Source organism: Triturus cristatus, chromosome 8, assembly GCF_964204655.1.
Source record: "Triturus cristatus chromosome 8, aTriCri1.1, whole genome shotgun sequence".
Classification (NCBI taxonomy): domain Eukaryota; kingdom Metazoa; phylum Chordata; class Amphibia; order Caudata; family Salamandridae; genus Triturus; species Triturus cristatus.
In genome coordinates, this window is record NC_140591.1 from 781,659,762 (window position 1) to 781,948,119 (window position 288,358).

Here is a 288,358-nt window from a genome sequence, read left to right on the forward strand (position 1 = left end):
TGTTAGTTTTTGTGATGCAATTATTTGCAAAAATTATAAATAATTTAAAAAACGTAATTTTGCTTTATTCTTTGGGAAAACTGAACAAAAAGGCATAGTTCGCATTTAAAGTAATGTGAGATGCATTCAACTAGATTGGCTCAAGAAAAAAATGATTCCTGCATAACATTTTCTTCTCAAACCATTCCCCTGCAAGACACTTTCTACGTATAAATGAAACTGAACAGTACAAAATAGTGTGAAAATGTGTTCTTATGACATTTGTAGAGTTTCATATATTTTACATAAATTAAATCTGGTAATTTAATGAAATTCGCAGATAGAAATACAATTTCACACATCCTTAGACCTGACAATGAGAAACTTATCCCCAATGACCCAAAAGTTTCTATGTTTCCACACATTCCTTATCTCAGAAAGTAAAAAATCTGAGGGTAATTTTTGATACAGATTCCACATTAGCTGAACAAATCAACACAATAATAATTTTGCTGGTATTAAGTCACAAAAGAAGTGCAAACAGAGCAACCTTTTTATTTGGAATATACTTTCCATCAGTGAACAGCTTTGATTGCTGCGTTGCTTTGAGTGACAGCTTCAAATATCTGCCCCAAAATCCTTTGTAAGAATTGGTTTATCTCCAAAATAGCTCATGGTCAGGTTGCAAATGCTGTAGTCAGATCTTTCCTCAACCTCTGGAAATATGTTCATGCAGTATTTGCTTTGAAAGACATCTACTGATACCCATTGCAATGCAATTACATTCAAAATCCTATGCTTGATCCACAAGGTCTACTGGGATGAAAAAAAACTAAACCTCATTCCCTTCTATACCAAAACACACATTACATTTCAGCCAAGAACCTTCGATTGCAAAATCTGCACCACATCAAACAACAAATATTCACATGGAAGCAGGTCTGTGGGTGTCACCAACTTTGAAATGCCAAGGACTAACCCAAAAATAAAGACTGACCAGGTCATGCTCAGAAAACCCCCAGACACTGAATTGTATAAATAGGCCTTTCATGTGGTCCTTGATGTCAACAAGATCAGTGTTAGAGTAATACCCAACAGGCATGATTCACCTTGCATTTGGTTGGACTCTGTCTCTTCTACTAGTGTCACTTTCCTTCTTCTCACTTTCAGCTCTCTGTACTAGCCACATTCAGAAACTTTGAAAAACTCCTAAATAGACACTGTAATTGTAAACAATCTTGTGAGTATGTAATCACCCAAAGAAGCGAATGGCTTTTAAGGGGATCACCACCTAACATCTATAGGATTCAGCACTGTTCCTAGCAACAAGGCACAACCGCATTGCAATCTATCTCTCGAGCAGATGGGGCATTGTAAATCCCACCAGTATCTGTGCCTGTGGGACCACCCATTGATGAGTGTTTAGGAAAGCTGCAGAGCAGCCTGCACTCTGCCTTCATCACAGACAGAGGTAAATGTATTTGAATGTTCTCCAGGGCTTCATGATCTAACACTAAAGTAGACATATCTTCTAGTGATCTAGAAATATAGAAATCTAACTTAGGATTGTCGCTTTTGAACACAACACAGTTGCTGAAGACCAAACTATGCATGCCTAACAATGACTGAAGCCTGTCAACGGGTTGTCAGCCATGTTAAACATCCCTGGTGCCGTGCACATGACATTGATTCACCCCATATCAAGCCAATTGACATTGTGTCATAATTACTAGGCAATCCTATTGTTGTATTCCGGACAGTCCCAAATGGGCATCTATGCATTTGGATTTCCTACTGTCATACAAGCAATATGCATTTCAGACTAAGGGCCCAATTTATAGTGTGGTGGTAGGGTCATATGTCTGCCATGACTGAGGTTTTAAATCTGTCTGTTGGCCTAGTAGAGTAACTCCTATCCGATGTATATATTAAATGGGAGAACCACCATCAGTTGTGCAGGAGGTAGATCCATCATACTTGCGGTTCCACAAGCAGAAGGAGTTCAATCCTTAGCCATCGGATAGCTCTCTATTGGAGTTGGTGTGAAGAGATTAAGTCCACCATACCAATATATGTCTGTCATCGGTGCAGCCTTGCAGTGTTGTCCTGCCAGAGTAATTAGGTTGCGGACCCATTTTGGCAGGGTATGCTTGTGCATCTTAAAGACGAGCGCATAAGTTACTAACCCAGGGTGCAGTGAGCATGGAAGGGCTACACGGAGGTCCACGGAGTTGCGAACAAACTCAGTGGAACTCCGCTACGCTCTGCCACCCGCCTCTACCCCCCTATATTAACAAGTGATTCTACATTACTTAAAAGTAAATTAAAACCACTTACCTGTACTGCGGCATCCCCAGTCTGCCCTCCCCCTCTTCCTTGCCGTCTGGGTATTCCTTGAGAAAACTGCACATGTGCGCGCCCCCACGGATGCACATTTCTTGCGAGAAATGCACATGCTCTGGCGTGCGCGCATTTGCTATTTTCTCAAGGATTACCCAGACAGCGAGGAAGAGGAGGAGGGCAGCCCGGGAACACCGCAGTACAAGTACGTGGTTTTAATTTACTTTAAAGTAATATAGAATTACTTGTTAATATAGAGGGGGTGGAGGCGGGAGCTGGCCAACTCCGCTCCACCTGCGGAGTGTGCAGAGATTCACCTTCTCTGCATTCTCCACAGAATGCAGAGGAGTCAAATCTCTGCACACTCTGCGGTCGGAGTGGAGGTCTCCGCCCGGGCTTATAAGTTACTCACCGGATAGTAAAGTTCTAATTAATTACACCTGCAGAGCACAGTAGAAAACATGCCTAATGCCATACCATGATCCTTTGTCTTCCTTAGAAGTCAGCAGCAGCTAGGTGTTTGTTTGGAAATATACATAGATTTCCCAATGTTATTTTTTTTTTTAATTCAGCCTACAGGTAGTTTGTGATCCTACTTTAACTTATTTTTCACTGTTAAACTATGGCTGATAAAAGAAACCCCAGATTCAGTGCCACTGAATTGACAGTCATGGTGGTTGGGATTATTAGGGTAGTGCCACACTTGTTTGAATCCCTTGTCCAAAGTTCAACTATTACTCAGAAAAGGCAAATGTGGGATAGAATTGCCTCAAGAGTGAATGTTGTATCTAACAGTAGGTGTTCAAAGGAGGACATCAGGAAGTGCTGGAATGATCTGTGGGGGAGGGTAAGATCCCTAGCTTCCAAAGCCCACATAGCGTCTCACAAGTGGTGTGTCTCCCCGGTGTATGAATCTCTTGCTCTTGGAGGAAAAGGTGTACGGGATCCTATACACTGAGTTCTTTGCAGGAATCCCAGGTGGAGTGAAGATAACTTAGTACAAGCACAGTATATAACACAAAAAACTTAAGTTTTATTTTATTTTCCTTGCAGTATACTAGCTGGAATACTGTGTTTTAAATGCCAACAAGGTGTTGTTAAACTATATTTTTTCCAATAATGTACTGCCAAATTGTGTTACCCATGTGCATACATATAATCTAAGAATATGCATTGAATTTTATTTGCATGATCCTTGCACACATTATTAGTGATCATACCAGTTATAATGACTAATAATGTTTGAGGAGGTTGGCAAGTGATTACTAATCAAGCAAAGACTACAGGAGTCTGCCACCTGTAGAGCAAGATTGTTGCATTAACATTCATGTCTATGAACTGATATTTACCATCATAGAGAAGAATTTGTCAATGAAATCTTGACATAAATCATTACCTCCTTCCTCCCCACTGTCATCTTCGTTTGGCAAATCATTTATATCACCCTGTCCTTCTCAATGTAGTCTTAATTGGGGTGACCTGAATATTCAGTCACAGGGCAATGTTGTGCAACATACAAAAGTGCATTGTTATCTTGCACACTTTCTCAGCTGAGAAGAAGTGGGCTCCACTAGATTAATTCTGACAATAAATTCTAGCTTTCAGGAGCCCAAAAGCAACCTCCACATGTTCATGAGTTCTGCAATGTACTTTATTGAAGCGGACTTTCCTTGGTGTTGTTCGATTTCTCAGTAGTGGTAACAATCAAGGTCTATTAGGATATGCTGAGTCTCATACAAAACATAAATATGGACATAAATTTAAGTTTTCAAAAAATTAGATTGCAAGGTTGACATAAGTATATTATTGGATTCTTACATACATTCACGCAGAGCACTTACCAACAAGCCAGACACTCACATTTCCAAATTGTGCCATTTGCTGATGTATGCTGCTGTTAAATAGCCAAACAGAATCATGGGTTGACCCAGGGAAGCGAGAACACATGCTTGTGATCTCCTGTTCAGGTAGGCAAACTACTTGGACATTTATTGAATGAAATGTTTTCCTGTTGTGGTACACTTGCTTTCTGTTGTATGATGGCACCAAGACAATGTGTGTTCCATCAGTGACACCTATGGCCTGTGGAATGCCATCCAAAGTGTAAAATTCTGTTATCACATTGTTCACTTCCACTTTTGTACTGGGTAATTGGATGAAGCTGTTTCTGTGGGTCAGCATCACAGCCTTGAATTTATATAGTACACAACTCAAATGTTGCTTGGGACATGCCATTGCAGTCTCCTACGGTGTGAGGCAAGAAGTGACAGCAAAATGCAGGACAGTCATAGTTTTCACAAATGGTCTGATTGATGGAGAATTTCGGTTCAGAGGCAGATGTTGTGGCTCAAGCTGATGGCATAAATCCAAGAAAGTTTGGCAGTTTTGGCAAAATTTCCAAATAAGTTTACAGACTTGCATGGTGATAAGGTCAAGAAAATGTCTGAACATTCAAGGCTGTTGTCTGCGCACTCTGACAGTGTTGTTCTTTGGAGCGTGGACGATGTCTCTGAAATACAAATTTCAGAAATATGAGTATACATGTAAGTTAAATGTAAATTCAAAATTAGAAATGATTTATCTTTAATAATTACACTCTTATATAATTTAAGAACATTACACAGTTATTGATGTTTACACTCACATTGCAACACATACATTTAAATTATTTTTTCCCCTACATGTGTGTTTATCTTAGGCAACATTGGGGTTTCATTTACATTTTGTAATATATACTCCACTATTATGAAAGGAAACATAAAAATTAACTAAGACTCCCAGAAGACCATATTTTACCTAAATCTGCCATGGAGAATATTAACTTTTTGACTTTGACTAATTTTTCTATTTTTAATCTAAAAAAAATAACTTAAAATCCGTCAATTGAGTTATAAATTGTACCATGTATATTACAGGAATATAGTTCACTTTCACCATTGCACATAGAAAATGTTAGACTTCATCAAAATCACATTTTTAAAATTAACAGCATTTTCGAAAAATAAACGGCGATTTTAGATTTTTGAGGGAATGTTAGGTATTTTGTATTATTTTTCAAATATTCCCTCTGGAACTGAAGATTTGATGACCTTGGTTTCATGACAGATGGAAATAATACATCTCGTTGGAGTGACCTCCCCCAACTTAATACACATCCAGAGGTTAACACTGAGCAATCACTTTGGCAATATCCAATTGTTTTGTAATACGCCGGTTGACGCATGTATACGTCAAAGTGAAGTTCACCTTCTGTAATTTATTTTCTCTTGCCTTCTAGCTTTGGAACTGTTGAGAATACTTCTGAGTTACCTGCTCCACCTGAAGTGTTGGTGAACATGGTGTAATTCGCTGGTTACAGGACCCCTAACTTCACTCCCGATCAGTTAGAGATTCTAATTGATATGGCCCTGTCCCAGTATACCCACCTGTATGGGACAGCACAGAAACAGGCAAGGACATTGTTAAAATACATTTTCTGCCTTTTAACACAATTTTATTTTTCATAGGTAGCCCTATAATGTGTCATTTAAACATTGTTGAGATGCGACACATGTTAAATTAGCTTCAGTCGAACAATATGTGCTTTGAGGTAAAAAAAAGTAGCTATTCACATTTACATTCCTACGTATTTCAATTAAGTTGCATTATTTGAAAAACTCCATTTAATAAAGAAAGACATTGCACACTATTGCATGTGCAATGTGCTTACTTGGTGGTTTGTAATGCTTGAGTAAAGTTCCCTTGCATATAAAATACAATATGAAGCATAACTAGGTAGATATGCTTACAGTTTATGTACAAATTAGAAACAGTTGTGTTGAAAATTCAGTTATTTATAAGTTGTAATTTTGTATATGATACTATTGATCCACAATTTAATCAAGATACACATTGACCAAGAGTAACAGGCACTCACAAAATGTGGCCTAGAAATACCCATACATAGCTGGAGGACATATACCTACACTTTAATTTCCCAATTTTTTAATATTGCACAATTTTCCAAACTTTTGTCCAGCTCCGCTCTGCTCCTACCCTGAAAGTTTGGTGATTTGTCAAGCGGGGGCCGAGAAAAAAGGGGGGTCCCAAAATGCGTTTTCCCCATGCAATTTCCCATAGGATCTGTTGTCGCAGCTACAGCCCGAACCGCTGAACGGAATGACACCAAATTTGGCAAAGCGATAGTCCTTAGTTCAGACTCGTGCCTTTTGCATAAATGGTGTGAATCCGTTCAGTAGTTCCTGAGAAAATTAGAGTTAAAAGTACATAAATATCTATGGCCGGGGAGGATCCGCGGACCCTACCCACACCGTAAGCGCACCCTCCCCGAACCAAGCGCTCACCCTCCCGATAGCGCTGAATGCTAATTGGCTGTCGAGTGTCTGTCTACATTCAAAACCAGGAACTGTTGGCGTCCATTTTCTGCCTCGGTAGAAGCGAGGCTTAAGAAGCAAGGGGAATAAGTATGTAAAATATATAAAGGGGGCAGAATGGAAATACTCTGACCCTCTAGAGGTGCTTAGGGGGTCCCAGAAGGACCCCCTGGGGCCCCCTTTAAAAAAAAATTTTTTAAAAAGGCGAAATGCGCGCACGTGTGCGCGCATCCTATCGCGTTGGGTGCACGGATTCTCTTGCGTTGGGTGCACGGATCCACGGAATTTTTTTTTTAAAAAAGACTAGAAATCATTGGTTGTATGACTACTTTCTACACTGAAAGGTAGGGTGTATATTTCAGTTTGTTAAAGGTATGATTCTTATTGGTTAACAAAAACAGATTGTTAGGAACATTATATATGATAAGCTGATATGTTGAAAAGTCAAGCACACTTCCTGTCTTGTTTAGCAACATTGTGTGCTGAACTTGTGACCTGTGTGCTCAGTGCAGTATTTCATGACCTGTTTCTATGGTAAGAGGCAGAAGGCCGATTGGGGGAAAGGTTGAAATGTATTTCAGTTGGAAAGGGTTGAAATGTTTAACCAATAGAAATGTGTGTTTGCTTTTGAGTGTATGTGTGAAGGATAGTGATTTGATGTTTACATGTATATGTGTGGAAAATGAAAGGAAAACTTTTCCATTCTTTGTATTTGCTGAGAGGTGCACCGTGCAGAGATTCTGTAAAAGAAAATCTGGTGTGTGACTGATATACTTCTTAATCTAGAAAACAACTTGAAAGGTGAGTTATTTAATTGTGAGGGGATGTATGTAGAGTATTTTGATTTTAATCAGACTAATGTATTTCTCCTGCTAAAGTGTAGGGAGTACTTTTTTTCTCTACAATCTTATTGACAGTGTGTGTGCATGTAGAAACCATTCTGTGATAAGCATTTGTGTTTTTCATGTGTTTGCAGACAGATAACTGTGCTGTTTTTCTATTTTGGTAGAATTAGAAACCAGTCATTGTTTATGAATTTGTGAAATGAGTTATGTTATGTTTCTATACTAAAATGTACTACTTCTTCTAGATGAAGAAATGTGTTTTGGTATAGTGCAATGGATAGTGTTGTTCGTCTAGAATCACACAGTGAGTATGTGTGCATTTGGGAACCACTGTGAGAGAAGCATTTGGTAACATCGTGTATTTGCTAACAGATAACTGTTTTAAAACCTGTCATGTTGTCAAGTTTTAGTAGCATTAGAAGGCAGTTTTTGCGTATGCTTTGATTAAATGAGTTAGGCTTTGACACAAAAGTGCAGTCCTGAAATATGTAGATTGTGTGCACTTCTCTTACCACGTGCACTGTAGTGAATGAGTTTTGGTAAACTCCTAGGGATAGTGGTGCTTGTCTAGAATCACACTGTGAGTTAGTGTGTATTTGGGAACCACTGTGAGAGAAGCATTTGGTAACATCATGTATTTGCTGACAGATAACTCTTTTAAAACCTGACATGTTGTCAAGTTTTAGTAGCATTAGAAGCCAGTCATTGGTTATGCATTGATAAAATGATTCATGCTTTGACACTAAAGTGCAGTACTGAAATATGTAGTTTGTGTGCAGTCCCCTTACCACTTCCACAGTAGTGAATGAGTTTTGGTAAGCTAGGGATAGTGTTACTTATCTAGAATCACACTGTGAGTCTGTGTGCGTTTGGGAACCACTGTGAGAGAAGCATTTGGTAACGTTGTGTATTTGCTGACAGATAATTGTTTTAAAACCTGTCATGTTGTCAAGTTTTAGAAGAATTAGAAGCCAGTTTTTGCTTATGCTTTTATTACATGAGTCAGGCTTTGACACAAAAGTGTATTCCTGAAATATGTAGATTGTGTGCAGTTCCCTTATCAGTTCCACAGTAGTGAATGATTTTTGGAAAACTCCTAGGTATAGTGGTTGTTGTCTAGAATCACACTGTGAGTCTGTGTGCATTTGGGAACCACTGTGAGAGAAGCATTTGGTAACATCGTGTATTTTTTAGCAGATAACTCTTTTAAAACCTGTCATGTTGTCAAGTTTTAGTAGCATTAGAAGCCAGTCTTTGTTTATGCGTTGATTAAATTAGTCATGCTTTGACACTAATGTGCTGTAGTTAAATATGTAGATTGTGTGCAGTACCATTACCTCTTCTAGACTAGTGAATGAGTTTTGGTAAACTGTTAGGGATAGTGTTGCTTGTCTGAAATCACACTGTGAGTCTTTGTACATTTGGGTAAGGATTGTGAGAGAAGCATTTGTTAACATAGTGTATTTGATGACAGATAACTGTTTTAAAATCAGTCATGTTGTCAAGTTTTAGTAGCTTTAGAAGCTATTCTTTGCTTATGCATTGATAAAATGAGTCAGGGTTTGACACTAAAGTGCAGTACCATGTACTATTCTCTTCACTGTGCCAGAACTGAAAATTTAAAAGTTTTACCCAGGCACTAACCTAGCAGTAGTCTGATGATTTAGTCAGTTTCCAAGTACTCATGTTGTGAACCATACATTACCATATATATTGTTTCAAATGTCTATGCAGTATGCATGCAGTCTTCTAACATACTATACACTTGTCTTTCACATTTTCAATTCGCTAGTCAGTATCCATACACTTCCAGGAAACACCCTGTAACTCCCTTTGCAGTCCTCTAGTGACCCATTCAGCATCATGTACTAATCCATTCACTGTGCCAAAACCCAAACACTTATAAATTCACCAAGATACTATCTTTGCAGTACTTATTTAGTCAGTGCCTAAGTATTTATGCACTGAGCCAGGCCTTAGCACATGGACTGCTTCAAACCCCTATCCACTATGTATGCAGTCTTCTAACCACCTAGACACTTGTCTTTCACACTTTCAATTCCCTAGTCAGTATCCATACAGTCCAACAAACATCCTGTCACTCCCTTTGCACTCCTCTAGTGACCCATTCAGTACCAAGTACTAATCCATTCCCTGTGCGAAAAGCCTACCACTTATAAATTCACCTAGGCACTCTCCTTGCTGTACTCTAATCATTCAGTCAGTACCCAAGTACTCATGCAGTGAGCCAGGCCTTAGCACATGGACTGCTTTAAATGCCTATCTAGTATGGATGCAGTCCTCTAATCACCTACACAGTTGTCTTTCACACCTTCAATTCCCTAGTTAGTATTCATACACTTCTAGCAAACACCCTGTCACTCACCCAGTGTGTCTCCTTATAGTACTGTAATCATTTAGTCAGTTAGCATGTAGTCTTTTAGTGAGATAGGCTTTAGGGCATGAACTGCTTCAAAGTAGTATGCACTATGCATGTAGTGTTTTAACGAGCATCACACTTGTGGTTCAGGGCTATAGTTTCTTAGTCAGTTTTTATATAAAATGTGTTTGTACAGTAATGGAATAGTATAAATTTGAAAGTTATTAATATACATTTATTTGTGATTCTTTTTTACAGATACAGAACAGGAGTGTTTCTCATCTGTTTGCAATCTTCTTGTGCAAGATTGTTTGGATGAAGGGTCCTTAGGTGATTCATCATACTTGCCATGCCGCACGAGTATTTTTTGTTAGGATCCCCTCGTAACAGAACTCTTTTGCAAATCTTGCGCATGACGAAGGTGGCATATGTCATTGTTTGCCCCTCGAGAAAAGTAGAACATTTCCACACAACTGAAGTAAAACATTGTGGGCGTGGTGCATCCTTCAAAAATTCATCCTTAGATTCGGTAAATATTTTAAAGCGACAACATTTACAGTTTTTGCAAGCTAAACTTATAAAATTTTGTTAGCTGTATGCATTTTATATATCTGTGATTTGTATCTTGTTTTTTTTTCGAGAATAGCATGTTGGTTTTTTTTAAACAATCTTTGAGATTGTTTTTTTTTTGCCCGCTGTTAAGTGATGAGTACGATTGAAATCACTATTTTTAGAGAAATGTAATATATTCTGAGAACAGCAAAAAAGGCAAAAAAAAATCTTTGTGGAAATTATGCTGTGTTGTAAAAAATTTATTATTACATGTTATAATTTTTTTTTCCTTTTCTTTCACAGATTCAAATTTTAAAATAAGCAATTTTTATGAATTTAGATTGAAATGAAAATGTGAAAAAAAATGTGTACCATTTTTTATTCCTATTACTGTGAAGGTAAGTTTAACTAAGTCTCAATATGCAGAATGAGGAGGTCTGCAAGAAGCTACAAAGTTGAAACATGTTTCTAAAAATACTCTGTTTATACCTATGTAGTTTTAAAATCTGACCATAATCAGATATCATGTGACCTGCAAAAAAAGAGATTTGAGGGGTTCATAATATTTCCTATTTTAGCTTTTGAAGGACCGCAATTATTTCAATCATTCTTCTTTGAACATCTTTGCAGACAAAACTCTGTGCTTACCTTCTATCATTCGCAAGGGATTTTAAAAACGGAAATATGTCACTTTTTGTAACATAGTTACTGCGCAAGACACTCTTTCATATTTACAAAGAGAGGAAAAGGCACTCTATGCACTTTTTATACTCCATGTAAATACAACCTCATTATGCACACCACTTTGCGTTGAAAGGGTGTTCTATAAGTGTTGTTGTGCATGATTTCACTGAATATTTATAGAACAAGACACATGTCTAGATTTATCAGATATCATGACTCTCGATATGTGTGTGAATGCTGCACCATTCTAAAATTGGTGTAGGAAAGCACAACAAGGAGAATTGTTTTCATTTCTCCACATTTTTATATCTTGAATGCATGCTGAAATGTTCAGCATACATTGAAGGAGAAAAATGCATTTTCTCATTGTTTTTGTGCAGGAAGGTGTGTCTTCCTGCAGAAAAACAAACAGCACATGACACAGATATCCTTGCACTATGGTGCAAGGGTGCCTGTGTCACCAGATGGCTGCAGTTTAAGCAGCCGTGCAGAGAGAAGCATAGATTTGCAACATATTTATGTACATATGTTGCATCCCTGTGCTTCGGAAGTACTACAGCACACTGTAGTTAAAGAGGTTACTGTGTGATGCTGCAGCACTTCCTCATAGTTCTGCACTTATACATTCACCATAAGCTATTAATGCATTCATTCAGTCAATTATGTACTACACATACATTCATCTAAACTTTCACACACTAACAAAGAAATTTAGCTCTTTTTTTAAACCAGGAAAGTTAGTTCTTACAAGAACTTTTTTTTTCTTCTTTCTTCTTTTATATATTTGTTTTGGTTTTTCTAACAATTTTGTGATTTTTTTGGTTTCTCAGAAAAACCCCCCAAAAAAGAACAGGGGAAACCAAACAATGAACTTCAGGGAACAATAAAAAAAAACAAAAAAAAAAAAACTAGCAAATGTGACTTTCTTGCCGGCGGCAGATCAGATCAATCGACAGCTCACCATAGCACAAAGTCGCATTGCACTTAGTGCAGAGCACTTTTAAAAATTGAAATTGAGGACGGATGTCCAAGGTTTGGGCTGATGGTTGCACTCTTGATGTGCTTGGCTGCGATGAGGTGGAAGGCGCAGGAGCAGGAGTGTTTCTCATCCGTCGGCACTCTTCTCGTGCAAGATTGTTTGGATGAAGGGTCCTCATGTGCTTCATCATACTTGCCGTGCCGCACGAGTATTTCTTGTTAGGATTCCCTCGCGACAGGACTCTTTTGCAAATCTTGCACGTGACCAAGGTGGCATTGGTCTTATTCTGCCCCTCGGGAAAAGTAAAACATTTCCACAGCACTGAAGAAAAACGTTCTTTGGGTGGTGCCTCCTCCAAAAATTCATCCTCAGATGTATGAGGAGATGCAGGTGATGCCTGCTGCCCTGAAGCCATTTTTGGTTGAAAACAATTAGAGCTAAGTGTAAACTTAGTCTAAAAAATCTTCTTCTCTCCAAAGAGATGGTCCTCTGAAGAAGGTCAAAGAAGAATGATTGAAATGGGTGGGGTCTTTCAATAGTTAGAAGAGGAAATGTAATGAACCCATCAAATCTCTTTTTTTGCAGGTCACATGGGATCCGCGCACCCTTCGCTTACGTAGCACGCACCCAGCGCGCATCTGCGAAATTGAATTAAAAAGAAATATAGGATTAGATGTCAAAATATATTAGTTTAGAGTTTGTCTTCAATTAATATTCACATGCAATACATAAATATGTTTTTTAAATGTTAAATACTTCGCGGGATCCGCGCACCCACCGCGTCATAGACGCAGATGACGCATCGCGGAAGCGCGTAAACGTTGCGTTACGTACATCGAACGTGTCGCATATAGGCTGGGAGTCGCGTACCGGTCGCATCGCAATCGCGCACTAAACGAGTACCCAACACGTATCATGCGCGGATGCTATCGCGTAGGGATCGAAAACGGTGCGCTTAGGGAGCGCGGATCCAAAAACATTGAAAAAAATATATAAAAGAAAGTTTTGCACATATAGTTAAAAAAATATTTTGAAAAATATAACAAAATATGTTTGAAAAACCCATTAAGTTCAAATAATATTTTTTAAGTTTTAAAAGAATTAATTGAATAAATACATTTAAAAATGGTGATAAAAATGTATTTTAACAAAAATGTAATTTATGAAATGACACACTGAATTTGAAAAATAAAGAAATCCAATCAAAATCATTAAACATGATATCTTCAGAGATAAGTTATAGATAGGAATTAGCGTTTCAAAAACCTTTGAAATTCACTGGAAAAAACATAGGTTTCATGCCTGATATAGCTAGGAATTAGCATTTAAAAAACCTTTGAAATTCACTGCAAAAAACCATAGGTTTCATGCACGTTATAGTTAGGAATTGGCATTTAAAAAACCTTTGAAATTCACTGAAAAAACCAAAGGTTTCAGGGGCGTTATAGTTAGGAATTAGCCTTTGAAATTCACTGAAAAAACCATAGGTTTCATGCACGTTATAGCTAGGAATTGGCATTTAAAAAACCTTTGAAATTCACAAAAAAAAACCATAGGTTTTAGGGGTGTTATAGTTAGCTGGAGATTTCCCTCGTACAAAACCATTGAAATTCCCATGTTATAGTTAGTTCAGTTCATTTATATACCTATATAGACACTCAGACACCACCAATCATCCATAGACATACTCACACACCTAGTCAGCCATGGAAATAATTAATCACACTCCCATTTACTCACCTATGCAGTTATACACACACAAGTTCACTTACTTATAAAAATAGTACCACATTCTTACGCTCTTATACAATCACGGAAACAAGCACACACTCATCCATACAGCCACTCTCACAATCACACACTCTCACATATACCCACTTATATACTCTTACCCACATATATACTGCCTTTAACATATGTAGTTACTCACAAATGTACCACTGAGATATACATTCAATCACTAACACACCTATACATACACTCACCCAACCATACAGTCCATCACAGATAACTCTTAAAAACATGCACATACTGAATCACCCACTCACACATCTAGTCACAGAGTCACACACACCCTACCCGCACAAACACTCAGGCACCCATACAGATACTCAGACAACCAATCAATAACCCATATAGACACTCATATAGCTATTCAAAAAACCATGCAGCTACTTATACACCAAGACACATACAGATATTCACACAGTTTAGATACTAGTCTGCAGTAAGATACATTTAATGACTCACTTATAGAGTCAGTTACACACCTAGAAAATCATCCATTCACACACTTGTACACCCACCTATTTTTCAACAGGCCTTTCCCTATATATATTAAACATAATAAAACTGTTCAGAAACACATACTCAATGGATGATGTCATCAGTGATGTCATCAGTGATGTCATTTGAGATGTCATCAGTGATGTCACTGACCTTGTCATGAGTGATGTAATATGTGACATAATCAGCAGTGCATTGCGGGGGCGCGAGTTATAGTTAGCTGAACTAACTATAACAGGGGAATTTCAATGGTTTTGTTTGAGGGAAATGTCCAGCTAACTATAACACCCCTGAAACCTATGTTTTTTTTAGTGAATTTCTAAGGTTTTTTAAATGCCAAATCCTAATTATAACGCCCCGGAACCTTTGTTTTTTTCATTGAATATATATATATATATATATATATATATATATATATATATATCTATTATCTACTGGCGGTCGCCAGTAGATAGTTATAGTTAGGACCGTGTTTCCATAGGAAATCCGCAACATTCTATTTTGAATAACTTTGGCGCCGATTGTCGAATCCTCGCGAAATTTTCAAAATAGGTGAGGCGCTCCGCTCCTTCCCTGAAAGTCTCGGGGGGATTCGTCAAGCGGGGGCTCAGAAAAAGGGGGGGTCCCAAAACGTGTTTTCCCCATGCATTTTTCCATAGGACCTTTAGTCCATGCTACAGCCCGAACGGCTGAACAGAATTACTAGAAATTTGGCAGAGAGGTAGTCCTCAGGTCAGGGATGTGCCTTTTGCAGGTCTGGTGTAAATCTGTTCAGTAGTTCCTGAGAAAATAGCATTTAAATCAATATATATATCTATAAGCACGCTCCGAGCGCGTACGGTAAGCTTACGGTAAGCGCACAACGCCGTGCGCGAGCTTCATTCTGATTGGTGGTTACATGACTGTAAACATTCGAATCGGTCGAAATCAGGAAGTGTCGGCCGCCATTTTGTGTGTCTCACACTGATGAACAAAGGAGGAGAACGTGAAAAGGGGACAACGATAAGAGTTGCAGACCCCCTAGCGTTTGTCAGGAGGTCCAAGAAGGTCCCAAAAGTATGAAAAATACATTTACCTTTTTTTTTTTTAAATCGCGGGGTACGCGTACGGTAAGCTTACCGTACGCGCACGGCAGAAAAAAAACAATAAAAAAAATAGAAGTAAAAATCAAATTTAAGTTTTTAGATATTAGGGGGCTCTAAAAAGAGCCGTTGTGTTTATGAAGTGTTTTTTTTTGTGGTACCTACAAGTAAGTACCGATGCAGAGTCTAAAGTTCAAGAGGAAGACTCTGTTGCCTTCATCAGTGAAATGTACACCGTCTCCTCTATAAATGCCTTGCATGTTGTAACTCAAGTTGTTGTGGTATATAGAACCCATACGATAGTCTCTGAGGAAAGCAGAAATAGATTTGTTGACGTGCTTTCTTGCTTTGTCAATCTGCGGACAAAATTGGTTGGACCAGTTCCACTTTTGCCTTTGGCATATGTTAGAATATACAAAGGCAGATTGAGGAAAAAGCGATATCAATTGCACAAAGGTGTCCTTAATAAGCATTTCCAGACCTACCCCAGTTAAAGTGCCTAGGTCATTTCCACCACAGTGCACAATAATAAGGTTAGGCTGTGGGAGATGTAGAAAGGTTTTGACCAAAGGCATTAATTCGTGCCACTTTAACCCTCTCTGACCAATCCATTTAATGTCTACATTTGGCAAAGCAAGGTCTCTCACATACCTCTTTTTTCTGCATACTTTTCACTCCAGAAGACATAGCTGTGACCTACAATCCACACTGTGAACATCTTTCAAGGAGATCTGGATGCACTCAGGAGGTGTCTTTCTGTAGAAAGGCAATATGAAATGAAAGACAGTTGGAAAATGGATAATGTTTTGTGCCTAGAATCAAACCATGAGTTTGTGTGCACACAGGAATTGTTGTCCGGTTCTGTAAGAATGGCATTTGTAGGAAAGGGGCAGCTTTTTTTAAAAAAATATGATGGTTTTATTAATAAATAAGTTATTTTGTTGGTCAGGTAAGTGTGAAATTTCTGTATTTATCACACATTTAGTTTCATGCTCCCTTTTTTTCACTTCTCCTCTATCTGCTTTTGTCATTTCCATTGTACTCTCTCAAGGACCTTGTAGGGTGTAAAAAAATTTTTTTTTTTTTTTTAAATACGCGTACGGTAAAAAAAAAAAAAAATTATTTTAATTTTTTTACAAAAAGTTGAGAGGTAAGGTTGGCTCTTAAAAGAGTCGTTGTGTTAATACAGGGACAGAGATTAACAAGGACCACAGATGTGCTGGTCTATCTTATTGTTTATTAGGGAAACACTGGTCTCCCCATGGAAAATTAGACCATAACAGCTGGTGCACCTCATTTGTACCCTCTGAAATTGAGGGTTCGTTTCCAGAGGAGCAGAAGAGGGTGATGCTCCCACCGCAGAGGAAGGGCTCGGCTGAGCTGCCGAAGATGTACTCGGCTGAGCTTCTGCGGGTGTGCTCGGGTGACTTACTGAAGGGTTTGCTTCAGTATGTCGAGCAAAAGTCCTGGGATGTACATCCCTAATGTGTCTCAACATAGTGTGATTACCAAAGGAATACTTCTTCCTGGGGTTACCTCTAGATAAGACACGCTCACAAAGTGAGCAGGTGACTAATGGAGCATTTACCTTTTTCTGCCCCTCTGGAAAAGTGAAATACTCCCAAACAAAAGAATTCTTTTGTTTCCTCCTTCTCTGTCTGATGATGGTGCTGCCCTGCTCACTCTCAGAAGAGGTCTGCTGCTCTGCCATTGTATCCCAAAGACAATTCAGCTCCTTCTCCTAAGAAATCACAAGCAGTAATGAGGGGAATGGGTGTGGTGTAGGAAGATTCTGGAACTGAAAGTAGTTTAAACCAATCAAAAGTGTTGTTTCTTGATCACATGACCAACTGTACGCGTACGTTACGCTTACGGAGCGCTTACGGTAAAAGTACGCATGCGTGAAAGAAAGACACACGCAGACGCGCATGCGCATTACAGGCACGCTGTTACGCTTCCGTGTAACGTATGCGCGCGCGTGCGCGTGTAAAGCATGCTCTACCGCGTCGGGTAGGAAGTACGGACGCCTACGCAAATTGCGTAAGCATGCGCACACAGAGTATAAATATTACGTAAGCTCACCGTACATAAAGCGAAGCGTGCGCTTACGGTAAGCTTACCGTACGCGCACGGTAAAAAACCTTTTTATTAAAAAAAATAAAGGTTTGTTGAAGATATTAACTATGTTATACAACTATATCTAACCATTTATTAAAAAAAGGTGAATGTTTATAAATTGAAGAATGCATTACAACCATGAATATATACATAGGTAGAATAGTGTTGAAAGGGAAAAATAAAAAGAAAAAAAATTATGTAAAAAAACAAACAAATTCAATGAAAAAACCATAGGTTTCACACACATTATAGTTAGGAATTAGAATTCAAAAAACCATGCAAAAAGACAGAAAAAAACATAGGTTTCACACACGTTATATTTAGAAATTAGCTTTTAAAAATCCTTGCAAATTCACTGAAAAAACCATAGGTTTCACACACGTTATAGTTAGGAATTAGCATTTAAAAAACCTTGCAAATTCACAGAAAAAAACATAGGTTTCACACACGTTATAGTTAGCTGGACATTTCTCTCGTAAAAAAACAGTGAAATTCCCCCGTTATAGTTAGTTCAGCTAACTATAACTGGCGGACCAGCAATCCACTGCTGATGACGTCACATATTACATCACTCATGACATGGTCAGTGACATCACTCATGACATCACTAATGACATCTAAAATGACATCACTGATGACATCACTAATGACGTCAACAATGTGATAAATTACAACATCTTCTCACACCCTTAAAAAACCTTTGATATACCAACTCAAAATTACAGAGTTCAATTCTCATATCCATAAATAATGCAATACCAATAACTGCATACCCACATAATAACTTTTAGGTCTTCATACACCTCCACACACTCACCTGTAAAGTCACTCATAGTTACAGTCACTCCATAAAAAAGTATCATATGAATTTATACACACACCTATATAGACACTCACACACTACCAATCATCCATAGAGGTACTCTCACACCTAGTCATACATACAAATAATCACACTGCCATTTACTCACCTATGCAGTTATACACACTCAAGTTCCCTTGCTCACAAAAATAGTATCACATTTTTATGCTCTGTTACAATCATTGAAAAAAGCACACACTCATCCATACAGTCACTGTCACAATCACACATTCTCACATCTAGCCACTTATATACTCTTACACACATATATACTGCCTTTCACATATGTAGTTACCGTACAGTCCATCACAGATGCACTCTTAAAACCATGCACCCATAGAATCACCCACTCACACATCTATGCACAGAGTCACACGCAGCCTACCCACACTAACACTCAGCCACCCATACAGATACTCAGACAACCAATCAATAACCCATATAGACACTCATATATTCACAAAAGCATGCAGCCACTTATACACCAACAGACAGACAGATACAGACATTCACACAGTTTAGGCACTAGTCTGCAGTAAGATACATTAGTGATGTCATGAGTGATGTCACTGACCATGTCATGAGTGATGTAATTTGTGACGTCATCAGCAGTGGATTGCGGGTGCGCGAGTTATAGTTAGCTGAACTAACTATAACAGGGGAATTTCACTGTTTTTTTACGAGAGAAATGTCCAGCTAACTATAACGTGTGTGAAACCTATGGTTTTTTCTGTGAATATATATATATATATATATATTCACTGAAAAAACCATAGGTTTCAGGGGTGTTATAGTTAGCTGGACTTTTCACTTGTACAAAACCATTGAAATTCCTCCGTTATAGTTAGTTCAGCTAACTATAACTCGCGCGCCCGCAATGCACTGCTGATGACGTCACATATTACATCACTCAGGACATGGTCAGTGACATCACTCATGACATCACTGATGACATCTCAAATGACATCACTGATGACATCATCCAGTGAATGTGTGTTTTTCTGAAAATTAAATATGTTTTATATATGTATATCTCAAGGTCGATGGAAGAATAAATGGGTATATAAGTGTCTAAATGGATGATTTGTTTTTGAAAAATTGATTGTGTAACTGACTGATTAAGTGTATCATAGTGAATACATGGCTTAGTGAGTAACGTTTAAATATGTAAATATCTGTATCAGTCTCTCACTTTGTGTATAAGTGGCTGCATGGGTTGGTGAGTAGCTACATGGGTGTCTATATAGGTTATTAGTTGGTTTTTTGAGTATCAGTCTGAGTGTCTGCATGGTTCGGTGGGGGGTATTACGTAGTGCATAGGTGCATGAATGAGTGACTCACTGTTTGTATGTGTTGAAGACAGCATGTGTGCAGGACTGTATGGGTGGATGAGTGTGTGTAAGGGTGTGTTAGTGAGTGAATGACTTTCTCAATAGTGTCTTTATGAGTAACTACATATGTTTTAAACTAGTATATGTGACTATTGGTGTATATAAGTGAGTATATGTGAGAGTGAGAGATTGAAAGAGTTCCTGTATGAATAAGTATGTGTTTCTATAAGTGATTGTTTAAAAGACTAAGTATGTGTAAGTTTCCGTAGAAGTAAGTGTGGTGGGGTGTGCAGAACTGTATATGCAAGTAAATGTATGTTTGATTCTTTATAAGCATGAGTGACTATGTGTGTGAGTAACTCTATGGATGAGTGGCATTGTGTAACAGGATGTATAGGTGTATGAGTACATATGATGAGTGAGTACATGTATGAGTGACTGTATAGGACTGTTGGTGAATGAGTGGATGTGTATGTGGATCTTAGAATTACTGAAGAGGTTGTTGTAACTGGAATTGGTATGTCCATTGTTTTGAAAATTTTAGTCTCTATTTTTGAATGTGTGTATCAACGGTTATATTAGGGTGAGAGGAGGTCTGCCACTATATCACAAGGATGATGTCATCAGTGATGTCATCAGTGATGTCATTTGAGATGTCATCAGTGATGTCATGAGTGATGTCACTGACCATGTCATGAGTGATGTAATATGTGACGTCATCAGCAGTGCATTGCGGGCGCGCGAGTTATAGTTAGCTGAACTAACTATAACGGGGAATTTCAATGGTTTTGTACAAGTGAAAAGTCCAGCTAACTATAACACCCCTGAAACCTATGGTTTTTTCAGTGAATTTCTGAGGTTTTTTAAATGCTAATTCCTAACTATAACGTGCCTGAAACCTATGGTTTTTTCTGTGAATTTAAAAGGTTTTTTTAAATGCTTATTTCTAACTATGCCTACAGAGATAGGACATGTGAAGAAAGAAGAAAAAATGCACAGAAAGAAAAAAAAGAAATGCAGAAAGAAGCAACAGAAGTCCTCAAAGACGAAGAAAAGTGCAGGAAGAAGGATAACGTGCAGAAAGAGCAAAAAGAAGAGCAGAAAGAAGCCTTGTTGCAAAATCATCCTGTACCCTCAACTTTTTCAGACGGATACTGGTGGTAACTGAGTCTGACTAACCAGTCCTAGAGCCAGTGCTATGTTAAAAGACACTTAGAATACAGTGAAAACACCTACATACACTAGGGAACATTATGCGTTGGGGTCCCCCTGTGATTCGCATGACCTCCTCTGTAGGCCCCTAGTATATAATGGGGCAGGGGGATTAAAACTACCTCTTAAAACAGGCCACAGGGCGTTTTTGCACACGTTAACTCAGGCCCCGTTCCCTACAGACACTATTGAGACCCCGTTCCCTACCTTCACCACTGTGTAAACACGCCCTGTGTCCGTTTTTAGTTGGGAGATTAAGTTCATTTGAATCCTGAGGGTCCCTAGGGTCCAACTAGCCCACTAGGTACCTCCAGTAAGTGCCACAGAGCTGCGTTGCAGAGAGGTGTAAAAAGTGGCACGGCCTGGACCAACTCTCTGCAATGCAGCTCAGTGGCGCTTACTGGAAGCACTTGGTGGGCTAGTTAGCCCCCAGGGGCCCTCAGTATTGAAGGGAAATTATATCCCCAATTTAAAACGTGCCATAGTTCGTGTTTGCACACGTCACCTCAGGCCCCGTCCCCTCCCTTCACCACTGTGTAAATGCGCCCTGTGGCTGTTCTAAGTTGAGAGATTAAGTCCCCTTGAATCCTAAGGGTCCCTAGGGTCAAACTAGACCACTAGGTACCTTCAGTAAGCGTCACAGAGCTGCGTTGCAGAGAGGTGTAAAAAGGGGCTTGGCCTCAGAACACCTGTCTGCAGCGCAGCTCCCTGGCGCATACTGGAGATGCCTGTTGGGCTAGTTGGCCCTCAGGGACCCTCAGTATTGAAGAGGAATTAATTCCCCAACTTACAACTCACCAGGGGGCGCGTTTGCAGAGTGCTGCAAGGAGGGGGCTTGGCCTCCGGTGCGATGCCAGTCTTTTATTTATTTTAATTTTTTAAGAAGGGGGGCTGTGTGGTTCCCCTTCTTATTCTAATTTATTGGCCCTGATGACCCCATCCCCCAGGGCCTGTCTCCTAATTATATTTTTTTGACCCCAATCCCCAGGGCCGGCCACTGTTTTTTATTATGTTTAAAAAATATATATTTATAGACACACCTAGGACATGCTGTACAAACCGTACGTACCGATCACCATGACGAATTGCGTGATATTCATTAAAAGGCGACTATGCATACAATGAATCCACGTGGAATGTATTTACACCACTAGTGAAGCTCTGACATGTCTGATGCCCTACCGTGCCTAATCCCGGTAGACACCCTTGTCGTTTATTTATACAAACATGGGTAGCTATTGACGGGCACATTTAATACACATGCACACCAAGCCATTCAAAGGGGATTCGACAAAAATTCGACCAAAACTATGCAAGAAACCCCCCTCACGGTTAATAAAACACACATCCACTGCCGGATGTGTAATACTTTTTATTTTACTCTCTGGAAAGGGGACGAACATCACTTGAGAGTCACAGCGCGCTCCTGGCAGAGCCCAATGCTGTGTTACACCCACCATTGCCTGCTGAGTGCCACACACCTCTGTGTTGTATTCCACTAGCTAGTGCATATGCTATGACACTCTCTAGCCCATGTGCACTGTAACACCTCCCCGTGAATATGTCATGCCACACTTGTCTTCGCACGGGTTATATTGCCCCATCTAACGTGCCTTCCTCGATGCCTATGTTATAACGCACAGTGCTATGCCATACATATTACAATCTGGGATCCATATCTTTGTCACAGTGCATATGCAACGTTACACTCCCCAGCACATATTTTATATTACAACTTTAGAGACTAGTTAGGTTCCACAACACTGCCCTGTTACACTCCAAGGCGCATATCGCATAGCACGCGCTAGTGCCTGTGCTATCTCGCGCTCTCCAATGAATCTGTCATTGCGCACAATGTATTGCATATTATATTTCACGCCCGGTTCATCTTATATCACACTTTTTGGTGCATAGTTTATACCATACACTATATCTAGTTTTCATTTTCAATCGTGCTCTCAGGACTATGTTCTATATAACACTGTGTTCACCTACCCTTTTCACGGGCATTACATTTTGCGATAGGGGGTGGAGGGTCAGGGGGTGTTTCTGCCAAGTGAGCCCGGAGTCACAGTCACAAACGTCCTCTTCTTCCTGAATAAAAGTGAGATTATGCTGCATACTTGTTCATATTTAAGTAGTTCGCACAGACACACGTTTTAAAAACAATAAAGTTCCTAATACCCGCCTTCTCTGAACAGTTAGCTTGCTGCCCCATCCCCCTCCTCCCTATCCTCTGTTGTGTGAATCCATGGACTAGCCTCCTCCCTCCTGCCATGCATGGTCTGATGTGCTGCCACTGCCCTCAATTTAGTATGATGTACCAGTCCACTCCTCCTGCCCTCCATTGCCCAATTCTATGCCCCATCATTGACCTCCTGCTTAAACTCTGTGCTTAGCTTGCTGCCCCTATTCTCCTTCCCCCTGCCCTCCAATGTCTTTGTGCATGTCCCTGCTCCATCCTTTTTGCCCACCATGTTCCATGGACCTGCCACTCCTATCTACTCTGAGTGTTCTGTTGAGCTGCCACTCCCCTCCCACCTGCCTAGCATTGTCAGATGACTGTAACCTGTCCCTGCCACCTCCACCCTGCCTGTCCACATGCCATGCCCCTATCCTCTTCCTCCTGTCCTACATGGTCCATTGTACTGCCACACCCTTCTGCCCTCCCTAGTCTGTTATGCTGCAACTGCTCCTCCTGCCTGCCCCATGCAGTCTGTTGTGAGGCCCCTTCCCCTGAACTTTCTTGTCTGTGCACAGGTCCTGACCCCCCCTTCTATCCTCCATCGTCCTTTGTGCATGCCCCTGCATCCTCCTTCTTGCCCATCATAGCCATTGTGCTGCCACTAACCCTCCCACTTGTCATGCATGGTCTTCTGTGCTGCCATGGCCCCTCCCACCTTCCCTGTGTGGTCAGTTAGCTGCCCCTGACCCCCTCCCACCTTCCCTCCATGGTTTATGTGTATGCCATCACAGTCTCATTGTTGCTCTTCCTGGTGTGTCTTGCTTCTAGTACCCATCCTGCCTGAACTCCATGGCTATCTTGCTGCTCCTGCCCTGCCCCCTTTCCCCCAGCCCTCTGTTTACATGTGCAGACCCCTACTCCCTCCCTCCTGGCTTGTCTGTTCCATTGTAATGCCCCTGATCCGTCCCTCCTGCCCTTTATGGTCTGTTATGCTGCAGCTTTCTCTACTGTCTGGCCATTACGGTCAGCTAGCTACCATTGCCTCTTGCCCCTCTGTTCTCTGTTGTCCATGTGCATGGTCCTGTCCCCTCCCTCTTGCTTTCTATGGATTGGTGTGCTGCACTCCCGTCCCGCATGCCCTGTGTGGTGTATTGTGCTGCTGCAAACCCTGATGCCTGCCCTGCAGGGTCAGTTTGGTGCACCTCTCCATGTCCCTCCTGTCCTCTGTAATCCAAGTCCATGTCCCTACCCCATTTCCTTCCATGATCCAATGTACCATACTTGCGAACATTTTGAACTTGATTTTCCCCTTTGAGTTACATTGAAAAAGAGGAGATTGTAGACAGGAGACAGACAAAATAAAGCCCATTTGAGCTTAAAAACATTGGACTTTTCCTGGCTGAATCGGGTCTGTTGGCATGTATGGTTGTACTACCATTGCCTCTTCCTTCTGCCCACAATGGTCTATTACATTGCCACAGCCTCTCTTGCAAGTCCTGTATTGTTGGTTTGTTGCCCCTGCCCCCCTTTCAACTGCCCTCCATAGTCTGTTGTGCTGCCACAGCCCTTCCTGCCTGCTCAGTGTGGTTAAATTGTTGCCTTTGCACCCTCCTACCTGCCTTAAATTTTCAGAGTCCGTGCCCCTGGCCTCTGCCTCTCAACAGTATCCTAATGAACAACTAGATTGCTAACATTCTATATTTATTACAAAAGTGTGGAATGCCTGACGTCATCTTGATGTAATCAAAACTGTAATACCTAGAGCATTTCCTTTAGAAATTACATATATGAGAGGGTCTTATTGGCATCAAAATTATGGTTAGTGCTCTAAAAGACTAACATAAGGACATATTTTCGGAGTTTTCAAATAGCGAGAAAGCACTTTTAAATTATTTGTTACCTTTATGTTTTTTTATCCAGTTGACCACTTGATTAAATGTTGCACTTAAGGGAGAGGATGTGGTGTTACTTCCAGAACTGCAGACTTTGCAACTGGGGAACCAGGTTGGAGTTTCTGCTTCAGCTCGACATTCTGTGATTCTGGTCAAATCACTTAGTCTCCCCATGTCTACAACCAAAATGAATTTGTTCTTGTGTGATGTAACCAATGCTCATGTAAAGCACTCCAATACCTGACAAGTCTGCACTATATAACACTGCAAAAACACAAAATAATAAGTGTTTTGCACACTTCTGTCATTGGGCTATATTTGGGCTACATCTGGGTGATTTTGGGCTACATTTGGGCTCTTTTGTCTCCGGTGGCCATCTTGGGAGATTTATTTGTTCTGAAGTTTCCTAATTTCCTCATGTACTGCAGTCTCCTCAGTAGGAAATGCTTTCAGTTTTTTACTTTGATTCCATCATGAAGGTATTCAGATATGTCACACATTTGCCATAAATTCTGAATGTTAGCACTCTAGTTGCTCATTAGATCACTGTAGTAAAACTACTGTTCACCATGGAAGTCTGCTCCTGGTATTAAAAGTGCATGTTTCAGTCTGCATGTCAGAATTTTTTAATGAAATAGAAGCGGATTTGAGAAGTCACTCAAAATGTGCCCTCATTTTCTTTCTTCAGCATTAATCATAATTTCTATGGCAAAATGAACCCCCTCATTGTGTTCCTTTTTAAATTAAATGTTTTAAGTGTTACCAGTTTATTCCAATCAAGATGGCTTCAGGTGTGCCATACTTTTGTCATAATGAAGACAGTAAGCGCTCTAGTTCTTTTTAAGAACACTCTGGGACATTCTGTCATTGGGCTATACTTGGGCTACATCTGGGTGATATTTGGGCTACATTTGGGATCTTTTGTCTCTGGTAGTGGCCATCTTGGCAGACTTATTTGTTATGAAGTTTCCTAATTTCCTCATTTACTGCAGTCTCCTCATTAGAAAATACTTTCAGTTTTTTACTTTGATTCCAAAGGCATTCAGATGTGTCACACATTTGCCATAAATTCAGAATGTTAGCACTCTTTTTGCTCATTAGATCACTGTAGTAAAGCTACTGCTCACCAGGGAAAACTGCTGCTGGTATTGAAAGTGCATGTTTCAGTCTGCATGTCAGAATTTTTTAATGAAATAGAAGAGGATATGAGAAGTCACTCAAAATGTGCCCTAATTTTTCTTTCTGCAGCACTAATCATACTTTGTACGGAAAAATGAACACCCTCATTTTGTTCCTTTTTAAATTAAATGTTTTAAGAGTTACCACTTTAATCCAAGCAAGATGGCTTCAGGTGTGCCATACGTTTATCATAAGTAGGACTGTTAGCGCTCTAGTTGTTCTTTAGAACACTCTGGGAAGCTGCAGTAGAACACAAAGGAATCAACTGACAGTCTCTGCCCTTGTTGGATGTACATGTTTTACTGAGAATGTCAGACTTCATTCTCACATGACTGAGAAAGATAATGTGAATTTACAGAAAATAAGCTCTCAGTTTAGCTTATAGATCACCTTCCAAACCTCTGTGGGAAAAGCATGAGAAAATATTTTTCTCTCAATCATGATATCCCAGCAGAAGGCTTTTTCACATGGTGAAATCACCTTAGAACATACCACAATTCCTAAAATGAGTATGGTACCATCAACAAATGATTTATAATGTAACTAAAGTCTTAAAACCTTCTATTAACTGCAATGCTTTTTAATGAGGTGCTATCATGTATATTGGTCCCAAGATGGCTGCCAACACTTCTTGGATGAAGTGCTGACAGCCAATCAGATCTCAGGATGAGATGTGTGGTTAGGCTCCACCCACATATATATACTTTTGATTTTCTAAGGAACTACTGAACAGATTGACACCAGACCTGCAAAAGGCACATCTCTGACCTGAGGACTACCTCTCTTCCAAATTTCAAGTAATGCTGTTCAGCCGTTCGGGCTGTACCTTGGACTAAAGGTCCCTATGGAACATTGCATGGGGAAAACGCGTTTTGGGACCCCCCTTTTTTCTCAGCCCCCGCTTCATGAATCCCCCCGAGACTTTCAGGGTAGGAGCGGAGCAGAGCGCCCCACCTATTTTGAAAATGTCGCGAGGATTCGTCAACCGGCGCCAAAGGTATTCCAAATAGAATGTTGCGGATTTCCTATGGAAACACGGTCCTAACTATAACTATCTACTGGCGACCGCCAGTAGATAATATATATATATATAAATTCAGTGAAAAAACCATAGGTTTCACACACGTTATAGTTAGCTGGACATTTCACTCGTAAAAAACCAATGAAATTCCACGTTATAGTTAGTGCAGGCAACTATAACTCACGCGACCGCAATCCTCTGCTGATGATGTCAAATATTACATCACTGATGACATATGTGTCTTTATGTAAAATAAATATTTGTAATATATGTATAGCTAAAGATACAGTATTAGCATCAACAGAGGATTGCGGTCGCGTGAGTTATAGTTGCCTGCACTAACTATAACGTGGAATTTCATTGGTTTTTTACGAGTGAAATGTCCAGCTAACTATAACGTGTGTGAAACCTATGGTTTTTTCACTGAATTGCAAGGTTTTTTAAATGCAAATTCCTAACTATAACCTGTGTGAAACACATGGTTTTTTCACTTAATTTGCAAGGTTTTTTAAATGCTAATTCCTAACTATAACGTGTGTGAAACCCATGGTTTTTTCAGTGAATTTGTATGGTTTTTTAAATGCTAATTCTTACCTATAACATGTGTGATACCCATGGTTTTTTCATTGATTTTGTATGGTTTTTTTAATACAAATTCTTATATTAATCGTGTGTTTTTTTTTTTTTATTGCAAGGTTTTTTACATTTTTTTTTTTTACTTTATATTCTCTTAAAACACTATGCTTAAATTTTAAAAATTCTGCAATATATTATTTTTTCTCATTTTTTTTTTTACCAAACAGGTAAGATATATTAGTATAACATAGTGATTCTTTTTTTATTTATTTATTTTTTTTTACGTGCGCGTACGGTAAGCTTACGGTAAGCGTACGGTTTGCGTAATGTACGTAATATTTCTACTCTTTTTGCGTATGGTTATGCAATTTACGTAGCTGTGCGTACTGCGTACGCGGCGCGTAAGCGCGTACGCTACACGCGCACGTTACGCGGAAGTGTTGGGGCGTGCCTGTTATGCGCATGCGCGCGAGTGCTTGTCTTTTATACGCGCATGCGCACTTTTACCGTAAGCGCTCCGTAAGTGCACCGTAAGCGTAACGTACGCGCACGGTGGGTCATGTGATCAAGAAACAAAACTTTTGATTGGTTCAAAGTAGTTTCAGTTCTAGAACTCTCCTACACCACACCCATTCCCCTCATTTCTGCTTGTGATCCCTTAGGAGAAGGAGCTGAGTTGTCTTTGGGATACGATGGCAGACCAGCACTCCTCTTCTGAGAGTGAGGCTAGCAGCACCACCATCAGGCAGAGAAGGAGGAAACAGAAGAGCTCTTTTATATGGGAGTATTTTACTTTTCCTGAGGGCGAGAAAAAAGTAAATGCTGCATTGGTGACTTGCAAGCTGTGCCAGCGTGTACTTTCTAGAGGTAATCCTAACAAGAAGTATTCCTTCGGGAATCACACTATGTTACGACACCTTGAGGATGTACACCCTAGGACACATGCACGACATACTAGAGGAAACCCTTCAGTAAGTCGAGCAAGCACATCCGCAGCAGCTCAGCCGAGTCCATCTTCGGAAGCTCAGCTGAGCCCTTCATCTGTGGGGGCAGATTCACCTTTTTCTGGTCCTGTGGAAACTAACCATCGGTTTGCGAGGGTTACAATGCGGTGCTCAAATTGCCATGGTCTAATTGTTCATAGGGAGACCAGTCTTCCCCTAATTAACAACAAAATAGACCAGCACATTTGTCCTACCGGCTAATATTCCCATTCTTCCTTTCCTCTGTCCCTGCATGAACACAACGGCTCTTTTAAGAGCCAACCTTACCTCTCAACTTTTTTTAATTTTTTCTTAAAAACTTTTTTTTTTTTTTTACCGCGTACGGTAAGCGTATTTTTTTTTTTTTTTTAAAACAAAACAATTACCACATCACAAGGTCCTTGAGGGATTAATAACGAAATACTGAAAATCTGTTTGAGGAGAAGTGGAAAAAAGGGACCATCTAATTTCTGACTTACCTGACCGACCCAAAAATTTAATTAGAAAACAGTATTCCTCATTTATACCAGTACACCTTAATTTATGGTGAAAACATAGTCCATAATATTTTACATGTGCCTTACATTTAAATTTCTCCCCCCAAAAAAAATGATAAACACAACTTCAACAAAAGGAATTCAAATTCTATTATTCATTTCTTAATTTACCACATACATCCCCTCACAAACTCATAACTCACCTTTAAAATTAGTTAGTTGTGAAAGAAATGTGGCACTCAAACAGCAGATTATCAGAGCCAGGATCTCTGTTCTGTACACCTCTCTCCTCTCAGCAGAACCAGATAATGGCAATGTTTCCCTCTCCTTTTCCACACATATAAATGTTAATTTCAAATCTCAGTGCTTCCCCCTTTTTTTCAAATGTAATCACACATTTCTTTTGGATGAAAACCAACCCTTTTCCAAAAGTACCCTTCCCCCAACTTGACTTCTGCCTGCTACCATAGCAACAGCTCATGGAACACTGCTGTGTGGAGTTAGGTCAGAAGTTTACCATACAATGTTTCATTTCCAAACAGCAAGAGCCAGAGCCAGGATCTCTGTTCTGTTCACCTCTCTCCTCTCAGCAGAACCAGATAATGGCAATGTTTCCCTCTCTTTTTCCACACATATACATGTTAATTTCAAATCTCAGTGCTTCCCCCTTTTTTTCAAATGTAATCACACATTTCTTTTGGATGAAAACCAACCCTTTTCCAAAAGTACCCTTCCCCCAACTTGACTTCTGCCTGCTACCATAGCAACAGCTCATGGAACACTGCTGTGTGGAGTTAGGTCAGAAGTTCACCACACAATGTTTCATTTCCAAACAGTAAGAGTGCTTGACTTTTCTAACCTAACAGCAAATCCATAGTACTGTTCTTTGGTAACACATTTTTCTGTACCAATACAAAACATGCTTCTATAATTTGACACATACAGCCTAGTTTTTAGTGTAGAATGGTATGAAACAGCAAATGAGTTCTTTTTATTTTTAAAAAATATGTATGCCTCCATTTCCAAACTGTCTTTCATTTCTTTTTCCCATTCTACTGAAATACACCTCCTGAGTGCATCCAGATCTCCTTGGAAGATGTTCACAGTGTGGATTGTAGGGCACAGCTATGTCTTCTGGAGTGAAAAGTATGCAGAGAAAACAGATATAGTGAGAGACCTTGCTTTGCCAAATGTAGACATTAAATGGATTGGTCAGAGAGGGTTAAAGTGGCACCAATTGATGCCATTGGTGAAATCCTTCATGCAAATCCAACACCCTGACCTCATAATAGTGCACTGTGGTGGCAATGACCTAGGCACTTTGACTGGGTAGGTCTAGAAATGCTTATGAAGGACACCTTTGCACAACTGTTTTCACTTTTCCCTAAAACTGCCTTTGCGTATTATAACATATGCCAAAGGCAAAAATGGAACTGGTCCAATCATTTTTGTCCACAGATTGAGAAAGCTAGGAAACACGTCAACAAATCTGTTTCTGCTTTCCTCCGAGACTATGGTATGGGTTCCATTTACCACAACAACTTGCGTTACGACATGCAAGACATTTATAGAGGAGATGGTGTACAGTTCACTGATGAAGGGAACAGAGTCTTCCTCTTGAACCTTAGACTCTGCATCGGTACTTACTTGTAGGTACCACTAAAAAATCACTTCATTAACACAACGGCTCTTTTTAGAGCCCCCTAATATCTAAACACTTAAATCTGAATTTTATTTATTTTTTTATTTTTTTTTTCTACCGTACGCGTACGGTAAGCTTACCGTACGCGTACTCCGCGATTTTTTAAAAAAAATTAATAAATGTTTTTTTCGTAATTTTGTGTCCTTCTTTGACCCCCTTTCAAATGTTAGGGGGTCTGTAACTCTCTTCCTTGCCCCCTTTTCACGATATCTCCCTTTTTTTTTCTGTGTGAAACACACGAAATGGCGGCCGACACTTCCTGATTTCGTCCGATTCGAATGTTTACAGTCATGTGACAACCAATCAGATTTGAGCTCGCGCACGGCACCGTACGCGTACGGTAAGCTTACCGTAAGCGCACGGTAAGCGCACGGTAAGCTGCCACAGATATATATATTGATTTAAATGCTATTTTCTCAGGAACTACTGAACAGATTTACACCAGACCTACAAAAGGCACTTGACCTTATGGCTACCTCTCTGCCAAATTACAAGTAATTCTGTTCAGCCGTTCGGGCTGTAGCTGTGTCTAAACGTCCTATGGAAAAATGCATGGGGAAAACGCGTTTTGGGACCCCCCTTTTTTCTCAGCCCCCGCTTTACGAATCCCCCCGAGTCTTTCAGGGTAGGAGCGGAGCGTAGCGCCCCATTAGTTTTGAAAATTTCGCAAGGATTCGTCGACCGGCGCCAAAGTTATTCCAAATAGAATGTTGCGGATTTCCTATGGAAACAGGGTCCTAACAATAACTATCTACTGGCGACCGCCAGTAGATAATATATATATATATATATATTTATATATGGTGTGATTAGTAATTGATAGGTACATTCTATTTAATTTTTTACAGTTGTATACCGAAAAAGGTGACTGAGTATGCCTCATTCATATACAGTGATCAAGTGGAGAACAACATCTGGTGACTAAGCCCAATGCCTGTGCATCTATCTATAGTCATTGGCAGTAATCGAAATGTAATTTACTGAAGTTTAGACACTTGGTGGTGCTATCGTGCTAAGCATCAAGCCACCTTTGGTGCAAATTAGCCACACTTTGAGAACAAAGTGTGGACCCAATGTCCAGAACAAAATTGCACTCAAGCACACACAGTCCAAGTCAGAAAGGTATGTTTCTTATTTGTAGTCTGTGATCAAATCCAGTCCACACAAGTCAAATTTTTACACATCATTTTATACTCCAAAGACAAATTTTCATACAGTGTTGTCCAACAACCACTGCAGCCGACACTTGTTTCGTCCTTCTGGACTTTTTCAAGGCTATAACTATTGCGACAAGTCCAAATTATTCTTGCAGTCTCTCCAAAATTGGTGAATACAAGATTTTTTCCACACTTCCATATGTCTGGAGCCTCAAAGTGATGGTTATCCCAATGGTGGACTAACCATGGACTTATTACCCCACAAAAAAAGGATAATGACACCTCTAGGTTTAGTAGAAGACGTAGACAAATAGAGAAGAGGACCAAGCCTGTAAGCCCTCTGGATGTTAATCGAGTTTGTAGAAGGCATGTCTAACAGCTTCAGGAGGAAGGAGGTTAAAAAGGCAACAGGATAATGCCCCTCCAAAGCCTCAGGCAAGCCATAAATACGAGTGCTCCATCGATTCATGTTTTTCAAATCTTCTGTGTGCTGTTGGAGTTTGCGTACCTCCTGCTCCAAAGAATGGATTTCGTGAGTTTCATCACGTAGAGGCAAGATTTGTTCATCCTTTGTAGAAATATAATTCTCCCTGATGACCACTTATTATCCATATGTTGCATTCTGTTATTACTCTCCTCTACAAAAGGACGCAATGCACACAGTTCCTCCAGTAATATCTGCAAGGAAATAGGGGACACTGATTTTTCATGTGAAGAGGGATCCTGCTTCAATCTTTTGGATGCGAAGAGGGTGACTAAGTTTTGTTTCCCACAGATTGAAGAGATGCACCTCGAGGAGTGACAGAATTCACCATTTCACCAGAGGAAAGCACATGGGATTCTGATAGTTCTGTTGAAACAGGGCCCGCAGATATCCTAGCAGGGAAATGTGACTTAGGGGTAAAAACAAACTGTGGCTTCCATAGCTTCCCCACAAACAGTCCATACAGCATATCAGAAGTTGATGAGGTCTCAGGCGTTGCTCAAACCGAGCCAGGGCAAGTTCCCCACAAAAATCCCAAAAGGCTGCAATTTTACACAGACAGCAAGAAACAAGCTATAAACTAGCGTGAAGGTTGCCGCTAATCCACTCTTTATCATACTTTAAGAAAATCCTTCTACTCGTTGTAGTAGTCTGTTTTGGAAGTTTGTAGGATATCTTAAGAGCACCTTATCCTTTCCTAGATTTATTAATTACTAGTAGCCAACTCTAATTCCTGGGTCTTTATTCCATCCCATACTTAAGTCTTGGTTATACTGGCAGTAAACACAAGTAAAAGGGTCTTGATAACTCCTACCAGCAGCTTCAACTACTGGCACTATTATTACAATTTGCAGAGTGCTAAATACAGTTCTCTTTGCTTTTATATTCCATGCATCTTTTATATACACCAGGTGCAAGGTTTATATTAGTCTTCTGGGAATACAGTAGTCAGACAGCAAAGTTGAAATATAAAAATGCCCAAAAGACTTTTACATACTGAAAAAGGTGCGTGCCTCCATTCCTTTTACTCATGTGGGAATCCCAAAATGGCTGCCGCTACTGAGGCGGCATCTGCAATGTTGACAAATAACAAAAATGACCACCATACCTCAGGACAAACAGCTACTCATCATGCCTGTTTACACCGCTGTCTGGTCTGCCAAAAATTGCCCTTTGAAGTGGCATGAAGAAACGCCAAAAAGTCACGGTCGTCCTGTACCGCGGCGGACCTTCTCCACTGGGTGGCCATCTAAGGTAGCATTGAAGCCACGCCCCCTCAGAATCTATGTTTAGAATGTGTCATTCAAGTACAAAAGTTCTTGGACTTTAAGCGTTCAAGCTGTTTTCTTTTGGGGTTCTGTTGATTTGTGTAGCTGTCATTAAGACTGCTGTTACAGGACACTTTATTTTTCGTGCCCATTTGACTTTGATTCTCTATGGGATATGTCTATACTCCTAATGAGTTTGACACTTAGAATTCTTACTTGGATTCAGTTAATTTGGGAATAATGCACTCTATGATTTTGAATATATGTATAATACTGTATTCAAGCCTTTATGGGACTTTATGCATATATTCTCTGTACCACATTTAACTTTTTTGTACTAAAAAGCCGCAATTTTTTGTACTGGCCTAGAAATCTATTTTTTACCCTTCCAATATTTATTTCTGTTTAACTCTGTTAAATTGTGTTATCCTGATGAGCACTGTAGTCTCTTAACCGCTAGATCAACTGGAGACGCTTGAGCCGTATGTCTTATGTCAAATTTTTGGGTGATCAAATATTAGGGTTCAGATGATTATTGGGGTTTGTCTCCCCCACATACATTGGGTCCTTTAATGAAACACCTCAAGGAATCTATGGAGCAAAAGTGTACTTACAACTTCTCTCAATAATTATTAGTTGGGGGGATTTTTAGGATGAATCTGGGACTAATAGAATTCACCAGTTCCTAACCTAATGGTTGGTATACTGACTATGTAGAACATGTCTGCTCATTCTGTCTTCACTTTGTGTGTCATCTCTCTATTACTTTGGAATTTATCTGCCCAAAGACATTTGTGGCTCTTCGTTGCTGACCTTAAGCTTCAAGTCTAATATTACATATGTGCAATCATGTCCTATCCCAGAATAAGGGTCTCATTTAGCATCGGGGGCAGTCTGCTATCTTTCAGGATGGAGGAGGTCATCTTCTCTGTCACCCTGGATGGACTGCCACCAGTCAAATTAGGAGGCCACTATCAGCTGAAAGTTTGGTGCACAGCCACCCTTGCCATGTGGCAAACTTTTTTGTTCTTCAGAAAGAAATCTCAAAGCAGGATATTGTTTCTCAAAAACATCTGGTGGGAGTCATTATACTTTTTTTCTATTCATGACCAACAGGTTTTAGTTTGAGGTGATGAATAGAAAACAAAACCGTAGACAGTTCGCTCTAAATATGTAGTATGATAAAGTTGAAATAACATTCCTAAGCAACTTGGGACCATACGAAAATCAAGTCCTTTACATAATAAAATGATATCAACACAGGCTCAGTGTACTACCACAAATCAGTTAAAAGGATTTCATTTTATTCATGCAAATTTTAAAATTCTGACATAAGCAGCCACGATGAAACATAAATAACATCACAGATAATGTAACAACATATACACTGAAATGATCAGTTTAAATATAATCATAAAACAAATGACTGAACATTATCCAAGACAAAATCAATATTCATGAGGTATAAGCCACGAGTGGCGAAACTTTGTAGGTGTTAGTTATTTTCTCTACGTGCGTTTCGGCGTACCAGACGCCTTCTTCAGGAAGAGCCACATAGATGTCTGTACGAAAAAAATAACATAACACATTGAAGACAGTAAAGTACACTGAGTCTGTGTAGGGACAACGTCTGTACAATTACCTACTGGCGGTCGCCCGTTGGCGCCCGTTGACGAATCTTCGCAAAATTTTCAAAACTTTTGGCCAGCTACGGTCCGCTCCTATCCTGAAAGTCTCGGGATGATTCGTGTAGAGGGGACTGAGAAAAAAGGGGGTCCCAAAACGTGTTTTGCGCATGCAATTTCCAATAGGACCTTTAGCCGCAGCTACAGCCCGAACTGTTGAACGGAATTACACCAATTTTGGCAGAAAGGAAGACCTTGGTTCAGAGCCGTGCCTTTTGCTTAAATGGTGTAAATCTGTTTGGTAGTTCCTGAGAAAATCAAAATCAAAATTACATATATATCTGGGCGGATCCTAACCACACATCTCATCGTGAGATCTGATTGGCTGTCAGTACTTCATCCAAGATGTGTTGGCAGACATCTTGGGACCAATATACATGATAGCACCTCATTAAAAAGCATTGCAGTTAATAGAAGGTTTTAAGACTTTAGTTCTCAACTACACAATTAGCAATTAATTCAAGGGATATTCTGGGGGTTAAGTTAAAATCTCCCTCATTTGGCGAACTCATTATTTTTAATGTTTACGCCAGGGGCAAGCCCGGAGGGAAACCGTCAGAAGTTGTTGTGGCATTGGGACATTATCTAAGTATCTGGAGGGGAGGTGCCAATATATTAATCTGTGGTGATTTTAATTGCTCCGATGAGCCTCTGGACCATATGAATCTAGAGCTCACGGAGGCTGAGGACATCTGTTGGCAAATTCCCCCCCTTAGTATACCACCTATCAAACGGTGGACCCAGGCAGCCCTCCAACTTAAGACCTTTAGTTTAGAAAATGGGCTGAGAGCAGCGAATGGTAGGACACGAGGGGATGAGTTGGGTAATCCAACTTTTAATAATGGACTGAGTACTAGCAGAATTGACTATATTTTGGTCAATCTTGAATTTTGGACTTCAATACGAGATATGACTGTCATTCATCGTATTGAAAGTGACCATAATCCTCTCAGTCTTGAGTTACAGCTTGATACAGGGCCGGGGCTAGCATCAGATGATGTAATAGATGATATCGTCATGGCAAATTACACTCGACGGGTTAGATGGGCCGAGTGTCTGGGTAAACCTGAAACCATTAGAGAAATGAATGACTTGGTAAAAGAAGCAATCACCAAAATACAGGGGGAGTCAGATCATGAGGATTACTGCAGTAGGGTAGTCCATATTCACTCGACCCTTTTTCTTAAATTAAGTAAATATTTTAGTATTCAGAGGAAGAGGAATCCCGGTAAGGGGAAAAGAAAACCGGTTTCATGGTATGATAAAAACTGCAGGACCGCATATAAATTATTAGCTGACGCAGTGCGATCTACTGATAGGGAGGCTATTCGGGTGGCAAGGAACCATTATAAAAGGACACAAAATACCGCGAAAAAAGCGTGGGACACTAAATACTGGGAAGAGTTATTGGCAGCCAGTAAGTCCAGAGATTCGACGGACTTCTGGCATCTTGTGAGGTGGGGCTCGGGAAATCAAAAACCAATCCCGGTTAATTATGTCCCGCCAGAACACTGGGTCAAGCACTTCAAGTCCCAGTTTGCTAATATAAACATTGTCCCAACACCTGTCCCAGCCATTTTATGCCGTCCCTTATCAGTAACCACGCTAGTGTTTACCAAGAAAGATGTTGAAGATGCCCTCAACTTAATACCCAAGGGCAGGGCCCCGGGCTTAGACAAAATCCCTGCAGATTTGTTTCTGCATAGCAAATCAGTCTGGGTCCCTTACATCAAACTATTGGCAAACACTATTGCCAAAGGTAACACTGTGCCGGATATCTGGCGGGGAGCAGAAATTATACCAATTTTTAAGAAGGGCGACCGAGCGGACCCGGGAAACTACAGGCCAATTAGTTTAATAGCCTGTATTCAGAAGGTTGTGGCAAGAATGGTACTTCTCAGGGTCCAGAATTGGATCGAGGACTCGGGAGTCATGTCTACCTTCCAGGCTGGCTTTCGACCCATGACCAGCACGGTAGACCAAGTTTTTAGATTCTCCACTATATACTGGAAATGGGTGGTTCTGGGGGGTGGTACACTATTTGCAGCCTTTGTTGATTTAAAGGCTGCATTTAACCTAGTCCCAAGAGATAGGCTGTGGAAAGCGCTCCACGAGCAAGGTATCCCACCGGAACTGCTTGTGGTCTTGATAAAATTACATGAAAATAACTACGCGCAGGTTAGATGGGGTAACCAGAGCCAGGTGACCGCTAGTTTTCCAACGGAAAGGGGTGTGCGGAAAGGGTGTGTGATGGCTCCCACATTATTTACATTATATATAATTAGAGTCATGGATTATTACAGGGACTCTACTACCGATCCACCTAAACAGAATGGTATCCCTGTCCCCCTGTTAATGTTTGCCGATGACACCCTCCTATTGTCAAAGACCCAGGAAGGGCTTCAGAAGGCAATAGATTGTTTTGAAAAATTTTGTAATGACTATGGCCTCTCTGTTAATGTTTCTAAAACCAAATTTATGACCATGCATAGGTATAGGAACATCAGGGGTAGAGTCTTTATGAACGGGGAATCATTAGAGCAGACAGATTGCTTCAGCTACCTGGGTATCACACTGGGCTCTAGGTTACAGTGGAAGTCGCATGTGGCCCATCTAATCTCTAAGCACGCACAACTATCCGGTGCCCTATTAAGAGAATTTAAGATGTCAGCCACTAAACCTGTAGCCCCAGTATTAAGAATCTATGATTCTAAAGTAAGATCCTCAATGTTATATGGAGCGGAACTGTGGGGGTCGTCCAACATTGCAGGTTTACAAAAAGCACATAACAAATTCCTCCGCTCTATAACTGGGCTTCCACCTTCCACACCACTCGTACCCCTGCGTATGGATCTGGGCTGCCAGAGTCTAGAAAATATATGCAGATTCAGACCAGTTGCATACTGGAGAAGACTGTGGGTGACCCCAGAATTGCATCACTATGCCTTAGCGCTTCTGGAAACGCGTGATATGGATACTGGGGGAAAAATTCTTTGGTTTAGAAAGGTTAAAACCCTCCTTAAGTCTTTAGGTTTGGGAGATCTTTGGGATAACCCTGAGGAGACATCATTTCCAACAAAACGACAGTTAAAAGAGGTTTATTGGTCATTTATATCCCAGGAGGAGTTTCAGTCACATACTGCTCCATCGTTTACAAAAGTTTTTATGGAACTGAAACATACTCCCAGGTATGAGTTGTACTGGGATTTGATCACAATGCCCTATGACAGGAAACTATTCCACCAGTTTAGGGTAGGTACCCTTCCGCTGAATACGGTTACCTGTAAATGGGCATCTAGTAAAAATGACCAAATGTGTCCTTTCTGTACAACGCTCCGGGAAACCATAGCTCACGTTTTGTTTATCTGCCCAGAATACAAGGTCCCTGTTATAAATGGATAAGAGCAGTCTGCATTCAAAAGGGTATAATGACAGGGATTACTGCATTGAGAATATTTCAAACTGACTGTTCTGAAATAATGGTGATAGCGATAGCTAAATTCTTGAAATGGATGTGGTTAATAAGAGCTGGGAAACTGAAAGCTCTCCAGCCGCCCTAAAATTAATTCCAGTATAATTGTGGCATTCTTATTTTTAACTACTAAAGTTTTAGTATGTTTTTATGGAAGACAGATATTTATTTTTTTATATGGCCGAGTAAGAATATTAATCATGTAGTGAACTCCCGCAGTTCCTGGTTTAAGTGATATGCTTCTGTGTCCAACTTAAATGTGTAGCTCTTATGGTTGTATCTAACGTTGTATCGTGTTTTTCTTTCTTCTTTTATGTATTAGATGATGAATTGTGTGTTTTTAATTTGTCTTTTATGACAATATGTCGAAATAAAGACTGAAATGATGACTTTAGTTACATTATAAATCTTTTGTTGATGGTACCATCCTCATTTTAGGAATTGTGGTGTGTTCTCAGGTGATTTTACCATGTGAAAAAGCCTTCTGCTGTGATATCATGAATCATGTTTGAGAGAAAACTATTTTCTCATGCTTTTCCCACAGAGGTTTGGAAGGTGATCTATAAGCTAAACTGAGAGCATATTTTCTGTAAATTCACATTATCTTTCTCAGTCATGTGAGAATGAAGTCTGACATTCTCAGTAAAACATGTACATCCAACAAGGGCAGAGACTGTCAGTTGATTCCTTTGTGTTCTACTGCATCTTCCCAGAGTGTTCTAAAGAACAACTAGAGCGCTAACAGTCCTACTTATGACAAATGTATTGCACACCTGAAGCCATCTTGATTGGAATAAAGTGGTAACTCTTGAAACATTTAATTTAAAAAGGAACAAAATGAGGGGGTTCATTTTGCCATAGAAAGTATGATTAGTGCTGCAGAAAGAAAAATTAGGGCACATTTTGAGTGACTTTTCAATTCATCTTCTATTGCATTAAAAAATTCTGACATGCAGACTGAAACATGCACTTTCAATAGCAGCAGCAGACTTCCCTGGTAAGCAGAAGCTTTACTACGGTGATCTAATGAGCAACTAGAGTGCTAACATTCCGAATTTATGGCAAATGTGTGACACATCTGAATGCCTTCTTGATGGAACCAAAGTAAAAAACTGAAAGTATTTCCTACTGAGGAGACTGCAGCAAATGAGGAAATTATCAAACTTCATAACAAATAAGTCTCCCAAGATGGCCACCAGAGACAAAATATCCCAAATGCAGAACAAATATCACCCAGATGTAGCCCAAATGTATCCCAATGACAGAAGTGTGCAAAACGCTTATTTTTTGTGTTTTTGCAGTTTTATATAGTGCAGACTTGTCAGGTATTGAAGTGCTTTACATCACACAAGATCAAATTCATTTTGGTTGTAGACATGGGGAGATTAAGTGATTTGACCAGAATCACAGAATGTTGAGCTGAAGCAGAAACTCCAGCCTGGTTCCCCAGTTGCAAAGTCTGCAGCTCTGGAAAGTGCAACATGTAATCAAGTGGTCAACTGGATAAAAAAACATAAAGATACCAAATAATTTAAAAGTGCTTTGTCGCTATTTGAAAACTCAGAAAATATGTCCTAATTTTAGTTTTTTAGAGCACTAACCATAGTTTTGATGCCAATAAGACCCTCTCATATATGTAATTTCTAGAGGAAATGCTCTAGGTATTACAGTTTTGATTACATCAAGATGACGTCAGGCGTTTAACACTTTTGTAATAAATAAAGAATGTTAGCAATCTAGTTGTTCATTAGGATACTGTTGGGAGGCAGAGGCCAGGGGCACGGACTCTGAAAATTGAAGGCAGGTAGGAGGGTGGAGAGGCAACACTGACCACACTGGGCAGGCAGGAAGGGCAGTGGCAGCACAACAGACTATGGTGGGCAGTGGAAAGGGGGGCAGGGGCAACAAACCAACAATACAGGACTGGCAAGAGAGGCTGTGGCAATATAATAGACCATTGTGGGCAGAAGGAAGAGGCAGTGGTAGTACAACCATACATGCCAACAGACCCGATTCAGCAAGGAAACATCCAATGTATTTAAGCTCAAATGGGCTTTATTTGATCTGTCTCCTGTCTACAATCTCCTCTTTTTCAATGTAACTCAAAGGAGAAAATCAATACCCCAGTTTTTTTTCAAAATCTCCCTCTTACCAAGTTCAAAATGTTCACAAGTATGGTACATTGGATAATGGAAGGCTGGAGGAATTGGGGTAGGGACATGGACTCGGATAACAGATAACAGGAGGGACATGGAGAGGTGCACCAAACTGACCCTACAGGGCAGGCATCAGGGTTTGCAGCAGCACAATACACCACACATGGCATGCAGGATGGGAGTGCAGCACAACAATCCATAGAAAGCAATAGGGAGGGGTTAGGACCATGCACATGGACAACAGAGAACAGAGGGGAAAGAGGCAATGGTAGCTAGCTGACCATAATGGTCAGACAGGAGAGAAAGCTACAGCATAACAGACCATAAAGGGCAGAAGGGATGGACCAGGGACATTACAATGGAACAGACAAGCCAGGAGGGAGGGAATAGGGGTCTGCACATGGAAACAGAGGGCTGGGGGAAAGGGGGCAGGAGCACCAATATGACCATGGAGGTCAGGCAGGATGGGCACTAGAAACAAGACACACCATGGAGAGCAACAGTGAGACTATGATGGCATACACACAGACCATGGAGGGAAGGTGGGAGGGGCCGTGGCAGCAGAGAAGACCATGCATGGCAAGCGGGAGGGTTAGTGGCAGTACAATGGCTATGATTGGCAAGAAGGAGGGTGCAGGGGCATGCACAAAGGACCATGGAGGTTAGAAGGGAGTGTCAGGACCTGGGCACAGACAAGAGAGTTCAGGGGAAGGGGCCTCACAAAAGACAGTGCAGGACAGGCAGGAGGAGCAGTTGCAGCACAACAGACCAGGAAGGGCAGAAGGGTGTGGCAGTAAAATGGACCATGGAGGACAGGAGGAAGGGGATAGGGGCATGGCATGTGGACAGGCAGGGTGGAGGTGGCAGGGACAGGTGTTAGAAGGGGTGATCTCAGGGGGGGTTACGGAACACGTTCCTGACCACCCCGTGACCCACCTCTCCCAGAATCAGGCCGAGCACCGGCGGGGAGGCCCCTCTAGGAAACGGACTCATACTTTAGGATCGCACTCGCTGAGCTGGCACTACTTGACAAAGGGACACCACACAGTAGAGTTCAGTAAACTGAGATCTTTATCTAAGATTCTCTGGATCTTTATGATCCGCAAGGTAGTCTTTGGTCAATACAACAAGCTTGGTATGTCCTTGACAAAGGGGATTGGGGTAGCAGGACAGTTCTAGGTTCAGAGTCAATGCCGAGTATCCTTCGCACAGCTCTCAATCCTGAAGCCGGGGGACACGGTACAGGTTTGGGTCCAGCCGGACCAGGGTATTCTCAAGCCGCGACCGCGTCCGCAGGGCTCCGGTAGGAAGGAACTGCCAATCGGGAGATCTTCGGGGAGCCGCGATTCACTCGGCAGGCTCAGCTGGTCTTAGAGTTGGAGGGGGAACCGCGAGTCTCTCAGCGGGCTCCGATGGTCTTAGAGTCAGGAGGAGCCGCGAGTCTCTCAGCAGGCTCCGATGATCTTAGGGTCAGGGGGAGCCGCGAGTCTCTCAGCAGGCCCCTCGGTTCGTAGTGTTCTCGGGAGCCGTGACGACATCAGCAGGGCTCAGATGGTTTCCAAGGATCAGGTAGCGTCCTTCTTTGCAGGTTCGTCGAGCCGCGACCAGGTCCGCAGGGCTCTCTTAGTTCCAGGTCTTCTCTACCCCAGTCCCCTCAGCACCCTCTGTTATACGCCTCATTCTCTTTGAAGTCTGGCATCCACACAGAGAGGGGTCTTTGGCTTCTGGGGGCGGTGTTGGGATTTCCTGCCGCTCGGCTCTTTGATCCTTTCAGGTTGGCCTGGGAGGGTCTCCAGACGCCCAGCATGCAGGGAGCCAGCTCCCTGGGGGTCCGGAGGGCGATCGAAACCCTCTGTTGAGAGGAAGTCGGAGGTGTGACAGAGACTACTCCTCCCTGTCTTGCTTGGGGGTTTCTCTCTCCCTTGGCCGGGCATGGCGCATTCAGGGTCTAGGTTTTGCTGGGGCCCCGGGTCGGCCATCGGGACATCAGGACATGGTGGCCAGGGGTCTTCGATGGCTACGGGGTGGGAAGACTGGGTGGCTATACCCCGGGACCAGGGGTGGTGTATGGGTTGGGTCTGGGGGCTAGTGGTCAAGGAGGCCTACGCACGAGGCCAGGCCCCACAACAGGTTACAGTCATCTGACAATGCTAGGCAGGTGGGAGGGGAGTGGCAGCTCAACAGAACACTCAGAGTAGATAGGAGTGGAAGGTCCATGGAACATGGTGGGCAAAAAGGATGGAGCAGGGGCATGCACAAAGACATCGGAGGGCAGTGGGAAGGAAAATAGGGGCAGCAAGCTAAGCAGAGAGGCTAAGCAGGAGGTCAATGATGGCGCATAGAATTGGGCAATGGGGCAGGAGGAGTGGACTGGTACATCATGCTAAATGGAGGGCAGTGGCAGCACATCAGACCATGCATGGCAGGAGGGAGGAGGCTAATCCATGGATTCAGACAACAGAGGATATGGAGGAGGTGGTTGGGACAGCAAGCTAACTGTTCAGAGAAGGTGGGTATTAGGAACTTTATTGTTTTTAAAATGTGTGTCTGTGCGAACTGCTTAAAATATGAACAAGTATGCAGCATAATCTCACTTTTATTCAGGAAGAAGAAGACGTTCCTGACTGTGACTCCGGGCTCACTAGGCAAAAACACCCCCTGACCCTCCACCCCCCATTGCAAAATGTAATGCCCGTGAAAAGGGTAGGTGAACGCAGTGTTATATAGAACATAGTCCTGAGAGCACGATTGAAAATGAAAACTAGATATAGTGTATGGTATAAACTATGCACCAGAAAGTGTGATATAAGATGAACCGGGCATGAAATATAATATGCAATACATTGTGCGCAATGACAGATTCATTGGAGAGCGCGAGATAGCACAGGCACTAGCGCGTGCTATGTGATATGCGCCTTGGAGTGTAATATGCACAGGGCAGTGTTGTGTGAGCTAAGTAGTCTCTAAAGTTGTAATACAAAATATGTGCTGGGGAGTGTAACGTTGCATATGGACTGTGACAAAGATATGGATCCCAGATTGTAATTTGAATGGCATAGCGCTGTGCGTTATAACATAGGCCTCGCGGAAGGCACGTTAGATGGGGCAATATAACCCGTGCAAAGGCAAGTGTGGCATGACATATTCACGGGGTGGTGTTACAGTGCACATGGGCTAGAGAGAGTCATAGCATACGCACTAGCTGGTGGAATACAACACAGAGGTGTGTGGCACTCGGCAGGCACGGGTGGGTGTTACACAGCATTGGGCTCAGCCAGGAGCACGCTGTGACTCTCAAGTGAGGTTTGTCTCCTTTCCAGAGAGTAAAATAAAAAGTATTACACATCCGGAGGTGGATGTGTATTTTATTAACCGTGAGGGGGGTTTCTTGTATAGTTTTTATCGAATTTTTGTTGCATGCCCTTTGAATGGCTTGGTGTGTGTGTGTATTAAATGTGCCCGTCAATAGCTACCCATGTTTGTATAAATAAATGACAAGGGTGTCTACTTGGAGACAGGTGGGCAGGGGCGCCGGGATTAGGCACGGTAGGGTGTCAGACACGTAAGAGCTTCACTAGTGGTGTAAATACATTCCACGTGGATTCATTGTATGCATAGTCGCCTTTTAATGAATATCACGCAAATCGTCATGGTGATAGGTACATACGGTTTGTCCAGCATGTCCTAGGTGTTTCTAGAAATATATTTTTTTTAAAACAAAAAAAAACAAAGGCCGGCCCCTTGGGATGGGGATCCCCGGGGCCATAAGTGGCCTGAGGAGGGGGGCAACGCAGCCCCCCTCCTAAAGAATAAAGAAAAAAAAAGGCCATGCCCCAGGGATTGGGGTCCCCGGGGCCGATTAAGGCCTTGGGAGGGTGGCCACGCGGCCCCCTTCCAAAAACATTTAAAAAAAAAAAAAGAAATTAGGGGGCAGGCCCTGGGGGATGGGGTCCCCAGGACCAATAAATTAGAAAAAGAAGGGGGGCCACACAGCCTCCCTTCTTAAAAAAATAAAATAAATATAAGAACGGCATCACGCCGGAGGCCACGGCCCCTCCTTGCAGCACTCTGCAAACGCGCCCCCTGGCCAATTGTAAGTTGGGGAATTAATTTCCCTTCAATACTGAGGGTCCCTGAGGGCCAACTAGCCCAACAAGTATCTCCAGTATGCGCCAGGGAGCTGCGTTGCAGACAGGTGTTCAGCGGCCATGCCCCTTTTTACACCTCTCTGCAACGCAGCTCTTTGGAGCTTACTGGCGGTACCTAGTGGGCTAGTTTGACCCTAGGGACCCTTAGGATTCAAGGGGACTGAATCTCTCAACTTAGAACGGCCACAGGGCGCAGTTACACAGTGGTGAAGGGAGGGGACGGGGCCTGAGTTAATGTGTGCAAACACGCCCTGTGGCACGTTTTAAGTTGGGGAAATAATACCCTTCACTCCTGCGGGACCCTGGGGGCCAACTAGCCCACCAGGTACTTCCAGTAAGCGCCACTGCGTTGCGTTGCAGAGAGGTGGTCTAGGCCATGCACTTTTTACATCTCTCTGCAACGCAGCTCTGTGGCGCTTACTGGAGGTACCTAGTGGTCTAGTTGGACCCTAGGGACCCTCAGGATTCAAGGGGACTTAATCTTTCAACTTAAAAAGGCCACAGGGCGTGTTTACACAGTGGGGAAGGGAGGGGACAGGGCCTGAGGTGACGTGTGCAAACACGCCCTGTGGCGCATTTTAAGAGGTAGTTATAATCCCCCTGCCCTATTATATACTAGGGGCTTACAGAGGAGGTCATGCTAATCACAGGGGGACCCCAACGCATAGTGTTCCCTAGTGTATGTAGGTGTTTTCACTGTATTCTGAGTGTCTTTTAACATAGCACTTCCTCTAGGACTGGTTAGTCAGACTCACTAACCACCAGTATCCGTCTGAAAAAGTTGAGGGTACAGGATGATTGTGCAACACGGCTTCTTTCTGCTTTTCTATTTGTTCTTTCTGCAAGATATCCTTCTTCCTGCACTTTTCTTCGTCTTTGAGGATTTCTGTTGCTTCTTTCTGCATTTCTTTTTTTTTCTTTCTGTGCCTTTTTTCTTCTTTCTTCACATGTCCTATCTCTGTAGGCATAGTTAGAAATTAGCATTTAAAAAACCTTTGAAATTCACTGAAAAAACCATAGGTTTCAGGGGCGTTATAGTTAGCTGGACTTTTCACTCATACAAATCCATTGAAATTCCCCCGTTATAGTTAGTTCAGCTAACTATAACTCACGCGCCCAAAATGCACTGCTGATGACGTCACATATTACATCAATCATGACATGGTCAGTGACATCACTAATGACATCTCAAATGACATCACTTATGACATCACTGATGACATCATCCTTATGATAGAGTGGCAGACCTCCTCTCACCCTAATAACCTTTGATACACACATTCAAAAATAAAACCTAAAATGTTCAATACAATGGACATACCAATACCACTTACAACAACGTATTCAGTAATCCTATGATCCACATACACATCCACTCATTCACCAACAGTCCTATACAGTCACTCATACATGTACTCACTCATCATATGTACTCATACACCAATACATCCTGTTACACAACGCCACTCATCCATAGAGTTACTCACACACATAGTTACTCATGCTAATAAAGAATCAAACATCCATTTACTTGCATATACAGTTATACAGACACCACCACACTTACTTCTACAGAAACTTACACATACTTAGTCTTTTGAACAACCACTTATAGAAACACATACTTATTCATACAGGAACTCTTCCAATCTCTCACTCTCACATATACTCACTTATATACACCAATAGTCACATATATCACTCATAAAGACACTATTGAGACAGTCATTCACTCACTAACACACCCATGCACACACACATCCACCCATACATTCCTGCACACATGCTGTTTTCAACATATACAAACAGTGAGTCACTCATTCATGCACCTATGCACTACGTAATACCCCCCACCTAACCATACAGACACTCAGACACTCATACTGATACTCAAAAAAACAACGAATAACCTATATAGACACTCATGTAGCTACTCACCAACCCATGCAGTCACTTATACACAAAGTGAGAGACTGATTCAGATATTTACATATTTAAACATTACTCACAAAGCCATGTATTCACTAAGATACACTTAATCAGTCAGTTATACAATCAATTTTTCAAAAACAAATCATCCATTTAGACACTTATATACCCATTTATTCGTCCATCGACCTTGAGATATACATATATAAAACATATGTAATTTTCAGAAAAACGCACATTCACTGGATGATGTCATCAGTGATGTCATCAGTGATGTCATTTGAGATGTCAACAGTGATGTCATGAGTGATGTCACTGACCATGTCATGAGTCATGTAATATGTGACGTCATCAGCAGTGCATATAACGGGGGAATTTCAATGGTTTTGTACGAGTGAAAAGTCCAGCTAACTATAATGCCCCTGAAACCTATGTTTTTTTCAGTTAATAGAGATATAGGTGTGATCTAATGCACTTACTCTGACAGTCCCTCCTCCATCAGGTCATTGGAGTAATTTGGAGCCATAGAGAGTCTACCGCCAGAAGACTAACTGTCCATCTGACTCTTAATTGAGAAGGAAACCAAGGGTTTGGTAAACATGGTACTCAGGTATTCTTGTGATGGAGTACACCCTCCCCAAAGTCTAAATTAGGCCCAAAGACAATTCAAAAGCCTTGTAGAAAACAGGAGGCTTTACATACCTTTTGATGAAGGGGCTGTTCCAAACTATGAAAACAAGTAATTTCTCCACTGCTGAATATATCAAAGCTCATTCATTGAGATACCAAAGAACAGACTCAGTGTATGTATCCCAAAGACTCTTAGCATTCTTCGTTCTTCGTCCACATCACCATGATCCCCATAGCAATTATCTTCATGGATTCACAACCTCACTTCCAACTAATCGGGAGAACAGCTTCATGGAATGGGCAAGGTAAGCTAGCAAGGCCAACGGAGCATGGATTACAGTCTAATGGTGGTCCTTTCTCTAGGTTGGATACTGTAGGGACAATTTGCACTCCATTTAAAACATTTGACCAAAGGATTTCTAAAGCAACAGAAACATTTGGGGGCAGATTTACAAGCCCCTTGCGCCTCATTTACGCCACCGTTGCGTTTTGGGACGCAGCGGCGGCGCAAATCCTGCGCCATGGTGCGGGGTACTTACAACGTGACGCATCTGGGAGATGCGTCGCGTTGTAAAGCCCTGTGCCACATGTAGGCATTCCTGCGCAGGGGGGGCGTTCCGGCGTAGGAACGCCTCCTAAAAGTGGCTGAGTGAAATCTACAAGATTTCACTCAGTCACTTTTAGGCCCATGCTGCGTCAAAACCCTGCGCCTGCCTGAAGCAGGCGTACGGATTAACACTGCATTAACAAGATAGGACCCCCCAGGGCATTGCTGGAGCTGCATCACGCTTGCGGCGCAACTCCAGCAATGCACCACTTTTACGGCACAGATGCGTCACGCATCTGTGCCGTTTTTGCCCCATGGTGCGCCGCATTGTAAATGTGGCGCATCCATGGCGGCGGAGCGGTTGCGCTCAATAACTGGCGCATCCCTGCTGATATGCAGGGATGCGCCAGTTATTGTAAATATGCCCCTTAATTCGGAAAGACCTATCAGCAAGCCTGCTCCGTCACCCCTTTTCTAGAAATAAAATATCAAGACTCACTCATAAATTATATCATGCGTTCATGCCTAAACTACTCCCGAGCCTATATACTCAGGAGACCTGGTGAGGGCAATACAAATCACATTGGCTAGAAACAATGCCACCAGCCTAGCCCTCAGATGAAAGCCTAGGTAAACATACAGCTAGTTCATGGATGCCGACACAGGCGCAACAGATCTGCACACATTATTTCAAGCTGTCCTTTAAAAAATGGCCACATAAGGGCCGAATCTACATGATTTTACACTGCAAAGATTCCTGTCATAATTATCCAGACTATCAAAAAAAAGTCAACTGCGGAGGCCGAAAAATGAATGTGTTGGTCTGTAAGACAACAAAGACCGTTCCACTTTCATAAAATGTTGAGTTCGAACAGACATTCTGCAACTCGCTGCACATCCACTGTTTTCTATTAAATGCACGATTCTCGGCCGCGGTGCTCTGAATCCCCCCTTTTGATTGCAATGTGCAGGGCATACGCAACCCTTAAAAAACATACATAATTACTTCCATTGACAAACTAGATATATGAATTTTTGCAAATTGTGAGCTAGGCATACAATGCACTCGTTTAAGTGTGGGGAACTGATCATAAATTCCATTGACTGTAGATCAATCAATGTACCTACTAATTCTCTCCTTTCTCAACCTTAGAGAAAAGGTAGTCAGCATATTCTTTGAGGGGAAAAAAATGGAGACTGCATCCCATCGCAGATGCCCTGTGCCCCCAGGCCCATTCCCCTTGCAGTATATTTGAATGTCTCGTGCTCCATCAATCACACTTTGATCTTCATCTGCCGCCCGGGTCGTATTGTCTGTTTCTGGGAACTCTCACCTTCTTATAGAGCACAGACCTCCACCCTCAGAGGAATGCTGTCTCTCACTGCATACCTTTGCTTGAGGCCTTATGCACGGACCCATCCTGCCCCTCAACTACAGAATGCCCCCACATCCCATGTGCTGTCTCTGATTGTGGCCCTCATTGTTGGAGCCCAGGTGCCTTCACATGGTATGAATACCAAATGCTAAGCAGGCCATGGGCTTTCTTTCATTCTCAAAGGGCTTCACTCACAACGCAGGCAGGCATGTCACTTTCAGCGATGCGTGTGACAGTCATGAAAACCGGAGCGGAAGCAGCGCGAATTTTTCTTTTTTTTTTTTGGTGATGGATTTAAAGGTAAGAAACTACGGGGCATATTATCAAGCCAGGCGATAAAATTATCGCCGCTTTAGCGGCAGAAAACTGCCGCTAAAACGGCGATAATGGGCTTGATAATATGCTCTATGGAATTCCAATTGAAGCCCATGTTAGACGTCCTTCACATCTAACATGGGCTTCAATTGGAATTCCATAGAGCAGGTTATCAAGCCCATTATCGCCGTATTGACGGCAGTTTTCTGCCGCTAATGCGGCGATAATTTTATCGCCTGGCTTGATAATATGCCCCTACATTTTTCAACATTTTCCGCTACTCGTTGCAGCTGCAGAAAATGTGTCTGTGCAGTAAAGAAACCACTTTTGAGTTTGTTCCTAGATCGGTTTTTTTCTATATGTATCACACTTGCATGCACGGAAATGCTACCAAAAGGTATATTTTCAAAAGTCCCACGCAATCTATTAACCACACAAGCATAGCAGCGAGGCTGGAAATCGTAGGCATGCTGCAAAATAACTGCAGAAAGCCATCCTTTTATGGTTACCGTAGGGCACCACAGATGTACAATTTACTAAGTGGCGCAACCCTTCTTCTCAACCATTAATTCCAAAACGTAGCAACTCACTCGGCAACTCTCACAATCATGTACGAAACAAAGTACAGAGGACATGCCACACTGGCAGGACCTGCCTATAAATAGCAATAAAAGGGCCTTATTTATGAAAACTGTTGCATCGCTGCGTGAAAACAGCGATGCAACAGTTTTCATTGCGTCCTCCTTGCGAGATGATTGATGCGTCATATTTACTGTATGACTGATCATGTCGCAAGGAATGGCAGTTACGTCAGTATTACTGACGTCTGTCGGCGCAAAACTGACGCATTACTGGAGTTGTGTCGGAAGCGTGACACAACTCCAGCAAAGCAGGGGGGAGGGCTACAGTTATAGCACTGCGTCAGTCTTACATTTGCTGTGAGGCAGGCGTAAGATATTAACGCAATGGCGTCCTAGAAGTGGCGCACTGAAATCTCATAGAACGCCTACCACGGACACATTATACCTGGTGCAGGTATAATGTGGTGCAGGGGTTTTCAAAGTGATGCCTAGATACACCACTTTGTAAATAGGGTGGCAACATGGTGCATTTTACACCGCCAGCGCGTCACAAGAAATGACGCACAGGTGGCGTAAAAGTGACGCAAGGCCTCATAAATAAGGCCCTCAAGATTTACACCCAGACAGTAGGCTACTGTTTTTCCCTGATCAACAATATCAGGAAGAATTTTGGGGACCAGAAATGTAGGATGTCATGTCTGAATTTTGGACTTACTCAGCAACTGATGCCTATCTCTGTCACAAATTGATAAGTGGGGCATATTAGAACTGGACTTGTTTTTTTATGCTATCCCACAAAATGCAGTAGAATGCCCGGTGTGAGATGCTGGGTGAATGACTGCTAAAACCCGAGGCTTGATTGTGGGGCATATTTACAAGCTGGTGATAAAAAAATTATCGCTGCTTTTGCGGCCGTTTTCGGCCGAAAAGCGGCGATTATTTTATCGCCTAATTAGCAAGGCCACGCTAACGCGTGAAACATTGCTTTAGCGTCGGGATTCTTAACGCCCAGCTTTGCATCTCCAAAGAGATGGAAAGTGGGCGCTCCTGACCTAACATGACAGGAGAAATTTCGCTAAGCGACATTTCTCCTATCATCAAGCCCCACGCTATGAAGCATAGCGGCAGGTAAAGTAGCGATAACCCCTGTTATCGCTACTTTCCTTACGCCTGCTTCAGGACTGACTTAGCCATGATATCCTATAGAAGGTGGATATCATAGATAAGTTTGTGAGTCCCTATCAGCAAGCTAATGCCACACTACGTGAGATTATCGCTGGGTTTCCAGCGATAATCTTACGTTAGGCAGTCAGCGCTAGGATTTTTATCGCTGAGGAGATAAGCGTTGCTAATAGCACGCTATCTCAGCGATAAAAATCCATGTTACCCGGCGATAATTATCCTCACGCTAAGAGCGCTGAGCGAAAATGATCGCCGGTTGTTGCTGATATGCCCCTGTATTGGGTGTTTTAGGAAGGTCAGTTGTTGTATTAAAGCATAGTGTTGAGTTAGAGATGTGTTAGAGTTGTGTTAGAGCGTTTTATGAGATTTCGCTGAGCTTTTGATAAAAAAAGGGGTGGCATAGGAATGTCGGATGTGACTTTGTGGGTTATGTTGGGCAGTGTCTGGGCACTGTTACTCCGAAATACCGCGATTCAGCGAACACTAATTAGGATACCTGTTGTCAAATAGAAGCAACTTTTATTTTGGAAAGAGTTATTTTTGTCCATAAAGGCCACGGAATGAGCGTAAATATTCAGGTGTGTTATTTATTGACACGCTTTTTTCATGAGTGCTTGTGCAATTCAGGACTAGTCCATTGTGCACTGCAGGTGGTGTCTGCAATTCTCCCACCCACTACACATCCGTTAATATGTCCCTCTGTGATGATGTGCAGTAATATTCAGAACATCAGGGTGCTCTCAGAAAAGAAAGTTTGAACTGCATGATCTATAATACCTCTGGTGGAGGGGTCTGGTACTTTTCTAATCCGCAGGCATTACCAGTAAAACCGAAGTGCATCTGCAAAATGTTTCTTTTGCATATTTCACTAAATTCTAGAGAAAACTTAGCAAACTTTACCAAGATGGAAAGTATTCCCCATATTTGCATGAATTTTTTTTATTTTTATGCCGTTTATGTCGCAAAATGTAAGTTTGCAGACAAAAAACATGGCTACATTTACAATAGTGCATAAAAGAACTCTTCCGACAGGGAGATATTTGTAGAGACAATGTATGCTTAAATGTAGGGTCTTGACTGGGTTTCATAACAATGAAAGTTATCTTTCAAAGAATAGTAAATTATCTTGCAATGGAAAGACATTCACAGAAGGATAACTGAAATAGGGATTTTTTTTAAAAACTTTGTGAAATGCGAAAGTATGGACATTTGCAAAGCTTGACTGTTCTAAAAAAATTCTCAACCTTAAACCAAAGTCCTCTACTGGTGAAACTCAGGTTTGCCCGCTGCTGTGCTTGCGTTTTTGCCTTTAACCGTAACACAATGGTATTTGATGTACCTTATGGACATATTTTGAAATTATCCAGGTGCATGTTAACTTTCTTGGGGGCATATTATCAAGCGAGGCGATAAAATTATCGCTGCTTTCAGCGATAATGGGCTTGATAATATGCCCTATGGAATTCCAATTGAAGCCCATGTTAGATGTCCTTCTCGTCTAACATGGGCTTCAATTGGAATTCCATAGAGCATATTATCAAGCCCATTATCGCCGTTTTAGCGGCAGTTTTCTGCCGCTAAAGCGGCGATAATTTTATCGCTTGGCTTGATAATATGCCCCTAGATTTGTCTTTGTGCAAGGTCTACGGGGCATATCAGCAAGGCGGCGCTATGAAATTATCGCCACTTTTGCGTCCGTTTTCGGGCGAAAGCGGCGATAATTTAATCCCCTTATCAGCAAAGACACGCTATTGCATGTTTTGCTGATTTAGCGCCCCTTACAACAATGCCCAGCTTTGCATCTCCAATGAGATGCAAAGTGTGCGGTCCGTGCCAAAATAACTGGAGAAATGTCGCTAACCGACATTTCTCTAATTATCAAGCTGCACGCATACAAGCAGAGCGATAAGAAAAGTAGCGCTAACCACAATTATCGCTACTTTCCTTACGCCTGCTTGTAATCTGATTTAGCCATGTAATCCAAAGGGAGGTGGATTACATGACTAAGACCACCCTGCCCTATCAGCAAGGTATCGCTGGTCGCAGTGCGATTATCGCTGGATTTCCAGCAATAATCACACTGTTTTCCAGCTAACGCATGGATTCCTATCACTTGGGAGATAAGCGTTGCTGATAGCACGCTATCTCCGCGAAAGAATCCAGCGTTAGCCTGCGATAATTATCCTCGCGCTAAAAGCGCTGAGCGATAATTATCGCAGGCCCTTGCTGATATGCCCCTATTTTTGTAGGATTGCTGGGTGCTTTGTGAGTGACAGCACATTTGTGTTTGTAATTTTGTTTGTAATGATGCTATTGTTTACAGTGTTCTGACAGGAATAGTAAAAACGCATTGGCAAAGCCAATAGGTCGGCTTTGGGAAGCTGATGCGATGGTTAATGTAATTTTTTTTAATTACTAGCCTATAATGTAAATTGAGTTCCACATCTGCAATCCGTTCTTATTCACAAACTCGAGTATCTCCATATCATAGCATAGACCTGCCATCTCGGTGTGTCCTCTGTTGTAAGACACAATTTTTAACCAGCAATCACTATTCCATACTTTAAAAATAATGCCAAAATGCACAGCCCCAAGAGTTTCTAACCTCGAGACAGCTGACATCTGCTGTGCTGCATCAAATTTCAATACCTGTGCCATCATTAAAAGAAAATCACTTGAGATAAATGACAGCATGCTATATGAACAAGACTAAGTATGTCTGCATTCGAATTCTGTTATTGATTTTAGTAACTTGACAGACTTTTGCAGTCTTTGCACATTCATATCGTCCTAAATATTATGTTTTTTATTTCCAAAGTGCATTTGTTTATAAGTTTTATCTTACTGAGAACAAAGCGTGTAAGCGTGTAATAAAGCGTGTAATATCACAGCGAACAACACCCTGTGTTTCCAGATGTGGTTTATGGTTGGAGTCCATCCTTACTTGTCCCATTTATGGCAGTGTATATGCTTTATCATTATTAACACGAATGCATTTGTATTTTTGCAGTCTTTAAAACAAACGTCTTTTATTGATTGCAATAATCCAAATAAAGATTTATTTGACTTGCCTTCAGTTGCTAATAAATACAACAACATTTATTCAACTATACATATTTGATGTTTGTCTTCGAAGATTTATTCAAACTGCAGCACTTTTTATGAACATCTGAAATTATGTGATCCTTCATCAAACATACAAATGTTTACAATATTCCCAGGTTCTTTGTAGTTCGCATAAATCCTCATCAATCTTTTAACACCGTGCAGTAGAATCAAATGTGCGTTAAATCAATGTATTGATCATAAGCTTGCATTCATATCCCCAGGGTCCTTCGTCAGGGGGGGTGTTCTCAGCAAAAAATGAAGTAAACAACCAAATGCTCTGTTTGCAATGAATAACTGAAAATACAATTTATAGGTTTAATATTTGTGCGTACTAAACCAAAGGTCTAAATCCATTCGAGACTGGTGTATTATAACCTACACAAACTCGTAATAAATAAAGCCTGTTGGCTCTCATTCTGTGTGCTGTAAACTCCACTTGCTCACCCACCCCGAAAGGGTTCGCATAATCAATGATATGTAAGGCACGCTCAGGTTATTTTTTGAAGGGTGCCTGACACGGTATGCTGGCCATTAGGAGGGAGGAAAATTGCAGCCATCTCTCTCTCGCGCGCCAATCTGAATAAACAGCAGATCATGTTATTGTTATACACATTCAAAACAAAATCCCTATAAACTGGTAGTTAAACCATAAATATTTTGTCTAACCCATCAAATGTGTTCTCTCCTGCAAACCGCAGATTACATAAACTAATGTAAAGCGACAAGATAGAGAGATGGATGCCATTTTCCTCAATTGTAATACACCAGTTTAACGTGTGGGGCACCCTTCAGCTAATAAGCTGAGCGCACGCCACATAACATTGACTATGAATACATTATGTTGCAGGAAGTCATGTGGCAGAAGTGACATCATAGGCCATGAAGTGGCCGGTAATGGGGCACCGAGGGCGTGGTGCACCAGAAGAATGCGCTGACGCACGGCACACAGGAGAGTTAAAGGGGCGCATCTCGGCTCTGCGAGTATTAGCCACCTCGGTGGACTTCAATCGCCAGCACAGATGCAGAAAATGGACAAAGCATCTGCTTGAGTGGAGGTCGAAGCCCCAAGGATTCTGCAGAGTTGTGAGGGTGGGCATGAAGAGCTGCTGCCCACCCAGCTACTGGAACTTGGCTCAGCTTTAGCAGGAGGCAGCAGCTGTGCACTTCGAAGGGTTTTTTGGCTTCCCTGGTACCCAGCATTTGTTCCATTAGCCTGCTTTGACGTTGCACGCTGGCTCAGATTACAACTGCTGTCTCACCCCACTATGTCACCTGCTCTCATACAGTGTCTGGTGCCTTCTAGCCTCTTGGACAAATTAGGTAATGAAGTGCGCCACTCAACTTTCAATCTATTACATTTCTCCCAGGCCATTTGATTGTATATGCTGTGTGTTGAGTGAGGTAAATATCTGACACATTAAAGAAACAGAAGCAGTGCTGAATAGAGACATTAATAAACCTGTTGCTGTTCACTGGCACGTACTGTGCTCAGAAAGGCCCTGTCCCTGAGGCATTTCCTGGACAGCTTGATGTCATCCTCCAGCGAAGCACTGTCTTCTATCAAGGCCGTGGACAGAGGCTGGGCCTGCTTCCTCCCTAGCCGGGACGTGCAATGCATTCACGGCAGTGAAGTGTATAGAAGAGGCCTTAATGTTCCCCCTCTTTCACATTACGACAGGGATGGTCCTCGTGTGCCTTTAAACTCCACTATGCTGGCTGTCTGCAGAGTTTTTTTTTTTCTGAACTCCGCTCTCCACTCGGGCGGCGGAGTAACAAAAACTATGTGAACTCTGTGAACAGATCAGAGTTCACCGCCCACTCTCACCCTTGTGCCTAGCACCATGTGGATGCACACAGGAAAGAGAAAGATGTGCCCTCCTGTGTGCATGCACACCAGTACCTGCACAGCATGGACTGCAGCAGCAGTCCATACCATGCAGGTACTGCCTTTGATGTTCCTATTGCGGTGCCTATTTCATAGGCACTGCCCTGGGAATACCAAAGAGCAGCCCGCCAGACAGGAGGAAATTCCTGATCTAGCAGCTGGTTTCTACATGGGTTTGGTGGTGTGCTTCTACACCACCAAAATCTAAATAATACCCTAAATCAGAAGGTGAAACTTTAGACTGGGTCAAACCTGGATTCTATATCAGGCTCACGCTCCATTACGACCGGTCTCAAATTGCTCCTAAGTATTGGTTAAGCACAACACGATGATCGAGGTTGGCGAATAACACTTTTTGGCATTATTTTTATTTAAATCATAGGTCCAGTTCTACCTATTAGATTTGTGTTGTTTTGGTGCCATTATGTTAATTAAATTATTCTCCATTTTTATTGGGGTTTATCTTTTTGTGTGTTGTGTTTTTGATTTTTTAACTGTGTTGGTACTTCTAAATGCTTCACACATTTTCTTCACAGAGCCTGTCTGCTCTGTACCATAGCTACCAGGGGTTGAGCTCAGGTTTAAATTACTGTGACCTTTACTGGGCTTAATAAGAATAGTGATAATATTATTTGTGGAGGACTACCATCCACCCCAACTAACAACCCACTTTCACACAATTGTGGTCAAAATATTGTGTTACAAAAATATCATGAAACAAAATATTGAAGGTAAGTTTGTCTGTCTCATTTTTATTTTTTTTGCTATGATTAAGCATTGTATACTCCAATCATAATTTATATTAAGTACTGGTAAACTTAAATATTCTGTTATTCATTTTTTATGTTTAAATTGTTATTTATTTGTTTAATTGCTTATTCCGTTTTTATTTCTGTAATAAATTTGAAGTTTAATTTATGGGGTTATTTGGGGTATTGAATGGATATTTTTGTCATACTTTTATATTAACCGTAATTGATTACTGTGTTAATTGTTTAAAATGTTTAAGTTGCTACTTATTTGTTTGCTGTTTGAATTGTTTAAAATGTTTACGTTGTAACTTTTTTGTTTAAATGCTACCTAGTTTGTTGAGCTACACATTAAATTTAACATTTAAGTTTTGGGCTTTATTAGTGGATTGCATGTGTAGGTTCTTAAAATTAAATATTTAAAAATTTAGATTAAAAGATTTTATATAACGTTATCTAAATGTTTACATTTTTACATTTTTGAGTAATTCATTAACTTTTTTATTCATTTTTAAAATAATACATTTGATCCCCATTTTACATTTCTTTTAATTAGCTTATAAACTATTTCACAGGTTTGGTTTTGATTTTTTGTAATCATACATTTTTTAAATGTGTTATATTTTTAAACAAAAGAATGTTTTCTAAACAATTATTTCATAGGATTTTTTTTTTATTTGAAGTATATATTTCTTGTAAAAGTATTTTCTTATCAATTAGATGTATATATACATTTTGTAAAAGAAATTCTGCTTTTTAAAACATTGTTTTTTGTTTTCTAAGCACTTGATTTTTTATTCGAATTCACAGTGGAAGGCAAACTCGTGTCCAAATGATTACATCCTACTTTTCAAATAGTAACCATAGAGCAGAGGATGGCATATATACTTTAAGCCTGTGAATATATGAGGTGAAGCAGTCAATGCAAAACAGGACTATTCCGTAGACAGGGATGTTTGTTCAGGTTGGGTCAACACTGGATCGTGAGTGTGGAGAGAGGTTAAAGAGTTGGGAGCATCAAGGAGTGTCCAATAAAACTGCTGTATCTCAACCCAACACCTGGGACCTCTTCATATGTATAGTGAAGGGTGAGCACATTCCATGGAATTTATATACTCTATTGTGTATACTGGCAGATAACCTTTCCATGACAATAATGAACCATACCTTACCCTGCCACATATTTACTAGAGGGCCCCTGTTTGCTTCCACATCTATCTGACTGAACGATGAGCAGTGAGCAATAAGTGTGAGATTAATTTCCCAAGGAGAGTGACCAGTGGAAAGACAATACCCTCACCCAAGTACCCCATCACAAGGGCTGGGGGCTGTAATGGTAGAACCACCACCTTATTGCCCTTATTATGTGATACTACATCAAACTAGAAAACATTATTGTGTATGCAGGTCCACCACACATGAAGAAGTATACTTCTCTCCCCACATCCCTTCCAGCATATCTCAGGCCATCAAAAATCACCTTTATCCTTGCTATGTAAAGATACTATCTTGACATGAGTTTATATGCATTTCCTATTGTTTTGTGCACACTGAAAATGTAACGGTTCACCTCCAGATTCTCACTCGTGTATCCACAGTGATTACCACCTCAAAATCATTTTCCCATATTGAGGCATATTTATGTTTTGCCTGTGGTTTAAGAGCTTGCAGATACCGGTACAGCCTGGTATTGCCCTTGTGTCTAGTTCTGTTGGTGAACTAGAACTCTGTTTATGTTTGATCTCTGCCCCCCCTTGACAGTCCATCCAGAAGCCTAGTGTTGTAGTGTCTAACAAATCAAAGCAATCTCTAATAGACTCTAAAGACAAAAATTCACTATCCAAGAGCTGTCTCAGTTGTAGAGTGCTGTCCGAGTTCTGTGTGTGAAAACAGGGACTAGTTAGGCCCAGAGGAAAGTGTGTATTAAATTTGATGGGCGTCAATGAAGCTGTGAAGGATGTAGCCACTTTTGCATGAGACCTGTTGCTCATAATCAAGTATGGTCAAGGAGGACTGGGGCAAAACATGTGCAGGTGGGTGGGCTTTACAGGTGAGCCCCAGGAGGCTGTCTAAAAATATTGGACCCATGGTTTGTGTGCCATAGTGTAATTCCAGTCAAGTGCAGACCAGAGCTGAGCCACCTGAACATAGACCCCCCTCTCACCTCTGGGAAGCACAGGCTCCTCTCCGCCAGAGGTCAAAACAGTTTTGCCTGCGTAACTCTAGTTTTGTCATTTAGCCAGACTCATTTTAGCATTTTCTCTTGAATGTGTGTCATGGTCTTGGCGGAGAAGAGGAGCGGCAGAGTATTGGCAACACAATGTAAGAGCTGAACAAAATTCGTTTTCAGACTAACTATTCATCCAAATCTCAAGCTTTAGCCAACCGTAAATATCTTTGAACTCAACTGGGGGAGCAGGAACAGGGGAAATACTGCAAGCATATAGTTGTCGAGCTACGGCTGGAAAAAATACTCCTAGATATTTGATTGAGAATTCTTTCCAAGAAAGGTCTGCTGCTCTGATCCCTTGTTGTGTATGTTGGTGTGAATCTGCTATACCTAAGACCTGAAACTTAGAATAATTAATGAGACTTTAATTCTTAAAATCTATTTCTTTGGCCTGATGGGGAAGTAACAAGTGTTCAAGCTCACTGCTAAAACAGAATGTTGTTGTTGAATAAAGCCACTTTATGTTCTGTCTCACCAACTTGTTCCTCCATGATTTCCGGATTTCCTACAATCCTCTAAACTAGTGGCTCAATTTAAAGCATGAACATCAATGGGGACAGGGAGCACCACTGCCTCACATCACTAGATATTGGGACTGCTGGGGAGAATTCTCCATTTTTATTATGATGCAGGGATTGCAATACAGAGCTTAAATGTATGTTTTCACTTGTGCCTCCATGGCTAGTCTTTTTAGTAGTTCAAACACATGTAAGACCAATTAATCTTGTCAAAGGACAACTCCACATCGAATGACAGAAGTACTGCAGGTTGGTGATTTTGTTTGTTGAAACCTCGATGAGATTGTAGACCAATCTCGTATTGTCCCCTGTCTAGTAGTCTTTGGTAAACCCAGATTGATGGAGCCCTATCAGCCTGAGCTAGACCAAGTGAAGTTGTTTGGCTAGGATGAATCACATCACAATTTAAATATGCAATAGTGTGGTAAGACCACAATCTGTGGGGTCTTTGTCGGCTTTAAGGATCAGGTTTTGGTGCTAGGTCAACAGAGAATCAGTAACTGACAATGAGTTCAGAAAATAATTCAATGCCTTACTCAGTGTGTCTAACAATAGGGCTAAGTATGCCTAATAAAATGAGGCTGGGGAGCCGCTGGGCTCTGGCGCCTTGTTGTATCTCGAATCTGTTCTATTGTTATCAGCTCTTCAAGCTCCTCCAAATCAGTCTGCCAATCCTGGAGATCAGGGAATGTATATTCCAGTAAGTGGTCATCTCGCCGTTGAGAATCTAATTGTTGCCAGGTAAAAAATCAATCTGTTACCTTCATTATCTATTATTTCCCTAATGTGGTAACAGGTTTTCATTTCTTTCAGTTTGTAGGCCAGTAACCTATCAGCTTTGTTGCCCTTTTCGTAGTATTCTTGCTTAATATAGAGCAGCTTTTGGGCTGCTTCTTTCATCTCCAGTTGTTGTAGCTCTCCCCTGATTCTATAGAGCTTCCGGGCCATGTAAGTGATTCTTCTTTGTTTATTTTGTTGTTCAGCCTGAGCAACCTGGACTTCTAGGCCTTCATTTTTTCTTTGGGGAGACGCTCAAAGGTAGCTGAGTGAGAAATTAATTTCCCCCCAATTACCGCCTTAGCGGCATCCCGTAGGGTATCCACCACTGCCTTCTAGATCACTCTCAATCACCTCTTTTATATTTTTCCATATTTTCAGGTCACAAACAGCTATTCCATTAGGTACCCAGGTGTGTGGGCCTGGTTTATGTGGGAGTAGTGTGGAACTCAGCAGAAATAGTGGGGCATGACCTGACAGAAACCTGACATCTATACATCTATAGTTGAGTCAAGAACTTAGGGTTAAAGATCTCTAGAAAGCAGGAAGAAATCAATATGGGATTATGACCCATGAAGTGCAGAGGAGAATGTAAAGTGTTGTTCCTGGGTGTGCTAGTGTTTCCATAAATCAATAAAGTCTGGATCTGTGAGACCCTCCCCTAGTGCCAGAGACGTCGTGGAGACAGAGGACCCTGAACAGGATCTGTCAAATTGGATTTGTGGCACATTATTGAAATTGCACTCAATTTCAAAGCTCTCTGTATGAAATGTGATGTTCTGGGAAACAGGAAAGAGAAAAATACTTCTTCATTTCAATAGGAACATAGATAGACATAATAGTGCTGGAGGTCTGGCCCAATTTACCTCCATTCCCTACATCCCTTCCCTCTTTGTCTGTAGATTTACCTTCCAGACTAATGCCAGTTCCCCTTTGATGGTGGATAGCCACCACCATCGGATTTGGGTATGTATGTAAAGTGGAATTGTGTTGAGAACTAATAGGGTCTCAGATGTTTAATGTCACTATTTATCAAGTGGGTATCTTGTAATAAGGCCACGTAAACCACTTTCCTTGTATGCTATTGGTGTATGGCTTGTTGTTTCACTGGGCAATTGAGGCCCTGAACCTTTAAGAAGGACATATTTAGTTGTGTCATCATGGTTCTGTAACAGACCTGACTGAGGGGGCTGCCCAACCAAATTGCCCTAAAACTTCTGACAGATTGTACAGTGAATATTCCCTATATTTGCTGTTTTTATAAATGTTATGTGCTCGTAAGTGTGCAATCTGTCATATGATTCCCAGTTCCCTGTATGACCCATCCCCCAAGTACTGAAATAAAAACATCAAAAAATCAACATGGCAAACTTTCAAACCCATGATACGTATGTTGACACCAACATGGATGAACTGTCCAAATGTTTCGTAACACCCTTATTTCCAAACATCAAATTAACTAATAACAATATTTAGAGTCAATAGACAAAAATCGTCCCCAGCTCCATTAGGTTTGGTAAGGCCCCCGCTGCCCTGACTTCCTTAAAGTACAAGTGGGGCATACCAGATGATGGTTGGCAAACTTCAGATGGAAGAAATCTATCTCACACTCTACTTGGGAAGGAGTCCCTTATGGTGGTCAGTTTCGTCCTGCTTTCAGCGGTGATGTTGATTTTCTCTGTGTGCCTTTGAAGATTGAGGGATATGCCATGGATTTCTGCTCTCATAGATAGAGAGCGGCCCTGTTTCTATCTCTGACTTTGCCCAGGTGACCATACCTAATATTGCCCGGGCTTCTTTGGTATCTTTGACCGCAAATCATTAGCCTTTCAAGGTGAAGTGGAGGTGGAAAGAGTAGCCATATCTGTTGGGATTTATTTCTAGTTGCAGGCAGAGGGTCACTTTCTTGAATTTCCTCAGTTTACCCGGAGTCTGAAGGGAGGATACCTGGAAGATCATAATGGTGTCGCCATGGAAAATCACCAGTTCTTGTTATATAGCTTCACTCAAGATCTTCATTTTCTCTTGAAATAATAGGCGTGAGTTAAGACATCAGGTGTTTGGATAATGTACTGCTGAAAAGTTGAGATCACAGTGTGCATGCGATTGAGGTGAGTGGGATGGCTGTCTTGGCAATGAAAGGATTGGGGCAAATGAAGCCTGGACATGAGATTCGAGTATTGGTAAGCCACATTTTTGTCTATTCTTTGAAGACATACATTGCTGCGTCTCACTCTATTTTAAAGACCGCTCACTTTTTCAAGCATTGTTATTTGTTGTTGCTTGAGGGAATTGAGCAAAATTGCTTGTTCATCATATTGGTGTGCTTGTTCTGCAAGAGAACCCTCTATATCTTATAGTCGCAACTCTCACTTTTTGCACGACAAATGTTATTAGTTTTCAAGAGTACAAAGTGGGCGGTGCCCGACAGATACATTACATATAATGCAGGGGTTAAAAGGTACCCAGTTTCATCATTCCATAAAAAGTTGGCCTGTAGAACACCAGGTCGAATGAGCAACAAACGACACCAAACCCATCCAAATATGCATACATGTGGGCTGTTTTGATTAACCAATTTGTCTCACTATGGTATCAGGATGGGCCTGTGAATCATCCATCGGGGTCATGCAAGTCTGAGTGTGGTATAGGAGGTAAGTTAATGCCCCTATATGTTGCCCAGCGAGACCAGATTTTCCTGTGCTTCTGCGGGCATCCCCGCCCTTGAAAGACCACTATCTCTGCGCCCATGCACCTGTCCATTGCCCTCTTCCACCCCCCTACACTTGATGGGGAAGTCGCCTTCCAAGTCTGTGCTAGGTCTCTCTTAGCTAGGGTTAGGCCCAAAAACAGAAGGTGCTGCTTGTAGTGGTTCCATCCTATTTTGTCCGTGCTATGAAGAAGAAGCAGCCTAGGGTCAAGTGGAATGGTCCAAGCCAACACCCTGCCCAGACAGGACGTCACCTTCCCCCAGAATGGCTGTATCACGACACAACCCCAAACTGTGTGAAGAAAAGAGCCCTCTTCTGTGGTACAAAAAAGGCATTGGGGAGACTGAATAGCTCCCATATTCCACAGCCGGTATTGTGTGTAATATATCCGGTGAAGGTACTTAAACTGAATGAGGCGGTAACGCGAAGACACCGCAGCATGTCGGGGACTGGCTAGGTAGGGCCTCTGTCCAGTCATCATCCATCAGAGTCGGCAGATCGGCTTCCCACACTGCCCTCGTCTTATGTAATGTGTTGTGAGTGTGGGTTGATAATGTCTGATAGATTGTGACTCTCCCTTTTGAAGTAAGTGGACTAGTGCAACAAGCTTAGCAGATAGATGCTGGCATATGGATGTTAAATCCTTCTAAAACTCTTGGGGAAGTGTATAAATATCCTCACTCGTTGTCAACACCTGAACATGATAAAATCCAAACAAACATTCTGTGGGAGTCCTTTGAGAGGTCACCTTTTGTTAAATTCTAAGGGAATCAGAGAAACTCATACACGTAAGTTGAACATATCGGGCCGATTCACAGAATTAACTTAAAACAAAATTCTAAACTTACTACTTTTGGTATTCACAGAATGCACTTACTACTTTTAGTATTCACAGAATGCACTTACTACTTTTGGTATTCACAGAATGGATTTACGACTACTAACTTTACGTCCGCACTCGGGCCGGAGATTCCGGCCCGGAGGCGGAGCTTCCGGCCCAGAGGTGGAGATTCCGGTCCAGAGGCGGAGCTTCTGTCCCAGAGGCGGAGCTTCTGGCCCGGAGGTGGGGATTCCGGCCGGTGGCGGAGATTTAGCCATGGCCGAAATCTCCACCACCGGGCCGGAAGCTCCGCCTCTGGGCCGGAAGCTCCGCCTCGTTCCAGCCCGAGTGCGGACGTAAAGTTAGTAGTCGTAAATCCATTCTGTGAATACCAAAAGTAGTAAGTGCATTCTGTGAATACCAAAAGTAGTAAGTGCATTCTGTGAATACCAAAATTAGTAAGTTTAGGATTTTGTCTTAAGTTAATTCTGTGAATCGGGCCCATCAGTTCTATCCCACAAAGTAAATCACAGGAATGAATGAATGAAACGACAAAAACCTCTTTGCACTTTTTCACAGATTTAGTCATTCATCTGATGGGTCATAACAATCAGGTGCAATATATACAGTGAATCTTAGTACAGATGAGTCAGTGCTAGTGATGAAGTGAAAACATAAATGTGTACAAACAACCAGAAAGGGAAGGCCTTGCCCTATCAAAATCCACCCTCCATTATCTGGTGGTCTGTTGGGCTGCAGGGGAAGCTGAGGTTCTGATAACCCATACAAAATGTCTCTCTCCCTCATTTTTTGAGAGATACACATATATTTGTATACCATTATGTGCACTGACACTGAGTTACCCAAGGTTGATGCTATTTTTGAACTTCTATTCAAAGAAGATTTTATCCAAATTGTTTGCATATGCTTCATATTCGATGAATCTTAACATGAACCAAGGGATGTGGATGTCAATAACGTTTCGACCCGGAGTCTCTAGAAAGGTCTTATCAGGACATAGTCATCTGTCTAATTCACCTAAAAAAATAAACATGTCTGCACCATTGCTATCCATATCATTGATAAAATAAGAGGTCCAGATGTGCCCCTAGATAATCAACAGTGTCTCACCCACTATCTCATCGAGCAGCCAAATTGTGGAACAAGCTACTGACTACTATTATGCTACAGTCCAATAGGCTTCTCTTTGGAAAAATGGTCAAGACCTGGCTCTTCCCCCATCAATAAACTTCGGTTGATCCTGGGCAATTGCAACACGGCACTCCTAGCGGCAAGACACCCCCATATTTGTGCGCTTTATAAATATGTCACTCACTCACTAGGCCAGAGACCTCAGAATGCCATCTTAGGTGGAAGGTGAAGTCCCTGTGTATCAATGAAAGGCACCCATGAGATCATTCATATCAGTTACCACATCCTATCGAAAGTGTGAACTCGAAACCAATTCCCGAATCAAGTTGGGGCAAAGACCAACCCACAGGCCAACATTGTACAATTTAGTTCAGGTCTTTGCGAATATATCCAAAATAATTAATTCAATCATGTGTGACAAAAACTAACTTAGCTTTTATCAAGGGTTCAGAACACACAGTGAACAAACTTTGTTTGTCCAAGTTTTCATGATCAAAGAATAACAGATACAAGGGGGAGACATTGCTCATTAGTAGATAATATGACCAACTCACTGCCATGCAAAACGTTATAGTAGCAATCAAGTAGTTAATACTGACAAACGTTGAAGTTCAGATGCATCATTCAAACCATTGTTGGTACTGGCAAGTAAGTCCATTTATCTGTATTCTCGAATAGCCAATAATGTGGAGATGTTGCCACCTTTTGTATCATTCTTAACTACTTCATTGACTTGTCAAAAGAGACCCTTATCCGTTCGTCCTTTATCCATATAGTGCCATACCAAGGGGGCACCTTCCACTTTGCTTTTTATGTGGCTCCTATGTTGTCCAATACGCTGCTCGACCATCTCCGAGGTATGGCCTACATATAGTTGATCTCAAGGACATTTGATGACATAGAACACGTTCTGGGTACTACATTTAGAAAGGGATTTCCAAGAATACAATCTTGATTCAGTTATCAATACTTTGGTATGAGCAGTATACTTACAGGTAATTGCCACATTTGAAGTGGCCCTATATTTTGGGCAACCGCAACATTGTTTCTATGTCATTGTGAATTTCCATCTCTCTATCAGCCTGCACCACAACATCCCTTATGTTCCTGTTTATCTCAAAGGCAATAATGGATTCTCAGTACATGTCTCCTTAACCAGATGCCAGTATTTTTTGATAATCTTTTGAATTACATTGATGGCACGTTAAAAGTACTGACCATCAATACTCTGCATTGAGTGTTATATTTGGTGTTGGGCACCAATAAATTCTCTCTAGGGCAAAGCTAAACCCAATTTATCCCTCTAGAGATTATTTTTCTGGCGTACTCTCTCTCCAATTATCTGGATTTGAGTACTTCAGCCTCCCTGAAGTAATCAGCGTTAAGAAAGTAGCTTCTACGTATCCTCATAAAGTGGCGAGAGGGTAAGTTATCCCTGGGGGCACACAGATGATGACACCTATATCTAAGTAAAGAGTTGGTGTCAGTTGGCCTTCTTACAATGTAGCATAAAAGTCCTGTCCTTGTGCTTAACTAAGAGGCCCAAAAAGCTGATCTGAATTCTGCTATGACTGTGTGTAAATCAAAGCTGTAATTTGGATGTTATGCCAGATTATGAGTTCCTTTAGATCGTCTTCAGCACCATGCCACCATTAACACTGCCATACTATATTCTCAAGCAAACCGTGTTGGCTATGTAGGGAGCAAAGCAAGCCCCATTGCAACTCCTTTCAACTGTTTGTGGAATTAATTTTTTATCATAAAGTAGTTCCTTTTAAGTGCAATATTTGCTAATTCCAGAGTCAATGCTGCAAGCAAGGTCTTGTTTTTATTGCTCTGAATAGATCTACCTATTACTTGAATTGCCTCATCTTGGGAAATGTTGGTATAAAAGGACTTAACGTCCAAGGTCATCAAAATGTTAAGAGGTTCATTGAAAGGTACCCCTTCCATGTCACCAATAAATTACATACCATCTCTGACAAGGAAGGTAATTTTTCAAAACTCATCCTTAATGTAAACATCTAAAAACCTGCACAGTGGATACAACACAGAGCCACAACCAGAGGAAATGGTATGCAGGTTCAGAGAGCCTTGCCCCAAATGTACTATCTGGTGCAAGCTGGGCTTTGGGAGAGTCTGAATTATTGGATTGCAACATGCCATTTTTTTGGCTGATTTTTCAGATTTCTCCCTGTTCCCAGCTATTGCAAAAAGATTGTAGGAGCTTTTCTCACACTGCTAACTATATATGTGCCATCCACAGACTCAGACTCATTGGGCGCAGGGTCAAGACTGATTTGCATATGGCTGGGTCCAAACTGAAATGGCATGGTGAGCAAAAAAACGATGGATTTAGGCCCAGATCTCTGTACTGGGGTGAATGTATGATATTGTTCTGAATTCTGTCCATCAATTGTTCTTTTTGCATTTATCACCCCGAGTGGGACGGGTATGCCCAGATGTGGGTCGTGTGCTCTCCATTCCACTGGATTCAAGCTATCCTGGCTGAGGAGGTCTGAAAGCCCAAAACCGGTCCTAGGATGCTTGTTTCCAGTCCAGGGAGGACCTTGCCTGGCAGTTCGGGCTGGACTGTTCCCATTAGGCACAGGGTCAAGACTGATTTGCATATGGCTGGGTCCAAACTGGAATGGCATGGTGAGCAATAAAACGATGGATTTAGGCCCAGATCTCTGTACTGGGGAGAATGCATGATATTGTTCTGCATTCTGTCCATCAATTGTTCTGTTTTTGCATTTGTCATCCCGAGTGGGACGGGTATGCCCAGATGTGGGTCCTGTGCTCTCCATTCCACTGGATTCAAGCTATCCTGGCTGATGAGGTCTGGAAGCCCGAAACTGGTCCTAGGATGCTTGTTTCCTGTCCAGGGAGGACCTGGCCTGGCAGTTCGGGCTGGACTGTTCCTATTGGGCGCAGGGTCAAGACCGATTTGCATATGGCTGGGTCCAAACTGGAATGGCATGGTGAGCAATACAACGATGGATTTAGGCCCAGAGCTCTGTACTGGGGTGATTGTATGACATTGTTCTGCGTTCTGTCTATCAATAGTGCTTTTCGGAATTTGTCACCCGAGTGGGGCGGATGTGCCCAGATTGTTCTGCATTCTGTCCATCAATTGTTCTTTTTGCAGACTCAGAAGAGCAGCATGAGAATCGCTCTGTAATTATCGTTTGGACAAGCACCTTGTATGATCCTTGAGGAGGTTTGGGCTTTTGTTGCCCTGACACTGGGAAGATCGGTCTCACCCAAAATGGGATGATCCACCCTGTTTGTAGTGGGGGGGACGGATGATAAAGGCATTGACTGAGAACCAGTGACTTTTACAGTTGCACTTGCCTTCAAGTCATGGCTTTAGATACTGTGCCCGGGCGTGTTATTGTGTCTCAATCCATCTGTATCCAGTTCAATCTCCTACTCATGTCTGCAGGTGTGGAAAGGTGGCAGAGTCTAGTTTGGTTTTAGAGGTCAATGGATGCTGATCTACAGTCTGGCCCATGATTCACGGGAGCAGTGTTCTAAGCTTGGACGCTCGCTTGGATGTTCAGCCCCTGCGCACTCAGAATGGCTGTGCGTTACAATTGTTCAAGTTAGGCGTGCGCACTGCCTTTGTCAGTGGTTGAGTGCAGGGAAGAGCTTTGCTGATTCGAATGGGGGGCCCAAAGGTCCCGGCACCCACCAGGTGACCATCGTAAAAAACCAATGAAATTCCCCCGTTATAGTTAGTTCAGATAACTATAACTCACACGCCCGCAATCCACTGCTCATGACGTCACATATTACAACACTCATGACATGGTCAGTGGCATCACTCATGACATCACTGATGACATCATCCTTGTGATAGAGTGGCGGTCGCGCGAGTTATAGTTATCTAAACTAACTATAACGGGGGAATTTCATTGGTTTTTTACGATGGAAATGTCCACCTAACTATAACCTGTGTGAAACCTATGGTTTTTTAAGTGAATTTGCAAGGTTTTTTAAATGCTAATTCCTAACGATAACGTGTGTGAAACCTATGGTTTTTTAAGTGAATTTGTATGTTTTTTTAAATGCTAAGTTATGTATTTATTAATATATATTTTTTTTAAGGTTCTTCACCGTGTGCGCACCGTGCGCGAGTGGTGGGCGCGCGGTGCGTACTATGCGCGCACTGTGCGCGCACCCCGCGATTTTTTTCGAAAAAATTAAAACGTTTTTATCACCCTTGGGGCTCCATCTGTGACCCCCGACAAAGGCTAGGGGGTCAGGAACTCTCTTCCCTGCCCCCTTTTCATGTTTTCCACCTTTTTTCCACCTTACCTTTTCAGTCCAACAGACAAAATGGCGGCTGACACTTCCTGATTTCGACCGATTCGAATGTTGACTGACATCTAACAACCAATCAGAATTTTGCTCGCGCACGGCACCGTGCGCGCACGGTGCGAGCGTATAGATATTTATATGCTTTTAAATGCTATTTTCCCAGGAATTACTGAACAGATTTACACCAGACCTGCAAAAGGCACTTCCCTGACCTGAGGACTACCTCTCTGCCAAATTTCAAATATTTCTGTTCAGCCGTTCGGGCTGTACCTTCGACTAAAGGTCCTATGGGAAAATGCATGGGGGAAACGTGTTTTGGGACCCCCCTTTTTTCTCGGCCCCCGCTTGACAAATCACCCAGAGACTTTCAGGGTAGGAGCTGAACGGAGCGCCCCATTAGTTTTGAAAATTTCGCGAGGATTCGTCAACCGGCGCCAAAGTTAATCAAAATAGAATTTTGAGATTTCCTATGGAAACACGATCCTAACTATAACTATCTACTGGCGACAGCCAGTATATAATATATATATATATATAATATATATATATATATATATATATATATTTATATACATTATCTACTGGCGGTCGCCAGTAGATAGTTATAGTTAGGACCGAGTTCCCATAGGAAATCTGAAAATTCTATTTTGAATAACTTTGGCGCCGGTTGACTTATCTTCGTGAAATTTTCAAAACTAATGGAGCGCTCCGCTCAGCTCCTACCCTGAAAGTCTCGAGGTGATTCGTCAAGCGGGGGCTGAGAAACAAGGGGGGTCCCAAAACGCGTTTTCCCCATGCATTTTCCCATAGGACCTTTAGTCGAAGGTACAGCCCAAACGGCTGAACAGAATTACTTGAAATTTGGCAAAGAGGTAGTCCTCAGGTCAGGCATGTGCCTTTTGCTTAAATGGTGTAAATCCGTTCAGTAGTTCCTGAGAAAATCAAAAGTAAAATCACATATATATCTGGGCGGAGCCTAACCACACATCTCATCGTGAGATCTGATTGTCTGTCAGCACTTCATCCAAGAAGTGTTGGCAGCCATCTTGGGACCAAAATACATGATAGCACCTCATTAAAAAGCATTGCAGTTAATAGAAGGTTTTAAGACTTTAGTTACATTATAAATCATTTGTTGATGGTACCATTCTCATTTTAGGAATTGTGGTGTGTTCTAAGGTGATTTTACCATGTGAAAAAGCCTTCTGCTGTGATATCATGAATCATGTTTGAGAGAAAACTATTTTATCATGCTTTTCCCACAGAGGTTTGGAAGGTGAGCTATAAGCTAACTGAGAGCATATTTTCTGTAAATTCACATTATCTTTCTCAGTCATGTGAGAATGAAGTCTGACATTCTCAGTAAAACATGTACATCTAACAAGGGCTGAGACTGTCAGTTGATTCCTTTGTGTTCTACTGCAGCTTCCCAGAGTGTTCTAGAGAACAACTAGAGCGCTAACAGTCCTACTTATGACAAACGTATGGCACACCTGAAGCCATCTTGGTAGGAATAAAGTGGTAATTCTAAAAACATTTAATTTAAAAAGGAACAAAATGAAGGGGTTCATTTTGCCATAGAAAGTATGATTAGTGCAGCAGAAAGAAAAATTAGGGCACATTTTGAGTGACTTCTCAAATCCTCTTCTATTTCATTAAAAAATTCTGACATGCAGACTGAAACATGCACTTTTAATACCAGCAGCAGACTTCCCTGGTGAGCAGTAGCTTTACTACAGTGATCTAATAAGCAACTAGAGTGCTAACATTCTGAATTTATGGCAAATTTGTGACACATCTGAATGCCTTTTTGATGGAATCAAAGTAAAAAACTGAAAGTATTTCCTACTGAGGAGACTGTAGTAAATGAGGAAATTAGGAAACATCATAACAAATAAGTCTCCCAAAATGGCCACCAGAGACAAAAGAGCCCAAATGTAGCCCAAATATCACCCAGATGTAGCCCAAGCATAGCCCAATGACAGAATGTCCCAGAGTGTTCTAACGAACAACTAGAGCGCTAACAGTCTTACTTATGACAAAAGTATGGCACACCTGAAGCCATCTTGATTGGAATAAAGTGATAACACTTAAAACATTTAATTTACAAAGTAACAAAATGAGGGGGTTCATTTTGCCATAGAAATTAGGATTAGTTCTGCAGAAAGAAAAATTAGGGCACATTTTGACTTCTCAAATCCTCTTCTATTTAATAAACAAATTCTGACATGCAGACTGAAACATGCACTTTGAATACCAGCAGCAGACTTCCCTGGTGAGCAGTAGTTTACTACAGTGATCTAATGAGCAACAAGAGTGCTAACATTCAGAATTCATGGCAAATGTGTGACACATCTGAATGCCTTCTTGTTGGAACCAAAATAAAAAACTGAAAGTATTCCCACTGAGGAGACTGCAGTAAATGAGGAAATTAGGAAACTTCAAAACAAATAAATCTCCCAAGATGGCCTCCAGAGACAAAAGAGCCCAAATGTAGCCCAAATATCACCCAGATGTAGCCCAAGTATAGCCTAATGACAGAATGTCCCTGAGTGTTCTTAAGAACAACTTGAGCGCTTACTGTCTTACTTATGACAGAAGTATGGCACACCTGAAGCCATCTTGATTGGAATAAACTGGTAACACTTAAAACATTTAATTTAAAAAGGAACACAATGAGGGGGTTCATTTTGCCATAGAAATTATTATTAGTGCTGAAGAAAGAAAAATTAGGGCACATTTTGAGTGACTTCTCAAATCCTCTTCTATTTCATTAAAACATTCTGATATGCAGACTGAAACATGCACTTTTAATACCAGCAGCAGACTTCCGTGGTGAGCAGTAGCTTTACTGCAGTGATCTAATGAGCAACTAGAGTGCTAACATTCAGAATTTATGGCAAATGTGTGACATATCTGAATACCTTCTTGATGGAATCAAAGTAAAAAACTGAAAGCATTTCCTACTGAGGAGACTGCAGTAAATTAGGAAAATAGGAAACTTCATAACAAATAAATCTCCCAAGATGGCCACCAGACACAAAAGAGCCTAAATGCAGCACAACTATCACCCAGATGTAGCCCACATGTAGCCCAATGACAGAAGTGTGCAAAACACTTATTTTTTGTGTATTTGCAGTTTTATATAGTGCAGACTTGTCAGGTATTGGAATGCTTTACATGAGCATTGGTTACATCACGCAAGATCAAATTCATTTTGGTTGTAGACATGGGGAGATTAAGTGATTTGACCACAATCACAGAATGTTGAGCTGAAGCAGAAACTCCAACCTGGTTCCCCAGTTGCAAAGTCTGCAGCTCTGGAAGTAACACCACATCCTCTCGCCAAGGTGCAACATTTAATCAAGTGGTCAACTGGATAAAAAACACATAAAGATTACAAATAATTCAAAAGTTCTTTGTCGCTATTTGAAAACTCAGAAAATATGTCCTCATTTTAGTTTTTTAGAGCACTAACCATAATTTTGATGCAAATAAGACCCTCTCATATATGTAATTTCTAAAGGAAATACTCTAGGTATTACAGTTTTGATTACATCAAGATGACGTCAGGCGTTCCACACTTTTGTAATAAATATAGAATGTTAGCAATCTAGTTGTTCATTGGAATACTGTTGAGAGGCAGAGGCCAGGGGCACGGACTCTGAAAATTGAAGGCAGGTAGGAGAGTGCAGAGGCAACAATTTGAGCACACTGGGCAGGCAGGAAGGGCAGTGGCAGCACTACAGACTATGGAGGGCAGTGGAAAGGGGGGCAGGGGCAACAAACCAACAATACAGGACTGGCAAGAGAGGCTGTGGCAATATAATAGACCATTGTGGGCAGAAGGAAGAGGCAGTGGTAGTACAACCATACATGCCAACAGACCTGTTTCAGCCAGGAAACGTCCAATGTTTTTAAGCTCAAATGGGCTTTATTTGATCTGTCTCCTGTCTACAATCTCCTCATTTTCAATGTAACTCAAAGGGGAAAACCAATACCCCAGTTTTTTTTCAAAATCTCCCTCTTACCAAGTTCAAAATGTTCGCAAGTATGGTACATTGAATCATGGTAGGCAGGAGGAATTGGGGTAGGGACATGGACTCGGAAAACAGAGGACAGGAGGGACATGGAGAGGTGCACCAAACTGACCCTACAGGGCAGGCATCAGGGTTTGTAGCAGCACAATACACCACACAGCGCATGCGGGACAGGAGTGCAGCACAACAATCCACAGAAAGCAATAGGGAGGGGACAGGACCATGCACATGGACAACAGAGAACAGATGGGAAAGAGGCAATGGTAGCTAGCTGACCATAATGGACAGACAGGAGAGAAAGCTGCAGCATAACAGACCATAAAGGGCAGGAGGGACGGATCAGGGGCATTACAATGGAACAGACAAGCCAGGAGGGAGGGAATAGGGGGTCTGCACATGGACACAGAGGGCTGGATGCAAGGTGGCAGGGCAGGAGCAGCAAGATGACCATGGAGTTCAGGCAGGATGGGCACTAGAAACAAGACACACCATGGAGAGCAACAATGAGACTATGGTGGCACACACACAGACCAAGGAGGGAAGGTGGGAGGGGGTCAGGGGCAGCTAGCTGACCACACGGGGAAGGTGGGAGGGGCCATGGCAGCACAGAAGACCATGCATGGCAAGCGGGAGGGTTAGTGGCAGCACAATGGCTATGATGGGCAAGAAGGAGGGTGCAGGGGCATGCACAAAGGACCATGGAGGATAGAAGGGAGGGTCAGGACCTGGGCACAGACAAGAGAGTTCAGGGGAAGGGGCCTCACAACAGACCGCGCGGGGCAGGCAGGAGGAGCAGTTGCAGCACAACAGATCAGGGAGGGCAGAAGGGTGTGGCAGTAAAATGGACCATGGAGGACAGGAGGAAGGGGATAGGGGCATGGCATGTGGACAGGCAGGGGGGAGGTGGCAGGGACAGGTTACAGTCATCTGACAATGCTAGGCAGGTGGGAGGGGAGTGGCAGCTCAACAGAACACTCAGAGTAGATAGGAGTGGCAGGTCCATGGAACATAGTGGGCAAAAAGGATGGAGCAGGGGCATGCACAAAGACATCGGAGGGCAGGGGGAAGGAGAATAGGGGCAGCAAGCTAAGCACAGAGGCTAAGCAGGAGGTCAATGATGGGCCATTGAATTGGGCAATGGAGGGCAGGAGGAGTGGACTGGTACATCATGCTAAATGGAGGGCAGTGGCAGCACATCAGACCATGCATGGCAGGAGGGAGGAGGCTAGTCCCTGGGTTCAGACAACAGAGGATCGGGAGGAGGTGGATTGGGCAGCAAGCTAACTGTTCAGAGAAGGTGGGTATTAGGAACTTTATTGTTTTTAAAATGTGTGTCTGTGCGAACTACTTAAAATATGAACAAGTATGCAGCATAATCTCACTTTCATTCAGGAAGAAGAGGACTTTGTGACTGTGACTCCGAGCTCACTTAGCAGAAACACCCCCTGACTCTCCCCCCCATCGCAAAATGTAATGCCCGTGAAAAGGGTAGGTGGACGCAGTGTTATATAGAACATAGTCCTGAGAGCACGATTGAAAATGATGTAATATATGGTATAAACTATGCACCAAAAAGTGTGATATAAGATGAACTGGGGCGTGAAATATAATATGCAATACATTGTGCGCAATGACAGATTCATTGCGCGTGCTATGCGATATGCGCCTTGGAGTGTAATATGCACTGGGAAGTGTTGTGTAACATAACTAGTTTCTAAAGTTGTAATATAAAATATGTGCTGGGGAGTGTAACGTTGCATATGTACTGTGACAAAGATATGGATCCCAGATTGTAATATATATGGCATAGCGCTGTGCGTTATAACATACACATCGAGGAAGGCACGTTAGATGGGGCAATATAACCCGTGCGAAGGCAAGTGTGGTATGACATATTCACGGGGTGGTGTTACAGTGCACATGGGCTAGAGAGTGTCATAGCATACGCACTAGCTGGTGGAATACAACGTAGAGGTGTGAGGCAATCAGCGGGCACTGGTGGGTGTTACACAGCATTGGGCTCAGCCAAGAGCACGCTGTGACTCTCAAGTGAGGTTCATCTCCTTTCCAGAGAGTAAAATAAAAAGTATTACACATCCGGCGGTGGATGTGTTTTTTATTAACCGTGCGGGGGGTTTCTTGCATAGTTTGGTCAAATTTTTGTCGAATCCCCTTTGAATGGCTTGGTGTGCGTGTATATTAAATGTGCCCGTCAATAGCTACCCATGTTTGTATAAATAAATGACAAGGGTGTCTACTTGGAGAGTACCCACTGGCGGGGCGCCGGGATTAGGCACGGTAGGGCGTCAGACACGTCAGAGCTTCACTAGCGTTGTAAATACATTCCATGTGGATTCATTCTATGCATAGTCGCCTTTTAATGAATATCAAGCAAATCGCCATGGTGATAGGTACATACGGTTTGTCCAGCATGTCCTAGGTGTTTCTATAAATATATATATATTTAAAATAATAAAAAACAAAAGCCGGCCCCGGGGGATGGGGTCCCCGGAGCCATAAGTGGCCTGAGGAGGGGGGCAACGCAGCCCCCTCCTAAAGAATTTAAATTAAAAAAAGGCCATGACCCGGGGGTTGGGGTCCCGGGGCCGATTAAGACCTTGAGAGGGCCAAATTTATTTTTTTCAACAAAAAAAATTAGGGTGCAGGCCCTGGAGGATGGGGTCCCCAGGGCCAGTAAATTAGAAAAAGAAGGGGGGCCACACAGCCCTCCTTCTTAAAAAAATAAAATAAATAAAAGACCAGCATCGCGCTGGAGGCCACGCCCCCTCCTTGCAGCACTCTGCAAACGAGCCCCCTGGCCAGTTGTAAGTTGGGGAATTAATTCCCCTTCAATACTGAGGGTCCCTGAGGGACAACTAGCCCAACAGGTATCTCCAGTGTGCGCCAGGGAGCTGCATTGCAGACAGGTGTTCCGAGGCCACGCCCCTTTTTACACCTCTATGCAACGCAGCTCTGTGGCGCTTACTGGAGGTACCTAGTGGGCTAGTTTGACCCTAGGGTCCCTTAGGATTCAAGGGGACTTAATCTCTCAACTCAGAATGGCCACAGGGCGCGTTTACACAGTGGTGAAGGGAGGGAACGGGGCCTGAGGCGACGTGTGCAAACACGCCCTGTGGCGCGTTTTAAGTTGGGGAAATAATTCCCTTTCAATCCTGAGGGATCCTGGGGGCCAACTAGCCCACCAGGTGCTTCCAGTAAGTGCCACTGCTCTGCGTTGCAGAGAGGTGGTGCAGGCCGTGCCCCTTTTTACACCTCTCTGCAATGGCGCTTACTGGACGTACCTAGTGGGCTGTTTTGCCCCTAGGGATCCTCAGGATTCAAGGGGACTTAATCTCCCAACTTAAAAAACGGCCACAGGGCATATTTACACAGTGGGGAAGGATAGGGACGGGGCCTGAGGTGACGTGTGCAAACACGCCCTATGGCGCGTTTTAAGTTGGGGAAATAATTCCCCTTCAATCCTGAGGGCCCCTGGGGGCCAACTAGCCCACCAGGTGCTTCCAGTAAGCACCACTCTGCTGCGTTGCAGAGAGGTGGTCTAGGCCGTGCCCCTTTTTACATCTCTCTGCAACGCAGCTCTGTGGCGCTAACTGGAGGTACCTAGTGGTCTAGTTGGACCCTAGGGACCCTCAGGATTCAAGGGGACTTAATCTCCCAACTTAAAACGGCCACAGGGCGTGTTTACACAGTGGGGAAGTGAGGGGACGGGGCCTGAGGTGACGTGTGCAAATACGCCCTGTTGAACGTTTTAAGAGGTAGTTTTAATCCCCTGCCCTATTATATACTAGGGGCTTACAGAAGAGGTCATGCTGATCACAGGGGGACCCCAACGCATAGTGTTCCCTAGTGTATGTAGGTGTTTTCACTGTATTCTGAGTGTCTTTTAACATAGCACTGGTTCTAGGACTGGTTAGTCAGACTCAGTTACCACCAGTATCCGTCTGAAAAAGTTGAGGGTACAGGATGATTTTGCAACAAGGCTTCTTTCTGCTCTTCTGTTTGTTCTTTCTGCACGTTATCCTTCTTCCTGCACTTTTCTTCGTCTTTGAGGACTTCTGTTGCTTTTTTCTGCTTTTTTTTTTTTCTTTCTGTGCGTTTTTTCTTCTTTCTTCACATGTCCTATCTCTGTAGGCATAGTTAGAAATTAGCATTTAAAAAACCTTTGAAATTCACTGAAAAAACCATAGGTTTCAGGCACGTTATAGTTAGGAATTAGCATTTAAAAAACCTTAGATGTCATGAGTGATGTCATGAGTGATGTCACTGACCATGTCATGAGTGATGTAATATGTGACGTCATCAGCAGTGCATTGCTGGCGCGCGAGTTATAGTTAGCTGAACTAACTATAACGGTGGAATTTCAATGGTTTTGTACGAGTGAAAAGTCCAGCTAACTATAACGCCCCTGAAACCTATGGTTTTTCAGTGAATTTCTAAGGTTTTTTACATATATATACATGTGATCAAGGCACGTGGTAAGGGCTGAAACGCGTCATGGCGACATCTTGCACCAATAATAAATACTCTTGCACTGATTTTGTGGTCCGTATCCGTTTTCTGCAGAGGAAAAGGCAATAGAAGTGGAGTTCCTTGGATATATATATATATATATATATATATATATACATATATATACATCTGGAACGCCGACCAACCAGAGTTGGAAGCATCACTTGGTGTTCAGTGGGTCCCTTCACTACATGGGTCCCTGCGGAGAACTACGATGACCAGCCTGCAGTGGGGGAGCAGGCACAGCACAAGGAGCTTCGCACCTGTGAGGCAGAGGAGGGGCGTGATCACGTGACTGGGAGTGGTCACAGCTGATAAAACACCACAGTAATGGACCCCTGACAAGGATATAACTGAAACAGGCACTGAGGAATCCATTTGAAGTAAGAAACGCGTCTGCCAAGTGTTTCAGGGACCCTTTTTATGCTTGTGCATTGACAACAAATAAAGCCGCTTTTAAGTCCCCCGGAGCATGGTCACATTTTTTTCCTGTTGGAGGGAGAAAGACTGGTAACTATGTTATGCCAGCTAGCAGGTGCTGGCTATGTGACCGCCCTCTCGGTCTGGTGCTACGCGATTTTCCTGCGAACATTTTGGTATTTTGCTGGACACAGCATTCGCGTCGCCCCCCCTGGTGCTGTCTCAGTGCATGGGGAGAGGGGAGGCAGTATTTATCTGCCTGATAAGGGGGACCTAAGAGGACTTTGTTACCTGCCGTCCGCACTGCAGCGGCTGTGGAACGCCGACCAACCGGAGTTGGAAGCATCACTTGGTGTTCAGTGGGTCCCTTCACTGCATAGGTCCCTGCGACGAACTACGATGACCAGCATGCAGTGGGGGAGCAGGCACAGCACAAGGAGCTTCGCACCTGTGAGGCAGAGGAGGGGCATGATCACATGACTGGGAGTGGTCACAGCTGATAAAACACCACAGTAATGGACCCCTGACAAGGATATAACTGAAACAGGCACTGAGGAATCCATTTGAAGGAAGAAACGCGTCTTCCAAGTGTTTCAGGGACCCTTTTTATTCGTGTGCATTGACAACAAATAAAGCCGCTTTTAATTCCCCCAGAGCATGGTCACACTTTTTTCCTGTTGGAGGGAGAAAGACTGGTAACTATGTTATGCCAGCTAGCAGGTGCTGGCTATGTGACCGCCCTCTCGGTCTGGTGCTACGCGATTTTCCTGCGAACATTTTGGTATTTTGCTGGACACATCATTCGCGTCGCCCCCCCTGGTGCTGTCTCAGCGCATGGGGAGAGAGGAGGCAGTATTTATCTGCCTGATAAGGGGGACCTAAGAGGACTTTGTTACCTGCCTTCCGCACTGCAGCGGCTGTGGAACGCCGACCAACCGGAGTTGGAAGCATCACTTGGTATTCAGTGGGTCCCTTCACTGCATGGGTCCCTGGGGCAAACTACGATGACCAGCATGCAGTGGGGGAGCAGGCACAGCACAAGGAGCTTCACACCTGTGAGGCAGAGGAGGGGCGTGATCACGTGACTGGGAGTTGTCACAGCTGATAAAACACCACAGTAATGGACCCCTGACAAGGATATAACTGAAACAGGCACCGAGGAATCCATTTGAAGGAAGAAACGCGTCTGCCAAGTGTTTCAGGGACCCTTTTTATGCTTGTGCATTGACAACAAATTAAACCGCTTGTAAGTCCCCCGGAGCATGGTCACACTTTTTTCCTGTTGGAGGGAGAAAGACTGGTAACTATATATATATATACATATATATATCTTCCAGCACCGGTTTCTCCAAAAAGAGCAGGTACCAACACCACAAGGATTGTTTCTCCGCAAAGTTTAATCAAGCTATGGGGTAATATGTTTTGGCAGTCTCTCCTGCCTTGTTCACCCATACAATGAGCATCACTGATCTTGCCACATATATACCATAGTTATGAAACATCATAGACATAGTGAATATACTTGTGCACTTGTTAAATCCAGTCTTTTTTTTGTGTTATACTTTTTCCCTTTATTTTTCCTTTTATAAATCATTTTGCATTACACACTTTATTTTTATATAATGTTATTTCTTATTTACCTGTTCTAAGCGACAGTTAGAGAAACACCTTTATAAAGTGCCCGTGCTGTGCAACATAATAGTTCACAATATTTATGTGTCATAATCCCCTAAATACATATATGCTTTAAAGTGCTAGTGCTGTGCAAATTGTTGTATAACCATTCAGTTGGTAAAATTTGATCATAATGCAATATCGATATCCCATCAATGTAAAATAATTGGATAAGGATAGCGCCTTATTCGTACATGATGATTTTTAGAATAGACAATGAGAAGTACAGATGCAAAACAAAATATAAAATAAGGATTGCTGTGGAATAGAGATCAATTGAGTAAGAAATGATTATCATGGAAAGAAAACATACCACTTTTCAATAGTACCTCCCTCACATATCTTACATCCCACCACCTGTTACTTCCATTATGAAGACAGATAGGGTATGGCTTACAAATAAGTTCTGCCTAGAGGTGACACATACACATCCCCAGTGGGTTTGGATGAAATGTCAATTCTACAGGTGTGCGGTGAAATGTCCCTAAGGGGTATTTTCTATATCTCCACAGACCTCGAAGGGTCCATGTGGTATGTCCCTCTGTACTTTCTATTTCCAATGTTTTCTAAACCATGAGTGTAATATATATATTCATGGAAAAAAAACAAAGGTTACAGGGATGTCATAGTTAGGCTCAGATTTAACTCATACAAAACCAGTGAAATTCAGCAGTTATAACTCATGCCACTGCAATGCACTGCTTTTGACCCATACATTACATCACTCATGACAAGGTCAGTGACATCACTGATAACATCTCATATGACATCACTGATGACATCATCCACAGAATCACTGACATAGTCACTCACACCTCCATAGAACCACATGGTCAGTGACATCATCATTCTTTAAATTCAAAAATAAGGGAATAGGCAGTGCGTCTCATTTCCCAGGCCTATTTTGGGCCTGCAGACCCCATCCTCCAGGGCAGAGTTTAAAAACATATATATATTGTTGGAGGGGAGGCACGCGGCCCCCCTCACTGGCCTATTTTGGCCCAAGGGACTACATCCCCAGGGGGCTTCCCTTCATTTTTGTGGGTGCCTTGATCCCACCTAGGGCACCTATTGGCATCAGTAAGGGAATGTGAAGAAAACCTCAAGGCCCTCAAGGTATATATGTTTAGCAATCATATACTCTTACTTACTCCTTCCTTGGATGGTGTCATCAGTGTTGGCATCAGTGATGTCATTTGAGATGTCATTAGTGATGTCATCAGTGATGTCACTGACCATTTCATGAGTGATGTAATATGTGAGGTCATAAGCAGTTTATTGTGGGGGCGTAAGTTATAGTTCACTATAACTGCTGTATTTCTCTTGTTTTGTATGAGTGAAATCTGACCCTAACTATATAACGTCCCTTTAACCTTTTGTTTTTTCAGTGAATTTCTAAGGTTTTTTTAAAAGCTAATTCCTAACTATAATGTCCCTGTAACCTTTGTTTTTTTTTCAGTGAATTTCTATGCTTTTTGACTAGTAATAGTGTTTGCAGTGAGGTGGAGAATGGGGACTGGGCCTCTGACCAGTTCTCAGGAATCACACTGTGTAGGACTTACAGGAGGTACCAGGAGGGATTCTTAGCCCCCCAAGTTCCTCAGGACTAAAGTGGACTTCATCCCCCAACCACTGGGCACCACGAGGCGAGCCTCATTTGCAGAGTGGTGGAGAAAGGGGGCGTGACCTCCAAAGACCTCTTATGATTCCCGCTGTGTTTAACTGCAGAATGCAGCACACATAGAAATAGGAAAAACAAGGCAAAATAAAGATATTTCTCCTCTTTGTGCCTCCCTTACGCCTCCCCTGGGGAGGCATAAGGGAGGCACAAGGCTGAACCTTGAGCTGCCTGAGATATGGCAAGTATCCTGGTCTACACATTATTCTGTGATTAAATCTGCGGCACTAAGGAGAAATCACATCTTCACCCTCCATACGTTCTTCTCGACCCTGCTGAAGCTGGCAAAGATAAGAGGTAGCGAAGTCCCAAGATGCAAATATTGAGGCATTTGTGACGCTGATGATGTACACATGTTTGCCACCTGTCTGAATTTTGGATAATACTGCTCAGGTGTGGGTAAGATCATTTCTGACAATCTAGAAGACCCATAGAAGTAAGCCCAGTCATGACTTTATTTGGGTTTGTCCAGCAAGAGGTAGGAGTTACCCTCCTCCCATCACAACAATGAAATGTTATCTTTCATCTGATCCTACTGGCTAGAAGAGAAATCTGAAAACAATGGTGCCAACCTGTCGAGCCCACATGGAAAGCCTGGCAGAAGTCAGTTATATATTTTAAGGAGGTGGATATGAAGAACAAAAATTGGGCAGAGGGTGTAGAGTTTTGTAATCTGTGGAAGACTTTATGAGAGACATCATGTACAATGAATAAAACATCACAAGTCATCAGTAGCTGCAGAGGCTGCGATATTGGGTTGCAGTTTAAATTGATTTGGTTGGTCTTTGTCGAGCAGGCCAGCCTTCGCCCGTCATTGGCCATAATTGGCTAGGCTGGGCCACTTCTCTTGGCCTAAGGTTGTCAGATGTACCTGGATGAGTGTCATTTCTTTTTTATTTTTATTTTCCTGAGACTGGCTCTAACTGTATGGCAGCTGTGAAAGCAATGCTTTTTCAACAGACTGTGAGCCTGGTGGGACGATTGGAGCACTGTAGAGGTGTTTGTGGGCATCAGCGAGGGCACTACAGCGTCCTGAATCCCTTGCCTGGTGTGACCGCCCATAGTGCAGCTGTAACTAGGAGGTGCTGCTTTCAAAAGCAGCAAGCCGCTCCCGCAGCGTAGGAGTCTGAAGGACTGGAGAGGTGTTTGTGGGTGTCAGTGGGTGCACTAAAGCTTCCAGAAGCCATTGCCTGATGTGACTGCCCATAGTGCAGCTGTGACCAGTAGGTGCAGCTTTCAAAAGCAGCAAGTCTCTCACAAACCAGGAGTCTGTAGGACTGGAGAGATGTTTGTGGGCATCAGCAGGGGCACTATAATGCCCATAGGCCCTTGCCTGGTGTGACCACCCAAAGTGCAGCCGTGACCAGGAGATGCTGTATTCAAAAGAAGCACGTTGCTCTCTCAATGTGCGGTGCATCCAGCATGTGCAAAGACTGGGCCAAGAGCTGGCCCATATGCACCGTCCACAGCCAGACAATGCTGGGCTGGGCCTGCTTTTGTGGCCCTGGGATACCGCTCCTAGAAATAAGTTGTCTGCCTCTGTTGGGAATGCTGATCTTCGGTTTGTCACCCTCATCTTCCTTGGTTTGTATTGATGTTATCACCTATACTTTGTTGTCTCAACAATTCTGCATGCATTGCAGTCTTCTCTTTTGAGTGTGTAACACCCAGTCCCTCTGAGTAAAAGAAGTCAGCGGGTGCCAAATTGCATATGGGCATGAACCATGTTACTATTGATTCCTTTTTTGCCAGAGCAGTCAGATTCATCTCCAAAGAAATTGACCTGGTGGAATGTCATCTGTCTCTGAGTCTCAAGAGCCCAGTTGGGCTTACAGGGCAAGTTGGTGGGGGTACTGTAAATCCAGCTATTGATAAGTTGGAAGTACAGATTGTGGACCTGGGATGTACCTTTCAAAATGTGCGCTTAGCGCAGTCCAGGAAAATGCACTGCATTATAATGAATGCGCTGCCCCTAGGGTAGCCTGGAACTCGTGGTGGCCTGGTGACAGTGCATTCATGTGACAAATGGAGTGGCTGCTTTAAAGCTGCTCTGTGTTTTCACAGTGCATGTCTAACCTGCCTGCACTTTTAAAGGGGATTAGAGATCCCCTTGCAGGAGGGTGCAGTCAGTGACTGCACCCGCCTGCAAGGGGATGGCTTGGAAGTCCAAAAGACTCCCTCTCCCCCTGCTAGAGGTCTGCAATCAGGGGGCGCACTGACAGTGCGCCTCCAGAGATCTTCTTTGCATCTGTGCCCACATCTGTAAAATGGCGTCGGTGCAGAGGCAAATGGATTCTCTCATTTGCATCGGGCCACGCCTCCATGCAAATGAGGGAACGTCCTCTTAAGGAAGCACTGGCGCCAGCGCTTTCAGTATTAGAGAAGGGAACACACAAGTGTCTGCAGCCCCTTCTGTAATACCAAAGTGCCCCGGGGCATGCAAAGCAGGTGCCAACGTCTGATGTGTTCCTGGGACACTCCCATAATACATCCCAGGAAGGTTTGGAAAGACCTGCCTCTATCTTGGTCTTGGACGAGCATTCCCTTGGGCCTTTATCCTCCCGGCCAATCACTGCGCCTCCTTCCACAGCTCCTTCATCGTTGGATTGTTCACCTGCTGTGAAGTACATGTAAAGAGTCAGAGGGGTACTGATTTTTCTCCCAACGTGTCTGGCTCTGCTAACAACTCAGCCCCTCCTATCGATGTCTCTTTATGAGCTCCTGTCTTCCATAAATTGGCAGCTACTGTTAAAGATCTTCTTTCACCACTCTGGGAGAAGTTGGACAAGTTGTGGATTGTAGTCAAACAGATTCTTGCTTTATGCCAGAACCAGCAACAGCCTTCTGTAACACAGCCTACACTTTTTTCTAAGGATGCTGATAAAATTCATGCAAAATCAGTAGTCAATTGGCCATTGTTTATGACACATTCAGTACCCCCATCATCTGCGATGAGTTCATGTTTATCTGCTCCTTCATTTACCAGAGCAACAGTGGGCATTGAGTCTACTCCGTAGGTATCCAGCAAACCCACAGCTCAGGTGACCCATGCACCACTCACTGTGTCTTCACTGCTGTGAATCAAACTTCCACTTGCTTGCTTCACTTTGACTGTGGTTTTGGCTGGCATCTCTCCATTGCCCGGGGGTGCTCAGGAGGCTACTTGCCAGCTGCACAATAAGGTGTGCCACTGGCTTGCCAACATTCCAGTTTCGACACTAAGGACCATGAGAACATTTTGATGGTACGCAGAGTGGCATGGATTGGCCTACTACCAAGAAAATACAAGGGGATTGTGTGATAATACATTTTAGATATCCTACTTTGGTTAAAATGATTCTCTCTTTGGGGCCCCCAGGCCAACTTGCTGATGGGAACATCAATATTTTACTGCTGGGCTTCTTTTATGACCCCTTTATCGACACCAAAACCCTTCACCACTAAGGCCTGGCTGGCAATAGATTCCCAGAGGGTAGCCATATTTTATGAAAGAATCAGTTTGCGCCGTTCACAGATTTAAATGAGTTGAATTTTAGGCCTGGGCTAAAATTTCGTTCCGCTCGTGCAAATTGCGATAATTTGACATTTTCGCGTTCCTCGGAGAGCGCGAAAATGTCAAAATTTCCGCAATCCGCATATTACCGGAAATATTTTGCTTGCTCGCACTGTAAAATAATACATTCTCACGTGCGCGCGATTGCCTTAACTGAATCCCCGCGTTCGCCGACAAGTTTTCCCGATCCGGTCGCGTTCTCCACGAGATGTTGGATTGTTGGTAGCCATTTGCGCTGTCTCACGACAGTTCGCGCCCGCAGTAACGTCATTCATCGCGCGATCACGTCTTTCTTCTCGCGATCATGCACCGCGAGACAAGTGAAAACAAGATGGCCGCGCCCGCGAGCAACCGCATGGGTAAGTTAGCGAGCCGCGACCACGCAGAAAATACCGCGAACGGGCGGGAGAAAAACTTATGCATCTTCGCGATATTTCCGCGTGTTTGCGGAGATTTTTTTACATTTTCGCGCTAATTTGCGAAAGTGAATTTCGCAAATTCCGCCCACCCCTATTGAATTTACTTAGTCTAACTGAAAGGTGCTCTCAATGCCCTTGATGGGAATTGGGCTGCAGTCTGCCGGTTCTGATTGGGCTGAGTGGGTCAATAACCAGCCATAGGCCTGTTAGCACACAATATGCTACTGTGATGAGCACTACTACAAATTTGCAGGCCCCCCTGAGGCTATTTGCTTGCAGTCACCTCCCTCACCAGCCAATGAGTATTCTGCACTCCTCTCTGAGAGTGCAGCCTTAGGAACAGGTCAGGATGAAGAAGGGGGTTCCGAAGGTAACTCTTTTACTTTTATTAGTTGGAGTATGGCAGGTCTTAAAGATAAAATTACAAATCCTGATTGGGTAGCCTTCATTGAAAATATTGACCTGCTAGCTATGCAGGAGACCTGGGCTATCTTCCCCACTGAGTGTGAGGGTGTCTCTTGTTATTCAATCCCTGCGTTGGCTTCCTCTCATGAGAGGGCTAGGGGTGGCCTTGCCATTTGGGTTAGGCTCAACCTCAGGATGAACGTATCAATAGTGGACACAGATAGTCAATCTTATCAAGCCCTGTACATAAGAGATATGCACAGTACTTTCTGTTTTTATTTAGACCATTTTATAATAATGATTTTTCTAGCTCTTATTCTTGTTTGCTTGAGGATTAGTTTGCTTTTGCTATGGGCCTTGAAACACGTGGGGCAGTGCATACTCAGCAGCCGTGGCTCCTATAATGCGGGATTTGAATATCGAACTGGGGGATGGGATTGTGGAGCAAGTCTGTGTGAGGTCAGTCGCTATTTGCACATTTAGGAACACTACAGGTGTGGAGCTGAGGAGACTCATTGCCATGCTGGACTTTGTAGATATTATAAAGTATTTTCAGGGCACTGGGACCAGCAAACCCACTTACAGTGGAGGGGGATGGGGTTTTGTCATAGACTACATTTTTGCCTCCAGGCAATTGGTGCAGTGGTGTTTAGCTAGCGAGGTGTTTGAAACCCAGTAGTGCGATCATAATGAACCCTTGATGGGGCTTTTCCTCTGTTGAGAGATGATCCTCCCCCAACGCATGATCTAATCAATAAACATTCCGCGGATGGACTGAGGATGGTATGGCATCTTAATGATCCTGAGGCTACATAGGGTTCCCTACTTAAAAAATGTTGTCTAGTTTTCTGAGATCCTTAAGTAATGATTGAGGGAAGCCCTTGCAGCTTGTTATCAGCTCTTATGTGTCTCCATCTGAGGTCATATGTTGAAAAGCGCTATATGTAAGACAGAGTATCCATGCTGGTTTGATGCTAGCTGCTCTGTGGCTAGTCATCATTTGAGGCAGACACTGTCCGGGATACCCAGAGGTGCTGTGGCAGTTAGAGCAGTTAGAGCAGCAAGGGAAGCGTACAAGCTAGAACACAAGGAAAGAAAGTGTTCTAAAGGGACTTGGCAACTCTCGAGCTTGCAGCCGCCTGTAGTTGTAGTAAGAATTTTTGGTACTTGGTTTATCACCTTCGACATCATGATGCCCTTCCCGAATCATCTCTTAAGGGGTAACAACTCAGGTCAAAATTTTACAGCAAGCCATCATCAGTTTTGAGACGATGGATGTAAATGCAGGGTTCAGGAACTCTTTTCCACTTTCCCCGCCTCTTCAGGTTTCCCTTCAGGAAGTTGAGGAAGCACTTAAACTTAGCCCAAATGGTAAGGCTTCAGGCCAGAATGGGATACCTATGGACCTATTCAAATGTAACATGGATGTATGCCCCCGTTGATAAATGTTTTAAACAACTTACTTTGCCCCCGCGTCCCAGACTCCTGGACTTTATCTACTATAGTTCCAATTTTCAAAAGGGGCAAAAATGTTCACCTACCTACTATTGGCCCATCTCCCTCATTGATAGTTCTGTGAAGGTTTCAGGGTGAGTAGTGTTTAATCACCTTCAGGCTTACACTAATGATAACATCATTATGTCTCCTTGTCAGTTTTGCCTCCATCCTGTGCTAGGTGCAGTAGAGCAGTGCCTGAATTTACATCTGATTGTGAGTAAGTACACAGTGACTAGGCACTGCCCTCTGTACTTGGCCCTCATGGAAATATCATCAGCCCTTGACTTGGTGAACAGAAGTAAACGGTGGCTGACGCTGCTTCACTTAGGGGTGGATGTCCCTATTGTTAATATCCTATTCTCCTTTCATGAAAACCTGGGTGTCAGGGTACAGAATCAACAAGCAGTAGAACTTTCTGATTTTTTTTCCTTAGTGAGTGGGGTGCACCAGGGCTGTGTTTTAGCCCCCCTGTTATTTAATATTTAAGTAAATGGTCTCTGCAAACCGTTATCTTTCTCTACTAATAACATCCCCAGCGTTGCAAGTTTTCCTGTTCCCACAATATTATATGCTGATGATGCAGTGCTTATGGGAAGGACACTCCGTGCTCTGCACTCATTAGTTGACTCGTTTGTGATGTTTATGGGTAGCCTAGACATAAAGACCAACTTCGGGAAGCCACATATAATGGCCTGTGGGCCAAGACGTAAGCCTCTGTCTGCCTTAAAGATACAAGAGCAGTCTTTGTGCTCGGTGCAAAATTTCTGTTATTCGAGTGTTATGTTCGATGCAAATAACTCCTGGCAATCACAGGTGAACATTGCACATGCAAAGCTAGGAAAGGAGGCAGGGTCCAGATCTAACCTCTCTCAGAAGGGGGGTAGGAGCTTTGGATTCCAAAGCTCAAGTCTGTATCATGCAAGAAACCCACCTAAAGGCATGTGAGAGTAGGGGGTTATACTCTAAACAAAGATGGATAGGGAGCTATGCTGTGTCAGACCAATCAGTGTATTCTAAAGGGGTGGCAATAATTTGTTAGGAATGGGTCAGGGATAGAAATGATCACTTCCAATACTGATGACTTAGGTAGGTGGGTCATTGCCACTCTAAGGTGCCGATCACGATCCGGTAAAAAATGTCCCCGTACGACTCGTATCGGGTCTTTTTACCGTACGAATCGTACAAGTGCCGTACGAACTGGCAATCACGATTCGCATGGTAAAAAGTCCATACGAACCGCACTGGGAATCATTCCCCACACGTCCTCGGGTCGGAAAATGTGTCCGACACGTCCTCGGACGATTTACCTTACAAACGTGAAAAGCCAAGTCCGACCGAGGAATCACGATCCATCCCGTGCGTCCGAGCGTACAACCGTATGGAAAAAACACCGTCCGCACCGAACTCCTATAGCAACCATGGAGACATGTGCCCGCATACGCGCCCAACACTCCCCCCAGCCCCCGTACGTCCGACACGTACCCCCCGTGTATGTATACCCCCACCCGTCTAGGTACACCCCAGTACGTTCAAGTCGTACCCCCACCCCAGTATGTGTCGTACCACCGTCTATGTACACCCCAGTACGTTCGAGCCCCACCCCCACCCCAGTACGTGTCATACCCCCCGTGTACCTACACCCCAGTACGTTCCAGTCGTACCCCCACCCCAGTACGTGTCGTACCACCGTGTACCTACACCCCAGTACGTTCGAGCCCCACCCCCACCCCAGTACGTGTCATACCCCCCGTGTACCTACACCCCAGTACGTTCCAGTCGTACCCCCACCCCAGTACGTGTCGTACCACCGTGTACCTACACCCCAGTACGTTCGAGCCCCACCCCCACCCCAGTACGTGTCATACCCCCCGTGTACCTACATCCCAGTACGTTCCAGTCGTACCCCCACCCCAGTACGTGTCGTACCACCCTCTATGTACACCCCAGTACGTTCGAGCCCCACCCCCACCCCAGTACGTGTCATACCCCCCGTGTACCTACACCCCAGTACGTTCGAGCCCCACCCCCACCCCAGTGCGTGTCATACCCCCCGTGTACCTACACCCCAGTACGTTCCAGTCGTACCCCCACCCCAGTACGTGTCGTACCACCGTGTACCTACACCCCAGTACGTTCGAGCCCCACCCCCACCCCAGTACGTGTCATACCCCCCGTGTACCTACACCCCAGTATGTTCCAGTCGTACCCCCACCCCTGTACGTGTCGTACCACCGTGTACCCCCACCCCAGTACGTTCCAGTCGTACCCCCACCCCTGTACGTGTCCTACCACCATGTACCCCCACCCCAGTACGTTCAAGTCGTACCCCCACCCCAGTACGTGTCGTACCACCGTCTATGTACACCCCAGTACGTTCGAGCCCCACCCCCACCCCAGTACGTGTCATACCCCCGTGTACCCCCACCCCAGTACGTTCCAGTCGTACCCCCACCCCAGTACGTGTCGTACCACCGTGTACCTACACCCCAGTATGTTCGAGCCCCACCCCCACCCCTGTACATGTCATACCACCGTGTACACAGTACGTTCGAGTCCTACCCCCACCCCTGTACGTGTCGAACCACCGTGTATGTACATCCCAGTACGTTCGAGTCCTACCCCCAACACAACCTCCTAACTACGGAGCGCACCCCAGGCCCCAACATCACAACCGCATGTACGAGTCGTACCAAGCCACACACAAGGACAGCACCGTACAACCAAATGGCCCATGTACACACCGTACACACGCTCAAAACGCACGGACACAACCAGGACAAAACAAAACAACACAACAATACACCATTCGAATGGCACAAAGCCACTAAACATGGCCAAAAAACACCAAAACAACACCTTCACTGACCTGCAACTGCCAAAAACAAACAGAGGCCCAATACACCACCACTCCTTATAACCAACCCACCCACAATTCAAACACAGCCACACCCACCAATGGACCAATAAAAAGGGCCCACACACACAAACCATGAGCCTTTGCAACAGACCCACTGCTGCCAGACCCCACAGACAACCCACATCACCAGACCTCAACCTTTACTACACCTTACACTTGCACACCTTCACACAACCACCTTCACAAACACACCCTCATCACATTCACACACACACGCACCTGCACAACCACACCCACACACCCACAACCATCCACACACCACCCCCACCATCCACACCCCCCCCACCATCCACACCCCTCATCATGCCCACTACCAAGAATCCAAAGTTCAGTAACCGAGAGTTGGAGGTTCTTGTTGATCAAATCCTCAGAGTCGAGCCACAGATCTTTGGAACATTGGTCAGAAACACCAGCCAGGCAGCAAAAACAGCCATGTGGCAGACCATCGTCGATGCTGTGAATGCTGTTGCGGACACCAGACGGACCAGGCAGGAATGCCAGAACAGGTGGTACGATCTGCGGAGGAGGGTCCGAGCCAAGAGGCAGGATGAACACGACCAGGCCAACGCCACCGGAGGAGGGCCCTCCCGCAGACCCGTACACTACCATCCCTGGGAGGAGAGGGTGATGGCCATACTGCCGGTGGAGGCAGTCGAAGGATTAGAAGGACTCCGAGACCCGGGTGAGTACACAAACAACGCACCTCACATGGGGGGAACGGCATCCACAACCAACATCACTAACAGGCACGCAACCACCACAAGCCATCGCATGACTCAACCACACTCCATGAGCACGCACATGCCACTGCTGCCACCATGCCCCATGCACCCAGCTGGACAATGTCAAGTCACAGGCCACAGAAGACAACAACACATGACACGGTAACCCGGATGGCGGGAGGCTGGGCCCAAAAAAGCACATAGTGCAACTCAGAAGCAGACAACAATTCACTCTACCCATATGGCCTAGGTCACAGCCAGACAAACAGTGTGTCCCAACACAGGAATGACTTGCCAGCAAATGGCGGACGCCTTGCATCAACACATGGGGGTGAAGGCACTGTTTTGCACATGACAGCAGCTAATGAACAGCCAACATTGTGAAAGAGTGGCAGCACACACCACCACAGCAGCAGCGCACAGACACACATCACACCCAATGGGTGCCTGGAGATCAGAAACAAACTCATATCAACAAGCCAAGGGCCACTCAAAGATCTGCTAACAGTGTGTGCCCAGGAAGCTGGGCCGAGGTGACAGAGGGTGACACACGGAGGGAGGGAGAGGGGGACAGAGAGGGAGGGAGAGGGGGACAGAGAGGGAGGGAGAGGGGGACAGAGGGAGGGAGAGGGGGACAGAGAGGGAGGGAGACGGACAGAGGGAGGAGGCTGACACACGGAGGGAGGGAGAGGGGGACACAGAGGGAGGGAGAGGGGGACAGAGAGGGAGGTAGAGGGGGACAGAGATGGAGGGAGAGGGGGACAGAGAGGGAGGGAGAGGGGGACAGAGAGGGAGGGAGACGGACAGAGGGAGGAGGCTGACACACGGAGGGAGGGAGAGGGGGACACAGAGGGAGGGAGAGGGGGACAGAGAGGGAGGTAGAGGGGGACAGAGATGGAGGGAGAGGGGGACAGAGAGGGAGGGAGAGGGGGACAGAGAGGGAGGGAGAGGGGGACAGAGAGGGAGGGAGACGGACAGAGGGAGGAGGCTGACACACGGAGGGAGGGAGAGGGGGACACAGAGGGAGGGAGAAGGCGACAGAGAGGGAGGGAGAGGGGGACAGAGATGGAGGGAGAGGGGGACAGAGAGGGAGGGCGACGGACAGAGGGAGGAGGCTGACACACGGAGGGAGGGAGAGGGGGACACAGAGGGAGGGAGAAGGCGACAGAGAGGGAGGGAGAGGGGGACAGAGATGGAGGGAGAGGGGGACAGAGAGGGAGGGAGACGGACAGAGGGAGCGAGACACAGGGAGAGCTAATCAGCCGTGTTGCGTGTGTGAATGTCTGCTCGTCAGCAGGTAGACTGCGTGCATGTAGACAAGGGTGGCCAGTGCCAGAACCCCCCCTCTTCACCATGGCAAAACACAGGGCCATGTCACAACCTGTACACGAGCACAAGGACAGCTACCTGGATCATATAAGTGTGTGGATCCACTCCATGTGCGCATGTACAGTGCTACACGGAAGGCGCCAATGCATGGCTCGCCACACCTGCCCACTCCACTGCTGACTGCAGTCACACTTGACGCAGCAAGTAAGACTGTGCCACACATAGTTAAAGGGGCCAAAGTGGTGGCCAAGGGACACACCCATGCACAAGTGCACTGTGAGTGGAATGCAAGACAGATCCTAATTCCAAGAGGAAATGTGCCAACTTTGAAACGGATGAAACATGGATGTTGCATGGACCAAAATTAACATTGTCTCTCTCACACACAGGTCAACGTCGTGGTGCACCCCCCAACACTGGGGGGGAACACTCACAGGACCCGGATCTGCAGGAGCCCGATCCCACCGGCAGCGACCACTCTCACCACTCTGCGGACGACCCCGACCGACCTGGCCCCTCTGGTGTCCAACCACCTGCAGCACCTGCGTCAGGTACAACTGTGCCAACCACCACCCCCACTCCTGCCACATCCCAGGAGACACCCAGGATCCCTGCCCCAACACCACAATGCAGCCAGGCTCGCCAGGAGGGACACGGTGTCCCGGGCACCCAGGAGGAGGCAGGTGACAACGCCAATGCCACCCCTCAGGGGTCCCGGAGACCCCATGTGCCCACAAGTGCAGGCCAGGCGCAAGTGGGCAGGGGTGGTGGGAGTGGAGGACGGCGGAGGCGCGAGCCTGACCAGTTGGCTGGGGATCCGGTATTTTCCCATGTCCGTAACATCCTGGACTCATACCGGCAGGACACCACGGGCATGGCCCAGGTTGTGTCCGTCCTCGAGGGGATCAAGGCCCAGCAGGCCCAGCAACATGCGGAGCTAATTGCCTGTCTACTGGTACACCAACGGAGGATGGAGGACAGACAGGCTGAGCAAGTGACGGCATTCCAGGGGATTCGCGCTACACTCCGTCGGATGGCCGACACCATGGCCGACCCTCCCTGTGCCAAAAGGCGGAGAACATCACCACCCACAGGGAGGGATCAGGAGGAGGAGGAGGAAACATCCGACGGAGCATCCCAGACGTCGTCACGGCCTGCTGGTGAGGTTCCCCGCAGGAGGCCGGGTCGTCCACGGAAAGGACCGTGAGGGTGGCTGCTACATCACCATCTCCCAGGACACCTGGCCTGGCACCTGGCCCACTGGAGCAACAGCATCACAGCATCAAGAGACATTCTCTGCCACATGGCCCTGCTGGTCACTGGCTGACCAATGTTGACAAAGACTGTGGCATGGACTCTGAGGATTTCCAATGGCAAGGACACCAACTCCCCTACTGAACTTTGGATTCCCTAATCCCGGAAAGCCCCTCACTTTGTCTCCCCCCCCAATAATAAATCACACTATGAAGAGTAGATGCCTGCTGGTAGCACTATTACCTAACATGTGTCTTGTAAAGTCTAAACATGCCTGAGTCATCTTTTCTCTTCAACCATCCACACCCTGGGGCCTGAGTCTGGCACAGGACACATGGGTCACAGTTTATTAGGCAAGACAGACATGGAGCACCATACACACCCGTGATGGGCCCAACCAGCTGAGGGGGTTACCGAACAACCTTGCTGACACACACATTGAGTACAGCAACAGTCATGCGCAGAGGTCAGGGATCCAGTCCAGTGTCCTGGGGGGCACCCAGGTATGTGTAGACAGGTGGCAGAAACATGTCCTGCAAGCTTGAGTCCGGTGGATGCAGAGAATGGGGGCCTGGCCAACGTTGGATGCATGGGGATGGCACATGTCACAATACCCACGCAGTCATGGACATCATGCCCAATACACAGTCTCAGCCCACACACACAGCTTGCATCTTGCGACTCGACACATTGACACATAGCCACAATCAGGGAATACCATGCCAGACATGCAGGATGCACCGTGCCAACACACCAGCATTGACTGAGAAGAGGCACCTTGGAGGCATAGGGACACCTTTATTAGTCATGTATTCGGGTTTGCAGAGGCAACTCGAAGTACAGATGAACACATCATGTGGAGTGACATGTGGGTCCAACACTGGCACCCCCCTTCTGCAGCACAAATGCGTGATAGCCATGGTACTGGCACACAAGCGTCGGCTAACAGCTAAATACCCACAGCTGCACACGGAGAGCCTGCCATACACCATAGATCCGCTGATGTGGAAGTCCCACACCATGTCAAGCCAATGCTAACCGTATGTGTCCGAGGGCAGTGTCACACACATTGATGCCATCATCACAATCCACTATCCCATCACTGATGACTGTCAACCAGGCAGACCATCTATTCAGGTGTACACAGCTGCATGTCGTGTCCCATGGGGATGCGACATGGCTGCAGAGGAACCAAACCCCGACAGGGGCAGTGTGCACACATCGTGAACAACTGCCACACCCAATACACCCCAGATGCATCCCTTACCCCATGGAGACTTCCAAACGTGTCCGTGCCTGTAACGCTGAGTCAGCCCACGATGTCATGTCCATGAGGAATAGCAGTGCCACAACAATGCAACCAGCAAACGGCATGCGCAGGTACCTGGGGAAGAGAGACACACAAGAAGTCAGCCACAAAAAGCACAGCCACTTGCATGTGCATTTACTCGACACATGTATGGATGACAACATACTAGGTCACAATTATGACTGGGGAAATACTACCATCACTGCCACCATCACTCCAGTGACACACCCACACACACCTCTGATCCACGTGCCATACATGCAGGTGGAGACACACATCACAACGCATGACACACGGGGACCAATGCGTGCACACTCAGACACTGGTACTCACCACTAAGCAAAGAAGTCGCGTATGAGCCGAGTCCGGATGTCCTCTTGCGGCTCCACATCCTCCACATCACTAGCCCCATTGCCAAGCCCTTCGTCCTCCACGGGTGGATGGTCCTCGTCATGTTGATTCAGGATGAGTGGCACAGCTCTTTCAACTGCCATGTTGTGCAGCATGCAGCAGACCATGAAGATCTTGCAGACCTTCGCCGGGGCATAAGGGAGTGCACCGCCGGTCTTGTGGAGGCACCGGAATCGGCTCTTCAGCATGCCAAACGTCCTCTCTATCACTCGCCTTGTCCGGCCATGGGCGGTGTTATAGCGGAGCTGGGCCGGCGTGATGGGGTTGCGGAGAGGTGTCAGCAGCCAAGGCATGTTGGGATAGCCAGCGTCCCCTACATGGGAAGCACATGGACATCGTTAGAACTGGTGAAGCGGTCGTGCTGGTCGGCTATACAGAATACAGGACAGACAGACTGTACCCACCAACAACACATGCCCGTTCGTTGCGCAGCTGCATCATCATATCCGGCATCCCGCTACGCCTCATGATGTAGGCATCGTGTGCTGATCCTGGGAAACGAGCACAGACATGTGAAATCACCATATTGGACAGACACACCACAAGGGCATTGATGGAGTGGTAGTGCTTCCGATTGCGGTACGCCACCTCCCGTGCGTGTGGTGGTACCAAAGCTACATGTGTCCCATCTATGGACCCAATGACATGGGGCATCCCTCCCAGGGCATAGAATCCACGCTTGACCTCAGTTATCTGTTCAGGGGTTGGGAACTTGATGAAGTCATCCAGGTGAATCAACATGGCCTCCAAGAAATCATGCAGCACACCGCTGAACATGCTCTGGGACATGCCACCAACATGAGCTATGGTATTTTGGAAGGTACCCGTGGCAAGAAAATGTAGGGCAGCTGGGGTGTCAGTGCCGTAGGATACCTGTGCTGCGGTTGCAGGTGTGGTGCCAGTCTCGCCGTCAGCTCCAGGATCAACGGTTGGGTGAAGCGGTAGAGCCGGATCCTGTCATTCTCCTGCATGGCAGCCAAGTCTGGAATTCTTCGGGCAAGAGGCGGCGCTCTGCAGTAATTTGGAAGTGACAAGGAAGAGTGAGTGCACTACGACAACAACTCATGTCTACTGAGCACATGTAAATCTGGCAATACACACATGCTACATAGGGAGTCAGGTATGTGCTACATGCCCAGGACACGTATGGATGCAAGGTGACACTCCTTCCAAGACCCAGCTACACACGGAGATTGAGAACCTCCCCATGCCACGCCATGGGAATAGCTGTGTCCCAGTGCAAGTGAACAGCCCGACGCAAGACAGGAGTGACATACACCCACACATCAGCAGAAGTGGGATGCCGATTGCAGAGACTGGTAGCGGAACACCGGAGCCACAGGTCACATGACATTACACTAGGCCTGCCCACACACCTTGCCATGAAGGTGCACATGTCATGACTCACCACACATTCCTTGTGAGGATGCTGACATGGCCTTGTCACGCTACTCCGTGTCCCATGCATACATGTGCACCTCACATCCGATAACACATGTGGCATGGTGTGCGGAACAGTGTGCAATGACAATCTACACACAGACACATGTTGGTTGCTGCAACGGCTGCAGCTTTTGAGGGTGCTACAACATCAACCTGATGAAAATCCCGGACACATAAATGACATAGTCACATTGTGCACTGTGGGTAGTGACAAGTCATGTGTCATGACCCCTGTACCGGGCATCATGGGACACTTCCGTGTGTTGGTGTCCGTGCCATGCCAGTGACGCTCACCCCAAGTGCGCAGTACGACATGCACACATGTCAAAGGAGTCAAGGGCATGCCTGGCACACATTGCACCGTCACACAGTACACCTATACACATCTCATCATACATCTGGTGCCTTCTCCACTCAGGAGGCATGTTCCACATCACAGCCTGTCACACCTGTGCCCCACACATGTAGTAATGCACAGACGATGCCTTGATGTCCATTCCTGGACAAGTATGTCCATCCATGGACAAGTATGTCCATCCATGGACAAGTATGTCCATCCATGGACAAGTATGTCCGCCCTATTCCTACCTGTGTGTCGCCTATCACCACTGTGATGTGTAAAAACCACCGTACTGCTGCTAAGAGGGCCTGTGTATGTTCCCAAATCACTGTGGGAGTGCTGCCGTATGTGTACCCATCGTGATGGCGAGCGTACAGGCATTTGTACGGTCCGTACCACTACGGGTAGGCATACGCGTGCAGACCCATAGTGATAGTGAGCGTAGATGCGTGTGTACGGTCCGTACCACTACGGGTACGCATACGCGTGCAGACCCATAGTGATAGTGAGCGTAGATGCGTGTGTACGGTCCGTACCACTACGGGTACGCATACGCGTGCAGACCCATAGTGATAGTGAGCGTAGATGCGTGTGTACGGTCCGTACCACTACGGGTACGCATACGCGTGCAGACCCATAGTGATAGTGAGCGTAGATGCGTGTGTACGGCCCTATCACTATGGGTCTGCACGCGTATGCGTACCCGTAGTGGTACGGACCGTACACACGCATCTACGCTCACTATCACTATGGGTCTGCACGCGTATGCGTACCCGTAGTGGTACGGACCGTACACACACATCTACGCTCACTATCACTATGGGTCTGCACGCGTATGCGTACTCGTAGTGGTACGGACCGTACACACGCATCTACGCTCACTATCACTATGGGTCTGCAGGCGTATGCGTACTCGTAGTGGTACGGACCGTACACACGCATCTACGCTCACTATCACTATGGGTCTGCACGCGTATGCGTACTCGTAGTGATAGTGAGCGTACATGCGAGTGTACGGCCCGTACCACTACGAGTACGCATACGCGTGCAGACCCATAGTGATAGTGAACGTAGGCATGCATGTACGGGCCGTTGCCATGCATTTGGGGTGCCCTAGGGCCCCGAAACGCACCGTACCTGTGTGTGATGCTCCAAATTACATAGGGGACAAGTATTAAGGCCTACATGCATGCTGGTTGTCATGGAGACCAAGTTCAAATTTCGAAATTGTTCTGGAAGGTGCACAGCAGAAGTCCGTTGGAATTCTTCTACTTTGTTGCAATGTGTTTGTGGGGCTGACATCATGCAGGAGAATGAAACCGATAGAGAACCCACAGACTGCTAGGTTTGAAGGGATTGGTGGAAACATAGGATGCAAATGTGAGTGACCAATCACTCTGTACTCCTGTGCATGAGACTGGGCAGAAGGGCACATATAAGGCAGCCAGGTCCCATGAGGGAGTACTTGCCTGCACATCTTTGCATTCGTCGACCCAGCTGCTGCTACTGATTCCCTGGAACCATGTCAAGGGCTGTGGAGAGGACACTGCCATTCACCCTGGAGGAGAACATGGCTCTGCTGGATGTGATCCTCCCACAGTACTCCATGCTGTATGGGCGACCAGGGTATCAGGTGAGTGCATAGGCCACTGCCACAGACTGTCCCTATGTTGTGACTGTGACTTCAGGCATTGTGTCCTGGTGTGACACACATGCCATGTACTGTCGGGGGGGTCCCAGGGGGGGGGTGCCTGATGTCTCCCAGCAGTGCCCTGAGACAGGAGGGGTGGGGGCCTATCACTCACAGCAGTGCCCTGAGACAGGAGGGGTGGGGGCCTATCACTCACAGCAGTGCCCTGAGACAGGAGGGGTGGGGGCCTATCACTCACAGCAGTGCCCTGAGACAGGAGGGGTGGGGGCCTATCACTCACAGCAGTGCCCTGAGACAGGAGGGGTAGGGGCCTATCACTCACAGCAGTGCCCTGAGACAGGAGGGGTGGTGGCCTATCACTCACAGCAGTGCCCTGAGACAGGAGGGGTGGGGGCCTATCACTAACAGCAGTGCACTGAGACAGGAGGGGTGGGTGTGATGCACAGTGTGAGCCTTGATCATTGATTGTGACATTGCCATCATTCCACCTGTGTACCCACTATGGCACGTACTGCTTTTTCCCTCACCAGGGGATGATGTCCCTATGACAAAGGTGCAATGCGTTGACTGCATGACATGCCTTGTTGTAACCAGCTAATTTGTACTCATATGTCTCTCTGTGACATGTGGCTGGTGTATTGATGTGGTGTCACTTGTTCCTCCTCACAGGTAGGCGCCACTGCCAAGGAGCAGATCTGGCTGACCGCCGTCAGTGCCGTGAGGGGTGTGGATGGTCGGAGGCGGAGCCTGCCCCAGGTGAGGAAACGCTGGCAGGATATCCGGTGCTGGACGCTGAGGATTGCACGGCTCCTGCTGGGGGACTCACCTGAGAGCCACAAGAACCGCGGCCGCCGCCGTCTGAGCCACCTCCACAGGCGTGTGCTGCCGGTGGTCTTTCCAGACCTGGAGAGGCGCTTACAGGCGATGCAGCAGCCGGAAGGGGGTAGGTACATGTGTGTGTGTTGTGTGTCACCGGCATTTGTAAGGGCACAGTAGCATGAATTCACTGGCAGGGTTTAAAGGTGCTGTGCAGATCCTGTTTGCCCCAGTATAGCGCTGCGCCCCTGCCACCCTTCCCCTCCTTGCAATGTGTTCCCTGGTGTGTGTGTAGTCACTCCTTCACAAGGTAATGTAGGCTGGCGCTTTGTCCACGAGAACAATGACTGTAGCATCATGTGTGGGGGTGGTGTGTAACAGGTTGTGGGACCTTGCCTGTGCACTGTCAAGTTCACTGCATGTGGGTTCCATGTCAGTTGGCACTGATGCTGACTCCAGACATGGGAGTTGGTCTCTCATGTGTCATGCCTTACAGTGCGCATGTCCTATGTAGTGGCCTGTGACATGATGTGCATGAGTGTGCGATACGCATAGTGCAGGGATGGTGACGTGTGTTGCAGTCATTACCATTCAGTAGCATGTAGTTGCGTGCCCACTACTGTCCCCTGGGGCACCTTTTCCTCAGTGGTGTATGTGTCATCATAAACGTGGACACTCTCAGTGTCTACAGCGTAGGTTGTGCTCTGTGCCATTGTCCCCTGTCACCATGTATATAGACGTGCTATTTTGTACAGGTGTCCACTGTGCAGCCTGACCTGATTGTCCTTCTTCATACTCACAGTTGCCAGTGCCTGTGTGTCTTGTTATACTCATCTGAGGATGGGCACTGGTACCTCATTATTTGTACAGGCACACCTTGGCTGTTTGGCGTCCAATCTTGCATTTTGCCTGCCCCTGTGTTTATCACCCAGACTATGAGATGTTGGTGCCACCTGTGTCTCAACAATTTGCCTCGTGTAGGGTTTTGTTGGGGCGGGCAATGCCTATGTGTCAAATCCTGATTTCTACTTGCTGGGTCTGGGCAGTGTGTGATGTTTCTGGACACACACGCAATGTGCAGTGACCGAGTCATGTTGGGCATGTTTTCAGCATTACCTATGCAGCATGTGTCTCAAGTTCATGGATATGGTCCCTGGTCATCGGTATTTTCGCCAACGCTGTGTGGTGCAGATGCAGTGCTGGATTGTCCCCAGGGCCTGGGTGCTTTGTCAGACTCCGTTTCCTGTCTTTAGCTATTGTCTCATGCTCTCCATGGTATTTCAGTGGCATGGTGGCTCAACCAACTGTGTGTTTCATGCCCTACATCGGTACCTTGTTTAGTAGATGTTAGGAATCTTCCTTTTCAGGCTATGCAGTGTTACCTATGTCGATTGGACTCATGTGACTGATGTGTACAGCTGTCTGATTAATTTCTGTCTCTCCACCCTGCCCACAGCATCGTCGGGGGACACAGAGGGAGACATGGACACAGGCAAGGCGGAGGGACCGAGCACCAGTGCCAGCCGTGACATCGGGGCTGGCACATCGAGTGGGACAGAGGTGGAGGATAGTGCGGCCGAGGACCTGTCGACTGGCACGTCAGAATACGAAGCTGACAGGTCCGAGGAGGATGTCTCCGAGTGGGCGGTGGCTGCACCAGCAGCTGACAGCGGAACAACACCTCACACCGCCCCCTCAGTTCCCATCAGCCGCCTCCCACTTGCTCGTGTCCCTTCCCAGCGTGCCCGGTCACCGCATGTCTCCTTCCGGCCAGGCACCGCACCCCCTGCCCCTGTCTCCACTGCTTCCGCCAATGCTGAGTCTGTGGACATCCAGCGGCAACTGCAGGTTGGTCAGGCTGCGATCCTTAATGTCCTCCATGCCCACGGGAAAACCCTCACCAACATCGAGGCATTCTTGGAGGGCATTCATTCATCGCAGGCTGACCAACGCAACTTGCTGAGGTCCATAGACTCCACACTGACTGCAGCAGTGGGTCTCCTGCAGCGCGACCTCCCCCCACCTACCCCTGCCCCATCCACACTTCCCACTCCCATGCCTGTCCCACATACACCCAGACGTCGGCATGCACCCACATCAACAGACACAGGCACCACACCAGCAGGGAAGGTCCACCGCACTCCTCCTGACACGCACACACAGGGTGAGGTAGGCACACCCACTGGGTCGGGGGGCAAACGTGTGACACGCAGCCATAGTGGGAGTCCGCATTCCACCCAGTCCACTCCCTCCAAATCCCCTCCCCTCAGCTCTCCTGGCCACATCTCCCCCAAGGACTCCTTCATGGCCGCTCTGTCCCTGAGCCCCACAGTTACACCACCACGCAAGCGGTCAAGGAAGTCCTCGGGCAGGGTGGTTGAGTCTCCCCCCCTGTCTCCACCCTCCCCCGGTGGCGCTGCGACCCATCCCTCTGACCCCCCCCCTCCTTGGGGCCTGAGGTCCCTTCGGGTGCAGGGGAGTCCCTGGAGGACCTTGCTAAGGTGTGTAGTGCCATCCTGGCCTCCGCCTTTGGCCATGACACACCCCCTGTGGTTGAGTCCTCCATCCCTGCACCCACAACGCCGCCCCTTTGCCCTGATGTCCCTGCGGTGCCTGGTGCTTCCCCCCCCTGATGCCCTCACCAGTATGGAAGACGATGCCATTTGACTGTGCAGGCAAGGTAGGGGACACGCATCCCACTGTGTCCCCCATCCAGCTGCGAATCATTGACTGCCCTATGGGCTTTGTGAATATTGAACTGCCTGCGATCCACGGACATTGTGCTCATGCTGAATAAAGCTTAATTTTGTTTTCATTATCACACTACTGCTATGGTGGTATTGGTGTTGGTGGGGCTGCTACATGGTTTTGGGTGGTGTTTAAGGGTTTGGGTGTGTGGGATATGTAGTAGTGTTCTGCTCATTGGGGGGACCCTGGGATCTGTGTGCCATCACAAGGTGTTGGCTAACTTCCTTTGGTCATGTAAGCAGTTACTGCATGGTGCAATTGTCCCAGGGTGTATTCCTTCCTCTGTGTACCCAGATTTCTTCCCTGCAGGGTGTTCCCAATGTTTAGCGCAGAGCAGTGTCTACATGAGCTGTGTGTGTGATGGAGCCCTTCTACTTTGGCCATGCATGCATGGCCATGTCTCCACCTGCAACAATCGTGGCATCCTTGGTGATCACTGTACTTGTGTGTGGAGTCTGTTGACATGAGTTCATGGGGACATGTTCCCTTGTAGGCAGTATGGATGTGGGTAATTCCGGCCTCACACACATGTGTTACACTCCTCCTGTCTCTGGGCACTGCTGGGAGGACTCCACACCCACCCCTCCTGTGTCTGGGCACTGCTGGGAGGACTCTGCACCCACCCCTCCTGCCTCTGGGCACTGCTGGGTGGACTCCACACCCACCCCTCCTATCTCTGGGCACTGCTGGGAGGACTCTGCACCCACCCCTCCTGTGTCTGGGCACTGCTGGGAGGACTCTGCACACACACCTCCTGTCTCTGGGCACCGCTGGGAGTGATAGGCACACACCCCTCCTGTCTCTGGGCACTGCTGGGAGTGATAGGCACACACCCCTCCTGTCTCTGGGCACTGCTGGGAGGACTCTGCACACACTCCTCCTGTCTCTGGGCACTGCTGGGAGGACTCCACACCCACCCCTCCTGTGTCTGGGCACTGCTGGGAGGACTCTGCACCCACCCCTCCTGCCTCTGGGCACTGCTGGGTGGACTCCACACCCACCCCTCCTGTCTCTGGGCACTGCTGGGAGGACTCTGCACCCACCCCTCCTGTGTCTGGGCACTGCTGGGAGGACTCTGCACACACACCTCCTGTCTCTGGGCACTGCTGGGAGGGATAGGCACCCACCCCTCCTGTCTCTGGGCACTGCTGGGAGGACTCTGCACCCACCCCTCCTGTCTCAGGGCACTGCTGGGAGTGATAGGCACACACCCCTCCTGCCTCTGGGCACTGCTGGGTGGACTCTGCACACACACCTCCTGTCTCTGGGCACTGCTGGGAGTGATAGGCACACACCCCTCCTGTCTCTGGGCACTGCTGGGAGGACTCTGCACACACCCCTCCTGTCTCTGGGCACTGCTGGGAGGACTCTGCACCCACCCCTCCTGTCTCTGGGCACTGCTGGGAGGACTCTGCACCCACCCCTCCTGTGTCTGGGCACTGCTGGGAGGACTCCACACCCACCCCTCCTGTCTCTGGGCACTGCTGGGAGGACTCTGCACCCACCCCTCCTGTTTCAGGGCACTGCTGGGAGTGATAGGCACACACCCCTCCTGCCTCTGGGCACTGCTGGGAGGACTCTGCACACACCCCTCCTGTCTCATGGCACTGCTGGGAGTGATAGGCACACACCCCTCCTGCCTCTGGGCACTGCTGGGTGGACTCTGCACACACACCTCCTATTTCTGGATATGTACGCTTGGAACATACACGGTGGGGGTGCGCTCCATGCATTCGAGGTGAGGGTACGAGTCTAGTTACACTGGTGTGGTGGGGGTATGGTCCGTGAGTCCGTGGGTGGGGGTACGGGTCGTACTTACACTGTTGGGGTGGGGGGTACGCTCCTTGCATACGCGGGTGAGGGTTCGAGTCGTACTTACACTGTTGGCATGGGGGGTACGGTCCGTGAGTCCGCGGGTGGGGGTACGGGTCGTACTTACACTGTTGGGGTGGGGGGTACGCTCCTTGCATACGCGGGTGAGGGTTCGAGTCGTACTTACACTGTTGGCATGGGGGTACGGTCCGTGAGTCCGCGGGTGGGGGTACGGGTCGTACTTACACTGTTGGGGTGGGGGGTACGCTCCTTGCATACGCGGGTGAGGGTTCGAGTCGTACTTACACTGTTGGCATGGGGGGTACGCTCCATGCATACGCGGGTGGGGGTACGGGTCGTACTTACACTGATGGGGTGGGGGTACGCTCCTTGCATACGCGGGTGAGGGTTCGAGTCGTACTTACACTGTTGGCATGGGGGGTACGGTCCGTGAGTCCGCGGGTGGGGGTACGGGTCGTACTTACACTGTTGGGGTGGGGGGTACGCTCCTTGCATACGCGGGTGAGGGTTCGAGTCGTACTTACACTGTTGGCATGGGGGGTACGGTCCGTGAGTCCGCGGGTGGGGGTACGGGTCGTACTTACACTGATGGGGTGGGGGGTACGCTCCTTGCATACGCAGGTGAGGGTTCGAGTCGTACTTACACTGTTGGCATGGGGGGTACGGTCCGTGAGTCCGCGGGTGGGGGTACGGGTCGTACTTACACTGTTGGGGTGGGGGGTACGCTCCTTGCATACGCGGGTGAGGGTTCGAGTCGTACTTACACTGTTGGCATGGGGGGTACGGTCCGTGAGTCCGCGGGTGGGGGTACGGGTCGTACTTACACTGTTGGGGTGGGGGTACGCTCCTTGCATACGCGGGTGAGGGTTCGAGTCGTACTTACACTGTTGGCATGGGGGGTACGCTCCATGCATACGCGGGTGGGGGTATGGGTCGTACTTACACTGATGGGGTGGGGGGTGCGCTCCTTGCATACGCGGGTGAGGGTTCGAGTCGTACTTACACTGTTGGCATGGGGGTACGGTCCGTGAGTCCGCGGGTGGGGGTACGGGTCGTACTTACACTGTTGGGGTGGGGGTACGCTCTATGCATACGGGGTGGGGGTAGGGTCCGTACATATCCGTCCCCACGCTATGTGATGCTTGTGCGGGCCGTACCCAGGCCTTTGCCACGTGGGTACGATCCGTCCCGCCATTGTTGGGGTGACGTGTGTGTGGGCGTGGTACGACTCGTACCCACGCTCTTCAGGCGTGGGTACGGGACGTACCTGTCTGGTTGTGTTGCCGGTTCGCGTGGTGACGGACTTCCGTTGTGGCGGTCGCTGGCTTATCAGGACACGCCCCCACCCCCTCGTGGTGACCAGGGCATGGGAGTCAGGTATGTCCAGGCCATGTGTGGTGTGTGACTTATGTGGTTGTTTTGTGGCCTGCCCTGGTCGTGCCACACCCACCCCACCCCACTTTCCCCCCTCCCTTAGTTATTCTGACCTTCTGCGGCGTCTGCGTCGTAACCTGTAGAGGAGGTGGACTGCTATGAGGGCAGGGATGACTCGTAGGTTCGGGTCCATGTCTGTCGCGTACGGGTCCTCCTTGGTCGCGTGGTCCTGTGTGTCCGTCGCATACTGGTCCTCCTTGTTCGCGTCGTCGTCTGTCCGTCGCGTACTGGTGGTCCTTGTTCGCGTCGTCCTGATTTCCCGGCAGTTTTTGGCTGCCGCAAAATATTCACCGTGTGGGGTGACGTCGGTGCGAATCGTGATTCCTGGGTCGTGAATGGCTGGCTGCGAGCGTCCCGACGTCAGGTCGGTGCTTTTCCGGATCGCATTGGTAGGTTTTTTTTGGTCGGTCGGGCTTTTTTACGATTCGTACGGTACTGGTGTACCCGTGCGAATCGTAATTCCTTGTTTGTAAAAATTGACGACCGGGTACGCGTCGGACGGAGATTATGCTCCGTCCGACGGTTCGTACCCGGTTTTTGCCGGATCGTGATCGGCACCTAAGTGTTTGGGTCAACAGTTTATATGTGTTGGTTTCCACGGTCCGAATATGGCCGATCCTCAATATATAGTGGAGATGCAATTAAGATTAGCAGGGGCAACAGCACCTATAATAATAGGAGAGGACTTTAATACTCTACTGGTCCCAACTTTGGATAGATCCATAAGTAGGAGAGGGGCTCAGACTCAAGCACCTAAAACAAGGTTGGCCTTAAAACATATGTTAAATGGTTTGGGTATGGTTGATTCTTGGAGGTATCTAATGAAAAGTAGTAGAGCCTACACCTTCCATTGCAAGAAATATCATCACTTTTCTCATCTAGATTATATATTTGTAGATAGAGAATGGGCTGGGAAAATAAAAGAGGTACATATTGCCCTAGGGCACATTTCAGACCATAATATGGTCAGTATTACATTGGGGGAGATTGGCGTTAGAAACAACGTTAGATGGACGCTGAAAAGGGCTATATTATTGGACAACTGTTCTGAAGGAAAAATAGTTGATTTTTTCCGGTTGAATGCCAATTCTGCACCGACTGGTGTCATATGGGACACTTTTAAAGCCTATATTCGGGGGGCTCTGCAAGGTCAGGCCGCGTACAAGAATAAAGTGGAGCGAGAGGAACTGAAAAAGTTGGAGGAAGAGATTGGATTATTAGAAGGAAGGGTGCAGCAGGGTATACAGTGTAGTGCGGAGTTGATAAAAGATTTGGATGAAGCTAGATTAAATTACAGAATGAGACTCGAAACAAAGAACAGAGAAAGGTGGGAGGCAAGCCGCATGCAACATTTTGAGTATGGTGAGAAAGCCGAAGCCTTATTAGCCTGGAAGGCAAGGGCAGATAGGGCGAGAAACCATATAGGTGAGTTGATTATCAATCCTGAGGGGGGTACTACCAATAATGAGAAGGATATACAGAAAATTATGGTAAAGCTTTTTTCAGAACTATATGCAGAATCTGAGCGGCCGGCTGAAGTGACTTTAAATGAATGGCTAAATAATATTGATCTCCTGGTCTTAACAACAAAAGAGAGGAATAGGGTGGATGCATTAATTACAGAGGAGGAAATAAGAGAACAACTTAAACATATGAAAAATGGTAAGGCAGCTGGCCGTGATGCTATACCAGTGGAGGTGTATAAATTGATAATAGCCGAGATAGTACCGGAAATGTTGATCCTTTTTAATTCAGTATATAAGGAGGGGGGTAGGATTCCACAATCATGGAACGAGGCCATAATAACATTAATTTTAAAGCTAGCTAAAGATCCAAGAATGGCTGAATCATATAGACCTATATCTTTGTTAAACGTGGACCTTAAAATTTATACTGGCATATTGGCAGGGAGATTGGCAAGGATGGCACCTCAGTTGATACACACTGATCAGAAAGGGTTTGTTCCTAAGAGACAAATACAGGAACTCATGCTCTCATTAATTGGAATTATTGACCTGGCGGTTGCACGATCAGTTCCGTTGGCGGTGGTCACTATTGACGCCGCCAAGGCTTTTGACCGCGTTAGTTGGTTGTTTCTCTGGGTGGTCATGGGGAAAATGGGTTTCAGCATAAATTTCATTCAGGCAGTACAAAAACTATTTGAGCAGCCCATGGCAAGAGTTTTGTTAAATGGAACATTGACAGAAAGTTTCAGGATCAATCGGGGAACGAGACAAGGGCGCCTCCTGTCTCCCCTTCTCTTCGATTTGTATATAGACCCCTTTGCCCATAAATTAAGAGTAGATGAGCATATCATCCCTATCCACCAGCTTCCAATGCATAGCAAGATTGCATTATATGGTTGTGTATACTTCAGATCCAGTGCAAACACTGACTACGATAAAGCAATTGACAACCAAATTTGGAGCAGTCTCTGGATATCTAGTCAATGTTTCAAAAACAGGAATTATGTGTTGGAATATGGCTGGATTTGGGGGTAGAGTCTGTTCAGAGATTAAATATCTGTAGAAAAAATAGAAGAGATCCCACTGCGGAATCTGAAGAGAGTAATGAAGGAGGTTGATAGACTACTAGCTAGGTGGAAGAACTTACCTCTGTCAATATATGGGAGGGTTAATGTAATAAAAATGTCTGTCCTTCCTAAACTAACTTATCTTTTCAACTGTATACTGCTCAGTTTCCCTAAAGAAGAATTAAACAAAATACAAGGGAAGATATCTAGTTTTATTTGGGCATTGCGGGGAATACCACTGTCTTGGAAAAAACTTAGAAGTGGCCTGAAGAAGGGGGGATTAACCTTAAAGGACCTCAGATTATACTGTATGCTTTTCAATTTAATTTTTTTTGCACATTGGCGGGGGAACCAGGGAACACTACATGGGGGCTAATACTGAGTGAAATGACGAAGGTAGTGGGAGGAGCCTATTTATATAAGTTTGGCGCCCAACATTTTTTTTTAAATGTAAGGTTAAAGGTGTTGAAAGCAGCTTTAAGCATTTGACTTGCAGTGAGCCCGATTTTAAAGATTGGATATTTCTCTGATTTTGCCCCTATCTGGGAATCTCCAGGGACGCCGGAATGTCTAGAAGATGCCCTGAGTCTACTCTTAAAGATGGCTGGGATAACAAAATGGGGCGATCTGGTGACAACAGACGGACTGGTCCCATGGGAAGTCCTGAATATCAGGACAGACAATACGCTTTCCAGGTTTAAATACTTGCAGCTCACTTCATGGGCTCTGGCTGAAGGGGGAGAGGTTGGAGGCAATTGGGAGTTTGAGACCTTGCTTCAGGACTCTGGGCAGAAAGTTAAAGAGGTGGCAAAATGGTACGGATACTTCTTGGAGGCAGAGGAAGAGTAAATGAAGGATCTACCGGGAGTTTGGAAGGATGTTTCACAGGAGGGCAATCTACAATCTCTGTGGGAAGACTCTGTGAAATTACTGTACGCCACGGTGACATCAGTAAATTTTAAACATCATTATTTTTTTGTTATTCACAGGTTGTACTGGACTCCACAAAGATTATCTAAGTTTGTGTTACAGCCTGTCCCAAGATGTAAAAGATGCAACTTTTTAAAGGCCAACGATGTGCATGTATTTTTTGCTTGCCCAGGGCTGAAAGAATTTTGGAGGTCTGTAGCAAGTACTGTAAGGGCCATATTGGGCACAAATATAACCTTAAATGGAACACTGGTACTCCTTGGGGTGGACTCGGCCTCCCAACAGGCCCTAAATAACAAGCAACGTGGTTTGTTATTTTACTTGCTGCTATTGGCTAGGCCGTAAATCTGTAAGCATTGGTTGGACCCCCAAACCCACTCGCGTGGGTAAATGTGGCTAAATGGACATGCTGCTTAGAAACTAGAGAGACCCCGTGTAGATCTGCAGAAATATGCGAGGACTTTTTGGGATGGTCAGATTGATAAGCGTATTGATGGTGATGGATCAGAACAACTTGTCCAATGATTACATAAAGCCATGGATTGTGGCGGGTTTGGAGGTTGTTCCAGCCCCATTCCCCCTGGATGTATGGAATGGTGCCATGGAAGGTGCCGCCTGAAACTGCTGGGACCATAGACGGTTCGATTGGGTTTATAAATATGGTCCAGAGTGCTGTAACCATGGTGTAATGAGGACAACATTTTTTTAAATTTTTTTAGCAGAAGGGGAGTAGGAGCACGATTTTACTATATTTAACGATTTATAGCTTGCAATGTGTCCCCATGGCCACCTGTGGGTTGGGGGTGTGGGGATATCACAATGCTACTCCATTACAGTCTGCGGAAAATAGGACTTGCAGGCATTTAATGTGTCTACCGCCCTCCAGTTCCAACTTTGCCTTGAATTCTGAGTTTAATTTGGCCCACGTAACCGACCATATTAAGATGGCCTCACTTCTATTATGGGTGAGCGCATGGCCCAATTACAAAGCTCTTTTCGATAGAGAGGTTATTCGTGATTGTCTCAATCTTGGCAAGGGCCTGTCCATTTCTTGGCTGAACTATATAAACAAGACCTTAACTGAGAATGGACTTTAAGAACTATTTTTCTGCACCAGATACTGTTAGCAAGTTAGATAAGGGACGGGTTAAGACCCACCTTAAAGAGCTGTCTTTCTCTTGAAGATTTGATGACACTTTAGTGCAACATTATGTATGTGAATATTTTTGCACCCTTTCTTAGGGAGAGCCCACCCCTTATCTAAGCTTGGAACTCACACGTTGGGAGAGATCACTTCTTTCCCGCTTCAGGTTAGGCACTGTGTGGAATTCCCTGTGCTTTCCTGGAGAGGTAAACGTGTGATTCTCAGCTTCCTGTCTGTCCCTGCAATGGATTGCAGAATAGTAGTTTTACACCAATTGTATTAATCTCTGCCTCAGGCAAATAGGAAAAGTGATGGCTTTTAAAAACTGTAGGGATGCCCTTCTTTGTCTACACATGTTAAATAATCAGCAAATATGTTTTAGTGTTTGCTACTTTTTAAAAATGTCCATTCGTATCAGGAAGTCTATGGAGTGGTAACTGCTCTATAACCTTTTTTGTTTTGTGTATTGTCTTTTTACCAACTGTGATGCTTTTAACCTTTTCTGTATTGTTTCTACTTGGCCCTTTTATGATCTTTTGATAAGATCGAAAAAAGGTTTATGATTATGATGACTTGCTTGAAGTTGAGCCCAATACTGAGCACCACGGGTGTCAGAGGCCGGTTTCTTGTTATTGAAGGTGATAAGAGGACAAAAAAAAACGTGCAATGAAAAGCATGGCATTTGTGTTATTTTAACAACTACCCATAACTTTATATTCCTGTCTCCCATGGTATAGCCCCCATGGGTGCATCAGAAGGGGGTCTGATAGCCATCCCAAGTTCAACTTGTTTTAGGACCAAAAGTGAAGGATAAAGACTGCTGGAACCAGAGCAAGGCACATGGCTGGAGTCAGCTAAGGCCTCCTCCAGCTCACCCACGTCTAGTTTACACTTTCTGCAATGCTTGTTGGACTGGTGTTGGAATAGGTACTTCGATCCACTGCCCTAGTGAATGCAGTTTCCCAATGTTTGTTGGACTGGAGTTAAAATACTAAATTTGACTCCCCCTACATTTGCACTTTCCCCAATATTTCTTATATTATAGTTAGAGTAGTAATTCTGACACCCCACCATGTGAGCACTTTCCCAAATATTAGTGGAATTGGGGTTAGTATGGTAAGTCTGATACCCCCAATGTATGCACTTTCCTCAATGTTTGTTAGATTGGAGTTTGAATCGTGCATCTAACCTCCACCCCTCCATGTATGCACTTTTTTCATATTTTTGTTTAACTGGAGTTAGAATAGTAAATGTGATTCCCCCTTCACAGTGAATGCACTTTCCCACTGTTTGTTGGACTGGAGTTAGAATACAAAATTTGACCCGCACACAACCTATACACTTTCCAGAAAAATTGTTGGATCGGAGTCAGCAAAGTAAAGCTGACCCTCTGTTGCAAATGGCACTTTTTGCAGGGTCAGCCCCAAACCTTTTGCCTTCCTCCTCCCCTTTTTGCTGCATTTGTTTTTGCTGGCCTCTAAGCACTTCACCACTGCTAACCAGTACATAAGTGCTTCTGCTCTCTCCGCTAAACATAGTAATAATGGCTCACACCCAACTGCCATATTTAAATATTCTTGTAAAGCACACTACATGTGCCCATGGCCTGTTAATTAAATGCTACTAGTAGGTCTGCAGCACTGCTTGTTCCACCAATGTAAGTAGCATTCTAAACATGTCTCTGGAATGCAATTGCAGTGCCTGTGTGTGCAGTTCACACTGCCATGCCAACCTGGCAAAATAAACCTTCTGCCAGGCTCAATTCTTCCTTTTTATACAAACAAATCACATCTGAGGTAGTCCCTGGATAACCCTGAGGACAGGGTGGAATGTATTTAAAAGGCAGGACATGTAATTTTATGTTTTACCTGTCTTGGTAGTGACAAACTCTCAAATTCATTTTTCATAACTGCAAGGCCTATCTCTGCCATAGATTAACATTAGGATTAGTTTATTACATTTTATGTGTAATTTATAATTAGGAAGACATCAACCCTTCAAGTCTGGTGTCTCCGAAATCACAGTTTAAAATCTAAGCCTATGGTGAAGTTGGATTTTAAATTACAATTCTGAAAATGCCACTTTTAAAGAGCTGTTTTTTCCTGCTATATATATTCGGTGCCTGTAATCTGTCTCTGATACACAACTGGTGTACTTGGGCTTTGTGTGTTCCTCCTAGACAGTCACACACAATGGGAGTTTAGGTGTGCCTCAATGGGCCATCTGGGGCAGGATGGAAGGGAGGAGTTGGGCACAGCCTCGCTTGCACCTGAATCGGCTGTGTTCTGTCCGAACACAAAGGGCTGCATGCCCCCAGTAGTTAGTCTAGAGCCAGGGTAGGAAGTGAGGACCTCTGTGCACCTCAAGGACATGTTTTGATGTCTCACCCACTTTAAAGGCACCTCTGGGTATAAGTACTGGACCGAAGACACCACCAAGACAGTACACTTCTGGACCTGTCAATACTCTGCCAGGAAGAAGGGCTACTGTGCTGCTGAAGGACTGCCACTCTGCTAGACTGCTGCTCTGCTGGACTCCTGCTTTGCTGTGCTGACCTGCCGGCCTGCTGCCCTCCTCCCTGGTTGAGGAGGACTTAACATGCTTCATTTGACCCAAAACCCAGAGTGACTCCAAGGGCTAGCTGGCTGGTCTCCTGATTTCAAGCCTCAGGGTCATAGCAGGTTTGCATCCCTTGCACCTCGACTCTGCTATCTGTGAGTCTACCCTACCAAGTGGTGCCACTCCAGTCCTAGACTGCCCAAGGTGTTTGCCAGTGGAACTGCTGCATCTTACCTGCTGAGTGACGCATACCTGAGCAGAACCGACGGATCTTCTCAAGTGCTGCATTGATTGGATGTGTCGCAAAAGACTTGCATCGCCACTGTTTCACATATCTTGGGACATACGCAACATCTTCAGAACTGCAGCTGTACAACACTTTTCCCAAGTCAAGCACCTCACATCCCTTGCCGACGGCAGCCTCAGTGAAGCCACTGAAACTCTGCACCACAACTGCATCACTCATCAGAACCGACACGTCGCCTCATCTGCACCTCGCATCCTTGATACCAGACTTCACATCTCAAGCCTCATCAGCAGAATCATCACAGTTGAAGTGACAGGACCTCTCACTGCAGCCTGCCGCATCTCAAAACCAATGCATCCCCTCGGTTGTGCGACACATCTTTGACACGGATCCACACAACTCTTCACAACCAGGATTTAAGGTACTTTGGTCAGTGGGCCTAACTGCGTCCATGTAGCCGGACCGTGATCCATCACGGTTCACCTGAACTTGTGACTGTCCTAGTCAGGCGTGACCAGATAACTAGCAATAGCGCTTTGTGCTTTTTAGCGCTATATTTGATTATACATTTTTAAATTCAATATTCCCAGTTATACTAATTGGGTTTGGTCATGTTTTATTTGTTAAAATCTACACCATTTTTTCACTCTTTTAGTGTGGTGTTTTCACTGTTTAACTGTTTGAAGTGTTGCACAAATACTTTACACTTGCCTCTAAGTTAAGCTGACTGCTCTGTGCCAAGCTACCAGAGGGTGAGCACAGGTTGATTTACAGTTTGCCTGTCTCTGACCCTGACTAGAATTGTGGTTGCTGCTTGACCAGGGCTCATACCCTAGTAAACCAGTAAACCAATTTCTAACATTGGTAAACAGCTGTGAGGATTAGAACTTGTGTTTGTGCAGTTCCATAGAGTGACTTGGTGTTCACTACCATCCCATATCCAAGAACAATTTGAATTTTAAATTCTCCATAATTGGCATTTTTGAATTTCCAAAATCATGGCTCTGTCTGTTGTATCTGAAACTACACATGCAAGCATGGAATTTGAGCTGACTAACATCGAGCTTTACACTGTATGCCAGCTCAAGGATTTTTGCAAGGAGTTTGGACTTCCTGTCAAGAGCACCACCAGGAAGGTGGAGTTGCAGAAGGCGCCGAGGGCCTGGGCAGAAGCTCACTCCATACCGGGTGAGACCAATGTTATGTTATGTTACTAGGTATTTGTTAAGCGCGCGGCTACTCCCAGGAGTGTCCCGGCGCGGACCATAAGACCTGTAACAAAAAACCAAAGAACTAGCTGAGACGAAAAGCCCTAGAAGATGTTAAAACAGCAATGTCTTAAGTTTGCGACGAAAGCACAAAAGATCTTTTTCCTGGCGTAGACAGACAGGGAGTTTGTTCCATAAGGACGATACCAAAACCTGAAAAGAACGGCCGCCCTGTCGTGAAAGGTAAAACCTGGGCGTACGGAGCAAATGTGCAGAGGAGGACCGTAGCGAGCGTGTAGGCACGTAGTGAAGACAGCGGGATCTTAAATAGGGAGCACCGATATTATGAGAGGCTTTAAAGGCAAGAACCAAAGCCTTAAAAAGAATTCTTTTTCGAATCAGCAGCCAGTGAAGTGTTCTCAAAAGAGGGGAAGTGTGTGTGCGACGATCAGCAAGAAAAATTGCTCGTGCAGCAGCGTTTTGAGCCACTTGGAGGCGGTTAAGAAGAAATTCCGGTATACCCAGATAAAGGACATTGACATAATCAAGTCGAGACAGGATCAAAGCCTGCACCACTGTCCTCCTGTGGGATTGCGAGAGTAGAGGAAGAAAATTCCGCAACATCCTGAGCAGAGCAAAGCAAGTGCCTACCACAGACTGTACCTGGGTGCTCATAGAGAGTTTATTGTCTAGTTTAACCCCAAGATTTTTTACAATGGTAGCCAGATTTGTGGGCGGAAGCATGTTAGATGGCCACCAGTCACGCCAATTATCATCTGGAGGACCGCCAAAAAAGATCATTTCAGATTTATCTGAATTGCATTTCAGGTGATTGGTATTAAGCCAACTGAAAACTGCTGAAAGGCAGAGCTTGATCTTGTTACCATCCAGGGACTTCATCCCTGGCACACGTAAAAAGTAATTGAGTATCGTCTGCGTACGAGACGATTTTGGCATTGAATGATTCAGCCAACGTTGCCAGGGGTGCCACAAACACATTAAAAAGGGTAGGGCTCAAGATGGAGCCCTGAGGGACTCCAACATTCATAGCTTCTATGTGAGCCTCAAAAGGGGGGGACCAGACAGTTTGTTGTCTGTTTGTGAGATAAGACCGAAACCACTGCAAGGCAAGGTGCCCGATACCGCACCTCCATAGACGATCTAGGAGAAGGTCATGGGGTACGGTATCGAATGCTGCTGATAAGTCAAGAAGGACCAGCACTGCTCGACCGCCCCCGTCCAAAGTAACTTTAATTAGTTCAGAGACCTCAAGGAGAGCAGTTTCCATGCTAAAATTAGCACGAAAACCAGACTGGCTAGAATGTAAGATGTTATTAGATTCTAGGAAGTCTCCGAGGATGTTATTAACATACTTCTCCAAGGTTTTGGATAAGGCGGGGAGCAGTGAAATAGGTCTATAGTTACTCACTATCAGGGGGTCAGCGGAGGATTTCTTCAGCAGAGGGAGAATTTTACCCAGCTTCCATTTATCCGGAACAGTCCCCGTAGACAGCGAGAGATTTAATAATTTGTTAACAGCAGGGTTGATTATCTCGGCAATTGATGCAAGAGTTTTCGCCGGACAGGGATCGATCGAGGAACCGGATTTCAAGGTGCGGAGAAGGTGTAAAGATTTCTCCATTGGGATAGCAGGAAAGTATGTAAGATGATTGGGAATAGGGGGAGGTTGTTCGAGTAGCCCATCCAGCTTTGAGACATGGTTAAGGTTTGATGAATCGAAAGAAGCTTTTATAGTTGAAATTTTGTTAAAGAAAAATACAGCAATAGCATCAGTCCAGGCCTTGGTAGGGGAAAAAGGATTTTTTATGACGTTAGGAGAGGTGAAGTCTTTCACAACTTTAAAAAGTTTGGCGCATTTGTTACCAGCAAGCTCAATTTTATGGTTCAGATAACAAGTTTTAGCTAAGCGAATGTTGCAATGATAGGTTTTTAATGCATTTTTATAAGTTTGCTTAGCACAAACGTCATAACCCTGACGCCAAGACCTTTCAAGAGGTTTACAGTGGCTTTTGATTTTCCTGAGGTCAGCCGTGAACCACGGTGCAGTAGGTCTTCCTCTATTGGCAACACGGCTTTGAAGAGGGGCCAAGTTATTAACACATGATTCGAGCCAGTTATCAAAAGAAGATACACCATCATCCAAATTGTCATTAAGTGAGAGGGGATGAAGTTTCAGAAAAGTTTCTGCGTGATGTATAAGTCTTGGCTATTGTAGCAGTCGAGTCATTAATGCTAAAAGTCAGTAGAAAATGATCAGACCAAACTACAGGGGAAGGAGAGGCCAATGCAATAGGTTTATTATAGAAAACTTGGTCTAATATGTGACCCTTGTCGTGGGTAGGGTGAGTCACATAAGGAGTGAGATGAAGTATATTCATAGAGTCGAACAATTTAATTGCCTCCAAGTTAAGAGGTGCGTCCATATGGATATTAAAATCCCCTAAAATTAAACAGTTTTCATATTTAGTGACTATGGGCGAAATAGCTGACTGTAAGCCTTCCAAAAAACAATTTGCAGGACCAGGCGGCCGGTAGATTAGAACCCCAGCAATAGATGTCTGTGGGGAGGTTTTAAGAAGAAAACTCATAGTCTCCGAGTTCTCTATAGTCAAGTTAGGGAGTAAGGAGCATGAAAGGGAGTTTTTATGAATGATCGCAACCCCTCCGCCGCGTCCTTTTGAACGGTCACTTCTTACAATACGGTAATTGGAAGGAATAGCATTGGCAATAGTGGGATTTGAGCCATCGTGAAGCCATGTTTCTGTGAGAAACAGTATGTCAGGTTTTGAATCTGTAAGGAGATCCAGGATTTGATACTCGTGTTGTTTGACAGAGCGAGTATTTAAGAGCATCATGTGCACCGTAATAGTAGTGTGTAGTGTTGGACAAGCAGACGGAAAAGGGAGGCTTTAATCTGGAACAGGGGGTTGCGCAATAAGCAAAGGAGGGGGAAGAAAAAAGTGGCATTGCTTACACCTATGAGCCACCATTTGGCCCAGGGTAGGAAAGCTAAAACGACAGTTAGAATCAGTGTCAAGATTTAAAAGGGCATCTCTGGTATATTTACGCCGGGGGGTTTGAGGGGAAATATCAACAGCTGACTTACAAGTATTAAGGGTGCAAGCATGGTCCAGTGCGTCCGAGGCGCGGACGGGCGCAGACGGGCTTGCCTTAGGAGCGCCTTCGGAGCGCCAGCGGCGCGCCCGCTGCGCGCGTCCGCTGCGCGCTAGCGCCACATGCCGTTTTATCCCCTCTGTCATAGAAAAACTAGACCGCGCCTTGGCAAAATGGCGGGTCTCCGTGATAACTATGTCCCAACTTCCTGGTTCCCCCGAAATGCAAGAAGTGGCAAGCCTTCGGTTACAGAGAGGAAGAGGAGTTGGTGGAGCCACCTGTAGTGGAAAGGGATGATTTGTCCCCTGCCAGGTCAGGGAGCTGTGTCTCTTCCCATGACCTATATTTAGAGGATATGGTGGATAGGAAGGAGAAGAATGACTTTTAGCTGCATATGGCCAAATTAAAGGTGGATACAGAGGAGAAGAAACTAGCCTTACAGGAAAAGAAAATAGTACTGGCTCATGAACTGAGCCTAAAGGTTGGACACAAAAGCTGTGATGGTAGCAGAATGCCCACAGTGTCTGGGGGAGACAAAAGAGTTTGCTTACCTAAAGATCTAGTGCCCAGTTATGTGGTGGGAATCAAATAGACATTTTGTTGTGCCTACAAGGTAGCCCTGAGGGTTCACAAGGTCCCAGAAGAGCATTGGGGGGGAGGGGTGGTCTGTGGAAACACATACCTACTGTGGGATGGGACACACTTCTAATACTAGAGGTTGGGGACCAAACTAGGTACACACCAATGAAAGACATTGTTATTACGTTGTTTGGGCTGACCTTGGAAAAGTGCCGCTAAAGGTTCAGGGACACCCAGATTCTGCCTAACCAGTCCTGGTTAGATTTTGTGGATTACTCCAGCAAAGCACTGATCATTGGGCGAGGGGCAGCAAAGTTAATGATTTCAATGGGTTGTACTATCTGATTATGACAGGTCATATGCTCAGTATTTGTTTTGCTGAGTTGTGCCAGAACTAGTTGAGAGTAGGTTCACTGACCCCAGGAAGTGTGCTCAGGAGGCAGACCTCTGGGCTAGCACCACAGTGTCCAAGAATGTACCTGGAAGTGACTTCAATAAGGGTGGTTCAGGTTCCCCTCAGCAGAGTAAGAGAGAGGTCAAAGATTACAGAGACAAGTCCAAGAGTGAGGGGAGAGGAAAGGGTTCCCATGCCCCACCTCAGAAACAGGGGAGGGGTTCTGGTGGGCAGTGGCCCAGGGTGCCCCGTTTCCAACTCTGCTGTTTTGAGTGCTCTCGTTTAGGACACAAGCAGGGGGACTCTGTCTGTCTAAAGAAACCGGCCAGTAGTAGGACCTCGGCAGGGGTGGCCAATTTGGCCCTAGGAGTATGTAGTCCCTAGGGGCAAGTAATGGTCTGTCCAGGGAACTGGTGTGGGCTCATTGATTCAGATGTTGCCAAATTAATTTGGTTAAAATATCATCCAAGAGATGTTTGGTGATGTGGGTAAGTCCCTTTACTCATTGGGTGAGGCCCAGGCTTCCAAGTTCCTCAATGAGGGCACTTTAGTTGGGGTCAGTATTGTCTTCCAGGTGGAAGCTCAGGTCTCCAAGAAGAATGCAGTTGTTAGCATCAAAGAATAATGGTGTTACAAAGTCCATGATGGAGAAGGTGAAGTTGTTGGTGGTCCCGGCATTTTGTAGATGAGATTGCCACTTAGGGTAAAGTTGGTTGTGACATGGAGCTTGAAGAACAGGTGTTCCATGTTGCAGGATGATGTGTCCCTGGATGTGCTGTAGCTGATTGTGTTCTTGTGATGGAAATGCCCCCTCTGGGCTTATGAAGTTTGTCCTGCCAGGCAATCTTGTAGCTAAGGGTGATGGCTGAGTGTGATAACAGGTGCCGATGCAGGATTCAGTCAGGCTTCTGTGAGAAAAAGAATCTCCTTTGGTGACAACCCTGGTATGGTTCCTACCTATGTCTACTACTCTCATTTCAGATTCCCTTTCTTTCTGAAATCTAGAACTTTGAGATGTATGTCTCACAGTATGACCTTGGTCTGATATGCCTTTGGCTCTGGCTGAGGTGGCTAATTTGGTGCAGGCTTCTTTTCTGCCTGTATTCTTCAAGGGAGTTCTCACTGGATGTCCTACAGCTTGTGCTGCACTGTGCGGTGGGTATTCAATTGAACTTGAGGTCCTATTCTTGCTCCATGCTCTTATGGCATAGGTTTGCCTTGGGTCCTTTGTCTTCAAATTGTCTTGATGGGAATTTTTCAATGCTGTTTTGGACCCTCACTTTGGGTGCTACAGTGTCCTTCTCTACTGTGCTCCTTCTTGGCTTTATCTTGGTGTTTTTCACACCAGCCTGAAGGTCATATGCATGTGGTTGTCCTTAGTGTTTTATGGTGCTATTCATGGTCGTTTGCTGCCTGAATTCTAAATTGGTTAGGGTCTGGCTCCTTCTTTCACTGGCTTCTTTGTATCTGGCATTTGTGCAGATACTCCCCTTTTTATGTAAAGCTGTATCTCCCTCGCAGATTCATCTTGATATTCTTGTTAGTTTCTCGTTTTTTTCAGACCTTATTGGACCATTCTGGTTTTGTGTCCCTCAACAGTTGCTTGGTTCCTCTACCTTGTGTCTGTGACTATAAATGTTGTCTTATTCGTCTGTGGAGTTTGGAGTCCACTGTTCTGCTGTGCCTTCAATCAGGGTTTGACTTGTTTCTGGTTATTGCACCTTCAGCAGACCTTCAATAGATATTGCATATCTTTGCAGTTTCATGAACAAAGGTTTATCTTGCAAGCATGTGTTATTGTGGCTCTTCTCAGTGCCTGGTGGTGACCAGTACGGACGCTTGTAACCTGTTATCTTGGTCTTTGTGGACAACTTGTCTGTAGCTCATTCAATATCCACTTTTTCTTTTTGGTTCTTTGAGTGCTGAGTGATTTGTCCTGGGGTGTACGTCTCCTGTCTTTGGTATTTACAGATCAGCAGCCTTTAGTATTCTTTCTGGTGCACAGGGTTTCCCAATTATGTTGGTGTCTGTACCTCTGACTATGATATTCCAAAGCTGCTATGAAAACTTGGGTATGTCCTCTCACATGTAAGGATGGGGCAGAGGAAGGAAGAAGAGGAGGAGTGCCTAAATTGCTTATTGTTAATCCCATTAATCTGATTCTCCCTTCCTCGTCCCTGTCTGTATTTCCTCACAGTCCCCCTTCCTAGTTTGCAACAAGGCTTTACCATCATTGATATTGATCAGCACCCATTTTGACCCCACCTTGAGATCTACAACTACTCATTCACAAACTAAGATCTGCACACTGACTGGTTTGCTAACGGGAGTACAACTTGAGATGCGGCCCATTTACTAATAGGCTGCATCACTAATTCTCCTTTTGCATGGGCTTACTAATTAGCATGTCTAACATGTATTAATTATGCAGGTCACAATTTATGATTTGCTTCAAATGCAGGGACGGAGGCCAGAAAGGGAGAGTAGACATCTGGCCTTGCATTTCTGCTAAAAAACAGGTTGTGTCCCTTAACGGAACAGAGACTGCTTAAACAAGCATTTGCAATGCAATAGGTCTCGCATTTACGCGAGTTCAAGCTATTGGCATTGTAAATCACAATGCCTTTTATTTATGTTTTAAACACGAAAGCAAAAATAAAAGGCGTTGTTATTTGCAATGTCGATAGCTGAAACTCGCGTAAATGCGAGACCTATTGCATTGCAAATGCTTGTTAGATTAGTGAGCAGAAACGTCCTCTTTCGGCCCGCTCGGCAAATTAATTAAATAAACAAGCGCGGATGCTAAAGTGAAAGCAGACCTGCAAATAAAAAAAAAATGTGCTTTCCGAATTATGAAGGAGACCCTGTAACGCCACAAGTAAAAGATCCAGTCCTCATGGGAGGTAACAAATGGCAATAGGGCGGTAACAAGGAGGGACTAACAAGCCTCATTATCAATCGGAAACCAGCATTTACCAAGGACAATGACACCAGCCAATCAAAAATATGGGCGGAGAGAAGGCGAGGCTTCAACAGCATACTCGACTACTGTACGCCTCGCGGAGCGAGTAGTTCATGCGCGCTGCCACTAGGCTCAACCTAACAAAATATTTCCAATTTAGGAATACATCAGCTATGGTGGGCGGGGGGTAGGGAGTGATCCTCCTGTCCGTCACTAGGTGAAAGGTGTGTTACAGGAACAGCATCCCTTTGGCAAATCTGTTACCAACCCAACTTTGGTGATGGTAACTGGTCAGTGGTTTGCAGCTTAGTTTTGCAGTTGTTTATAACGTTGATAGATCTCTTGCAACCTGTAAATAAAGGATGGTGCTCCTTTCACGCTCCTTCTATTTACAATAAGAAATGTTCACACACGCCTTGTAGGAGTCAGAAAAAACTCACAAAGGGGCTTTTTGTGCAAGACCCTATTGCAGACGAACTCCCAGTGATTTTGTGAATTGCAAGTCCTGCGACTGCAAAAGGGGTTTATACATCTGGCCCTCTGAAGGTGGTGTTTAGTTATAGGGTTTAGTATCATTTACCAGGGGATGTTCACTCTCTATGGCAGACCAGTGTACCTTTATTAGGGCTGGCAGCCCTCTTCAGTGTGCACTACAAACACTGCCTTGCTTATTTTCGAAGAGGAATGAAATACACTTGCTAGAGGCAGGGTTTCATTAATGGAATTCGGCTTATATGTAGTTTTCTTAAAACTGGCAAGCACGTTTGCACACACATAATAATTTATTTCAATATTCATTATGAACGGAACCTTACGTATACGCGCCCCCTGGGATTCATAATGTACAACTACTATTGAAGAGAAAGTCCAGATGCAACAGACACGCTTAATTAATTCGCTGCTTCAGTTTTATTGGATTTAATTTGAGTATGCTGTTTTGCATTGCATCAGAGTTGAGCTGCGCGATGTAAAAAGGGGCTCATCTGGTTCCCTCCTAATCACAAAATAATTACATTATTTTGCATACGACTCTTTATAATCTAGTATATACCGTGCTGTTTGCAATTACGTTCAATATAATCTAATGCATACCACGCAGTAACATAACTGCAAACTCAATTGGAGAAAATGATAAATGAGACAGGGCCATTAACGAATTTGCCAAATTGTAATTTTAAAGTTAAAAACTCTGAATATGAACACACACTCCTCTCGTTTGAATGGTGAGGGTCTAAACTGTCAACCAACTATGAATGAAGCACAGAAAACTGAAAAAAAGTCCGAACAATGCAATGTGATGAACGGTAGACGCTCATCTTTTAAAGGTAAGTTTGCAATAATATCTAGCGTAAAATGTTACCACCCTCACTTTCTTTTCATTACTTCCATCTTGTTTCTAATTAATTAGCTAAAATCGTAGTAATTATTTGTTTAGAGTTTGTAAACAAAATTCAGTACCCGATTATCAAAAAAGTCTGAAATTTCCACATACAAATTAATGTTTTGTAAACATTGATAGGGCCCGATGCACAGAACTAACTTAAGACAAAATCCTAAACTTGCTACCATTTACTCATTTTGGTATTCACAGAAGGCACTTATTTATTTTGTATTCACAAAAGGCACTTACTCATTGATGAGTAAGTGCCTTCTGTGAATACCAAAATTAGTTAATGACTTCTGTGAATACCAAAATGAGTAAGTGCCTTCAGTGAATACCGAAATGGTAGTAAGTTTAGGATTTTGTCTTAAGTTAGTTCTGTGAATCAGGCCCATAGTTTGAAAATAAAATTCACAGGCAATTGCTGTAACTAAGTAGGCTAACTTTTTTACTTTTCCTGCACAAGAATATATTTTTTGTTTTTTGAACCCCCTTTTACACGCACGTGCACCATTGTTGAGTTTGAATGCAGGTTTATTCCAGCCCTTCCTTGGAGAAAATATCGGTTTGCTCCCAAGTTGGGAATGTGCTACATAGGGAGGCATCCGGCCCAGTAACACCTTAACCTTGCCCCTACATAATAATACAGTATCCATTTTTCACTAGTAAATGTATATTTAGGGCTAATTTGTGAGATTGTGACGCAGGGCAGCAAGTCACCATACTGTGCTGCACTGGCAATATGGCACATATCTGTCCTTTCCCTTGCACTGGTGCCCTTTTGGCAGCCTAGCGCCAACGCAGGTATCCTTGCACCATGGCGCAAGGGTCCCTGTGTTCCATGCAGGATTGTTTTTGTGCAGGAAGGAGCTCCTTCCTGCACAAAAACAATTCTGAGATGCATACTTGTCTTTCTATGCTTGCTGCAGAATGCAACACTTATAGAAAGGGGAAGAAACAAGGAGAAATAGAGACATTTATTCCTGTTATGCCTCCCCTGGAAGGTGTAAGATTTTGGCCCATCCCCAGGATTACGAGTTTTTGAAATATCTGAGGAAAACATTAAAATCCATGGGAGTTATTTGGGAACACCCACACAACACACTAGAAACGACTTCCCAGGGCAGAGTAACACAACGCAGCGATTTGCATTGTATTACTCCCGATTTCTTAAGCCACTCAGACCCACGCAAAGTGGCTTCGCATGGCTTCAAAAATATGACTTAGAGGTTTGTGTAATGCATGTACCATGTTGCATGGTGCAAGCGTGACGCAACCCTTTTATGAATATACCCCTTAGATAACACAGCATAGGACTTTGCACTGATAAATGGAGGTACATGGCACTTAAGTTTAACTTAGAGGCACAAATACCATTGTGAATTTGGTGCTAGGCTATGATCTTACATTTCATGTTCCACACAAACGCCATTGGAGAAAGCGCTAGTTTCACAAGACCCTATTCAGGAAAGGGAAGTAACAAAAACTTGTCCTGAATACTGTCTTCTATGTATAGAGCATTTTTAGACAATAATGGACTTCCCAATGAAATCCTTTAGTATTCGTCAAAAACTAGTGTAGTCATATTTTTCCATTCGTGTTAACATGTTACATTTGCGAACTAAGAATTTTCACCAGGTGGGACTCTCCAAATATAGACATTTGACGTAAATGTGCAGTAGCATTGTTTTCCTTTGTATGTAAAATATATCTATTTATGGACAGCCAACTTCCTTTCACTCCCAGGACACAAGGGATATTCCCTCCTTTCCCACTCTGGAAACATACTGCCTTCTGAACTTGACGTGACTACATTTACAAACATTTACAACATGTGAAGCTACTAATAATCTTTTTGGGGTCAACTAACATACACATATTTGTATGTTGACCAACTCTTACAGGTGAACCCTTCCAGAATCAGACTCAAACATGCCTCACTACTAAAATAATGTATTTGGGAATGTAACTATATTACTATAGTCACCAAATGTGTTAAGAGGAAACAAATTTTGAGTCACAATTGGTATTTTCAATGTGCAAAGTTAAAATTTTACTCAACTAAGTTGAACATGTCTTGATTTGGGAGTCTTTGTTGGCATCATTGTAAGATTTTCAGAAATGCAAAAAGAATCTCATTGTAAATCTGTTTGATTGTTTAGAGTGGCGGGAGTAGAACAATAAAGTAGGTCTCTAGATATGGTCTATGCATACATAGAAGTTGATGTTTTTGTGAGTATAATAAATGCTGATTGTTAGGAACGTGATAATCATTTTTGTTCTCTTCAGACCTCGGCATTAAATAGCTTTCCTCTACAACATGGAACTTTGTTCTAGGTCAAAGGTACCTAAAGTGACTCAAGCTTCTGTAAAGATTTGATTAGTTATTTTCCGAGGCAAAACTTGTTTTACTGGTAAAGTGCTTTAAAATGATGTAAAATGCTGCAGCAACAAATGGACGGAGTACAAAATAAATCAAACATTCATCCCAAGTCAAGAGATCTGGGTGGAAGCCATTGTTCTTTTGTTCACTACGCCACCCTAGTGTGGACACAACCATATGCAAATCAACCTTGACCCTGCCCCTCATTGAAACAGTCCAAACTGCCAAGCTGGGTCCTCCCTGGACAAGAAACAAGCATCCAAGGAGTAGTTTCTGGTTAATACCCCTAATCAGTCAGGCTAGCCTGAATCCAGTGGCACAGCGATCAAGAGGCCAACGTCTGGGCATACCAATCCCACTAAGGGCAAAACATGCTGCGGCACCAAATGATGAATGGAATGCTGAATGAATTAAACATTCACCCCCGGTCAAGAGATCTGGATGAAATCCATTGATCTTTTGCTCACAATTCCACCACTCATCAGCCAGGCTAGCCTGAATCGAGTGGCACAGCAATCAAATTTGAAGTTATCCTCTTGTGAATTACCAAATGTAAGTAGAATCTACTTGTGTAAACATGGACATGTGGAATGTCAGCAATGTGCAAATGGGTATCATAATCATGTCACCCCAACACAGACATACAAGTGTACAGTCACATGACATCTTTATTCCATAGTTCCAACCTTAGCCAGGCATAATGTCAAAAACAGAGCTAAATAATACATCACAAAAATGATCTGTGTCAGTGACCACAAATGTTATGTGCAAACCTCAACAACATGGTCAGAGGGGATTCATCTGACAATGCCAAAAAGAACCAACAAATGACAATTGGTTCATGGAAGCAGCTGGAGCCGTATTGACAACCTCAAAAAAGGAATCCCACTTAACTGAAAAAAAGAAACCAAACCAAAACATGGCAGTACAACTGTTTCTGAGCACAGGTTCATTCCAATCCAGTGTTGTTACATGTGGTGTAATGTCAAAAACATATGTCAGTGGTGTGCCACAAGCACTGCAGCATACAATGATGAGACACATCAACAGCTACATCCAGTTCATACATATTGAGGATTTAGCTAACCCAAAGGGAGACTAGCATGATTTGACCCACCCACACTTACTGCAAAAAGCCCACCACACAACAGGGAACAAGTCCAATGAAGTCTTAGCAATTTCCATCCTATCGCTGTGCAAGCTAGATTGGTACCAGAGTTATACACCCAAAGTTTGTGCCAGACATTTCTAGGAACAATCCATGTCCACTTCGTATTTCAAAACAGCATCATATACCTGCTGATGTCACAACTCTGAAATGTCCAAATGAAGATAACATGGTGAAGGTACCTACAGCAGACCAATATAAAGAGATTAGCTAGGAAACCATACATATGACATCAATCACAGTCCACTTCTGGAGTACACAGTACATGGGTAAATGTGACCTTAGCATAGCAACATCAACAAAGTGTGCATGTGTCAAGACCTTCCTCCACAAACAGCAATGCATACAGTTCCTCCCAGCTGCATATACCTAATATATAACCATGAATGTACTCCTCACAGCGTCACTACAAATGTCACTGTAACAGTCAAAGGCATTACATGTCACAGCATACTTACACCCATGAGAAGAAGCTGTTGATGAGCTCTTGACCCATGTCAACTCCTTCCTCCTTGCTACTTTCATCATCATTTGGCATTTCAGGATCTTCACCTGGTGGCTCCTGCTGGACTCCATCCTCTGCGATGAGTTGTGGAGCATGCAGCAGGCTACGGTGATCTGACACACCTTCCTCGGAGAGTAGAGTTCAGACACCTGAATCTGGACTTCAGGAGCTCAAACGCCTGCTTCACTGGCCATCGTGTTCTTTCATGGGCCTCATTGAAGCGGACTCCCCCTTGCATTGTCGGATGCTCCAGTGGTGCCAACAACCATGGACTGTTGGGATACGCTGGGTCTCTTAGAATGAAGACAGACAGAAGTGTAATCTTGAGTAACATACTTTCAGAAGATATGACCTGATATCACACAAAGGTTGGACACATCAAGCTCACCAACAAGCCAGGCCCTCTCCAGTAGTAGTTGTGACATCAGCTGTGGTATGGTGCTGTTCTGCATTATGAAGGAGGCAGAGGCAGATCATTTGAATCTTGCACAGATGTGTGAGATGTATAGATCTGATAAACAAACCACTTGCATATTGATAGAATGGAAGTGCTTCATGTTCCAATAAACCTGTTCTGTGACTTGCGGTGGTACTAATGTAATATGTGCCCCATCAATAGCTCCAAACACATGTGGGATGCAACCAAATCCATCACCCTTCACATTGACCAAATCTTGAGGAACTGGATGTAGCTGTCCATGTGTTGTATCATATCATTGCAGAAAGCACATCACATAGTATGCCACTGAACATAGGTTGTGATATTCCACCAGATATAACCACAGTGTACTGAAAGGAACCTGTCGCCAGAAAATGCAGTACTGCCATGAGTTTCACCATTGGTGCAAAGAAGTGGGATAGTTTCTTCGGGACATAAATGAGGCTCCGACTGGGGACATAAATCTTGTCTTGTCTGCCTATTCGGACTAAACGTCCAGATTACTTCTCTTTCTTCCTGTTTGAAGGTCTGGAAATGGCCGGTAAACTGGAGGCTATCGACTCTTCCCTCTGCCAGGGTACCTATGTGTAGAGTGTATAGACATATATAGACATATGGATATTGGTCACAGTGTCCACACTAACATTTACCAATACAAACCCAAAAGTCATGTCACCACACATGCCAGCATAGCACTACACATCAATTCCCATCATGCTTGCATAAAATACAATTGCATATATATCACGCTTGGGATGAAGAAAGTCAGACAGATGGTGGGCAAATATCTGGAGGAGGGATTTCACTTATTTACCACTGTTGTAGGAGAGGCCAATCCAAGCGGAAGACAGTTTCAAGCAAGACATTGATTGTCCTGAAAAATACGGGAATCACTTGCATGAATCGGATGAACTCCCGTTACTGAAAGTTCCACCTATCATCCCCAATGGATGTATGACGTTACAACGCATGCTGTTACAACGAAAGTTTTACAACGTGAGTGCATTGACAACGCAGGACATTACATTACAACGCAAGTCTTTACATCGACTTGCACTAGATGGCGTGCTAACATTAAAAAAGTGTAATTTACTATTCCAACTCCAGTCCACGTAACAGTAGGGAAGGTGTTGGGATAGCAAACTACACTATTTTTAATGTTAGCACGCCATCTATGTAAAGACTTGCGTTGTAATGTCCTGCGTTGTCAATGCACTCGCGTTGTAACAGTTTCGTTGTAATGGTAGTGCGTTGTAAAAGTTGTGTTGTAAAGGTTGTTCCCCTCCCCAATCTAAATACCACATATGTCTGTAACAGCACACTGCACATCATTCAAACTTCTATTACATGGTGGACACCGTCATGTTGTGGAGTCTGCATTACTGTTACTCCCTGTGTACAGTGCACAGCTGTAATCGTGTGTTCATGCACAATAATGTATAACACTGACGTTTGATTATTGGTATAGACAGAGAAATGGTGTGATAGATCAGGTGACATGTTCCAACTTAATTGTACTGGTGGAGACGCACTTAGATAATCATTTTCTATATAATTTTCAACACTGACAGGGCAAATGTCTGGCCACATTACTGGGATATGCTGAATCGCCGCCCGCTGGGGGATTTAAACCATGATGTAGGTGGCTTCCTCGACGGCGATCACAGCCATAGGCTAATGTTGGATAATGTGACCGCCGCAGTCCAAGGATTGTGGATGTCTACATAGACATCTTCTATGTGGATGCCTGCCTCGATATTGGGACATGCTGATTTGCCAGCCTCTGGCTTATTTAAACTATACAATAGGCAGCTTTCTCCATGACAGTCACAGCATTGGATAATGTGTTCGCTGCGGTCCAAAAGCTGTGGCTGTCTACACAGAAGACCACCTATGTGGGGTACATATTTGTTGCGGTTTGAAAATCTAATCACTTTTCCCAGACAGTGCTGCTTAAAACACCTCCTCAACATCAGCTGCTGTTTGCCATCCCTGGGAGATGTCATGGCATGCTGTACAGGGAGCAGGGCCCCTGCCTTCACTCCAAAGGAGCTGGCGAACCTGGTGAAGGAGGTCCTTCCCCTCTATATTGCCAGCTCTTTGGCTCACCAGAAGAGCAGGTGAGCACTGCTATTATGATTTGTACTCTGCAACAAATATCCTATCCTATCCAATAGGCCACAATGTGGCTCAGATTTCCAGACTAACATCAGAGTTTAGTAAGTCAGATAGTGTGTCCCCTACATAGAACAATCATGTCCTGGTTCATGTGGCACCTTACTTTGTGATGTTCACATCACCATATTGATGGGTAATCAGTACTAAATCCTACACCGGTTGCAAGCATATATCTATGCCTGTGTAATTGTTAGATTGCGTATGATGAATTTACTTTTCAGTACATGGCAGATATTCTTTCAAATGTAGGGATCATACACCCTAAATTGTGTATGTTTCCTGTACGTAGCATGTGAGGATGATGTGATATGTGTACAGTCCCACATATCACTCAACACACATGATGCCTCACTAAACTATTGCCTGGGAGATGTCATCACCTCACAGACCCCTTCAAAGTGACCCACAACAGTCATGTCATAAATAGGGTGTCCACAGGATGTACTGTTAGGTATAGAAAATGTGGGCATATGATGGTCATGTGGGAACAGAATGCTCAGGCTACAGAGAGCAAACCCTGTCAATGAGTAGTGCACTGTTTAGTCCATGGCACAGGCTATAGCAGAGATAATGTGGCTATTGATCTGATGCACAGAGTACTTTCCCTGCTGATCTGCTGATCCTCAGATGTGGGCTAAATTTGCATACCTGAACCATGATATGGCCTAAATTCACCTAGTATTACTACAGTTGGTATGGTGCGTAATCAGATCCCCCAACCCGAGGCTACTGTCCATCGACCCATATTGTCACTGTGTGTCATTCCCTTAGGACAGGCACCTTACTTCCACATGTCTGGGATTTTACAGTCCTATGAGCGATACTTGCATTGTACAAGAACATTGCTTGTGTACATTGTAGATAGTTGGTTTCATCTGCTGTGTGGTTCAGAAGTGCATCACCAGCTGTGTTAGAATGAGCAATCATGAAGTATGTACAATGGTATGTTGATATAGTCCCATACACACTGCCACATTAGGCATACGGTATATCCTGTAATGCCAGGACTACCCACACAGACACATGCAGATGCAGTATGATATCCAAATGAGTACATCACATGTTCACTGATCATCAGAGTGGGAGCTCTTAGTGACACACATGCCAGCCCTTTCATTGCGACACAAATCTTGGAATGTAGTCAAAGCAATGATGTTTTGGGACTGTTTGAATATAGGTATTTGTCCATACGGTTCAGGTGCCTGTCCAGTGATTCATTAGTGCTGTACCCTTCACGAGGACACAATGGTTTGCTGTGTTACATGTTAATTTATTTCAGAGCACATGTTGTGTGGGCCAAGGCTACTTGACATCAGTGGGCTGGCATAGTCAGCATAGGCATAATCAGGATTGAGGGTAGTCCTCAGATGACTTAAATAGTGTATAGTAAAGCTTTTTGTGGTACTCAACATGTACGCCTTATACAAGTAGTGTGTGCAATATAGATCAATGGTTATGCTAGCTGTCTACAACCTCTCTGTCACCCTAGCAGAAAACCTATATCTTGTATGTCTACTTAGTATCTTCATCTATTGTGGAAGGCCATCGCCCGGAAGGTGCGGATCCTGGGGGTCACTCATCGGCGCAGTGTTCACTGCAGGAATAGGTGGGTGGACCTGAGACGCTGGACCCATAAGATTGTGGACGTTCAGCTGGGAGTTTTCTCCCAAGGCAGAAGGGGCATGCGCTGGACCTTGACCCCCCCCCCCAATAGCCCGCACACTGGTGGTAGCATACCCAGACCTTGATGGGCAGTTGAGAGCACAACAGCAGCTAGGACGGGTGATTATTGGCCTGAGAGAAACATTCTGTATGACCATCTATCGTGGGACTCTAATCGTTAAAAGAATTTTGCTCGCTTTTCTCCTACTATGTTTAACCGTTCCTTGATTTATAGTGGATTCAAGGCGTACTCAGGACTTGTATTTTGTGCATTAAAGGGAAGTCTCTCTAACAGTTTGTAGATTTGACGTTCCTTTCATTAAGACGCTCCGCCCCTCACGGGTCTTCTTTCCAATTTGGTGATAGCCCCCGTGTTTAATTTGTGGGAGTTGTTTTTGAATATCGCAGCACAGCGAGGCGTGTATTCCTCATCTTTCTCGTGCCGCTATAGTTCTGCGGTATTTCACCGAGGGTACGAGTGTCGGATTCAATGGTATATACCATGGTATAACACGGGGGCTATCACCAAAACGGAAAGAAGGCCCATGAGGGGCGGAGCGTCTTAATGAAAGGAACGTCGAATCTATGAACTGTTAGAGAGACTTCCCTTTAATGCACAAAATACAAGTCCCGAGAACGCCTTGAATCCATTATAAATCAAGGAACGGTTGAACATAGTAGGAGAAACACATGAAAAATTATTTTAACGATTAGAGTCCCACGATTGAAGTGGAGAGGAAATAGGATTGAAATAAGAGTGAGACAGAATCATTGTCTCTTGATAAAGATGGTGCGATTAATTTGAAGCCATCGAAACGCGTCAACGCTTTTGAAGGCACAATCCAAGGACTAACATAGACGGGTTAATACTGATTTGATCAACGTATTACCAGCTGTGTCTTTGAGTCTAACGTGATGTGCATTTGTAAATGACAAAGGGCTGTGTCTTACATATATGTTTGTCTCTATTATGCTGGTCATAATTGCAATTTTTTGTTAATTAACCCCCCTCTGGTTGATATGCACTGTATGTTTTTTTTAAAAGAAAAACCTTTTTTATTATGTTATAATTGTGATGCCATATGCGGTTTTAATCTTTTTGGAATAATATGTGAATATATTTTTTAATAAAACGCTTTTGCCATATATACATTTAATATTGCATTCAATATTTCATTGCATTGTCAACTACTATATATGGATATGTGAATTGTAGGGTCAAGGGAATTTCTTTCAGTTCGGCAATAAGTTCCTCATTTACCTTGAGAGTTTTAAAGGGTCCCTCTCTGTTTTTTCAACGCATCTTGTAATTCTTTACCATAATTATCGAGTCATTTTCAAGTTGGTCTTGGTCAAGCTTCGTTTTGCGCCCTTGGTGGTTCTCTTTTTTTTTTTTAACTTGTGGTTCAATCGCGGTTGTTACGTAGGTCTCGGTGTCATTATTACCATTAGAGAAAAGCTCTGAGTCCGTCTTTTGTGTTTGCGCATTCGCGTCATCATGCGGCAACCAACTACGTGTAAGTGTTTGTAAACCGACGCGCTGTTAAGGTCAGCGCCATGCCAGTCAAGTGACGTGCATGGATTGTTTATAATATTTGGGTCCGCGTTCACGATGTTTGTCGGGGTGATTACAGGTGAGCTGCATTGATATATTATAGCTTGAAGTTTGCCGTACTTCAGTTTCAATGATGGAACGCTTCAGTTAATGTGGCAACTACGTTTGGTGTTTCAGGATACAGTCTTTACGCCTAGGCGCTCCAACGCCACTATCTGCCCCGGTATTTGGGATAGCTTGCTAAACTGCTTCACTTGCAAGGTTAGTCGCAGTTATTATGTATCAGAGACGGCAGTTATCTGTATCACTATCAGTGAGACTGACAACAGATTTGAACATTATCGTTACAGTTACCACATTGTTTCCTCCGGTTACTTTTCCCGACGCAATCAGCTTTTAGCTACGACAACGCACAGACACAAGGTGAGATGAGGAAATTGGATATCTCACTAGTTCACGCAGCTATTTTCCATCAGATTGTGGTTATCTGTTGTATTTCATTTTACAGGTGCTTCTCACCTTTTACACTGTGGAACCTGTTGTTAGAAACACACAGGCTTCAAGCTCTAGTTGAGCAGGTATGGGAAACTTCTTGTGAATTCCATTATTAACCGCGGCGAGTCAGGACACAGTGTAGTTTTAACAGAAATGGTTATTCTTTCTTTTCTCATTTTTTCCATTGTGTGTCTAGTATTCTACCGCACGAAGACTGTAGGTGTTTATTTTGCATGGTCACCTGATTAGATCTCTATTTTTAGCACTTTAAGGTGTAGGGTGCATGAAGAAACCTTATGAGTAAACAATCTTTTTTCCTGAATAATTCGGTGTTGTTCCTAACATGCATCTTTTGAAATGTTTCCCATTCTCTTTTTCACAGATTACCCCTCATGAAGGGACTACATGTCCCGAAATGCATTGGGTTCTGTTATTTTTTTGTTGTATAACAATGTTTGTTTCATTGCAACCTTTTTGAAATGTTGATAGTATACATGTAAATGTTCATATGCAAATACATGACGCTTTAATTTGTATTGTGGAAAGTTAACCAGTATACACTCTTCATTAAAAAATGTTGTTTTCAAACTAAGTAAGACACAACTTTGAAGTGCATGTTAGAGTCTCAGTCGCCATTCCAGGACTAGGCCACTTTTCTAGTCTAAACACCACTGGTGCCATCTACATTGATGGCTACATGCTGGCTTTTTTATCTTCATTTGTTGTACTATCATATGTACAACTGTTCCATACATGATCTAAGGGTCTACATGGTTTTCATTCTGATTGCATCACGTTTGTATGTGTTGGCCAATGTGCATATGACAATAGTATTCCGTGATGGGTATACAGGTAGATGTAACCACGTACAGGGGTGTGTAGACATGGGTGGGTGAGTCATACATGCCCAATGACATTGATGTATGTCATTAACCAGGTAAAATTGTTGCGGCATTGACACACATGGTTGGAAGACTTCTGGTACTATCTGGCAAAATTAGTTTTCATGTCATTGAGAAGGGAGCATTCAGTTAGATGTGATGCACATGTGCATTTGTGGAGGGTCATTCTGTGGCTGGTGACATGCTGACATGTTGGGGACATATGTGAGTGTCAGCACTCCGTAGTACATTAGTATTTGTGTTTGCGAGACAGAGAAGTTACAGTGTATTCCCTTCCCTTTTAGACTTGAGTAAGATCTCTGTATGAACTGGATATTTCCTAAGCCTCATGTACTTTCAGTTTTCTAATAGCATTAGCAATTGCAATCTGATAAAGGTGTGCTCAAATGAACTTATCGTGACTGGGGATGTTTAGAGGCAGACTCATGTACAATGCTTCTTTGTGCTGAAATCACACACCACTTGGAGCCACATTCTCTCCATTTAACTCTTGTGTACTATATGTGACACCTAGCAGCTTTCAACTGCGTCATGTGGCAGTGGACAAATATGAAAGTGTCACTTGGGAAGTGTGAACAATGTGGAATGGGCACTTCCATGTCATCTTCTTCTTGGTAGTCACATCTAGCTGCAATTTAGCTGTAGCATGTGCCCAGCAGTTCTACAAGTTGTGGGTTACGAACATCTGACCACCAGACATATCCACTCCCAACATCTCACTCCCAAACATTACATCCACACCACCAGCCACAAATGCATGACTAATTGGTAAGAGACAGGAACATTCATCACCCAAACACACACACAGACATGCACAAATAGCACACGCAACCTTTAATTCAGACTTCGCATCCCTCTACCTCTAACACCCAATGCCTTGGCTTACCTCCTCCCCAGTCTCCCAAAGAACGTACCTGTTTGCCCTTGAGCTCTTCCATGCCCCAGCTCTGAACCCCTCCCAAAGCCAAAAGATCTTCTTTCCCACCCCTACCCTTCCTTTTCACCTCAAATACACCAGCCCCTTACTAAAGCCCTCCCTACCCCCCAAGGCCACAAAAACGGAAACCCATGTGTCCAGAAACTGACCCACCCCTCCCAAAACCCAAAGGACCTCTTCACCACCCCACCACAGATCACCTGGCAGTGTTCTGGTAGGAGAGTTAGGTGGCACAGCAGTGTGCTGGCCTACATCCTGGATTTTGGAATGGCCATTGGCGTTTGTTTTTGGATCCCAAATTGTACTCCATGATAAACAACTTCCTTTGCTTAGAACACCTTTGTCAGGCCATTGCTAATGATGCTACTTGCTGTTATTTGCTAATATGGGATGTGTGGCTACAGTTGTGTTTGCTTGACCATGATAACTGATCCATTTGCAGTGGTAAGTTTGGTCAGACCTTGGGACAAGTTATAGTGCCACAGAGGATATGTGCTAATGTTTAATGGATGTATATGTGGGATGCTATCCAATTGGGGCTGACATTGAATTGGGTGGTATCTGCTATGGTAAGTATTGCAGGTTGACTTGGCCAATATCCACATCTTTCAGCTTGCTGTACTACCTGAGATATAAGGTGGATATGTGTATAATGTGTGCAAAGTAGGTATTTATTTCTCCACACATGGGAGTGTTGTATTGTTATACCTAATTGGTACTATGGATGCACATGTACCCTTCTTCATGTGTGTTCTTTCCACATTCTTTTACTCACCCCAGACCCATTACTAATATTTGATATCATGTATGCTTTCCCTGTTATCAACTCTTATTTTTGTACCTAGTGTATCAAGCTATCTATTTGATGTAACATTTGAAATGCGCTCTGATACCTTTCCAGGGTCTAGTTCATGCTATGTACAACTTTTTAAATAAATAAATACAATAAATAGATGTCTGACAACTGCTGTTGCTGTAGTATTTTTTTGGGCTTGTACTTGCACATTGCCACATGTGGATGCCGCTTTGTGACAATATTGGTTGCCCCTGATATATCTCATTCCATAGATCCTTTGCACATGGAGACATTGAAGCAGGTGCAATATGGACTGTGGACTAGGCCCGTAGCCTTTTAAGTGTCCCCCTGGTTTGGGTAACCCAAATCTGCAGTGAGGCTTTACATTGTGGCCTTTACATGTAGGAGACCATGGTTTGTGGTAACACCATTTACTTGACTTTCCTTTTTCATGTGGGTAATGTGTGAAGGCCCATTATAGGGCTTTAGCAGTGGAAGTGTGATTTGTTTCTGAGACATCCATACCAATGTATGTTCGATGTCACAACAGGACCTAGCTTATGAGCAATGTGAAGGTGTCACAGAAGATGATTGGTAAATGGTACGTGGAGGTGCTATTTTGTGACACTGTTTATTGCACACATCAGTACACCTTCTTCTGAGATGAGCACAAATGTAGAGTTTTTGAGAGTGTTTCTGTACATTGTCATTGACCTGGTCATAGAGGGTATCATGCAGATGTGATGGGAACATACATTTTCTGATGTTGCATAGAGGGACCCCCAAAATATGTTTGGAACAGGAATACTACGCCCCTAGCCTTAACCATGGTGTTGTGGCTCCAGGAGGGTTGTATGCAGTGTCAGAACCCCATGATTGATGTATTGTGTGGGACAAAGTTGGCTACGAGGGCTTTCAGTCAGGTAATGTGCAGTGTCTCTAGATTTTCACCAGGAATGTTTGACATACGCACACCGACACATACTCATGCTTTCTGTCTTCTATATTGTGTTGAAATTCTACAGTGTGGTGGATTTTGTGTTTCATTTTTTTTATAGGCTTCCCCACAAGAGGACATTGATTGGTATGGCTGTAATGGGCGAGAGGTATCTGACAGGGGTTTGGATGATGTACATGAGGTCATGGCTTACAGGCACATAAGCTATACATCTGTGATTGGCATATTGTCCCACACATACAATGTATTCCTAGTTCTGTCAGTGCACAACTTCAAGTTATCAGATCCAATGAGTTACATTGCACCTACAAGAAGCTACGGCAATTGGATTTGACATTGGTTGAAAGTTGTATTCGTTTTTGGAGCCAAAACTGTGACTTTATTGGATAATATTATAAAAATGCTTCAGTTCTGACGTAACAACACTGTCAATGGAGTACTACGAGTCTCTATGCAGTTACATCAGAGACAGTGAAATCTGGTACTGCTGAAGAGTTGAATTTAATTCGCAGACTGAGGATGAGTGTACATATAGACAGTCTGATGGAACCAGTCTCTGCATCTGCTTTTTCGAATTTAACACCAGCAGACCCCAGACCACTTCAAGCCCTGATACTAGGCCTGGGCCAAAATTCCGTACCGTTCGCGGAAATTGCGATAATTTGGCATTTTCGCGTTCCGCGGAAAGCGCAAAAATGTCAAAATTTTCGCATTCTGCAGCTTAGCGATAATTTGTTTCTTGCTCACGCTGTAAAAAAATACATTCTCGCGTGCGCGCGATCGCCTTACCTGAATCCCCGCATTCGCTGACAAGCATTCCCGACCCGGTCGCGTTCTCCACGAGATGTTGGATGTTGATAGCCATTTTGCGCTGTCTCGTGACAGTTCGCGCCTGCATTAACGTCAATTGTCGCGCGAACACCTCATTTGTTGCGCGATCACGTCTTTCTTCTCACGATCATACACCGCGAGAGTATGAGAAGATTGAGATCTCGAACACGTCATTCTCCACTGCGAGCGAGAGAGTGAGGACGCGGGCACGTCTAATCGAACGCGAAAAGGAGAAAGAGACCCCGAACACGTCATATCCAACGCGACAGGGAGCGAGAGAACGCGATCAAGTCATTTTCAACACGCCATCGACATCCGGCGGAAGTAATGTGAAGCTCGAGAACTTGAACATGTAAAATTTTCAATTTGGTGAAGAATATCAGCTCTAGCAGCATGAAACCTTCTGCAAATGATGATTTTGGATGAAAACAACTCCTCAGATTGACATTTGGCTGTCCTTTTTTGTGCAAGGAGCCCTTTTTTAAAAAGGTGGGGAGAGGGAGGAAGTGACACAGAATCTCCATCTTCCTGTTCCTGTCCAGCAGGCTCCTCCCAGTGCTTTGTCCATCTCCTGCTCATTCTGCCTTTGGATTTTGAGCTGGAAAGATCACTCTTTTTGTCTGCTGCATCATTGCAATTGGATTTGAGGATTTTTTTATTTGGATATTTCACAAGTAAGTGGTTGTTGTGTCTGTTTGATTGGGGCATTGCAATTCTTGTAACTACAATTTATTTTTGGTAACTATCATTATTCCTTTTTTTTAAAGGTTGTGGGTAGTACTAGTCAGTAGTAGGCCCGAGCTAGTCATGGGCATGGCCTATTGGGTGTGTGTGTGTGCATGATGAAGCAACTGTTCCTTTAGTGTTTGTTGAATGTATTTCATTTTCAAGCATCATTTAAGGGCATGGATGGCATTGGATTGAGTTGGGGAAGTGTGTTTTTTTGGGGTGGCCTTTTTGATGTTTTTGGGCCTGGCCATGTGGATGGTGGCCATTTTGAAGCCTAGGCCTGCAAGCTTGCCTGGCCTTGTCTGCCAACAGGCCTGCTTTTTCATCCACTAGGATCAGAGCAGGTAGCCACAGCTTTATTAATCAAGTGTTTTCTGTGTGGTCTGTTGAATTTAGACATCATTTAGGGCATAGATGGCATTGGATTGAGTTGGGGAAGTGTGTTTTTTTGGGGTGGCCTTTCTGATGTTGTTGGGCCTGGCCATGTGGCTGGTGGCCATTTTGAAGCCTAGGCCTGCAAGCTTGCCTAGCCTTGTCTGCCAACAGGCCTGCTTTTTCATACACTAGGATCAGAGCAGGTAGCCACAGCTTTACTAATCAAGTGTTTTCTGTGTGGTCTATTGAATTTAGACATCATTATGGGCATGGATGGCATTGGATTGAGTTAGGGTAGTGTGTTTTTTTGGGGTGGCCTTTCTGATGTTGTTGGGCCTGGCCATGTGGCTGGTGGCCATTTTGAAGCCTAGGCCTGCAAGCTTGCCTGGCCTTGTCTGCCAACAGGCCTGCTTTTTCATCCACTAGGATCAGAGCAGGTAGCCACAGCTTTATTAATCAAGTGTTTTCTGTGTGGTCTGTTGAATTTAGACATCATTTATGGCTTGGATGGCATTGGATTGAGTTGGGGAAGTGTGTGTTTTTTGGGGTGGCCTTTCTGATGTTGGTTGTCTTAAAGACATGCTTTTGTTGTATGTGTCTGGTGTGTTGGTGTGCAATGCATGCATCCTGCAGACCTTTTTGGGGCCTGTGAATGTTCGTATTTCCAATTTGTTCCATTAAAAAGGCAGAGCAGTGTGCTTTAGCATGCAGCCTTTACCTGGCTTTTATAGGCCTTTTGTCAGCTCCTGGTGTTTCCCAGGCCCCCTGCATGTTTGTGCTTTGTGAGTGCCCATGTGGCTGGTGGCCTTCTTTTGTGTTTGGATTGGGAGTTATTATTGTCCTGCTTTTGCCATAGGCCTGCATGGGTTTCCTATTGGCTATTTGGCTTACTGCTTCCATCCATCCACCCCCTTTGCCAGCAGCAGCTCCATGGATGCCGAGATACTCAATAAATTTAAAGGCAAATAGGGTCCACCCCACTTCCATTACATTTTTATTTTGGTGGTTATTATTAACTTTCCTATCCTTTCTGGGAGTGTAGTGTGTGACTGTGCACAGTAGTATAACATAGCCCTTGTTAAAAAAAAGTCATAAATGGCTAGACTATATTTTTTGTTTGCACTAGTACAGTACTAAGTAACTGAATCACAACAACAAATGCAACATTTCACTGATGTTCTTCTCCTGGCTTATTTGGTTTTAGGTGCACAAAAGACAGAGGAGGAGGTGTCATCAGTATCACCCGGCTACCCTTTGTACTGCCAGCCAGACAGAAGTCCTGCTGCGCATCACATCCACATGTGACCAGAACCTTTTGTGCATCTGCATCCTGCCTGACATCTGAAGAAGATGGCCCCAAAGAAAGTTACCAGGTCCAGTACCAAGAAAGTTGCCGGCGAGAAGAAGGAACAGAAAAAGGAAGTGCCATTAACCACGACTGGTGGTGTGCCGGCCAATGTTTTTTTTGGCACCCAAAAAGTTACGCCTGCAGCAGCGTTGTCCGGGAACCAAGCTGGGAGCAGCACAGCGGTCCAACCACACCAACCTAGGACCAAGGGCTTTAGTATCGCAGAGGTAGCCAGTCTACTAACGAGCAGCGATGTTGAAGAAATGTCATTACCACAAAGTAGTACACAATCAAGTTCAACGCAGGCGCAAACTCAGCAGATAAGTGTGCAGCCGCAACAAGAACAGCAGCAGCCGCAACAAGAACAGCAGCAGCCGCAACAAGAACAGCAGCAGCTGCAACATCCCACCATAGTAGTTGTTGCTCCTGACGTAGGGGCATTTCAGGAAATCGAGATTCCTGCAGACAAAGTGGAGCAAAGTCAAACCACTGTTTCAGAAGATCTATTGTCTTCCAGACCACCAGCAAGGAAAAGGAGGCTTAGTCCATCATCTTCTTCTTCAAGCCCCGCTTCTGATGATCGTGATGCCACTTGTGTCCCACCAGCTCAGTCTGAGAGTGATATACGCCACAAGACAATGCTTCTGAAAAGGAAGGTCCCAGAAAAACTTAGAGTTATGGAGGTAGATGTAGAAGAGGGGGGTGATGATGATGATGTTGATGAAGATGAGCCAGTCATCACGCACATTACTCCTGCCCAAAAGGGATTGGAGACCAACATTCTCACCCTATCCAGAAAGGCTGCTACTGAGCTGGATGCAGCACGGATATCACGAACACAGCTTACACCACCACTACCTCCAGCTGCCATATTTTACAAGGCCCGGCAGGGACCTACATCCAGCTCAACCATCTCAGTAGGTAGTGGTAGTAAAAGTCACAGTCTAGGTGCACAGGGTCACATTTCAAGCACACCCTCCAGTTCATCTGGTTTTGAAAGTGGCACATCCAGCAGTGCCAGAAAGTTCTCCTCCCCAGTTTGGTACTTTTTTCTGTTAGCACCAAGAAGGAAAACGTTGCTATATGCTCAATTTGTCGTCAAGGTGTTCGGCATGGTAAGCTTGGTAGAAACTATGGTACAGGAGGACAAGCAATCATCTCAGAATACACCACACTATCGTGTGGGAGAATCACCTACTTCAGTTAAAAGAAAGTAGAAAAACCCAACCCATTGAAGTTGGTCAGGAAGAATCAGGGAGCGATATTATTGCGGTGGAAGGTGAAGAAGAGGGAGGCATTTCTAGCCCTGTCCCCAGTAGTGCAGTGGTATCGCCCTACTCTGAGTCAGGCTGAGACACCAAGGCGACCGAGTACCGCGATGAGACAATCTGTGTCGTTGAGCCTAAGTGGATTAATGAAAACAGCACCACAAAGGAAAGTAATCCAGCCTACCATTGAGAGCATGTTATGGGTTGGAGGGGCAGTTCCAACGCAACCACCCAACGGCACGGTTATACAATGCGAAGCTGGCTAAAATGTTAGCGCTGGACCTTCTTCCTTTTTCATTTGTGGAAGGGGAGGGTTTCCTTGAATTTGTGTCTGCCATCTGCCCTAAATGGAAGGTTCCCAGCCGGTCATATTTCGCAAGAATTGCTGTTCCGGCACTACATCATGATGTGCTGGAATTGGTTGGACAAGCTTTGCAGCAGAGTGCTGTTCACAATATCCACCTGACAACAAACATGTGGACCAGTTTCCAAGCCACAGATTACATGTGCATCACGGCACACTGGATCTCTTTTGTGGGGGTTAGAGATAAGCTATCTGCACGAGGTGCTGTTGACACAGCTGCGATTTTTGAAGGTACTCGGAAACATGCAACTGTAGCCATGTTCGCCATGGAGAAATCTCATACGGCTGAAAACATTTTACACAAGTTTCGCAGCAAGGTTTTTGAATGGCTGCGGCCAAGAGTGCTTGGTATTGGTTTTGTTGCCACAGACAATGGGAGTAATGTACTCAAGGCCATGGCACTTGGTTCCTATTTCAGGGTTCCGTGTTTGGCGCACTGCATAAACATTATAGTTCAAGACTTTCTGAAAAAAGAACCCATAGTTAGCAATTTACTGGCCATCTGCCGAAGAATATGCACTCATTTCAGCCATTCTTTTAAAGCTCGGAAGCAGCTGAGGATCATCCAACGTGAACATAGAATGCCAGTCAAGGCACTCATCCAGGAGGTGGCAACACACTGGAACTCAACGTATTACATGCTTGATCGTCTGTATGAGCAGTACAGGTCACTCCAGGAATATTTCTGGAAAAGAAAAGGGGATGCTACTGTTAAAGGCATGAACCTTGAGCTGGAGCAATGGAGCCTAATTAAATGCCTGACTGAGATGCTTTGTCCTTTTGAGGTCTTCACACGTGAAGTCAGCAAGGAGGACTGTACAATGGGCCAAGCTATCCCAATATTGCAAATGCTAGAGCATCAGCTGAATAATGTGTCTGAATCATACAAAGGTGTAGAGGACAAAAGGGAAGCTCATGACTTGGTGGAGAGCTTATCCCGTCGCTTAGCTGAAAATGTAAGGATACAAAATAAAATGTTGTCACAAGAACATTACATTTGTGCTACAATTCTGGATCTACGTGCAACATTTGGACTGAAGACATTCTTTGCTTTTTCCGAGATTGATGTCGCCCGCTACAAAACTTGCATAACTGAAGCGGCCAGTAAGTTGGAAAACGAACAGTTGCTAATTAAAAGCCCGCAAGATCAACCCACAAGAAGTACTGCAGCAGGCCATGCAGGATCAAGTGCAACTTCGTCGGATGAGGGCAGTGCGTTTGGATCACAAGACTCACCATCACTATCGACCACAGCAACAATAACTGGATCAGTAGGCGGAGTACAATCATTACACAATTGGTATGTAAAGTTAGGCATTAATAAGCACAGTGCTGATGCACAGAGAAAAGAGCCCGAAACCTTACCAGCAGCAACCCTGAACATTGAGTGAATGGTCCAGGCCTATCTGGACGACCCAACAGAGGTGTACATTGATCAAAACCCATTGCAGTATTGGTATAGGAAAAGGTCTGAATGGCCACAGCTCAGCAGGCTGGCGATAAGCTATCTGGCTTGCCCTGTCGCAAGTGTCTCTTCCGAACGTGTTTTCAGTGATGCTGGTTCCATTGTAACATTGAGAAGGACCAGTCTATCACCAAAAAACGTGGAGAGGTTAACAATGATCAAAATGAATCAGCACTTCATACCACCGAATTACACAATACATGAAGCAATGGAGGAAGATGAGTACAGCGGCTCAGGTGACGGAAGTATTGTGTCACATGATTACCTACTACTGGCTGAACCCCCAGAGTTTGAGGAGGGAAACAACTTTTACAATGCAACTATTACATCGCACTACACTTACAACGCAGGCATTACAACGGAACATCCTTTACAACGCATGACACTACAACGCATACCATTACAACCCATACCATTACAACGCAGACACTACATCGCATGTCACTACAACGCAGGCATTACAACGCATACCATTACAATGCATACCATTGGAGTTAGAATAGTATTTTTTAACCCCTACACTATCCAACACTTACCCTACTGTTGCACCCCCTGGAGTTAGAATAGTAATTTTTACCCCTATACTATCCAACCCTTACCCTACTGTTGCACCCCCTGGAGTTAGAATAGTAATTTTTACCCCTAGACTATCCAACACTTTCCCTACTGTTGCACCCCCTGGAGTTAGAATAGTTATTTTTACCCCTATACTATCCAACACTTACCCTACTGTTGAACCCCCTGGTGTTAGAATAGTAATTTTTACCCCTATACTATCCAACACTTACCCTACTGTTGCACCCCCTGGAGTTAGAATGGTAATTTTTACCCCTATACTATTCAACACTTACCCTACTGTTGCACCCCCTGGAGTTAGAATAGTAATTTTTACCCCTATACTATCCAACACTTACCCTACTGTTGCACCCCCTGGTGTTAGAATAGTCATTTTTACCCCTATACTATCCAACACTTACCCTACTGTTGCACCCCCTGGAGTTAGAATAGTAATTTTTACCCCTATACTATCCAACACTTACCCTACTGTTGCACCCCCTGGAGTTAGAATAGTAATTTTTACCCCTATACTATCCAACACTTACCCTACTGTTGCACCCCCTGGAGTTAGAATAGTAATTTTTACCCCTATACTATCCAACACTTACCCTACTGTTGCACCCCCTGGAGTAAGAATAGTATTTTTTACCCCTATACTATCCAAAACTTACCTTAAATGCAATGTAACAGTATGCGTTGTAATGGTATGCGTTGCAAAGGTAGTATGCGATGTAATGGAATGCGTTGTAAAGGTAGTTTTTTAAAATGCGTTGTAGTGTCATGCGATGTAATGGAATGGGTTGTAGTGGATGTTGCGATGTAAAAATTGCGTTGTAAGTGCATGCGTTTATAAAAGTATGCGTTGTAACGTCATACATCCGTTTGAGGACGACCTATACTTCCCTGACAATTAGGCTTGCACTAACTGTCTTCCTCCCTTTTTCCCCCTTTGTTTGTGTGTCTGTCATTCCGGTTACAAACTTGTGAATCACAACAAATCCATTACCACCGTCTTCTACTCTTCTAATTTAATATACAAGTTTCAGATGTCTGAAATTTGACAGTACAGTCCTCCGAATCCAGCTCCTCCGCTCCATCATACTGAATCTCCTGCTCAATTCCATTTCCCTCATGAATGATGATTGGATGATGGTAAAATAATACAACAACAAATTCAAACTTTCCTAGTCCTTCCAAAAGAAGTGGAGCATGAATCAGATGACTACTATAGCTTTCCTCCTTTCAGAGCCGAGAGAGACTGGCCATTAACTGAAAATAAGATGGAACAGGTAATAATTGATGCCATGCATTGGACGCAGAGTCGCAGACTGAATGATTTATATTTTGTTGTGTTTGTTGTGCATGAATTTATGTAATTGTGCACTGCCACTAATCAACTTTCTACAGAACACACTAAACTTAACTCAAGGTAAATTCAATTTTCCCCTTCTTGCAAATATAAAATTTGTACTTCTCCTACAGCTAGGTGATACGTTGCTTTTTATTCAATACAGGAAGGGGACTCACTCAATCTGCGCAATGAGTATGATTGACACAACAGCACCGTCCATCATGATGATGGCGAAATAGACGGCCCATTAACTTAATATGAGAAGGAACAGGTAATGACAATTAATGGCATGCATTGGACACCTGACTCTGAGTGATTGGTCTTTGTGTTTTCATTGTTTGTTTGTTGTGCACAAAGTGAAGTCAAAGTGTACTAGTAATCTATCTTTCTGTACACACTAAAGAATGACTCAAGTCAGTAATAGTTCTACTCTTGTTGTGTAATAAAAATTTTACTTAGTTATACTTCAGGCCGATCTTCACAGTCAGTCAGTAAAAGTATCGGAGATGATGATGAAGACAGGAGGACGTTTCATGAGTGGCATAAAACGTAAAAGCCTAAAGGTAAACACATCAGCAACAACCACAGCAGACCCAAATGTCTGTGTAGAAGTGGAATAGAGTGTAGCGGTGGGATGACAGCGGTGCATTGATTTTTCTAACTTAAACTGTAAAATGCTATGTTTGGAATGGATAATGTGCTTTGCGTTTGTCCAACTCTTTAAAAAAAAAAAGTACTCTATATTCTCAACGTAGGATGTGCTACTGCTAAGCACTGTGGGCCTGCTCTCTCCTGTTATTGTTGAAGGTCAATGCTGGAAACAGACTAGAGTAGACTGAGATGATGCATACATGCCACCTCGAAAAGTGTTCTTGTTGTACTACACCATAAGGTGTGCATTTGTTTGAACTTTGTTTCTCAATATCCCCTTTTGGTTTTCCATCTACAATTACAGGCCGGGCCTTGCCCTATACTTTGGAAAACATTACAATGCACACTTACCTTACCAATAAATCAAAAAAAAAATTCCAGCCGGGCAGTGGCGAGTGGCGAGGCAACACACCCAAGATTGATGGACGAGAGGAGCAAGAGGAATGCCGAGATGCCAATCCAGTCCACATTTTTTACCAGGATAACACAGTAACAGTATCCACTTTAATCTTCTTTTAAATAATTTGATTAATATTTTGTACACAATCTTTACAACAGTGTGTTCTTGGAGTTGTTATTATCATCATTAGGTTTGCTCTGTGTTTACGATTCTTCCCTACCAATATTTAAAATTTCTATTTGCTATCTGTAAAAGTATTAAGGCTGGAACAACAGAACAAGAACTAGAAGTGTATGTCAACTGGGTCTCTCATCATCATGCATGCATTTCCTTTTTCTCCCTTAACATATGGATATGGTAGTCTTCAATGATTGTCGTTTGTTTGTCCATGCATACTGTTTTTCTATGTCAAACCTTTCCCCAAAACCCCCTTCCCATCCATTCAACAAACCCTAACCCTCTTCCCCCGGCTGTGTGACTTATTGTCGAGGTGTGACTAAATTAAATGTACACCAATACTTAATCACACACTTGCTGGGGCGGATGTGGCGAAAGCAACAGTACTTCATTTTCAAGGCAGAGCGATGATCTTCTTCTGCTTACCCAGTTGCCCACCCATAAGTAGGATATTTCAGAGGTTATTTTATTTAACAAAGGAACATATACCTCAGCATGAATTGCCGCCATTGATTGGATTTGTTTGTTGTCATTCCTCATATACAGCACTAACTGTTAGGCTGTAGGCCTAGTCAAGTGAATCGACACAACTATAGTTTGTAACTCTGTCTAGTAGGCTATCCCAACCACCATTATGTTTTGTTGTCAAATATTTGAGTATATTATTGTTGCTCGGTAAGTTCTGTACTGTACTTCATTCTACTACTCCAACAGTCTCTGAAAGGCGATTGACTGTCTCCTTTTCTTTTTTTGCAAATGCTGCCGCCCTGCCAGTGTCTACTACTTCTACTATACTACCACCACCACCACCCCAATCATGGCATGTATGAAAAAGGAAACCATCTTCACCCTGCAGCCATTGCTGTGCCACAGTTGGACATAAACATCAAGCACCGGTAAGAAAGAAGTTTGGTGGAGGCAGAATTAATAATGGACATGTTGTCAATGATTTCATTTTCACACACCAGTCCAGATAAAGAAGGCATAGACTAGAGGACAGACTGAAAGTACTAGAAGGACAAGTCAATGAGTGAGGTGTGTCGCATCTATCTGTTTGTGTCTTATACAGTCAGCCAATTATTTAAATCAAATACAGGCTATGGGCGGCCATGCACCAGCAAGGAAACAGTGTGATGTAAAACAGTTACCCCACCTACAAAACATTAACAACATTGCATGTAACATAGAAAAATATATTTAATTTACCCTAACAAAGATAAACTAAACCCACAAAAGCTGACCCACCCCCCTCCCTAACCCCAACCAATGTCCATAGGAGAAAAAGTCTGTAACGCCCAAACAAGTTCTCACCCACCCACCCAAACAAGAATTAAAAAAGGGGCGGAACAAGATGACAGGGACTAAGTTGTGGGGCGGGACTCAAGGAGGACACGCATCTGGTCCTCTAAACGGGCGATGCGGCGTCTGAGTGTGCGGCAGTTGCAGCCACAGTGGGGGGGGCACCGGAGTTGACACTACGGTGGCGGCGGGCAGCCGCCAGACGGTGGTGCCGTACCGCTGGAAGGCGGTGGCTGGGGCCCGGGGCACTGGAGGAGGCTTGAAGAATTGCTGCCGCAGTCACCTCCTCCTCGGCTAAGACCTCCAACTTCCGGCGCCGTGCCTTGGCGGCCAACTCCTTACGATTTAGTTTCGGAGTAGCTGTGTATCAAAAAGAAAAAAACAAGACAATTGTAAAATATACTCTTAGAAAAACAGTAAGACAAGTTAATTATTTATACACATAGTGGCATGGTAGAGTAGCACTGTCTATAAAGCACAGTAGTACATAACATTTTAAATCTTGCCCTTCCTTCTTCTTTCCACCCGTCTTTCACTTTTTAGTTGAACAGTGAGTGCACCAGGTGCTCTTCTCCATAAAACTTTCAAAGCGGAGTTGAAATCAGATAGATGAGGCCATTGGTTACTCAATACTCCTGCTCCTATGCCAATTAAAGGGAATTCTAGTCTTCTAGTTCACTCTTCAAACGTCCCCAACTACTCATACTTACTTACGACATCGGATGGCGGGCGGATCCTCACGCTAAAAAGGGTGGAGGTCCCGTGGGGACAATTAATTAGGATGATGCGCCCGGCACAGTGGCGGGCGCATCCTGTTTTTTTTACATTCTGGTTGGTGTTGCCGAAAGCAATGCTAAAAATACATGTTGTGCTGCTTTTCCAAGCACAACATGACGGGCCCCGCACGGAGCCTATCACGTTTTGCTTTGAAAGGCAGGGGGGGTACCATAGCATAGGTAGGTAGTACCCTCTATGGGGGCCCTCAATCATACTCTGCAATGTCTGCATGCCTTTCTGTGGCGGACGGCAATGCCGCCACGCAAAGGCATTCCAAAATGCAGATTATATGGCTGGCGGTGTGTTCAGAGAGACACCACCGCCATATTGAACCCTTTTCCGCCTGGTCGACATGTGGGGGGTCTGAATATTTTCTACAGGGATGGCGAGAGGTTTGCCCCTGCGGTGTCGGTAGTGAATACTGCCGGCCCAGTGGGGGCAATACGCCCGCCATCCTAATGGGGCCCTAAGTCGCAACTGTACAGTATACATATACATACAGTACACCCTTGCAGTGAGTGTACTGTCAAGTTCAACAATAGTTAAGGATTATGAATCTAACTTACCACCGCCCGCCACTGGTGCTGCCACTCCCCCTACCACTCCGTTGCTATCTGCAGCAACTGCCGCATCCTCGCCCTCCTCGTCACCTTCGCTGGCCCCGGCAATGGTGGTCGGTAGTGCGCCTAGAAAACATTACACATTTATTAGGCGTCATATACACCTCCCCCTTATTGATCAGTAGCAAATTTGAAAAATGAGTTAATACTAACATACATCACTTGTACTAATCAGGTAGTAGTAGAGTAGACACTAATAGTTATATATGATCATTGTAGCCTTTGCTTAATTAGCCCTAGCCATGCTACCATTTTACCTTTTTGTCTTTTATTTTTGCACATGTGACGTTACCTTGCAGCTTCTTGTATAAGACACCTTTGAGCCCACATGACCTGCCTCACACTGCTACTGTCTAGTCTACACGCTGCGTACAAGCGGTCAACAAAAACATTAACAAGTCACTTTTTTAGGAAGTACTGGTGTATTGTTAGTCCATATTGCTTATCCATAAATGCTACACTTTTTGGCACGGCTGAGAAGTGCTTGCAAGTTGCAATATACTAACGCACACCATTTCATTTTTCGCATCACAGACGGAAGATTCCCTTCTACGAACCAGAGCTTCTGAATGATGCAACAACTACCAGTACTAGGTTCTTCTAAGGTGAGGGTTCCCTTCACTCACATCTTCATTTATAAATTTATATAAACTAAATTCCTAGGGGATGGTGGTGCTGCCTTCCACCACTTTTCAGTTATCATGATTTAATTCCCAACTGTATAAGTGTAACAATGTATATTGTTTTAATGTTATTGATTTTCCGGTTGGTGCTGCATTTTATAATAAAACAATGTACAGAGTTTTGTTCTCTATTCAAAATAAACATTTTGAACTTACATAGACTTGGTGGTATTTGGTGTGGACTAACTTACACGAGTGAGCAAATTAAAGTAAGGGTGTGCATGTGCATTGCTTCCACGACTGAGAGGTTGGGTGTGTTATGTTCTGGGTTGTCTACTTGTTGGGTATCTTGGGGGGAGGTTTCGGAGACCTAATAGTTATGACAAGACAGTACTATAGTCGAGCAGTGGAATTGTGGTGGGTGCTGAATTTCTGATTGAGCTGTGTGAGGAAGGTCCAACCTACCATCACCAACATCCTATTTTCTGGTGCAAATGTCTGTGTATGTGCAAGATCCCTACAACAGTAGTAGTATGGCCTATAGGCTATCGTATCAAAATAGTAATAAATCTGGTTGGGCTTTTGTTGCTGTGAATTTTCAAAGCCTCAAGTTTAACAAAGACTCAAGATCAATAAGAGTAGAAGTAGTACAAGACGATGACCCAAAGGATTGGACTCAATGGCTCGAGCTACTGGTGAATCTGAGTTTTATATTACAACCTTTCACATAAAGAGTGGCACTGGCCAACTGGGCAAGACTAGCTACTACAGTACAGACAGACTGATAGTATTAGTAGTAGTAGTAGTACTGAGAGTCATCATAGCGGAGGCAGGGATAAGATTTTTGCAACCGTACAGATCGAAGGATAATTGTTGGTAAAAAAATAGCATTTGGAAACAAACAATAGTTCGTGAAAAAAAGATATTCACAATATATAACACAGAGCAGAAGAACAGACACAAAGTTGTAATAATTAAATAGGTACTCACCAAGCCCCGGGACCTCCACTCCTAGCAGGTCCAGCAGGTCCTGCTCACGGTCCAGGATGTCGGACCACCGGTGCGTGAGCTGCGCCTGGGTGCGCCGGACCCCAGAGAAGCGCGACACTGCCCGGCGCACCTTCCCCCACCGCTGCCGACGCTCCCGGAGGCCGTACCCGGACCCAGGCCTGCCACCTGCTGCCAGGGTTGAGGGGAGGTGGCGCTGCACCATGAAAATTAGTGCAGCCAACTCCACCTCCCCAAATAAGGGCCGTGCCTGCAACCCTTGTGGGCGCCGCCTTCCGCAAGGAAGGCGGTCGCGGCTCTGGCTGCGTCGTCCACCAGCCCTACCCATAGACATGGTTCTGGGGTAAGAAAAGGTAATAAAATTAAAGAAGTAAAGGAAATAAATAATAGCAGGCAATAGAAAGAGAAAAAGTAGCTAAAAAACAAAAAAAGGAGACAAAAACCAAAAATATAGAAGCTGGAAAATAGTGAGATAAATAATAAATAAGAAAGATAAAAAAAAAGTGGGTTTAAACCAAGGATTGAAAAGATTTGGAGAGGATTGAAAAAGAGGCCCCAGAACCATGTAATAGAGTGAAAAACAAGATGGCCACGCCCATTGCGACCACGTGCGCGCGATATTTTCTCCCCGAGCAAGCAAAAAGCAACTCGAGCAATCAAAAGCGGTCGCGAACAGGAAATATCGACCGCGAACGGGCGCGAACATGCATTGCGTGACCCGGAACAGGAAGTAAGCATCGCGAGAGGGCGGGACAAGTGAAAACAAGATGGCCGTGCCCGTGAGCAACCGCATGAGTAAGTTGGCGACATGCGATCACGCAAAAAATACCACGAACAGGCAGGAAAAAAACTTCCGCGTCTTCGCGATATTTCCGGCGTGTTTGCGGAGATTTTTAGCATTTTCGCGATAAATTGCGAAAGTTAATTTCGCAAATTCAGCCCACCCCTACCTGATACACAACTCTCACTACTCGCTCTTACTACTGTCCATTCCCATCTACTCATCTACTCATGTCCCTCTTCTCATGAAATATGCATTGGCAAGATGACCTCAAAATATGTTGCTCACACCCGCGCTCATACTGAGCAAGCTAGACCCCTGCTTTTCCATGGCGGTGCATCAATTTGCTAAGAAGTCCATGTACATGCGTAGGGGTGAGACTGACTGGCAGTTGCATCCATGACAGTGTTGATTTTGGGCATCATTGAACAGGTACAGCAGAGGCAGGACATGTATGATAGGCTCCATGTTGGCACAGGACGTGAGAAGCAGTGTACAGGTGAGTATCGGCCTTATATCCCTCCTTTTCTCTCAGCTCAGATGGGGTGGTTGGAATGCCACAGTCGGCTTGTCAGGAAGGTGCATTGTAATTGGGCGGGCAGTTTGTAAGGTGGTCCGCTGTCCAACTGGCTCCATTGGTTCTTTCTGATTCCACCACGGTTTAAATTTCCTGGTGGAGCTGGAAGGACCGTGGCAGGTGGATTTCTGTGCATTCACCATAATTGTAATCCGGCAGTCAGAGCGACTGCTTCTGACAAGAGTGCAGCGACTCAACTGCCTCCGACAGGACCGCAGAAGCCGGTGCAACTGGCATTGCAATGATCCCTTAAGGCTAGTAATGCAATGACTTTCAGAAACAAATGTTGTAAAACCAATACCTCACAAAGCTTTTTATGTGATTTATTGACTTTTGCCTGCATCCTTTATTTCTATATATTTTTATGCTATTATTTCTTAGCAGCATGAAGCTAGATTTGACATGCATTTACTTTGATAACCACATCTCCACTCTACTGTGGAGAAACTTGTGTTTGACCCAACTAATAAAGGCTCATAAATTTGTTTGGGTGCCTGGTTCAATGTCTATCCTAAGCCTCTTATTCTTTGAAGGCAAGTATAAATCTTTGTGCAAGAGCATAGTTCCTGACAACACATTGTAAAAAACAAGTCAATACAACACTATGAAATAATGATTTTTAAACAAGCAATTATTTTGGACTGTTCCTTTGAAGTAACTATTCTCTTGAATTTGTGAAAATATATAAGTGTTTTTGAACAGTATTTTTTGTATTAATACAAAATTAAGGTAAACCACTAGATCTGCATAAATTATGTAGAAGGTAAAATGTTTTGCAAGTAGAAAAAACACTACTTGAAATACCTTTGTTGTAGTTCCTTGAGAATAAATGACAGGCCTCACTTAGGAGAGAGTTGCAGCACGTTTGCACCACACAACATGGTAAAGCATGATGCAAACCTTTAAGTGAGACTTTTGAAGCCACTCCGGCCACCTTGCGTGGCTCTAAGTGACTAGAAAAATCTGGAGTAATGCACTGCAAATCACTATGTTACATTACTCAGCCTTGGGTAGGTGGTCCAAGGGTCTTGCCTGGGTGTTCTTAATCAACTGCCAAGAACTTGCAAACCTGGTGATGCGTTAAAAAAGTACACCTTCACAGGTGAGGTCCCAATGAGAAATATCTCCATTTCTCCTCTTTCTTCCTCTTTCTATGTGTGGTGCATTCTGTAGCTCACATAGAAAGAGGAATATGTCTCCCAGGATTAGTGCCCCTTCCTGCACAAAAACAATCCTTCGTGCAACACAGGCACCCTTTCACCATGGTACAAAGGTGCCTGCTTTGGCGCTAGCCTCGTAAAGGGGCACCAGTGCAAGGGAATGGACAGGAATTTACTTTATTGCTTTAAATACACTGCATTCCTGCCCTTTCCCTGTCACACAGCTCAGCAAGGTGACTTGCTGCACTGTACTGCATTGTACTGCACTGCATGACTTCCTCAGAAATGAGACCTGAAGATCCTTCTTAAAAGTGCACGGCAAATAAAAACAGATAATGAGCAATTAGTGGTCTATATCTGTAACAATACTTTATATTTGTCCTTTCAGCACTCCTGATTGTGTTTCAAGTTTATTCCTATTAATCAAGCTCTTTTTATTCAGGAGGCCACTCTGTGAACCTGTTGATTTGAGGGACGTTACTTACTGTTTGGTAACCAAAGAAGCTTAGATATTGATTGACTACGTATATGTTTAGAGCATTTTCCTCGAAGAATCATTCTTTTACAGATTAAAACAAGTTTAGCATTTCTCATTAAGCCATTTTATGCTGCATGGAGTACTACATTATTTGGCAAGGCTTTCTAAATTATCTGATAAAAGGGCAATTTATGTGGGTGCCAGTATTATTTTCCTCCAAACAAACTAAAAACAACTTTTTTGTGTGAAATCTGCCAATTGGAAATTTTGTGGCAAAGGCAGTATATTTATTATAATTGCAATGGTAATTGTCTTTACATACCGCTTACTACCTCTGATGAGGCATTGAAGCACTTTTCGGCGAGTTGCTTTTTACACCAGAACCCGAAGGATTAGTGGTGGATTAGCATAGGGAAATATAAGTTCTTAATTTGAGCAGTGGACATGAGAGTCTATTAATTTGATCGAATAGAATGAAGGAGGGATAAGGGAGGAATGAGCCTAGATAGTGTTATTTGGGGGAACATAGTAGTAAAATTAGTTATACAAGAGAGCTGTGTCTAGGAAGTGTTAGTTTGGAGATCATAGTGGTAAAATAAGGATTGGGTTGAGTCGAGGAGTTATAGAGGAAGGACGAGTCTAGAAATGGTTCTATGGGAGATCATTGTAGTAAAATGAGATTTGGGATGAGTCAAGGAAGGATAGAGGAAGGAAAAGTAAAGTAAGGATCTTAGGGAGATCATAGTAGTAGAATGTGGTTTGGGATGAGTCAGAGAGTGGAGCCATAGAATATGTTGAGAAAGGAGTGGTGAATTGCAAGGAGTTGAAGGCTTTTTTTATTTCTTCCTTTCTACAGTAGGAGTAAAATAATAAATATATAGATCCACAACTACATACAAAGGGTAGATCTGTATGAGAAAACTAATAAAGAGATGTGAAATTGTATTGCATGCAGTTCAATATGTGCAAGTATGGATAGATTGTTGGAAAATTCAAACTTTCAGGTGTTGCTGTACATAAAAGCTCATTTATTTGTGCATTTTTATAATTTGGTTTCTTGAGATTTATTTTATTTTTATGTTTCCCTCAATATTTTAATAGTGAAACACTTATAGATACAATTATTATGAGCATATTTACATATTGCAATCAATAAGTTAAATAAACAGAGACTGACTTAACTTATATGAAAACTACGGAATGACCTACATAAATGGTAAGCAGAAAATAATGTACAATATATATATATATATATATATATTATATATCGATATCTTTGCTGAGAGAATGATCAAGGACCTCAAATCTCTGGCACTTGAGAGTAGCAACACATTTAATAGAGTGGGGCACAAAGAACCGAGGGAATATTCAAGGGTAATGTGCAAAATAAAGGAACGTTCCGATATTGTTGTAAGATGGTCAGACAAAGGGGGCAACATTGTACTCTGGCCCTTAGAAATGTACAACAAAGAAGCGCTAACCCAACTATCGGACAAAAATTGCTACACAAGAATCAGTGCCACCAATACCATTAGCATCAAAGAAAAATACCATGCAAGTCTGTACGATTGGAGAAGGAATGGGTTAATAACAAGGAATGAGTTGGATTATCTGAAAAATGATTACCCTGTAACACCACAACTTTACTTGTTACCCAAGATTCATAAGAATGCAGAATGTCCGCCTGGGCGGCCAATTATATCCGCCATAGGAAGCCTATTTGAAAACACTAGTAAATTCATCGATTTTTTTCTTCAGCCTTTCGTACAATCTTTGCCAGCATATACTAAAGACACCGGAGATTTTTTAACTAAGATTTTTGACTGCAACTGGCATGAAGACTACTTATTGGTCACACTGGATGTACAGAGTTTGTACACGAGTAGAAGACATTCGGATGGTCTAAGAGCTGCCAAACACTATTTAAGCACGAGGGACATAAGTTTTCATGAACACACTGTTATGATAATGCAAATGATGGAATGGTGTTTAGAGAACAATATTTTCATGTTTGACAAATTGCTGTATAAACAGACACAGGGCACAGCCATGGGTACCTGCTTCGCCCCCAGCTATGCGAATTTGCATATGGGCTGGTGGGAGGAGCAGGTACTCAGGAGGACATATAATATTCAAATGTCTAACAATGTAATGTTGTATCAGCGCTACATCGATGATATTTTCATCCTGTGGAGGGGGAGTGAACAAAGTGCTAATGACTTCATCACTGCCATTAATAACAACGAGTTAAATTTAAAATTTACAGGCACGATGAGTAAGCAATCTATTGTATATCTGGATTTAGAACTATACCCCATGAACAACAAAGTACATTCACGCACACACAGAAAAATAACATCAGGAAATGCCATTCTTTATGCACAAAGCTTTCATCCTGCTAAACTGATTGAGAGTATCCCTTATGCAGAGTGTTTGCGCATGAAAAGAAATTGCAGTACAACAGAGAGTCTAGTAGTTTCAACAAATAATTTGTTTGAGAGACTCAGCAACAGAGGGTATAAAGAAAAAACCCTGCGAGCTGCGGAGCAAAAATGTGCAAAAGTTACTAGACAAGATCTGCTATTCAAAAAAGAAGTAAAAACATCAATGTCAGGGTCAGTGATGTCACAAACGCCAAGGCTTATCACAGGGTATAATATATATCATCAGAAACTGAGAATAATCCTGTATAGGCACTGGCCAATAGTAAGTTGTGACCCAATCATAGGATCATCATGTAACAAACTCCCCCAATTGACTTTCAGGAGGGCCAAATCTATGAAAAATGAACTAGTCTGTAATGCTCCTGTACAAACCAAGGGCACTGGTTGGTTAAAGTGTCAAAATGGATTTTTTAAATGCACGAAGTGTAAAGCTTGTAAGCATGGAGTCAACACCAGTTCAATATCCACTCCCTTACGAAAAACCCCATTGGAGATCAGGGAGCACTATACTTGCAAAACAGAATTTGCAGTATACGTGCTACGTTGTACCTGTAACAAAATGTATGTGGGTAGTACCATTCACCCCGTGCATATTAGAATTCTGCAACACCTCAGGGCCGTTAACAACAATGATCCAGCTTACCCTGTGGCCCGTCACATCAACAACATACACAGTGGTAAAGCAGAAGATCTGACATACTTCGTTGTTGACAGTGTTAAGAAGAACATTAGGGGTGGGAACAGACAACTGGCACTCAGGAGACTTGAGTCAAGATATATCATCTTGTTGCACTGCAAGATTCCAAATGGCCTTAATGCTGATGAAGCATTAAACGTCCATCTTTAAGATAGTAACTGCCTCTTCAAAAATTCTAGGATCAATCCTATAAGTGCTGACCTCTTTGGTTATTCTTATTTTTTGTATTTCAAAACACATGATTTAGGGGAAGATCATATTATAAATTTTTCAGATTTAGCACCACCATTCGCACATTAATCGGGTCATAGAAATGCGGAATACAGGACAAGTATGCCCACTGGGGCTTTATTTTTGTTCTAAACACTTATCCCTTTATTCATTACATGTTTTCTCTAAACGAATAATGAGAAACTATTCCTGATGTATTCTGATCATGACAAGCATTGTGTTATTAATTATGAAGGTGTCAATAAGTTGTACTGTTTTACTTTGCGCGGTTGTATATATACTGCCATTTGGAAGAAAGACTTATCTTCCGTTGTGATTTCCTCTATGTCGATCATTGTTTTCACCGTTTCTAAGCAACCACTTAATTAATGTCATGTGTAGAGACTGTATAAATTACTTACGACAACTGGGTCGGACACAGTGAGCAAGGCGGACTCGCTCCGCCGAAACGCGTCTGGGCCACATTGTTTGAAATAAATCTTTTTCCTTGAAAACCCACGGTGTCAGCGCCTGTTTCAGACCACAGGAAACCAGGATTGGATCCAATATATATATATATATATATATATATATATATATATATATATATATATATATATATAACTTCTCTCCAGAAGTCACTGTATATCACAGGAAACACTCGATTTTTGAGTTTTGAGTCTGCCATTAAAGACTTTGCAACACATCGAGGTGTCCGAGTGTTTCCTGTGATATACAATGACTTGTGGAGAGAATAATTGGGATCTCCGATATATTCCTACCGGGAGTTGTGGAACGAATATAAATATATATAAATGTATTACCTACAGGTGGTCGCCAGTAGGTAGTTATAGTTAGGACCTTGTTTCTATTCAAAAAGCGTTTTTTCTTTTCCCAATCACTTTTGCGCCGGTTGACGTATCTTCGCGAAATTTTCAAAATGTTGGTCCCGCTGCGGTCAGCTCCTATCCTGAAAGTTTCGGGGTGATTCGCCCAGTGGGGGCTGAGCAAAAAGGGTGGTCCCAAAACGTGTTTTCTCCATGTTATATCCCTTAGAAAATTTTAGACACGACTACAGCCTGAACTGCTGAACGGAATTACACCAAATTTGGCAAAAAGGTAGCCCTTGGTTCAGAAAGAGACCTTTTTCTTAAATTGTGTAAATCCGTTTGGTAGTTCCTGAGAAATTCAAAAAATAGTGGTCAAAAAATCAATTTCCCATAGGAAAGTTTAGACACGGTTACAGCTGAAACTGCTGAACAGAATTACACCTAATTTGGCAAAAAGGTAGTGCTTGGTTCATAAAGTGACCATTTTTTTAAATGGTGTAAATCCGTTTAGTAGTTTGTGAGATATAAAAGGAAAAAAATCTTTATATATCTGGGCGGGACATAACTACACAAGCACACGCTTGGCTCTAATTGGCTGCCAACACTTCAATCCAAGAAGTGTTGGCAGCCATCTTGGTGCAATGCTTTTTAGGTCTCACCTAGCAATGCAGCGCATGCGCTGCACACTAAACAAACACCACTGCACTGCCCTAAACCCTAAAACACTACCCCAGCACGACCCCTATACTGCACGAACAGCACAGCACTGACATAAACCCTGAAACACTACCCCAGCATGACCCCCTACACTGCCCGAACACCACTGCACTGCCCTAGACCCTGAAACACCAACCCCAGCATGCCCCATACACTGCCCGAACACAACTGCACTGCCCTAAACCCTGAAACACCACCCCAAACATGACCCCCTACACTGCCCAAACACCACTGCACTGCCCTAGACCCTGAAACACTACCCCCAGCACGCCCCTACACTGCCCAAACACCACTGCACTGCCCTAAACCCTGAAACAACACCCAAACACAACACCCTACACAGCCCGAACACCACTGCACTGCCCTAAACACTGAAACACCACCCCCAGCACGACCCCCTACACTGCCCAAACGCCACTGCTCTGCCAAAAACCTAAAACACCACCCCCAGTATGACCCCCCACACTACCCGAACACCACTGCACTGCCATTGACCCTGATTCACTACCCCCGCACCACCCCTACACTGCCCAAACACCACTGCACTGCCCTAAACCCTGAAACACCACCCCCACATGACCTTCTACACTGCCCGAACACCACTGGACTGCCCTAAACCCAGAAACACTAGCCCCAGCACGACCCCCTACATTGACCGAACACCACTGCACTGCCCTAAACAATGAAACACTAGCCCCAGTGCGACCCCCTACACTGACCGAACACCACTGCACTGCCCTAAACCCTGAAACACTAGCCCCAGCACAACCCCCTACACTGCCCGAACACCACTGCACTGACTTAAACCCTGAAACACAAGCCGCAGCATGACCCCCTACACTGCCGGAGCACCACTGCACTGCCCTAAACTCAGAAACACTAGCCCCAGCACGACCCCCTACACTGACTGAACACCACTGCACTGTCCTAAAACCTGAAACACTAGCCCCAGCATGACCCCCTACACTGCCCGTACACCATTGCACTGCCCAAAACCCTGAAACACCACCCCCGCATGACCCCCTACACTACCCGAACCCAACTGCACTGCCCTAAACCCTGAAACACCACCCCCCACACGACCCCTACACTGCCCCAACACCACTACACTGCCTTAAACACTAAAACACCACCCCCTGCTTGACCCCCTACACTGCCCGAACACCACTGCACTGCCCTAAACCCTGAAACACCAGCCTCACATGACCCCCTACACTGCCCAAACACCACTGCACTGCCCAAAACCCTGAAACACCACCCCAGCACGACCCCCTACACTGCCCGAACACCACTGCACTGCCCTAAACCCTGAAACACCACCCCCAGCAAGACCCCCTACACTGCCTGAACACCACTGACCTAAACCCTGAAACACCACCCCCTGCAAGACCCCCTACACTGCCCGAACACTTCTGCACTGCCCTAAACCCTGAAAAACCACCCCCTGCATGACCCCTACACTGCCCGAACACCACTGTACTGCCCTAAACCCTAAAACACCACCCTCAACATGACCACCTACACTGCCCGAACACCAGTGCACTGCCCTAAACCCTTAAACACCATCCACAGCACGACCCCCTACACTGCCCGAACACCACTGCACTGTTCTAAACCCTAAAACACCACCCCCAGCACGACCCCTACACTACCTGAACACCACTGCACTGCCCTAAACCCTAAAACCCGACCCCCCTACACAACACAAACACCACTGTACTACCCTAAACCCTAAAACACTACCCCCAGCACAACCCCCTACACTACACAAACACCACTGCACTACCCTAAACCCTAAAACACTACCCCCAGCACGACCCCCTACACTACCCAAACACCGCTGCACTACCCTAAACCCTAAAACACTACCCCCAGTAGTACCCCCTACACTACCCAAACACCACTGCACTACCCTAAACCCTAAAACACTACCCCCAGCAGGACACCCTACACTACGCAAACGCCACTGCACTATCCTAATCCCTAAAACACTACCCCCAGCATGACCCCCTATACTACCCGGACACCACTGCACTATCCTAAACCCTAAAACGCTACCCCAGCACGACCCCCTACACTACCCAAACACCACTGCACTACCCTAAACCCTAAAACACTCCCCCAGCACGACTCCCTACACTACCCAAACACCACTGCACTACCCTAAACCCTAAATCTACCCCCATCACGACCCCCTACACTGCCTAAAAATCACTGTGCTACCCTAAACCCTAAATCTACCCCCAGCATGACCCCCTACACTACCCAAACACCACTGCACTAGCCTAAACCCTAAATCTACCCTCAGCACGACCCCCTACAGTACCCAAACACCACTGCACTACCCTAAACCCTAAAACACTACCCCCAGCACACCCCCTACACTACTCCAACACCATTGCACTACCCTAAACACTAAAACACTACCCCAGCACGCCCCCCTACACTACCCAAACACCACTGCACTACCCTAAACCCTAAAACACTACCCCCAGCATGACCCCCTACACTACCCAAACATCACTGCACTACCCTAAACCCTAAATCTAACCCCAGCATGACCCCCTACACTACCCAAACACCAATGCACTAGCCTAAACCCTAAATATACCCTCGGCACGAGCCCCTACACTACCCAAACACCACTGCACTACCCTAAACCCTAAAACACTACACCCAGCACACCCCCTAAACTACTCCAACACCACTGCACTACCCTAAACTCTAAAACACTACCCCAGCACAACCCCCTACACTACCCAAATACCTCTGCACTACCCTAAACCCTAAAATACCACCCCCAGCATGACCCCCTACACTACCCAAACACCGCTGCACTACCCTAAACCCTAAAGCACTACCTCCAGCATGACCCCCTACACTACACAAACACCACTGCACTACCCTAAAACGTAAATCTACCCCAAGCACGACCCACAACACTACACTACACAAACATCACTGCAGTTCCCTAAACCCTAAAACACTACCACCAGTACGACCCCCTACACTACACAAACACCACTGCACTACCCCCAGCACGACCCCCTACACTACACAAATGAATGAATGAATGAAATGAAATTTATATTCCGCAGACAATAACCCTCAGGTATCAAGGCGCCTAACAAAAAACAGAAAATGATCAAAAAGGAGGAGACAGGAAACCTTACATGTAGGCTTGCCGAAAGAGAAGAGTTTTTAGAGCAGAACGAAAGTCCTGTAAGGACGGGAGAGATCTCAGGTCCAGGGGGAGGTCGTTCCACCACTTAGGAGCAAGAGTGGAGAAGGCTCTACCTCCCCACTTGGCTTTTCGCACACGGGGGGTAGTCAGACGTAGTTTCCCAGAGGAGCGCAAGTTCCTTCCGGGAATATAGTGGGAAATGATGGACCCAATCCCTGTGTCGCTATTTTTGGCAATGGCTCTGTAGGTCATGCATAGAACTTTGAATCGGATTCGGTGTTCTACCGGCAGCCAATGCAGTGTTTTCCTGGCTGCAGAGGCCGAAGAGCGTCTGGGGGTGTCCAAGACAAATCTGGCTATGGCGTTTTGGACTACCTGTAAGCGATGCAGCTGGCCTTTGTTAAGCCCAGCATACAGTGCATTACAGTAGTCCAAGCGCGATCCAATGAGCGCAACAGCTATTTGTTTTCTTGCCTGCACGGAGAGATAATTCCTGATCCTTCGTCAGGTATGAATCAGACCCCAGCAGGTAGAAACAGTTCTGCTCACCTGGCTGCCTAAGTCCAAACACCACTGCACTACCCTAAACCCTAAAACACTACTCTAAGGACGACCCCCTACACTACCCAAACACCACTGCACTACCCTAAACCCTAAAAATGTAACCACCACCCCATGCCCAATCCCCCTTACATCTCACTCCTTGTGGTTCCTCTCTCCTTGTGGTTCCTGCTTCATGTCGTCTCTGAGGGGCGGTGCAAGTCGTTGTAAGGATCAGAACAGCCTCAGTTTCTTTACAACAACATGGATCGTCTACAGTTTTTTTAGAACTCATGGTCATTTACCATACATACCTTTACAGCAAAATTTGTTGTAAAGGCATGTGTGGTAAATGACCATGCGTTCTAAAAAATTGCGCAGTAATGACTTTGCGATGTATAACGAATGCGTGTTAATGCATCTGTTGTAATGGTATCGCGAAGTAAAAAGTCGTTGTAACGGCTGTTTACCAATCAAAGCTGGCCCCTGTTTTTCAGTGAGTCGTTTATTTGATAAATTAGGAGGAAGGAATGTGTTTTTTTACCGAAAAGTCCATTCCTGGCTGTGGTATTGTGAAAGTGTCCACGTGGCCTGGTTTCACTCCCGGTGAGAGAGTGGAAGAGCCTCTTTGGATCTAAGGGGTTCTGCTGTTGGACGGGGCCGGCGCGACACGTCATCAGAAAACACAGCTAATGGAAAGCGTTGTCCCCGAATTGTGGAGCAGCGCCATGAGAGGTCAACGAGTGTGCGTCCCACCGCAGTATGACCGCACCGCGTGACCCATGTGCCACCTCCAGTGTACGGAAGGCAGAAGCGGCATCCATCGCAGGTCCTCTTGAACACCGTTGTAGCACTAATTCTACATTTTGGAACTAGGGCATTTTAACCTTGTTGTTCCTGCCAGATACAAAGAGAAGATCCTGTGTTATTCAGTGCCCTCGTTACCTTTTCTGTGGGTAGTGGTGCTTGTCACTTCGCTGCCCCGCCAGTGCACACGACTGGGCTCCCCACCTCATGTGCCATCTGCAGGGCCTCTACACTCGGATCACTGGTTCCGGTTTCTGGAGTGGCAACATAAACAGTTGCTCCCAAAGGACTAGCATGAACACTTAGGTGAATATCCCCTGCTCCAGCATTCCGCGGAAATTCTTTCCTAGCTCTCCCACTTCGACGACGATGTCATAATAGCATGGCTCCACTCGCAACACCATATGACATCATAGGAGCCATAAGAGGACCTCGTCGGTGTGCTGACGTCAGTTCCACCCATTTTTTCCGTGCCACCGAGGTAAACAGGTGGACCGACACAATTTCACATGTATACATAGTATACGATATACATATGTATATATATATATATATATATAAATATATATATATATATATATATATATATATATATATATATATATATATATATATATATATATATATATATATATATATATATATATATATATATATATATATATATATATATATATATATATATATATATTACCTACTGCCGGTCGCCAGTAGGTAGATATAGTTAGGGCCTATGTTCCATAGGAAATCCGAATCATTCTATTTGGAGTAACGTTGGTGCCGATTGACGAATCTTCATGAAATTGTCCAAACTTTTGGCCAGCTCCGGTCCGCTCCTATCCTGAAAATTTCATGGTGATTCGTCAAGCAAGGGCCGAGAAAAAAGGGGGGTCCCAAAACACGTTCTCCCCATGCATTTTGCCATAGGACCTTTTTACGCAGCTACAGCCCGAACTGCTAAACGGAATTACACCAAATTTGGCAAAGAGGTAGTCCTCAGTTCAGACTTGTGCCTTTTGCTTAAATGGTGTAAATCCGTTCAGTAGTTCCTGAGAATATCAAAAGTAAAATCATATATATATCTATGGCCTCGGAGGATCCGCGCACCCTCCCCGCACCCAGCGCGCACCATGCCGTGCACTAGCTGTATTCTAATTGGCTGTCAACACTCCAGATCAGGAAGTGTTGGCAGCCATCTTGTGCCTCGGTAGAACCGAGGCACAAGAAACCTATAAAACAAAAGCGAAAAATCCCCCCACACTGCCCCGGGTACCCCCACTCCCGGTGCTCAAAGATAGTATATTCGGAGGGGTTCAAGGCCCCCCGCAGACCTGGGGACCGCCACCCCTCGGGGCTTCTTGAAAATGTGTGGGGGGCTCGCAGCCACCCCTGCCCCTGGGACCGCCACCCCTCGGGGCAACTTGTCAATGTGGAGCCTTGAATAGGCCCTGGGGACTGCCACCCCCCAGGGCCGGCCGGCTCCTGCAGTGTCCCGTGGTGCCCACACCCAGGAAACTGTAGTGTGCAATGACAGGGCGGGAGCCTCGCGGCTCCCGCCCTGTCATTGCAAGCTGCTTTGCTTCAATGAGGCGAGAGCAGGGAAACCTGCTCTTGCTTCAATGAAGCAAAGCTGATTGCTTTTCCACATGGGGAGCAGCATGTTAGCTGCTCCCCATGTGGAAAAGCAATGCCGGCTCCCGCAGGACGCGGGGAGCCAGCTGGGACCGTGGGGGGATTGGGGACCCCCCAAGGCTCTCAACAGAGGCCAGGCCCCGGGGGAGGGGGTCCTTGGGCCATAAGTGGCCTAGGAGGGGGGCCACGCGGCCCCCCTCCCAGATTATTATTTTTTTTTTTAAACAAACAATGGCCGGCCACGGGGGATGGGGTCCCCGGGGCCTTAAAGTGGCCAGAGGAGGGGGGCTATGCAGCCCCCCTCCATAAAAAATTACAAAAAAAACAAAAGGGCCATGCCCCGGGGGATGGGGTCCCCGGTGCAAATTATGGCCTCGGGAGGGGGGCCACGCGGCCCCTTCCCGATTTTTTTTTTTATAAACTAAAATTGGGGGCAGGCCCTGGGGGATGGGGTCCTCAGGGCCCAAAAAAAATGAAAAAGAAGGGGGGCTACACAGCCCCCCTTCTAAAAAAAAAGAAGAAAAAAAAAAGACCGGGATCCGGACGGAGGCCACGCCCCCTCCTTACACCACTCTGCAAATGCGCCCCCTGGCACATTTGCAGAGGGGGAACTAGTTCCCTTGAATACTGGGGGTCCCTGGGGTCCAACTAGCCCACCAGGAACCTCCAATATGTGCCAGGGGGCTGCGTTGCAGAGAGGTGTAATGAGGCCACTCCCCTTTTTACACCTCTCTGCAACGCAGCTCCGTGGCGCTTACTGGAGGTACCTGGTAGCCTAGTTGGCCACAAGGGGACCTCAGGATTCAAGGGGACTTAATCCCCCAACTTAAAACACGCCATGGGGCGCGTTTGCACAGTGGTGAAGGTAGGGGGTGGGGCCAGAGGTGATACTATGCAAACACGCCCTGTGACGTGATTTAAGTTGGGGAATTCATCCCTCTTCAATCCAGAGGTCCCCTAGAGGCCAACTAGCCCACCAGGTACCTCCAGTAAGCGCCATGGAGCTGCTTTGCAGAGTGTTGTAAAAAGGGGCGTGGCCTCTGAACACCTCTCTGCAATGCAGCTCCCTGGCGCATACTGGAGGTACCTGGTGGGCTAGTTGGCCGCCAAGGGACCTCAGGATTCAAGGGGACTTAATCCCCCAACTTAAAACACGCCACGGGGTAAGTTTGCACAGTAGTGAAGGTAGGGGGCGGGGCCTGAGGTTATATGTGTGCAAACACGCCTTGTGGCGCGTTTTAAGTTGGGGAATTAATTCCTCTTCAATCCAGAGGTCCCCTACGGGCCAATTAGCCCGCCAGGTACCTCCAGTAGGCGCCACGGAGCTGTGTTGCAGAGTGTTGTAAAAAGGGGCATGGCCTCTGAACACCTCTCTGCAACGCAGCTCCCTGGCGCATACTGGAGGCACCTGGTGGGCTAGTTGGCCCCCAGGGGACCTCTGGATTGAAGAGGAATGAATTCCCAAACTTAAAACGCGCCACAGGGCGTGTTTGCACACGTCACCTCAGGCCCCGCCCACTTCCTTCACCATTGTACAAATATTCCTCTAAAATCAGCCGAACTACGAATTCCGATTTACTCACCTGTTATCAGGAGAGAACCCAGTGCAGCATCTTTTAGCCCAGCACTGACCCTGAAAAGTAATTCTAAGCACTCTTGCTCTTTGGATTAGAAACATTGTGTGCTGAACTTCTGACCTCTCTGCTCCCACCAGTGTTCCATGACCTGTTGCTATGGTAGCAGGCAGAAGTCATGTTGGGGCTAGGAATCATTTGGAAAAGGGTTGAAATTTGCAACCAATAGAAATGTGTGTTTCCATTTGAAAAAATGTGGGTAGCACTGTGATTTGAAGTTAACATGTATATGTGTGAAAAAAGAGAGGGAAACAGTGCCATTTACTGGTTCTGCTGAGAGGTGTACAGTTCAGAGATTCTGGCTGTGATAATCTGCTGTGTGAGTGCCACATTTCTTTCTCAACTAACTACTTTTAAAGGTGAGTTGTGAATTTGAGAGGGGATGTATGTGGTGCATTTTGATAAAAAAAATGTAAATGAGATTCTTGTTTTAAAGTTGTGTTTTACATTTTATGTTTTGGAAGAAATTTAACTGACATGAACTTGTCAGATAATATGGAGTATGTCTTCAAAATAAGTCAAGGTGTACTGGTATCAACCAGGAATATTGTTTTATGCCTAGAATCACACCATGAGTCTGTGGGCACAGAGGAATTTGTAGTCAGAGATTTAATATGTCGTGGTTTGGTTCTGTGAGACTTAAGGGGCAGCTTGTTTTCTTGAACTGTGATGGTTTGCACTGTGTGGTATTACAGATAGCAGTGTGTAACGCTAACACATTTAGAAGGTGAGTTATGAATTTGAGAGGGGATGTATGTGGTGCATTTTGATAAAAAAAAGGTAAATGTGATTCTTGTTTTAAAGTTGTGTTTTACATATTATGTTTTGGAAGAAATTTAACTGCCTTGAACTTGTCAGATATTTTGTAGTATGTCTTCACCATAAGTTAAGGTGTACTGGTATCACCCAGGAATTCTGTTTTCTGCCTAGAATCACACCATGAGTCTGTGTGCACACAGGAATTTGTTGAAAGAAATTTAATTCGTGTTGCTCTGGTTCTGTAAGACTTGCACTCGTAGGAAAGGGGCAGCTTGTTTTCTTGAACTGTGATGGTTTGCATTGTGTGGTATTTCAGATAGCAGTGTGTAACGCTAGCACATTTAATGTCTCTAAGGCTCATTTCCTTTGCTGTAGTATAATCACTCACCCAGGTTCCATCTGCTCATGCTCTTAAGTAGCTGTTAGGACATGTGCTCTTTTCTACCTCTCTAAACTATAAGGAAAATGTGTCAGACTCTTACAGTAATTATCACATGCAAAACCACAGCTGAAAATGTGCTTTGAAATTGCCAATGAAAAATCGTTTTCTGCCTAGAATCACACCATGAGTCTGTGTGCACACAGGAATTTGTTGAAAGAGATTTAATTTGTGTTGCTCTGGTTATGTAAGACTTGCACTCGTAGGAAAGGGGCAGCTTGTTTTCTTGAACTGTGATTGTTTGCATTGTGTGGTATTTCAGATAGCAGTGTGTAACGCTAGCACATTTAATGTCTCTAAGGCTCCTTTCCTTTGCTGTAGTATAATCACTCACCCAGGTTCCATATGCTCATGCTCTTAAGTAGCTGTTAGGACATGTGCTCTTTTCTACCTCTCTAAACTATAAGGAAAATGTGTCAGACTCTTACAGTAATTATCACATGCAAAACCACAGCTGAAAATGTGCTTTGAAATTGCCAATGAAAAATCGTTTTCTGCCTAGAATCACACCATGAGTCTGTGTGCACACAGGAATTTGTTGAAAGAGATTTGATTTGTGTTGCTCTGGTTATGTAAGACTTGCACTCGTAGGAAAGGGGCAGCTTGTTTTCTTGAACTGTGATGGTTTGCATTTAGCAGAAATCACTATCTCACTAATGAGAGGCAAATGCTAACACATTTGAAAACAACAGGGTAGATTTTCCTTCCACACCTGCCATGGGTGAGGTAGATCCTACATGTTCCAAACAGCAATTAACCCTTACCCCACATGTACTGTTACATACATCTGTGCAGTCTTCATGCAGTTCTGCAAGCGTCCATGCAGATCTCTCTTGCACCCGAAAATACACAGTCACCATAAGCATGCTCTTAGTACACAGGCAGTTGCTTCTCCTGCACTCCCATGCTAAGTATTCAGCACTGTGTGGTTTTTCAGATAGTAGTGTGTAATGCTACCACATTCAACGTCACCAAGGCCCATTTCCTTTGCTCTAGTCTAATCACTCACCCAGGTTCCACATGCTCATGCTCTCAAGTAGCTGTTAGGATATGTGCTCTTTTCTACCTCTCTAAACTATAAGGAAAATGTGTCAGGCTCTTACAGTAATTATCACTTGCAAAGCCACAGCTGAAAATGTGCTTTGAAATTGCCAATGAAAAATCGTTTTCTGCCTAGAATCACACCATGAGTCTGTGTGCACACAGGAATTTCTTGTCAGAGATTTAATTTGTGTTGCTCTTGTACTATAAGACATGCATTCGTAGGAAAGGGGCAGCTTGTTTTCTTGATCTGTGATGGTTTGCATTCAGCAGAAATTACTATCTCACAAATGAGAGGCAAATCCTAACACATTTGAAAAAAACAGGGTAGATTTTCCTTCCACACCTGCCATGGGTGAGGTAGATCCTACATGTTCCAAACTGCAATTAACCCTTACCCCACATGTACTCTTACATACATCTGTGCAGTCTTCATGCAGTTCTGCAAGCGTCCATGCAGATCTCTCTTTCACCTGAAAATACACAGTCTCCAGAAGCACGCTCTTAGTACACAAGCAGTTGCTTCTCCTGCACTCCCATGCTAAGTATTCAGCACTGTGTGGTATTTCAGATAGCAGTGTGTAACGCTAACACATTCAACGTCACCAAGACTCATTTCCATTGCTCTAGTCTAATCACTCACCCAGGTTCCACATGCTCATGCTCTCAAGTAGCTGTTAGGACATGTGCTCTTTTCTGCCTCTCTAAACTATAAGGAAAATGTGTCAGACTCTTACAGTAATTATCACATGCAAAACCATAGCTGAAAATGTGCTTTGAAATTGCCAATGAAAAATCGTTTTCTGCCTAGAATCACACCATGAGTCTGTGTGCACACAGGAATTTGTTGAAAGAGATTTAATTTGTGTTGCTCTGGTTCTGTAAGACTTGCACTCGTAGTAAAGGGGCAGCTTGTTTTGTTGAACTGTGATGGTTGGCATTCAGCAGAAATCACTATCTCACAAATGAGAGGCAAATGCTAACACATTTGAAAACAACAGGGTAGATTTTCCTTCCACTCCTGCCATGGGTGAGGTAGACCCTACATGTTCGAAACTGCAATTAACCCTTACCCCACAGGTACTGTTACATACATCTGAGCAGTCTTCATGCAGTTCTGCAAGCATCCATGCAGATCTCTCTTGCACCTGAAAATACACAGTCTCCAGAAGCACGCTCTTAGTACACAGGCAGTTACTTCTCCTGCACTCCCATGCTAAGTATTCAGTACTGTGGTATTTTAGATAGTAGTGTGTAACGTTAACACATTCAACGTCACCAAGGCTCATTTCCTTTGCTCTAGTCTAATCACTCACCCAGGTTCCACATGCTCATGCTCTCAAGTAGCTGTTAGGACATGTGCTCTTTTCTGCCTCTCTAAACTATAAGGAAAATGTGTCAGACTCTTACAGTAATAATCGCATGCAAAACCACAGCAGAAAATGTGCTTTGAAATTGCCAATGAAAAATCGATTTCTGCCTAGAATCACACCATGAGTCTGTGTGCACACAGGAATTTGTTGTCAGAGATTTAATTTGTGTAGCTTTTATTGTGTAAGACTTGCAGTCGTAGGAAAGGGATAGCTCATATGATATGTTTTGAAAAGCTCATAAAAAATATAGTAATATATATAAATTACATAAAGGTATTTTTTTTTTAGTTTCTTTCAGGTATTGCTGAACAAGACTGAAATGAATTAAAGATGCCTATAAAATCAAGAAAGAGAAAAGAACAGCAACAACATCTATATTTGAAGACAACTGGACAACAAAAATTAGTTGGAGAACCTCATGTGGGTAAAAAGAAAAAGCCTTCTGGTAAGCAGACTAAGGATTTTTTAAAAAAATATCTTCAAAATGTAACAAAAATATCCACTGGAAATAGTGTTTCAAGTACAAAACAACCAGACAATCGACAGAATATACGAAATGCTAATGTACAAACAGAAGCAAGAAAGAATGACTTAAAAAGAATAATAGATTTTAAAAACATTCGTAGAAAAATGATTGAGAGAAGAGTGATGGTCAAATTGTTGAAGGGTGTGAAAAAATATAGGAAGAAAGCCAAATTTTATAAGAAAAGGAAACATATTGAATCAATTGTTGCCAAGGCTTTGGAATTAAAAAGAAATTTATTCATTTTAATTTTGAACAGGATCCGTACATTAGATAAATTAGTGAATGTAATGAAGTCAAAAAGCAAAAGAAAAAGAGAAGTGAAAAAAAAAAACTTTTGTAAAGTGTTCTTAGGAGAATGGAAGCATAGTTCAAGTACTGAACCATTTTTCAATGAAGAGAGTTATCTTCAAAGTTATAGTTTGCTGCATGCAGTTGACACCAGTGGTCGAGCTTATGAAGTTAAGGATGGTTGTGTAATGGAAAAGGAGAAAATGGTTCCAAGAAATGAGGAAGAAGTGTTAGCTGATGAGGTTATGGGGAGATGTCCTAAAGCCCCAGTGTACACTTGGAATTGTAGTAGTATTTGTACTGTACGACAGGAATCAATTGATAAATTTTGTGATTTTATAAGAGAATATAGTAAAAAAAAGTGTTAAACAGAAGATTAAGGTGCTTCAAAGACTAGATCCATGCAGAGTGAGAGAGAATACTGGTTTGCAAGGACATTCTCTGGCTTGTCTTTCTAGGAAAGTTTGTCAAAGTGTTTTTCACCATTTTAGGATGCTGGCTGTTCATCATACTGAAATGAGAAAGTTTGTGAGAAGGTTGTATTTTGCTAAAAGTCCAGCTCTAAAGTTAAATGAGTTGAATAATGCTCTGTTCCGTGGATCTGTAACAGATGTGAAGAAGGTTTGTGAGGATATTGAGTTTTGTTACTTTGGTCCAGAGCAAGCAAGTGCAGGAAATGACACAGTTATTGAAGAAAATGTGGAAGAAAATGTAGAACTCACTGTTAGTAAAACATTTGAAGGTCAAATGACAAAATTTACAATCATCTCTAATGAAAGACCAAATATTACTTGTATTTGTTGCCGGAGAAGCCATTATAAAAATCAAACAAGGTATGTTGATTTCTATAAAAAAAAAAGTGAAAAAGAAAATAATACTAAGTGGATGGATTTTGCTACATATTTATTTCTGGAAAATTGTTTTGATTTGGGTGAATATCACCGTATTTGTAAATACTGTTATAACAAGTTAGAAGAAAATAAAATGCCAGCAAGAGCTGTACTTAGTAATTTAGAATTGGTTGAAATTCCTGCAGAACTTAGTGATTTAAATACGTATGAGTCTATGCTCAATCAATGTGTCCATCCTTTTCAGACTATAGTTTGTATGGAGCCCAAAACAGGCAAATTACCTCCTACAGATTTACAAAGAGGTTTAAAAGGAAGAGTTGTCTATTTGCCATTAGATTTGAAAAAAAATATTGAAACAGTTGATGCAGATAGTTTGGAAACTGAACCATTAGTTATTCTGGTTAATGGTGTACCTACAAAGAACAAGAAAAATTGGCAGGAGCTGGTGGATGTACGAAAAGTACAAAGAGCAAATTTATATTTGAAAAGAAATAATAAATGGTATGAATCAATTTATATGGAAGAAGATGAAGAAGTTTTACTAGGAGACTCAGGAATACCAACTGGGCAAATTGAAAAAAAATGGATAAGTCAAAAGAAGAAGAAATTTATGATCATTTCAGCATACATCCTCTTCATTCTAAAGAAGTTATGGGAAACACTATTGATCTCTTTCAGATGAAAAAAGCAAAAGGAACTCCCGTGAGTGTATGAGAGGAGAGTTTGGAAGCTCGTTGTTTTCCCCAGCTGTTTCCTACAGGAAAAGGTGGACGATATGATGAACGCCCAGTACAGATTCCTGCTTCTGCGTATCGGACTACAAGGTTATATGCAGAAGATCCAAGATTTCGTCAAAGTATTCCTTATTTGTTCCATCTTTTATTTGAAAGTGACTTATCAGCACTATCTTACGCAGTAAATCACATTTTGAAAACTGGAGTACATCTACATAATGTGTCTGCAAAGGATTTTCTGAACAAAGTGCAACAGCGAGATGATCATTCGGAATCACAATTAATAAATCTGATGGCTTGTCAGCGTGGGACTAATGAATATTGGTACCGATGCCATGGAGAATTGAAATGTATGTTACGGAATTTAGGGACTCCTACATGGTTCCTTACCCTAAGCTGTGCAGAGTACGTTTGGGATGATTTACTGAATTTTCTTCGAGAGGCAAATTCAAATATTGAAAACATCCAATACAAGACAGCAGGAGAATTGTGCTCATTGGATCCGGTTAATGTTTGCAGATATTTCAATCACAGATTTGAGGCTATGATGTCCTTCATCTGCAATAAAAAAAATCCACCTCTTGGAGAAGTTGTGGATTTCTTTTGGAGAAAAGAGTACCAAGCAAGAGGTGCTCCTCGTATTCATATGCTGTTGTGGATCAAGGATGCTCCAAAATTTGGATGCTCTACTGATCCATTCAGCACCATGCACTAATCCTTTCAGTGTGCCAAAACCCAAACACTTATAAATTCACCCAGGCAGTGTCTTTGCAGTACTCTAATCATTCAGTCAGTACTCAAGTGCTCATTCAGTGACCAGGCCTTAGCACATGGACTGCTTCAAACCCCTATCCACTATGCACGTAGTCCTCTAACCATTTACAAACTTGTCTTTCATACCTGCGATTCACCACTCATTAATTATCCATACACTCCCAGCAAACATCCAGTCACTCTCCTTGCACTCCTCTAGTGACTCATTAAGCACCATGTACTAATCCTTTGACTGCACCAAAACCCAACAATTTCTAAATTCACCGAGGCACTCTCCTAGTAGTACTCTAATGATTCAGTTAGTACCCAGGTAATAATATAGTGAACCCGGACTTAGCCCATGGACTACTTCAAACGTCTACCCACTATGCATGCTTGCCTCAAATCAACTATACAATTGTCTTTCACACCTTCAATTCCCCAGTCAGTATCTATATACTCTAATAAACATCCTGTCACTCCCCTTGCACACCTCCAGTGATTCATCCAGCACCATGTACTAATCTATTCACTGCGCCAAAACCCAGAACCTTAAAAGATTCATGCAGTTACTCTCCTTGCAGTACTCTAATGATTCAGTCAGTACTCAGGTACTCATGCAATTACCCAAGCCTCAGATAATGGAGTGCTTCAAATGTCTGTCTAGTATGCATTCAGGTCTCTAACCACCTACATACTTGTCTTTCATACCTTCAATATCCCAGTCAGTATTTATACAGTTTCCGCAAACACCCTGTCACTCCCCTTACATTTCTCCAGTGACCCATTCAGCACCATGTACTAATCCATTTACTGCACCAAAAGCCAGGCACTCTCCTTGTACTTCTCTAATGATTCAGTCAGTACCCAGGTACTTATGTAGTGAACCCGGTTTTAGCACATGGACTACTTCAAATGACTATGCATTATGCATGCAGGCCTCTAACCACCTACACAATTGTCTTTCACACCTTCATTTGCCCAGTCAGTATCTACATACTCCAATAAACACCCTGTCACTCCCCTTGCACACCTCCAGTGACTCATTCAGCAGCATGTACTAATCTATTCACTGCTCCAAAACCCTAAAACGTAAAAGATTTATCCAGGCACTCTCCTTGCAGTACTCTAATGATTCAGTCAGTACCCAGGTACTCATGCAGTGACCCATGCCTTAGCCCATGGAGTGCTTCAAACGTCTGTCCAGTATGCATGCAGGCCTCTTGTCACCTACACATTTGTCTTTCACTTTTTCAATTAACTAGTCAGTATCTATAAACTCCAGTAAACACTCTTTCAGTCCACTTCCACACCTCTACCGACTCATCTGACACTATGTAATAATCTATTCACTGCACCAAAACACAAAAACTTAAACAGATTGACCCAGGCACTCTCCTTGCAGTAGTGTAATGATTCAGTCAGTACCCAGGTAATCATGCAGTGTCTGAGGTCTTAGCTCATGGACTGTTTAAATGTCTATCCACTTTGCATGCAGGCCTCTAGTCACCTACACACTTGTCTTTGACATCTTTAACTAGCATGTATCTATATACTTCAATAAACACCCTGTCACTCATCTTGCACACCTCCAGTGACTGATCCAGTATCATGTACTAATCTATTCACTGTGCCAAAACCGAAAAACTTAACAGTTTCATCCTGGCAGTCTCCTAGCAGTAGTTTAATGATTCAGTCAGTACGCAGGTACTCATGCATTGAAATGTGCATTACCACATGGACTGCTTCAAAGGTCTATCCAGTATGCATGCAGGCTTCTAACCTACTATACACGTGTCTTTAACAGCTTGAATTCTCCAATCAGTATGCATGTACTTCCAGCAAACACCCTGTCACTCTTCTAGCACTGTTCCAGTGACTTATTCAGCACCATGTAGTAATGCATTCACTACGCCAAAACTGAAACACTTCTAAATTCTCCCAGGCACTCTTCTTGCAATAGTCTAATCATTCAGTCAGTACCTAAGTGCTAATGGAGTGAGGCAGGCCTTAGCACATGGATTGATTCAAACGTCTGTCCAGTATGCATGCAGGCCTCTAGTCACCTACACACTTGTCTTTCACTTCTTTAATTAACTAGTCAGTATCTATATACTTCAATAAACACCCTGTCACTCATCTTGCACTCATTTAGGGACTTATCCAGTACCATGCACTAATCTATTCACTGCGCCAAAACTGAAAAACTTAAAAGTTTTACCCAGGCACTCTCCTAGCAGTAGTCTAATGATTCAGTCAGTTCCCAGGTACTCATGTAGTGAACCATGCATTACCACATGGACTTCTTCAAATGTCTATGCAGTATGCATGCAGTCTTCTAATATACTATACACTTGTCTTTAACAGCTTCAATTCCCCAGTCAGTATCAATGTACTTCCAGCAAACACCCTGTCACTCCCCTTGCACTGTTCCAGTGACTTATTCAGTACCATGTAGTAATGCATTCACTGAGCCACAACTGAAACACTTATAAATTCACCCAGGTACGCTTCTTGCAACAGTCTAATCATTCAGTCAGTACCTAAGTAGTAATGGAGTGAGGCACGCCTTAGCACATGGATTGATTCAAACGTGTTTCCACTATGCATGAAGGTCTCTAAGTACCAACACAATTGTCTTTCAGACCTTCAATTTCCCAGTCAGTATCTATAAACTCCAATAAACACTCTGTCACTTCAATTGCACACCTCCACTGACTCATTTGGCACTAAGTACTAATCTATTCACTGCACTAGAACCCAAAAACTTAAAAAGATTCAACCAGTCACTCTGTTTGTAGTACTCTAATGATTCAGTCGGTAGTTTTGCAGTGATCCAAGTGTTACTTCATACGTCTATCCACTACGCATGTAGGTCTGTAGCCAGCTATACACTTGTTTTTCACACCTTCAATATCCCAGACAGTATTCATACAGTTTCCACAAACACCCTGTCACTCCCCTTATCCTTCTCCAGTGACTTATTCAGTATCATGTAGTAATGTATTTACTGCACCAAAATACAAATACTTCGAAATTAATCCTGGCACTCTCCTTGCAATACTGAAAACATTCAGTCAGTATCCAAGTACTATTGGACTGAGACAGGCCTTAACATATGGATGGATTAAAACACGTATCCACTATGCATGTAGGTCTCTAATCACCTACATACTTGTCTTTCACACCATCAATATCCAAGCCAGTATTCATACACTTCTAGCAAACACCCTGTCACTCACCCAGTGTACTGTAATCATTCAGTCAGTTAGCATGTAGTCTTTTAGTGAGGTAGGCTTTAGGGCATGAACTGCTTCAAAGTAGTATGCACTATGCATGTAGTGTTTTAACCATTGTCACACTTGTGCTTCAGGGCTATAGTTTCTTAGTCAGTATTTATATAAAATGTGTTTGTACAGTAATAGAAAAGTATACATTTGAAATTTATTAATATACATTTATCTGAGATTCTTTTTTACAGATACTGTTTTTCAACGTTAAAATAGAGAAATCATGCCAGAAAAAAAAAGAAAAAGAAAAGAACAGAGACAGGAAAATTACTTGAAGAAACATCAACCACAAGTATTGAATGAACAAGATAATGAGGCTAAAAAGAAAAAATCTTCTGGTAATGTCACAAAGCAATTTATTAAAAATGTTTGTAGGACCAAACAGAATGTACAGAATGCTGAAATCTCTGAGAATGCTTCAACTAGAAAAAAAATTCAAAATAAGAGAAAAAGCAAAAATGCAAATGGACAGTCAAAGGAGACAAAATATGGTAAAAGAAGGCAAAATCAGTATAAGGAATTACGCCCAAAAATATTTTACAAGAGAGTAGTACATAATTTTCTGAAAGATGTGAAGAAATATAAAAAGAGAGCTTTATTTTATAAAAAGAAGAAGCATATTGAAACCATTATTGAAAAGGCTTTTTAAGTAGAAAGGAAACTATTCATTTTAGCATTAAACAGAATTCGATCACTAGATAACCCAATCCATTTAATGAAGGCCAAATGGAGGAAAAGAGTAATTAATAGAGAAAAAAAATTTGGGGGGAGAATGGAAACACAGTTCCAGTTCAGAGCCTTTCTTTAATGAAGAGAGTTATTTACAGAGCAAACAATTATTGTATGCAGTTGACACCAGTGGTAGAGGTTATGAGGTTAGAGATGGTTGTCCAATTGATAAAGAGAAAATGTTTGAAAGAAATGCAGAAGAAGTAATAGCTTATGAAGTCCTAAACACCCTGTGTACACTTGGGATTGTAGTAGTATTTGTAGTGTACGACAAGAATCTATTGATAAATTAGGTCGTTTTTTACGAGCATATAGAAAAAAAAATGTTAAATAAAAGATTAAGGTGTTGCAAGGGCTAGACCCTTGCAGAGTGAGAAAAAATACTGGTTTGCAAGGTCATTCTATGGCTTGTATTTCTAGGAAAGTTTGTCAAAGTGTTTTTCACCATTTCAGGATGCTAGCAGTACATCATACTCAAATGTGGAAGTTAGTGAGAAGATTGTATTATGCAAAAAGTCCAGCACTAAAGTTAAATGAGTTGAACAGTGCTCTTTTGCGTGGGTCAGTATCAGATGTGAAGAAGGTTTGTGATGATATTGAGTTTTGTTACTTTGATCCTCAGCAAGAGAGTGCAGAAACTGACACATTAGTAGAACAAAATGTTGAAGACAATGTAGAACCCGTAATTACAAAACATTTTGAGGATGAAACCACAAAGTTTAAGGTAATTGCAGGTGAAAGACCAAATATTTCTTGTATTTGTTGTCGGCGAAGTCACTATAAAAATCAGACTAGGGGTGTCAATCTGTATTTAAAAAGTGAAATAGAAGATAATGATAAGTGGATGGAATTTGCAACTTATTTGTTGGTAGAGGATTGTTTTGATTTGGGATCTGAGCAGCGTATTTGCAAATATTGTTATAACAAATTAGATGAGAATAAAAAGCCTGCTAGAGGTGTTCATAATAATCTAGAGTTGGTTGCTATTCCTCCAGAGCTGATAGATTTAAATACGTATGAGTCTATTCTCATTCAATGTGTGCACCCGTTTCAGGCTACAGTTCGTATGGAGCCTAAAACAGGTAAATTACCTCCATCAGAATTACAAAGAGGATTGAAAGGAAGAGTTGTGTATTTACCGTTAGGTTTAAAGAAAAATATGAAACTAATGGTGTAGACCATGCAGAAAATGAACCACTAGTCATTCTAGTTAATGGTGTTCCTACTAAGAATAAGAACATTTGGTAAAAGTTGGTGGATGTTAGAAAAGTGCAAAAGGCATCATTGTATCTGATAAAAAATAATGAGTACTATAGAAATGTGTTTGTAGGAGAAGAAGAAATAGATTTAGCAGAAGATACTGAAACATTAAGTGGACAAATTGAAAAAGTGGACAAGTCCAGATGTGAAGAAATCTATGAACATTACAGTGTACATCCACTTCATTTCAAAGAGGTGATGGGGAATACGATTGAGTTGTTCCAAACGAAAAAAGCAAGAGGAAGTCCCATGAGTGTATGGGAAGAGAGCTTGGAAGCTCGTTGTTTCCCGCAGTTGTTTCCAACAGGAAAAGGTGGACGATATGATGAACGTCCTGTGCAGATTCGTGCATCTGAATATCGGACAACAAGTTTATATGCAGAAGATCCAAGATTTTGACAATGTATCCCTTATATGTTTCATCTTCTGTTTGAAAGTGACTTGTCTGGACTTTCATATGCAGTAAATCACATTTTAAAAACTGGAATGCATCTGCAAAATGTAACTGCAAAGGATTTTATGGATTAAGTGCATCAGAGAGATGATCATTTAGAATCTCAGTTGATTAATCTGAAAGCATGTCAGCGTGGGACTAATGAATATTGGTACCGTCGTCATGGAGAACTGAAATGTATGCTTCGGAACTTGGGAACTCTTACATGGTTTGTTACACTAAGCTGTGCTGAGTATGCTTGGGAGGATTTACTTGAATTTCTTCGAGAGGCAAATTCCAATATAAAAACTATTGAATACAAGACACCTGGAGAATTGTGCTCTTTGGATCCTGTTAATGTATGCAGATATTTCAATTATAGATTTGAAGCTATGATGTCTTTCATCTGCAATAAAAAGAATCCTCCTCTTGGAGAAGTTGTGGATTTCTTTTGGAGAAAGGAGTATCAAGCAAGAGGTGCTCCTCATATACATATGTTGTTATGGATCAAGGACGCCCCCAAATTTGGAACAGATTCAGGTGAAACTGTTTTGTCTTTCATTGAAGATTATGCCACATGTGCTGTACCCAACAGCAGAGAAGATAAAAACTTAAAACAACAAGTCTTACGATTCCAAATCCATAGATGTGGAAAATACTGTCGATGAAAGTACAAGTCTAAGGATAAGTTCTATACCAAAATTTGTTTTGCATATCCACGTCCTGTATTATCCAAAGGAAGAGTGAACAGTTTTATGTCAGCTATGCGACATACCATCACAAGAAAGTATCCGAAAAATGCCTACAACTTAAGAAGAAGCGAAGAGTCAAAATACATAAATAACTACAATCCAATTATTTTATCCATGTGGAACGCTAACATGGATATTCAGTATGTTGCGGACAATTCCATTGCTGTTGCTCGATATGTAACGTCCTACATTACTAAATCAGAAAAGACGGAATTTGAAGACATGTGGGAAGAGATTTCTCACGCGAAGACTCTAAGTAAAAATTATACAGTTTCAGTTTGAAGATGTTATCGCATCGTGAAATTGGAGCATATGAATGCTCAGATCGGTTATCATCTGCAAGTCTATACTCCAAAAGTAGAAGAATCATTTGGGTGAGTCTAGGTCTTGCAGAAATGCGAAATCGGGTACTGAAATCTGTTCAAGAAATTGAATATTTAGCAGAAAAAGAACCAGAAAGTACAGATATTTTGAAAACGAATACTCGGAGGCAAGATGGCGGCGTCGAGTTAGACGCCGGTAGCAGCTCCTGACCGGCCCGGTTCGTAACAAACAAGAGATATACTATGCTTTCCCGGATCAATTGAAAAAAGCAGTACGATAGTTTAAGAGGGTTCTAGGAAGAGATGCCTGTCAAGCCCCTGACTCTACCTGTGCAATTCGCGATCTCAATCTCGAGGACGCCGCTCTCACTTCTTGCTTCCATCATCGGACACGCCGTCCTGCGTTCGCTGGTTGGTAGCCGCCTCCTCCTCGGCACTCATCCTCTCCCTGAGCGTTCACATCGGAGTTGCGGCAGCTGTAGCGGTACTGGCAGCGGCTCCGAGCACGAACTGCAGGTTAAGCACGGCGCTGATACCATGCCTCCTAAGAGCGCGGCTCTCAGTTCTGCAGCCGCCAAAGCAAGAACGACCCGTCTAGCACTGCGTGAGCAAGAAATGAACAACAGACGCGGGACGTCCCGAGAGGAGTATGCGGGGGGTCCAATTGCAAGAGTCTCGTCCCATGGCTCTGAGGTCCTTAATAAAAAGTCTACTGCATCTTCGTCTGTTTCCGCCTCTGTAAGTGCTCCCACTGTCCTGACAATGATGCGTGCTGCCAGCCAGAGACTCCAACACAGGCAGACTCGGCGTGGCCAGTCAAAGGAGCTGAAGGAGGTAGATGCTAGCGATATTACAACCGCCGGAGTGGCTGCCTTGACAGCTGTTGAAATTGATATTGATATTGATACTGATAATATCGAGAATACTGATAGCCCTAAGCAGATGAGGAAGATTCCTGACTTTGATATACCAGAGCATAATAAAGGTTTTAATGGAGGACAAGACGCTCTGCTAACTGCTGAGGGGTCGGATGCTGCGAACACCCTGGTAAGTCAAGCGATTCTTCCCGCTTCTGCTTCTGCTCCTATGATTACTAATATCACCAATGGTCAAGATATCTCTGCATTTAATTGTGAGACTTTGGAGACTTTAGCCATTCAGCCACAGACTCTAGCTACCTTCGCTCCAGTCACAGTCACAGGACCGGACAGTCCTTATCCTTATGTTGGCAGTGGCAGTGGCAGCAATTGTCCGTTAGTGCCGTTAGAGCCGGTAAGGGGAGCTTCAATAGATCCTGTAACTCAATCACCCTATACTACGGTCCGGCCAACAACTGAGAGGGAAGAGACTGCTGAACTTATGTTAAATCGGAATGGAGAACCTAAAATAGTCAAAATAGTCAATGGAGGGACAAGTGACCATTATACTGATCATACTGAGATAACTGAGGCGGACAAAGATAAAGATAAAGATATAACCGACTTCTACTCATTATCAGAAGACTTTAGTTTGTCCGGCGACACAGAGGATGAGGTTGATGAGGGTGAGAACGATTCTGACTCGTACACCAGTACAGATTCTGACTTTAATCCTTCAAGGGAACCACGTGATAAAAAACGGACAGTATTTAAAAAGGCGAAAGCAGGCTGTCATGGAATTAACGAACTAACCTGGGATTACACTCCAACTGTTTTGAATTCTAGTCAAAATCAAAACATCATTGTCACGCCACAGGCATCAAATTTAAATCAAACCGTAAACAGTCTGCAAGTTGGTCCACAAACTGATGACTCTGGTGTAACTGGTGCAACATTGTCTCAAGTCATGGAAACAGTGTTACAGGCCATTGCTTCCCATCGTGAAGAGACCTCAAGAGATAGTCGCAAAGCAAGAGTAGCTGTGCAGAAGGTCCAAGGGGTTGTCCGAAAATTATCAAAAACGATGGGCGCTTTTACAGAAAGGCTGCACGACATAGAGGAGCGGATCGTTCAGAATGAAACCGACGCTACCAGAGTAAATGATCGGCTTGAGGCACATGAGGCAGAACTTAAAGATACTAGATGGAAATTGGAGGACTACGAAAATAGACTTCGCAGGAATAACCTTCGCGTTCTTGGTGTTCCAGAGAAAATCGAGGGCGAAGATTGTCGATCCTTCATCATACAGTTGCTGCGCGATACACTACCTGAACTTGCTGCCTGGGACTGGAACTACGAGGTACAGCGAGCGCACAGAGTTCCCTTAATCCCAAAATCTACGGCTGTAGCTGGGAAATACCCACGAGCGATTTTAGTTTATTTCGGAAACTTTATGCTTCGACAAGCCATCTCCGATAAAGCTAAGCCGGATAAACCTCGCAGCAAGGATACCATCTCCTATTTCGTGCGCCCTGACTTTTGTCATTACACAGTTGAACGCAGATGGAGATTAAGACAGCTAATTAAACCTTTCCAAGAGAAGAATGTAACGGTATATCTTAACAACCCGGCTAAGTTAAAAGTGATCAATGGTGGGCAAATTAAGTTTTTCACATCCGAGATTAAGGCTAAAGAGTATCTTGACAGCTTAAAGTAAATGCTCAAACCACTTTATAAACGCCTTATCTCATCAGCATTATTGGACTACCTCTCTTAATTCTCAATTAGTATGCAAAACTTAGAGCGAGGGCGATTCACGGTGTTTAATGACTATTTAATTGCTCTATACATCGTAGAGAGAAGGACAAACAATTTCTGGTCACTCCTCTCTCTCTGATTTTTGTGCGGCTTTGCTCTGCTTTTTCTCCCTTTTCTGCTTGTTTGTTCCTTTTCTGTTTTTTTTTTTCTGGGTCGTATGGTTTTCCGGTGTCGGTCAGATATTGCTAAACCATCACAAAAGACTCTTATGGAGTCTTGTTGCCTTTTTTTGGGGTGCTGGGGTGCGTCGGGGGGGCGTGCAGGGGGGGGTGCTGGGTGGGTGTTTTGTTGGGAGGGGCGGGGGGGGAAGGGGGGAAAAAAACGTGTTGTAAAATGAGCAGATCTGAGAATACTATAAGATTATGTATGAACATTAAACCACTATTCACGCTTCATGTGCACTGTCTAAAAAATAAAACAATAAAATGGGGAAGCTAAAACTAGGCTGTTGGAATGTGGCAGGACTTAATGACAAAGGAAAGAGGGCTCAATTTAATCAATTAGTGAACCAAAACTCCTGGGATATTATATGTATACAGGAAACCCATATTCCGATTGGTGAGATTGATAATTTGAACATCCCGGGCTATAACCTATTGGTTGCAACCACACAAACCTCTAAAACTAGGGGGGTCACTATTTTTGCAAGAACAGGACTTGGCATTCCAACACGTAAAAAGGCTGACATTTATGGTAGATGGGCCATTGCCCAACTAAATATAGGAATTGTCATATGTTCTATTTATGGCCCCAACATTGACGACCCTACATTATTTATTGAGCTAGACTCAGAATTAGCATCATGGACCGGCCCTCTAATCTTATGTGGTGATTTTAATTTATCAAGTGACCAACTACAATATAATCAAAACCAACATATCTATTTGGGTCGAAAACCAAGAGTGTTCAGGGCATTACAAAATTTGATTCATAGTCATAATCTTCGTGACATATGGTCATTAAAGAATGGCGGAGATCCCGGATATACATATTTTTCCTATCCTCATAGGAAATATGTACGTATAGATCATATATACACAACCGCCGATATTGCTTCTAATGCATCTATTGTTAGAGCCCCAAAGACAATATCAGACCACAACGCACTTTGTTTAATATGTGATGTCCCCAACTTTAAGAGGGCCTATCCACAATGGACATTTGACCGCAAACTTCTTGTCAATCAAGCATACATCGCTCATATTAGGCAATGGACTCAAGAATTCTTTGATATTAATCAATATAGTGCATCTCGGTTCAATGTTTGGGACTGCTTCAAGGCTGCATTAAGGGGAGAGACCGCTACCTTTGTCGCCAGTCGAAAAAAAGAGCAGGAAAAATTGCAAATTCAATCGACTAATAGACTCATGGAATTAGAGTACTTACATGCTAGTCAGTTACGCTTGGGGATTCCGGCCGAAGACATACTAAGTAAAATCTTAGTGCTCAAAGCCGAGATTAACAACGACCTAACTCGTAAGGCGGCCGAAATTCTCCAAGCGAATCGGAGTAAGATCTATGAGACTGGCGAGAATGTAGGGAGATACCTTGCCCTTAGAACTCGGCAATCACAGTCTCGTAATTCCATCCAGAGTATTAAATATGGGGGAGTGGAATATACCACTCAAGAGGACATCACTAAATGCTTTCATGATTATTATCAAAAATTGTATCAAAATGAAGATCAGGGTTCAGCCGTGGATACCAAGGATTTCTTAGAGAGCTGGTTGGAAGAGACTAATTTGACTAACAGCATTGATGATTGTACAAAAGATGAGCTTGATAAAGACATATCCATAGCTGAAGTAGAACTTGCCTTAGCCGAATTAGCAGCAGGAAAGGCGGCGGGGCCAGACAAAATACCTACTGACCTTTATAAAATATTGGGCAACTTAATCATCCCATTTATGCATGATCTTTTTCTGGAGATACAATGGCTTGGTAAATCTCCTGAATCCTGGAAACAAACGAATATTGTCATCTTTATTAAAAAAGACAAGCCACCAGAATTAACAACATCATATCGACGAATATCCCTGTTTAATTCAGACTCAAAAATATATGCTAAAATCTTTGCTAATCGCTTGAGCAAGATCGTCGAACGTCTGGTCTCTCCCTGGCAGCATGGTTTCATACCCGGTAAGAGCACTACAGATCATACGCGTAGAGTGATCTCCCTTTTTGACATCGTGGGAGCAGGGGGGGACCAGATGTCGTTGATCTTGCTTGATGCTGAGAAAGCTTTTGACCGGGTCTCTTGGCAGTTTCTTTGGGAAATATTAGCCGTTAACAACTTTGGCCCGGTCTTTATAAAATCTATTAAAGCCCTTTATACAGACCCCAAGGCAAAAGTAATGACGGGTGGATGTGAGTCTGCAATTATTAATATCCAAAGGGGTACACGACAAGGCTGCACGTGCTCTCCATTATTGTTCGCTTTATATATCAATCCCTTAATCCTCAAATTATTAACATCACCATTGATCAGACCTATCAAGGCTGGCATATATGACACTAAAGTTCTTGCCTACGCCGATGACGTTGCGGTTTTAACAACTAATCCCACTGAGGCTATAACTAATATTGAAGAAATCACCCGTACTTTTGGTTTATATTCTGGATACTCACTGAACCAAGATAAAACAATGGTGCTATCTACTGCTAATACTCCCTTTATAAGCCCCTATAGAGTTAATTCGGCAAAATATCTTGGAGTGAATATCTCGCCAAAAATAAGTGAAATTAATGCAATAAATTATGACCCCCTAATTAAAAAAATAAAAACAGACTTACTTAGAATAAATAACCTTCATCTTTCTATAATTGGTAGAGGTAACTACGTTAAAATGGTGGTATTCCCAAAGATTTTATATTTATTTAGAGCAATTCCCCTTCTTGCCAGTATTGACACAATTAAAACACTAGATTGTGTGATATCATCCTTTATCTGGAGCTATGGGAAGACAAGACGGGCCCTAGCAAAACTGACATTATCATCTTCCAGAGGTGGTTTAGCCATTCCAAATTTAACTTATTATTTATGGGCCGCTTTCCTACAACAGATGATGGTTCTGCTTATACCAGGTACTAACAGTAACAACAACAATCATGATCAATATATACCATCAATCTATGAGTTGATGCTGGGCAGTAAAGCAAGAGGTCTGCTACTGAGACAAGTAGAACCTTCTTACTTTAAAAAAATCAAATTTAAGACCTTTATAGATGCCCGGAAAATTTGGAATAGAATTACTAAAATGCTCTCAATTTCAAAATTCACTACATATACACCGTTATGGGATAGTGCAGTTATACCGCAATTCCTCAATGATAATATAACAAGGCGGTGGGCGAAGCTGGGCATCATAACTATTGGAGATTTCTTGGATAGTGAGGGCAAAACAACATTTGATGAATTATATGTGAAATATCATATTCAACCCACAGACTATTTAAAATTTATTCAAATTTATACATGTCTTAGACAAATTAAATCCGACATAGAACTGAAACCCATACCACTTCTAGACCTTTTAGGAAAACACCGTACCAGAATAAGTTATCTATATGACATCTTCATAAGAAATCACCCCGACGACCTTGAACATATAGAAACCAGCTGGGCTAATAAATTGAACAATGTTAATGTAGATATAGATATGACTCTTTACCTGTCTTCTAAAGTCCTACTCGCCTCTAATTTAAAGGCCCAAGTTTATAAAACTACATTTAATTTATATTATACCCCCTTCAAACTGTTCTCCTGGGGTAAGACAGAACATGATAAGTGTCCCAGATGTACTCTAGGTCCGGCTGACCTTATACACATGTTTTCGGATTGCCCTAAACTAGAACAGCTTAAAAATGCCATCATTAAGTATTGGGCCGTAATTTTTGGGCACGAGATAAAAACATCAACTACTTTGTTTTTGCTAGGATATGATGATTCTCTCGGTCTCACCAACCTAGAAATTCCTGCTATTTACATAGGTACTGCGGTCTATAGAATAATTTTATCAACAAGATGGAAAGATCCCGAAGCACCAACTTTCCAGGGATGGCTAAATAGACTATTGGCAATATACAAGCAGGAAATAGCTATCTATGGAGCCAGAGGGAAAAAGTCTCGACTTTATGGGGAACAAGTTTGGTTACCAATAGCTAATTGGTATGAGTCACTGAGGGACTAATTTGATTCTCCTGTTAAAACATAAGTATATACGTATATTTGAAGGCTTTGTTCACTATAAATGCTCTATTGTATTTCAGGAGAACTTCGCTTTAATGTTAATTTTATCCTTAAAAATGGCTTTCTTTTCTTTCTCCGCTTTTCTCGCTTTCAGAAATGTAATTGGATTCCCATTTATGTCTACTGCGCTATTTAGCCGCCTAGTATTTATTATTTATTCGTCCTGCCACCCCAAAGTTTCTCTCATTATTGCTTTTTTGTTTTTCTTGAATCTGCTCAATAAAAATTTAAAAAAAAAAAAAAAAAAAAGAGAGGCAAATTCCAATATAAAAACTATTGAATACAAGACACCTGGAGAATTGTGCTCTTTGGATCCTGTTAATGTATGCAGATATTTCAATTATAGATTTGAAGCTATGATGTCTTTCATCTGCAATAAAAAGAATCCTCCACTTGGAGAAGTTGTGGATTTCTTTTGGAGAAAGGAGTATCAAGCAAGAGGTGCTCCTCATATACATATGTTGTTATGGATCAAGGACGCCCCCAAATTTGGAACAGATTCAGGTGAAACTGTTTTGTCTTTCATTGAAGATTATGCCACATGTGCTGTACCCAATAGCAGAGAAGATAAAAACTTAAAACAACAAGTCTTACGATTCCAAATCCATAGATGTGGAAAATACTGTCGATGAAAGTACAAGTCTAAGGATAAGTTCTATACCAAAATTTGTTTTGCATATCCACGTCCTGTATTATCCAAAGGAAGAGTGAACAGTTTTATGTCAGCTATGCGACATACCATCACAAGAAAGTAACCGAAAAATACCTACAACTTAAGAAGAAGCGAAGAGTCAAAATACATAAATAACTACAATCCAATTATTTTATCCATGTGGAACGCTAACATGGATATTCAGTATGTTGCGGACAATTCCATTGCTGTTGCTCGATATGTAACGTCCTACATTACTAAATCAGAAAAGACGGAATTTGAAGACATGTGGGAAGAGATTTCTCACGCGAAGACTCTAAGTAAAAATTATACAGTTTCAGTTTGAAGATGTTATCGCATCGTGAAATTGGAGCATATGAATGCTCAGATCGGTTATCATCTGCAAGTCTATACTCCAAAAGTAGAAGAATCATTTGGGTGAGTCTAGGTCTTGCAGAAATGTGAAATCGGGTACTGAAATCTGTTCAAGAAATTGAATATTTAGCAGAAAAAGAACCAGAAAGTACAGATATTTTGAAAACGAATATGTTGGACACATATTACCCAAACAGAAGCCATCATCGTGAGAACTTGTGTCTCTATGAAGTGCTGCAAAACTACACATTTCAATGATGGAAAATATGCAGTGAGTGGTTCCGAAGGATGTCTGGTGAAACAAAGGAAAGGAAATTTAATTAATCACAGGAATCTGAGTTGCGACACTGCTGACAAAAGGGACTTTTACTATTTAGCCCTTTTGCAAATGTTCAAACCGTGGCGTTCAGAACTAGAATTACTTGGAGATTTTCAGAGCTATGAAGATTCATTTAATGCTTGTAAAGATACCATACAATGCAGTGCTTTTGCAAATTATGTGAAAATGTTAAATGATGAAATTGATCAAGAAGCTACAATTGCAGCTGAGATTGCTAGAGTCAGTTCTCAAGACAGTCAAAGTTCTGCTGCACTGAGTCAAGATCCACTAGGACAACTAATTGTTGAAAATGAAGCAGCAATTGCCATGAATGAGATGGAAACAGCAATGTAGCAAGCTCAAGAAGATGTAATACAGTTAGGAAACTTGGAAGAACAACTAAATGTTGTACAGAAACAAATATATCAACAAGTGAAAGAGCAGATTGCCCATGTATTACTTCATGAAAAGAAAGGGTGCTCATGTACATCATTTCAACCTATCCGAATGTATGTGAGTGGTCAAGCTGGAACAGGAAAAAGTTTCTTCATTAAAGTTTTTACAAGTTATCTGCAAACAACAACTGAGTCACATTTGTCTTGTGTTGTCACTGCTCCAACTGGGTTGGCAGCACATAACATTAAAGGAATTACTTTACATCGTTTACTAATGCTACCAGTAGAGCATGAGAACAAATTGGAATACCACAAGCTATCTGGAGAAGCTTGTTGTGAAGTTTCAAGAGTCCTGAAGAAAGTGAAAGTTCTCATTATTGATGAGGTAAGCATGGTCTCAAACTTGATGCTAGCCTTTGTGCATTTAAGAATGCAGCAAATTCTTAAAACAGAGTATGACGTTTTATTTGGAGGAAAACACGTCATAGTCATTGAATCCTATCCAACGCACAGTATTTAAGTAAGCCAGCATTTTTCTCATGAGCATCCTTAAAGTGCCTGGCTATTGGATATTGTTTGTCCTCATTTACAATTGCTCTCCTATGCTCCAAAATGCGTTTCTTAACTTGTTGGATAGTACTTCCAATATAAATCAACGCACAAGGACATATTAAAGCATATATGCAATAATCCGATTTACATGTCAGATATTTGCTAATGACAAACGGTTTTTGATTTTTGATAGTTCAATCTGTTTGATGTTACAGCTATTTTTACAGGCTTTACATGATCTACAAGTAAAGAATCCCTTTGTTTTTGGGCCCTCAACAGGTCTTTGTATGGTACCACTACAAAGAATGTCACTTAAAGCAGTACATTTTCTGAAAGTGATCATCGTATTATCACCTACAAACTTCTTGAGGCTCTTGTCAGCACTTAAAACATTCCAGAATTTTTTAAGACAACGTCTGACTTCCCAGGATTGGTTGCGGTAGGTAGTTATAAATCGTAGAGGAGATTCAATATCATCATCCTTACTTGTGTTTTTAAGTAAATCAGTTCTACTGACTAACTTAATTTTCTCACAAGCTTGCTTTATAGTTTTAGTCGAGTATCCCCTGTCTTTGAACCGGGTTACCATAATTTGCATTTCTTCTTTAAAATCAGCATCTGGACTGCAATTCCTCCTAGCTCTTAACAGTTCCCCATATGGGATACTGTTAATCAGATTTTTGGGATGGCAACTATCTGCATGTAACAGGCTAATGCCTGATGTTTTTTCAAGTCTGTTATTAACCACTTCAGCTCCACATCCAAAAATTCAATTTTTTCATCATGGATAATACTAGTGAATTGTAGATTTAGATCGTTATCATTTAATGTGTCTACAAATCGTTTGGCTTCACTTTCAGAGCCTCGCCAGATACAAAAAATATCATCTATGTATATTGCCCGGAGGACGACATGTTGGGTAAAGGCATCGATCTTACTAGCCACCTGCTCCTCCCACCAGCCAAGGTACAAACCCGCGTAGCTGGGGGCGAAGCAGGGTCCCATCGCCGTTTCCTGAGTTTGGCGGTAAATCACATGATTAAAAAGGAAGAAATTGTTAGTTAAACAAGCCTTCATCATATCAAGGAGCATTTCAGCATGCTTAAAGTAAGATAACTATCTTGTTTTCAAAAAATGTCGACTAGCATCGATCCCCAAACCATGCGGTATGCACGTATATAGACTATTCACGTCTAACGTTATTGATAGTATATCATTTTCCCATACAAGGTTTTCAACCGACTCAGGAAGTCACCTGTCTCACGTACATATGCAGGTAGGGATTGGACATGAGACCTCAAAAAGAAATCTATATATTTGGAGGTATTTTCATAAAGACTTTCCATAGAAGAAACTATAGGTCTGCCTGGCGGTTTATGGTAGTCCTTGTGAAGCTTAGGTAGAAAATACATTGCAGACATTTTAGGATATTCACAGTATATAAATTTGAACTCATCATTCGTTAAAAGCTGTTCATTCTTCCATTTCACCATATCACTTCTATACTGATCATTACTATTTTCATAACAGTGTCTATTAGTTCTCATATTGTTATTAAAATCATTCAATTGTCTATGCCCCTCATCCAAATACATTTGTAGCGGCCAAACGACATTATTCCCCCTTTTATCAGATTTTTTAATTGCAATAGATTTATTATCTTGTAATTCTTTGATTGCTAGCTGTTGTAGGCAGGTGAGATTACAATTTACTGTTGATTTAGTTTTACTGAGTGTTTTCATTTCTTCACTCCTTTTTCAAAAATATCTATAGCATCACAATGTATTTGTGGCATAAAGATGGATTTAGGCTTAAAACCGCTACCACTACTACGATCCAAAAACAGATTTTCCTCAGTCATAGTATCCGGCAGATACCTATTCCCAACATCCTGGACATCACCCAATTCATACATGGTTTGTAAAGTTTCCAAATCGGCAATTGTCAAATTAGAATTACCGTTGGATGACATACTTTGTACGCTCTTCCTATGCTCAAACCATTTCTTGAGTTTCAACTTTCTTGTAAAATGGAACATGTCAATTCTACTCTCTGTATAGTCAAATTTCTTAGTTGGACAAAATGTTAAGCCAAGAGATAAAACATTAATCTGGTCAATAGAAAGTAAAATGTCGGATAAATTTACCACTGTCAGTTGATCCATCATTTGGTGGCGGATTTTCCTCTTGTTGTCATCCCAACAAAGGTGTCCAGATTCCCTTGCCTTTTTGCGCCTCGAGCTTTTCCTCCTCTGGCGCCGCGAACACGACCTGTGTTTTCTTGTGGGCCTGGACTTCCCAACCCTTGACGTGCTATAGCCATTAAGTCGAACTCCTTTAAAATGTTGGCTTTAACTCCAGTTGCTTGTTTTTGTCCAGCTTCTATATTTGTTATTGTTTCACTTGCCATTGAATCAAGAGGAGTTTCAATTGTTACACTCAAAGGTTATGTCAAATCCACTTCAGCCACTAGTTTTAGTTTCATGGTGTTGTCCGAAGCTCTTTGGTTAATTTCCCTCAAATGATCAAATCGTCTGCCAAACGTAAATATCTGACCAAGTTCATAATCTTGTTGATCCCTATGGAATTTACGCTGCTTTTTTATCTTGATTTCTTTTTCCACTTTTTCCAATCATAAATTAAGTTTTTTTATTTCAACATCAAATTCACTGGCAGTATATTTTTCTTGCAACAGAGAGGACAGCCTTTCAATTTCTATAGCTAACCTTTCTGTTTCTTTTGTAGCATACTTGATAAATAATCTTAACATCACTGTTGAGCATGCATTATTGTTAAGAACCCATTCTTCTATTAATTCTGGGTCAGGGTCATTAAACGTTGGAGTTATAAATATTCTCAGACCTCTTGGGACCATCTCCACATCCACGTACTTCTGGAGGGCTATAGCCTCCCACCACTTGACTAGCTCCAACTTGGCAGCTTTCCACAGTTTATCCCATAAAACTTTCGTATTTAGTGTCTCATTTTCATTATTCGCACTTGTCGCCGTGTAGCTTCCCTGTTTACCGATAACATCCTGGCAATATTCGGAAATTTTAATAATCAAAAAACCTCCCGCGCCGATGGCACCTATCACACTCTCCTCGGCTGTAGCTGCACCACAGCAGCCATGCCGGTTCCGCCTGCCTACCGCTTTGCGAGTTTTGCAATTCCAACCGGGTTTTCAATGTGTACCGAGTATGGCGGTTCCTCAGTAAAGGTCCTCCGACCACACTAACTTCCCCACAGTCAGCAACTAGTTGATTCCCACGGATGACATACAATTTCGGTTCGCGGTTGCGGGCAGAGTTATTTCAATCAGTCCCAAAAGTAATTTTCCCAATTCCTCTGCCTCTTGAATGGCGGCGGGCATTGGTCGAGGTAGCGAACCTCAATTATGAACTCGACTTCTCAGAATTTTCTCTCACCAAGAATGACCGAGCCCAAATCCATAAGCGTGATAAAGTATTTTATTAAGTTAAGGCAAAATTGCCCGACGCGTTTCGGAGCAGCCGCTCCTTTCTCACGGGTCATTTTTTGTTTGTTTTCCAAAAGTATATATCATAGACAAAACATAAACATAGGACTACTGCACCACATCTAGGAGTACAAGCAAAATAGCAGCCATTTTGGAGTGGTGACTATAAGCATAACGTGAACAAAATTCATTAACCTAAGCATTTTTGGGGCTGATATGCACGTAATTCAAATGCATTTTAAACAATTTTAAGTGCATATAGATTATAAAACCTTGTCATTTGGCAAATTAATTTTGTGCAATGCTAATTTATAAAATTCATTTTGCCAATTCAGCCCAAGTGGGCGTATCAGTCCCAAATCTTTTGGTTTTGAATATCAATAGTTCCAATATAAATAGTCCTTTAACTTCTCATGATAATGCAAGATCTTTCCAAAACTTTTATTTATAATTAATTTAAAGATATTTCATACTTTAAAAATTACGCCGAAGTCGCAACCGCAGTGTGACTTTTCAAAATGGCTACCGGAATGCGCACAGCCATCGTGTAGGGTGCGCGAAAGGTGCGCGACTTCTGTATAATATATATTTTTTAAAAGAATGAATATAGTTTTCGTAACTAAAAATTATTCCCAATTTTTTTAAATATATATATGTATGTATATATATTTTTCCAAACGATGCTGTCGTCGGGGACCCCCAATCCTGCAGGGCAGTTCTGGCTAAGACGGGAGACAGCGCTTCCCGCCAAGACACTAGCCAACAAAGAAATGCACCAGAGCCCGGATCCGGATAAACCAGCTTTATTTAAATCAGCGCAGGCAGCCACAGGTACGATGCACCTGACGCGTTTCAGCAAATAGCTTTTTTCAAAGGTTTAAGCATCGTGAAGTGCAGTGTCCCAGGTGCGAATAAAGTTCGTGAAATCACATGACAAACAGCCACCATACTACGTATCCCATAATTCATCTTGGGCCGCTGTGGAATATTTGTGCAATCCAAGTGGTGTTTCCCCACAAACGACCCAGGCATGTGATCGCAGGTAAGTATGGCAGAGTAGAGAACTGGTGCACAAAGAGTCTGTGTTGCTGCCACTCAAATGTCAATAAGCGCTGTGTCCGGAGCCTGCCAAGCGGAGAATCATCTCCCTCGGCTCCCTTTCCCATCATGTACTGCAAAAATCGCCCGGAAATCCTGAAAGCTTGCAGCAGGACGGGCGGGTCATGTCCCCCATCAATAATTTTCCAAACGATGCTGTCGTCGGGGACCCCCAACCCTGCAGGGCAGTTCTGGCTAAGACGGGAGACAGTGCTTCACGCCAAGACACTAGCCAACAAAGAAATGCGCCAGAGCCCGGATCCGGATAAACCAGCTTTATTTAAATCAGCGCAGGCAGCCACAGGTACGATGCACCTGACGCGTTTCAGCAAATAGCTTTTTTCAAAGGTTTAAGCATCGTGAAGTGCAGTGTCCCAGGTGCGAATAAAGTTCGTGAAATCACATGACAAACAGCCACCATACTACGTATCCCATAATTCATCTTGGGCCGCTGTGGAATATTTGTGCAATCCAAGTGGTGTTTCCCCACAAACGACCCAGGCATGTGATTGCAGGTAAGTATGGTAGAGTAGAGAACTGGTGCACAAAGAGTCTGTGTTGCTGCCACTCAAATGTCAATAAGCGCTGTGTCCGGAGCCTGCCAAGCGGAGAATCATCTCCCTCGGCTCCCTTTCCCATCATGTACTGCAAAAATCGCACGGAAATCCTGAAAGCTTGCAGCAGGACGGGCGGGTCATGTCCCCCATCAATAATTTTCCAAACGATGCTGTCGTCGGGGACCCCCAACCCTGCGAGGCAGTTCTGGCTAAGACGGGAGACAGCGCTTCCCGCCAAGACACTAGCCAACAAAGAAATGCGCCAGAGCCCGGATCCGGATAAACCAGCTTTATTTAAATCAGCGCAGGCAGCCACAGGTACGATGCACCGGACGCATTTCATCAAATAGCTTTTTTCAAAGGTTTAAGCATCGTGAAGTGCAGTGTCCCAGGTGCGAATAAAGTTCGTGAAATCACATGACAAACAGCCACCATACTACGTATCCCATAATTCATCTTGGGCCGCTGTGGAATATTTGTGCAATCCAAGTGGTGTTTCCCCACAAACGACCCAGGCATGTGATCGCAGGTAAGTATGGCAGAGTAGAGAACTGGTGCACAAAGAGTCGGTGTTGCTGCCACTCAAATGTCAATAAGCGCTGTGTCCGGAGCCTGCCAAGCGGAGAATCATCTCCCTCGGCTCCCTTTCCCATCATGTACTGCAAAAATCGCCCGGAAGTCCTGAAAGCTTGCAGCAGGACGGGCGGGTCATGTCCCCCATCAATAATTTTCCAAACGATGCTGTCGTCGGGGACCCCCAACCCTGCAGGGCAGTTCTGGCTAAGACGGGAGACAGCGCTTCCCGCCAAGACACTAGCCAACAAAGAAATGCGCCAGAACCCGGATCCGGATAAACCAGCTTTATTTAAATCAGCGCAGGCAGCCACAGGTACGATGCACCTGACGCGTTTCAGCAAATAGCTTTTTTCAAACGTTTAAGCATCGTGAAGTGCAGTGTCCCAGGTGCGAATAAAGTTCGTGAAATCACATGACAAACAGCCACCATACTACGTATCCCATAATTCATCTTGGGCCGCTGTGGAATATTTGTGCAATCCAAGTGGTGTTTCCCCACAAACGACCCAGGCATGTGATCGCAGGTAAGTATGGCAGAGTAGAGAACTGGTGTACAAAGAGTCTGTGTTGCTGCCACTCAAATGTCAATAAGCGCTGTGTCCGGAGCCTGCCAAGCGGAGAATCATCTCCCTCGGCTCCCTTTCCCATCATGTACTGCAAAAATCGCCCGGAAATCCTGAAAGCTTGCAGCAGGACGGGCGGGTCATGTCCCCCATCAATAATTTTCCAAACGATGCTGTCGTTGGGGACCCCCAACCCTGCAGGGCAGTTCTGGCTAAGACGGGAGACAACGCTTCCCGCCAAGACACTAGCCAACAAAGAAATGCGCCGGATCCGGATAAACCAGCTTTATTTAAATCAGCGCAGGCAGCCACAGGTACGATGCACCTGATGCGTTTCAGCAAATAGCTTTTTTCAAAGGTTTAAGCATCGTCCCGACCACCAACCAGGTGTCAGCCAGTCCCATGACCAATGCGATGTCGGGCGGTACTGATTCCGCCTGACATCGTACTTAGGGTCATAGTGGCTAATTAAGGGTCTGGTGGTCTGAGGACTGCTAGACTCATGGATAGATGGTGGTGGCGGTCCAGCCACCGCCACACTGTCGGTCTGACTGCCCCATATTGATGGGGCGGTTGGACCGCCATGGGACTGCCAACGCCACCAGAGAACTACCGTTCCCTGGAGGTGGCACAGCGGTCCTGAGGTCGCAATATGCTTGGTGGAACCACAGCATTCCCACCAAGCATATTACGAATTTCCTCTCAGCCATGGTTTTTATGGCAGTTCCACCACCATGAAAACGATGGTGGAGAGGAAACAAGGGGGGCCCTACAGGGATCCCTGTGCCTTCTCTGCATGTGTCCCCCTGTGCGCATGCAAATCAGTTCCTGCACGAAATGAACTTTTAAGTCCATGCCGTGCAGGAACCTTGTGTGGCATCCCCATTGCAGTGCCTTTTTCGAAAGCACTGCCCCCTTTCAAAGATGCACCACCGTGGGACCGCCACACTGCCCACCCCAAGGCCACTTTTAAGTTGCAATCTGGCGGGCAGTGGCAACTCTTGGCAGTGTTGGGTTGTAGCTGTGGTAGGCTGCCCATCCCTACACCACCAAAAGTCATAGTTAGATCCTAAAAGTTAAATATTTACTATTCTCACTCCAATCTAACCATATTGGGGAAAGGTGTTGGACACTAAAGGGGAGACATAACTATTCCCACTCCAATCTAACCATACTGGGGAAGGTCTTGTACTATAAAGTGGTGACCTTTACTATTTCCACTCCAATCTAACCATATGTAGGGAAGGTTTTGGATGCTAAAGCAGTGAAATGTATTGCTCCCACTCCAATCTAAGGCTTTTTGAAAAAGATGTCAGATATTAAAGAGCTAAAATGTACTATATGCACTTAAATCGAAACATTTTTAAAGAAAACTATTACAAAATAAATGTTTTATATACACAATCAATACCCCATACTGACACACAATTTCTTAACTATGAAGTACAAGAATATTTAATCAAAAAACACACTATTCAAAACTAAAGGCCTGTATATACATATTTAAACATCAAAAGACAAAAAAAATGTAAACAAATAATTAATATATATATTTTAAAAATGACTACCATTCGTAAACTGTATACTATAAAGAAGAAATTAAATCATAATCAACATAAACAATCATAGATTTGAAAAATAAACATTTTTCATTTAAAAAATGTAAAAATACAATTTTAAAATAAAATCCGAATTTTAAAACAAACTGTGTTTTTTGTATTGTGTAGTCTTTTTTAGACAAGAATTAAGTTTAAAAAATGATTTCAAAAACTGTAATGTTTTTAAAATGGATTTGTGAATATTGCTATTTTAAATGTTTGTTAATGTACACTTATATAATAAAAATAGTTCTGGTTTAAATGAAATATTAAAAATGAATACCATTAATATGTATTTATATAATTTTATTTGTATTTATTATTAAATTATAATATATTTTGCAGAAAATATACATAACAGCAATTTATCGTTATTTTATTTTATTACAATACATTGTTATATAAAATAATTTTCTACATTTCTTTCATAAACTACTTTGTTTTCAAATGAAAAAATATATTTTGGGACTTAATACCATTAAATAATTGCAACACTAATTATTTAATTAATAGTAAATGAAATTGATACTAAATCTGTGAATATTAGTATTTATTAGATAAATAAATAAAATTATAAATATATGTAATTTGTTCCTGAGTTATGATATTAAATGTACATTATTGGTATTATTAAAATTATCATTAACATTATTATTATTATTAGTAGTATTATCGTTAACTTTATTTTTAGCAACATCTTCATGATGATTATGATTATTATTAATATTATTGTAGGCATTGTATAAAATTATTACTAATTAATATTTAATTATAATAATTATAATTGATAATTAAATAATTAAGTACATATTATTATTATTATTATTGCTTTACTCATTTTTAAATAAAATATCTTCATTTACTTTTTTCCAAACAAACATCGCTGATATAGGCATGTACCAAATCACGGGCATACATTTCGGTCCAAATATCAAGTACAACAGGCCGTAACCCAAATACCACAACATTAAATTCAGTCTTAATCGGACTTCTCCCCCACCTGTATCTTATGCATGATGCCTTAAACATGGACAATCCCATGGATCTCTACTATGGCCATGCCCCAGGCTTCTGCTCTATGGATCAGCCAACCAACCCCCCACCTGTCCCCCCTTCCCCCAACAAAACTCCCCCCACCCCCCGGCCGTGTCAGGTGTACAATTCCTTATGATGTACCTTGGTGCACCGAGCTCCCTCACTCCGCCTGCTCCTTCCCGTGTGGACTATGCTACCCTACTTCTCTCAGCTTCTCAGAATTGCCTGGCTCCCCTCCTGTGTGTATGTTCCCCCCACTACATCACTGTCTGCTCCCCCGTTTACCAGTTCTGCCACCATTGCCCTCCAGGCCTGTACGTCATCTTCTAGTTTCTCATCGCGTTTGGTCTGCTGCATCCGAATCACCTCAGAAGTCACCCATTCCTGCATATGACGCACCCACTGTGACACACTGGGTGGACAGTGCCCCATCCACGAGATGGCTATCCACCGCTTTGCAAGCACCAGCCCCAAGAGGACAAGCTTTTGACTAAGGTTCTTGTTCTTGGGTCGGACAGCAATCCCAGAAACACCAACCGGATCTTTCCTGCTATCTCCCAACCTGTCGCCCCCCTCAATGCCTCCAACACTTCAGTCCAGTACCCCTGAAGCGCAGGGCATGTCCACGCCATGTGTATGAATGCAGCCTCCAATTCTCTGCAAAAAGGACATTGTCCCGATAGTTCCGGGTAGATCTTAAGTAGCATTTTTGGGGTCAGATACGTTTGATTGACATAATTAAGTTGCATTAATTTAAACCTCATGTTTGCACTCACTTGCTTAACCCCTTCATGGATCTTGATCCAGTCCTTGTCAGTGAAATGGTCCCCCGTCATTACCTCCCACTTCGCTTGAATTGGTAACTCCCCGGTCGCTCGATCATCGCGGATCGCTCGGTATAAATGTGAAGCCAGCCTGTGGCCTTTAGCCATCATTAACAAAGTCTGCAGCACCTGGGGAACTGGGGGTTCATCGGGAACATGGGCCATAAGTCACTAGCCACCTGTGTAAACTTTTCATACTGTAGAAATTGTCCGGGACCCAGCTCAAACATCTCCCGTGCCTGATCATGTGTGATATACCGCACATTATCATATAGGCCGCCCATGTTCAGGCAACCCTCCTCCCACCATCTCTGCACTGACATGGAAGCGGCAATCTGTTGGAACGGTTGGACCACCCATAGGGGCATATCCGGTGCATACGGAGCCCTCTTCAGTACTTTCCGGACCACCACTTCCCACATCTCCGCCACATGCCACACAATGTATGGGCATGCCGGGGGCACGCCCGCCCCCATCATGAGTGACTCAGGCAGCTCTCTGTCTCCAAAAGTCCCCGCCAGCAGGGTCTTTTCCCAGTTATTGCTCCCATCTAACCAATGCATTTTATGTTGGAGCTGCGAGGCAATGTAGTAATATTCCAAGCATGGGACCTCTAACCCCCCAGCCTGCCACATTTGTTGCAAAGTAGCCAGGCTAACCCGTTTGCATTTGGTTCCCCATAGAAGGTCGACGATAAGCCTATTCAGTTCAGTTAAAAAGGATCTGGGGATACGATAGAAGGAGTACTGCATCACGTACAGACACCGAGGGAGGACCAGCATTTTGATCATCGCTATCCTCCCCAAGAGAGATAATGGCAACTCCCGCCAGAAACACACCGAGCCTCTGAGACCCTTCACTACCCTGCCGATATTATGCGCCAGATATTGATCGGCAGTGTCTGCTAGCCTGGTCCCCAAATATCGGGTTGCGGACTGTACACATGGAAGTCCCACCTCTGGTAAGTTCTGGTCCAGGCAAAGGCCCAGTCGCCCCAGCGGAACCAGCTTGAACTTCCCCTGAATAATTCCCTGAATAATTCGTAAGCCCGACACGCACTCAATTCCCTCCACGGTGTCCAGCAGAACTTGCATCACTACGCTTGGGACCCTGACATACACCGCATACATGGACACCACGTGATTAGCCTTGCCAATCATGATCCCATATGGCACCATCCTTGTTCGGAGAGCTACCGCCAGTGGTTCCATCACCACAGTGAAAAGTAACGGTGATAGTGGGCACCCCTGCCTGGTGCCCCTTTGCAGTCGAAATGCCCGGGACACTAGCCGCCCCACTCTAATTCTGCCACATGGTGCAAAGTACAGCAGCTGCACCCATTGCAAAAGCCGGTCTTGCACGCCCATTGCCCACAAAACCTCCTAGAGATACACCCACCCTACTCTTGTTCAATATCAAGAAGTGCTAATGCGCACTCCTCCTGCTGAGGCACGGGCGAGTGCCAAACATGAGATAGACGTCTGAGATTCAGGGCCGTACTAAGTTTAGGGCTAAAGCCAGCCTGGTTCAAGTGAACGAGGCGCTGCATGTATGGTTGCAGGCGCGTGGCCATGAGCCTGCTAGGGATCTTCATGTCAATATTGAGCAGGGAAATGGGCCTATGTGACCCTGGAAGTTGATCGTACCTGTCCGCATTCGGGAGCATTATCACCACAGCTTCATTCATGGAGGGCGAGAGCGCCCGGGACTAGAAGGCTTCATTATATACCTCAAGGAGGTAATCAGCCAAGATATGCGCAAATTCAGCCAGGAGGCCGTCACTACAGGGACTCTTGGCTGATTTCGGGGATTTAATCCCTCCCAATATTTCCTCCTTCAAGAGCTGCTTGTCCAGTATTTGTCCGATCTCAACCTCCAGACAGGGGAGCCTTGGAATAGTAAGGAATTCCCCCATCTCCTCCCGCGCTGGGGCATGGCACCCCGTGTATACTCTGGCCAAATGGTCTGTCAAAGTATCCAAAATACCATGCTGGCTGTATACCATGTGCCCATCCGCGGTCCTCAGCCGTAGTATAGGTGAGGGCTGCAACTCATTATGAATTAGCCTTGCCAGCAGTGCCCCAGAGCAGTCTCCGTCCGCATGCAGGCGCTGCCAGTATACGGTGTAATGGAACTTCTCAAGGTGGCACAGCGTGGCCAGGAATTCCTCCTGCATCTCCTGCCACTCAGCCCAGCTGCCAGGCTCCGACAACAGCACCTTTTCCAGTTCAGCCAGTTGTTGCTCAGTGACCTGAATATCCCGTTCAAGTTGTTTCCCGAGAGACATAGGTCGTGCTGAGGCAAGCCCCCCAGACAACCACTTTCATTGCTTCCCACTCCATGCCTCTTGATGATGCCGAGCCCCAGTTAGTCCTAAAATAAGACGTAAGTTCCTCCTCCAGCTTTGCGACTAAGGACGCTTCTGTGAGCACTACTGATTGGAGCAACCACGTAGGGATTGCTGCTCTGGGTCTGGTCATACTCAGAGACGCAAGCAACGGGGAGTGGTCAGAGATATGCCTTGGGAGATACGTTATCTCCTCCACCCTGGGCATCAAAGTCTGCGATACTAAAATCTATTATTGCATTACTAATATTATTATTATTACATTGGTATTATTGTTATTAATATTATTAATAGTAGTATTTTGTTATTATATATACAGTTTCATTATATTAATTGTACATACTATAATAAGTATACCTATAAGTATAATCAATAATATGTAAATAATATAATATTAAATAAAGAAATATTATATTAATATTACATTAAAATAATTGCAAACATGAAATTAACAAAATAAATGTTACATTTGTAAAATATTAATGTGCATATCATTAAAATTATAACCATAAATGTTACCTTAAAATGTACACTTTTTAAAAATCTCCCCATTCTTTTCCCCTAAAAACCCAATATCCTGCTACTAAAAAAACGATAACGCTAATATTAAAAAACATTACTACAACTAAAAATACAAATGTCAACAATTTCATGAATAATACATTATCTTAATTAACAAACAAACAAGTAAACACACTACAATAAATTACATACAGATTAACACACATACAACTGCATTTTCTACATCGATAGTTTTTACAACTACAATAAAAGCAACACTAAAAACAATCTTTTTACCTTCTATATTCCTGTCACTGATATTTTTGCAATTCTGATATTCTTGACGCGATATTATTGTATCAGTATATTTGTTCCCAATATTTTGTCCAAATAGCCAGAATAATAAAGTGCATATAAATAAATAAGCAACATTTAAAACCGAAAATGGTAAAATGTCTTGTAAATGTTAGGAATTTGACATTGGAGACTAAAAATGTGGTTAATATGCTCAGATTGTTTTGTGGGAGCAGTGCAAACTGAATATAGTATGAATGATAAGTGGCCTCAATTGAATTAGAAAACCTCCAACCTTCCCAATAAAATTAAAATTTGGGGCCTCATTCCAATGGCATTTGGACGCTGGCAGGAACCGTCTGACATTGAGTTGGAGGTCCCGCCCGCCCTATTAGGATATGACCGACGTGCAGGTGGTCGTAAAATGCTGTTATATAGGGCAGCTTCTGCTGCAGCACAGGAAAAGGTCAGCAGCACAAGCCACATTAGAAAAAGGCATTTTGTGCACATCCATGCACTATGTGCCAGGGACCATGTGGTGCCTGGCTTAGTGTGCATGGATAGGTGGGAGACAGAGCACGTTCCCCCAGGCCACCAAGCTGTGGGCCACGGAAGACCGGGGACCTGCTTGGGGCCCCCAAAGTCCCTTCCGTCTGCCTATCCATGGCGGTGGGACCTCCATGAGCAAGCAGCCTGAAAGGGGCATCATAATCCCTACGGTGGTGCCTGTGCAGGCACTGCCTCCATTGTAGGGATTAAAGTCCGACCACCGTCCCAAAGGGCTCCTTGAGCCTGTCAGAGGCAGCTGTCTTTCCCCCCGACATCATCACCCGGACCACCGGTATTGTAATCCTGCGGTCGGATGGATGGCCTGGATGTCTGGCGGACTGCCACTGACAGCCTGTAGGTGGAATTCGGCCTGACATCAAAATGAGGGCCTTAGATTTTTTTTTCAACATTTGTTTATGATATAAATAAAATATTTCATCACATGTATATTTGTTTGATGAATGCTTGTTTCTGTATTTTTGTGGATTATTTTGTTGTTCAAATCTTTTAAAATGCATAGGCCGCAGTCCTTTCCTTCCAGTGATAAAACAGTGAGGGTCCCTGGATTCCAGTAATATTCAGTTGGGGTTCCTTCGTTCTACTTCAGGTTAAGAGGGGTTCAGAGAAGTCAGAATATTATGAACAATTAGATTAGAGTATATAATCAATATAATTACTTTTCCTATGTGCCAGTACTGCCTGACCAGAGACAATGGGCCTGATTACGAATTCAGCAGTTTTACCGTCATACCGCTACAGCTGCAGTTACAAGAAGATTCCCACGGCAGCAGTCTCCCACCCGTCATGTTAAAATGCTCCCGCTGGCCTAGCGGTGGTGTTTCTGACGGCGGTATATATTGTTTCAGATATGTTGAAGCTGTTGTGTATATTTTGACTGCAGTATACACATATGCATTACACATGTGAAAAAATACCTACTACGAGTGCTTTCTCATTGCTGGAGTCTGGGCCATATGTGCCCAGTACAGTCAATGGGTAAATACTGCAAAACAGGCTTATCTGGATTTCGGCGCCAAAGGGTTGTTTTCTTCGGGATCAAAATGCTGCTGTGAATGGGGAACCTGGAGAAAAGGATCCATGTGGGAGACTGAAGAGACGAAAAGGAAATGGGTGAGTAGGTGTCCCAAATCCTTCGATTGCACTGACTCAAAGCAGGTGATATTCCCACCACAGTCTGTTCAACAGAAAGCCAACTCGTAATTCAGACAGCAGTGAACTTCTTGGTACCGCCCTATGACTGCAGCTTTCCCACAACTTCAGTCGAGGTGGACTTCGAATGGCTGTCGGCGGCAGCAGTGCTCCTGCGGTCTTTTGTTCAGCAAACTGCCAAAATCGTAATTTGGTGGGCGTACCGCCTAGTCACAAGTGGTGAGTCTGACACCAATGCGACTGCGGTCTAAAGACCACCAAAGTCGTAATCAGGCCCTATGTCTTTTGGGCCTAGTCACTTTTGGCAACTTGCAATTTCTAATATTGCCCATGTTCCACTCCTACATAATATGCACATTAACTTATGGGCAGAAAGACGTAGTTGGGATTAACTCATCTAACATTTAAAATTGAGTTCTCCTAATCGGTAAACAGGTGATTTTGACAGGTCATTGCAGCAGGGGTTAAAACTGCCACTGTCAGGCAATACAGGGTTGGCCTGAACCCTTATTTTTACTGTGGCTGTAGTGGGAGGCTCAGTAGTCACTGCAAATCACCAGTAGCATGAACCTTTCTGTGCCAAGAGTTAATTTGCGCATGGTATACTACATTCTAATCCGATTTAAGCCCTTTCTTTCAAAGGAAGAGCACATGCATGTTACTTCGATTTAGCAGCCTTAAAGTACAAAGAGTTCTAATGTCAGCAAAACAGATAGGGTAACCATTGGGGTAAAACTGCAAACAGAGGGTCATTTCCTACAGAGGTTGCCCCAAACAGAAGGCAGGGTGAACTACCCACAGCCATGGTGGAAGTTCTCATTCTTAAGGTTGAAAAGGTAGAAAGATCATCAGCATTGGCATGGACAGCCCCAAGGATCTGCTTTATCTTAACGTCCATACCCTGTAGGGATATTGAACCACATCAGTGGTTTAGGGTTTTCTCCATCCACCTGAATAAGCCACCTAAAGGGCCAGTGGTCTGTGTGAAACTGGAAATAAGTACCAATCTTTGTTTATGTTGGGATCAGGCCACGGCAAAAGCTTTCTTTCAATAGTACTCCACCTTTGCTCCTGGGGTAGTAGCAGTCTGCTGATTAATATTACAAGTTGGGCCAGGCCCTCTTCATTTAGCTGTGAAAGAAGTGCCCCAATTCCAAGCTCTGAAGCAGCTGTCTGTACCATGACTTGCTTGCAGAAGTTGGGTGCCTTGAGGACTGGCATGGTGCACATTACCTCTTCAGGGTGTCAAATGCCTTTCAACAAGCGTCTGTGCAGATCACATTTCTGGGTTGTTGCTCAGATGTAGGTTATGTCTGCGGTGAAACAATGCTCAAACAACCCTTCACATACTTACAGAATTAGCCTGTGAGGCCCTAAAAGGCTCTCATCTGGCTCTGGGACTTGGGAGGATTCCAGGCCATGACCATCTGTATTTTGCAGTGGGGATACTTTGGGCCTTATTAAGAGTTTGGCGGTGTGACCGCTGTAGCACTGCATCTGCCACAGCAAGCAGCCCATGGTGTTGGCGGTCCAAAGACCGCCGTATTACGAGTTGACCACAGCTGTGTGGAGGCAGGGATCTTGCAGCTGTGGTGAGTACTTTTCACAAATATATCAAAGCCTTTGTGTGCATTTCGGCTGCAGATGTGTCGGATACACACATATGCATGATATATGTGGAAAAATACTACATAGCCATTATCGGGGTAATGGGGTTCAGCTCAAATGTGGGCAGTCCTGGCAATGGGTTTATGGTTCGAAAAGGACTCACTAGTAGAACGCCACAAACAAGGTTGTAATTCTCGGCATGAAGATCCCATTGCGAAGGGGGAACCTAGAGATAGGAATCCAAGTCAGAAAGTGCCTGGAAGAAGAAGAACGGGGTGAGTACGCACCCCACATCCTTTATCACTTCCATCTTGAAGCAGGTGGTCAGACTGCCACGATCTACTCATAGAACAGGCAACTCATGATACGGACGGTAGTGCAGTTCTCCTGCACCACCCTATGGAGCCTCGCAGTGACCCGACAGTCAGTTGTCTGCTGGCAGTCTTGGCGGTCCAGGGGCAGTCTTCGCAAAGCAGATCTCACCACGCTCAGACTGCCACCACAGATACGGTGGTCCACGGGACCACCAAACTCATAATAAGGCCCTTTATATGTTCCCCCCAAATTCTGTCATTTACAGGGCTTAATATTCAGACCTACCTGTTGCATTGTCTGAAACACATCTTGAAGATGGACCAAGTGGTTTTCATAATTGGAGACTACAGTGGCAGACAAGTATGTAGCAGTGAACTCTTCCATCTCAGTCAGGAGCCAGTTACCCATTTCTGTAAATTGGCAGGGGCATTCTTTAATTCAAAAGGCATCCCTCAGAATCAGAAATGTCCATCTGGAGTATAAAATACCAATCTCTCCTTTGCACTGGCACGGAAATATCCAAGTCCTTGACATCACTTCCAATTACTGATGAACTGGGCAGCCCCTAACCTGTTGATGAACTTACCAGCTTTGGTATGGGTTTGTGCCTCAGTTGAATTCCCTGTTGTCCACACAGAATCACAGATCTGTGAGGCCACCAGGTATGGCAGCCTTTAGTACCAAGACCACGGGGCTGGACAAGGAACTACGGAAGGGCTCAATCCCCCCAGACTCAGCACCCTAGACACCTCATCTTCACCCTATCAGGCAGTCTGTAATTATTTTCTTAACCGGCATACTACCCTGTGTCTATACCATGCTGTAAATCCCTCTATTGCTCTTCTGTATTAGGGAAAAGAGGGCTACCTCTTTGACTGAGCTACTCAGCTCCTTGCATGACATGAGATCTGAGAGGGGTTCAAATGCTTCCCCTTTTCTACCATGAATCAAACTGACCATAGTTATCTTGTAACTATCAAAGTGTGGGTTTGAAAACTATTCACATGCAGGACCCTTAAAGGGTTTCTGAGAGCCTGCAAGTTCACTAAGTAGGTGATTCCCACTTCCATCTCAAGGTTCCAGAAAAGCGCATTATCATGCCTTTCAGGCTCTTGATGAATATCTCAAAAAGCCCATTGGCCTCTGGATGATAGGGTGTGGAGAATACCATACTCATCCTACACAGTCTTCTTGGATGCCGAAGTAAAGTTTGTCCCATGTACGATACCTTCACCTTACTTATTTTATTTATTTAGGTTACTTATAAAGCGCTAACAATCATCCCGGGGGATATCACGGCGCTGCGATTGCTACAGTAAGGATGCAGTGGGAAAAATAGGTGTCTTTAGTCAAAGTCAGGGAAAAGGAAGGTTTTTAGTTGTTTCCTGAACGCCAGGTGATCCACTGTAAGTCGAAGGGCCATGGGAAGTTCATTTGTATGCTGAAATAATGTTTTCCCCTGGTATGATGCTACCACCTTACAAAGCTTCATGAGGACAAATATTCCCATTAGCACCCTGGCCTCCAGGGGCTCAGTCTCTCACTACATGGGTATGGCCTCAGTGTACCATGTGGCATGGTCCTCCAGCACCTGGATACATGCATTCCCTAGGGATGTCTTAAGTCAAGGGGTTCTACAACATTCATCACTATCCTTTCAGAGGGGGTCCTTATTACAGGGAAATTCTGGAGGGCAGCCTTTTGCTACTCCCTAGCTTGCTACTGCCCTCACAAGTCACACAGGACCACCTGAATGTCTCGTCAGTGATCTTTACTTGATCCAAAAGAATTAGTGACCAGACGGTCAAATGTTTTGCCTGCCCCAGGGCCACCAGCACTCTGGCTGACTCAAGCTCTGGTACCTTAGGCTCACTATATAGGAGGCCATCCCCCCACCAGATGTGGTAATCACCACATGTTTCTCCAATGTTCAGGGCTTCAGCCTGTTGCTGAAGTTCCTCAAGAGTAGCGCACTCTCTCTGTACTTCACAATATTCTGTCTTGCTTACCGATAAAAACACTGTGCCACTTGTGTGGCTGGGCCTAGAGGCCGCAACAGGAATTAATCAAACCGAGGTCTATCAGAGCCCTTGCAAGGGGACTCCCATTGACTTAAATTTGATCAATTCATATTACATGCACTAGGCCCAGCCACACGAGTGATGCAGTGTTTATATCGGCACAGGTAGGGTAACGCTGGATTCTAGAAGTTTCTACCACAGAATGCAAGGAAAATGTTCGACTTCAGGCAAAGTTTAAGGTTTGCAGGGCACTGTAGGTAAGAAAACCTCATGTGATATATGCAAGGCACACAACCCTGGAATCCCTTGGTTGTCTTGCTTCCAAAAATGTCTGTGGTTCACAGGTTTGTGTGGGTGGTGCCACAGCATGGCTCCGAATACTGCAGCTATTCTTATTGCTTGTCTATCAATGTAGCGCTTCAGCACCTTTTGCATCATAGTCTCTTGGCCCACCCTCACGAGGGGTTCCCCTCTTATTGCGGGCATGTTGCAACTCAGAGTGGTAGAAAATGTGTGGCTTCCCACAGATTTCAGACCTTTCCATCACAGAAATGTGTGGAAATGTGTTATGAAGTCAAGATTTGAGGTTTGTATGGAATTGTGGGTAAAACCAACGTGGTGAGAGACACACAAATCACCCCATCCAGAATTTCCCCAGGTGTCTAGTTTTAAAAAATGTAGAGGTTTACTAGGTCTACCTAGGTGCTGGTTGAGTTAGGGCCCGAAATCCACAGCTACCCACATTGGAATAAAAGGCTCAGATTTCAGGGGAAAAATGTGATGCATCCATGTTTTGATTCAGCCCATTTCCTGTCATGGGCACTAGGCCTACCCTCACAAGTAAGGTACCATTTTTATTGAAGGTCACGTGGGAGCATGGAATAGTAGAACATTTGTTATTACTAATTGGATATCACTGCATTCATGCCTTACAAATCTAAGGCAGTGTGTAAGAAAGAAGACATTTTGGAAAATACCCTCTAAATCATGTGCTAGTAAAGGCACACACGCATGCAGTCATACAAATAACCACTACTCCTAAACTCTGTATCTTGTGACTATTTCAGAAATACAAAGGTATCATTAATACCCAGTTTTCACTTACATTTTTCACCATGTGATTTTGTCTGTACTAGGCACCCAATAAAAAAAGCGTTGCGCAGTGCAGCTCAGTTTTTGGCTCTTGATACCTTGGCTTCTTGGAGAACCTCTAAACCCTATATATACCCACAACTAGAAGGATCTAGCAAGCATAATGGTATATTGCTTTTGTAAATCAGCCATGGTGACAAAAAGTTGCAGATGAAAACGTTGTTACAAATGGCCATTTTTTCTTACTCGTTTTCAATATTTCTTTAGCTCAACAGTTAGTTTCTTTCAGAAAACCTTGAGAAATCTACACATATGACCCCTTGCTGAATTTGGAATTTTATCTATAGCTTTTCTGGAGCAGCCATAGGTTTCACATTGGTTTCCAGCACAAAAAATAGGAAAAATTGACTACCTCTTTAAAAAATGCCAAAACTGTGGTGGAAATGTTTTTTTTGGGGAACAACCTTTACAACGCAACTGTTACAACGCACTACACTTACAACGCATTTTTTACAACGCATAATCCATTACAACGCACTACACTTACAACGCATGACACTACAACGCATTTTTAAAAAATACCTTTACAACGCATACCATTACAACGCCTACCATTACAACGCATAATATTACACTACACTTTCCAACACTTACCCTACTGTTGCACCCCCTGGAGTTAGAATAGTAATTTTTACCCCTATACTATCCAACACTTACCCTACTGTTGCACCCCCTGGAGTTAGAATAGTAATTTTTACCCCTATACTATCCAACACTTACCCTACTGTTGCACCCCCTGGAGTTAGAATAGTAATTTTTACCCCTATACTATCCAACACTTACCCTACTGTTGCACCCCCTGGAGTTAGAATAGTAATTTTTACCCCTATACTATCCAACACTTACCCTACTGTTGCACCCCCTGGAGTTAGAATAGTAATTTTTACCCCTATACTATCCAACACTTACCCTACTGTTGCACCCCCTGGAGTTAGAATAGTAATTTTTACCCCTATACTATCCAACACTTACCCTACTGTTGCACCCCCTGGAGTTAGAATAGTAATTTGTACCCCTATACTATGTAAATGTAAATGTAAATGTGCAGATATTTATATAGCGCAAATCACCAACCGGTCTCTAAGCGCTTGCTTAGGGAACCCGTCCTGGTATTCCCCTGTGAGATAACCCAGCAGGCCATCCACAAGGTGAAAGCCAGGCATCCCGCCGCGAGGGGCCATTGTGGAGATTAAGCAAGCTATTGCCCAGAGTCGCAGAGTGTGAACCCATGAATCGAGTATGCACTGGAGCGAGAATGATCGAGTCCATGGACAATTTATGGACTCAAGACCCAGCCGAGCCGGGAATTGAACCCTGGTCCCAGGCTGACCTCTGCTTCCAGGTCTGCCTACTCTAACCAGTGAGCCACACTTCTCCAACACTTACCCTACTGTTGCACCCCCTGGAGTTAGAATAGTAATTTTTACCCCTATACTATCCAACACTTACCCTACTGTTGCACCCCCTGGAGTTAGAATAGCAATTTTTACCCCTATACTATCCAACACTTACCCTACTGTTGCACCCCCTGGAGTTAGAATAGTAATTTTTACCCCTATACTATCCAACACTTACCCTACTGTTGCACCCCCTGGAGTTAGAATAGTAATTTTTACCCCTATACTATCCAACACTTACCCTACTGTTGCACCCCCTGGAGTTAGAATAGTAATTTTTACCCCTATACTATCTAATACTTACCTTAAATGCAATTAAATATTATGCGTTGTAATGGTATGCGTTGTAATGGTAGTTTTTAAAAATGCGTTGTAGTGTCATGCGTTGTAAGTGTAGTGCGTTGTAATGGATTATGCGTTGTAAAAAATGCGTTGTAAGTGCATGCGTTGTAAAAGTGTGCGTTGTAACGTCATACATCCGTTTTTTTTAATTCAGTTCTGCATGTTTGGGAAGATCGTGACTTTAGCACAGCATACTGTTTGTTGATGCCATTTTTAGGACAAAAACCGGACACTTTTACTCTGAGCACGTTTTTCAATTTTTTCCCAAAAACACAAAAGTTGCTATATTTTCTTCATCTCCTCCAGGGGAATGCACAAAACCTGAGTATTAGAATCCCCAGAATGTTGGAAAAAAAGGTGTTAAGGAGTTCTTCTTCTTACAATAATTCTTAAAATGGAGAAGAACTTGACTGCATTTTTCTAATAAGAAATCCTTAAGGCAGTGGTCTTCAAATTGTTTAATGCAGCGCTCTCAGTGGGATAAAATCAATGGGCCCCCCTTAAGAGTTTTTCACAATGATTCTGTAAAATTGGCAATGTTTAAATATGTGTAGACTTATTTAAACAGTTCAGTGAAGGTGTGTTATAGTTCAAAAAATAAAAATACATGATTGCCATGCATATTGTTCAGTTCAGGCAGGCCTTACTGACATGTAAAAGTATCCACAGTGTTATCATAAAAAATGGGAGTTTTGAATAATATTTGGAGTCCCTTCTGTTTTGACACATAGTCCCAGCTAGGATATGCATGACAAAAAATGCTAGTGATGGCCCATTTCAGTGGGGCTTACTACAGCTCATTTTTTTCTGCTTAAAATAAAGCACTGTTATCAGCATAATGCTTCTTTTGGCCACAGTTTTGTGCCCCTCCTGGGACCACATGAAGACATCCACTTTAAAAAAAATCACTCGGAGACCGGTTTCAGAATTGTCATGGTCCGGTTGCACATTTCGGTTGGATAAAACGGGATTATATTTCTAGTTACCAGATATTTAGCTAGTAAGTGCTCAGGTGGTTCTTAGAGGCAGAGTATTTTACAGAGCAGGACTCGGCAACGCACTTGCAGCTGTTTACACCTCCCTTAGATGAGAAAGAGATCTGGGTGAACCTCAACATAGCTTTGGACTACTGACAAAATGGCTGTCAGAACTTGTCATCTAAAATACAAGAACCAGGTGTCATTATGTCATACCAAGGCTTAAGTTGACATGACAATTCCTTTTTTGTAAACATTCTGGCCCACTTCCTCTCACATTCCATACGTCTCTAAGGCACCTGTGCGCTGAGCTTTAGTTTACATTCAGCAAAGTGCCTGTCAATTCTGAAGCACTCTTTAAAATATGAAACGATGCATTTCCTACAGTTTGTCAGTAGATGCAGCCAAGTTTCATTTTTTTGATGCAAAGCAGGCCATCCCAAATGAAAGCAATGCTTATTTAATCTACAGCTCAAAAGAATTGCAGTGACGAAAGTGGGCAAGCTGAAACACATGAATTTATGAAAGCATATTCATCTTAAACGTTGCCGTATACATATTCAGATTTCTGACCCTATTCTCTACTGTTCAGAGGTGTAAGGTAACACTCGGGAACGTTCTAGACATGTTTAAATACAGCCACTGCCTTGATCACTTCTAGAATAATGCATTTAGCACATTCCCATGCAGATTTACGAATGTTCTGTGCTAAATGTGGGTCACTTTTTACGAATCAAGATTTGCATAGAATAGTAGTCCAAAGTAAAGCAAAGTTGCTGTGCGTCATTTTGCGGCAGGAAGGTGTTCCATGCAGGTGCGCAACGCCCATTGGACTCACAGGGCTTCAGCCCCCCCTCCCCCCCTCGTGTTTGGCTGCCCGGGATGAGACCGCTTCCCGGTACACACACAGCCGCACCCGAGTACTTCACAGATCTTTAAAAGACCTTTTGCATGTTAACGAGGCTTTGATGGTTTTCACCCCTGCTTAGAGCCCCTGCAGCTCCACTCTGCCTTTTGCGTGAAGAATCAGCCCCCCCCCCCCGAAATGTTTGCTTAGCCCCCCCTGAAATTTGACTCTAGTTGCGCCTCTGGTTCCATGTGTGATGCATGCGCGTTCCAATGCAACCACCTATGAGTTTTTGCACAAATGCCCATCTACAAACATTGGTAGACAGAGACTTATGCCAAAATCTTGTGCCTCCTGGAGGCAGGCATAATGAGGAGAAATGCTTTTATTTCTACTAGTTTTCCCAACATTGCATGTGTGCTGCATTCTACAGCACATGTACATAGTGAGAAAAGTCATAAAGCGTAGTTTACGTAGTGCATCGTTCCCTTTTCTGTACAAAACCTATGTTCCAGAGAACGCATACACCCTTGCACTACGGCCCAATGGTGTGCGCATTAACGCATGGCTGCCAAAAGTGTGCCCCTGCTGGTGGAGAGAAAAATGCACCCTATCGACTCCTTGCCAGCTTGAAAAATCACACTATTTCCTTCAGAGATAGGAAGGAGGTTCCAACATGCAAGCACTGAATATGAGGGGGCGGAGTTACAGTGGCATCCATTGCATCCCGGTCTGAGAATCTGCCTGCCTCATAATTCCAGAAGTGAGTATCACTGTACAGAATGTCCTTTTCAGTTCCCTACATATTTAGGTCATCTACTGTTTGACAGGTTGTGAAACCACACATGTGGGACTACGGCATCTGGACAGTCCAGCGCCTAACAAATGAGTCATAATATGTCCTGGAGTGCTGTGGACGCGTCACAGCTCCTGGCTGTGCTTCAGAAGTCATCCCTAGGCCCTCACTACAAATGGCCTGTTAAACTTGTTATTATTTTCCTACCATGGAATTGTCATTCCTGGGAGTCCCCCTAATTGTTGGAGTGCGCCAAAAAAGTCGATTACAGGATTTTGGGGAATAGTGAGTGTCAATTAGTGTTTTTGCTCCAGTTCCACCATGTTGTCTCAGTTTCACACGGAAACTTGTCAATCAATCAAGCAATCAATCAAAATACTTTATTTTCGGAAAACTTAAAAGGAAGCTTCTGTTACCAAACCCATCAGAATTTAGCACCAATTCCAATGAGGACCTAGCTATATAAAAAGTAGAGTTAGCAGAATTACCTCTAGTATGTTATCTTTTTTTCTAGCAGAGGAAAAGAATATTGCACCGAACACATTCATATATCAATGAAAATAAAAAATTATGAGTAAACGAGTAATAAGCTCGATGTCTGTGTTTTCTAAAAACCATAATAATCTTCTCCATTTATCATCCAGATATCAGAAACTGGATTTCTGAGAGTCATAATACCATTTGAAAAGGACATAGAGTCTCAAAAATGTATCATACTGCCCAATTCTTGTATAAAAATGTTCTCTAGGTTCACTGTATTCTTCATTTTTTAAACCCAGGCAGACTAGGTGGAGTGGGTGGGCGCGTAGAAGCATTGGTTTCAAAGGCTGACACAGACTGATAGATATTGAGGGCCTCATTTATGGGGTTTAGCCGTAGGACAGCTCCGCAGGCCTTCCTGCGGGGCTGCCCTATGACAAAAGAAAAGGCCCGGAATTTGCCATATCTATCAGATGCAGCCATTCCTGTCCTTTCCCCTGTGGAGGCACACAATTGGCTGCCGTGCATCAACGCCGGCACCTGTGCACCATGGTGAGAGGGTGCCTGCATTGCGAGGATGATTATTTTTGTGCAGGAAGGGAAACCTTCCTCCAGAAACCAATCACAAGAGGCTAGTTCCTCTTTGTATGTGTGCATGCAGAACACAAAGAAAAAGAAAAGGAAAAACAGTGAGAAATAAAGATATTTCTCTTTGTTGTGCCTCCCTTGGGAGGTGTACGTTTTTGGCGCTGCCTCAGATTTATGATTTCTCGTGAATCTGAGGCAGTGTCGAAAAGCCATGGATGTTGCTGACAATGCCCCCAGCAACATCAATTGCATGCCCCTTTAACACAGAAAACTGCCAAAAGAAGTGGCATAGTGATGCCTCGTAAATACGGAGCAAGCCCCTGCACCATGAAATATCACAAAAAGTAACGTTCCTGAGTGTCCCAACATTAAGTCTACTGTTTGTTGTATATCTGTCCCAAAATGCTTAATTGTGGTAATTCTTACATCAAATGTAACCAAATACTGACTTCTTCTTGACTAATATTACGCAGGTTACTATCTCACAGCGTCATTTTGTGATGATGATGATGTTTGAGTGGATAATATAGTTAATAAATTGAGAAACACCAAATTCGTCGAAGGCTCAAGATAATGGGTATATGGCGCGTCTTGATTGGTTTCTCTTGTTCATATTTTTTTGTTCTATATTAACCTTCGAAGTGCCAGTTATTCCTCAGCTTGTTCATAAGTGGGAGGGGTCACACTAAGCTGTTTGTTATATACACGAATATTAACCCCTTGTGTGCCCATGACGAGTCCAGCTCGTCATGAACCCCGCCCGCTAATGTAACGGCCGGCCCCGGGCGGGGAAAGGGCGTGGCACACAAGGGGTTAAAACGCTTCTGGAGAGGTTGTCAGAAATAATTAGAAAATCGCTCTCTAAAAGTAATAAAATATATCTACTGCAGTTCATGATGAGGAAATAACACTTGTTGTCCAGCATCTGATCTAATTCCCATAAACACTCATTTTTCCATTCTTATATATATTTCATGAGTTATATGGATTGGTTGGAATGGATTTTTCCAAAGAGCCACACTGCTATCTTTGCATATACTCTTAAATTTCCATGCCCAAAGAAATTAACCACCACTTGGCTCTGCAGACGCTTTTGATACATCTGAGGTTTTGGAATTTACACTTGAGTCATTGTTTGCAGAGAAAAATTTACTACTTTCTTATCGGACAACTACGCTTTGAACAAATTGCGCAAACTCTACAAGTTTATGGGATTGCATCTTTTGTAAAGTCCATCCGCGCTTATCTAATGTGGCACAGAGTTTTTCTCAAGTCCCTTTAGGATATTTTTCTGCCCTGAAAAGGATGAGATTAAAAGGTTTAGTTAATTGAAGAAAGATGATTTCAACAGAAAGAACACACTAAAACAAAAGACATTGCAGAAGATTGAACTTTTGATTAGATTAATCCTGCCCACGTAGAAGAGAAAAATCTAATGCCTATTCTTAAACTCTTCCTGTTTTGTGTTTTTAATTGGAATATAATTCATTTGATACATAAGCGAAAGTCTGCCACTGACTTGAAATCCTAAATATCTTACCCCATCACCGGAAACCATGAATTTCAGGGACGAGATTCTACTTGGATGCATTAATCAATATCCTTTTCAATTTTCATTCAATTAATTTTGTAGCCTGAAATGCTGGCCAATCGATAAAAGATATGGCTAATGAAGACTTGTTGTCAAGAGTCTGCCCTGGCAACAAACCTGTTTGGATTGTAAGAATCATGCTGTGAATAAAGCTGGTCAATCGATGTGCAAAAAATGTCATCCAAATTTTGAATCTATTTGTTAGACTGATTGGCCTACAATCTACCTATACCTCTGGGATTTTACCTACTACCCATTCCTGGAGTCTGGATCATATGTGCCCAGTCCAGTCAATGGGTAAATACTACAGAACGGGCTTACATGGGTTCACAAAACCCCGCATGGCAGCTGGGTTGCACAAAGTCATGGATAGGCTTCAATTCTTTGAGGGAGTTTTATCACACGACACCGGAGTAGTCTTGTTATTCCCCTACTCATGAAGCACATAGTACATTGGACTGTTTCCTCCTCACCAATGAGGGAGTCCTCATTGTCATGAAGGTGGCCTATCAGGTTAGGTTTCCCACAGATCACGCCAGCCAACTATTGGAGTGTGGGGTGAAGAGCCATCAACTCTGTATCCCAGGGCGGAGGTTTAAACCGGAGGAGCTGGGGGACCCAGAATATGCTGTTGATGTGCAGGATGAGCTCCATTTGTTTTCAACCACAAATTGGCACATAGCGAGCTCTCACAGTGCAAAATGGGGGACATGGAAGGTGGTTGTCAGAGGTGCAACCCTTGGTAAGTCATACGGCATCAAGAGGAAGCTAGAACGGGAGTTGGGAGAAAGGGAGGAACAACTCACGGAACTGCAACGTCAAACTCAGGGGCAAAATTTGGGCAAGGCATCATTGGCAGAGGTGGTGCAGTTCAGGACACAAAATCTCCCCCTGCTTCCACGGACAGAATGATTTCTCAGTCACCCGCACATACACACATCACACGCTGGTGGGGCCCATAACACCAACATTCATTCTCTTCAAACTATCCGTGCCTTACAGAGGAGATATCTGATCTCGAACTACAGTTATTCACTTGGATAGAGGAAACCTCATCTATTGACTTACCCTACTAGTTCCTCCATCCGGAGGTCGACTAGATCATTTAGTTGTTATGGAAATTTGATGCAACGCTTAACTCTTAATTTACTCAATAAACATTTCAAAGAAATAATCACCCGACCAGTTCTTCAAATAATGATTTTCTTTATCTAATTAAATTGCAGGTTAAATCCTAACAATGCCATATTATCTTTTATCATATTTACCTATTCTGGCTATTCTAAGTCAGAACCGGTCCTCAGAAAGTTCATTAGTATTCTAACGTCCCGTCCTCTTCTGTCAGCATGTAGTGTCGCATAGAGTAGCATCGATCAGGTAGGGTGCGTCTCGTGCTCATTTTCCTCTCTAGACTACTAATATTTATACTAAAATTTACATACAACAGTAACATTTTCTTTATTTCCAGGCCCCTGATTGGCTGAATTCAGCCACGTCCCAATACATTAAGAAACATTCTCCAAATTTCACATACGGATGATGAATAAACTAGGCGCATGGGAAAGGCTGTTCTCAGGTCAAGAAAGTATCAGTCTATTGTGAATAGGTGGCTTTTGGTTCCCAAATGGCAACAATTGCTCCATGTTCAGGGACATTGGCATCTCGCCCTGGGTAGTCTTCATGGACCTGGTCCGATAGTTCATGGAAAGGCCACAACGAAGTCGGTGCAGGCACCTTTCTCCATTGCTCAATTTATGAAGTCATGTACTTTAGTTAGGATTCAGTCGGCAGCCATCTTTTGGTAGGTCAAAATAGTCAACTTTAAGCAAAGAAACACAAAATCATATTTAAGATATAGAAATGATTAAAACAGTGTTATTCCCTTACTAATACCCTTATGTGTATGCATTTATCTAGCCATATGCAACATTTAAAGCAGTTAATGCTGGTTTATTTAAAGGCAAATTACAATAACATTGCCTAAGCAACACTTATCATTTTAATATGCGTATCAACTTAGTTCACTTATTATTTTTAGCCATGCAAATGCATTCCCACGTGTATTCTCTTGGTTAATAAGATTGATTAATTAACATCACATCACTCTATTATTCATTAGAATTAGTTCTTTATTCGTTTTAATATAAACTTATATAAATGGATTGGGTATATAAAAAAAAAACATTTTACCCGCTCCATCAGAGGCACATAGGAAGGTGGCTACCATCTGGGACAGACTGGACTGCCATGTGCGGGAAGATTACAGGCAGCGCCTCCATAGACAGGGCGAAAGATCGGGACAAATAGCACCTTGGTTACTCACAAGAGAACACCGCCCACCAATAATTCTTGCTCTTTGTGGATCAAATGATTTAATGGTTATGGGTCACATGGCTATTACCCGACTATTACATGATCATCTCGCTGAGGTATATACTGCTCTGGCACATCTGGAGGCTCCTGGGGTGGAGGGGTTCCTGAGTCAGGAGCTGTTGTTCAGCAGACGGCGGCCCAGGCAGGACAGCTTGAGGGGGGTCATAAACTTGGAGGAGCTGAGTGAGGCTCTTTATGCTATGGCAAAGGGGAAATGTCTGGGACCAGACGAGCTCACAGTTGAGTATTTTCAGGCTCACTCCTCCACCTTACTCCCAAAACTTCTGGAGACCCTTCTAGAAGCACACCAGCTAGGTGATCTTCTGACGCACATGCTTCCAAAGCCAGGCAAGGACCCTGTGGAGCCGGGATCGTACTGACCCATTTCTAAGTTCAAAGTAGACATCAAACTTCTCACCAAGGTTATGGCACTGAGGTTGTGTCGGGTTATCTTGCACTTAGTGCAGGAGGATCAGTGGGGCTTCATACATGGGAGGGGCTCCCACATGAATTTGCATTGAATGTCACACGTGATGCATGAAACCCCTTTCTAAGTTCAAAGTGGACATCAAGCTTCTCACCCAGGTTATGGCACTGAGGTTGTTTCGGGTTATCTCGCAATTAGTGCAGGAGGATCAGTGGGGCTTCATACAGCGGAGGGGCTCCCACATGAATTTGCATTGACACACGTGATGCATGAAACCCAGGCTTCCACCTTTGGCACAGCTCTGGTGGCCTTGGATATAGAGAAGGCATTTAACACCCTATCTTGGTTGTACCTTTGGGAAGTCCTGCACCATATGGGACTGGGAGCTGAGCTCCTGACATGGGTAATGCAACTATATAAATCACCTACTGTGAGAGTCTGGTTAGGAACTGAGGTTTCTGAAGCCTTTTGTGTCGAGAGTGGTATGTGGCAGGGCTGCCTATTGTCACCTCTCCTGTTTCTGCTGGCAATGGAGCCATTGTTAATATATCTCAGGGATCATCTGTGGGACTGGGGCGTTTCAGTGGGGATAACACTCAAATCATGTCCATGTATTCAGAGGACATGTTGATATTTGTGAAGGACCCCGAGCGCTCCGCACCTCTTCTCATGCAGCTGATGGTGCACTTTGGCATGGTGTCAGGACTCTGCGTCAATAACCATAAGATGGTGCTCTTCCCCCTGGCAGCCCTGGCAGCCTTGGCAGAGAGGGATTAGGCCAATCTCCCAGTGATGGGCATGCCATGGGAGACTGAAAGTTTTCAGTATCTCGGTCTGCAGATCACTCATGACCAACGTCTCAAATTTGTGCAGAATATGGGCAGAGTACTGGAACGCCCCACAACCTCTATCCGGTTCTGGACTACATTACCTCTATCGGTGATGGGCAGAGTAGCTTTGAGAAAAATGGTTCACTTACCCCGCTGCCTCTATACGAGGGAAAATTCATTCTGTTTCCTGCTGTGTGAGATGTTCTGAAAGATAGATAAGCTACTAATAAACTTGATTTGGGCAGGCAGGAGGTGGAGGGTTTGTGTGGAGATCCTGAAATTGGACCTCCATGAGGGTGGTCTTGGATTCCCTGATTTTCTACTGTATTATTTAGCGGGCCTCTTATAATACGCGGTGTGAAGTCAGCTCTAATTTGGAAAAAGATTGCTTTCTGGATCCACTGGGACACATGAGCTTTCCAAACTACGGATGAGCGATAATAGGCTGCCAATGGGCACACCATTTATTATTACTCAGGTGGCACAAGCATGGAAAACAGCTGTCACGAAAGTTATATAGCGGGCACCCTACGCTCAGCTTCTCCCGCTTTGGTGGTTGCGTCACTTTTTACATGTTCATGATTCCATGGACGTTACAGGTCAGATAGAGGGGGGTTGCCAGAGTGTAGGAGATTTGTTTCTGAACTGCAATTTTATGACCGTGGAGGAAGTAGAGATGAATTATGGGGTAGGTCATAGAGTTTTTGCAGTATGCAAGCATATCACGTACAGCCCCTGAGATTTGGACCATTTTCCCTGGGAAGGCAGAGCAGTCACAGGTTCTACAGGTAATACTGGACTCTGGCTCCTTTAAGGGTATTACATATTGATTATACGTAACCTTGAATTCCGATAGACAGACGAATGTCACCTTGAAATGAGCAGCCTGGGATAGAGAACTAGAGACTCTTCTTTAAACCGAAAGGGGAGTAGAGCTCAAGCACAAGTGTGCGAAGTGGCTAGTAATGCCCACTCTAAACTGATGCAGTTTTATTTCCTTTATTAAGTATAACTGACACCACTTTGTGTACAGAGGCCATACGCAACATGATTAGTGGGCTGCACTAGATTATACGTAACACCTGCAGATGTTTGCCATGTTGCATGGAACTATATGTAGCTAGACACATATTAGAGCAAAGTGCATAGAGAGTTAAGCAGAGTGACAGGGGTAGCTTTGAAACTCTCAGTACGCCACTGCCTGCTGGGGCTGTTACATCTTCCCAAGAAGGAGAGAAAGATGCAGTACAATTTTACCTAATTGGGCATCCTACCAGTGAGACGTCGCATAGCCATACATTGGGTCAATCATGCCTTGCCAACTCTCTTTAAGTGGAGGGCTGACTTTCAGAAGTGGGCAGCAGAGGAGGAGTACTGACTCCGAAAGGTACGTACTGACAAACCTGTGGAAAGGGATCTCGAAGTCTTTTGCAGCATGCTAGACACATTGGGTAAGCACGGGCGTAGATGGGAGATGGTGTGGATCCGGACGTGGAGGTGAGGATGACACTGACCGCACTGGGGAGCAAGACTTAGGGGCTGTACCAGCTGGGCGCCTATTATGTGGGAAAAGGCACTCGCTGGCTCCTCATGAACTCAATGGATTCATTTTGGTATAAAAGTTTATCTAGTCTTATGCACAACTGTGTAGGACTTTAATGTTAGTATATGGAATTCTGATTATCGATTGATTGTTCTGTCTCCTGTCTATCTTCTCACATTCTCTTTGGACTCTCCTGTTCCTGCTTCGGCACTCACAGTATATTGACAATATGAATCTGTTTGATTATACTACATTGTTGTATGTATTTCTTTGAAAATTGAATAAACAAATTTAGCCAAGAAAGTGATAGTATTGTAATTTTTTTTATTTTGTTCAACATTTGTCATATTTAAATGGCAATAATTTATATCAGTGTTTAATATAAAATATATTTGTTGATTTTTTTTCAAGTTAAATAAACCTTTTTACTTTTCCTGTAATTTATCATGGGTAGACATTTTTTATTTCTAATTTATTATAAATTTTAGTAAGTGTTTTTAATTTCCTCTATATTTAATGATAGGGAGACTTCACGGTGGGGTTTGAGATCTTCCTATGATAAAGTATAGAGAAAATTAAAAATGCTTACTAAACATTATAATAAAATAGAAAAAAAAGTTATATTAATTTCTTATTTTTGCTTGATTTTTCCAAGCTATCCCATGGAGCGGGTCTGTAAACTAGCGGTTCTTTGAACTTCCTGCAAAATTTTCTCTGTAAGTCCTGGTCTAATCCTTTGATTCTTGCTCACAGTTGGCACCTTACTCTATGGAAAAAGGGCCTGAAGCCAAGCTTAACACTCCCACTCCACAACTTAAACATTCCTCAATGATTCAGACTCGGGATCTAATTCTATTTATGAGTTCCTAGCTGATCCTCTATGACAAATATCTTCTGAGTATGAGTCCAAAATTGAATCTACTGTTATAGGCCTGCCTTTTTGATTTTTCTTTAGTTGTGAAGATGCATAGGGTACAGATTTCATTTCTCTTTCCACCTCTTTACCTGGGATAGTTACTGCCAGGTCTGTGGTGAGATGAGTGGTTGAGCGTGACATGTCCTGATTTTTTTTTTTTTGTAACTTTTGCTTCGCTAATTGCTCAAAGTCAGACCTTGGGTTACTAATCAAAATTGTTTTTTTGGTTATTTTTTTTTTATAAACATGTTTCTACTACCTGTCTCAACAGTTCAAGTTATAACAAATATAGTGTTACCAACTAGATGTAGAAGGCATTTATTAAGCACTTTGCATTTCTTTACACCCAGGACCATATTTATCAGGTTTTCATGCAAAACAGAAAGTCACCTTGCTGAGCTGGCTGAAAGGGAAAGGGCAGGAATGCACTGTATTTATCATTATACGGCATGTTCTTTCCTTTCCTAGAGCTGGTACACTTTTGGCTGCCTAGCGCCAATGCTAACGCCCTTGCACCATTGTTTCATGGATGCCTGCTTTGTAAGCAGGATTGGTTTTATGCAGAAATGGATACCTTACTGCCCAAAAATAATCCTGAGAGGCATTTCTCTCTTTCTGTGTATGCTGCTGAATGCAGCACAGGTAGAAAGGGGGAAAAGTGAGGAATATCATGGATATTTCTCATTGTTACACCTCGCTTGGGAGATGCAGCATTTTGACTCATTTCCAGGTCTAGAAGTAATGGGAAATCTGGGAATGCACCAAAATCTATCTGTGAATGTGTGGGAACACCCAATGCACTCATGGAACGCCTCCCTGCCACAGAGAAAATTGAGACAGTGATATGTGCTGCCTTGTGTTACTCTATAAGGTGGCCTTGTGTGGCTTGACAAATTCCACTTAGGTTTTGCATCTCCCTTGCGCCCCAATGCTTGGTGCATGGGAGATATTATAGTCCTGATGAAGTAGTGGCCTGCAAAATGAACAAAGGTAAACTGTTAAAACTTGAACATTGGGCACACACCAATATATATACACAATGATCCATTACCCCAAGCAACTGCAGCAAAATATTTCCTTGAGAAAAAGGAGGGGTGTGGTGAGGGTAGAGGAGAGAGAGGGAAATGGAAGGAGAAACAAAGAACAGAAAGCTGATCATCAGTAGGACACATCTTGTGTGCGCTGGCCATCCCTACCTGTCCACTGCACTAACATTAATCCCCCCAGACGTGATTCCCTTCATGCACCATGAGTATCTGAGTTTAACACAGCCTCTTCTATACCAAATTTTGAGTGGCTTTTTGTTTGACTTTACTTCCAATTTGTCTAAATGGTAATTCCAGTGTGCTAAGCCCACATCCTTGCCCTTCACGTGATTACAATTAGAAAAAACACATCCAGTGCCGGCTCTAGGGCAGTATGATTGGTGCATCACTGACTTCGGGTGGTGGCGCAGAGTTTGCAAGTATATTATGGTTTGAAAAGCACCTGCTGTGGAGTTTCTGGCCTCCAGCAATTTTCAGGCAACAATAAAAATGTTAAGATAACTCTGGTGATTAATATGCTTCCTGGAGAGAGATCAGAGTTTTTGTCTAGTGGAAGTTTTGACTGATCATAAGATAGTGCAGAGGGTTAAAATGCCTGTTGCACATAATGTGTACCATGCAGATCACCAAAGTGGAAAATTGCTTTTGTCAAAGAGATCCTTATGTCACTTGCAGTTTATAAGTTAAAATCCTAGTATAGAACAGTGAGCGATTAACTGTCATCAAATAGCTGAATGCGAACTGCAAGGTATAGATTAGAGAGTTATTATTTTTCCACCAGCCTTTTATTATCCTAATATTGCAAAGAGGGTTCATTTGGGTATAAATTAGTTCTTATCATTAAAGAGAACATACCATCATGGTGTTCCATTTTTAATTTTGAGTTTGTGCTTCAGCAGACGAAACACTTTTAAAACATACTGCCTACCAGTGTGGATGACATGTGACTACTACATCTTGAAGTCCTCTGTTTTATGTATAATTGCCTATGCACTGATTTACACACGCATTATTGATTAACTCTGTGGAATGCGTGTGTGATATAAAGTGCTCTGACACCCTGCACTGGTCTGAGTGGCGTTATCAAATGAATTAAAGGCAGAGAGAGTGGTTATGAAGAATTGAGGGCACTGTTAAAGGGTGGTAGTGAGAGAATCACGGGTGAAGGTGGTCATTGGTGGGCGCCAACAAACATTGTCCCACCAGGCACCACCAGCGCTAAAGTCGGCCCTGAACACATCTATTTCACCATGTCCCCACTTGAGCAAGACATGCAGCCAATCCTTGAAGGCACCGCAGAAGCCTTCCATCACATGGCGTCTATTTTGTGCGTGTTGCCAAGTCCAAGAGAGTGAGGCCTCTCTTGTTAATGTTTTACCAGCGGGTTCTGATATACAGATAAATACCGCCTCCCAATACCTACACACTGCCGTGCACTGCCATACCTTGTGATAAATGCCAGTGTCTTCCTGTGCATTCCTGGGATGAGCACTTGATCTCCCCGGATGCGTATGCTTTAACTAATTTGGAGACAAATAAGTTTTATTCAAATAATTGAACGGGGTGAATTTTAGTCTTCCCTTCCTGGAGATCTCATTGACATTACCTAAGCATTAGGACTGATCCTCCAATGACAGCTCCTTTTACAAATGTAGGTTCCAACACCCTTTAAGTGAATTCAACCCCGGTTTTGTGTAGTGTAATAGTTCATCATAGAGGCACGTAATCTCCTTCCTATAGTGTACGTGTGTTGGGAGCACCTGTGAAAGCTGGGAGACCCCGGGTACCCCTTGAGTAGAGGTCCAAATAAGAAAGAGCTGTCGATTAATCGGTGGATTTATTTAGGAATTGCCAGGGTCCAGATTATCCAGTTTCATAAGGTTCATGAAAGGTTGCAGCATCCTGTATTCAAATCGTCCCACACAGCTAATCTTGCTTCTGTCTATAGTTATATATTATATGCCTTTTTGAGACTGGCACAACTGGGCAGCGACCAAAATGGCAGCCCATGAGCATCTGGTGTACGATTTGTGTTGACCTGCACATATGTTTTCCAGCATTTACTGGCCACGCCATTAGCATGTCTCTCCCTGGGCCACTCGCCCTTGGTCCAGTAAGCCATTTGAGTCCAGTGTGCCCTCCTAGCTTCTTGTCTTAGTCCTCCCACTTTGAACCCAACCCCTCATTGGCCATTGTATTTGTGCTACCGCATAGTAGCACTTGTAATTGGGAGCATCCAATCTGCTTTCAGACGGGGGTGTACAATTTTGTCACCGCCACCCTGCACCGTCTCGAACCCCATATAGCATTGTAATGACTGCAGTTCTTTAAAGAAACTCCTACCCAGCACTACATAAAGTGCTGCAAATAAGTACAGGAACCTGAATAACACTACCATATTTGATAAAGCTGCTCTGCCCATCAGAGAAAATTGAAGTGAACTCCAAAAATGAAGTGAATATTGCATGGATATCAATGCTGTTCTAAATTCCCTTCAGCCAGTTGCCTTTTGATGTGGTACACATTTACCTCCAAGTATCCAAATGTGTCATAGTCCAATTGCATTATTGTCAGAAACAGTGGTTCCTTTGGAATAATAGAATCAATATAGATAATAAGGTGCACAATCGCAATGGAAGGGTTAAAATTATGTCAGAGGGCAAAGAAACCACATACACCTATGGTTTTAGTTTCATACAATCATATTTATATTTTACAAACAAAATTCTATACACAATGAAAAAGAAAAATGTGCGTAGTGTCCCCAGTAAGAAACAAGAACCTAAAATATTGGTGACATAATTGTAACAGTATTTTACAAGGTTTCCAAGGTATCCAAAAAAGTCAACCATTTAGCACCTCAATACATATTATACAGCAGCTATATACAATAATACGCACTGTTAATGGTTCGCTTTCTTTTGTTGTCAACAACCTTTCGACCCTATACTTGATCTAGGGTCTCATCAGGACATAGGGATTTAGGGACATTTAGGAAAAGAAAAAATAATAAAATAAGCACATGGCCCATGTACCGGCACAAATGCGACCAATTGGATAAAATGTCATAAAATTAAAAAGTTCCTGATGGGTAGAATGCGCAGTGGTGTGAGGTGTACGTGCGAACAGTGGGTGAAGGAGGAAAAGGAAAATGAGATACTCACAAGGACACTCAGCCGGGTACTGATGTGAGAAGGAAAACAAAGAGAAGAATATTAAGTATAGGGATGGCAGGCAAGATGGTAGAGGTGCTGTAAGGGCTATCTGTACTAATGATAATACATAATAAGGAAACCTTACCCCAAGTGAGAGTGAAGGCTGGCACTGTATGGGGAGATAAGCACTGTTACTTTGTTGATGATACACAGAGACGTGTATGAAGAAGGTGATGAGGAACTCTGTTAATAATGGGAAACAGTTAGGACCTGCGCACTTAAGGTGTGGTTCTATAAAGTAAGTACCTCTGGGGACTGATTTTACATGGAGTTGGTGTTAAGCACAAGCGGTGCTGTCGCGCTGACCTGTGAATCACGAATGTTCAATATGGTGGTCTGTACCTGAGAATAGTAGGGGGGACAGTTACATTTGGTTTTACTGCACAACGGCATTGCGCGGTGGACCAATGTCGGGCAAGGACAAAGGTTCTTACCTACATATGGTATAAAGCCCATCTATAGAAAAGAGTATTTTTCAATGAAGATGAATCTTATAATTAACAGGAATCAGCCGATTAGTGAGGCAATAGGGAGAGTGAAGCTACTAGAGTCCCTACGTGTGCGCAGCATCATTAGGTTCTTACCTTCAAAAATAGCAGTCCTAAAAGCGCGTGACAATCCACTACGCGGGCAGCACAACAGCGTCAGTCTGTCTGCTGTTGGCCAAATGACAGTGAGCCTGTGCTGAATCTGCCTTTAAATACACAATTTCCCGCCGAAAACTGGAATGACCGGCAGGCATCAAAGTTGAGTGCTGCAACATCGTGTCATCCGTTTTTCGGTAGAATAAGTAGTAAGTAAAGAAAGACTGGAGATTGAAAGGTCAAAAAGTAAAGAGAAGGCAAATGCAGGGTAAAGGGTAGGATTACACTGTGGCAAAAAATGACTGCAACACAGAAAAGGGGGCATTTTAAATGATGGATGCTTGTCCTTTTAGAGTTTATGTAAAAAACGGATGCATAAGCGGTTGAAAAAGGGATTAGTATCCCATGCAGCAACCAGCAACCATGTGGGGGTATTGTAATAAAGGGGCATATGGGAGGACATTTTCAAGTCCTAGTTTAGCCACTTGGTTTGTTTTCATAACATGTCTGATGCGTGTGTGTTTCCACTCTAAAAACTGTAAGTAGTGAATTTTAATATTGCGCAAAGACATAATTCACAATTTCCATAACCTATAAAGGTTGTGTGCTTTTTACAGAAAGTAAATGATGAGCGGTTATTGCAAGGATTAGTATTTCATGATTAATTACGTCATCATGTTAATACAGTTGTCATTTGCACCAAAAATGAGTGCAGGAAGGCATTATTAGGGTTGATGCGCTATGTATATTAGTGTGGTGCATACAACACGGATGTCTTACAGTTGGCATATTACATGAAATAGTGTGTCCAAGGAGGTGCATACGTAATTATACATTATCTATCGTTGATGACATCCTATATTATATAATAGTGTTTATTCGGCAGCCACACTCAGCTTCAACTGTGACATTGGTAATAAGGACATATTTTAGCCGGCAATCAAAAGGTAGACATTTGAAGAAATGCTATTGAGCTGAAATATAATATATAGCATAGAAGAATATCCTTTTGTTACTTTCACAATGTACAACTACTGTAAACAACCATAGGAGAAAATAATGCTTAATGACTACAGATACACATTGAGAAGTTTGCAAGATGCAGTTATGGACATGAGATCTGATAAAAATATTGTCACATCAGTGGGTTAGTGTGGTCACAAAACCCTGCTATTCTTCAGCAGAGTTCAGCCCATCATTGATAGAGTTAATTCTCTCTATCCAGCGCCATTCAAATCGTTGTAAAATTTGTGAGATATCACATCATCTTTGAGGGACAACAGCGATGTCAATCACTTGCCATCTAATGTCCTCTGCAGTATGGTTTTTTTCATCAAAATGAGATACCAAAGGGGCATTGGCAACAGAGCGTCTTATCCGGCTGCGATGTTGTCCAATGCGCGCCTTTACTGGCTATTGTGTTGGTCAATGTATGGTTACCAACAAGGGCACCATATACAGTATACTACGTTTCATGTATTACAATTGGAAAATAATTCCAATGTGTGCTTCAAACTTGCATGTTCAAATACGTTAGTGTTTGATATAAAGGTGCAGAAAACACAATTCCCACACTTGTGGTGTCCTTTGATTTCCGGTAGGCCCCATGTGGATTGAAAAGTATTGCTTTTATGCAAAGTGACCTCTGTAGATGATCTAACTAGGTGATCTTTGATGTTTTTACTGCGTTTAAAAGCAAACTTTGGGGTGTCAATCTCAGGGTCGATACTTTTGATTATGTCCTAATTTTTGGGTATCAGCTTCTGAATTTTGTTGGTGTGTACACCAAATGTAGTAAGACAAATCAGTCTGTCTACTGTAGGTTTTTCTCTGGTGGTTAGCAATTCTTCCCTTGGGCAGAACCAGGTGCGTTTCATAGATTTTCTCACTAATCTTGTGGGCTAGCCTCTTGCCACTAATTTAGCTTTCAGTGTATCTGCCTCCAACATATAATCTTCCTTATGAGTACAATTTCTGCGCAAGCGCAGAAATTGGCTAAAGGGTAATCCATCCGGTAGGGCATGGGGGTGGTGGTTTCTATATGATGAGAGAGTGTTTTTCTCAGTGGGCTTTCTGTGAAGGGACGTATATAGTGTCCCCTCAGCGTGTTGGATATTGAGATCAAGAAAGTCTACGGTTGACTTATGTATTGTGGAGGTAAAGTGTGTTTAAATGCTGTTCAAGTACAGGAAAAAGTTGTTAAATTCAATCTCACTCCCGCACCAGATAAGCAAAATGTCATCTATGCGTCTTTTCTAACATTTGATGTTGGAGTGATACATATTGGTGATATTTAGAGCAAATTTCTGTTCTATATAGTTCATGTAAATGTTAGCCAGGTTGGGCGCAAAAGCGGCTCCCATGCTGGTCCCAGAGCATTGTTGATAGTAATTCCCATTGGAAACAAAATTATTTGTTTGCAAGGCGATGCATAGAAGAGAGATAATGAAGGAAGTGGGTACTTGAATCGGTCTAGGTCTAGTGTCTAGGAGCTCCTCAATAACCTGAATGCTCTCGGTTTGTGGGATGTTAGTATAAAGCGATGAAATATCTAAAGTCGCTAGCCAATCAGAATCTATGTTGTAAGGCATACCATCAACCCGATTAATCATGTACATAGTATCTCTCACATACGTTTCTTGTAGGGATACCAATTCTTTGATGAAATGATCTATATATCTCCCAATGGCCTCTAGAATGGACAAAATTGGTCGACCAGGGGGATTGGTGGTACTTTTGTGTATCTTGGGGCGTGTGTAAAGTACAGGTGTCCTAGGGTTCTCTGCGTTCAAGAATTCAGATTCTTTCTTATTTATGTAACCTTGATCCACTCCCTCTGGGATGATTTGCAGTATCTCCTGTCAAATATCAGCTAAAGGGTTACTGGCCAATTTCTTGCAGTGCCTTTCTTCTCCTATTTGTTTCAGGATTTCAGTGTTGTAGTCTTTGTGGTCCTGGACCACAATCCCTTTAAGAATTATGTTTTTTTCATTTTTGTGTGTGTTTAAAGCTTGGCATTCCTGTAACGTAATGTTGTAAGGTACGTATTGTCTGTTGTTTTTATACTGCCCAGGCCCACTAGGACTAGTCTTTCAAAGGTAAGCAATTCTGGTGGCATCATAGCATTGGTGGAATAGAAAGTGGATGGTGGTCTCAACCCCGTCACTGAGTCTTGTGTCATAGGCTCTCTATCTTTAAAGAAAATCTTCAGGTGTATTTTCCTGAAAAACTGAAACAATTCTGCGTTTAATTTAAATAAATCTGTCCTTTCGGTGATCACTCAAGACAGACCTTTACTTAAAAGTGATATTTCATATGATGATAATCTATGTTGGGACAGATTAAAAATTGGAATGACTTCAATTGCACTTTTGTTTTGACTTAGTATGGTTGAGGGCCCCGTTGATAGTGTTTCCTCCTCGTTTGTCTCTCACCTGGGTACTGCTACCAAGTCTTTGCTTTTGCTTTGCCGCCCCGATCTAAAAAAGGCTGACCTGGGTGATTGTCTGACCGGCTTGGACCAGGTTGTTCGCCAGAGTCATCTGATCCCCCTGGGGATTCAGAGAATGTAACCTTCTGGTTCCTCCTGAACCTACCCCAGGTATTCTGTCTGTTCTGGTTGCCAATAGTAGTGTAGTAGTCGTCTCTCCACTAGGGATAGACCCTTTCTTTAGAGAAGTTCTTAATGTCCTTAGTTACTCTGTCTGCTTTCTTCTTCAATTCAATTGAATTAAAGTCCTCTATGGTCTTGTTCAATTTTTCTAGTAGTATTTTGGCTTCTGCTACTCCGTCACCCCCAAGTAATTTTATTTCTAGCTCTTCAATCTCTTTAAGATCTGCTTTTTCATGCTCTACTGCTGTCTCCACCCCTAACGCCATCCAGTGGCGAGATTAGGTTGTGGAGATATGGCTAAAGTTTCCCTTAAATTTGGGGTCTTCATGGAAGATGCCTGGGATGTTTCTGACTTGCAGACCCTGTGGTATGATTCCTGCCTTCAGGTACTACGTCAGCATCCGAGCGTGGAGGTCAGTCCTGACGTGTTTCTTTTTTGCTTTTTCCAATCTATCAAGCAGTTGTTGCCTAGGGCTTATGCATTTATTTTGCTGAATAGAGAACAAGGATGATCCATTGATAATGTTGGCGATGTACTCATCGTTATAAAGGGGGGCTTCACCCTCTGACATCTTAACCCTTTAAGAAGACACGTTACCCTATATTCTTATAAGGTATAAGGAAAATCAAGTTAAAGGATAATTCCCTTGCGGTGAAGCCACTGCTCTAAAAGTTGAGAAAAAGGACAATTGAACCCAACTCACTAAGGAACTTGGATGGGTAAATTATTGTCAGAAACAGTGGTTCCTGTGGAATAATAGAATCAATATAGATAATAAGGTGCACAATCGCAATGGAAGGGCTAAAATGATGTAAGAGGGGGAAGAAACCACATACACCTATGGTTTTAGTTTGATACAATCATATTTTATATTTTACAAACAAAATTCTATATACAATGAAAAAGAGAGATGTGCGTAGTGTCCCCAGTGAGAAACAGGAACCTAAAATATTAGTCACATAATTGTGACAGTGTTTTACAAGGTTTCCAAAGTATTAAAAAAAGTCGACCATTTAGCAACTCAATACATAATATACAGCAGCTATATACAATAATGTTCGATTTCTTTTGTTTTCGATGAGGTTTTGACCCTATACGTGATCAAGGGCCTCACCAGGACCTATGGATTTAGGGACATGTAGGAAAAGAAAAAATAATAAAATAAGCATATGGCCCATGTACCGGCACAAATGGGACCAATTGGATAAAATGTCATAAAATTAGAAAAATATCTGACAGGTAGAATGGGCAGCCGTGTGAGGTGTATGTGCCAACAGTGGGTGAAGGAGGAAAAGGAAAACGAGATACTCACAAGGACTCCCAGCCGGGTACTGATTATGTGAGAAGAAAAACAAAGAGAAAAATATTAAGTATAGGGACAGCAGGCAAAATGGTAGAGGTGCTGTAAGGTCTATCTGTAGTAATGATAATACATAATAAGGAACCTTACCCCAAGTGAGAGTGAAGGCTGGCACTCTATGGGAAGCTGAGCACTGTTACTGTGTTGATGATACACAGAGATGTGTATGAAGACAGTGATGAGGAACTCTGTTAATAATGGGAAACAATTAGGGCCTGCGCACTTAAGGTGTGGTTCTATAAAGTGAGTACCTCTGGGGACAGATTTTACATGGAGTTGGTGTTAAACACAAGCGGTGCTGTCGCGCTGACCTGTGAATCACAAATGTTCAATATGGTGGTCTGTACCTGATAACAGCAAGGGGGACAGAGTTACATTTGGTTTTACTGCATAACGGCATTGCACGGTGGAGCAATAGTGGGCAAGGCCAAAAGCTCTTACCTACATATGGTATGAAGCTTGTTTGAAACGGGGTCTTTAGTAGGCAGGGGTAGGCACCCTTGTCCAAGTAGGGACCACCGCTTCCGACAGGGTAAGTCCCAAAATACCCTGGACCCCCCTCTAGTAGCTTGGCGCAGAGCAGAAAGGCCTAACTCATGAGGCAATATGTAAAGTATTTGTGTAACACACCCACAGCAATCCAGTAAAACCCCACAAAAGGACTCCACACCCGTTTTTGAAAAATAAAGTAACTCATCTATAATTTGGCAAGATAAAAAATAGTCAAAAGTCCATCATACGCAAGTGAAGCTTCTCAGTAAACTGTCTTTGAGAGGCTGTTACAAATAGTGGGGTAGGAACTGTCTCTGATTTGGACCTTTTTTTTCCGTAGTTTTAATGGTTACTAGCACTTGTTCCTTTGTCCTGGAATAAAGGTGCTCCAGCGGCCTCTAAACTCTTCACAATGTCAATGCCCGCTCTGATAGTGATCCACAAAGAAATGATTAACCTCCCCGGTGACCACTTTACTGCAGGAGTAGGCAAGATGCTTTAAAATGTGTGATTGTAATGTGGTTAGGTTTCCAAAAATGCTTTGCGCAGGGCCAAATGCAGAGATTATGCTTTTAAATTGCCCCAACTACAACAGGCTCTTCTGAGCAAACTCCATTCTCCGGATGCGGACCTACACAGTCTCCGGCAGTCCCACCGAAGGTAGACGTTCACACAGCCTCTGTCCTGCAGCCCGCCAAAGGCAACACCAAGCACAGCAGCTCAGCGTTGCGTTTACCTGGGGGGAGGACGAGGCCAATACCAGCTCAAGGTTCCTTCTATCTTCGGGGATTCCTGCTTTGTGACAACGATGCACGGAGGGGGCAGGCCAGCCCTCAATGGGGCGAGCGCAGCTCACCTCCTTCGGCTCATTCGTCAGCGGTGACGTGTCTCGGCAGAGCCTAGGCCGCTAGGCGACGCCGGGTCATGGCATGGCTTCCTCTGATATTGGCCCCGAAGTTGACCCAGGACCGGCGGCGGTGACGGGGCACGTTCAAGGCAGTCCCCAGCGGAATGTAGGCACCCGCTCACAACGTTACGGGGGTGATTTTCAGGAGCGATTTTGATGCGATTTCACTCGGGCCAGCCAGCGGCGGTGATTTCGGAGGCAATTTGAAAAACAAGTCACCGGCGACAGCAGAGGTGACGATTCCGGAAGGTCCTGGGACCATCGCAGTCTTCAGGGCCTCGTTGCAGGGGCAGTCCTTCGGACTTTGTTGCTCCCAGAGCGCCGCAGGGGCAGTTTTTAAAAACAAAACGCTGTTGTCCTTGTGAACCCAGTGACCAGGGTATCAGTAAATCGTCTTGTGGAGACACTCTGGAGGTGTTATTCCAGTTCCCCTCTGTCAGGGCAAGATCAGCAGGCAGTAGGGCAACTCAGCAAGTTGGGGTAGGTTCCTGGGAGCAGTCAGCCTCAGCAAAGTGGCAATCCCCCTGGCGCAGCAGTCTATACTCCAGCAGAGTTTCCTCTTGATCCAGCAGTGTAACAAGATGTGTGGCCAGGACCCAGGTCACTAGAAGGGGGTAGAAGCTTCTGGAAGGGTCTAGGGGCTTCTGGGGAATTCCCAGCCTTCGCTGACCTGGCTCCTGGCTGTCTTCAGTGACAAAGGCAGGGTCGTTAAGTATATTGTGGGGCAGCTGGGCCCAGCTTATTCAAGTGTAAGGGTGTGCAGATGGGAGGGGGGAGTCTGCAGTGCACAACCTAAGTGTAGGCAGGAAAATGGCCACTTTCTAAATGTGGGATTTCTAAAGCAGTAGTGCCCAAACCCCATATATTGCTAGAGAGGGTTCGCCGCTGCGATTCCAACTATACCAAACATGACATACTTATTAGGTCCCAGTAAGAAGTTATCCCATAGGGGGGTTCCCAATGTTAACCTTTGGAAGGGTTAGGCCTCACTGTGGTAGCAGGGGCCTGTGGCAGGTGTGCTCTTTAACACCTTCCTTATCTGAAATAGACTGTTTAAGAACAGATGGGACCTCCAGGGTGATCAAATCAGCACTCCTCTTGTGAACCCCTAGTATGGGGACCCCCACTACTGTACCCGTTTATCACTTTGGACGTTTTTTTAGTTCCTCTTGTGCAAGTTAAGTCTCTTGTATGCAAGTGAATTAAACTTGATGACACCTTAGATATGCGCGATATGTTTGATATGTGTGGCCATACCCCTAGCATTCCAGGCAGTATATTATATTTATTTGGGTGTCCTATCTAGGTCCTCTCGCTTATTACGTAAGTAATCAGGCCCCTCCTCTGCAGCTCTCAATGCCCGCAACTCAGATGTCAAGCAGTACCAGGGTTCCAAATTATACTGTAACTGCCCCACATGATACTTACATAATTCTCTAACTCCCCAATCCTGTCTGAGTTACAAGGATACTCTCAGCCAACAACACAGAGCTAAAACCGTGTGCAACCAATCAATTTCAGCCATAGATCTGAGTATGTGCTGTGTAAACCTACTCTATTGTCCCAGGCCCCTTATACAACCACTTCAGCAGCAGGGTGTGCACCTCTCAATCACACGTAAATCACATTAAGAAAAAGGATATATGATGTTGCCATCAAAATGAGAAATCTGAAGTCAGTAGGGTAAGCTCAGGGCCCCCATAGTTTCATTTCAATCTTTATGGGATGGCCAATATTTGTTTCCTTCACATTTTCTAGGACAGTGCTGGTGGATCTCATCCAGAGCCTACACCTTGTTCCACCTCTGTTCCAGAAGTGCTCTTTCATGTGCCGCCTGTTCTCTGGAAGGCTTTCCTCATAGTATCCTGTTGTTGCACCTTCTGTTTCTATAAATTGACCAACTATCTTCCGCTGCTCATCACTCTGTCAGCCCGGCGTCCCACTTTTGTTTGGGCCATGACCAGGGCTCTTCTGGTGTAGACAAGAAAACAGTTCTGTCACCGACTTTAAACTGGACTGGGAACATAAGGTCACACCTACTATTCAGTTGTTAAAGTTGTGCTTTTACAGTTAAAAAAATATTCCCTTTTTCTATGGCCTTCGTTGGTCTAGTTGGGATACAGAATGACTTTGCTATTTTCCAGTGTCTGGGTGCCCTTGGTAAGTTACACTTACAGTGTAGGATCCCTTTAACAGTAATTAAATAGTCTTGGTGGCCATAAAAGTGCCCTCTGGAAGTGTGCCTATTGGGGGCCCAATGTGTGTGTTGTACTGAATGGAAAGAGGACTGTTTGCCACCTTGCCCTGTAGCTGATAACAGCCTTCATGACATAATTCAACACTCAGCCCCTCAATGTGCTCTTGCAGGCCATCTATTTGAATATTTGTGAGCAGGATCTCCCTTCCACTTTGCCCACCTTCCTTCTGAGGAGGTCTGTCTCACCCTGGAACACTTTCTGATCTGCAAATGTGTCTTTGATTTTGTAGGTCTCATTGATGCCAAAGTGGACACAGTCTCCTCAACTAGCTGTTTCAGTTTCTTGTGGTCTGCTCTCAAAGGCTCATGTCGACCCTCAGTTAAGCAATTTTAGGTTCCAATGTAGATTTAATATCTAGAATGGCATTGAAGATCTTATCAAACTTGTCTGTATGCTCAGGCATGATTCTCTCCATGGTGGTGGTGATGACCTTTGCCTCAGGTTAATCATCATGGCGGGCACCCATCTAGCCTGTGCAGTCCATGTATTTATTAGGTTTTGGCTTCCCCATGATTTATGACTAATCTAGATCCTTGTAGAATTTCTAATAAAGGGCCAGCATATCCAATGACACAACAATGAAGGGCCCTCGTTGTCTCACTGGGGTCTATGAGGATTTGGGTGTATTATATGGTGTGGCTGTGCAGCCTTATTATGGAATATACTTGCAAGAACTGCCTTTGATCCAGTCAGGCATTTTTGTACAACCTCAAGCTCAACACTGGGTAGCTATGGATTTGAGCAGCAAGGCTTGAACAAAGGAACTAGTTGAAGCATTTAACAGTACCAAACAACAGAATAAGAAAGGCACACAACACAAAAGAAACACAACACCAATTTATTAAAATAGATTATATTTTTGGGAATTTTTAGAGTCCAAGATGTGTAAGGTCCACCAGAAGGTTCAGGAGATACATATTTGTAAAGTAAACGCTATCTGTAATCCAACCACAAACAAGCAATGGTAACCATAAAGTTTGTACATTTTTGAAAAGTTTGTAAAGGTTAGTTCAGCTACTCCGTCCTGGCTTGGGCAACCAAATCCGATAAGGAGAAGGTTTGGGGGCGATGGGGTAGGTTTGGACAACTACCAGGCCAACAGAGCATGTTCCAGTCCAGTTCTAAACTTTACAGCATGACCACACTAGACTTCAATGTATTGGTCCTGATGCTAGGATACAGAAGATGAAGATGCTCAAGGATGCACCAGGTGCTGTGTGATTGACGGGGTAACTTTGTGGATATTCCTCAGTCCACAGGTCAGGTGAGGTGACTTTGGCCACAGAGGTTGGGGTCCCTTGAAGTCCTCTATGAGCCAGTAGAAGGCCAGCGGCAGCTGAACTACTGGTGTCCATACACAACGGTCCAGTCGGTATCCCTCGGTGGAGGCTTGGGTAACCAATCTGCTCTCAGAAGACCCTCTTTGGACAGCTAACTCGAATTTAACTTTTGTCCCTCGAGAATTGGTCTGTTGGGGCACCCAGTGGTAGTCAGTGGGGATTCTTCCTAAGTCGCTACTGACTTGCGGAGTTGGGATACTTCAGCTTTGATGGCAATGGTACTGGTTCCAGGGAGGCAGCCGACTGACCCTTGGAGTCATTGCTTTGGTCTGGGGCATGACGTTTCCCCAAACCAGGAGCCACAGACACAGTCCTCTCTTTGCTAGCCCAAAGTGTGACAGGTGCAGTCCAGCAGGTGGTGCAACCTTAATTTGCCCATTCCAGGTGTCAGGAAGGCAATCCTTCTTTGGTCCTTGTTGCAGTGCAACATGATCTGAGGTCCAGTGTGCCAGGGGTGCCTCATTTATTCCCAGTGAGTGCCCTGAGGGGGATGATTCAGTAAGTAGCCAATCTGGCTATGTGTGGCATCTAGTAATCACAGAGTTCACTATTCTGCCACTCTGAAGATGTTGGTACCCACCCTCAGATGTTAGGAGTTTGGTAGCCCACAGGACAACGTGTTTTGGCACGTCTCCCTTACCTGTCTCCAGCCCGTCTAACTGAGCAAATGGCAAACCCTCAGGAGTGTGAAAGCCATTTGCCCACCAAAGGCTGCTTCACCATTGATGCTCGTCTTTTGGGCTAACACCCTGAGTGGCTTCCTGTGAAAGGGAGGTGATATCTTGCCCTGTACCAGGCTGCTATTGTTCCTAAGCCTTGAAGTCATTCACACTACTCCCCAGGAGGGCAGAAGGCTGTCTGCTGGCGAGTAACTGTGTGAGGCAACTGGACAACTGGGTCACACAATGGCAACTTTCTATAAGTTGCAATTCTTTAATAGTGACATTATATTTGACCTGGACATCAAGTTAGGTTTACTGCCATGATTCATTTGATACCTTATAGTACCCAGTTAGGTAATCTCATTCAAAGTTTAGCTGGGCTGAGGGGTCAGCCGGTAACTATGTGATAGTCAATGGGGCTACTAGCTCTTCCACAGGAAAATGACAATTAAAGGTGCTGCTGTTAGGACATATATAAAATGCCTTTTGTACTTAATAAAATACTGGGAATACTTACTAATATTGTTAAGGGAATTGGGGGCTTTGCCATTAGTTTGAATGGCAAAGTCGAACTAGCAGTGTGCCTACTGCCCTTCCAGTTTGCAGTGGCAGACTGGGACCCATCTTGTACCTTGTCACACACAGGGTGACACAATCAGTGCTGCAGCCCTGTGCGGACACTCTTCCTTACATACCCTGGCTACCATATAATAGGGACTCATAAGTAAGTCAGCCCTTTGCCGTTGGGGATAGTCAATTTAACATACACTTTGTACACTGGCACTGAGGTCTCATTAGCAGGCCTCAGTGCACTCTCAGAGTAGATAAACCAGCAGGATAAGTCCGAAAATGTGGGGGTGAACATACAAAAGAAGCATCTCCTTACAGGGTCAACTGCCACTCCTGTGCAGCAATGGGTGCCTTAAATACTTCCATACATGCATTAAGTTGCCACCTATTTCAAACTATGTCCCACAACAGCTATCTGTTTTTATTCTGCCCAGGCCCACTCAATCTGATTTAGCCCCTTCATCCACCTCCAAGGGTGCAATGTTACTCGATATATTTGGGCTCCCCAGCTTCGACTGCAACAGGTGCTGTACCTTGTGCACCCTCGTCCAAATAATTCAGCCTCATCATAACTCTTTGGCAGCAGCAGCCCGTATTTAAGAGTGGATAAGCCCCACTCTCCTCCTTTTTCCCACATATAAAGAGTGCCTCTTAGGCTGAGTGAAGGTCAGCTTGACAGAAACTCTTCATGTGTGGGCCAGGCAGCTAGGTGCTGTACATGTACTAAATGCTGGGGCTCTTGGCTTCCAGCTGGTATATTTTACTGAAAAATCTAGACACCAACATTCTATCCAGATAGCATGTTTGCTGCTGGAACAAAGCAATTAAAGGCAGGTGATGAGTTTGATTCTCAGCAAGATAAACTCACCGTTCTTGTATATCGATAAATTGAGTAGCATAACAACATCTGTTATTTGTACCACTTTGATGTGACAGATGTGTGCTATAAAGCACTGTATCTAAAATAAGTTGATATCCTAAATATTCATCAAGAGTAAGAGGCTACCTTGTGGGTGCAAAGGTCATCCACTATTAGTAAAGACAAATATAATCTAAGGTACTACCTGAGTCTTCTACGTGCTCTTTGGATGGATACAGCACCCCCTTTGGGATGAGGTTTCATGGCCACCTCTCCTCTGTATCATATGCAGGGGAGACCATTAATGTCAGGAGGCGCTAAGTACTAATGATACAGAAAAATTGTATCTTGGCAGTGTAACCCACTTCGTTCTCTTTTCCTTTCTTTAAATAATCCAGAAAATGTATCTGTCATGAGTACTTTTACCCACCTAAGCCTTTGCTGAGGATGAGAAAGAAGTCCAAGTTTTACTTTTCTCATCTGTACTTTATGATCCTGCAAGCTGTCTGTAACGTCCACAGGAACTCATCAGAATCCGGGCGATGCACAAAGGGGTCCACCTCTTGACATCCCCAACTCTGACCCAGTGTACACAGAGTATTGAGGCGATCAAGTGAGGGATAGGAATTAGGGTAGGAACAGCGGGCAATGGGATACCTGCAAACAAAAAAACCACAGAATGAATATAGTTCCATAATACTGACTACTCTCTTCAATTCTCGCTAATATGATTAGTACCTGAAAGCAAAGACCAAGCAACTGCTGTGTTTCTCTCAATGTCCAGGAAAGATACAGCTCTCAACCTGGAAAAGTATTTACCTACAATAAAGCACAGACAAATTACCACTCCATTCTCACTTCGGTGCATTATATGGTAGTTAACTAATCATTACCTTCTGTCATTACAAAAGGAAAGAAGAGAAAGAAAACATAAAGAAATGGAGTGTCTCTGTTCAAATTTCTAAAATATAAGGGTCCGCCAAGTTGTCGAATATTTGATTCTTTGTTAAAGCAAACTTGTTCCTGAAAACAGCGACACAGAGCCAGTGAATATCTTGACTCTAGTTCCAGGCCCCCACAAGTATAACCTCCCTGGTTATAAACGGGGATAAGCTATTATGGTCCCAAATACCAAATAATAACAGGAGCACCAAGAAACAGTATATTACAAGGTTACCTTTGTAACAGCAGAGTTTGGCTATACTGATACTCCGAATCCTTATTAGGTGAGAGTGTTGCTCTAGCAATCCAAGAATGGATGCGACAACTGACCTTTGTAATCGCCGAAAACTGAACTGCTAGGTTACACCCCAGCGCTCTTCAGGCTGGAATTGACAGAGGGCCGCCAAATACAATGAAAGCCGGAGATCCCAGCTTCGACTTTCTCACCACAACGGCACTTGAAAAGCTCAAGGGTTGTCCGCGTAGGTGTGCAGATCTCCGACAACGGGAAATGGAAAGGCGCCGTACGGCGCCTGAAGCGGACAACTAGGCGGCTCATGGAGCAGGCCTACAGACCGCCGTCAGCAGGATCGGAAAAGAGAAAGCTGCTGAACTCCGCCAGAACCCAACACCAAAGCAGTTGACGGAGCAGGCGTGCAGACCGCCGTCTGCAGGAAAGAGGAGCCGCCGGAAGCCGATAATCCCAAATGTCTGGAAGGCGTCTTGAGCAAGAACAGGGAATCCTGAGGCAAAGACGTCTTTCACAATCCAAACGGAAAGGAGAACCCAACCTCCAAACGATACTAGAATTAGGCACTCAGAGCAGCGTGCGTCAGTAGCTTATGAATAGGGGTGGGCGGAATTTGCGGAATTAACCTTCGCAAATTATCGCGAGAATGTTTAAAATTATCGCAAACAAGCAGAAATATCGCGAAGATGCGGAAGTTTTTTTCCGGCATGTTCGCGAGATTTTCTGCATGGTTGCGGGTCGCCAACTTACCCATGTGGTTGCTTGCGGGCGCGGCCATCTTGTTTTGAGTTGTTCTCGCGGTGCATGATCGCGAGAAGAAAGACGTGATCGCGCGACGCATGACGTCACTGCGGGCGCGAACTGTCGCGAGACAGCGCAAATGGCTAAAAACAATACAACATCTCATGGAGAACGCGACCGGATCAAGAAAACTTGTCGGCGAACGCAGGGATTCAGGTAAGGCGATCGCGCGCGCGCGAGAATGTATTATTTTACAGCGCGAGCAAGAAACAAATTATCGCCAAGCTGCGGAAACCGGAATTTTTGACATTTTCGCGCTCTCCGCGGAACGCAAAAATTTCAAATTATCGCAATTTCCGCGAACGGAACGAAATTTTTGCCCAGGCCTACTTATGAACCTCATAGCTCCTCCCAGATAAAAAGGCATACTGGGAGTTGTAGTATTTGTCGATAGCTCTCACCATTTTTTGTAGGGCAGGCACAAACGATCAGTGTCTGACACTGGCGTTCATTATGGAAAATTGCATTACCATTTACATAAATAAATGTATGTTGCTTAAAGCTTGAATATTATCTATGACCTTTTTCACTAAAACTGCATTGCAGACAACAGTATCACATACCCAACAAAGGGAATTTCTGTGAAAATGATGCAAGGCTCCACTCTATGCCTTCATTTTCTTGCAAGTCATTCTAAAAGGCCAATCAACCTAAACTATTAAACAAAGGTGCAGTATGACAACCTGCCAATGAATGTAAACTTTCACTCCTTAAGGAGCTTCTGATTAAGAAAGGATGCAAGGATTTTCCGTGCAACAGACAAAAATGCATCTTTTCATTTGATATACCTCCCAATTGACCATGACCTTGTAATTTCAGACCTGCTGAGATAGAGTCATGACTGGTTAAGCCAAGCAAGTACTACTGGTCACTGGTTACCAACATTTGGTTGTCAAAGACCTCCAGCCCGGCAAGGCAGACGCACACAGTTGGAGAGGGTTCCTTCAATTGAGAGACATTATAGTCGAGCTCTCGCTAAAGCATTCCATCTTGGCACAATAAGCTTGGAAAAGAACATAGCAGGATAGTGTGGCAGCTTTGTGTGGCAGCAATAAAGGATTCATTCATAATATTGGCCTCTGGGTCTTGGCATAAATGTTTACAACAGGGTCTCACCAAAACCTTTTTCTTCAATGCCAAACACTTTGAACTGAACACATCTGGTTGCCTTGCCCACCAAGTGTGCACCTTGCTTAGGGATGTCCCAGTATCTTGTTCCAGACCTGCAGAGGTAGAGAAAATGGCAAATCCCATTTTTTTTCTAATTGCTAGCACAGTTCCTTCTTTTCACTCCGATAGCCTCCAGGTTATCTATATGGGCTCCTAGGCACCAGGTCTCTCTCCAACCAGGGCTCCTGCAATGTCCAGTCCACAGTGATCATTTGGGCCTTCATGTAAGCACGAGACCTTCTGTTTTATATCCCTGTTGCCCCTACAGGAGGCCATCTGAACCTTGGAAGACAGTTCTCTTCCCTGGGCTCCAGAAGGGGAAACATCCTTTAAAACGCAGTCATTACATCGCACTGCTTTTACAACGCAACTTTTACAACGTAACTGCCCTTACATCGCATGCTATTAGAACGCATGCCATTGCAATGCATGTCACTCTAACGCATGCCATTACAATGCATGCCATTACAACGCATTATAAGGTAAGTAATGGAGATTTTTTTGTTTTAGGGTGGGTATGGGTTTTAAGCTAGATGGGAATAGTAATTTTTACCACTACAATATCCAACACTTTCCATACTGTTGCACTCACTGGAGTGGGAATAGTAATTTTTACCCCTACACTATTCAACACTTACCCTACTGTTGCACTCACTGGAGTGGGAATAATGATTTTTGCCCCTACACTATCCAACACTTAACCCACTGTTGCCCTAAAAGTATTATGCGTTGTAATGGTATGCATTGTAATGGTATGCGTTGTGATGGAATGCATTGTAATGGTAGTTTCTAAAAACGTGTTGTAATAGCATGTGTTGTAAAACCATGTGGTGTAATGGTAGTGGTGATGCAAAAAACGCATAGTAAAAGCATGCGTTGTAATTGTTTGCGTTGTAACGTCAAATATTCCTCTGAAAGAGTTTGTTCTTGGGTCTGCTTTCTTTCACCTTTCAGGCAGAGTCTTCCTCTTTTCAGATGTTTTTTCCCATGTCCTGGAATGGTTTGAGGTGGTGGTGTTGATTTGCCAGTCTTATCTTGTGTACTCGTCAATGACTATAGTGTTCCCTAAACCCAATTCTGGCAACTTTCACTTAGAGATCCTACCTCCTTTTCCAGCACTTTTGTCAATTTACTGAAGATAAGAAGTTATAATATTCATGCTGTCTCCTTTCTTCCTTTGTGCCAACACTCAAACAGCAATGTGTCTGTATTTCTTTATTGGTATTTAGCCTATGATGTTGCCAGGGGCAACTGCTTGTAGTTTAAAATAGTGTGGCGATCAACAAATATTTCGACCTACTTTCAGACAGTGTTAGAAACTCCAAAGCTCTCAATCTTGGCCCGTTATAAACATTTCTAATGGGCTACGATTGAGAGCTCTGGAGTTGAGGCTCAGGACAGTGCATGTTTCTCACATTGCCAGACAGTGAGCAACAAAAACACCAATTTTAAATAATAATATAAATAAACTACTTACTTAGTCTTCTCTGCTCCCACAATCTGTGGCTCCAATGCAGTGAGGGCTCTCAGAGCCATCTCCCCTAACCAATCCAGATGCTGCTCTCATGCTGTTAACCAGCCTGAGAGAAGCACCAGGATTGGTTGGAGTGGGCTGGCTCAGTGCTCCTACAGGTACTGGAGGCCTGTGCCTGCTCTCCTTCCAACTGTCTAAGACAGCTTAGGTTGTAGAGGTTTAAAGTGTGCATGACAGGCTGGCCGTCACAAGCCAGCCACCCAAAGTGACATTCACACTTTAAATTGGAGCACCACTCCTCTTCCCTTTCTGAAAGATAGCAGCAATGACCATGTCCTGACACTTGGATCGGGCTGGGCGCGCTGAATTTTTTTATTTTTTATTACAGTTTTATTTTTCATGTTTTCTGCATTGGGAAATGGGTAAGTGACGCTCCTTTGCCCTAGTTAAAGAACGGTCGCTGTATCCAAGGGTCAAATAATGTACTTTTCCACAGTCTTTCAGCTACTTTCTCAAATGTGTTTGTAAATCCAATTTTACTCTTTACACAACCACTCTAAAATGGTTGTCCGGAGGTTCAAGGGGTTCTTGCCTCCCCAGATCACTCGGGGGCCTGGTGTTCTGCTGAGCCTGAACTAATCTTATGGGTTACACAGCTTGCGCCATTGCCCTGGGCTGGGGACATCATGGTGGGTGGGTGGGTGGGTGGGTGGGCGGGGGCCTTTCTTCAGGTGGCAGGCCACTGTAGGTCCTACTGTCATTGCAAGTTGAGTGCTACTATGCTACCAAATGAGACTCTCATTGGTAGTAGCGTAGCGCTCAGCTACCAGTGACAGTCATTGGTAGCTGAGTGCTACTAATGAGAGCCACCTCACCAGTGGCATGACTCGGAGTTGGAACAATCATGGTCCACCCTGCCCCTTCTGCGCCCCCAGCAAGGCCCGCACTGCGCATCTGCAGGCTCGAGTTGCACATCAGATGGAGGACTTTCAGAGACTAGCAACATCTATTGTGTGCTGCAGCACTAACTTAAGACTTCACTTACTGGCTTGCCTTCTCGGTCATAGCAACTTTTGGCCCCTGACGAAACCAAACAGCATCCAAATCTTGGCAGGCAGTTGTGTAACCTGTATGTCATAGTTTGCTGCCTCAGTCAATTGTTGGGCAGTTCTTCACAATGCTGTCAAAAATAAGAAGCAGTGAAAGTCGAGGGAAACAATTAACACAAGTACTCAGAAAAATGGGAGAAAGGAAAAAAGAAGAAAACAATTGAGATAAAAGCAGGAGAAAGCACTCGGAAAAATATGGCGGAGTGGAAGAAGAGAGCAAGAAAAAAGCAGGGCAAAGCATGATGAAGCACTCAGAAAAACGGGGAGTAGAAAGAAAAAGCATTAAAAAACAAGACAAAAGCAAGAGAATGCAATCAGAAAAATGGGGGGAGTGGAAGGAGAGAGAAGAAGAAAAATGAGGCAAAAGCATGCGAACGCACTTTCAGAAAAATGGGAGAGAGGAAGGAGAAAGCAGTAAAAAACAGGTAAAAGCATGAGAAAGCACTCAGAAAAATGGGGGGAATGGAAGGAGAGGTAAGAAAAAAAACTAGGCAAAAGCATGAAAAAGCACTTAGAAAAATGGGGGAGAGGGAGGAGAAAGCAGTAAAAAACAGGTCAATCAGGAGAAACCACTCAGAAAAATGGGGGGAGTGGAAGGAGAGAGAAGAAATAAACTAGGCAAAATCATGAGAAAACACTCAGAAAAATTGGGGTGAGGAAGGAGAAAGCACTAAAAAGCAGGTAAAAGCAGGAGGAAGCATTCAGAAAAACAGGAGTGGAAGCAGAGAGCAGACAAAAATGTGCAAAAGCATGAGAAAGCACTCAGAAAAATGGGGGAGAGGAAGTAAAAAGCAGCAGAAAACAAGGCAAAAGCAGGAGACAGCACTCAGAAAAACATGGGGAGTTGAAGGAGAGAGCAGAAAACAAATGAGGCAAAAGCATGGGAAGGCACTCAGAAAAACAGGGGGAGTGGAAGGAAAATGCAGTAAAAAACAAGGCAAAAGCAGGAGAAATCACTCAGAAAAATAGAGGGAGTGGAAGGAGAGAGAGGAAAACAAAGTAGGCAAAGCATGAGAAAGCACTCAGACAATTGGGGAAGAGGAAGGAAAAAGCAACTAAAAACAAGGGAAAAGCAGGAGACAGCACTCAGGAAAACGGGGGAGTGTAAGGAGAGAACAGAAAAAAATGAGACAAAACCATGAGAAAGCACTTAACAATTGGGGAGAGGAAGGAAAAAGCAGTAAGAAAAGACAAAAGCATGAGAAGGCAATGAGAAAAACAGGAGAGTGGAAGGAGAGAGCAGAAAAAAATTAAAAGCATGAGCAAGCACTTTGTAAAATGAGGTTGAGGAAGGAAAATGCAGCAAAACACAAGGTAAAAGTAGAAGAAAACACTCAGACAAATGGGGAGAGGGAGGGGAAACCCGTAAAAAATAAGGCAAAAGCAGGAGAAAGCAGTGGGATTATATTTTCTGTGGGAAGTGTTTTCGGTGCAATCTGGTACTGTGGGTGCAAACTAGTGCTGGCAAGTGAAACTTCGTACTACGACATAAATATATATATATATATACATCACCAACTCCGCAGTCAAGCAGCAGCAGCACAGCACGTACAGACACGGACCATAGGATAAGTGCAAATTAATTTATTTTGTGCAGTATGTCGCCATAACGTTTCGGCTCGTCCGAGCCTTGTTCACATGACAATGTGAATGAGTCAGACCACAACTTTTAAAGCTAATTTACAAATTGAACCATGTGACTGAGTTTAGGATAGAAGTAGAAGACATACTATGGTACCAAATTAAGGACATGTAAAGAGATATTTTGACAATTAAAAAAATATACCTTCACAATAATATACTTTTAGCATATAAGTAGATAGCCTTGTAAAATGTTACAGTCCAGTAAAATTGTGCAAATACGCAAATTGTGCAAAAATATACGTAGTTGTGTATATTGCGTTGGGATGGCTTTTCTAACCACATCCACCCAGTTGTTGAATGCATGGAGCCTGCAACTCATTTTAATACGTAATTTCCATTTCATGAAGTTAGACATAATATTCAAATTTGTGCTTCTTGGTATAGACTAAAGTGCAAATAGGGATATTTTAAGAAACAAATTGTATTCCCTTTATGTGCAAAATTAGCTGATGTGAGCTGGCCATATTGTTAACAACAGAGGTGCCCAATCCTCATTATTCTTATAGTGTTTGTACATAAAGACAATAAAGACGGGACTTGAAACAAATTAATATGCTAAAAATAATTAATTTGCACATTTTAGAAATCCTAGGATACATCCAGCTATAGACTAAGCGCTTCAGAATGAGCCAGTTCCTGTAAAGAGCTGACTTTGACTTCCTTTCTAACATTATAAAGTCATAGTTAAAATCCTGGGTTAAATCCCGTGTGTGCAAAATAAGCAGGAAACATTGATAACTAAGTTGTACAAGAGATCGCCATTGATCATCCCTCATTGAATAACAACTGTAATCACTTGTCTTAGCGCTGAAGAGTGCAAATGATCTAATAATTCACATAATGATTATATATTGTCATACTAATTGCCATGTCTGTCTTACTCCATATTATTCCCCTTATACTCAGTATTAACAATTGACAAAAAATAATTGTTGAATGTTTAAAAAACCCTTGTGCTTAGTGAAAATTAAAAACCTATAACATCACTTAATTAAACAGAGGTATAAAGTATCCTACCAATGCATAAAAATGCCAAAAACCAGTAATACATGCTCATGTGCTGATAGTTATTATGAACCTGGATATTAGATTTTTTATTTTTACTCATTATGATTAAAATAATTATTTCTAGGTTCATGAGACTATCCTGTAATGCAAAGTTAGAAAAAGTTGTTAAAAATCTGACGCAACAAGGTAAATGAGGCAATGTGTACTAAATGTCATAGATTTTGCACCATAATCTCATACTCATATATCTGTGCTTGCTAACAAGTAGCAAGACCCGAGTTAATCCTAACTGGGGAAAATTCTGATTTGGCAGATATGCAGTCTAGAGGAAGATACATGAATTTCACCAAGACTGTATATATTAAGAAATAATAAATACATATAAAACAAAGTAAAACAACCCTTGGGGGATCTACTTTCTAAGATAAAAGATTGCCAACCAAGATTTAGGGCAGACATGTATGCAAATCCTCCATAACATTTAGACCTCCTGGATGCTTGAAGTCCAGCTGCAAAATATATCTGGTTTCCAATTTATGCAATTTGGACTCGCAATCACCTCCTAGCCTGCTTGCGGCTACCGCATCAATAACAAAATACTTGAGGCCCTGATTGTCACAGTTGTGGAACTCTTTGAAATGTCTTGCTACAGGATAGGTTTTGTCTTGATTAACTATTGATCGGTGATGCGTTAGTATGCGTTTATGGACTGCATGCTTTGTACTTCCCACATATTTCCACTCACATGGGCACTGAAGTACATAAATTGCAAATTGAGTCTTGCAAGTGAGTACTTTGTTGATTTGATGATCTTTCTCACTAAAGGCATCCTTGAAACTTTTCATGTTGATGCCATGTGTACACGACTTGCAAGTTTTACATTTAAAAAAGCCTTTATTAGTTTGCTGCCATGAGGTTATCTCTATGGTTTCCGGACTGGTGTTAACCAATCGATCTTTCATGGAAGGTGCCTTACTAAAAGTAATGGAGGCTTTCTGAGGTAGGGTGGAACCTATGACTGGATCGCTTAAGATGATGGGCCAATTACGATTAATAATTCTGTACAGCTCTGAATGCTGCTTGCTATATCCAGTAATTATTCCAAACGTATTGGGATGGGAATTGATCTGATCAGAAATTACTGAATAAGCAGATTTGTTTGAGAGGACTACTGGCTTATAGGTGTCAAGGAGTTCTTGTCTGTTAACTCTCATTGATTTGGCCAAGGCTGTATCAACTACATGTACTGAATACCCCCTTTCCAGAAACCAGCACTTGCTGGCCTGTTGAGTTGATTTTAAATCTTGTTCACTGCTGCAGATTATCCTGAGGCGAAGCATTTCTCCGTATGGAATGCTTGATATTAAATGTGCTGGGTGAGCACTGCCTGCATGTAAAATCATATTACCAGCAGCACTCTTCCTGAATAATCTTGTTTCAATTTTGTTGTTACTGATATAAACTTCTGTGTCCAGAAATGTAACTGTAAACTGGCTCATAGTTGCAGTGAATTGTAGATTAAGTTAATTAGTGCTGATTCCTAGAACAAATGCCTCCGCCTGTTCCTTAGTTCCCCTCCATACAACAAATAAATCATCGATAAAACGAAACCAGACTATCGCATTTTCATCAAAAGACTTCTTGTGTTGTACCTTGAGGACCAGTTCCTCCCAAGCGCCCAAATGCAAACAGGCATAGCTTGGAGAGAAACTGGCCCCCATTGCTACACCATGAAATTGTCGATAGAGCAAATTGTTATACATAAAAATATTGTTATATAGACAATATTTCAACATTTGAAGTACCATAACATTGTGATCTCTAAATTGCTCCGACCTGCGTGATAAAAAGTACTGTACTGCTGCTAACCCATCCGTGTGCTTGATGCCTTGTATAGAGCGAAACAACATCCAGGGCCAGCATAAAATAACCCTCAACCCAAGTGACCTGCTGAATTTTTTATAAAAAGTCCCCCGTATCTTGTACATAGGAATCCAAGGCTCTTACATGACTTTGGAGAAAATAATCAATATAAACCGAAGATTTCTCCAGCAACCCTCCCCTGGCTGATATAATTGGTCTGCCGGGCGGTTTATCCAGATTGTTATGGACCTTGGGGATAAAATAGGTCAGAGGGGTTGTAGGTAGGCCTGGGCAGCAAATTCCGTTCCGTTCGCGGAATTTGCGTAATTTCGCGTTCCGCGGAGAACGCAAAATTGCTCAAAAGTCTGCTTTCCGCAATTTCGCGAAATTTTTGCTTGTTCGCGTTCTCAAAATGCATGTTCGCGAGATATTTCTCCTCGAGCACGCAAACAGCAATTGCGAACAGGAAAAAAGCATCGCGAACAAGCAATTCCGCGTGTTCGCGGAATTTCTGCGTGTTCGCGGAGATTTTTACCGTTTCGCGGAGATTTGCGTAACGCAATTACGCAAATTCCGCCCACCCCTAGTTGTAGGGTTATCAATCTTAAGATATTTAAATTCATCTTCTGATATTAGTCGTTTGATTTTCCATTTAGTCAATTTCTGATGATATTCATTGTGTGATATTTTCATAGTTGTCTGGTTGATACGCTCATAAAATTGTCTATCATTTAATTGAAGATAAGCCTCCTTGTCATAGTCAACACGTGTTAATAAAACAATGTTACCTCCTTTATCACTGCCCCTGATAATGACATCTTTGTCGTTATTCAATTTAGTCACAAGTGCCTCATATTGTTGCGTTTGTCTGTCATATTTGCCCTTTTGGTTACAAGTTTGTTTCTGTATTTTCTTCAATTGCGCCGTTACATTTTCATGAAAGATATCAATCATATCCCAAGGCATAAGAGGATTAAAGGTTGATGGTGGCTTAAATGGAGTTTTTGCAGCTCCTTGTATAAAAGATAAATTCAACGTCTCTGAACCAACTTCCAATCCTGGAGTAGTCCCATAGCCTATACCCTCTGTTACCCATAACTCTAAGATATCACTAGGAAGCGGTGTGCCACTTGGTGTAACTTCCTCCACAGAGTCAGAGTTATAGGGTATAGGAATTTTGTTAGTCTTCATCATATGGTATTTATGTAGTTTAAGTTTTCTCACTGCTTTGTAGACATCCAGTCTGGTGGTGGCATAGTCGAAATTCGTGTGGGGCGCAAAAGATAAACCCAACTTGAATATTTTTTCTTCATCCTCTGTTAGTTTTATTGAAGTCAGATTGATAATAGTGCAAATGTTGCCAATGTCTATTGTTGTTTCTTGGGTACCCATTGGCCCCTGCCTCTCTTCTTGTTTTGATAGGAGGCGCCCCTTCCTCACCCTGTGCCTCTGGCGCCGTTTGTAATTTGTGAATTTTCGCTGTAGTTTCTTTGCACTCTGGGCCGAAGAGACTGCATCCGCTCATGGCATAAAAAAACAATCTCTTCCCCTGGCGAAGGTTTGGCAGACTGACCTAGTTTTTCTACGTCACGGAGCTCTGATTCCGACCCGCCGCTTATTGCTGACCTTACATCGGATGCCGTCGTGTCAGTTTGATCTATGTTTCTATTTGGTATTCTGAGTTTGCTCTGTGTTTTTGTTGCAGGACCAGGTAAAACATCACACTTTTTTTAAAAGGTAAATATTTGACCGAGTTCATAATCATTGCGGTCACGTTGAAATTTGAAAACTTTTATTTCCATTATTTTGGTTTCCTCTTTTTTAAGCCTAGCCATCATTATATATATATATATATATATATATATATATATTCACTGAAAAAACCATAGGTTTCACACACGTTATAGTTAGGAATTAGCATTTAAAAAACCTTAGAAATTCAGTGAAAAAACCATAGGTTTCACACATGTTATAGTTAGCTGGACATTTTACTCGTAAAAAACCAATGAAATTGCCCCGTTATAGTTAGTTCAGCTAACTATAACTCACGCGCCCGCAATGCACTGCTGATGACGTCACATATTACATCACTCATGACATGGTCAGTGACATCACTCATGACATCACTGATGACATCTCAAATGACATCACTGATGACCTCACTGATGACATCATCCTTGTGATAGAGTGGCAGACCTCCTCTCACCTTAATATAAGCTTTGATACACACATTCAAAAATAGAGACTAAAATTTTCAAAACAATGGACATACCAATACCAGTTACAACAATTGGGAATCATTACACAGTGTCCAGCCTTTTTCACATTTTAGATAAACTGTGTAATGTCCAGAAGTAACAGTAGGTCCATCATGGAAAATTATTGCAACAGTTACAAAAGTTTTTCCTGAAATTGATAATTGCTGTCCTGTAAACTTCTTTATTAAAGTATCCAATTTTGAACCATCAGCTCTACATCGTTGCATCATTAAAATTACATACTGTCCGTATTCCCTTAAAATTAATGTTGAAAACATGTCAGAATTACACTCACCACATTTCATGCTATGATTAGCATCTTTAACTAATTTTGCAAAAGTGACTGTTTTACTCTCTGGCAATGTCAAATAAATAAACCTTTCATTATCAACAATAGAGCCACATATATTATAACAATTATCACAACTATGTTCCCATTTATAAGAGAGACCAAAAAAAATGTCAATGGGAACTCCTTCTTCTTCCACTACCTGAAGAAAATACATCAAAAATTCGTGTGCATCTTGCTGTTCATTTTGAGACAACTGTGTTCGTCCTGAACATACATCTAAAAGTTTTCTAATATCAGTAGCACTTTCTATTTGAGTTTTATCTTTACTCAGCTTTTGAAAAAGGAGACTCAGCTCTGAACAGAATCTTTTTCCCTGATTTACTATTATCTGCTCTTGCAAACTTTCCAGATAAAATGCAACATTCAGCACTACATTAGCGTAGCAGTTGACACCAGAGCTATTTTCAAAATGACATCCTACAACCTGTTCTTCATTGTCCTTTTTCTTTTTGCTTGCAATTACATCACTCCTCTTTTTTTTCCTCTTCTCTATATCTTCATTACAGATATTCTCATTTCTCCTTTTACGAGAAACTACACGTTTCTCCAACACAGGATACTGACCTAAATGAGGAGCATAGCTTCTTCTTAATCTATTATACTCCTTTACACAGTTTGTATCAGCACTAACTTTTGAGTCATCAAAGTCTATCATGAATAAACCTGATAATGTTTTGACTCGTGACAAAGCTACATATGCCATACCTTCTTTGAACACAGTTGAACCAATGTTCACAAATGCACAATCTACAGTCAATCCTTGAGACTTGTGGATAGTTACAGCATATGCTAGAGAAAACGGAAACTGCTTCCTACGTACATATAAGTCTTTCACAAGCATAAAACGAACTGTACAACGACAAATATCTTTAACTTCATCTATCTGATCAAATTTTATCTGTAAACATTCAATTCCTTCTTTTTTCTGATAATTAATAAAACCCACAACTCTTCCCATCGCTCCATTCACTAAGCCTTTCTCAACATCCAAATTTCTCCTTAAAAATACTCTACAGTTCATGCAAACATATAGATTTTTTTCTAATCCTGCTGTTTTGGAGATGTTCTTCTCTAGTGAGTCCAATTTATTTTTCAGTTTGCCTGTTACTGTGACAGTAATTCTTCCATCCTCAATTTTGTCCACTGCTTCCAATTTCCTGATCTCTTCCTTTTCCAATTTCAAAAGCTCCTCATTAAATATTGAGCATTCACGTAGAGTTGGCATTAAGCAGATGACACTTTTGTTTTCTGCAATATTCTTGTATATTTTCTCTGCAACTATTTCTTCCTTTGGAAATAAATTATGTAGCAGCCGACTCTGTAATGCTTTTTTCCCAACTTCTGTGAGTAGTCCAATTCTGATATCTTTCAGAATACTTCCATATTCTTCATCGTTTGCTTGCCTCATATTAGTTGTAAGTTCCTTGTACTCAAAGAAGGACCAAATATTTGTATTTCCAATGCTTCCCAATGACTTCTTCGTGTCTTCATGTGTCACAGTATTAAACACTGGTTGTCCTTTAACTGGAGTAAGTTGCAAAAGATCCCCAAAAACTATGACGTGTTTTCCACCAAATAACACGTCATAGTCTGTCTTCAAAATTTGCTGCATTCTTAAATGCACAAAGGCAAGCATTAAGTTTGATACCATGCTCACCTCATCAATAATGAGAACTTGCATCTTCTTCAATACTCTTGAAACTTCCAAGGATGCTTCTCCAGTTAGCTTGTTGAATTGTATTTTGTTCTCATGCTCCACTGGTAACATTAGCAAACGATGTAAGGTGATTCCTTTTATGTTATATGCTGCTAACCCAGTTGGAGCAGTAACCACACAAGACAAAGTAGAATCCGTTTTTTGCTTTAGGTAGCTTCTGATGACTTTAATTAGGAAACTTTTTCCAGTGCCAGCTTGTCCGCTTACATACATCCTGATTGGATGAAATGATGTGCATGAGCACTCTTTTTTTATATGTAGAAATCCGTGATCAATTTTGTTTTTGATCTCTTCATAAATGTGTTGCTGCTCTTGATTCAGTTGTCTTTCCAAATTTTGTAAGTCTATAAATTCTTCTTGAGCTTGATTCATAGCCGTTTCCACTTCATTCATGGCTATTGATGCTTCATTTTCAACGATTGGTTGTCCTAGGGGATCTTGACTGTATGTTCCTGAACTTTGGCTGTCCTGAGAACTGTCTCTAGCTATTTCTGCTGCAATTGTAGTTTCCTGTTCAATTTCTTCATTTAACATTTGCAGATAAGTTGAGAATGTACTGCATTGTATGCTGTCTTTGCAAGCATTAAAAGAATCTTCATAGCTCTGGAATTCTCCCAGTAGTTCATCCTCTGTACGCCATGGTTTAAACAACTGTAAAAGAGCCAAGTAGTAAAATTCTTTCTTGTCGGTTGTGTCGCAACTCAGCTTCCGGTGATTTATCAAACTTCCTTTGGTTTGCTTCACCAAACATCCTTCTTCACCAACAACTTTATATTTTCCACTGTTGATGTCTTCTGCAGCTTTCCGTGAATAAATGTAGTTCTGCAGCACTTCATAGAGACACATGTTCTCCAGATGATGACTTCTCTTGGGATAATATGTGTCCAACATGTTTGTTTTCAATATATCTGTACTTTCTGGGTCATTCTCGGCCAAATATTCAATTTCTCCAACAGATTTCAGTAACCGATTTCTCATTGCTGCAAGGCCTAAACTTGCCCAAATTATTCTTCTTGACTTCGAGTAGAGACTTGCAGAAGATAACCTATCTGAACATTCGTAGGATCCAATTTCTCGATGCGATAACATCTTCAAACTGAAACTGTACAGCTTCTTACTGACAGTCTTCTCGTGAGAAATCTCTTCCCACATTTCCTTCAATTCTGTTTTTTCTGATTTCGTAATGTAAGACGTTACATATCGTGCAACAGCAATGGAATTGTCAGCTACATACTGTATATCCATGTTAGCGTTCCACATGGATAAAATGACTGGGTTGTAGTCATTTATATTTTTTGATTCTTCTTTTCTTTTAAGGTTGTAGGTATTCTTAGGTGATTTTCTTGTGATAGTATGTCTCACAGCTGACATAAAACTGTTGACTCTTCCATTTGAAAGAACAGGTCTAGGAAATCCAAATCGACATTTAGTGTAGTATTTTTCTTTGCTCTTGTATTTCCGTCGACAGTATTTTCCACACCGATGACTTTGGAAACGTAGAACTTGCTCCTTTAACTTGTTCTCTTCTTTGCTTTTTGGTATACCACATGTTGCATATTCTTCAATGTAAGATAACACTGCTTCATCAGTATCTGTTCCAAACTTTGGGGCATCCTTGATCCACAGCAGCATATGAATATGAGGAGCACCTCTTGCCTGGTACTCTTTTCTCCAAAAGAAATCCACTACTTCTCCAAGGGGTGGATTTTTTTTATTGCAGATGAAGGACATCATAGCCTCAAATCTATGATTGAAATATCTGCAAACATTAACCGGATCCAATGAGCACAGTTCTCCTGCTGTCTTGTATTCGATGTTTTTAATGTTTGAATTGGCCTCTCGTAGAAAATCCAGTAAATCATCCCAAGCGTACTCGGCACAGCTTAGGGTAAGGAACCATGTTGGTGTTCCTAAATTGCGTAACATGCATTTTAGTTCACCATGGCGTCGGTACCAATATTCATTTGTCCCACGCTGACAAGCCATCAGATTGATCAGTTGTGTTTCCAAATGATCATCTCGGTGCTGCACTTTCTCCATAAAATCCTTAGCAGACACATTTTGTAAATGTACTCCACTTTTTAAAATGTGATTTACTGCATAAGACAGTGCAGACAAGTCGCTTTCAAATAAAAGATGGAACAAATAAGGAATACTTTGTCGAAATCTGGGATCTTCAGCATATAGTCTTGTAGTCCGATACTCTGAAGCTGGAATCTGTTCTGGACGTTCATCGTATCGTCCTCCTTTTCCTTTAGGAAACAGCTGGGGAAAACATCGAGCTTCCAAGCTCTCCTCCCATACACTCACGGGATTTCCTTTTGCTTTCTTCATCTGAAAGAGATCAATATTGTCTCCCATAACTTCTTTCGAATGGAGAGGATGTATGCTAAAATGTTCATAAATTTCTTCTTCCTTTGACTTGTCCACTTTTTCAATTTGTCCAGTTGGTGTTTCTGTGTGTTCTTGAAAATCTTCTTCTTCTTCTTCTTCTTCTATATAAATTGATTCATACCATTTGTTATTTTTTTTCAAATACAAATTTGCTCTTTGTACTTTCCGCACATCTACCAGCTCCTGCCAAATCTTCTTATTCTTTGTAGGTACACCATTAACCAGAATAATTAATGGTTCAGTTTCCAAAGTATCCGCATCAATAGTTTCCATATTTTTTTTCAAATCCAAGGGCAAATACACCACTCTACCTTTTAAACCTCTCAGTAAATCTGAAGGAGGTAATTTACCAGTTTTGGGCTCCATACGTACTATGGTCTGGAACGGATGAACACATTGAATGAGTATAGACTCATATGTATTTAATTCAGAAAGTTCAGCAGGAATAGCATCCAATTCTAAATTATTATGTACAGCTCTGGTCGGCATTCTATTTTCCTCTAACTTGTTGTAACAGTATTTACAAATACGCTGATCTTCACCCAATTCAAAACAATTTTCAAGAAATATATATGTGGCAAAATCCATCCACTTATAATTATCTTCATTTTCACTCTTTCTGTAGAGATCAACATTCCTAGTTTGTTTTCTATAATGAGTTCTGCGGCAACAAATACAAGTAACATTTGGTCTTTCATTAGAGACTATTGCAAATTTTGTTATGTGATCATTAAATGTGTTACTTACAGAGGGTTCTACATTCTCTTCCACTTCTGCCTCATTTACTGTGTCCTTCTCTGCACTGTTTTGTTCAGGACCAAAGTAACAAAACTGAATTTCATCAACAACCTTCTCTACATCTGATACCGTTCCTCGGAACAGAGCCCTATTCAATTCATTTAACTTTATTGCTGGACTTTTGGCAAAATACAACCGTCTCACAAACTTTCTCATTTCAGTATGATGAACAGCCAGCATCCTAAAATGATGGAAAACACTATTGCACACTTTTCTAGATAGACAAGCAAGAGAATGACCCTGCAAACCAGTATTCTCTCTCACTCTGCATGGATCCAGACTTTGAAGCACCTTAATCTTTTGTTTTACACTTTTTTTACTATATTCTCTTAGAAACTCTCGAAATCTGTCAATAGATTCCTGACGCACAGTGCAAATACTACTACAATTCCAAGTGTACACTGGGGCTTTAGGACGTCTCCCCATTGCCTCATCTGCCATCACTTGTACCTCATCTCTTGGAACCATTATCTCCTTCTCCATTATGCAACCATTTTTTACTTCGTATGAACGACCTCTGGTGTCAACTGCATGCAGCAAACTATTACTTTGAAAATAGCTCTCTTCATTAAAAAAAGGTTCACTACTTGAACTATGCATCCACTTTCCTAAAAACACTTTACAAAAGTTTGTTCTGTTCACTACTCTTTTGCTTTTGCTTTGTGATTTCAGTACATTAACCATTTTATCTAATGTACGCATCCTATTCAAAATTAATATGAATAGTTTCCTTTTTAATTCTAATGCTTTTGCTGCAATGGCTTCAATTTCTTTTTTTCTCTTGTAATATTTTGCCTTTTGCTTATATTTCTTTACATCCTTTATCAAATTGGACATAACTCTTCTCTGAAACATTTTTCTACGTATCTCTTTAAACGCTGTTTTTCTGTTTATGTTAAACTTTTCAATTGCAGAAGGTATATTTGCATTAACTAAATTCTCAATTTTTTGCTGTTCTCTATGTTTTGTTACATTTTTCCGAGGACAGACATTTTGTACATTTTTCTTTGTTTTGAATATTTTGTTAAGAAATTGTTTTTTCTGCTTACCAGAAGATTTTTTCTTTTTCCCAACATGAGCATCTTCTACTAACTTTGGTCCTCCAGTTGTGTTCAAATATAGTTTTTTTTTTAGCGTTTTTTGAACTCGAGATTTTGTAGGCATCTTAAATTTTGTTCACTGTTCTTCAGCAATACCTGAAAAAAACTAAAAAAAAAATCCTTTATTGTATTTAAATATATTACTACATTTGTTTTCACAATAGTCATAAAACAAAATTTCTTTGCCAATTTGAATGCACACAAACTGCTCTTTTTTTTGGGCAAGTGAAAATCTCTTTTACAAACTGTCACATTATGAAACCACTTTTCAGATTTTTTAAAAAGCCCATGTCCACAGTGCTACACTCCAGCAAGGGCAACCAGCCTTAGTGAAGCTCAATGTATTTGCATTACAGACTGAAACCTGAAAACCCCACTCGCTTGTAAATACTTTGCATGACTATACACGGCAAGCACATGGGTGTGTGCTAAGACTCTGCTTCTTCCCCCAAAAATTCGCTCCCCCTTTCCATCTAATGCAACTGTGAAATCACCAGAGCAAGACGCAATAAATCTCTGCCTATAATTCCTCTATGCACACAGAGTCATGTTTTCACATTAGTCCCAAAACGAAATTTCTTTGCCATTTTGAAAGCACACTTACTGCTCTTTTTTTTTCGGGCCGAGTGAAAATCACTTTTACAGACTGACACATTATGAAACCTTTTTTAAAAATTTATTTAATTGCACATGTCCAAGCTGTTTTTTTTTCAGACCACCACCATGTGTATTCTCTGTGTCTGCCTACACTCCAGCAAGGGCAACCAGCCTTAGTGATGCTGAATGTATTTGCATTACAGACTTAAACCTGAAAACCTCACTGGCTTCTAAATACTGTGCATGACTATACATGGCAAGCACATGGGTGTGTGCTAAGCCTCTGCTTCTTCCCCAAAAAATTCGCTTCCCCTTTCCATCTAATGCAACTGTGAAATCACCAGAGCAAGACGCAATAAATCTCTGCCTATAATTCCTCTATGCACACAGAGTCATGTTTTCACATTAGTCCCAAAACGAAATTTCTTTGCCATTTTGAAAGCACACTTACTGCTCTTTTTTTTTCGGGCCGAGTGAAGATCACTTTTACAGACTGACACATTATGAAACCTTTTTTAAAAATTTATTTAATTGCACATGTCCAAGCTGTTTTTTTTTCAGACCACCACCATGTGTATTCTCTGTGTCTGCCTACACTCCAGCAAGGGCAACCAGCCTTAGTGATGCTGAATGTATTTGCATTACAGACTTAAACCTGAAAACCCCACTGGCTTCTAAATACTGTGCATGACTATACACGGCAAGCACATGGGTGTGTGCTAAGCCTCTGCTTCTTCCCCCAAAAATTCGCTCCCCCTTTCCATCTAATGCAACTGTGAAATCACCAGAGCAAGACGCAATAAATCTCTGCCTATAATTCCTCTATGCACACAGAGTCATGTTTTCACATTAGTCCCAAAACGAAATTTCTTTGCCAATTTGAAAGCACACTTACTGCTCTTTTTTTTTCGGGCCAAGTGAAAATCTCTTTTTACAATTTGAAATCACTTTTACAGACTGACACATTATGAAACCACTTTTTTTTCTTTTATTTAAATGCACATGTCCAAGCTGTTTTTTCAGACCACCACCATGTGCATTCTCTGTGACTGCCTACACTCCACCAAGGGCAACCAGCCTTAGTGATGCTGAATGTATTTGCATTACAGACTTAAACCTGAAAACCCCACTGGCTTCTAAATACTGTGCATGACTATACATGGCAAGCACATGGGTGTGTGCTAAGCCTCTGCTTCTTCCCCCAAAAATTCGCTCCCCCTTTCCATCTAATGCAACTGTGAAATCACCAGAGCAAGACGCAATAAATCTCTGCGTATAATTCCTCTATGCACACAGAGTCATGTTTTCACATTAGTCCTAAAACGAAATTTCTTTGCCAATTTGAAAGCACACTTACTGCTCTTTTTTTTTAGGGCCAAGTGAAAATCTCTTTTTACAATTTGAAATCACTTTTACAGACTGACACATTATGAAACCACTATTTTTGATTTATTTAATTGCACGTGTACAAACTGTTTTTTTTTCAGACCACCACCATGTGCATTCTCTGTGACTGCCTACACTCCACCAAGGGCAACCAGCCTTAGTGATGCTGAATGTATTTGCATTACAGACTTAAACCTGAAAACCCCACTGGCTTCTAAATACTGTGCATGACTATACATGGCAAGCACATGGGTGTGTGCTAAGCCTCTGCTTCTTCCCCAAAAAATTCGCTCCCCCTTTCCATCTAATGCAACTGTGAAATCACCAGAGCAAGACGCAATAAATCTCTGCCTATAATTCCTCTATGCACACAGAGTCATGTTTTCACATTAGTCCTAAAACGAAATTTCTTTGCCAATTTGAAAGCACACTTACTGCTCTTTTTTTTTAGGGCCAAGTGAAAATCTCTTTTTACAATTTGAAATCACTTTTACAGACTGACACATTATGAAACCACTATTTTTGATTTATTTAATTGCACCGGTCCAAGCTGTTTTTTTTTCAGACCAACACCATGTGTATTCTCTGTGTCTGCCTACACTCCAGCAAGGGCAACCAGCCTTAGTGATGCTGAATGTATTTGCATTACAGACTTAAACCTGAAAACCCCAGTGGCTTCTAAATACTGTGCATGACTATACATGGCAAGCACATGGGTGTGTGCTAAGCCTCTGCTTCTTCCCCAAAAAATTCGCTCCCCCTTTCCATCTAATGCAACTGTGAAATCACCAGAGCAAGACGCAATAAATCTCTGCCTATAATTCCTCTATGCACACAGAGTCATGTTTTCACATTAGTCCCAAAACGAAATTTCTTTGCCATTTTGAAAGCACACTTACTGCTCTTTTTTTTTCGGGCCGAGTGAAAATCACTTTTACAGACTGACACATTATGAAACCTTTTTTAAAAATTTATTTAATTGCACATGTCCAAGCTGTTTTTTTTTCAGACCACCACCATGTGTATTCTCTGTGTCTGCCTACACTCCAGCAAGGGCAACCAGCCTTAGTGATGCTGAATGTATTTGCATTACAGACTTAAACCTGAAAACCTCACTGGCTTCTAAATACTGTGCATGACTATACATGGCAAGCACATGGGTGTGTGCTAAGCCTCTGCTTCTTCCCCAAAAAATTTGCTCCCCCTTTCCATCTAATGCAACTGTGAAATCACCAGAGCAAGACGCAATAAATCTCTGCCTATAATTCCTCTATGCACACAGAGTCATGTTTTCACATTAGTCCCAAAACGAAATTTCTTTGCCATTTTGAAAGCACACTTACTGCTCTTTTTTTTTCGGGCCGAGTGAAAATCACTTTTACAGACTGACACATTATGAAACCTTTTTTAAAAATTTATTTAATTGCACATGTCCAAGCTGTTTTTTTTTCAGACCACCACCATGTGTATTCTCTGTGTCTGCCTACACTCCAGCAAGGGCAACCAGCCTTAGTGATGCTGAATGTATTTGCATTACAGACTTAAACCTGAAAACCCCACTGGCTTCTAAATACTGTGCATGACTATACACGGCAAGCACATGGGTGTGTGCTAAGCCTCTGCTTCTTACCCCAAAAATTCGCTCCCCCTTTCCATCTAATGCAACTGTGAAATCACCAGAGCAAGACGCAATAAATCTCTGCCTATAATTCCTCTATGCACACAGAGTCATGTTTTCACATTAGTCCTAAAACGAAATTTCTTTGCCAATTTGAAAGCACACTTACTGCTCTTTTTTTTTCGGGCCAAGTGAAAATCTCTTTTTACAATTTGAAATCACTTTTACAGACTGACACATTATGAAACCACTTTTTTTTCTTTTATTTAAATGCACATGTCCAAGCTGTTTTTTCAGACCACCACCATGTGCATTCTCTGTGACTGCCTACACTCCACCAAGGGCAACCAGCCTTAGTGAAGCTGAATGTATTTGCATTACAGACTTAAACCTGAAAACCCCACTGGCTTCTAAATACTGTGCATGACTATACATGGCAAGCACATGGGTGTGTGCTAAGCCTCTGCTTCTTCCCCCAAAAATTCGCTCCCCCTTTCCATCTAATGCAACTGTGAAATCACGAGAGCAAGACGCAATAAATCTCTGCCTATAATTCCTCTATGCACACAGAGTCATGTTTTCACATTAGTCCTAAAACGAAATTTCTTTGCCAATTTGAAAGCACACTTACTGCTCTTTTTTTTTAGGGCCAAGTGAAAATCTCTTTTTACAATTTGAAATCACTTTTACAGACTGACACATTATGAAACCACTATTTTTGATTTATTTAATTGCACGTGTACAAACTGTTTTTTTTTCAGACCACCACCATGTGCATTCTCTGTGACTGCCTACACTCCACCAAGGGCAACCAGCCTTAGTGATGCTGAATGTATTTGCATTACAGACTTAAACCTGAAAACCCCACTGGCTTCTAAATACTGTGCATGACTATACATGGCAAGCACATGGGTGTGTGCTAAGCCTCTGCTTCTTCCCCAAAAAATTCGCTCCCCCTTTCCATCTAATGCAACTGTGAAATCACCAGAGCAAGACGCAATAAATCTCTGCCTATAATTCCTCTATGCACACAGAGTCATGTTTTCACATTAGTCCTAAAACGAAATTTCTTTGCCAATTTGAAAGCACACTTACTGCTCTTTTTTTTTAGGGCCAAGTGAAAATCTCTTTTTACAATTTGAAATCACTTTTACAGACTGACACATTATGAAACCACTATTTTTGATTTATTTAATTGCACGTGTCCAAGCTGTTTTTTTTTCAGACCAACACCATGTGTATTCTCTGTGTCTGCCTACACTCCAGCAAGGGCAACCAGCCTTAGTGATGCTGAATGTATTTGCATTACAGACTTAAACCTGAAAACCCCAGTGGCTTCTAAATACTGTGCATGACTATACATGGCAAGCACATGGGTGTGTGCTAAGCCTCTGCTTCTTCCCCAAAAAATTCGCTCCCCCTTTCCATCTAATGCAACTGTGAAATCACCAGAGCAAGACGCAATAAATCTCTGCCTATAATTCTTCTATGCACACAGAGTCATGTTTTCACATTAGTCCCAAAACGAAATTTCTTTGCCAATTTGAAAGCACACTTACTGCTCTTTTTTTTTCGGGCCAAGTGAAAATCTCTTTTTACAATTTGAAATCACTTTTACAGACTGACACATTATGAAACCACTATTTTTGATTTATTTAATTGCACGTGTCCAAGCAGTTTTTTTTTCAGACCACCACCATGTGCATTCTCTGTGACTGCCTACACTCCACCAAGGGCAACCAGCCTTAGTGATGCTGAATGTATTTGCATTACAGACTTAAACCTGAAAACCCCACTGGCTTCTAAATACTGTGCATGACTATACATGGCAAGCACATGGGTGTGTGCTAAGCCTCTGCTTCTTCCCCAAAAAATTCGCTCCCCCTTTCCATCTAATGCAACTGTGAAATCACCAGAGCAAGACGCAATAAATCTCTGCCTATAATTCTTCTATGCACACAGAGTCATGTTTTCACATTAGTCCCAAAACGAAATTTCTTTGCCAATTTGAAAGCACACTTACTGCTCTTTTTTTTTTCGGGGCAAGTGTAAATCACTTTTACACACTGTCACATTATGAAACCACCATGTGTAACTACAACAAAAACAATTCCCATTTCTATTATTCATTTCTTAAGTTACCACATACATCCCCTCTCAAACTCTAAACTCACCTTTAAAATTAGTTAGTTGTGAAAGAAATGTGACACTCAAACAGCAGATTATCAGAGCCAGGATCTCTGTTGTGTTCACCTCTCTCCTCTCAGCAGAACCAGATAATGGCAAACTTTCCCTCTATTTTTCCACACATATACATGTAAGTTTCAAATCTCAGTGCTTCCCCCTTTTTTTCAAATGTAATCACACATTTCTATTGGTTGAAAACCAACCCTTTTCCAAAAGTACCCTGCCCCCAACTTGACTTCTGCCTAGTACCCTTCCCCCAACTTGACTTCTGCCTGCTACCATAGCAACAGCTCATGGAACACTGCTGTGTGCAGTTAGGTCAGAAGTTCGACACACAATGTTTCAATTCCACAGAGCAAGAGTGCTTGACTTTTCAAACCTTACAGCAAATCCATAGTACTGTTCTTTGGTTACACATTTTTTTGTACCAATACAAAACATGCTTCTATTAATTTTCACATACAGCCTAGTTTTTATTCTAGAATGGTATGAAACAGCCAATCAGTTCTTTTTGTTTTAAAAAAATATGTATGCCTCCATTTCCAAACTGTCTTTCTTTTCATATTGCCATTCTACTGAAAGACACCTCCTGAGTGCATCCAGTTCTCCTTTGAAGATGTTCACAGTGTGGATTGTAGGGCACAGCTATGTCTTCTGGAGTGAAAAGTTTGCAGAGAAAACAGATATGGTGAGAGACCTTGCTTTGCCAAATGTAGACATTAAATGGATTGGTCAGAGAGGGTTAAAGTGGCACCAATTGATGCCATTGGTGAAATCCTTCATTCAAATCCAACACCCTGACCTCATAATAGTGCACTGTGGTGGCAATGACCTAGGCACTTTGACTGGGGTAGGTCTGGAAATGCTTATGAAGGACACCTTTGCACAACTGTTTACACTTTTCCCTAAAACTGCCTTTGTGTTTTCCAACATATGCCAAAGGCAAAAATGGAACTGGTCCAATCATTTCTGTCCACAGATTGACAAAGCAAGAAAGCACGTCAACAAATCTGTTTCTGCTTTCCTCCGTGACTATGGTATGGGTGCCATTTACCACAACAACTTGCGTTATGACATGCAAGACATTTATAGAGGAGATGGTGTGCACTTCAATGATGAAGGGAACAGAGTCTTCCTCTTGAACCTTAGACTCTGCATCGGTACTTACTTGTAGGTACCACTAAAAAAATGACTTCATAAACACAACAGCTCTTTTTAGAGCTCCCTAATTTCTAAACTCTTAAATCTGCTTTTCATTTATCTATTTTTATTTTTTTACCGTACGCTTACCGTAAGCTTACCGTACGCGTACCCCGTGATTTTTTTTAAAATCAATAAATGTTTTTTTTGTACTTTTCTGTCCTTCTTTGACCCCCTTACAAATGTTAGGGGGTCTGTAACTCTCCTCATTGCCCCCTTTCCTTGTTTTCACTCTTTTTTTTCAGAGTGAAATACACAAAATGGCGGCCGCCGCTTCCTGGTTTCGGCCGATTCGAATGTTTACTAAGATCTAACAGCCAATCAGAATCGCGCTCGCGCACGCCGCCGTACGCTTACCGTAAGCGTACGGTAAGCGTACCGTAAGCGGGCTCAGATATATATATTGATTTAAAGGCTATTTTCTCAGAATCTACTGAACAGATTTACACCAAACCTACAAAAGGCACTTCCTTGACCTAGGGACTACCTCTCTGCCAAATTTTGAGTAATTCTGTTCAGCCGTTCGGGCTGTAGCTCGTTCTAAAGGTCCTATGGAAAAATGCATGGGAAAAACGCGTTTTGGGACCCCCCTTTTATCTCAGCCCCCGCTTGACGGATCCCCCCGAGACTTTCAGGGTAGGAGCGGAGCGTAGCGCCCCACCTATTTTGAGAAATTCGCGAGGATTCGTCGACCGGCGCCAAAGTTATTCAAAATAGAATGTTGAGGTTTTCCTATGGAAACGTGGTCCTAACTATAACTACCTACTGGCGACCGCCAGTAGGTAATATATATATATATATATATATATATTACCTACTGGCGATAGCCAGTAGGTAGTTATAGTTAGGACCACGTTTCCATAGGAACACCTCAACATTCTATTTTGAATAACTTTGGCGCCGGTCGACGAATCCTCGCAAATTTTTCAAAATAGGTGGGGCGCTACGCTCCGCTCCTACCCTGAAAGTCTCGGGGGGATCCGTCAAGCGGGGGCTGAGATAAAAGGGTGGTCCCAAAACGCGTTTTTCCCATGCATTTTTCCATAGGACCTTTAGAACGAGCTACAGCCCGAACGGCTGAACAGAATTACTCAAAATTTGGCAGAGAGGTAGTCCCTAGGTCAAGGAAGTGCCTTTTGTAGGTTTGGTGTAAATCTGTTCAGTAGATTCTGAGAAAATAGCCTTTAAATCAATATATATATCTGAGCCAGCTTACGGTACGCTTACCGTACGCTTACGGTAAGCGTACGGTGGCGTGCGCGAGCGCGATTCTGATTGGCTCTTAGATCTTAGTAAACATTCGAATCGGCCGAAACCAGGAAGCGGCGGCCGCCATTTTGTCTCTCGCACTGAGAGTGATTTTTAAAATATCAAGCCCAAAAACATGTAAAGGGGCTGTTTTGACAACTCCCTCCCACATAGTCATGTTGAGGGAGTCCCCAAACATCCCCCAAGTGCAAAAACGGTTTTATTTTTTTTTCGGCAATTTCGCGGGGTACGCTTACCGTACGCTTACCGTAAGCGTACGGTAAAAAAATAAAAATAAAAAAAACACTATCCACACTTACCCCACCCCCTGTGCTTTTGGTGGCCGAAGGCCACCAAAAGCACAGGGCTTATGTTAAGGGCAAAAAACACTATCCACACTTACCCCACCCCCTGTGCTTTTGGTGGCCGAAGGCCACCAAATGTACAGGGCTTATTATAAGGGAAAAAAACTTAGCATTTAAAAAACCGTACTAATTCACTGAAAAAACCATAGGTTTCACACACGTTATAGTTAGGAATTAGCATTTAAAAAACCTTGCAAATTCACTGAAAAAACCATAGGTTTCACACATGTTATAGTTAGCTGAAATTTTACTGATAAAAAACCAGTGAAATTCCCCCGTTATAGTTAGCGCAGGCAACTATAACTCACGCGACTGCAATCTTCTGCTGATGACATATGTGTCTTTATGAAAAAAATATATTTGTAATATATGTATAGCTAAAAATGTATGGAAGAAGACATGGGCAAATAAGTGTCTAAATACAGTATTAGCATCAGCAGAGGATTGCGGTCGCGTGAGTTATAGTTGCCTGCGCTAACTATAACGGGGGAATTTCACTGGTTTTTTATCAGTAAAATTTCCGCTAACTATAACATGTGTGAAACCTATGGTTTTTTCAGTGAATATATATATATATATATAAATCCAATCAACAAAACGCTATTCCAAACCTCCTGGCCGGCAAGAGGAAAGCACACGAACCCACAGATATGATTGCAGAGATTTTTATTTCTCCAAAGACCTCATACGTGACGCGTTTCGAGCATCTAGTACCCTTGATCTCACGAATACTTAGTTTCTATTTAAAATGTGTTTTTTCTTTTGCCAATATCTTTGGCCCAGTTTGACGAATCTTTGCGAAATTTTTAAAACTAATGGTTTGCTCATGTCAACTCCTGTCTTGAAAGTGTCGTGGTGATTCATCAAGCGGGGGCCGAGAAAAAAGGGGAGTCCCAAAACACGTTTTCTCCATGTTAATTCCATTAGGAAACTTTAGACAAAGCTACAGTCCGAACTGTTGAACGGAACTACACCAAATTCGGCAAAAAGGTAGCTCGTGGTTCAGAAACAGACCTTTTTTTATAAGTGGTGTGAATCCGTTCAGTAGTTCCTGAGAAATTACAAAATAAATAATATAGATATCTGGTTACCGAGGAGGATTTGTGAACCCGCCCGATCATAAGCTTCATTTTGATTGGCTGCCAACACTCCAAACCATAAAGTGTTGGCAGCCATCTTGCGACACGGTACTGAGTCAGAAGAAAAAAGGTGAATTTTCGGTGGAATTTGCGCTGGGTGCACGAATCCGACAGAATTTTCTTTTTTTTTTAAATGAAGCGCGGTCTCCCGTGCTTCGTTTCTTTAAGCTCCTGAGTGGGCCAGGTCCTGTGGGCAATCTCACAGTAGCATGCGGGGGCCCGAGCCCCAGGGACTGCCTCCTCCCCGGGTTGATAGTCATGAAATGCGGGGGGCCCTCCCCGGGGACCGCCACCTCCGAGGGCTTCTTGTTTAAAAAAGAAGTGTGAGGGGGGATCCTGCCCCCATGCAGCCCCGGGGACTGCCACCTCCCCGGGGCTTTAATCATTAAATGCAGGGGGCCTCGTGTGGCCCACGCAGCCGCAAGGGACCGCCACCTCCCCGGGGCTTTAAAAAAAAATGCGTGGGGGGCTCCTGCCCCCCCAGGCTGCCCAGGGTCTGCCGCCTCCCTGGGGCATTGCTTTTATGTGTGGGGGGGGCCTTGTGGGTCCCCCCAAGCACCTCGGGGCATTGACTAAAGTAAATATGGGGTCCATAGCGGACATCCGGCTCCGGGGACCAACACATTCCCGGGGCTTTAAATCTGTTGTAAAGGGTCCGCGCGGCCCACCACCTGTAGCCCTCCATGGCCCTGGGGACCAGGGCCGGCTCCAGCAATGTCCCGGGGTGCCCACCCCTAGGACATTGCAGTTTGCAATGACAGGGTGGGAGCACGGCTTCCGCCCTGTCATATCAAACTCTGCTTTGCTTCGTGGAAGCGAGAGCAGGAAACCTGCTCTCGCTTCCACAAAGCAAAGCAGAATTGCTTTTGGAAAATAGGAGCTGCATATCAGCAGCTTCCCTTGTCCAAAAGCAATGCTGGCTCCCGCAGGAGCTGGGGAGTCGGCTGGGACCTCAGTCCCCAACGTAAGGCAAGGTCCCGGTGATAGGGTCCCCGGGGGCCATAATTGGCCTCAAGAGGGAGGCCACGCAGCCACCGCCAAAAGAAAGATAAAAAAATCAAGGCTTGCCAGGCCCGGGGGGATTGGGTCCCTAGGCCATAACTGGCCTCAGGAGGGAGGCCACGCGGCCCCCCAAAATAAAAAAATTGAAATGGAGAGGCCCTGGGTGGATGGGGCCCCCGGGGTCAATAGTGAACCAGGAAAGGGGGACCACACCGCACCCCTCCCGAAATTATAAAAAAAAGAAAGAAAATGAAACAATGCCCCAGGGGATGGAGGCCCTGAGGCTGAAAAAGACCTCAGGAGGTGGGCCGTGGGACCCCCCTCCTAAAAATGTAATAAAAAAATATGAGGCCATGCCCCGGGGAATGGGGTCCCCGGGGCTGAAATCAGCCTTGGGACGTGGGCTGCGCGGCCCCTTTCCCGTTTTTAAAAATAATTTTATTAAAAAATGAGTCAGGCCCTGGGGGATGGGGTCCCCAGGGCCCAAAAAATATTAAGAGAAGGGGCAAAACAGCCCCCCTTCTAAGAAAAAAAAGAAAGGAGAAACCAGCATCTTGCCAGAGGCCCCGCCCCCTCTCTGCACCCCTCTGCAAATGCATCTCCTGGCGCATTCTGGATTGGGGGATTAAGTCCCCTTAAATCCTAAGGGACCTTAGGGGCCAACTATCCCAACAGGTACCTCCAGTAGGCCCCACACAGTAGGATTGCTCAGAGGTGGCTCTTTTGTGTCCTTAGGACCTCAGGACTAAAGTGGACTTCATTCCCCGAGCAGCAGTGCGCCAGGAGGCGCATTTGCAGAGTGGTGCAGAAAGGGGGTGTTGCCTGTGTCCATCTCTCAGCAATCCCACTGTGTGGGGCTTACTGGAGGTATCAGGTAGTCTAGTTGGCCCATTAGGACCTCCAGCATCGAAGGAGACTTTAATCCCCATCCAAGAACGCACCAGGGAACGCGTTTGCTGAGTGGTGGGCAAAGGGGGCGTGGCCTGCTATGAGAATTGACCAATGCTGTTGTGTGGGACTCACTGGAGGTAATAGGAGGGGTAGTTGGGCCTCAAGGACGTCGTTGGGGGACAACTACCCCTCCTGTTACCTCCAGTAAGTCCCACACACTGGTATTGCTAATAGGTCTTAGGAGGTCATGCCCCCCTTTCTCCACTACTCTGCAAACACCTTGTGGCACACTACGGGTTCGGGGATGAAGTCCACTTTACTCCTGAGAGACTTTGGGGGCCAAGAAGCTCTCCTGGTACGTCCTGTAAGTCCTATGCAGTGGAATTCCTGAGCGCTGGTCAGAGGCCCATCCCCATTTCTCCACCACTCTGCCAACACATCTACTAGTTAAAGAAGCATTTGGAATGTAATAGGTTTCACATTTGCAAAAGTTACAGCTATTGGCGTTGTAAATGTAAATGTTTTTTACTAATGTTTTTTGGAGTGGAGTGGATGTAAGTTGTGTGTAGTGGAACTATGCGGTATGTTGTGCAGTGAAATTATGTGAATAGAAAGTATGTGGTATTAAGTGTATAGGAATGATGTAGAGTGAGATTATGTGTTATGGAGAGTAATTATGTGATATGGTAGTCTGTGTTGTGGAGTGGTTACCTCAGGTTTAGTCTTCCTCTTTTCCATAGAAGCTAGACTATGAACTCAATGAGACAAAAAAAGCAGGATCCTCTGAGGAGCACTTCTGAACCTAGTCGGAGGTGTGAGCAGGGCCACTGGAGTTATGCGACTGTTCGCTGCACTGATTTTCGCATAATTAGACATTTTCTGCATTTGCCACATAATCCATCATCTGCTGCATAATCTGCAGATTTGAACAAATAAAACCTTGTTTCTAGCTCAAATGGCTCAAGCGTTACCAAAAATGCAGCAACAAGTGTTACAGCATTGTGGAAGGCCCTTTATAAACCTGGAACGGTCACCTGTTTTTTATTGCTAAATGTGGGTGTTACTGTGCCTCTTCTGCATTTCTCTTGCTTCTTTGTGCACCATTCTTCCATTTTCTGCACTTCTTTTGCCTCTTTCTGCATATCTCTTTCGTTTTCTGTACCTCCCTTCTTTCTGCAGCTCTCTTTCTTCTTTCTGCACCTCTCCTTCCTCTTTCTGCACCTGTATTGCCTCTTTCTGCACTTCTCTTCCTTTTGACTGCACCTTTCTTCTTTCTTTCTGCAACTCTCTTGTCTGTTTCATCACTTCTCTTGCTTGTTTCTGCACCTCTGTTGCTTCTTTCTCACTCCTCTTGCCTCTTTGTGCACTTTTGGTTGCCTGTTTCTGCAACTCTCTTGTCGGTTTCATCACTTCTCTTGTTTCTTTCTGCACCTCTGTTGCATCTTTCTGCACCTGTCTTGCCTCTTTGTGTACCTCTTTTCTCTCTTTCTGCACCCCTTGTTTCCTCTTTCTGCACCTCTCGCCTGTTTCTCTACCTCTCTTTCCTCTTTCTGCACATCTCTTGCTTCTTTCTACACCTCTCTTGCTTTTTTCTGCACCCCTCTTGTCTTTTTCTTCATCCCTCTTCATTCTGTCTGCACCTCTCTTGCCTGTTTCAGCATCCCTGTTCCCTCTTACTGCACCTCTCTTGTCTCTTTCTGCACCCCGCTCCCTCTTTATGCAATTCTCTTGCCTCTTTCTGCACCTCAGTTGCTTCTTTCAGCACTTCTGTTGCTTCTTTCTGCACTCCTCTTGCTTCTTTTGGCACCTCTCTTCCCTGTTTATGTACCTCGCTTGCCTCTGTCTGCACCCATTTTCCATCTTTCTTCACCTTGCTTGCTTGTTTGTGCAACTTTCTTGCTTCTTTGTGCACTTCTCTTGCCTCTTTCTGCACCCCTCTTGCCTCTTTCTGCACCCTTTTAGCTTCTTTCTGAACTTCTCTTGCTTTTTTCTGTACCTCTCTTGATCTTTTCTGTACCCCTGTTGCCTCTTTCTGCACCCCTCTTGCTTCTTTCTGCACCCCTCTGTCCTCTTTATGCACCTCTCTTGCATCTTTCTGCACCTCTCTTGCCTGTGTCTGCACCTCACTTGCCTCTTTCTGAACTTCCCCTTCCTCTTTCTGCACCTGTCTTGCCTCTTTCTGCACTTCTCTTCTTTTTTTCTGCACCTTTCTTGATTCTTTCTGCAACTCTCTTATCTCTTTGATCACTTCCTCTTGGCTTCTATCTGCACCTCTGTTGCTTCCTTCAACACTTCTCTTGCCTCTTTGTGCACTTCTTTTGCCTGTTTCTGCACCTCTCTTGTCTCTTTCATCACTTCTCTTGCTTCTTTCTACACCTCTGTTGCTTCTTTCTGTACCCCTCTTGCCTCATTCTGCACCTTTCTTCTCTTGTTCAGCACCTCTCTTCCCTCTTTCTGCAACCCTGTTCCCTCTGTCTGTACCTATCTTGCCTCTTTCTACACCTCTGTTAGTAATTTCTGCACTTCTCTGGCCTCTTTCTGCACCCCTCTGGCATCTGTTTGCACCTCTGATGGTTATTTCTGCACTTCTCTTGCTTCTTTCTACAGAACTCTTGCTTCTTTCTGCACCCCTCTTGCCTCTTTCTGCACCTCTTTTGCCTCTGTCTGCACCGTTCCCTCTTTCTGCAGTTCATTTACCTCTTTCTGCACCTCTGTTGCTTCTTTCTGTACTTTTCTTGCCTCTTTCTGCATTCCTCATCCCTCCTTCTGCACCTCTGTTGGTTCTTTCTGCACTCATCTTGCTTCTTTTGGCACCTCTCTTGCAAATGTCTGCAACCCTCCTGCCTCTTTCTGCACCCGTCATCGCTATTTCTGTGCCTCTCCTGCCTCTGTCTGTACCCCTGTTTCATCTTTCTGCACCTTGTTTGCCTGTTTGTGCAACTTTCTTCCCTGTTTCTGCAGTTCTTTTGTCTCCTTATGCACCTCTGTTGCTTCTTTGCGCACTTCTCTTGCCTCTTTCTGCACCCCTTGTGCCTCTTTCTGCACCCATTTTCCTTCTTTCTGTACTTTTCTTGCTCCTTTCTGTGCCTCGCTTGCTGTTTTCTGTACCCCTGCCTCTTTCTGCACCCCTCTTCCCTCTTTCTGCACACTTCTTACCTCTTTCTGTACCTCTCTTGCCTCTTTCTGCACTTCTCTTGCCTCTTTCTGCAACTCTGTTGCTTCTTTCTGTACCACTCTTGCCTCTTTCTAAACCCCTTCCCTCTTTCTGCACATCTCTTCCACCTTTCTGTACTTCTCTTCCCTCTTTCTGCACCCCTCTTGCCTCTGTCTGCACCTCACTTGCCTCTTTCGGCACCACTGTTTCTTCTTTCTGTACTTTTCTTGCCTCTTTGTGCACTCCTCATCCCTCCTTCTGCACCTGTGTTGGTGCGTCGTTCTGCACTCATCTTGCTTCTTTTGGCACCTCTCTTGCAAATGTCTGCACCCCTCCTGCCTTTTTCTGCACCCGTCTTCCCTGTTTCTATACCTCTCATGCCTCTGTCTGTACCCCTGTATCATCTTTCTGCACCTTGTTTGCCTGTTTGTGCAACTTTCTTCCCTGTTTCCGCAGATCTCTTGTCTCCTTCTGTACCTCTGTTGCTTCTTTGTTCACTTCTCTTGCCTCTTTCTGCACCCCTCGTGCCTCTTTCTGCACCCATTTTGCTTCTTTCTGCACTTTTCTTGCTCCTTTCTGTGCTTCTCTTGCTGTTTTCTGTACCCCCTACCTGTTTCTGCACCCCTCTTCCCTCTTTCTGCACACATTTTACCTCTTTCTGTACCTCTCTTGCCTCTTTCTGCAACTCTGTTGCTTCTTTCTGTACCACTCTTGCCTCTTTCTATACCCCTTCCCTCTTTCTGCACATCTCTTCCACCTTTCTGCACTTCCCTTCCCTCTTTCTGTATCCCCCTTGCCTCTGTCTGCATCTCACTTGCCTCTTTCCGTCACTCCCCTGCCTCTTTCTGCATCTGTCTTGACCATTTCCGCACTTCTCTTCCTATTTTCTGCACCTTTCTTGTTTCTTTCTGCAACTCTCTTGTCTCTTCCATAATATCTCTTGCTTCTTTCCGCACGCCTGTTGCTTCTTTATGCACCCCTCTTGCCTCTTTATGCACCTCTTTTGTCTCTTTCTGCACACCTGTTCCCTCTGTCTGCACCTCTCTTGCCTGTTTCTGTACCTCTCTTGCCTCTTTCTGCACCCCTTTTGGTTCTTTCTGCACTTCTCTTGCCTCTTTCTGCACCCCTTCTGCCTCTTTCTGCACCCATTTTGCTTCTTTCTGCACTTCTCTGGCCTCTTTCTGCACCCCTCCGGCATCTGTCTGCACCTCTGATGGTTATTTCTGCACTTCTCTTGCTTCTTTATACACAACTCTTGCTTTTTTCTGTACCCCTCTTGTCTCTTTCTGCACCTCTCTTGCCTCTGTCTGCACCGTTCCCTCTTTCTGCAGTTCTTTTACTTCTTTCTGCACCTCTGTTGCTTCTTTCTGTACTTTTCTTGCCTCTTTGTGCATTCCTCATCCCTCCTTCTCCACCTCTGTTGGTTCTTTCTGCACTCATCTTGCTTCTTTCGGCACCTCTCTTGCAAATGAGTGCACCCCTCCTGCCTCTTTCTGCACCCGTCATCCCTATTTCTGTACCTCTCCTGCCTCTCTCTGTACCCCTGTTTCATCTCTCTGCACCTTGTTTGCCTGTTTGTGCAACTTTCTTCCCTGTTTCTGCAATTCTCTTGTCTCCTTCTGCACCTCTGTTGCTTCTTTGTGCACTTCTCTTGCCTCTTTCTGCACCCCTCGTGCCTCTTTCTGCACCCATTTTGCTTCTTTCTGCACTTTTCTTGCTCCTTTCTGTGCTTCTCCTGCTGTTTTCTGTACCCCCTACCTGTTTCTGCACCACTCTTACCTCTTTCTGCACACCTTTTACCTCTTTATGTACCTCTCTTGCCTCTTTCTGCACTTCTCTTGCCTCTTTCTGCAACTCTGTTGCTTCTTTCTGTACCACTCTTGCCTCTATCTATACCCCTTCCCTCTTTCTGCACATCTCTTCCACCTTTCTGCACTTCCCTTCCCTCTTTCTGTATCCCTCTTGCCTCTGTCTGCACCTCACTTGCCTCTTTCCGCCACTCCCCTGCCTCTTTCTGCATCTGTCTTGACCCTTTCCGCACTTCTCTTCCTATTTTCTGCACCTTTCTTGTTTCTTTCTGCAACTCTCTGGTCTCTTCCATAATATCTCTTGCTTCTTTCCGCACCCCTGTTGCTTCTTTATGCACCCCTCTTGCCTCTTTCTGCACCTCTTTTGTCTCTCTCTGCACACCTGTTCCCTCTGTCTGCACCTCTCTTGCCTGTTTCTGTACCTCTCTTGCCTCTTTCTGCACCCCTTTTGGTTCTTTCTGCACTTCTCTTGACTCTTTCTGCACCCCTTCTGCCTCTTTCTGCACCCATTTTGCTTCTTTCTGCAATTCTCTGGCCTCTTTCTGCACCCCTCTGGCATCTGTCTGCACCTCTGATGGTTGCTTCTTTCTGTACTTTTCTTGCCTCTTTGTGCACTCCTCTTCCCTCTTTCTGTACCTCTGTTGGTTCTTTCTGCACTCATCTTGCTTCTTTCGGCACCTCTCTTGGAAATGTCTGCACCCCTCCTGTCTCTTTCTGCACCCGCCTTCCCTATTTCTGTACCTCTCCTGCCTCTGTCTGTATCCCTGTTTCATCTTTCTGCACCTTGTTTGCCTGTTTGTGCAACTTTATTCCCTGTTTCTGCAATTCTCTTGTCTCCTTCTGCACTTCTGTTGCTTCTTTGTGCACTACTCTTGCCTCTTTCTGCACCCCTCGTGCCTCTTTCTGCACCCATTTTGCTTCTTTCTGCACTTTTCTTGCTCCTTTCTGTGCCTCTCTTGCTTTTTTCTGCACCCCGGCCTCTTTCTGCACCCCTCTTCCCTCTTTTGGGCCTTTGCAGTACATTTGAATTCATGGCTGTCCTGCCGTGGAAGTCTGCACCATCTTGGAGAGGAAGAGGCTGCGCAAATTGGAATTTTGCTGATTTGCGGAACAGCACTGCCAATATGGAATTAGTGAGCTTGTCTGGCATTGTGGGGACCACTGGAGGGCTCTTTAAGAAAGGACAATGCTGCAAGTAAATTAAACATTACACAGAACCAACTGAGGGTAATACAATTTTTTAAGGACCACATGTCCCTGCATGCATCATTAAGGCCCACTGGGGGCAGGACACTAACGAGCATGCAAATGAGGAAATCCTGTGTCACATGTTCTCAGCTGCCCATGGAAGAAGAGGCTGCTGCCTCAAAACGCGTTGGGAATAATAGAAAGAATTTTACCTGGTATCCAGAGGGTGGCTTCCTTGTAATGGAAACGGAATGGTAATTGGCAGTCAAGTATGAGAAGCATATAGGAATTATCATTTAAAAAACCTTAGAAATTCACCAAAAAAACATAGGTGTCAGGGACTTTATAGTTAGTTGAACATTTGACTCATATAAAACCAGAGAAATTCGCCTGTTATAATTAGTTGAGCTAACTATAACTCGCGCACCCGCAATGCACTGCTGATGATGTCACATATTACATCACTCATGACATGGTCTGTGACTGTCAGAACTCCAAGGTTACAGATAGGTTTACTAGCGCATCGAAAGGTCAAAGCCTTCACTCCCCGTGCTGTGGAAGATACACGGATGGAGCTAACTCGGAAATGGCACCTAAAAAGGCCACCGGAACCGAGTAGCGGTTAGCGTTCTAGTGTCTAGTAGAGAACGCGCTGGAACTCCAGGTGAGGCTCATGCTGCTTGTGAACTGCGCACTTCATTGAGAATTCCAGGGAGTCAGGAGCGTACTTCAGAGTGCGATAACGAAAAACTCAAATAGTGTTTTTTTTTTTTTAAAGAATATCATTGTAAGGGCAGAGAAAGGCATTCAGGAGACTGTTGGTTACGAGTCCGCGAACCCGAGTTCAAAGAAGTTTAGCGGTTGTGAGGAGAGCGACAGGTCTCTGTGTTCTGAGGCGTTAGTACCGTGGAGAGAGAGAGAGAGAGACGAAGCAGCGTCGTATCGAAGCATCTGAAAAAGAAGAAGAAAACAAAGCTAAGTTATCAAAAGTATATTTTTACAATCTGTGAATGGAAATACATTAGCTGATAACAAATAAGTAAAACTAACTTACTGTGAAGAAAAAGGCATTTCTGTAACCCAGCACAGAAGTCAAGTGCTGAATCGGCAAGACCTGTAACAAAGAAGTGGTTGTTAGAATTACATTTAGAGCAACATGAGCAAGGTGTAAATAGTTAAAAAAGAAGAGAAGAAATACTCACCAGAGAGATAAAAGACGTCAGTTGGTATCTGGGAAACCGAGAGCTATAAGATAAAACCTAAAAGGAAAAGAAGAGAAAATACATTATAAACAGATGATTAATTACCAATAGGAAAAGACCTTAAACACAGTAAGTAGAATTCCAATTGAATACAATAATACAGAGTTAAGAGGAGAGTAGAGGTCCTTAACAATTAAATGTAAATATATTGCAGGTGTGCTAAAAAGAAAGAAACTGCAAATAGAGGCTGACAGCAAGGAAGATTAAAATAGAAGATAGTAACAGAAAATAGAGAAGTAAGTAAAATACACAGGGAGAAAGAGTAGCACGAAGAGGATAAACATTTTGGTTAAAGTTTTCTTTCTATTGCAGACAAAGAATTCAGTTAAGGAATAAAAGAGCACACACAGAAAAGACTACATAGAAATAGAAGAGGAGCTGTGTTCTGGAATAAGCAGGGTAAGGAAGCGAGATAACAGGGTTTTAAGGAATTTAGACAGGTTTAAGGACAAAAGGGTTTATGATAACATTGACTCTTATCTACAGGTTTACCTCATCAACAACAGAAGTCTGCAGGACGGACTAATGAAGAAATCAGCCAGAACAGTCTCTTCTCTTTTGTTATTTTATCCACTTTCCCCCTTCCCCCATGAAAGCCTCTCTAGAGACTTGTTACAATAAGCTCTAGGTTGCTGTTTGGGTGGATTCGGGAGCTAGCATCTCTGTTCCTGTATAGTAGCGTACAGTAACTAGAGTCTGATAGTGACATCACTGATGACATCACTGATGACATCTCAAATGACATCACTCATGACATCACTCATGACATCACTCATGACATCATCCAGTGAATGTGTGTTTCTATAAAATGTAAATATGTTTTATATATGCCACGGTGTATTGAAGAATGAATGCATTTACAAGTACCTAAAGGAATTATTTCGTATATGAGTGACTGACTGTATAAGTTAGTGATTGAACGTGTCTTACTGAATGTATGGGTTAGTGACTAAACTGTGTAAAAGTCTGTATTAGTCTCTCCATTGGTGTGTAAACAACTGCATGAGTTGCTTAATACCTACATGAGTGTCTATATAGGTTATTGATTTGTTGTCTGAGTATCTGTATGGGTCCCTGAGTGTCTGTGTGGGTGGGTGGGTGTATGAGTCTGTGCATAGATGTCTGAGTGGGTGATGCAGTGGTTGCATGGATTAAAAAGTGCATCTGGAAAGGGCTGTATGGGTGAGTTAGTGTGTCTATGGGTGTGTTGGTGAGTGAATAAATGTCTCAGTGGTATATCTGTGACTAACTGCATATGTTTTAAGCCACTATATGTGAGTGTTGGAGTATATAAATGAGTATATGTGATACTAAGTTGTTTCAAGAGTGGGTGCATAAATAAGTGTCTGCTTCTATCAGTGATTGTATATGACAGTAAATATGTGTTAGTATCTGTATAAATATGTGATGTGGTATGTCCAAAAATAACGAAGTTGGTGTGTATAACTGTATACATGATTAAATGGGTATGTGATTCATTCTTTGCATTACTGACTAGGTGTGTGAGTAACTCTATGGATGAGTGGCAGCGTGTGACTGCATGTATAGTTGTATGAGTGCATATTATAGTACTATATTGATGAGTAACTACATGTATAAGTGGCTGGATGTGTGTGTAGACCTAGCAAATAGTGAGTGCTATGTAGTAGATAGCATTCTTCTATGTATGGTTTCAAAAATAGTAGTCAGCATTTTAAGAATGGGTGTATCAAAGTTTATATTAGAGCATCAGTATGTGCATCAGATTGTCACGTGGATGATGTTATGAATGATGTCATGAGTGATGTCATTTGAGATTTCATCAGTGATGTCATCAGTGATGTCACTAACCATGTCATGATTGACGTAATATGTATCAGCAGTGCATTGCGGAAGGGCGAGTTATAGTTAGCTCAACTAAATATAACAGGCGAATTTCTCGGGTTTTATATGAGTCAAATGTTCAACTAACTATAACGTCCCTGAAACCTATGTTTTTTTTGTGAATTTCTAAGGTTTTTTAAATGCTAATTCCTAACTATAACGTCTGTAAAACCTATGTTTTTTTTATTGAATTTCGAAGGTTTTTTAAATGTCAATGTCATATTTTAATGTTTATAAAACCTATATTTTTTCTATTCTACTTCTTGGTTTTAACTTGAAAAATCATGTAATGTTTTATATGTTCCCAAAAAAAAAATCTTTTTTTTTTGGAGGGGAGAAATCTGCACTCCCATACCGGTAGCGTACCAAGCTCCGTCACCACATGAATCCTATCCGCCATATTGCTAAACTCGTAAATGATGTGCATTTCATATCCGACGAGTTTGTGGCACTGCGTCCCACGTAACATCATATATGTATGAAGTGACCCCAGGTATTACTTTGGTATCCTACGGGTACACATTACCAAGCCACGCGTTACGTCATGTACATATGGGGTCACGCCTGCTACGCATTGCGTATTCGAGTACATGCTGCCAGGCCCTGTGTTACATCACAGACGTATAGTATCGCACCGAGTACACCATTCCCTTTATTTTTTGTCTCAAAAGTATATCTAAATAACTTTAAACAGTATATGAAAGCACATGAAAATCTAAATTATTTTAAACATTTATATATATATATATTTTTTTTTTTTGAAACCGTTTATTGCAATCTCAAATAATTACAAGTATGGGCCTACAACCGTCTGGCCGGCCGCTAGAATGGCAGAAGCATATGACATATATACAGAAAAATCTCTTGGCGGTGCAAAAAGGTAAATCAGGAGATATCAATAGCGCAGGCCACATAACTCCAAGCCCACAATACGGTTTCCTTTTGTCAAAAACACAACAACACAAAAAAAAAAAACCCACCCGCAAGGCAACCCGCAATCCCAAGTGACCGCACGCGCTCCTTAAGTGGGGGACCCCAACCAATCGCCAAACTCTGAACATTTATATATTTTTAACTGTAATAAACGTATATTATGATAAATATATTTTGTCAAAATCGCGTCGAGTGCGGCCTCTTTGCGCGCTCGGTGCTCGATTGCCATGTGACCTTAAAAAAAAGCATTTGATTGGTTCATAACATTTCCCATTGTAACAGTTGTACGACCCCACCCATTTTACTCATTCTCTCTACAGCGTTTGATGAGAGACACCTCTTCTGCTTAGAAAGCTTTTTTGAAAAGTGTTTTCCTGTATACACATATCTTAGACTACACACAACATGCAACGATTAGCCTTCCATGTGTGATTGCCATGCATCTCAAACGTTCCATCAAAAAACAAATATGTGTTACACAATGCCCCTGGTGTGTGTGTCTGCACATTATTGTGCTGCCTTTTGGCCTGGGTAGTGCTGGCTCTAAGGAGCATCATCAGCCATGGGCAGACTGTACATCCTAGATCACAGGTCATCTCTTTAACGATAGTTTCCGCCCTCCCGACACATGCTACACTAATCTAAATTGCACACTCTGCGAGGTCAAAACTACAAAAGAAATATACATAAGTACACTTCCTGGCCAGGCAGGAACTGAACAACGCCCAAGTCCCTGGAATAATTATTCACAACCCTACGCTGGCCTGGCGTACGTAAGCCCAGTCCACTTTGCATATGTATAAATAGGATAACCACGACGCCACACGTCCCTCTTCTTCCACTCTACCTCAAATGATTTGCCGCATCCACCACGTATATCACAATGCACAATAAAAATAAGAAATGGATCCATGAGGTGTACTCCATCTTGGCAATCAACATGGGCTCTAAATTGTGAGCCCTACTGCCCGTCGTCTACGAAAGGGATCCATGAGGAGTACACTCTCCTGCAATCCACACTCCATCTGAATTGTGAGCACTGCTACCTGTAGTGTTTGCTCACACAACAATGACAGCAGGTAAGCAGAGCGGGCTGGGTGCACAGGGCCTCCATTTGAGTGCGCTGCAGCGAAAGGGGTGGGGTGCTTCAGCCTAGCTGCGCAGGTCCGAACAAACGATATTGCCATGTGTTATGATGTGATCTTTGACCTCATTCAGTCACATCTCTATATCATTTTAAAGCCATGCTGGACTGTACTGTAGGCCTGAGCCAGCGGGCAGCGCTGCCCTACAGACACCTCTTCAGCGCGGTGCTGCGGGAGGGATGTGATGCATCAGCCAGACTGAGCATGTGTGAATAAGCAATATTGCCATGTGTTATGATCTGATCTTTGACCTCATTCAGTCACATCTCTGTCTCATTTTAGAGACCTGCTATACCATAATGTAGGCCTGAACCTATGGGCAGCACTGCCCTACAGACACCTTTTGAGGGCGGTTCTGCGGGAGGGGTCGGGTGCATCACCCTGAGTGCGCACGTGCGAAAAAGCGATGTTGCCGTGCGTAATGATGTGATCTCTGACCTCATTCAGTCATATCGGTCTAATTTTCAGGACCTGCTGGACCGTACTGTAGGCCTGAGCCAGCGGGCAGCACTGCCCTACGGACACGTGGCGTTGACTTTTAGGACACTGTAGTGAGCCCCTTACTAAGTGTACATGCACACAGGCTCCCGCCACTGCATTAAACGCGCACATTATGCTTTTAGCATGTGCTCTGTTCCTTTGTATGTGAACGTTGGCATAACATATTATTTAACCTTGTGTATTCTTGTGCACTCCAACTCCTCTTTGAACCACGATTACAACTAACAGTTGGTAGATCGTACTTCAAAAACGAAGGATGCACTCAACTCCTATTTTCTATCAAGCTTGAAATAAACCTTCATTTACCTCCAGACGTTTCCACCATTAAATTATTTCTCCCTTGTCAGACATTCCACTGATTTCCACAAGAAGGGCGGAGCGGGCACTGACCCCGCAATGATGCCCTGGCATTCTGACACCTTCCATCGTGATATCAAGACACCGTCCCCGACCGGAGACCTGGTCTATCGTACAAGCATACCCCGGACTAGGAGCTGGCACCAACACGTTGTGGGATACACCAGTGGTGGCAGGTGAGCAGTGAAGCCTCGGTGTGCAAGACCTACAATTGAGCAAAGTGTGGGGGAAAGGGTTGGGTGCAACACCCTGGGTGCACAGGTGCATGCAAGCGATTTTCCTGTAGCTAATAATGTAGGACTATATTATCAAACAACGGCAATATCATTATCACCACTTTAGCGACAAGAAACTGCCGCTAAAGCAACGATAAGGGGTTGATAATATGCCCTTGTAAATTCCCATAGAAACCCAGGTTCACTCCAGAACCTGGGCTTCTAAGAGAATTCACAAGGGCATATTATCAACCCCTTATCGCCGCTTTAGCATCAGTTTCCTGCCGCTAAAGCGGTGATAATGTTATCGCCCTTCCTTCATAATATGGCCCATAATCTCTGTCCTCATGTATTTAATTTTAAGGCCTCCTGAACCACACTCTTTCTCGCAGACCCCAGCGTCCTAGACAAACAGGTGACGGAGGGTAAACACTAAGGGCTGGGTGCAATAGGCCGACGCTCTGTCTCCTCCTCCCTCTCTTCTTTTGACTCTCCCTCCCCTTCTCCCTTCCACCCACTCCCTCTCCCTTCCATTCTCACTATGGTCCTTTCATTCGGACAACCTTTCTTTTCCTCTTCCACATAGCACACATACTTATGTTTCATTTTTGTGTTGTAGGTTTCCTACGCTGCTTCCACTGGAGTCCAACCCACGTTTTTTTTAATTATATTGTTCTATTAAAGTTACATTTCTATTTATTTCTGTTTTAATAAAGGTTACTTATTTTTTCAAATAAGTAACTAAGTGTATATGTCTTCTTTTTCTGACGACACTTGTCTATTGTTTATACAACTGCAAGAGTTCTATGAGTGTATCACTTTATAACACCATAAGTACTGCCCGTGTGATTACAGAACAAATAAGGCACTGCCTAGGACCACCGAGGCTTCAGGGACTGCCGAGGCCCACCCTGCATATTTAAATAAAGACCCAGAGTGTGGCAATCCCCGGACTTCAGTTGGCCTCGAACCCCCCGAACAATTAGTAAACAATACCCGGGAAGGTGGTGTTCCCCTGGGCTGCAAAATGTCTCTGTGCCCTTCCGCGCCTAATTTACATGTGACATTAAGATCCCCAGTCCTACAGGGACCCCACAATATAATAAGGTAATTGGCCATGGAGCATTACCCACCCACCAGGGGCCTCATTTAAGAGAACGGGTGAGACCCCGCTTTTTTTTTTTGTTCTTTTCTCTCCGTTTTTACCATCCGCATCCCCTCTATTACAGCGATGCGAGGTTTTCCTCCTCTCGCTTCAAGTAGTCGTACAAGTATTTGCAATTACAGGGTGGAAGCCATGCACCACCCTCTAATAGCAAACACAAATGTCCAGCGAATGCACACCCCGGGACATTGTATGAGCTGCGTCTGAGAGGACAGCTACACGAACAAAACAGTTCATCAGCACAACGCAAGCAATTTTCAAATATTGCTGAGTGGTGCCTTCTTTTTGCCTTCTCACACTTGTCGCCAAATTTATGTAGTGAAGAGGCAGACAGCAGTGAATTCAATAAGTAGATTTATTACAAGAAAACAAGACACCTGAAACAACCACCAACAGGGAAGACAGCAAAGCAACCGTCTAATCCAGCACCATGTACAAACTCGGCAAGGTTCCCCTCATAACAGCCCTACATTCTAATATTACATACTGAGGGCCATATTATCAAGGAAAGGCATTCAAATTATCGCCGCTTTAGCAGCAGCAAACTGCAGCTAAAATGGCGATAATGGGCTTGATAATATGCCGTAGAGAATTCCAATAGAAGCCCATGTTCTCGTGTTAACATGGGCTTCTATTGGAATTTCCTACGGCATATTATCAAGCCCATTATCGCCGTTTTAGCGGCAGTTTCCTGCTGTTAAAGCAGCGATGATTTTAACACTGCTCCTTGAAAATATGCCCCTTAGATTCTAGTAGAATTACATACTAACATTCTACTGTGACTTACAATGGAATACTACACAGAGCACATGACTTTACAGCAATGAGCTCATAGTTTCATCCATGAGTCTTGACACCGGTATGGGTAAGACTTTCACTTCCCACTCCCTATATTTTATAAACGTAAACTAACACTTCTTCCATAAGTATGCTACAGCGCCCAGAGCACATCACTTTAAAACAATGAGCTCACAATTTAGGCTCACGGTTTGATCCCCAAGTCTTCACACCAGTAGGGATGAGTAGGTCGCTTCCCACTCCCTATATATATAAACGCATACTAACACTACTTACACACTTCTACTACAGCGGCTAGTATCCTACACTGCCCAGAGCCCATCACTTTACAGCAATCAGCTCGGTTTCATCCCCAAGTCTTCATATCGGTAGGCGTAACTACTTTGCTTCCCACTTCCGGTATACTGTCAACACACAGTAGTGGTCAGTAGTTCGCTTCCCACTCCCTGTATGGTATAAATGCCTACTAACGCTACTTGCACACGTATGCTACAAACACCAGACCACCTCACTTTACAGCAATGACATCACGGTTTAGACTCTCGGTTTCATACCTGAGTGCAGCACCATATCATATCACCACTATGCCACTCTGAGCAACTCCGCACTTTCAGACCGGTAACAGTGCTAACTACTTACTGGCGACCGCCAGTAGGTAATCAAGAAGAAATTACAATAGTTCCTTGATTCTTTTAGCTTTCAAAAATTCTCTCTATTACTGTCTTTCTACTTTTCCATGTAAAGAGTTTATTTAATATTCAAGTACACATCGAAGTCGAAAATGCAACATATTCTATCAACACACTTTCTAGAACATTCTACAACACGTGGAGGTTAAAAGCTCATCATTTTTTTAAACCTAACGATATATTTTTGCAACATTTTCTTGAACATCTAACGGCACGTGCAGGTTAAAAGTTCACAATTGTTTTAAGTTTGAACAGTGCCTTTCAAATGCAAGTAACAGGTGTGGTTGAGTTGAGCAAATTTTATCCTATAATATGTACTATAATATGTACGTGCAAACTACTTTTTCTTAACCAATCACAAACATAATTTTCCACAAAACGAATGTGCACCCTACTTTTGAAAAGCAATGCTTTTCATCTTTCAATCAGGTACCATTTTGTATGCGAAAAGAAACTAGTTCCCCATCTTTATGGTTTAAATTTTTTTATTGTATTTTCAACATAAATATCTGCATGTAACATCTCTCATACAAGGCTATTATACGAGCCCCTGCCAGACGGGTCAGCATTATTTCTCGTGTGAGTAGCATGTATAACGCAAAACAAAACATATCCCCCAAAAATGAAAACCCTCACCCCGTCCCTTCAACAACCGTGCTCCGTGTCATTCCGAACCCCTCGTTGAGCTGCTAGTGCCCTCCTTCTTCTGAGGTTTCAGCAATACGCAGCAGTCTTAGATATCTGGGACAAGTGACTTCCCTGAATTCAGCGGCCAAGATCGACAGGCAGGGCCGCCACAACTCTCCAAATCTCTCCCCCTCCCCGCCATGGTCAGTGCTAATTTTTCCATACCCAGGACGTGCCATAAACGATACAACCACCCCGTAAAAGTCGGCTCCTGAAAGGTACCCCAGTGACTGAGGATGTTCTGGATAGCGGACCCTAGTGCAATAGTCATCAGTCGACCCCTACGGGACCGCAGTGGATAAATCAAAGGGTTGGGCAGGCCGAGAAGTACATATGCCGGGAAACGTGGTACCTCCGTCTCAAAATGCCTATCAATTTCATCTAACACTTGCTGCCAGTAAGCTCTGAGATGTGTACATTCCCACAAGACATGGGTGAGGCTGCCCACCACTCCACAACCCCTCCAGCACGATGCCTCCCGGGCCCGATCCACCTGTTGCAAGCGCTCTGGGGTGTAATACCAGTATGTCACAATCTTCGTGGGAGTCTCCGTGAGTCCCATGTGATATGCAGAGTGCCTCGCCCTATAATATATGTCCTCCCATTCCTTGTGGCTCAGTGGTCTCCCCAGCTCTCGTTCCCACCTATTCCTACTAGAGTTATAGGTGTGTTTATATGTGACCTGCAATTGCTTACGAAGGTCAGAAATTAGGTGTTTATCCGATGTGCGCGTAATGAGCCATCGCTCATAGGGGGAGAGGCGCCGCTCCGCCCCAGCGCGAACCTGTGGCTGCAGCGCCCAGTGTCTCACCTGCATATACCGCAGCCTCTCCGTCTCCTGTAACCCAAATTCCTCCCGCAGCTGAGCGAACGAGTGTACCCCTTCATCCCCCCCATAAACATGGCAAAGGGACCGCCAGCCTGCCGCCTTCCACCCCGCAAAGGCGGCTTCCTCCAGGCCAGGGGTGAAGTCGGGATTGCCCGTCAGCCGTCAGCGGGGTAAGCGGAGACGGAAAGGTGGTAAATTCGTGCAAAAGGTTAGTGGCATCCCAGACTTCCAGAGGGACCTGCGTGATATAAGAAGCATATACATTTGGGGGCCTATGAGATTTGCGTAAGAAGGGAATCTCCTGCAGGGGTCACGCCGCAATAGCCTGGTCTTGAAACAGCCAATGTTTCTCCGATTCCCATTTACTCCATTCCACTAGATACCTCAATTGGGCAGCCTGGAAGTAGAGTCGCAAGTCCGGGACCCCGAGGCCCCCCGCCTCCGTGCCCAGCATCGTCAGTGCTCGCCGCATACGTGGCCTTCGCCCCTTCCAGACGAACCGGGCCAACTCAGACTGCAGCGCCTTGATCCATCCCACCGGCGGACGGAGAGGGATAGTGCGAAAGAGATACAAAATCTGCGGTAGGACGGTAATTTTTAGTGCTGTGATCCTACCCAGCCAGGAAAGGGGGCAGTGCTGCCACAGGTCAAGCTGACGACGGATTCTGTCACGCAATAGAGTATAGTTCAAGTCGACCACCGCAGGCAGCGAGGGGGCCACTTGGATCCCCAAATATGAGATTGCGGTAACTGCCCAGCTAATGGGAAATCGGGACTGCAGGCTCGCTCGAGTGGAGCTAGATAACGATAAGTCCAAGGCTAAGGACTTCTCTGCATTTACTTTAAACCCGGCCGCCCGAGCAAACCCATCCAGCTCCTCCCAGGATGCCGGGAGAGCGGATAACGGGTCAAACAGCGACAACAAGACATCATCCGCTTATAAACTTATCGTGTGGACATAACCCCCGAACCGAATCCCCTTGACCTCCGGGTTCTGTCTCAGCCTCTGGGCCAAGGGCTCCATGTAGAGGGCAAAAAGGAGGGGGGATAGTGGACACCCCTGCCTTGTGCCTCTCTCGATTCGGAATCGGGAGGATGTGAAGCCATTCACTCTGACAACCGCGGTGGGAGACCTATAACAATTAAGGATGTGTGTGCGAAACCGTGCACCCAGACCCGCTCTCTCTAGCACCTGTTCCAGAAATGGCCAGTGGACGCGGTCAAACGCTTTTTCAGCGTCAATGGTCAGCATCATAAATTCCCCCGGAACCCGAGTAGCCTTTTCAATAAGGTGCAATATCCGTTTCGTGTTATCTGCCATTTGTCGTTCGGGGATGAAGCCCGCCTGGTCCGGGTCTACGAGGAATGGCATCTGGGGGCCAAGGCGGGCTGCTAGGATCCCGGTGTACAGTTTAAGATCCACATTAAGGAGGGATATTGGACGATAGGATCCGCAGTGCGAGCAGTCTTTCCCAGGCTTAGGGATAACCGCAATCGAAGCCTCTAGGAGGT